Source organism: Bombus bifarius, unplaced genomic scaffold (assembly GCF_011952205.1).
Source record: "Bombus bifarius isolate JDL3187 unplaced genomic scaffold, Bbif_JDL3187 scf7180000008494, whole genome shotgun sequence".
Taxonomy (NCBI): Eukaryota; Metazoa; Arthropoda; class Insecta; order Hymenoptera; family Apidae; genus Bombus; species Bombus bifarius.
In genome coordinates this window covers 1963-267117 of record NW_022884684.1, presented here as the reverse complement: position 1 = coordinate 267117, position 265155 = coordinate 1963, and the positions used below count along the sequence as shown (strand labels likewise).

Genomic DNA, 265155 nt, shown 5'->3' with positions numbered 1-265155 from the left:
ATAACTATCGCCATGTACATTTTCTCCTGCACCTAATTTCACAAAAGATCAATCTGATTCTTTTAACATACATCATATTCTATTTCAAATATTTATGTATGTTGTGATACCCTTTGTGAACATAGGTATAATGTCAGGACTCCCCCATGCCCATGAGAGATAACTCTGATTAAAAACAGAATCAAAGTCAACAGGATTTTCTTTCCATCCTTTAAATATAGCACTAGGATCTTCATATAATCCTGCACAAATTGCAACAATGCCTGGTCTAGATTCTGTTGGCATTCTTGTATGAGATATACCCCAAGCACCTATATCTGTCATTATGTGTCTATGAACAAAATTACATTATTGCATGTATATATGCATATAATTTGTAATTTAGAATAAACCTTTATCTAAGAAATAATTTTTAATTACTTGAGAAATTTTGGTGGTGCTTCAATGAAGGTTCTGAATCTTAAACCATCTGCTACAAATAAGACCAATCTTTTCGCTGGTGCATTTCTTAAAATTGGTACATTTGGTAGTTCTTGAATAATGGGAGAATGAAAGTTTACATCAAGTACACCCCATAATAATATTAAATGTATTGCCAGACCCCATATTATAAATGAATAATTGTTATTAACTATATTGAACTTTTTATTATACATCTTTTCAATCAATAATTACGACTTCAATAAAAATAAGTTTTTCAAGTGTTCACTTCTTTCGAAAATCACTTAACCTATAAAATCAGCGATTTTAAACGTATAATTTTAATTATATAATTAATATTGACTTCCTATTACTTCATCCACTTTACTATTAACGATATTTTATATTATCTTTATAATTTTCTATTCTTTTTAATTCCAAACTTCTGAATGTAATGATAATTGTGAAATTATCACATAACCACACTTAACAGAAAAATTCTATGCATGAAGTTGATTTCATAGATAAATATCTGTATTTGATATTACAACATGTTTAACTTTTCGCTCAATACAAATACTCATAAACAAAAAATTATGAATAACATTGAAGATGATGTATTGAACGGTTTTTTTAACCTTTAAATATTACTAAAAAATGATTCACGTACACATGCATATAGCATACTTTTGTCACCAACAATGTACAGTATAGACGTGATATTCAATGCTTTTTCGTGTCTCATGTTTTGAAGGTCACCTGATCCCCATATCATTTCTGTGTCGCATGCGAGGTTATCAATTCAGTATAATAGTGGTTTGAATTAAAACAAAATTTTCCTATGGAATTAAAATAAGGTCAAAAAGGAAATGAGAGTGTTTAAGCTTATAGACCTGGTCGCTCCTAGGCTAGTGCTGCACTATGCGGTCAAGCGCTGAGGTCAAGTAAAGTTAGCATATACAAGAACCTATAAAATTAGGGATCTGCCCTGTTTGATTGCTCATGTAGAGACTATACTAATGATTATTACTAATAATAAATATATGACGAAAGTAAAAAATTAAGCGTAAATAAATGTAGAAAAAAAACTCTAGACAAAGCAATATCATATGTATAATATATATATATATACTCTAGATGTTTTTATAGCGAACATTAGAAAAAACGGAATTATTACTTTATTGTGTAAGGAAATACTAAAAGCGAATTCAAAATAGTCACATTTACAACACGTTCTGTAGATTCGGAAATGCCGAACTCGCGTGTTTATTAGTTATATCGATAAAACAGCAAGATGTCGATAACGCGACGTTACATATGTCACATTTATTTGTACCTCGTCGGTGATATAATCATTCACGAGTTATCTATGATAATTCCTATGCTTCCGTAGGAAATCTCAAAGGGTATAAAAAATACTCTAATTTTTTGGCAGATCAATATTTCATAACGTGAGATACAAAGTTCCATTTAATGTCACGTCTATTCTGTCTTTAGTTAATGCTATCGTGACACCACTATGGCTGTCTGCTATACTCTGAAATAATTTCAGAGGTGAGGTAATCATTTTGAATACAATGTGAGATTCATCTCACTTGCCATGACATCGTGACATTATTATATATTACGTTCTCTTTATTTATTCAACTAATATGTATATAACATATAATAATTACGATAAATATATTTATTGGAAAATCGTCTATATTTGTGACACGTTTTAAGCATGTTTCAATGTTTATTCATATATATGATTTCTAGGTTTTAATTAAATACAAACTGTGATTTTCTAATTGAAGTTGTACGAATAAAAAAGGTTGCAAAAATGGTAGTGGGTGTTTTTCCAGCTCTCAAATTGGGGGTTTTATTTGTTAAACAAATTAGTAAGCCCCTGGCCAAGTTTCTTGTTAATCAAGCAAAAAATCATCCTGTGTTTAGGACATATTTTATTATACCACCTGCACAATGTAAGTACAATAAATCTTTTTAAATAAAAGTACTTAAAAAATTATATGATTTGACTGTGATGTAATTAATATTGATATCATCATTAATAGTAACTATAGATACCTATTATAACCACATAATTATGTTTCATATTTTTATAATTTAATTACAGTTTACCATTGGGCAGAGGTAAAAGCTAAAATGTATATAATGAATCTTGGTAAGCCTACAAAAGTTGCAAAGTTGAATGAAACTATGGCTATAGAATTAGGAGCTAATTTGATGGGTGAGGTTATTATTTTTAGTGTTGCTGGTGGTTGTTTAATATTAGAATACAATCGCCAAGTAGCAAAAGAAGCAAGAAAAGAGGAAGCACGGCTTCAACAATTACAAACATTTATGGATGAGATTAGAAATTTGAATCAAGTGACATCTCAACAAGAAAGTCAGATTCAATATTTGCATGAAGCTATTCAGGAATTAGCAAAGCATACAAAGTATGAAGTGATTGCAAAGCCAAGAGTAAAGGAAACAAATTTACAAATGCAACAATTAAATGTTGATGAAAGCCAAAATGGTGTGAAATCAAAAAATGAGAAACCATCAATAATTGAACGTGCTATATTATATTATGAAAATAATGTAAAACCAGAAAAATTCAGTTAACTGAAATTTTACTTTAAATTTCATTAATGATTATGATAGAATAGGCACAACATAAATAATATTAAATGAAACAAATGAATTCATAATATTATAGTGTATATAAAAAATATTTCCCACAATATATACTTGACTTTATATATAATTAAAATCACATACAACACAATTCTATATTGGTATTTTGTACATCATTATGGAGAATATTCAGTATTTTCTATTTATGCTTATACATATAATTAATTCATAATTTATTATTTTCTTTATCAGCAATAATTTTCAAAAATACATACAGTTTCAGAAAAACAAAAGTAGTTTACATCTATAAAAGTGTTTCAAGTTTCACTATTTTAAATAGTGAGGTAATTAATCTATTTACATTCAATTAAATTGTATTATATGAAAAATAGAATAATAATAACAATGATAAAAACGAAATACATCTTAGCATATATATTTGTTAATTGTTCATAAAAATTGATTCATTTATTACTTTATGCTTATCCCTTCTTTCAACATTTTCTGTAATGTGTGAATTCTTGTCTCCAAATTTTCAAACTCGATTTCTATGGTAAAAAATTTTGGGGTTGATTATACAGTATGTCCTGTTTAACTGGAAACATGCGAATAATGCGAAAAAATGTGTAACATAAAAGATGATCTTGAAAAGTAAAGGTGATACTAAAATATTTAAATGGATATCTCCATTTTACATTACATACTCTGGTAGCTGACATTCAGATGTTTTCAAAATACTACAAACTCTTATCTTTTGCACCAACCACTATTGACATATCAACTTTAAAATTCGAAATTTTAAAATTTGTCCTGCAGGCATTGGAGTTGCCTGATATATACCACGGGGATATTTAAAGATATTTTTCATAATGCTACTATTAGTATGGCATTGCCAAAACACAAGGCCGCAGTTTTTTTAATGATTCCAAAGCAGTCAACTGAGAACAGTCACACTTGGATAATTCCCTGTATTGCTCTGTCGAATTTGAAAATTTATATCTCGTTAGCGGATGGTACAAAAGATACAAGTTCGTAGTGTTTTAAAAACGTCTGAATGTTATCTACAAGAACATGTTACAAAAAATGGAGGCGTCTACTTAAAAATGTTAATGTCACCTTTACAGGATGTTTCAAGGTTATCGTGAGGTCAAATAAGTAACAAAAAGCACAGTGTGTTCCCTTTGATACAACTTTCATCTGAAATATTTGTTCATATTTTTCCAGATATCCGAACATTTCCAGTTAAACAGGACATACCGTATATGAACTTTATAATTAAGCACAGATAAAATACTAACTTGAATTCTTTGTTTTATTATTATATACTTTCGAATTTCGGCAAGGAGATCGTTGAATTCTAATCGATTCTAATGAACTCCCTGTAGTTATCAATTAAATTATATTAATATATTATATATTAATAATCATTTTAGGAAAATTATACAAATGAAATTTTTGACATTAACTGATAGCTTTGATTTACACCTGGTGATAAACTAGAAGTTTTATTACGACTTGAAATCGAAGAAGATCGACTTCTGCTTCGTCTAAGCGTAGAAGATGTACGGTTATGACATTTTAATGCTGGACTACCATCTCCTGGTTTTCTATTAGCAGATGCAGTAAGTTGCTGTACTTTCAATAACAAAGCTGCATTTTCGGCTTTAAGTTTTTGAATTTGCATTTGAAAGGACGCACGTTCCTTAACAACATTATTTTCTAACGATTTAATTGATTCCAATAAATGTTTTAAACCTTTTCCTGAATAGTAAAATATACTTAGAACTTTTATCTACAAAACATCCAAGTATTTATTTCTACCTCCATTTTTAAGCCTATGATTTTCTTGTATAAGCTTTTGATTCGCAATTGTCAGTTGTTCAACACGTTTCTGAAAATCTCTATTTATTCGTGTAGATTGCGATCTTTCAAGTTCAGTTTGTAATTTCCTAATGGTAGCTTGTAATATCATAGGATTGGGTAAACCGCAATATTCCAAAGATAATGGATAATGGATTCTTAACAGAGTGAAGGCATATGTTTAATGAGTTTTAATTAAATGTAGTAAATTTACAAAATATACTTACCTATCAAATTCTACCGTGTACGTTAATATAAGATATCGACGATTATTTGTCGTATTATTCAAATTTGAACACGAACTGCGTTCAAGTTTACGGGCACGTAACAATTGTAAATCTTCGAATGTCAGCAGATCCAGAGTAATGGATTCGCTTGTCTGTAATTGAATTCCTTCTATTTTATTTAATTAATTGGATAATTTAAATACAAATGTTACTTTTAACAATCCAGATTGGAGCATAGCCACAAATACATCAAAATGTTTGTAATTTCCCGTTTTCTGCGTCAAATTTTCAATGTCTTAAAAATTGAGAAACACATAATTAGAAATAAAAAGCAAATCAAGTAATTGCATGAATATTAAAGTTCTAGTACATACAAAAAGAGATTCGAGATTTCTTAATATAACCTTAAAATAACATATTACATAAAATAAAAAAATGATAAAGAACAAACATGCAGCATCGTAAAAAGACTGCCAATTCTCGGCGGTATATTTATCGGTAATAGTAAGCTCCAAATTACGCTGACATCTCTTAAAAGCAGTAACTTTGATCTTTACAATGTATTCTTTGCCACTTTTAAAAGTATAACTTGTCACCAGAGATGGACCAACTTTGTTCATACTTAGCGACAGACATTAACGTATCATCGGATATCTGACATAAAAAGTTGTCGAATAAACTGGCAAAAATAGTTGTATTGAAATATAATAAAAAAAAAATTGTATCAGTGGACCGTGTTGAAATTTTACACTGATTTATACGCGAGAAATATGAGTTCAATATTAAGTACGTAATCGTCGCGAAGTAGCAGCGCGGTTGAAGATATAGTTGATGCGTAGCTGTCAGTGTGATGATAAGGTTCTGAGTCAAAGAATGAATTTGATTTATATCAGAGTTAAATAATTGAATCAAAAATATGTGGTCCTTCTTTTCAAGAGACCCCACCAAAGATTTTTCATATGAGATCGGTGAACCGGTTTCTAGTTTAGATGATAAGAGCATCTGGACACTGCATAGGGCTAAGAAAAAGGTACCATAACCTGATGCGGTAAAAATTCTTAGAAAATATTTCTCATTTTTAGGTATTCACTCAAATTTTATATTGTGTGTTTGAAAATTGTATTCTTATTATCCGAAATATCTTTTTGCAGGGTTCTACAGGAGGTGAAGATGTTTCAGTGTTCGTATTTGAATGTAAGACAGGCAATGAACATCTTTTGAATATAGCTCGTTCAGCGGTTAAAAGATTAAAAACACTTAGACATCCAAGTATACTTGCATATCTTGATAGTTTTGAGGTATAAAGATTTTATATTATAAAACATTGCATCAGTAATATGAATATACAATAATATAATTTGTCTTATAATTTCAGACTAATAAAGTAATTTATTTAGCAACTGAACGTGTAGAAACTTTATATAGTCGACTGATAAGGAAATCTGATGGTGATGATGAATCTAAAAGGGAACTATATTTTTCTTGGGGAATATTCCAAATTACTGTGCGTATAAAAAGTAAATATAATAATGTGTCATTTCACAATATATCATTACATATATATATATACATATGTATATATATATGTTAATAGAGAGCACTGAATTTTCTAAATAATGATGGTAACCTACGACACAACAATGTTAACTTATGGACTGTATTTGTTAATGAGGAAAGTGGAGAATGGAAACTTGGTGGAGTTGAATATATGACAGCAGTAGATACTGTTTACAGCGTATTACCATCAACATTCCAAGTATATTATCCTCTTGATATTAAGGAAAATGTAAAGCCAGCCACCAAATGGTAAAAAAGATTTATGAACAATTCAAACAAATTCATATTTCTATTTAATAATCATTACTGCTTAAAATTTACATTATTCTTATTACATATATACACACACATATTACAAAATTATATTTTAATGTAAAAAAATAATCCAATCGTATTTTTGTTATAGCTACAACTTATTTAATATGTAAAACTTTAACAAAATAATTGTCTTATTTGGTAAATAATAGAAAATAGTTATCTTATTCCTAAAGTTACACTACAATACTAGCTTTTCTATATGTAAACATTTAGGTTTATTGTTAACGCTAAGAAACTGATGAATAAATAAAAAAACAGCTCAGTTGACATGTGGGGACTTGGATGCCTGATCTGGGAAACATATAATGGTCCACTAACTTCAAATTCGCAACTTAAAGTCACTGATAAAGTATGTTTTCTGTATATATACAGAATGAATATTTATTTTGAAATTGAATTTGATATCTCTTAAATATCTATTTCTATTTTAGATTCCAAAACAATTGCAACTGATATATAGAGAATTGATCAGTAGCAATGAAGAAGGAAGACCGAATCCTGCAGATGTGATAGCACGTTGCCGCAGTAATGGTGGATTTTTTAAAAATGATCTAGTAGATGCGCTTTTATTCCTTGAGGAAATTCAAATGAAAGAAAGGGGAGAAAAGGGGCGATTTTTCTCACAACTTGCTGGTCAGTTGGAATCATTTCCGGATGGCGTTGGCAGGTATAAAATTTTACCACAATTATTGGCTGCCTTTGAATTTGGTGATGCTGGAAGTGCAGTATTACCTCCTCTATTACAACTTGGTTGCCAACTACCCGACGTCGAATATCAACGAAGAGTTGTACCATGTGTTGTCAAATTATTTGCATCCAATGATAGGGCAACAAGATTAAGATTATTGCAACAGCTAGATCGATTTGTTGATCATTTACAACCAGCAACAGTTAATGAAGCTATCTTTCCACAGGTAATTATAAATACTAATTGCTTTTTATTATGCAAAAATACAATTATACAAAAATTCAAGATGCTTTGATGTTATTTATTAATTACAGGTAGCCAAAGGGTTTTTAGATACAAATGCTGCAATCAGGGAACAAACAATAAAATCTGTTGTACATTTAGCACCAAAATTAGATTATAACAATCTTAATGTGGAAACATTAAGGTATTTTGCTAAACTTCAGTCGAAAGATGAACATGGCGGCATACGTACTAATACTACAGTCTGTTTAGGAAAAATTGCTCAACATCTTCATCCTCAAATTAGGCAAAAAGTAATTTCAATTTAGACATAAAAGTTATAAAGTGATATCTAATAGTGATTACAAATAACAACGTTATCGTAGGTGTTAATTGGAGCATTTATTCGAGGTACACGAGATTCCTTTCCACCGGCTAGAGCGGCGAGTATTTTAGCATTAGCTGCAACGCAGCAATACTTTTTACTACAGGAAGTTGCAAATCGTATTTTACCAGCTCTGTGCCCACTCACTACAGATGTGGATAAGGGAGTAAGAGATAACGCATTCCGAACTATTCGTGGATTTCTATCAAAACTAGAAAGAGTATCGGAAAATCCAGGATTACGTGAATCTATGGGTACTAAAACGATCACAGAGATTTTATTTATAAATGATCAACATAATTGATAATGTAAACGATATGATTTCAGAGGCTGATGTAAATACAGCTACACCAAGTCTTAGCAATGCAGCCGCAACATGGGCTGGCTGGGCTGTAACAGCAGTTACTGCCAAATTTTATCGCAGTCAATCGGATACACCTAAATCATCAAATCCGCATAACATATCTAGAATTTTACTAAACAAACCCGCCTCGTTAGGTATCTAATTTATATATATGTATATATTTTATTATACTACTATGAAACACTGTTTACATAAATATATGATAAAATTACAGAGCAAGCTAGCAGTTCGCAAAGTAGTGCTAGTACAACTGCCACGACAAGTAGTGCTACAAGTATGACGTCATTAGACCATGATCATGAACATGATTTACAGAATGCTACAAACGCAAATTCAGATTGTGATTGGGACTGGGATGCTGACAATTGGGGTGATATGGAAGAAGGACCTTCTAGTACATCAGGACATGGACTAAGTAATATTTCACCATCTTGTCATTCTCCTAAACCTAATGATCAGTGGACAAGCCTTGAAGAAGAACCAGTTTGTATTATTCGAAATTAAAGATATTAATATATTAGCATACCACATAAAATAAAAGAAGGGAAATCAAATATTTCGTTTAGGAGGAAGAAGCAGCACAGGATGTAGAAGATAAGAATGATTCTTCTGAGGTAGGTTGGGAGGATTCAGAATTTCAGCCTCTGGAAGATTTTCAACCATTAGAACATACACAATCAGGTATGTCTATATTTTTATAACTGTCACATTGATATAAACATTTAACTAATAATTTGAAATTAATTATTTTGCATAAGAAAATGCTGAAAGTACTAATACAATTAATGGAAACACTAAATTAGAAGAAGCAAGAAGAAAGCGTGAGGAGCGTAAATTAGCAAGACAAAGACAAATGGAAGCAAAGAGAGCGATAAAATTACGAAATAATGTCGCTGCTAAAAAACTCTAATTTAAATACCATAATTTAATGATTGCGTTCATGTATTTAACAAAAACAAGAATTAAAAAATGATGAAAGCGAAAAAAGTATTTTTTCTATTAATAACTAGTTGATATTTGTTAAAAATTAATTTTGAATTGTTTTTCTAACATTGTTTATTGCATTATTATATATTCTTATAAAGTATTATACATATGTCCAGTAAAATATAATTACAAATCAATACTTTTTTAACCTGTACATCCCATGTTATATTTATTAATTCATATTGAAATAATTTATTGACTATAAAATTTGTAAAAAGAGTAATAATTGTTTTTCAAATATTGAAAATGAAGCAATAAGAATCCCTGTTTAAAATCGAGGTATGCTGAAATTATGTAATGATTTAAACTATAAATTTTTTATAACAACTTTTAAGTATTGTTTTTTCTATTGTCATAAATGAGATTGTTCTGTATTGTTTTCAGTTGGAAATCTCATATTAAGATAATTGGCATTGCTAGGCTCGCGTTTAAAGCCTAAACTTTCATAGAATGGTATAAGATGATCTTTACAATCCAATGATAATTTATAGCATCGTAAATAGCGTGACAATTGTAATATAATTTTGATTACCAACTTTCCTAGATGCTTACCACGGTATTTGCTATTTACTACCACATCTTCTAAACGTCCTCTCTGTAACAAATTTCTCTTTCTTGTGGGAAAATCTTTATTTTATAAGAAATATCAAGAGAGTAAAAAACATACCACTGCACAATTGTGAATAAACTTTTGTTCTACAACTAATGTTGCAGTTGCAACTACTTTTTCAGTGTTTATATCTTCTATTACAATGATGTAATAGCTACCAGTATTTTTCATCATATGAAAACGATCTGTGTATTAGGAAATAAGATTAAACAGATTTTTATTACTATATCTCCTATACTCAACTTTATACAAAAGTTAACTTAAAAAAGACTTACTAAGAAATTGTTCTCTATTGATATTTCCGACTTCAGTTAATTGAGCCAAGAGCTGAAGAAAACCTTTCAAATAAATATCACAATGTTAACAAATAAACTACATTATTAGTGATAATAACTGTTTTATAATCTTTCTTTTACCTCTATCATAATCTTCTGATTTTAAAGGCCTAATTAATAAACCATCGATGTGTGACAAGGACAATCGATCCAATACACTCGAATTAAATAATTCGATCTCTGTATCTTCAAGACATCTTTCCTGTTAATATTCAATAAACCAAAAATTAATTAGTAATTAACATATTGCTTAAAAGATTAACGTAGTAACAACATTATGAATTCAGAGAAATCTTATACTTAGTAACATATTGTTTTTATCAAATCAAAATTATTTTTAAACTACACACAGACAACAAATGAAGTTCTTTAAATCCAAAAGTTAAGCTTAAAAATGAGAAGCATTTACAACCTCTATAGAACTCATGGCAAGTACACGCACAATTTCAGATTTATTATTATTCAATCGTGTTTGGGATAGATTCTCTTATCTTCCGCGCTCGTTCAGATTATACATATGGAGACCTTCACTAATATTTTAATTGATCTTATTGTAACATAAGGTGTCACTTTCACGCAACTACCTTCAAATGCCTTTATATTCTTATAATTTATTTCAAGGATTAACTTGATAAGTCCGCATTAAAAATCTACTTTCATTTATGATTGTATAGACTGTATCATGATAAGACAGATTTACGTGTTGATAAAATGAATTGTAATCTTATTAAAAACCATATTTTATTTACACATGTTATATATAATATTCAAATTATTTTTTATTTTCATTAATACCAGCTGTTTAATATTCATATATGTGACTACTTATTAATATATAAGTTATTGATAAAATTAATATTTAAACAGAACTTTATATAGAAATTTATATGATTCATTCATTAACGAGAAATAAAATATGTTCAGTGATTAACTTTTATTTTGTAGTTTATTTCAAAAATTAAAAAAATAAAAAATTAAAGTGGATTATTGGTTACTATTAATTACTAATGTTTTAGCAGATCTTTTTAGTTTTTTTCTTTAAATATGTCTGATTCTTAACCAATAAAATTTTAAATCTTGGACTACAATGGTAGATAATTGTGATTCGATACTTTTCGATATATTTTAGTAGGATGCTGGTTATATAATATTGTTCTATGGCTGTAACAATCATAGTTGATCCGTTTCGTCAGTTTGCTAAGATTGTGTTCTAAATTGATAAAAGGTAAATAATATTTTATATTTCATTTTGGTATTAAACATTCGGTAAATAAATGATTTTATGTAAATGTTAAAAAATATAAAAATCATATTAAAGCTATATGTAAAATATTAATATGCAAAAGTAACTCATTATTCGCGCTGTAAATGTAATTTTCGTACTATCGAACTTTAATTTTGTAATTATATTTGCAATCTCCGTAATAGAACAAATTATACAAATATAGAATTACACATATATTTGTCAGATACGTTCCATTCAGTTATAATCCAGTGAATCAGTTTTTATTAATCAAATTTCAAGTACGATACATAATATATATTTTCAGGATTCTTAAAAAATAAAAAAAATATTCTTTTTCATTATATAAAATATTATTATAAGCATAAAGTGTATTAATTATTACTTTATAAACTACAAACCATATGCTTTCTCTTATGGAATATTATTTTTTAATCATTTAAACATAGACACAAATAACAAACAATAAAAATTAATATCAAAATGAATATTAATAACAAACTATTTTTAGCCATGTCTGGAACACAAATGAAGTACCCATATTCACTGGCTGCAAAAATTAGACGATTTCCATTTCATCATTACATGTTTGTAGCAAAGAATGGTTGGGTACTTAGATATTGGGCAATTAGTACAATACTTTGTTTACCTCTGTTCTATAAATTCCATAAAATGAGTAAGTACAATACTTTGGAAAATCTATTTAATGTTATTTTAGTGTTTATATACGTAAGGATTAATCATTTCTTCTTGTTGTATTGCAGGTCATGCTCCAGAAAATGTGAAAAAATGGGAAGAGCTCCACAAAGAGCAATTTTCTGGGAAAATGCATCATTAAATTATAAATTAAGAACATTGTAGTATGATATGAAAGAGAAATATATACGAATACTTTCAAATTGTATATAAAAATTCTATTTAACTAGCTTCTGATTTATTATATAGTTTATTATAAACAAATTTCATTTGTAAATCTATTTTAAAAGTTTATTACCAAATTAATCGTATAAAACATACATGATTACAAAGAACTGCTTCTACTGCTGTACAATATAGAGATTAATGATAATTTGTACCGTAGATTTCATGTAGGGCCAGCCTAAAATTTGTAATTTTCAAAAAATATGATGATTATTGCGAAAAAGAAAAAGAGAAGCAAAAAGAAAGATAAGTACTATTAATATGTTAACAATTTAATAAAACCTAAAACAAAAATGATGAAATAAAATCCTGAAGTTTCTGTAGTTTTGTGTGCATATTTGAACCCCAGTAAAATCTACTTTATATAAATATAAGTAAAGACATAGTAACTGTGTTTGTATCAATATATAATTACTTTTATATGAATGCTTTTAGCATTCATAACAAAAGCTCTTAGTTTCTGTTACGCATGTATTAACTCTTAAACCATCAGTCATGTTACGCGTGATCGTACTTCACACTGCATATAGACGTACTATAAAAGGCAGGTAATATGTAACATTTTACATGAATTTTATATAAGTCAAATCTTTCAAAGTTTAGAATATATTTAGGTAACCCTCCAAATTTTTTTACTTAACTATAAAGATATATAAGATGTAATCAAATTAATAACGTTAAAATAATAAATAATTAATAATATAATGTAAAACTTTGTTTGATAACAAAAAATTTGTTTATAATAATACTAACTCAAAAGACTATTCTTGTACTGGCTCAAGCATATGAAAATAGTTCATTGCTTACGCGCTTGTTCATTTGCTTATAAAATGTTCTACATTAAACAGTAATTTCTACAAAATGGTATGCGAGAGCAATTGTACCATGCGTAAAATTCTACAAATAATACTGTGCATGCTTTTTGATATAGCAAGCCTAAGAAAAAGAGTTAATCGGGATATTTGATAATTAACATAGAAGAAAATATTTTAAATACTTCTAAGCTTGCATTTTATCACCTCTTTCAATAGATAAACTTCATAAATTCTATGCGTATTTTCTAATTTTCAGTAAACGAAATCATTTTTTTAGTAATATATACTTTACAGAGCATTTTTTGCTGAATTATGAATCTGCACACAATTCAACATCAGTGTACAAATTTAGCATCAAGGTACATTTAATTTACGTATTAGAAGTAAAAATTGATATTCAATAAATATAACGATTTCAAGAAAGTATTTTATCTCTATCTTGATTTTTGAATATTTTCTGCTTCTTCATCTTCGCTAACTGTGAGACCATTTTCTTCGAATTTTGGCTTCTTTGTATCTGGAGGTCGTAGTAATTCTTCACCATGTGTCGTCAATCCTAATTCTTTGCATCGTTTTTCATAGTACTTCAATAATCTGATACCTGCTCTGTATACGTAACTATTTTTAAAAAGACATAGCCTAACTTTCAAAATCTGTACTACTTTAAGTGTTCGGAAGCCAAAGATTTTGATCTTAAATGATTATTGTTCTGGTTTCTATTGCAATAATTTCTATTAGCTCTTTTTAACTTCAAAATATACATTTAAATTACTGCAAAATTTAGTTTAATAGTAGCAAATGAAATTTTTTCATTCATTCATAAAGCTAAAGATTGTGAAATATTTAATTGTTGCATATTTTGTTAGTTTCAATATTCATTAGTTACAAATGCATGCAATCCCACTTCTATCTTTTGGTATTAAAGATACAAATATCATTTAATAATATTAATAAATATACAATATAGTATAAAGATATTATTATTATTAGCACATATAAAGTTACTGAAACACTATACTTAAACACTTGCAATATGAACATAGCACATTAATCAATAGTATTAGTTAATCTCGCAATCTCTGGCGTCCGAACTTATGTAAAAAAATATTTGTGTTAGTAATACTCACTTGTAGACAGAACTGTGTTCTTCGTTATAAGCTTGACAATTTTCAAACACTAAATGACAATCACTGAAAAAATGTTCCAGTGTTTCATATTCATTATTATTAAGTTTATATTTAATTGTACCAAAATCCATAGGATTGGAAATAATATCATGATAATCTGGAACTTCATCTTTTGTAACAGGTGATAGGAAAGGCCACGAATCTCTGTGATGCCTAATGTCAGAAAGTAATTCCTGCAGTCTCCCCATACATCCTTTAATTGTTCCCTTATCTTCTTCTTGTTCAATTTCAGCAGCTCTTTTAGCTGCTCTTCTGGTTTGTCTTGGTTCTGTATCCTCTGAAGTACTGCTATCTGTATATATATAAATATGTATATATACAATTAAATACTGATATTAGGATGTAAACACTTCTAAAGTAGTTAGTTAATGGAAAATATTAAAAGAATTACATTGAATTAAGAAAAGTATAAATATATTTAAAGAAAGAAAGCAAATTCAATATGAATTTTAAATGTTCTGCTTTAATAGAAGCATAAGAACCATTTGCACATACATGCAACAAAGTTGATTAACCTTAATTTAGTAATAATGAACAAATGTATAAAGCAATCCTACATATTACATATCATTATACCAAGTATTACTATATTTGTAAAAAAAATCTGTATTCATACTAAGCAAAAGTGAATAGTTACAATACAGACCGTCCCAGTCTGTAGATTCTGTAGTGAGGAGGCTCTTGGCAAAGCCATGGATGCGAGAGCGTGCTGCTGCAGCGCACAGTCTCTCCTTGTCCCTTTCCCTTTCACGCCCCCTCACTAACAACATAATTAGAACTAAGAAACTGCTTTATTACATTAGTATTTAAATTAAAAAAATGTACTAAGATGTTAACACGAAATGATAATAAAATATTATGAGGTAGCGCAATATTTTCAAAGTTTGTTATAGCATTTCCTGCGACCACTAAATTTGCAAGTATATTATAATATTTACCATATCTTATGTTTGTCTTTCTGTCTTTCCTATCCTTGCAGTCTGAACAAACCCATCTTCCTCGAGGTGCTCTTGTTAACGGAGGTTCTATACATTCTACATGATAAAAATTTGAACATGTATCGCAGCTGATTAATTTTCCACCACTTTTACATATGCAACATACATTTATTTGTTGACTACCCCTGGAACATATATTAATTATTGAAAAACTTCTTCATCTAATACTCAATAATACTTATTATTTCTAAAAAATACCAAATATTTTATTATCAAAATGACACTTGCATATCATCATCACTATCTTCTTCTAATTCTTCATCAACTGAATCCCCTTCTTCCTCACTTTCAAGAACACGTTTTGCACGATTATGTCGAGTTTCTTTGGTTAATATTACATCCTCCTCTAATTCATCTTCAAATTTTTTTCTCTTTTTAATTTTCTCTTTTGGTTTTGTAGGTGGTTTACATACTTTACAATACCAATCTCCATCTGGTACACTCTACAAGTAAATATTTAATATCAAATATTGCAATATAATGGAAGCTAAAAATAAAAGGGTTAAGAAAATAATGTACATTTAGTTTTGGTTGCAAACAATATAAATGATGGCCTTTGTTGCACCCATCACATAGTAGCATTTTGTCGCCGTCTCGTCGTCGTCTACATATTCGACACTGAGCATTTAATGCACTTCTACTCCATGCAACACTATTTTCTAAAGTACTTAAATGTACAAACAATTGAGACCAACTCGCTGATGCCATAAGTGATTGTTCCCATTTTTCTCTGATGTCTTCACCAAACCATTTCTTATCTTTCTCAGTGGCACCTAACGGTTTTTGTAAGTACTTTTGCTCAATAGCGTGAGATAACTGTAAAATAGCACAAGCCATTTGTTTAATGGCTAACTGCTGATTAGGATCTGGGAGTATTTCATTTTCACTTGGTGGACCTAAATATTTTCCTGCATCTTTATAAGTTTTTGTATTAATACTTCCAACTTCTGAATCTGGAGTTCCAGGTCTGCTATGCTTTGTTTCATTTTTGATTTTGTCTAAAGACGTATTAGAAACAATATCTGCTTCAATTTCATTTGTACCATACACTAATTTATCACATTGTTTATCATATTTCCTGTTATTTATTGCGTGCCTCCATATTTCACGATCATTAACTTTCAAATTCCCTAAAGCCCCTCCTTTCACTCTGTCTTCAAAATCTAGGATATAATCTCTTAGAGTCAATTCTAAAACAATATTGACTGCCATTTCTGAAGGAAAATTTAAGTTGGCATTTTCGTATCTATTCTTTTTTGAAATCCTATTAGGATGCACTTTGATAGGTTCTGAAAACTGTATCGAAAATTTACTCGCAATGTTTACTCAATAGTAATTTTAAAAGATAAGATATCTATCTGAAATACTTACTACTTCAGGATTAAGTTTATGTCTAGGACATTCCTCAATCACAGACATTAAACTTGGCATTTCTTGTATAATATTATTTCTGAGTTCACCTTCTCTAATTCCTCGTTTACTTAAACCATTTACTAAAGCTTCTATATCTTCCGGCTTTCCAAAGAAACTCCATTTTAGTTCTGATCTCTTGCAATGCACAGGACATTCTTTGTCTCCTGTACAGGCCATTAAATTTTTTCTAATATCAAATAATTCTTGTTTAAACTCTTTCCGAGATATATCTTTTCTTGGAGACTTAAGAATATTTTTGTCAGAGAATGAAACTTTTTTAGGAGACCTTTTTGCTTTTTTAAAACTATTTTCTTTATCACTAAATTCATCTTCAAATTTATTTTTTAAATATGCATGCATAGCTTCTGTATCTAATAATTCTGGTTGATAAGGTGTACCATCAGGAATGCAATTACCAGACCACCATTCATCATTCTCTACAAATATTCCTATAAGAAAAACAAAGAAAATTTACAAACATTTTTTATTAATTGAATAATATAGAAACATGAAGCTCTACCTGGTATTGATAAAAATCTCCAATATCTACGATGAGCTCTATCAGAACCTAAATAAACCATCATTTTATTATCTCTGGATGCTTCCTGAAGTTCTTTTAATTTATTCTCATATTCTTCTTTCTTTTTTTCCTCTTCACAACTACCACGCGTAACTTTCTTTGGTATTTTACCATCATTATCTTTTTCTCGATCTCTCATTCTTTCTTTTTCTTCTTTTTCTTTCCTTTGTTCAGCTATTAAGAAAGACTTCAATTCTTTCTTTGCTTGATGAAGTTTTTCACGTCTTTCTTCTATTACATCTCGTATCGAAGCGAAAGTAAGCAACTGATTTATCAAACATGTAGCTACTTTTAACTTTTCACCTAACTCAAATTCATGAACACTACAATGACCTAACAATCTTAAAATGTATGTCTCGTTTATTCTCATAAACAGTGCAGGATCATCTTGATTTGTATAACCACCTAAAGAAATTAGGATTAAATATAATATTCGTTAATGGTTTGGTTTAGCATAGTTACATATATATATATGTATGTATAGGTATATATATATATATATATATGTACCTCTTTGAGAATATCTCCACTTAGTAGCAACATCGCCAATTCGCCCTCCAGAGCACAATAAGTGTTGTCTTAGAATTTCACTTAAAGTTACATGATCTAATGTCAATTCAGATAATTTGCAACCTTGGTGCACCTGACTCCAACTAGATGCTATAGTGGAAAGTTTTACAGCCTTTGTCATTGATGATGCTCCTTCATTCGTGCTAATATCATTTGTTATGTCAGATGCTTGAGCATGAATTTCATCGTCTTCATCTGTTTGATATTTAAAAATGTTTGCTAATAACAATTGTAGAAGGTCACTCCAAGGTCCAGATGTTTCTTTTAATAATAGTGCTTTTTCCAGTAGATCTAAAGTAAAACCATTTGGGAAATATGCACTAACTTCCAGTTCTTCATTAAAAAATTCTAAAAATTCTAGAATCATTACACTGTCGCCAAATTTTTCATTAGGTATGCTACTTTTGACTGGCGTAGCTTCTGGGATAGGAGAAAGATCTTCACATTCAAGATCCTCCCTTGGCTTATTCCATTGTCTTATATATGCAGCTAAAGCTGCTGATTTTTGTTTTTCCTCCTTTTTACGTTCATTTTGCAATACTCTTTCTTCTTTACGTTTTGCTTTTTCTTCAAGGGCTTTTGCCTTAAGGTCTTCCTTAAATTTCCCATTCATCCTATTTAAAAGTTTTGTAATTTTAATATATTTTTAATAACTAGACAGTGCAAAGTGCCTTTAATTTAATATATATCGTTTTACCTCGGTTTGCGAAATTTTTTTATATCCACTCCTCCTTGATTCACTTTTTTTAAAGGGTTAGGTTTTTCTATTAACTTCTGTTTTGATACATCTGTAGTAAGAAATTTATCTATTGATTCCTGTTTATGTTTAACAGGCTTTTTAATACGTGATGTAAAGTCTGGAGGAGGACCAGCAAATATGGTATCAAAACGTACTTTATTAATCCCATATTTTTGTAAAACACTATCCTAGAAATGCAGAAAAATTTTCTCCATCAATATATTCACAAAATTTGTGTGTTATTGCTATTAATATACTAACTTTAATAATCCATATTCCACTTTCATTCTGTTCACATAACTGACGTAAAAAAATTTTATTACGCTCTTTACTGTAATGTTGCTTCCTTCTTCTCACTTGTGCTGCTTCCACTATCATGAGTTGGCTAACATCAGAGTCTCCAGAGTCTAATTGTTCCACTTCATAACGAAATAATTTTGCCGGTGGATGATACTGTTGTTCTTGTGGGCTCCTATGTAATAAACTTAAATTACAATAATATGAATGCACATACACACATTCTTCATTTATATAATATAGATAAATATTATACCTGTTGTTTTCTTTGTTATATAATTTAATTTGTTGTTCTGAGGGTGCAATAACTTGAAGAACATGACAATCACACCAAGAATCCTCTGTAAAACTTGCTTCTACCATTTCACCAACAAAATAACGATCCCTTGCAAATTGATACACATCCTCTATCATTTCCTTAAAGGATGATCTGTTTGTTTTACTGGCAAGATATAATATAGGTATACGTAGCTGTAATATAAAACACACAATCAACAAATCTAATATTTTAATAATGTAACACTAAATTTTTAATGAAATATCGCACCTCCATAGGAAATTCTTTAAGGCTTCTTTTTGCATTTTCTTCACATTGTAAAGCCTCCTCAAAGGTCATGTTAGTTCTGCCAGTTATACTACATGACCATATAAGTGAGTTACATAAAATAATCCTCTCACAAAATTCACTGTAATCATAAAATATGTTATAACACCCTAAATGCAATGTTATTAATATCAATGAATGTAATAACATTTTTCTAAAAGTGGATAGCAGATTTACATATTATTGCAAAGATGAAAATAAACGCTTAAAAAACACGGATGTAAATATGTAATAGAGTAACAAAATAAAACTGAGATAATTTAATCTATGATCTTTTCGAAATTATCATGCAAGATTTAACTAATGACGGTAGATAAAATGTACGTGTATGATCTAAATGTTTCTTATAATATACGTTTCAGCTTTATCTATTCAGTATAGAGCAAAAGGATATACAATAACAAATCATTAACTAGCACGTCGACATGTATTATTTACGAGAATAGCTTCAAGGAAGCAAGATAATGTTGAAAGAATACGAGATATTCATGACTGAGAAGTTGCATTAACGAAACTGCAGAATATGTTTCGAACTTATCTCAGCTGTCATGGTCTTACTTGTAGTCCTTGAAAATTTCATTGGTAACCTCACAGTGAAAAACTTCGTCGTCGTCTTTAAAATCTGATGAAACGTGAAGACGTTGGAACGGCTGTTTACGAAGAAGCGGCATGTCGACTCTTGGTAAATCTTCGTTTACGATTCTAACAAATTATAATCAATTCTACGTCGAAGATAGTGCTATACTTTTTCCGAAACACCGAGAGACACATGCAACACACGCCAACTCTTATAAACGCGTTTAAAGTTTCAACTGCTTTTTAATTTCCCCTAGAACTTGTTGCGATTTACTTGATTTGAAATTTTGTTTATTTATACGCACTGAACATAAAACTTTGATATCGTTTCACGAAACATTTCGAGTCTCATGACAAAGCACGATTTAACGGTGCTCGTGGAAGCGCGCATTCACATCTGGCATCTCAAAGCCGGAAACCAATAAAAAGAATAATGTTGCCAACATAAAGCTATTATTTAAAACGCGGGAAACAAAGATAATCATGTGATAATGTTCGTTGCGCTAATGCATTCAAAATTTTCAATTCGATAAACGTCTCTTTTTTCAACGATAATACAATTTCTATAATTGTCACAAGTATTTGTGATATTATTCGTGAAGAAAATTCATTACGAACTATATAAAATATAACTGTAACATACTATCTTTTTCAAGTTGGTAATTAGTATCCGGTCTAGATATATAAACCTACTAAATTTGGCGGGAATTGTTCGCAATTTATCTAGGTAAAATTATGTTTTTATTCTCATACAGTTATAAATAATAACAGTTTCTATTATAATTACTATTATTAAACAACTCCAAATTTTTCTCCTTAATCTTTGTAAATTACTATAAGATTGTATAAAATAAGCGTTCTAAATATATTTTATAGAATATATAGTTTTATTCTCTTTTTCCGTGTAACTTATACATTTGTATAAAAAGAGTATATACAAATAAATAATTATTTTAAATCCATATTTTTATTACAAAATATTATTCCAACCATTCCATAATGTATTGGCACTTTGTAGGTGTAACATCACCAACATCACAACAATTTCTTCTCACCTGTATTTAAATATTTCTATATTATTAAGTCACAAAAAATATGTATGAAAAAGAAAAATAAAATAGCTTACCGGACAAATGCCGCAAGTAGATTTAATTAATCCAGGTGGACTTAATAAAGGTTCTACTGCTCTATATAAAGTGCTCCCATCGCCTGAAAGAGTACGTTCTACTTTTCCATCATAAACTAAGGTATTCAATATCATCTCCAAATCTTCAACTGATAACTTCACCTATAAATATTTGCATTTTTTTATAATGCCTACATATATAACTTGAAGAAAATTATAATGATCATTCAAACCTTGCTTATTCCTAGATCAGAGATAAATTTCCATACTTCTTTAGATGAAGCAAATGTAACATTTCTAGCCATGATTGGTCCACCTCTACAAGAGTTCATTTGTTCCCTTTTATTCTCTAGAAATCTATAACATTGTTGATTAAGAACATCAACAAATTCCGCTTCAAAATCTTGATCTTGGTACCATGCACCTCCAGTTACAGATGTGTCTGGCTCTAAATTGTATAACATATACACTTTTTTCTTACTTGCTGCTACAGACTTAACAGCTTTGATAAATTTTTTAATCTCTAAACTTTTTAAAATTTTATTTAATTGAGTGGGCATTAAATTAGATTTAAATCTTATATCACGAATCCAAATCCCTTTATTCCCCGCTTCTTCAATGATGGTATATACGATCTTTTCTTCATTATCAGCACCTTTAGCTATTTTTGCTTTAGATGGATCTTTCAAACGATATAACAAGGAACCACCTTGCTTAAATAGATCAAAATGACCCTGAGATAAAAGTTTATTTATAATTTGAGCTCTTTGAACAGGTTGCAACTCTGGCATTTCAGTACTTAAGTCTTTATCAGATATTCCTTTTGGTCTTGTTTGTGCTAATGCAAGAATTCTGAAAATTTAAAATACCATATTTAGATATTTTTTTCATATTTCATTTCTATAATAATAAAATATGAGGAGTCTATTATGTAATAACATAATTATTTATATTGTACATGAGTAATGATTATAACCTATTAACTATATACGTAGTAAATGTCATTAATTTTTAGTAAAACGAAATAAATCTTACTTTTGTTCAATTGTTTCGTATGAATTTATATCTGCATTGGTTGTATCGCGTTCCTTCGAAGTACTAGCTTCGATTTCCATTATACTTGTGTAATATTAAATATGCAGTTCACACGATTATCTTCAATATTTTCTAGGTTATAGTCACAGACTTCCACTAATTTGCCTGCAACCGCAACGATAAGATTTATTATATTAAAGCAAAAATTATTTAGAAAACATGGAAAATTCTTTACATGAATCGGATACTGAAGATTGCTTGACTATTGCTACTAAAAACTGGGATCGAATTATTAGTACTGCTAAAAAGGTACAATTTGTATACTAACATATAATTATGAAAAGGACAATACCAACATTTTCTATGAACTGTACTACGATTGGGGTTAGGTTATATTAAATATACTATTATTTTTTAAAGGTTGGTTACAGGGAAGGAGTAGAAGATGGGTCAAATTCTGTTTTTCAAAATGGTTTTGATAGTGGATATAAAGAAGGCTTTCAAACGGCTTTTATTCTAGGAAAGTTTAAAAGTTTATTAAATGCTATACCAAAGGATGTCGAGCATCCGCAAAATATAAAAGAAATTTTTGATAAAACTAGAAGAGGTGCGTGTCATATATGTATAACAGAACTTCATAATGGCAATACTACACAGAAGAGTTTTGATGAAATCATCAATGAACAAAGATCATATTCAGTGAAAGTTCTTCAAACATCGTATGAGTATTTTCAACCATATGTAAAGCAATTAAATATTAGCGAATCTGATATATTAAAGATACGAGATGTTCCAGATTTAGAAGGTAATTAATTTATAAATCAAAACAGTTTTTTGTATTTTTTTATTAGCATGTATATTTTTAAGCTTCAATCTTTGTAAATTACTATAAGATTGTATAAAATAAGCGTTCTAAATATATTTTATAGAATATATAGTTTTATTCTCTTTTTCCGTGTAACTTATACATTTGTATAAAAAGAGTATATACAAATAAATAATTATTTTAAATCCATATTTTTATTACAAAATATTATTCCAACCATTCCATAATGTATTGGCACTTTGTAGGTGTAACATCACCAACATCACAACAATTTCTTCTCACCTGTATTTAAATATTTCTATATTATTAAGTCACAAAAAATATGTATGAAAAAGAAAAATAAAATAGCTTACCGGACAAATGCCGCAAGTAGATTTAATTAATCCAGGTGGACTTAATAAAGGTTCTACTGCTCTATATAAAGTGCTCCCATCGCCTGAAAGAGTACGTTCTACTTTTCCATCATAAACTAAGGTATTCAATATCATCTCCAAATCTTCAACTGATAACTTCACCTATAAATATTTGCATTTTTTTATAATGCCTACATATATAACTTGAAGAAAATTATAATGATCATTCAAACCTTGCTTATTCCTAGATCAGAGATAAATTTCCATACTTCTTTAGATGAAGCAAATGTAACATTTCTAGCCATGATTGGTCCACCTCTACAAGAGTTCATTTGTTCCCTTTTATTCTCTAGAAATCTATAACATTGTTGATTAAGAACATCAACAAATTCCGCTTCAAAATCTTGATCTTGGTACCATGCACCTCCAGTTACAGATGTGTCTGGCTCTAAATTGTATAACATATACACTTTTTTCTTACTTGCTGCTACAGACTTAACAGCTTTGATAAATTTTTTAATCTCTAAACTTTTTAAAATTTTATTTAATTGAGTGGGCATTAAATTAGATTTAAATCTTATATCACGAATCCAAATCCCTTTATTCCCCGCTTCTTCAATGATGGTATATACGATCTTTTCTTCATTATCAGCACCTTTAGCTATTTTTGCTTTAGATGGATCTTTCAAACGATATAACAAGGAACCACCTTGCTTAAATAGATCAAAATGACCCTGAGATAAAAGTTTATTTATAATTTGAGCTCTTTGAACAGGTTGCAACTCTGGCATTTCAGTACTTAAGTCTTTATCAGATATTCCTTTTGGTCTTGTTTGTGCTAATGCAAGAATTCTGAAAATTTAAAATACCATATTTAGATATTTTTTTCATATTTCATTTCTATAATAATAAAATATGAGGAGTCTATTATGTAATAACATAATTATTTATATTGTACATGAGTAATGATTATAACCTATTAACTATATACGTAGTAAATGTCATTAATTTTTAGTAAAACGAAATAAATCTTACTTTTGTTCAATTGTTTCGTATGAATTTATATCTGCATTGGTTGTATCGCGTTCCTTCGAAGTACTAGCTTCGATTTCCATTATACTTGTGTAATATTAAATATGCAGTTCACACGATTATCTTCAATATTTTCTAGGTTATAGTCACAGACTTCCACTAATTTGCCTGCAACCGCAACGATAAGATTTATTATATTAAAGCAAAAATTATTTAGAAAACATGGAAAATTCTTTACATGAATCGGATACTGAAGATTGCTTGACTATTGCTACTAAAAACTGGGATCGAATTATTAGTACTGCTAAAAAGGTACAATTTGTATACTAACATATAATTATGAAAAGGACAATACCAACATTTTCTATGAACTGTACTACGATTGGGGTTAGGTTATATTAAATATACTATTATTTTTTAAAGGTTGGTTACAGGGAAGGAGTAGAAGATGGGTCAAATTCTGTTTTTCAAAATGGTTTTGATAGTGGATATAAAGAAGGCTTTCAAACGGCTTTTATTCTAGGAAAGTTTAAAAGTTTATTAAATGCTATACCAAAGGATGTCGAGCATCCGCAAAATATAAAAGAAATTTTTGATAAAACTAGAAGAGGTGCGTGTCATATATGTATAACAGAACTTCATAATGGCAATACTACACAGAAGAGTTTTGATGAAATCATCAATGAACAAAGATCATATTCAGTGAAAGTTCTTCAAACATCGTATGAGTATTTTCAACCATATGTAAAGCAATTAAATATTAGCGAATCTGATATATTAAAGATACGAGATGTTCCAGATTTAGAAGGTAATTAATTTATAAATCAAAACAGTTTTTTGTATTTTTTTATTAGCATGTATATTTTTAAGCTTCAAATGTAAATAAAGAATTTTAATTGCAGAATTTTTATAAATATAACCCTTCAGGAGATCCCTCCTTTTTCCGATACAAAACGCTCTCTTTAGATTTTTTGAAATCATCACTAGTAACTTTCATACGGCGTTCGCGTAAAGCCATTAAACCAGCTTCAGTACATATAGCCTATAAGATAAAAATATCGTTCAATGTATCATTTAATTCTTTTTCCATTCAAATACCATTATATAAATAATGCTTTACCTTTATGTCTGCACCTGAAAGATCATCTTTAGCCATAATTAATTCTGCTAAATTTACATCAGGTGCTAAAGTCATTCTGCTAGTATGAATGCTGAATATTCTTCTTTTTGTTTTTTCATCAGGCAATGGAAATTCTATTTTTCTATCAATACGGCCAGGTCTGATTAATGCTGGATCTAATGTTTCAATTCTATTTGTAGCCATAACAACTTTAACATCTCCGCGACTATCAAAACCTGAAAAATAAAAATACTTTGTTACTAAAATGTAAAACATAATTATAATAATACTGTATAATTGAAATTAAAATACTTTTCGTACCATCAAGTTGATTGAGGAGTTCTAACATAGTTCTTTGAATTTCGCGTTCTCCACCACTATTGCTATCATATCGTTTTGTGCCTACAGCATCTATTTCATCTATAAATACAATAGAAGGGGCATGCTCTTCTGCAACCCTAAATAACTCCCTAACAAGTTTGGGACCATCTCCTAAATATTTCTGTATAAGCTCAGAACCAACAACTCTCAAAAAGGTTGCAGAGGTTTGATTAGCAACAGCTTTTGCTAACAATGTTTTTCCAGTTCCTGGAGGACCATAAAGTATGACTCCTTTTGGAGGTTTAATACCCATTTCTTCATAATACTCTGGATGTGTTAAAGGTAATTCTACAGATTCCTTGATTTCTTGAATTTGTGTATCAAGACCTAAATAATGAAATATGTTTGTGAATTAGTAATGTTATATAAAAATTTGTAATAGTAATGCAAATATTTCATACCACCAATATCTGCATAAGTTTCTTGTGGAGCTTTCTCTAGTTTCATTACTGTAACCATAGGATCTGTATCATCACCTAAAACTCCAACAACAGCATGAACTTTATGATTTAATAGAACAGAACATCCAGGTTCTAATTGATCCTTATCCACAAATGATAAAATTGATACATAATGCTCAGAGCCAACAGATGTAGAAACTATTGCATGATTATCATCAATAATTTCTTCTAATGTTCCAACAGACATTGGAGTTCCACGTAAGTCATCGACTTTAGATCTTTCTTCTTCATTCTTTTCTTCTTGTGGCTTTAGTCTTTCTTGATTTCGAATAAATTCTTCTTCCATTAACAAGTAATCTTTTATACGTTCTAACTTCAGAAGCTTTAGTCTACAACGTGTATGAGGTGTAACTTGTGGTAATTTTAAAGCAGCATCTGGTCCTTTTGTACGCCGCTTCTTTTTGCCTACTCTTGTTGGGATAGGTGGTTCATATTTCTTTTTCTTATCCTTATCATCCTTCTTATCACTTCCTGTACCACTGGTACCAGATTGATTCTGTCCCTGATATAATAAATATTACCTTTCAAAATAATTTCAACTTCATAATACATAATATTTTTAATATAATTTCGAAAGAATGTTGCGTATGAATAAAAAAACACAGTTGGCAATGAATACGAAACTTTCAGTTTGAATAATATGAAATTTATCAGAAAACGTGTTATAATTAGTATAACCTAAGATGTCAAACATAACATAATATACTTATTTAAAAAGAAAGTAATAAATTTTATAATTAATTGGATATAGACGTTAAATATTTTACTATAAATTATTCTAGAATAGTTCGAGTTCCTTAATTTACAAATAATTAAGAAGGCTTTAGAAATTACCATTTTTGCTTCACTGTTTGGTCACGAATCGAAACGGCGAAGTCATTCGCCTTTATATGAGCAGAATCGATTACGATTTCGATATCTTTCTTCGTAATATATCGAAATAATTCGATACATCGAAAAAGTATTAATACAAAAATGTTATATGTTTAAAAAAAAATATGATATAAAAATTAATAATATAAATATTTTGATTGTGTATGACGAATTGAACAATTAAAAGTTTTTAAAAGCAATATTAAACGAGCTTTAATATTGTTTTTTATTTATGAACAATTTACATGATCGTATTCGACAATAGTTATTGAAAAATTATAGCTTTATAAAAAAATGAAAAATTGTTGCATAATCCCACGTGTTTTGAAAAATGTATAAATGACAAATTTCTTTCTCAGAAAACTCGATACGACATATAAGTCTTTGTGAACATAATTTAACAATATCGACAACATATAGATTCGTGAAATTTTATTTTAATACTTGGATACATTTATTTTTGTAATAAAGTATCTCCTTCTAGCTCTTTAATTATCGCTTCTTTATAACATCTCGTTCAAAGCCATCAAAATAAAAATAAGAGCAATTAAAAATAATAAAATACTTCTTACACGTGGTTGTCTTAAAAACGTAATGATCTGTGTACAATTTTTACAAAAAATACGTTGAACAGCAATATAGAAAGTTAAAAAAAGAGATATAATTAAGTTACATCGAACCAATTATATATTAGAAATGTATGCTTTTTTCAAGTAAAGGGTTTTAAACATTTTACAGCATTTAATTTGCTTTCTTCCTTTCAATTACTGTATAATGCATTTTGTATTCGAGTCACATAGATACTAAAATATGTTTCTTTTTTTTTCATGCCAATAAGGATTTTCTTAAATTAAGCATTAGTTAGAATTCAAAAACGTTATGATGTAGCAATTGTATTATACGTTGCAGAAAGATCGATTTACGCCGCTGTATATTAAGACAAAAAATAAATTGAAATAATACTTTGATAATAACATAAAGTCTTTCAGATAGTAATACATTATGTTCTCTTGTTCGTGTAATATTTTTCTTCTTTTACTTTCGTTTATCACAATGATTAGTAAGTATTTGAGAATATGTAGTTTTGAGTAAAATCCTCGATGAACAGAATATAATACAACGTGTATAAAATGCTCTGAACATGATGTGAAGCGTGTTTGAAGCGATTCAATGAAAATATTTACGGGGCTTAAATGCCAGCTAAAATAATTCTAGGGTCTTCCACAGCGTCCTTGATTTTTCTTAAGAACATCACAGCCTCGCGACCGTCAATTAATCGATGATCATATGTTAAAGCCACATACATCATTGGACGAATTTTAATCTGAAAATTATTAAAAGATCAATAAAATTTGTAATATTAGTCTTTATTAGAAGAAATTGTCGGTGTTTACCTCGCCCTTTACTGCAACGGGCCTGTCGAATACTCCGTGCATCCCAAGAATTGCACTTTGTGGTGGATTAATAATAGGTGTACCCATCAGAGAACCAAATACACCGCCGTTACTTATCGTGAATGTACCACCGTCCATATCTTCGACGGATATTTTGCCTTTTCTTGCTTTATCGCCTAAAGCTGCCAAAGCAATTTCAATTTCTGCAAAATTCTTGTTTTCTACGCTACGAAGAACTGGGACAACAAGACCCTTTGGTGTTGCAACTGCGACACTAATATCAACATAGTCTCTATAAACTATGTCAGTGCCATCTATTACAGCATTTACTACTGGTTGATCTTTTAAAGCATAGGTGCTCGCTGCAATAAATGGACTCATAAATCCCAGCTTTAAACCATATTTCTTTGTAAAATTTTCTTGGTGCATTTTACGGAATTCCATAATGCGGCTGTAAAAAGAAAAAAAAGTTAGTTATTAACAAAAACAGAAGTTAACAATTATAGTTACAATAGATATGTAATAACCTCATATCGATCTCATTAAATGTAGTTAACATAGCGTTCGTATTTTGAGCATCTTTTAATCGTTCTGCAATACGTATTCGCATCCTGTTCATCTTTACCCGTTGTTCTGTTCTGGTGCCAAGTATTTCACGTGTATAATCAGCAGGAGGCAGTTGTACCTTTGCACCTTCCAATGACTAAAAATGTTCATTCATTTAATGAATAGTAAAAAATTTATAACAGGAAGGAAAATTTATAACAGAAATAAAGAATCTTTATTTCTGAATTTGCACAATTACACCTACTTGAGCATGTTTAATTGCAGCAACTGGCATGGATGCTGCAGGTGCTTGTGGAGGTGGAGGTCGTGCAGCTGGTGGTGGTACAGCTGCTGAAGGTGGTGGTGGTGGTGGTGGCGGCGGTGGTGCTGCTGTACTAGGTGCAGGTGGAGGACTTGGAGCCTTTTCAGCTGGCTTTTCAGCTGGTTTCTCAACTGGTTTTTCAGCTGGTGCTGCTCCAACTGCGCCAACATCAATGGAACATAGTTTCTGTCCTGGCTTTACTGTTTCACCATCTTTGGCAAATATCTCTTTTACTACACCAGAAGCTGGTGATGGTACAGGAACTGAAGTCTGTGAAGGGATTATCATAAATATATAAATTACGAGATATGTTTATTATCTGTAAGTTCATTTGTTTATTGATTTTACCTTATCAGTTTCAATTTCACATAAGACATCATCTTCCTTAACTTGATCACCAACTTTCTTATCCCATCTGACATCCCCCTCACTTACACTTTCCGCAAATGGTGGTACTACAACTTCCTTTATTTCCCCTGTCAATTACAAATTTACATTATGCAAGAATTTATGTATAAAATCTTAACCATATATTTTCTTCCCTAAAGATGACTTACATAATGAAGATGTTGAATGAATATGTCTTGCCTGGTCTATCCAACAGTGAAATTTCTTATATTTTGTACATCTAGATAGAAATTAAAATTACATATTAAACTTTACTTATTAAATTAATTAACCATTTATACTACAGTTTATTCTAGATAAAAATGTAAAAAGTATTCATATTATATGGATATTTTACTCTTTTGATGTACTTTTTAAACTTACATTCGTGAGTTCTTGTTGACCACATGTTGGGTGTGGATAAATAGAATGTGCCCTACAAAAATGATTTGATACAATTAATAGTTTATGTTCATGGTTATCCCCAACGTTGATATGCCTCTCTATAAAGATAATGTTTTTAGATTTTCAACATAGCTCACCACTTCTTTATTATATCATTTTTATTTAGTAGTCTTACCTTGACTATATAAAGATCTCACAACCTGAAACAAATGTATACATAAATATAGATTCTCATTTAAAATATAAAAGTAATAATTATATAAAATGTTATATAAATTTTTATATGTGTTTATATAATTTTATATACATTATGACATAAAAGTGAGTTATAAAAGAAACTAGATAAAAATAGGTAGTGTGTCTATCGAATAGATAGAAAAAGAACCTTGACCTTAAATTACGCCCTGAAAAAATCGACGGAAATCTGTTTGGTTATCTAAAAAGTAAGTTTGCATCTGACGGCCACGAGGAATTTTTTAATTTCCCATTGACAGATTGTAGTCGATAGATCGAGTCATGAATCGTAACGTGTTCAAATACTGTTATATAACCGAAATGCAATAGGTAAAGGCAGTATTCCGACAACTTTGATTGGCAGGTTCTACTTCAAAGGGCGTTAGGTTCTTCTTGCTCAATATGTATGTCACAAATACGTTAACATTAATAACAAATGGAATGATAGTATTGTTTGATAATTTACCTTCGTTTGTGATATACTAAGTCTTGTTATTACACGAGGCACAAACCGCGGACAGTTGGACAGCATCGCGGTCATCCTCTAATGGAAAATTATGACTTAGATGTTTGCTCTTGACTCTTCCGATGGTCAAGAAGCAATACGACACGGTATGATACGGTTATAGTTAGTGGTGGGGCTAGTTTGCTACGACAAATGTGCGTTCTGAAATTTGCCACAATTGGGTTCCAAAAAATACAATAAACTAACTAACTAACTGTACTTAGACAAATCATGAAAGCAAATATTTACTGTATTGAAAATAAATATACTGTAATTATAATAAAATGCAAATAATTAAAATTAAAATACTAAAACCTTAATGTTGTAACAATAGTGTTTTTCCATTAACGATTAGTAATCTCTGCATTAACGATTATTAACGAATACATCGCTCTTTTTTTATACAAACGGTTGGGCACTATCTAATGAAAGATAAAACAAGTAATCGCAATTACTAAATAGACAATTTCCACATAAAATATATTGAGAAAGTTAATTATATTTCATAATGTCAAAATCTTCGTTGCTAAATAAACTCATATCAGTCATATAAGCTAGTCATATACGCTATAAGGAAAGAATTGTTTCACACATAGGTATATAAAGATGCTAGTCGTATGCGAGTCATATTGGTAAATCGTATGCGATATAGGAATAGAAAGAGAAGGCTGCACAGAGGCCTCCTCTATTCTTGTCTATTCAGGTATGTTTTATACACTAACGAGGCTCGTTGGTCGGTATTACACTACATATTTACTATATGAATATCTATATTGACTATATTATATTATATTTACTAATATTAGAATATTTACTATATGAATCTCTACACAACGTTTTCTTCGTATTCCTATATCGCTTTTTCAACTTGTTCACGCATTCTATCTTTATATCTCTATGGTTTCGCATATTAAATATTATGTGAAATATGTTTTACATTAAAATTTACGAACAATATAGTCGACAATATAAAAAGTCGACTTTGTGAAGAGCATTGCTATGTTAAAGCTGACAACGAATGTGAACAATCTGAAATGTTAGTCAGTTCGTGACTGAATTTACGTTTTTAAACATGAACAGTGAAGATGTAATTAAATGAATAGAATACGTAGTGATTGTGTATCGAAACATATTTGCTATAATCGCACGACACGCGATAGTGCTTGAACATTGACTATCACATAAAGAAGTTGACATTTTCTAAAAGTAGTTAAGTTTAATGTAGCTATCTGACAGCGAAGTATACGTATTGTTTATCGAGATTAGTGAAACTGATTGTGCAACATGGCGATTATATTTGAATAATAAGTACACGTCGTTTTATTATTGTTTCGCTAACGTTGCGGGGATTCTATATTTTTCTTACAATAATCCGAGGATAATGAGTGTATACTAATTGTGACATACGCGCGCACGCACACACACACACACTGTTGCAATTAAAAATCGTAAGGATTTAATATCAGTCGTAAAGACGTGAGGAGTGAAAAGAAGATTGAGGAATAAAAGAAGGATAGTCCTTTCTGTATATTTTGCACAGAGCTTTAATTTATTATGTATGGTAATAGGTTGTAATATTTTAAAGTTTGTGTTAATAACTTGATGGAGCATTAGAATGAACATTACTTTAAATGTACAGATTTCTTTAAAGTATTTCATTTTCCAAAATAAGAAGACCCTAATTAAATAAACTATGCAGCATATAAACATTAATATAATAGGTTTAGTGCATTTTAAGGGTCGTATGACAGTGAACAGAACTGTAGACTCAAATGCACTGTGATAATTAAAGTGTCATAATTAACAGTGTGATGAGCAGCAGTGGATATCGTGGAAGAAGCTTTGGACCACGAGGAGCTCGTACAAATGGTCCAGCCAATGGCTTTAATGTTCCCAGATTTCCACATCCTAGTTTTAATCATCCACGACCACCACATAGGTTACCTGGTCCTGAGAAATGGATAGAACGTCCAAATTTTGCACCATGGCAGCAGAATAAAAATTTTCATTTGCAATATAGAGGAAATTTACAATATCGACCAAATAGCAGGGGTAGAACAATAGGTGGTCGTGGAATAGTAAGATTTTCTGGGCCTGGTAGACCAACATCATCTCAATTTCATATGGGCTTTATAAGAAATCCTATACATACAGCATTATTACCCCAAGAAGAATTAATTGAAGATAAGCCTGTATCAGTACCACAAACTCCCTTGCTTGGTTCTGAAGAAGAACGTCAGCAAAAGATTGCAGAAACAGCTGACAAATTAAAGAAAAAATTATCCTCTATAACAGAACAAGAAATTACAAATTTTTGGGAAGATGATTTGCCTATATTACCAAATAATGGTTCTGAAGAAAAAAATACTCGAAATAAAATTATCCCTGAGCTTAGACACGAACCACCTGAACTTAACCTGACATTCACTGACCTTAGAGATATAGGCAGGATTGATTGTAATAATTTAAAATTTGGCAATGTAGATAGTGAATCTAATAATGAGATTTCAATTAGTTTTGAGAAGAAGTCTACAGATAATATAAGTACAAATAATGAAATTACAATTATAGATGAAGAAGAATCCCTAATCATCTTGGATTCATATGACAAAGATGACTTCAAACAGTCAAATATGTTACTGGAAGATGATAAATGCCATGAACAAATACATAACGAATTGTCTGATTTTAAATGCAACATAGAAAACTTACAATTGCAAGGTAACAATATTACAGAAAGTTTGATATCTTCAAACTCAAATAATGTTAATGAAAAGTTATTAACTTTGAATTTAGATGAGAATATAACAAATTTATTACCGACAGATTCAGTAAATATTTCACTGCCAGAAAGAGCTTTAGATGTTAATGATGTAGAAACAAGTTCTATATCAGTATCAACTACAGACGATCAAAATGAGTTAAAGATAGATAGTCCACAAAATCAAAACACTGTGCAAGTAGATATACAAGATCCAAATAGAGATAACACACAGGATACTAACATCAATATACAACATAATAATCACACAGAAACAAAGCTGCTTGAAGATAATCAAATCCAAAATAATTTACAAAGAAATGTATCCCAAGAGGTAATTCATCAAAATTTGGAAAATGTATCTGATTGTTCTCGAAAGAGATCACTTAATTTTCTACCACCTAATGAAGAAATTCATTCAAACAGCATCTGTGATTCTACATCTTCAACATATTCAAATTATGAAGCAAATAAATTAAATGATGATAAGAAATTAAATAATCCACCTGTTTTTCAATCAAAGGTCTTTAATATACCTCCTAGGTTAACTCCAAGGATTGGGGGGCCTAGAGGCCATTGGGTTTTCCAACAGAATGGAAAAAATTCATTTTTTAGAGGATCACAGAGATTACCATTTCATGGTAATCGAATACCTCCACCAAGACATGTTAAATCATTTAAAGCAACTGATTTAGTTCCAGTTGGATTTGATCCACGAGCACCACCACCATTTACGCATAATGTACCTGTTTTAAACCATGACTGTCAGCACAATTCAATAGCGCTATTTTCTTCTAATGATTTGCCTCCCGCTTTTGATCCAAGTGAACCACCACCAAATATAAGATCAAAATCAGGTACTGAACCGTCTAATAAACAAGAAAGTGTACAGTCTATGCCCTCTTTAGATTTGAAAGGTCAAACACCAAGTACTTGTCAGATTAATTTAAAAGTTATACAACAATCGCCTACTTTTGATCTCAGGGGACCACCTCCGAGAATTTCAAACGTCTCAGTAACAAATAATGAAAAAATACCTGAATTTAATCCTCAACACCCACCGCCAAAAATTCATAAAAGGGAGGAAACCCTCCAACCTCCACCAATTTTCGATCCGCGACTCTCATCTCAAGAACGTTCTAATCTATTTGTACCTTTAGATGCATCTAGGTCAACTACAGTGCCAATGAATTTAATGGACACATCACCAGCATCAGATTTTAACACTGGTCCCATTGTACCAAATTTTGCACAATTGCCTCTTATAAACATACCATCGCGTCAACCTTTTATTTCTAATGTACGGATGAATTTTTCATCTGTTATATCACAAACAAGTAGCGGACAAGAAATAATAAGGGAATTTCCATTGCCTCTACCTCCTATGAATGTCACTGAAGGTCTTCTACCACCACCAAAAGAACCTTCAGTGGGAGGAAATTCCAATCCTAATCAAAGCATAAACATGGATGATGGGTTAGAAGATATGCAAGAAGCAATGGAATTTGCAAAGCAAATAATGAACTTGACAGAAGAAACAAACGATAAAGATAAACCTACAGTTTCTGAATTACCATTGACATCATCCAAAATTCCAATACCAATCGAAAGTACACATCGTTCTTTGTCAGTAGAGAAAGGAAATACAAGTAATACAAGAAAACAAAAAAAAAATAGGAATAAGAAAAGTAGACAAAATATAGTCTGCGGGCCAGAACTAATTTGTGAGAAACAAGAGGATATAAAGGCAATAGATGAGGGACAAAGTGTACAAAATCAGAGTAAAAATACCGAAAATGCATTATTGGCAAGTGATCAAATAAGACCCAAGGTGGTGTTCAACTTAAACTCCAAAACAAAGAAAATACATAAACCGGAAGAGTGGCATAGGACTGTTATAAATATTCCTGAAAACAGAGAAATCTCGCAACAAAGTGCAATTCAAAATTCAAATAAAGAGAGGGCTCACTCTAGGAAGCATTCTTCTGAAAGTAACAATAACACGAATCAAAATAAAAATAAACAAAAAGAGGCGAAAATTAACAAAAATGCTGATCCACAAGTCATCCCTATACATGAAAAATCAAATTATACATGTTATCGTTATAAAAATTACGGAGATTTGGAAAAATTACATGCGCATTCTTCGAATACAACACTAACATCTAGTGACATAGATATTCAAAAGAATCAAAAATCAAAAAAAGAATCTGAAAAGAAAAAGGTTTTTACCCCAGAGGCATTATGGAAGAAAAGAGTGATCAGTCGTTTCCTGAAAATGAGTAAAAACGATATTTGCAATATGGTCAATAATTCGAGTCTTCGTAAGTTTGATATTGCAATGGAACATCTGGTGAAAGAAAGAAAGTCGTCTCTTTCTTTAGAACTAAGAAACATGGAAGACGAGAAAATGAAAGAATACGATAGAATAGAATTTATGAATCAATTGAACGCTATGTTAGATCCAAGCGCTGTTGTCGGTATTACGGATTTACCTACAGAATTTATTCATCATTTGAGCGAAGTTTTACAACTTGATATACCGTTTGATACTGAATTATCCGAAAGTCAAAACGCAGATATCGAAGAGATTAAAATTATAAATCAGAACGAAAATCTGGGAGTACATTCGTGCGAGGATGTAAGGGAGGAGAGTCTAAAAATCCCATCTACTGAGTATCAAGATCCTCAAGACGAAGAACATGCAGAAGATAAATCTATATATAGTAAAGAAGAATCTATTCACTATTCCTTGAACACAGAATCGAATGTTAATATTTTACAACAGGATACAAATTCGTCGCATCGATCACTATCAAATGATCGCGAAATCGAGAATACGCATAAGAAACAACAGCAACCACTATTTAACGAAGCTGACTTGGATGATATATTGTTTCAAGTAACAGAGAGAACGAAGAGTTTATCAAACACGAGTTTGCCTGTGGAACCGGAGAAGAGCATTGATACAGGTTCAGGTGCTTCATTGGTTCAAACAATAACAGAAGCTTCTGAGTATAACACTTTCTCACAGATTCCTAACAAAACAGTAGCTGATCTCGATGATATTTTTTCAGCTGGGATCGCGCGAGTCAAACAGTTAGGTAAAAGTAACGCGGATATAGATCATTTAAGAGCGCGTAAATCCAATTCCGAAGATCGCAACACGCGTCACGTGTCTAACCACGAAAGGTATGAAAGATGGAAGAGAAAGGAACGAGAGGATCCGGATACATTTAGGAATTTAACGAAAGAAGAATGGGAAGCGAAGTATGGACTAACTAACACTTTGGTAGCTTCAACTATTGTGCGAAAAAATACCTCTAACAGTGCAGAAAATTTAAGCAAAGATGAGAGAAATAATCGCGCTCCGAGATACTGCTCCTCAGATTCACCAATGAGACATTTAAGCATAAGTCCTTTAACCCGCGAAGTTTCTGTGCATAATTTAGATAGGTGTATTAGCGATCCTAGCGAGATAAAAGAACTACAAACAGCAGAAATATCGGCAAGTAGTAGCGAGACCAGTTCAAGTAATTTCAGCGACAGTGACGAGGAAACTGTTTCTCCCAATGTGACAAAATTGTTGAAAGTAATAAAAGAAAAGGAAAAGATCGCAAAGCAAAAATCGCTCAATGAAACCATCAGAGATGAAGTAGTCGCTGAGATAGAAAAGGAATGGAAAGAAAAGAGTAAACATAAGGAAAGAAAATCTCGCAAACGTGAAAAAAGGAAAAAAGACAAGAAAGAGAAACGAAAGAAAGAGAAGAGAAAAAAGAGGAAAAGGAATTCTTATTCGGGTTCGTCAAAATCTACCGAACAAACCGAAGGGTTTCGGGCACTGAAAGAGGATGAGATCAAGAAAGAAGTAATCGTCAAAGAGGAATCGATGAGTTCGTTCGAGGAGAATGCTTCATTAAATGACACAATTAATAATATTTCGGTTAATCGGTCAACTGAGTCGCTTAGTAAATTGCAAAGTTTACAAACAGAGGAAGACTGCACTGTACTTCCTGTTACTTGTGAGACCGTATCGTCGCAACCTAAGAACAAACCCACGATTGTTTCTGTAGTGACGCAACCGAAAACTAAAGCACAACTCAAACAAATGCCAGAATCCAATAATGCGGAACAGAGGCAAATTATGGAGAAAGTAACGGAATTTACAAAGAATAATACAGTGAATGTAGATAACGAAAAGACGAAAGATCCTCTGGAAATGAATAGAGATTACGAAATAGCGACGACGAGTAATAACGAACGAATAGACGGAATGTTATCTATGAATATCTCTTTACATCAAACTAATATACCTTTACTTACTGAAGAATCATCTCCGTCTATTCAATCGCACAGTGAAGCTATCAGTGATAACAACACAACGCATATAATGTCATTTGCAACCCATAGTAGTTTAAATATTGTTCTTGATACTAGTACGAATAATCAGTCTGTTGATGAAAAAGCATGTACAACTAGTTACTCGGTGGAAAACAAGAGTGGCGGTTATAAAAAAATAGACATAAAAGCATATAAAGAGCGCGCGTTGCAGAGACGTTTGAAGGAACTAGGCGCGTTAAAAGAGGCTCCTGCAAATTCTGCTTCGTTGATTCGAGAATCTCACCATTCTCTACCTACTGATAAATCTAACGTGGAATCATTAGAAGCAATAAGCGAAATAAAAACTGAAATTCATACAAATAAAGCACAACTAGCGGATCCACGGTTAACTACGGTAAGATCAACGAGTACGCCCACTTCGGAGGATTCTGATAAAGTAGAGGCCAGAGAGAAGAATAATTTGGAAGAAGAGCATCAGACCATGGATGTCGCGCAAGAAACTAAAGAAGCCGTGATTTCTATACAACCGAAAAACTTCAACGAGAAGAATGAAACTCGATGCATCGATGATTCAAACATTTTTAAAGACTCTGTAAAACGTATGGAATGCAAAAATGATAACAAATCCTTGTCGAAAGAAATTGACAAGCAAGAACTCGACGAATTTCCGAATAGAAAGAAATTAAAACTAGAATCAGAGAAAAAGCCAAAGAAACCAATTTCAGATGTTGACTCCTCTAAGTTTAAAAATATTCGATCAGAGGGAAGTAAAGAATTGAAATTGAAGAAAGAGAAAGCTAAGAAATCGTGTGAAAAAAAGAAAAAGAGTTCGAAGCTGAATGAATCTAAATCGATAGAAGAAAACCCTGTAGAAAAACATTCTCATAAAAAGACTCCTGATGGCAATAAAAAAGTACCGGTTGTAAGTTCACATGCCACCGATCAAAGTGAAGTTGAAAAAACAAGCAGTCATAATATTCATGAAAATTTATCTAAACTTCAAACTGTTGAAACGTGCTCGGGAAACGCAGAAGTGATAATTGATAGCAAAACTCTACAGAAAGAAGTTAATACTCATTCCGTGGTAAGACAAAACAACCAAGTGCTCACTGATAGTAACAAAGAAGCAGTAAGCATTAATGAAAACGTTGCACTACAAGATAATGAAATAATTATTTCGAACCAGCAGGTTTTAAATGAAGAAATGGCGAGAACCCAGGACCAAAACTTAATAAGCTCGGAAAATGTAAAAAAAGATGGTGAATCAAATAAAGAAATAGGAGAACATACAACTAAAGTCAATGAAGTGAGTATGTTCGCTGAATCTATGTCCGCAGTAAGCTTGAACAAAGAAAAGGATATATGCAACGACATGTCATCAGTAAGCTCAACGTCTGTTGGTCATGTTCAACCAATTCGCACTGAAAAATGTATGACAAGTACACCACCTCTTGTTTCGAACTACATTGGCGAAGAATCCCATTCGTTAAGCAAACAAATCGATGTTGATATTGAAAAATACAGTCATACAATTAATATTGAACATTTGCAAGATTCCAAAGCCGCTGGTAATTCTACTTTGGATACGAGAATCCATTCGGAAGCTATTGTTAAAAACGATGATATAAATGCAGAAACGAATGATGTAGAAGAGCAGGATAGGACTATATCTCGGTTAAGTCAAAAATTAAAAACTTTATACGGTTATAGTAAAGTACGTGGTAAAAACGAAGTGAAATCTCCAGATAGTCGGAGTAGTCCGTTTAAGGGTTTTCTCGCGGATACCATCGATAATGATATTTGTCAAGTAACTCTATTATATCATACAAAGATGAACAATGCAAATATCGAAGAAAACACAATAAATGAATACAAAGATTCCAATCAATGCTTACAAACATGTTTCAATGATAAACCCATTATAGTATCGAAAGAGGAAGAGAAAGATGGTGACGAAGATTCTTCTAAGAAAATGGACGAAGAAAACGAAATATTCTCAATTTCTAATTTAGCAAACGAGCAACAAAATATTACAGAAAAAACGGTAGATCATAGCTTAAATGTGAAAGATAATATCAAGATTGATGATACGACGTTGGAAATTAAGGATGAAGATATAACAACGGAAAATGATCAAACTTACGATCTTTCTGCTCAACCGAAATTTTTATTTCTAGCTAACATAGATAATCATCATGATGCACTTGACGAAGATAGCCAGTCATTTATTGTTTTAGACGAATATATAGACGATACAGATGAAAAATCGATCAAGAAATTGAGTTCTCTTGACTTGGATCTTGAAGATTGTATTGCGCGAGATGCAGATATTTTTACGACTAAATCATTGCAGGAACAAGAGAATTTGCCGAGTGATATTAAATCATCAAGTTTTAACTCAATAGCTTTTAACGAGTTGTCAGAAGTTTTTGATAAGAACAATCACGATGGGAAACTAAATCAAACTAATGTAACATCTACGCGTGAAAATGAGAAATCTACGTCGTCTGAAAAAACTACTGCTGTTTTTCCATCAGAGTTATTTGCGGCTGCAGAGAAGACTGTAAATACTACAAATCTATTTTTTCCTATACCTCCATCAAACGAAAATTTAGAAGCAAATTCAAAAATATTAAAAACTACTAAACCTATTAATTCAATTAATTCAGAAATTTCAGTAGAATATCCACAAAATATTATTAATGCAGCATCTGAAAATATTTCTCAAAAATGTGCAACGATCGAACCATCATCGATTACAGAAATAAGAATCGAAGAAAGGAATGAACATTGTACCGATGTATCAGAGGATAATTTACTGCATAATGTTCAATCTTCTTGCGCAACCGAACCAGTAGTTACACCCCTTGAAAGTGAAAGCTCACAAAATTTAAATGTTCCAATAAAAACTGCCAGGAGAAAGTCCATAGAGAACTTTCGGAATACTGCATCAATGCCTGAAGCAAATGAAGAATTTCTAGAACTGAGGGAACAACAGCAAGTGGATAATAATTTGCTAGATAAGCAAATATCAGTTCCTTGTGAAATAAGCACGTCCATTGATAGAAATTTATCTATCAATTATAATGAAGAATACGAGGCACGAATTTCGAATAAGTTGAATCAAAAAGACAAGAATAAGACTTTAAATAACATAATCGATAAATCGAAAAGGAGATATAAGAAACGGAAGCCTACTATTTCAAAGAAGATAGTGAAGGGAGCATTGACATCAGATACTGTAAAAATTAAACATCCAACCATGAAAGAAGCTGTCATGGCTAGGATGATCGCAATCGATGTTGAAATCCATAAATTAATGACAGAAAAGATGACCCTCTATCAAATGTTAACAAGCAATACCTTACCAAACGACAATAATTTACAACAAAATGACGTGACACACGAAGACAGAGAAGTTGAAACGCCAGTAATTAGACCTCGAACTCCATCCGCGTTAATGACACAATTACTTCAGAATATCGAACCTAATCCCGTAGCAAATCAATGTGCCAACACATCTATAGGAAGTTTACCTACAAAAGACAGTCCGATACAGCCAAATAAATCTAAGACATTGTATAAACACGATCATCATGCAGAGAAAAGGGGAAGCTGTACTTCTACTTGTGGTTCCGATGATGAAGAGATCGCATATCATGCCGAAGATACTAAATCATCTAAAAAAAGAAAGAGACAAAGCTCTGAAAGATCGGTTGAAAGATCGGTTAAAAGATCGGAAAATAAATCAGACAGTCAGAATGTATGCACCAAGGACACACAAAGTACAGTTACAGAGAAGAAACAAGTTAATAACGCAATAAAAGTAACACTTAAAAAAATCAATACGAAACGAACAACAATAGAACAAAATTCTGAACAGGTTTCAGTGAATGAAACTATATTCCAAGAAGATATCAATAAAGATATAAGTAAATCTCAAGAGACAGAAAACATTGAATCTGTGGAACCTCAAATACTTAATGAAGGCACTATTGAAATAAAAGTACCAGAGCTTAACAAAGAAAATTATTTAACAAAAGATTGCAAAGAAAAACATGAAACTTCAAATAAGACAAGTAATGACGTAGATTTAGTAGAAAAACCAATGGAGAACAAAACACCAGAAAGGTCATTGATATATTCGGATGATAGTACTTGGGATTCTCTTCTTCAGAATCCAAGCACAGATGATCAAAAGAAATCAAACACTGGCCTTGCTTTGTTAGAGGAAACGTATAAGAAAGAAATTGCGAAAATGCGAAGAATAAGAGCCGAAGCGCGAAGAAAGAAAAAGAGAAAATTAGAGAATTTGTTACAGATTGTGAATACTTTGACTCCTGACGAGGAGGAGTTGCCACTGTCAGCTCTATATGCTAAAAAATTGCATCAAAAGAAACAATTATTGGATTCTTTCGAACAGCAAACTAAACAACAAACAGGTGATGATCCGCAACTGTGGAAAAACGTAGTTGAAGTGATAAACGCAGTAGCAGAAAACAGAACACAAGATCTTTATGTAGAGTCATCAGAAAAGCGATTAACTAATTGCTCTGAAGGTGTTATATCTGCTATACCAAACCCAGAGGTAAACTCTGAATTTAGAGATAATAAGGAGAAACAGATTATAAATTCCTCACTAAGGAATATTAAAGAAGTTTGCATCGAACCATTGATCGATGTTAACATTTCTGACAATAAAAATGAAAGGAATAATGTTTCGAAGAAAGATGATTTACAAATGTTATCTAGTAAATCGCAAGAATTTTTAAATAATGAATACTTTCAACAAGATTTGGAAATCAGTGTGTCATCAAAAATTGTAATGAATTTATCCGAAACATGTACAGATGATACATCTATGAATATCGAAGCAAATTTAGTAAAATCCTTGGTACAGCAAGCTGTAGAAAATGATAATGTGAAAATCAATCGGTCGACCTCAATAAAAGATTCAGATTCGTGTCTTACGGAATCAAATTCAAATAATATTCGCGATGGGCAGAATATCTCGAACGTCTTGGAATATTCGGAAAAAGCTGAAAGAAAAACTAATATGGAAACTATGGAGTCTACTTTGCAAAACAAACTAAATAATACTGACGAGAATATTGCAACACAGGAACCTACTAACAGTCAATTTGTAAGAACATCTGAAGATACTCGAAATAATTATGATGCATCAACTGAATCTAACAATGATAAAAATATTGCTATTATGGATGAAACTACATCAAAGGATAAATTTGGTTTTAAACTAGAAAACGTAAACGAAGCAAATATGCAAGATTCCGTAGTTTTGCACGATGAAGATAATAATGTTGACAATACTGTTGAAGAATTCGATTGTATACCTCAAAATGAACGCTTTGTAAGTCTTAAAGAACATAAAGAATCACACAAAAGAAAAGATATTGAGCGATTTGATAAGACTGCATGCGAAGAAAATAATAATCAGAATTGCGCATCTGTTTCTTCTTTTACTGAGAATACAGAAGCGTTAAAAAGCGATGAAGTATTAAGTAAGAAATCGTTTAAGCATAAGAGAGGAAGCAGCAAGACTGCTGTTCGACGAAGCTCGAGATATGCCGAAGAATGTGTGAAACGTATAAAATTAGAGATTGATGTAACCGTCCCAAATACTGAGCAGGAGGAAAAGAATTTCAGGATGCAGTTTCCAAGTACATCACCATGTGAAGAAGTCGAAACTATATCAATAAATTCTAGAAGGAATCGTAATATTCAAAAGCCAATAATGAACAGAAAGCGACGCACGCCTATTCTTCCAGAAATTGAAGTTGTGGCACATGAATTGAATTCAAGTAATGAATCTTTAAAAGGAATTAAAAGACACAAAAAACATACAATGTCCGAAATGATGAATTGCGTAGTACGGATAGTAGATTGTAGACATACGATTTTGAATCCTAATGTAAGCTTAGACGTATTACAAAAGTATGAAATATCCAAAATTAACACATACATCTATCCTAACTCTACTCAAATGGATTCTTCCGTAAGTCTTGCGGAATCAACATCAACCAAAGATTTGCCTACTGTATGCAAGACAACATCATTGAGTGAATTACCACGAAGTCAGGCTTTAAAATTGATTAAAAAATTCGACGATACAACACGACTTGTTAATGATCAAATAAGTTCCATTAAAATTAAGAAAATACCAAGATCTGCAAATATGGATTCACCTGTAAATGATGAAGAATGTGCAGACCGCAATATCGAAGTTATGCCAGTTTTAGCGAAGGAACCTATTACTGTAGACATTATACAGAATTGTGATAAACCAGATATTGAGATTGTGGGAGAAAAAACGATAGTTACTAAGAATCAACAACACAGCAAGTCTGGATCAACATTGACTGCAATAGATATAAATGACGATAAAGAACTACCGAGGACGCAATATACGGTTCATAAAGGTCCTATTTTAGATATTAAGGTAAAGAAACGGAAGAAATAATGACATGAAAGTATGTATTAAAGTAATGCATAAGTATTTTTATTTTTTGGTATCAAACTCTGTGATACTTTCTCTTCTTTTTTATAACATAGTAGATCCAAATATTCTTTGAAACAAAGAAATTGTATTATAGTCCTAATTTGTATAGAACCATTATACTTTTTTGCTATTATATTTTATTTTTCATAAAATATTTATTTTGTCATATAAAGTGTTCTATTGGCATATGATATATACAAATATAAAAATACAGGGAAATAGTGTTAATACAATCTGTAAAAATGTCTAGTTTTCAAATTTCCACTTGTTATTTTCCTCTTACTTATGTTAGTGTTATTTCTATATTATAATGCAGTTATTTGTTATTTCTCTTTTTATCTATAATCATGAAACTGTTACCACTATAAATAACTTTTATCAGAATTCTACAAGTTAGATTAAATTTTACAACTTAATAATAGGAAAGTATTTTTTCTAGGTTTTTGAGAATTCATTCCTAGCCGCAAGTGAAGATGGCAGAATATACAGGTACAATCAAGCATCTAATGGAATATTAAACATCTACAAAGGTCATCAAGCAGCAGTAACTTGTTTATATGTATACAATACAACTAGCACAGATATTAACAAAGAATGGATGTTCTCTGGTTCATTGGATGGAACCTTACGATGTTACAACATAATGGTAACAGTAACAAGTTTATCAATTTAGCATAATACATACATGTTGTTAACTCCTTTTGCTACATATTATTATTTATTATAAATAAATTTCATTAGACTGGAGTGCAAGTAAGAGATACAGCGGATATAGGTAGCCCCATACAATGTATGGATGAAGCATGGGGAATAATTTTTATTGGTACTAAGTCAGGGCATGTATCACGCTATCATATAAAGGTTCGTTGAAAAATGTTATGTATAAAATTGTTTTTATCGAATATGTATGAATATCATTTTTGTAACAAAAAATGTATGAATATTTCAGTCAGGTACTATTAAAGGAAACAGCATACAGTTCTCAGATAAGTCTGTATTAGCTTTAAAAGCAACTAACGAGGGTCCACGAAGAGTTCTTATCGTAGCATCACGTAGTCAACCGATAACGATACGAGATGCTCAAAATGGCCTATTTCTTCGCACAATTTGTGGTCAAAAAAGTCACACTGTGTATAGTTTGATGCGTAATAATCATTTGATTTATTGTGGTACAAGTAGCACATCTATACTTGTCTTTGATTTTACGGTTTGTAAAAATAATATATATAGGTACAATACAATCTCGATTATAGGACTTAATAAGGAGACTTCATATATTTTAAACCAAATGATACAAACAAACAATTAAACGCTATATAAAATCTTTCGGATCCCATATCTTGCCTCTAGGTCATGTATATTTTAATGCGAGTGATTTCTTCTAGCTGCTTTCGTTTCATGTTTCGAACCATTCAAGCACTTTTTCGAGAGCTACAATTGCTTAAGAATAAAAAATGAGAAGGCACATCTTCATTGTAGTCATCCGTTCATTCGTCCACTTCTTGATCCAGAGTTTTGTTATTAACACTTTGAAGATTTTCATTGGTATATACTTGTGTGCCAATATTATATTTCTTATCAAATTCAAGCCAATCTATTACATCAGTTCTGTTACGATCTTCGCATTCTGGTATGCTATGCAGCGTTGCAAGCCCACGAAAAAGTTTTTCTACACTAATGCTCATTTGGTGAATACTGTGACGTAATTTAAACTTTGGTGAAAATTAGGATTTCCATTTAATTTTTCATTAAACTGCCAAACTTCCTCGCATATAATCGGCACTGATATAGGTATTTCTTTATGTCTACATTGTAGAAACCACTAGTAACGAATCGTGTCGAAATCATTATTTTTTGCCAGTTTTCAACTTGTTTGGGAAGTGCTAGCATTCGATAAGTCAATATCCTGTAAATGATTTTCTATTGCTCACTCTTTATTTTTTATACCAATGACCGTAGATTTTCCAACATAGATATTCTTGTGTTAAGTTTATTGCATTCGCGCCATTTCTCAACTTTTTCATGATTTTATATTTTGTTTCAACTGACAATATTACTCATTTCCGTTCTGACAACACTGTTGCCGTGAGGCTTTGAATGTAAATACCATACTAAAATGCTGTGAAGAGTTTGTTCGAATTGAAAAGTTATTTCCGATAAATTTGATAGAAGGAAATAAATACTGCATGGATTACATACACACATAGTACAAAATGTACCGATAGTAGAATATTCCGATGATAGAATGCTTGAATAATGAGTGCCCGGATAATCGAGGTTCTACTGTATAATCTTCCATGTTATCATTGTAATACAGCATCATCATGTAAAATTCATTCTTTGCATTCCTTTATTTTATAGAATGGCGAACAAACAATGCAGTATGATGCTGGTGTAGGAATTGTATGCATGCGTCTGTACAAACAACTATTGTTTGCCGGTTGTTATGATGGAAATATTTATGTATTTAATACAAAGGTTAGTATGAACTTCAAAACTAATGTTAACTATGAAAGAAATTGTATTAATCTTTAGACAAACTCTAGGATCATCAACTTGTATGCAGTATACCTGGACCTGGTAATATGTTATTAAGTATGGAAGTCATAGACAATAAGGTATCTAAAATATTCTATTAAAATGCTATTAGAATATTACATTAAATGTAATATTCAAACATTTATTTTTTTAGATCATAGCTGGTAGCAAAGATAAACGTTTGCAGTCATGGCAAATGCCACGACAAGTACGATCTTTACTATAGAAAGTGAATCAAGCTTGAACTGACAGATCCTAGTCTAATCGTGCTCCGAGGAAAAAGATTATTAAATTTGGAGTACAATCTGCCTATGAAATCATTGTACAGACTCAGAGGAGTTACTTTGTAATATATATACATATATACATTTTATTTGCGAGAAAATGCACATAAGTAATATATATAAATATGTTTGTACAAAAAATTAGATAAATTATTAATATTGCGACAAAGTCAGTACATTTGAAAAACGTGGTAAATTCTTGTTCTTTATTCCATTTTGTAAACTCGCGCTAGTAGGGGTAAGCCTCCTGTGCCTTGTGCGTAACATGTGTGTGAAATGCTTTTTTTCACATTCTATAATAATGATACAAGAAACATAAACATGATTACAAAGGAGTGCACCCTTTATCGTTCAAAGTTTTTGAACCTTTGCACTTGTTACTTTTTCTTTTGTATTTGGATATATATTGGATATATATATATTAAAGTGTTATGTGAATATATGCCTATAAAACAGTAACACAATAAGTGTAAATGCTAATAATAATTATATTTATTGTTTTATATTAAATTTGTAGGTGGCCTGACAGCATTTCGTAATTTGCTTGATTAATGCAAAAGATTGAGGTGTGTAAAGCCAACTTGTATGGAAACATTTATTTAAATTAAATCAATAAGAAACGTGAGTTTCATCGCATCGATGGAATGCATATCTTTCCGAATAAGAATCGTTGCAATAATTTGTTTCGTTGAACTTATATCTTTCTTTGTCAATTGTTACGTTATTTTTTAGGCATTGTTCCGTAATTCGTAATTATTTTACACCTTTTATCTTATATTATTATGAAGTAACTAGTAAAAGAAAGATGTGTTTCTACCGATGTTATTAACAAAGAATGTTAGAATGTGATTATAATGAAATGTATATGTTAAAGAAGAAAAAAAACCCGTCTATATTACATGAATTGCAAAATCTTTTTAAAGAAGCATAGTGTGCAAACAAGTTCTATACAACTTTGGTTTATCTTTAACATATATTATTTCGTTCATTTCGCATTGTACTTATAAAAATAATCATTTACATGCACATCACTGGACGTACTACGTTGTACTTTACTAATTTATTATGTATCTAGTATTTGTTGCATGTAACAATAAAACATTGTTCTCGTATTTTTGGCAAAGTTCGTTACATTTGTTTTTGAGAGTAAATTTTTTATGTAAACTAGCGGTAGTAATGTACACAATTTTAAAATTTTGTATATTAAATTATGCGAAAGTTATGAAACGTGTACTGAAATACCCAAATCTCATATATTGTTTGTTAAAATTTTACTAATTATATCGACTTAAGGAATAAAATTTATAACATATTTATTAATATTAATTTTCATTTCACAAATGTTATTCCAAATTTTTATAATGGAATAATCAATTGATACTAATATAACAAATAATCTATTCTCTATAGAAACACGTTTGTTAAATCAATACATTTCTGTACATATGAATTTCATGTTTCATGATCAATTTACAAATGCACGACAAGTTCAATGTTCCTTCAATAAGTATAATAGTGTAAAAGATGTGTCTTTGTCTTGGTCCTGTTAAATCGGGTAAAACATTTTTAATGAAACGGTTACAAGGAGATGAAATAGATAATGCGACACATACTGTTTCTACGAATGGCATAAATCTTTTTACAATAAAAAATAGTACCGGAGAATTTGACATGATTATTAAAGAAATAGGTGGTAGTATGGCACCAATATGGAAACATTACTTTGAAAAGGTAAATCGTTTTTTCGAAAGGATTATGAACAATAAAAATATATAGGTTGAAAATTTTAAATAAATCTTCGATAATTTTCTAAGTTATTATCCTGCTTTTTAGACACGGAAGCTTATTTATGTAATAGATACAAGCAATCTTTGCCAAATAAGCGCGGCGGGAGTATTACTTTACTCATTATTACTCGATCCTAGACTGCGAAATATAAAAATCGCATTAACATTGAACAAAATGGACCTTTCTTATCGTCAAATGCGCAACGAAGCCTTACTTATACTTCATTATTCACGTCTACAAAAGGAAGCTACGCAAGAATTATCTATATTTGAAACTAGTGGAATGACAGGTCAAGGTATCGAAGAATTAAGAAACTGGTTGTTTGATCCAATCACTTTAAAATCTGCAATAAATGCAAGCAAGTAAATTTAATATATATATATTATGAAAAAATTTTATCAGAAAGTGAATATTTTTTTATTATTTACACTCAATGTTACAAAGATATAAGGATTCTACATAACTTTTCAGCAATTAACACCGATATAATTGTAATATAAATCATTAGCAAGTCTTTGTCAAGTTTTACAATTTATTACGCTCAAAAGTGGAAGTATTATCAAAAGTGAAGTTCATTAATTGAGCATATGACATTTTTATAACTTGACGTCAATGTAACTGATTATTAACTTAAATAGTCTTTAACATTTTAAGACATTTAAAAACAAAAGATAATTGTCGCAGTCGATCAACAAGTTTTTAAATTCATTTAAAATAAGTACTATTTAAATAAATGTTATTAATTATTGTAAGAAATACGTTATCTTCGATATCACAATTATTAAAATATCGAAATAGGTGCACATACTGACGAAACAGTAATTGAAGCGCGGTTTTGTCAATTTGTATGAATAACAAATCCTTAAAATAAGTTCAAAAACTTTCTGACCAGTTTTTACATATGCATATATAAATATTTGAAGTAAACTGTTATTAAAAAATTAAAGTACAAGAGTACAGATGTACATAACAAAGCATCTTCACAAGAATGGAAAAGAAGAAAAATGTATTTTCCTACTTTCTTGTACTATTAATGATAAATAGATAATTGTATATAAATTTTTTAATTTGTTACCCAAACATTTAAGATTTTTCTTATCAATCTATCTGTGAGCTTTTCAAAATATAATAAACTATACAAATCAGCCAAAGAACTACATCTAATGTATTCTTGTGAGATCTTCTACTATTTTTACAAGATCATCCACTGTTGCTTCTTTTTTCATGCCACTAGGATCGTCGATCTATAAAGGAGAAAATGAGTTAAAAGTACAATAAATTATATATATAATTCAAGGAACAATTTTATTTACCATTAGACCACTCGCAACGTCTGCCATTTTATTAGGACTCAAATCAAGAAAACTTTCAATTAAATCTCCATCTATAAAACCTTCACACTGCTCGATTTTTAATTCGGTGTTAAAACTTCTCCAAAAATTGTGTTCTATTTTACCGACGCTTTTTATTACACCTGTTAGTCTTTCTTCAAGATTTCTTAAGAATTCATAAAACGTGAATGGAATTTGTGTGACTAAACCAATCGCTCCACTAACAGTTCCAAACAATACACAACCTTGTGTAGGTGTACTTGATTCACCTAAATTTTGCATCACTAAAGATCCATGTCGGAAGACGTTAACCATATCACCTAAATGAAATTGTCCAACTTCCTGCATTTGTTGTCTTTCATCTTCTGAAGTAGCCGCACTAAAATAGATTTTAACTTATTATCACATAATATTAATAAATATAAACATTTACATTCGATACAAATTTATCTTTTTATTTAAATTAATTTTAAAAATTAATGTCTCACCTATCTTTCTGACAAACAAATAGATTAAAGCAATTTTCAGCACCTAAGAAAGTATCATCATCTAAAATTTCAATAGCAGTCATCCAATTTGGATTATAATCTCTTGCTATTTCTTCAAAGCAACCTTCCATTGTTTTATATTGCAACAAAGTGAGAGATCTCATAAGATCTCCAACTAAAATGAAATCTCCTTTTGTTTTCAAGTAAAGGGCAATGATATTATTAAAGTGGCTGCATTCTAATCTGAGTTCCTTCTCTGCTGTCCATTCAAATAAACGAACAGTGCTGTTGATACTAGCAAGAAGTTTTCCATTGAATTCAGTTAAAGAATAACATGATCCTTTGATCTCTTTTTCTGCTACTTGCGTAAGTTTTCCATCACTCCAGTGATATAAAAGTATTCTACCCATCTTCGGTTCAGTTTCATCTGGATGAACAAGTGCAGTTCCAACTATATAATAGGAAGTAGGATCTTCACCTAATTTCGTTGATATCAATGATAGTGCATATTCAGTAGGCATTAACATATGTGCATGTAAAACTTCGAAAGTATGTTGATCAATAATGAGTAGATTATGTACTTCAATTTCTTGGCAAATGTCACTAGCTGTATGTCCTGTAGGTTTATTGTAAGATGCAATGTGACTGCTGCTAGATGTTGAAGCTGCTTGTGTAGATGCAGAATGTCTTACAATACTAACACCGCTACTATCCTGGATATCAACACGCATCGTTATTACTCCAAATGTTTGAGAACTTTCCTGATAAGCAATTCGTCTCGGTGATTCCCCGAGAGGGACAGTCCGAATATGTAATTTTTGAATTTCATCGATTGTTCCGATTGTCACTGTACTATCGGTTGCTAATGCTAAACTATCCGGATATGATTCTGCATTTAGAGAACACATATGATTTACTTCCTTTAGGTTAACGTTGCTGAATACTAGTTTGTGATTTGATGAATAAATTACAGTAGGCCTATCGGAACATGCGAAAACATTAGTGGTGAATAATGATCTAAAAGTTCTTAAGACCGTCGGTTGCGTACCTAAGGTAACTTTCTTTTTGTCAGAAAGTATACCATTTTGTTTATGTAAAGTAAAGTAATACATGCTACCATCTCCAAGAGCACAAAGCAAATATGTATTACCTTCGAAACATGTCATTAAAATAGATCTAGGTATAATTTCACCACCGAGTAATTCTTTGTTAATTTCTTCCAAGGCAGGTAAAGTTAAGATACGAACAGAAATATGTGTCCATAAACCTACTGCTGCAATTTTTGCTTCTGTATGACCATCCAATGGAGATATATCTAAACAAGCAACTTCATATTGTAAAGTAGCAAATCCTTTTGGTACAATTTGTCCACATGAAATTTCCATATAAAATAAATCATTTCCAGTAGCACAAAGTACCTGTGTGCCATTGCAAGCAACTACACTAATAGTTCTTTTATTCTCTGGTTCCCATTCAGAAACAACTGTTTTAGTTTCATGTGAAATTAATCTGGCAGATGTTGGTGTTATCTGAATAAATAAATCATTTGTAACATTACCAGTATGAAAGGTTTGTTCATCGGCAACAAAGCCTGGAATATCTGTTTCTTCAACTTCTTCTCCATTTAAAGTCAAAATTCTGGTTTGTCCAACAAAAGATAAGACCAAGGTGTTGTCAAAGTTACCACCACCAACTTTTAATGCCCACATACCTTTAATACCTGGTAAATCTATGCTTGCATGTTCTTCAATACCTATTCCATTTCTAATAATTCTAAGAGAACCTTCCTTAAAAGCTCCAGAACATGTAACCATTTGTCCTTGTCCCTGTCTTTCAAGATCAACTACTGCCATGTCAACTATGGGTGCCAAATTAGTAAAAGTTTCCATTGGAACACAATACGAACCATTTTCATCTGCTTTTGTAATTAATTTAACTAATTGTGAATCACCCAATCTACTACCAACAAATATTACTCCATTATCTAAATATGTAATACATTCAGGTATGCTAATTTCTCCTAGAAGTTCAACCTTAAGATCTTTCACTACTTGTGTACCATCTGGTTTCTTTTCTTGTTCCACAAATAACATAAACAAATGTCCAGCCATATCTCCTAACAAATATCGAAGTCCTTGATTATCAACTTTAGCATAGCATGTAATAGTACTCTGTTTTATAATTGGAGGTACAACTGCAACATACGTGTTCCCATCATGGTACAATATACTTTCTTGGCCTATTATTATTGCACCACAAATAGGTGAAGGTACAGGAATGACTATCATAGCTTCACGTTCTACATTGTCTTGTCTCCAAGGTACTTTAACAAATTCTTTGTCTCTTAAAGAAATTTCATGTGTTTTGACATGTCTTCCATTAATATCTTGGTGAATTAGAATTAAAGTGGGATTAGCACATCCATGAAGAAAATTCACATCTTGTACTTGATGTTCTTCCATACGTATTGATGATGCTTTTAATTCTGGATTGTCTTTGTCAAGAGGTATAATTTTAAAAAGACCATCATATAATCTTAAACCAATTACACGTGCTTTAGGATCAATCACAGCTTTGATTCCTGTTTCAGAAGCCTTTCCAATACGATCTGCTACATTTCCATGTGCTTTTGTTATAATTTCTATATTTTCTCCTTCTCCAATACATTCCAAAATCATAGCATTGTAACGTGTAGTTAAAAGAAACAATAGATCTTTTTTCTCATGCTGCAGAAATATGTTATAATTCATTAATTATATATTAAATCATTTTATTGTGACTTAAAATTCATGCTAATGTATCAATACATATATGTACTTTTATGCATCAATGAACCCATGCATGAATCAAAGATAATTAATTCTTTGTACACGTACAAGGTTATATTACTCTCAATAAAACTATTACAAATACGTATTCGGTAAAATACGTGAAATACAATGAATTGATTGTATTAAATATTAGCATAGAAAACACAAATAACAAATAGGATATTTTATGAAAGTTATAAAACAAAGATACTAGTATAACCTTACCGGCGGCCTAAAAAACTTAACGACTGCAATTTTCCCATAAATTCCAACTTCTTTCAGTGGTCTTAACCCCTCTGGAGTAACAAGATATATTTCTAATCGGACATTTTTTGCTAAGATGAGATTCAAATCCGTAGGCGAAGTAAAATTACCTTCATACGTAAAAAGAAAATAATTGTTTATCTACGTAAGCAGAAAATTTTGTTGCACATCTATTCCTACTTACCTGTCACACATGCAGTGACAGCTGTAGGCTTGTGTGCCGTTACCACATAATGATGAGACATCGCTTTCATAATATTTTGTCCAACAGCAACTTTTGGAAACTTGTTAATACTTCAACCATAAGATATGACCAAACCAAACACTGGCCTTGCGTGCTTTTCAATTTCACGCGCCACGAAGTTAGCAACGTTTCACAGTGTATTAAGCCTGGTTCACAATAAACACAAGGTCGTGTTTAAAAATCCTTTCAGTAGGTTACTTCTTCCATTATTAATTAGGCAAATTATACATACATACATATACATATATGTATATAGCTTAATTGAAAACATATTCATAAAAAAGATGTGAAAGTATGTATGCTATATTCAATTACAAAAAATTGTCAATCAAATGTTAAAAATTTTCTATTATTTAAATTCACTCTTCGAAGATATTTTTTTATATAATATTTCATATACCATTGTTCTAACAAATAAAAGAAATCAATTATTACAATACATTTTACAATATATCTTACGATAATAACAATGTATTTATTCAACTTTTATGGTGAATTATATTCTACCATAATAAAACTATCCCATAATCACTGAATTCATATTATTGAAAATCATTTTAGATGAAGCTCATTCATTTCATTTCTTTGAGTTAAGTTTCAGGAGAATAATTATAATAAAAAAAAGAAATTTTCAAATTTATTAAAAACTTGAAGTGCAAAATATTTTTAATATATATTTTTAATATATATTTTAAATATATTCAGACCATAAACTAATATCTACCTTGATACCTTAAATTTATGCAATTGTACAATATCACATTATTTGTAACATTAATTTACGTCTTTGATTAAATCTAGTTCTATAATTTATTAGTTAATGATCTGTGAACCCCAAATTTATAATTTGTACCAGCAAATGGCAGTTCATTGAAAATTATTAAATGATAGGGTTAGTAGATAATTCAAGTGCATCGTAATTAGTACTAAATGAAGATAAAATACCATTGTAGAGAATACATCACAAATATACAACTCTTCTGCAAATTTTATCAAGCACATAACAATCTAGTCTGCACAGATATAAATTTTACTCTTCCGTAAGATTAGGTATGTATTTCCTACTTCATTACACATATTCAAGTTTACACAAAACAGTCTTAAAAGAAACATGGGAAGTAAGTTGTAAGGACACATTCAAGGATAATCTAAGGTTACATATCTAGTATCAGGAAGAGGATTTTTTACTGCATAAGTGCAATTGTATTGCATTTAAACCAGTCTTGTTTCCTAAATTGGTAGGATCAAAGGAAATATGCAGATCCAATGACATGTTTTATACGACTTGTACGTTAACTCTTAAAACATTGAATAGACTTTCGTACGTAAAAACAGCTCTTTATAATTTATGTAGGGAGACCATCAATTTTTTGAACGTTTACATGACCATTTGACAGATTAACTGGAGTCATAGATGCCTTAGAATTGTCACTTGAGCTACTATCACAAGTATCACTTTTACTATCAGTACTAGACACAGAACTATCTTTTCTTTGACTACTTTTACTTCTAGAAACATATCCCATAAGTTCCGAAGAAGAGCTAGAATTTGGAAGGAGACAACTACATCTGCTCCTATTCCCATTACTTGTACTATCACTGTCGCTTTCGCTATCAACACTCGAAACTGGACTGCTATGCCTCTTAGCTCTCAATGATTCATTTTCCCGTTTTAACTGTTCATTCTGTTGCATTAAATCATCGATCCGTTGCTGACAGATTTTTAATTTTTTTGCTGATTCTGAATCTGTACTACTACTGTTGCTTTCCAAGTCTCGTTGTTCTGTTTGATGAAAATTTTTACCACGTAACCGTTTTGTCAATAAATCTACTTTTGCTTCTAATTGAAGATATTCCTGTATCAGTTCTGATTTACTTAATGTGCTTAATCTTTCAGCATGAAGGTCTTCATACGCAGTTGAGAATTCCTTTGTTAAAAATTCTTCTTCGTCTTCTGGAGACGAATAAAAATAATCTTCATCAGAGTCAACACTGAAACTAGAATCTCGCGTACGAGTAGGGGCTGATGGTTTTTGAAATGTAGCAGGTAGTTCTGAAGATGCAGCTTCTGAAAGCTTTTGGTCAAGATCTGGAAGATCACTGTGATCATCCATAAGAAACTGTGTGGTATTATATGGTGCTGGAGGTTGTCTACCAGTTTTTGCCAATCGACCTCTAGATCTATATCGCAGCTGTTGTTGATATGACAACTGTTGTTTAGAATATGGTTTTAATTTTCTATGCTTAGGTTTACCTCTACGAGTTTTTCTTTTTTTCGTTGCAATATCAATTCCATCTTCATATTGACCTCCTTCCTGATCCCCACTACCACTACCACTTTCAAATTTTCCAGAATTTTTTACTAATAACTTGTGATACTAAAACATAAAAATAATTACATTACTCTCTAATATTCAATTTTTTAATTATCTTATTATATATTATGCTACATTATACTATATACATGCAAGTGTACTATATTAAGAATATTAAGATTATTTAATACGATCAGCCTTAATTGAATTTCATTATAAAAATAAATCTGAAAAACTAAAATTAATAATTTATTCGAAATATTTAAATTTTCAAATGGTGCATGTTTTAAAACGTTCGAAAGAAAGTATCTTACGGTTTTCTTATTGATATAGTCATTTCTGTTGGCATTTTCGCCAGTAGAGAGCGACACTTGTTCCGTAACAGGCAACGATGACGCCGCAGGCGTCGGCTCTGCTTGTACGCCCTTCACGTCATGTACTTTATCAATGCCGCCCGACACTTTCTCCATTACAGTTTTGACATCATGATTCTCCATATTTGTAATATTAACCAGAATTCGGTGATTTGCAGTGGTACTAGCACTCATTACCGTTTAAAAGCACTATTTGACCCACCGATACCTCCTACTCTCGTTTTATGAATCGTACACCATCACTGCAAATAGCGACTGAATCGCCATGTTTGATTTGTCCGTGATTCCTAGCGATAGCGAAGCGCGACGTGTGCTAACGTTTCAGGAGGAGTAGGGAGTTTGTTCCAAAAGGTGGGGCAAATGTATTTGTTCCCACTGAACCCCCCGCCATTTTCGCTTATCCTTCAAACACTGCTCCCTGAGAGACTATGGCGACTCTTCACTTCCATACACTGCACCCCTACACTCTTTATTTAATGTTTATTGTCTAGAGTGAACGATAAATGTACACGGCAAGTATACTTTATCATCATAGTATTTCAGAAAAATTGGGTATTTCAACCATGTTGTATGTTTCAAGAATGTACTTAAGAGTCACAGAGAAGCTAAATCAACTGACTATCAAGATAAATCATTTTGTTCCTGAAAATGTAAGCATTAATAGTAAGTACTAAAATGAAGTAATAATATCGAAAATAGAGTTGATCGATTTAACTTCTGAGTGATTCATATTAGATTGTACAAATAAAATTTATTATAATTAACAATTCAAGTTTTAAGTAGGTGACTATATTGTAGGAAAAATGTAAAAAGTATCGTACTTTCTAATAAATTGGAAGTCTTTTCAAGTCGATTCCTCGCGATTTCGTTGTTTGTGGCTCGAAGTTCAACACTCACGTTATTCAATATGTTCCCTGTATATCTATGATTCTGTAACTTCGCTAAACAAGAACCTTTAATTTTTAGTCAGCACTCGATCGAGTGAGGTGAAATGGGCTTATAAGTCGTAAATAGAAAGTATGAAGTTGTTTTTTTACATAAAATTGTTCATAGTTAATTACAAGTTTAATAATGTCTCTACTACTTTTAGGTGAGATGTATATATATGTATAGTATGATTGCAAGAGTGTATGTATGTGTGTATGTATACATATATGTATATGCATGTAAGTACATGCTGTTTTCTATGCTACGACTGAAATGATAGCAGTTTTATATCTTTTTAATGCAACGTAATTTCGCTGTTTATTACCAACGACGCTTGATCTCAAGAAATATCCGGAACATGACGTATATATTTTTAACATAAGCCCCTGACACATCAAAAATAAGTTTTTTATATATCATCAGAATTGTCCAATTATTTCTTTGATTTTGTAACATACATAAGATGATAAATCACCTCTATTTATAAATTACAATTTTTACGAGCGATAATTTTCTTCTCGATTATCTGCAATTAAAGTAGAAATTTAATCGAAATAGCGTGAAAGTTTATAATTCATAAAAGAATGACTTGGATAGCAGGTAACGAGGAGGTAAAACGACGTAGCTAAATTATTTGCTAAACCGAAGTTATACATATTGTGTTTGGTGCGGTACAGATATGTCGACCTACTTTACACATAGTTACATATAATTGTCTTATGGCTTATTATACACATTAAATTCCATACTTACTATTGAATTGATAGCTAGATACAGATTTTTTTTCGCACATATCGTATCTTTCGATTTAATAATATCAAAATATTGTCGATGTTTTGTTCACATCATAAGTAGTTTTCATATTTCAAAGTAAATCTTATCGAGCCATTATATGATCTCTCCCTAGTTAAAAGTTGCATGTTTCTCAACGTGTAAGTACAATATTCAGTAAGTAACATTCCTGCAGGTTATACGGTACAATTGACAATGATGGAACATCGGGCAGCAAGTATCAAACATAGAAATATATTTAGCAATGTTAATTTGATGAGATATCCTCTCCAACCAAGCGACATTTTGCTAATCGCATACTTGTCGTAGATACAGACCTGACAAACGAACTTTAACTTTAACTTTAACTTTATCGACTTTAACTGTTTACACATCTGATGTTATGTGATTCGAAATAATGAACCTTTATAATTTGACAACATGAAAAATAACATAGAATGTTCATAAACGGCTCGCCTCTTTGTTCTTTCACATTTAGTAAAAATATAAGTGTCCAGAATCTCAGAAATGAAATCTGTAACTGGACTGGGTACGTGTATATAAATTTATATTTTCATGAATACAGCTACAGAAATAGAATTTTTGTACAAATAGGGATTTGTGTTTCACTTTTGTATGTATTCTATATGTTTCTGCACATTTAAATTCTCCATATCATAATCATAGTTTTAATCATAGCTAATATACTCGTATTACGTAAGTAAGAAATATATTAATAAATTTTCATGTTTTAACGAATAAAGATACATTATTTATGTATTTTTTGTGCTATTATTGATCTTGACCGTATATTTACTTACATTCAATCTGTTTTATCGTTCTAAGGACGCTTCCGAAATAAATTCTTCTTTATCATTCGACTTAACGTTAATTAAATTTACATACACGATTAAGACAATTTTCTCAATCAAAAATAAGTATGAGGAACAAAACGAGATAATCACGATCGGAATAAAGATAACATTATACTGTGAGTCATCAGTAGTTGCGCGTAATTGATGATTTATGGAAATTAAAAATATTTTAATATTGTTAATGCCCAACTTTCCGACAATTTACACTACGATTTTACTTATTACATGTTTTAACACGTAACAATGTAATATGATGTGTTTTTCGATGCATTACTATAGCGTATATGTGAACCGTTCAGAACTCGTATACTAATCACTTCCATAAATTAAACAATAGAACAATGTAGTGATACTATAAACATTATTTATTTTTAATTTGCTCAGGAATTTACGATTATTTATTTTATATTCTTAGAGTGGAGACATAAATATATATTATTGAACTTATACTTTATGAAATTAAACACCAATAAAATTAAAAAATGTATAAAAAGTGGAGGTGAAGTTTGGCTTTTGAGAAGCTTATATGGGAGAGTGCACGCAATACAATGGAATGCACATACATATCACAATTCAAGAAGGAAATATGGAATAACATACGTGACTAGCGCAACTATAAATACGTCCTCTATGCAGGAGACTCCTGTGCCACCTTGTTGAGAATTTTCTTCTTCAGATACTCTTTATGCTCAAATTACTATTTGTAAATATTGTGCGCTTGAATTGGTCATGCGATGGATAAAAATACCAAATATCCATATATGTCCATTATAATATAGATATTATGTTACATCATCGACAGACTGTCGCTGTTAGGTACATATAGATTGAGTAACTGTTAAGATTTAGTTTAGGTTTATTAGTAAATAAAAGAAAGAAACTATAAATTAATAAACTCTTTTATATTTTCATACCTACTTTTTTAAATAAAGTCAAAGTTACATACAAATATACATTTTTCTATCATCCAAGAAAAGAGTGGATCATTTAAAAAATTCAGAAATAGAGACTTGGTAATTTTGCGCAGCGTTTCAATTGTAATATCTAAGAATAACAGAAGTTGAAAAATCATAGATAGGTGAATAATAATAAGCGTTTAAAATTATTGACTTGTTTTGCCATATTACGTAATCTGGCTAGTATTTCTCCAGTATATTAGATATATGTATGTAAATGCGTTTCTTCCATGCGTTATCTTCGTTCCGAACCTACTTTCCGTTGTAACTCTCTCAATATGTGTATGTGAATGCACTCTAGTGTAAGAAACACGGAGTGTTTCGTAGCTAATCACGATGAATCGTATGTCACAGTGTTGGATGAGTTACATAGAGAATACATACTCCATCCGTTCCTTTTAAATCGTATTGAAAATATACCTTCTACTTTCCTGTACCTCATAACTTAATTTCAGTTTACGTAATTATAATTACAGAAGACATCAACCATGACAAATTTTATGCGCGTAATTGAATTTCGTGGGATTATTCTAAAGAATACGGGGTACTCGATTATATTTCGCTATCTCCTATCGTAATGTGGAAATTAATTACTCGAATTTTAACATAGTAATTTGATTCCTTTTATTTCAATTTATTGTAATTATATATTGTAATTATATATGTAATTATATAAATATATTAATCCGAAAAATATAAAAATTAAAATATTAAAACAGTTCGAACTATCTTACAGTTTCTAGAAATTCGGTTAGGTGACAAAAATGGTTATTTCTTTTGTAATACATATGCATATATATGCATTAGCTCATAACGGATAGATATAAAATCAACAACGATAATGAATTGTAATTAAACGGATGTCGTCAGTTCTTAAAATGTTATTATTACATAGATCATCGAAGTGAAAAGTGATTATGAAATTTATGAATACAAGACATATCACTATCTACTCTTAATTTGAATTATTTTTGAAGAAAGGATATATTTAGCAGAAAAAATAATTTTAATTTCTATTAAAAAATTAAATCTGGTTTACTTAGCACTTTTGTCTTCTCTTTTTTGGTAATAGCGTTACAATTAATGAATAAACAATAATTCATAATTTGAAAGTGATTTTCAGTAAAATATTTAATGAATATTTTTTATCGCATATTACTTTGACGCAGAAGTGTACTTTTAGTCAATAACTTTTCTGTGTTTGTAACCTACATATATAAATATTTTACCAACTAATTAATGAAGTTATAATTGTTCATAGTGTAGAGATATATACAGTAGTTTTTATGCAATACTTACTGAATAAAAATGTTCAGTAGTGCCCTTTTAAATATTTTTTTTAAAAGTTGTATCAGTGTAACAGCGTTTGGTGGAAATCAGGTCCAATAGTAAGTATTTATGTATGCGCGCGCATACAAATACACAACTGTATACGATGTACAATGTACAACGTACAAACTCTAATTTATTTTGAAACATAAAGCATGGATGCATATAAGCATGTGGGTACTCACGTTTTACAAGAGTTTAATACTTCACACGTGCATCAGCGCTTATGTACATGTATGCATAATTTATATTATAAATATCTATAAATATATTTGCATATACAATGGATGTAGAGAAATGTCTAAATGCTTAGGTTTATATAAAATATTTATTAATGCAAGTAAAACATATTTCAATGTGAATTAACAATTAACAAAAAAAATCCCTTCAAAAACGGATTTGGTAGTAAACAAAAGTGTCGAAATATAAATTATTTATTTTAGATTATGTATTATTATTACTGAAATAATATATGCACGCATGTAAAAGATATAAATAGTTATATTCTTTATTAATGCCTTTTTACTTATATCACTTATAGTATTATATTATTTTGTACATTTATATTATCTTAATAATGTAAAAAGTATATAATCTATTTAAAAAATTTTTTACAAATACCACTATATAGCTGTATTAAATTATGTGAGTAAATGTTTTCAGATAATTTTGAATATAGGCTGAGAACGTAAAGATATCCTTTAACTAAGTATAAAATCATTAAGTATCCACTGTCATACAAATACCTTCCTTTATAAATTCATATATTGTTAAGGAACAAAATAATAATAATAAAACATGTACAAATAAAAAGATATAAGACTATTAACGAAATTTGTTCAAGGTTTTAGTAACTGTTATCTCATCTTTCTATCACATAACCAAGAAAGTTTGTGTCATTTGCATCATTTATTCCCATTAATTAAAACGACATAAACCTTCTCGTTTACCTAATACTATAGTAATAATAGTTAACGGTTTATTCAACCACAAGTTCATGTTGGTCTATCTCACTAAATGTTTTGTTAATATCTTGAACCCACTTCAATAATCTTTCTTCTTGGTCCTTTTTCAATTTATCAGTTTTCTTTCGTTTTGTCCCAGAGCTCTGTATTCTTTCCTCCCCTTCTTCATCTTCTTCTTCCAAAAAATTGAACCTCAGGTCACGTTTTCGTTTATATGAATGTCGTGGAGGCTAAAATATAAATATACAGATACATTTTTGCATAAGCGTATCGTTAATAATTTAAAAAATTTCATATAATAATAACTATAGAATTATACCTGTGTAAAATGAGAGGGTTCCAAATCAGCAAATAGTGGAATACTATGTGCAGAAACTTCTGATCTCTCACCTGTTTCAGATAAAATATCAAATGTATCAGAAAAGTTAACAATCTCAATTGACTTCTTATTCTTTTCCTCTAACTTTTGCACTTCTTTCTTTTCAGCTAATATATTTTCTTTATTGTGTACATCTTCTTTCAATTCTTTAGTTAGTAACTTATTTTTTATTTCACCAATTGATAATCTAATAGGTTTTATATTGTGTCGTCCCATATCAGTTTGAATGGGTTTTTCTCCTTTATTTCTTTCATTTTTAGGCTTAATAGGAGACTCCTCTTGATTAGAATCATTATCACTAAAACCAAATGCATTTTTTAACTCCATAGTAGGTACATTAGCCTTTTTCAGGGTTCTATTAATAATTGGTGTTGATTGTGCATCATCGAAAATTCCATGAGGTGTTTTGATTGTAGTACTCTGTGGCATTTCCATTACATTTAAGAAATTATTTAAATTTGATTGTTTTAATACCCTATCTCTGTTAGAAATTGAACAGCTCTGTAAACCTGATGGTCCAGGTTGAGAATCATATTCTTTTTTCTCTTTATCAAATTGCATATTTAATATATTTCCTTGATTTATTTTAGTTTTAACCATTGTTGCTTCTCTTTTAAAACCATTCTTTGGACTTAATACATTTTTCGTTTTATTCTCATTATTATCAAATTTAAATATATTAGTTACATTGGTAGTATTTAGCTGAATGTTTTCAGTTTCAGTTGGTATTCGTTCATTTATTTGTTCTATTGAGGACTTAAACTGTAAGGAATGATCTATATTTGTAATTTCTGTGCCAAATTTTCTGGAATTTACAGGATTTTTTCTTTTAGGGGTACTATTACTTATGTGTCGTTCTATGTTGATATTTTCATTATTCTTTTGTAAATTATTTTTTGTTTTTGTTACATTTCCAAATTGCTTCGATTCATTATTTAATGTTTGCAAGAATTTTTTATTAATAATATCATACTTATCATTTTGGGGTGTGCTTTGAAATACATTTTTCACTTGAGAAAATGTAACTAATGGTGCTGTTCTCCAGGGACTGGAGGATATTTGAGGATCTTCTACTAATTTTACAATGGGTGACAAAGATTTTTCAAATAAAGAATAATTAAGCGCATCTTTTTTTTGTATGGATAATTTGTTATCAAAAATATTTGTTGGTCTAAATGGTTTAAAATCATGCGAGGCTGATGTTTTTGAAATATTAGTTAGTGAAATCCTTCTATCACTTAAATCTTCTATCGATAAAATTGTAGGTTTTGCAACTGTTTCACCAGCATTTTCTTCTCTGACTATATTTTCTAAATCTTTTACTTCTTTATCCACGTCTATATCTGTTTTAGGCTTATCCACTAATTCCTTTTTTAATACATCATTTCTATTTTTAATCAGAGATTCTATATGCTCACCACCTTCAAATTTAACAACATTTGTTTTCTTGATCTTTTCAGGTTTACTAGTTGATTGTTCTTTGCTAACTTGTTTTACTGGAACATTTCCCTTTTTCCGCTTTGCTATTGTTTTCTTAATAACAGCTTTCTTTTTTCGTTTTTTTGGTACTCTTTCAGTTGAATCATTAACATCAAATTTAAATTCATATATTTCATTGGTATTTTCCTTAGGACTTTCTGGTGAATCACATTTATAGATGGGTGGCTTTCTTTTGTTAGGAGATAACTTCTTCACTAATTTATTATTTGTGGGATTTTTAGAATTTTTGTGAGAACGTAGAACTCTCACTTTAGATTGATTTAAAAATGATTCTCTTAAAGACATTTGTCTTGAATTCGAAATATTTTTATTTTTCTGTTTAATAACTTTCTTTTTCTTACTTTTTGAATCTTGTTTATTCATATTAGAACTGCTACGTGTAACAATTTTGCTAGATTTCACTTTGGGATTTGAACTTTGTTCTTTTAACTGTGACGCTTGAGAATTTCGTGTTGGTAAAGTACGTTTTCTCATTAGATATGGAGACATTTTTGTATAAATAACAAATGAATCTAAAAAATATATATAAAATATTAAGTATGTGAAAGAAATAATGTGAAAGAACAATTAAATAATAAAAAAATTTATAAGTGAGAATGACATATACCTTTTTATACTAATTATTGCTTATACATATGTTAAGAATTATCATACATAAAAGTAAAAATACAAAAAAGTAAAAATAAGAATTTAAGAAATGTCATTTTAGTAAACATACTTCAAAAAAGATAAAAGTGAGAATAAATTATTTATTTCATAAAAACTAACACTTTGATAAATTTCTGTCAAACTAACTATTGTATAACTAGAATTGTATTTATAAACATAAATTTAAGTTTTTATTTTTAATAGCTTAGTTTTTATTTAAAACAATAGACTCAGCAGGTAATCCGTACCAATGAAAAATCCATACTTTTTGTAATTAAACAATTTGCAAATAATAACCCTAAAATCACTAATACTATTAATATCATAACTTACCTCAGTTAAAAGTTTAATTGACACAGTTTATCGAATAACAATTCGTCGAAAGGCTTGATATAATTTACGTATCGTATACTAACCTTCGTTTATATAAATCAGGTATGATTATGTAACAATGAAAAGCATTCGTTTTATTATTTTATACATTGATGTAATAAACTACAAAACAGATAACATCACAAACAAGAATTTTAGTTTGCGAATTGCGACGTAAAAGTCTACATTGAAAACCATATATAACAGATCAGTAGATTGAGAAGTCTATAATAATCTAGATAATTTAACCTATCTTTATGTATCGAATGGCAATACTGTCAATGTAAAAAACTTTTAACGATTATGAATTATAAAACAAATATTATTTCATTTATATTTATTTTGTTCAATTTTACTTAATTTACTTTAAATTTATTTTCTATTGCATATACACATATTTTGAAATAAATAAAGTGAGATAAGCATGAACCTATAGTGAGAAACCATAAACCTAAGAAATATTAATTCCTAAGTTCATATCAGAAACATGGAAAGTGTCGTATCTCTATTTTTTTTATTCTATGTCGAAAGAGAGTTCAAAGGATGTAAACAAAATATTTGCCGCCAAATCTTCCTTTAGTGTGTTGCACAATTATATTTTCTTCAAAAAATATCAAAAAATCAAGTTATAATGGAAGGATTTGATGACCCAGGAATATTCTTTTCCGATAACTTCTCTGTAGGTGAATCTAATGAGACGCGAACTAATTTTCAACATTCGAAGAAGAAGTTTATGGAATTTATTAGACAATTCCACGAGGGAAACTTCAACTACAAATATAGGTACCTGAATTAATTACAATATTTCAATGTGTATAAATTTGATAATTATATCGTAAATTTTGTATAATATTAATAATATAATAATTTTTTTAGAGATATTTTAAAACGTAATTATAATTTGGGTCAATATTGGGTAGAAATTAATTTAGAAGATCTGGCAGCTTTTGATGAATCACTCGCAGAAAAAGTTTACAAGCATCCAACTGAATATTTACCTATCTTGGAAGAAGCTGCAAAAGATTTAGCGGATGAACTTACAGCTCCAAGACCACCAGATGAAGAAAAAGTTGAAGACATACAAATTTTATTATCTTCAGATGCACATCCAAGTTCTTTAAGAGGAATCAAAGTATGATTTAAGTTTACTCTTAAAAAAAACAATTTTGCTGCTAAAAAAGATGAAGTAATTTTCATATTATATATAACATTAAAATTTGTGATATCTGACATTGGTTAAACTTTTTTATTTTAGCCTGATGCAGTTTCTAAACTTATTAAAATACCTGGTATTATTGTTTCTGCATCTGGAATTAGGGCAAAAGCGACAAAAATTGCTATACAATGTCGTTCTTGTAGAAGCATGCAAACTAATATTTCAATTAAACCTGGTTTAGAAGGATATGTTTTACCTAGGAAATGTACAACAGAACAAGCAGGAAGGCCAAAATGCCCTCTGGATCCATTTTTTATAATGCCAGATAAATGTCATTGTGTTGATTTTCAAGTTCTGAAACTGCAAGAATTGCCAGATCAAATTCCACAGGGTGAAATGCCAAGACATTTACAATTGTATTGCGATCGCTATTTATGTGATAGAATTGTACCAGGCAATAGAGTTCTCATTTTGGGCATATATTCAATTAAGAAAGTTACTAAAACTACTGGTAATAGAGGAAGAGATAAAGCATTAATTGGTGTTCGAGCGCCATATATGAGGGTTATTGGTATTTCTACAGATGGAGAAAATACAGGCAGTGGTAAATTGTCATAAAATAACTTTATGCAATGAATTTCTTTTTTTTATAGTATTTTTATTCAATTTCTGTGGTTTTCAGGTATTCATTCATGCTTTACAAATGAAGAAGAAGATTTATTTAGACGTCTTGCTTCAGACACTAATTTATATGAAAGAATTGCAAGAAGTATAGCTCCCAGCATTTTTGGTGCATTGGATATTAAAAAAGCTATTGCTTGCCTACTGTTTGGTGGTTCTAGAAAAAGAATGCCTGATGGACTTTGTAGGAGAGGAGACATTAATATTTTAATGTTAGGTGATCCTGGTACAGCTAAATCACAGTTATTAAAATTTGTAGAGAGAGTTGCACCAATTGCAATTTACACATCTGGCAAAGGAAGTTCAGCAGCTGGTTTAACAGCATCAGTTTTAAGAGATCCAGTAACAGTAAGTTAATCATTTTAACATATAAATATCAAATATTTGTTTCACATTTACTAAAATGTTTTATTTGATTTGTAGAGGAATTTTGTCATGGAAGGAGGTGCTATGGTTCTTGCAGATGGTGGTGTTGTTTGCATAGATGAATTTGATAAAATGAAAGAGGATGATAGAGTTGCAATACATGAAGCTATGGAACAACAAACAATATCCATTGCAAAAGCAGGAATAACTACAACATTAAATACTCGTTGTTCCGTTCTAGCAGCGGCAAATTCGATATTTGGTCGTTGGGATGAGATAAAAGGAGAAGAAAATATTGATTTTATGCCAACAATTTTATCGCGTTTCGACATGATATTTATTGTTAAAGATGAACACGAGCAAAATAAAGATGTAACACTAGCAAAACATGTAATGAATATCCATACTAATGCTGGTCAAGTTACAGAACAATTGGCGGAAGGAGAACTACCATTGCACATTTTAAAAAAATATATCCACTATTGTAGAACGTAAGGTTATTTTTTGTTCAAAATATTTTATTTATTTGTCATTAATTGATATACCTTTATAGTCGTTGTGGTCCAAGACTTAGTAAAGAGGCGGGAGAGAAATTAAAACATCGTTATGTTGTAATGCGAGCTAGTACCAGAGAACATGAGAAAGATATGGAAAAGAGATTATCTATTCCCATAACAGTTCGTCAATTGGAAGCTGTTATAAGAATTTCAGAATCTTTAGCTAAAATGCAATTACAACCTTTCGCTACACAAATCCACGTGAACGAAGCGCTTAGACTTTTCCAAGTATCTACTTTAGATGCTGCAATGTCAGGGTCTTTAGCTGGTAATCTATAATGAAGTAACTGGTAGTATGCATTTCTTAATATTGTACTTCATTTTAAACACATGTCAAAATTTAGGTGCAGAAGGATTTACCTCGGATGAAGATCATGAAATGTTATCACGTATCGAAAAACAATTGAAACGTAGATTTCCTATTGGAAATCAAGTGTCAGAGCAAAATATTGTTAAAGATTTTGTAAAACAAGCATATCCAGAACGTGCTATTTACAAAGTTATACACACAATGATACGACGTGGAGAACTTCAGCATCGTATGCAACGTAAAATGTTGTACAGATTACACTGAAATGTAATAACATTTTTCTTTGCATTTTGTATTATATATTTATTCGCTTTATATATATGTTTTCATTTTGTACTATATTTCAAGCATTTTCAATGTACAAATATGCATACATTCGAACTACACCTTAATAATCTTTTTTTTTATTTAGGACTGTAATTCATCCTTGAATGGATAATGTGGATGATTCTCGACCCTAAAAGAAATCAAAGGGATTTTATATCTTTACATTATTTGGAATGAAATATCTTTAATAAATATATTTACCCCTTAAAAAACAAGAAATTAAAAATTCTTCCACGTACACCTTTGTCTAAGGTACTCAAAATTTTCATTTCTTCTTCATTTAATGAAAAACTAAATAAATCAATATTTGCCTTAACTCTCTCGGGAGATTTACTTTTTGGAATTACAACAACATTTAATTGTAATGAGTAACGTAGTAAAACTTGTGCTGGTGATCGTTTATGTTCTGTGCTTATTTTTTGTACTATTGGATGTCCCAGAACATCTGGAAAGTCTTCAACATTATGATTATATTTCGTTTGAAAATGCGTTTTAGCTCCTGGTGATCCCAAGGGGCTGTAGGCTGTTATAATGATATTGTGCGTTTGACACAATTGCCGTAGCGAATTTTGTTGCAGATATGCATGTAATTCCACCTAATAATAATTAAAGTGATTGCGAAACTATATCAAAGCCAAGTGTGATAAAATTTATTTACATGTCAAACCTACTTGTAAGTTACTTGGCTTAATTTGTGCATTCTCCCATATATTTAAAATTTGTTTTTCATTAAAGTTACTTAAACCTATAGACTTTGTACGACCTTTTCTTACTTGTTCTTCCATTTCCTGAAACATTAAATGAAACAATCAATTATAAGTTACTAACATCTTATTCATTAATAGTGCTATAGAATTAAACCTTCCACACTGAAACAGGATCTGTATCAAGATCCAACATAAAACTTCCATCTTCATTAATCGCTGAGGTACAAGTACTTTCATCTAATTTAAAGGCAAAAGGCATGTGGATTAAATACATATCCAAATAATCCAAACCAAGTCTTTTCAGTGATAAATTAATAAACTTCTCTACATCTGATGGTCGATTACCAAAATTAGGTAACTAAAAAGGTAATTAAATATTTTTTTATCTTTATATATGTATAAGTTATCTTTTTAATATATGTTAAATGTTACCTTTGAAGTAATAAAAAGATCTTCGCGCTTCCCACCTTTTCTAAACCATTCTTTTAATACTGCTCCTATTGCTTCTTCATTATTATAATTAAATGCAGTATCAATGTGTCTATAGCCAGCATCTAGAGCAGCTATCACAACTTTTTCAATTTCTTCAGGTTTAGCCTTCAGAAAGTATGCAACATTATAGTTTTAAGTTTAAGTACAAATGAAAAATGTAAATTAATTTAAACATTTAAGAAAAATTCTTGAATTTAAATAATAAGTTAATAATTAAATCACCTGCCATGTACCCAAACCCACAGTGGGCATGTCATACCCTGATAACAATCGCACTGTTTGCATATTTCCTTTCTTCAATTGGTTTAATGCTGTAAAAGATATTTATATAAATTTATTTAAATAATATTATTTTATATCCTTTTAATATTGCTGTGTTGTCATATTATTACAACAATTTTCAAGATACCATAAACTATTATTTTTAGATATATATAAATTATCTACTTTGTAGTAGCGCTATTTGGATACAAAATCAATTTCTAAAGTTAGATCAGACTTGTACTGTTCTGAATACATAAGTTCACGTTTATAGAGAAAGAGAGTTGTATATATGTAAGTTCAACAGACGTTTATTGATCTGCGGTAAGTTTTACGGCTGACATCGTTTAAATTGTTCTAGAAAATTGTTATTTATATTACAATCTAGATAGAAGTTGGATTTTTGTTCTTTCTTCCGTTAAAATTATTTCAAAATATTATTTCACGGAGTGATATAAGCGACAATTTAAAATAACCGGTAGCAGAATATACTGCGTACGAGTCCAGTTTTATGTCTATATTTATACTAACAAAACTATGCGAAATAAATAATTTAATTTAAAAATTTTAAATAGATTAAAAAGATAACGTACGTAATGATAGTACCAAACGTTGCTGTTGATTTGTTACGAAAAAACAATTGATAAATTGATGTTTCACATATCGGCTAGTGAATTTATCAAATAAATGTTGATGATATTTAAGCATATTTATTGAAAACATGATAAGTTTTTAAAAATTGTATAGATTATATCTCTACTAAACAGTACAAATAGAAACAGAATGAAATATCATAAATATTTAAGATTCAAATAAGTTACATGAATTATCTTCCCGCGTTGCGTTAATACCACAGATAAGTTAAAATATAGAGCTGATATCCAATACTATTAATTTGATATCAATTACAATTACAACGCATTAATTAATGGTGAGAATTTGAACTTAAACACGAGAAAAATATTTTGTTCGAAAATAGTATTTACGATTTCTGATTTGTATAAAATTGATACATAATAATAAATGTTTAAGTTATGATAAGATAATTAAGATATGTAATATGTTAACAATAATTAGACTGTGGATGCTATTTTTATGAACACAACTAAAGAAATGAAACCTACAGAGAATTTGTTTTATTTTTTAAATATTATAACATGTTGCTATGGATATCCTGTACATTTTTATAGACAAATTTTTCATAAATACATACGCATCCGCAACCTAGGGATAATTTATAAATTTGGGAATTTTATTCTGCTATTTATTTCATGATACATTTTTATATACTTATTTATATAGTTAAAATAATATATAACTATACTATAAACAGCTGTATTCATTTTCTAAATGAATTAGGAAACTTAATATTTTATATTAATGTCGAATTTGAGTTTGAGTTTCATTTTTCTTTCAGTACATTAGAATGTCGAATTTTATTTTATAAGTAATATTGTATAGTTGGTAATGGCGTATGTCAGTTACATGATAATTTTAATGTAACTGTACGTATTTAATAATGTTTGTATAAATATGAAAACTGTATTGTATTCTTGCACAGTTCATAAACAAAAAATTTTATTTTAAAGATTTCATTGTAATTTATGATCAAATAATTCCTATCTTTAAATTACAAACATGTTGATTTACGATGTTCTACATAAAGAAACAGTATACCAATCAATTGTCAGTGATCTTCGTAATTACGGAGTTAAGTATCGTTTTAAAAAAAATATGTTTAAAGCAGAACGATCTGAAGGGAAACGCATTTTGAAAAAAGTTTTCAAGACTTCTTTATTGTACCAACCATTGGATGTTGTGAATTTATCTTCTGGTGCCATTGTGCATGTGCCTGTTTTTGTGAGTCATGCATCCACATTTTTAGAAAAGTATATCACTCAGGAAGGATTATTCAGAAAAGCAGGATCACAACTTAGACAAAAGGAATTAATAATTCGTTTAGATAATGGTGGCAGTTTAGGGGAAAAACATCATGCCATTGATGTAGCTAATTGTTTAAAAACATTCTTCAGAGACTTACCAGAACCATTGATTCCATACACGTACCATGATTTATTTGTACATTGTGTCATGCTTAAAACTTATTGTGTACAAGCATTGTTATTAGCTTGTATTCTTTTACCACCACATCATCTAAATACTCTGGCATTTTTTATGGAATTTTTAAAGAAAGTAGCACAATATGAGAAACAAAATAAAATGGGCATTGATAATTTAGCAAAAGTTATTGGTCCAAATATAATGCCTCTGCAAGAAACCACTATGTCTGCTGTGCAAATGCGTCTTGAATTACACTTAATTGTTGTTAAGGTGATATGCATATTTGTCTTGAAGAAGAATGTCAATTTTAACATAAGATAATTTCATTCGCTTAATCTGAAAATATTGCAGATTTTAATTGAAAATGCAGAAAGTATTGGTATTTTACCAGATCATATAACACAAGCTATTTCTATGGAAACAATTGGCAGTACAGATAATGAGTTAGATGTATCTGATCATCTGCGTTCAAAATTCAAAAAAAAGAAACATCGCAGTGGAAGCCTTACACGTAAGCCACATCTAAGTGCCTCCAACCTCAATCTAAGTATGTCTGTCGATCTGTTCGTAGTAATTTATTTCCAAACTGTATTTACACTGTACTGACATAAATACTGAAGTTTCATAATAACGGCATGCAATGAAAGTTTTATTTAATAGACATAAACCTATGTTCTAACAAATGTACCATTAACTAACTTACTAACTTGATTACTTAACAGATCAGAATTCTTTTATTTACATAGAATTCTTTAAAATTTAAATATTTTTCTTTAGGAATGTTTAATGGTCTAAAAAAGATTGTTGGCAAAAATGCTGCATCTGAAGATAGTAACACATGTGATAGTCAAAGGATATCTGAAAATGCTAATTCAGTACATACATTAAATACTAAGCCCACAAAAAAAAGGAAAGTTGATTATATAGATCCACCAAGTACAAAGAAGAAGTATGTATTTACTTCTTTTATAGATATAAACAATTATCATTTGTAATATATACGATAAATTTATGTTTCAGAAGAGTTGTAGATAAAGCAGATAAATCTAAAAAGATTAGACTTAGTTTGGATCGTTTTGTACAGAGAAAGCCAGTAAGAACATGAGAATAATTTATTTCATGAGTTAACAAGTTTGATTATAACAATCTACATAATATTTTTATATTTGCAGAAAACTGTTGATGAAAGTACAGAATCATGTAAGAATACTTTTGATACTCAGGCAGAACGTCGTTGGAGTTCTGTTTGTGACTCATGTGGTGACTCACAAAGAACATACAGAGCATATAGTGATAGTTCATCACATTTGAAATTAATTCTAAAAGACAGTGAAGTATCAAACGACCTTCACAGAGAGTATAATAATATGTTTGGTGATGCAGATGTTAATTTATCAGATGATAGTGACGAGCAGGTCTTGTTAACAAAAGATGATATTAAATCTAGTAAATGGCACACACAGTTAAGTACAAGTTCGGAAGAATTAAAGGATTTAGGTAATTATAAACAAAGACGAATGAACCCAATGAAAAGAAGATTAACTGTAAATAATTTTGAAACATATTCACATGTTCAAGTCACATTTGTAGATAATCAGTCAGAGGAATACGTTACGATACCTAAAAGCGAATATGAAGAAATAAAAAATAGAGTTTTAGCAATTGAATCTCGTCTTTCTCAAGAATTCAAATGTATAAATAATGGAAATGGTGAGGAGAATGATGATTTATTATTGCATTCTGTGAAAAAAGTACAAACTGCGTATGAAAGGACATTGGAAGAAGCTAGTATTGAAAGTACAGTGACAACAGACTACTTAGCTAAAAAACTTGGTAAAGAACTTAAAATTAGAAGATCAGATGAACACAAAATCATCAGGTCTCCAAGTGCTCGAAAAATAGGAAGTTTAAGAAGGAGATCACAAGAAAAAGTGATGAGGTAAATTATACTTTTTATGAGCTATGTGAATTAGTATGTTTCTGTAGTTTACAATCTTCAATTTATTTCTTCTATCTTTTAGCAAACGTGTTAGACGAACTGCTTCGTGGCACATTTCTCGTGGATCAGATTTCCAATCACATACACAGTCTGATCAAGATTTGAGCAATGCTTACTCCCATAATGAAAAAACATTTTCACTGAATTATACAAAAGACGATGCTGACTTACGACCTATATCTACATCCCTTTGGGAAAAAGGAGATAATATAATATTAAATAATGTATTCGATGAGTTTAAAAATTCAAATGTATATACAAAAAAACACAATCAGAATTCTTTTCAATCGGTGAAAGATCGAACAATCACGACGGTACGTCGAGTATCGTCTTTTCATGGTGATGAACTTACAAATACGGCCACATATTCCGATAGCAAAGTTGAAAAACTGAAGAAGACGAATAGCCAACAAAATATGATTTTAAACAGTACACCTGTAGGTAAACTGATTCCAAAATCTGAAGAGAAAAAGAAAGCTGTTATATCCTGGAAGGATGCAGATGGATATTTTGGATCAACAAACCAAACGAAATCTCCAATTGCTCAAACTGGTCGTGCATCTATCGCAAAATTAAGAACTCAGAATGCAGGAATGGTACTAGCTAAAGCTAAATTATTTGATGAGTGCACAGCAAAAGTACACTCTCAAAACACTACTATAAACAAGAAAAACGGTCTACTTTGTACAGAGGATGATCAGTGCATGAATAATATAAAACATAACTGTGAACGGACAGAATTGTGTCGAAAATCAAATAAAAATGTAAAAAGTAGAAATTCAAAATTGATATTGAAACATTCTCCTTCTCGTACTATGATGGAAACCGAAAATAAGGAAAAGGATATTGAAATGTGTTATTGTATTTCCAAAGACTTTATGACATGCAATACAGCCACTCATCAAAAAGAAAATAGGAATGTTAAAACATCACCTTTAATGCAAAATGTACCTGTGGATATGATATCACAGAATTCAAGACTAAGTATCTATAAAGTTGATAATAACGTGCTGTGTAAGACTCCGCATATTAAGAAACCATTAACTGTAAAAACACCTAAAAGTGGCAAAGCATTAGTAAGAAGACCTCTAGTGGATTCTCGTAGGACACCTTTAAAGGCTGTTGGTCAATTAGGAACTCCAAAGTATCAGAGTCCTAAAAGTATTTTAAAGACACCAAGAAATATCAGTAGACACTCTTAATTTAAAGTACAAATTTATCAGAAATGTGTTCAAGAAAGTCTATTCTGCAATACTTTCAATTATAAATTGATAAAAGTACTATGAGATTGTCTTACAACTTAGAATCTCAGAACCAAGTTTAGAGAAAAAGTTTATTCTCATAACACATCCTTACTATATATGCTATAGTTATAGTACTTTTATGTATGATAAATTGCCATAAATATACAGAATAGTATTTTATATATGTTATATGAAAACATAAGTGTGTGATAAACATACTGAACCAATGATTTTGTCATACATTTTAATACTATAAAATATAGAACCTTTTTAGACAAATATTTTTGCTTGAAGAAGTTATGTATTTATATATATATATATGTTCTTTTGTACTTGTTTTCGTGTTATTAATATACATATATGTTTACATACATTTAGCAAAGTACAAACGTGTATTTTTTTAATTGCAATATTAATTTTTGAAATTTCGAAACGTCCCATTTTTAAAGATTGAATTTTTTATACATACCGTAAAAAATACAAATATACTGCCGCAATTTTTTATAATACAATATTGTATTTTCTGTTTTATGAACCACATGTAATTTGTTCATAAATAAATAAAACTTACACGAAGTTATATCCATTGTTATATCGATATATGTATATATATTATTATTAGAATATGGAATTTAATTAAAAAACTACAGTACAAAAAGGAAATTTGTTATATTCCACGTGGTTTAAATATATATAACATAATTGTAGACAATTATTCATCGTTCCACCAATCGCACTTTACCGTCTGTTCCATCTGGAATTGTCAAGTAAAAATAATACACGTTCGCTGTTGCAAACAAACAACACAACTATGACACGAAAGTTCTATTTCCTTCGTGAAGTAAAATTCTTTTCGATATTTAGATAATAAAGGTGTGATATATATGTACACAAGGTCACATTTAATGATTGTTCCATTTTTTATTATATAAAATGTCGTGGAAATGTATTCATTGATAGCAAAGTTGATAGTTTTGGATATTGTCGTTAGGATAGCAGCGCCTCGTTTATTCTAGTCGGATCTACAGCTGTTGATACGTAAATTGTTGGTGAAATAAGTGTCAGTGAATATAACATTCGGAAAGAGCAGCCTTTGGGCTGAAAAAACAATATATACAAAGATGAGAGAGGCTGGAATAATGTTAATAAGCACAGCATTAACATGTGCTGTGATAGGCAACGCGTATTATCAAAGAAAACAGTTTTATCCAACAGTAGTTCACATAACCAAATCCAACCCTAGTATGACGGTAAGTTTCGATGTTTTCTTTTTAAGATTTTCTGTTTATAAACGTTATATTTCATTATACATATACATATATTTCTGAATGTTCTAACGATTCTTCCGTTTGTTTTCTCATGTGAAATTTAGGTAATCTATACACAAGGTTTGATTCTAGTATTTATGATAAATGCTTTCTTTCGAAAGATATTTTTTGGTACCCTACGTGCTGCTGAACTTGAGGTAAATATATAATGTATTAAGGTTAAATATATAAATATAAATATATAAAGGTTAAAAAATGTGCGTATAAATATACATATACCAAGAGTTATTTCTTTACAGCATTTGTTGGAAAAAGTATGGTATGCAGTAACTGAAACTTGTCTAGCGTTTACAGTATTTAGAGATGATTTTAGTCCAAAATTCATAGCACTATTCACACTTCTTTTATTTTTGAAATCATTTCACTGGTTGGCAGAAGATCGTGTAGATTATGTAAGTAATATGAGTAACTTAATATAATTTCATATATAATATTTTGTTTCATTTATTTCCAGATGGAAAGAAGTCCTGTAATAACTTGGTTATTCCATCTTAGAGTTGGTACTCTATTGGCATTACTGTTTGCTATAAATTTAACCATGATTCATTATGCGTATAATACAACAGCGACGAAAGGTCCCTCAGTGCAACTTGTTTTTGGTTTTGAATATGCCATTCTCTTAACTGTTGTATTCAATATTAGTGTAAAGTATATATTACATACAATAGATCTACAAAGTGAAAATCCATGGGACAATAAACCAGTATTTTTGTTGTACACAGAATTAATAATTGGGCTGTTGAAGGTGGGATAAAGTGATAAGATATATTCATTAAATATTTATAAAGTCATTGATTTAATATATCTTTTTTTTCAGGTTATTTTATATGTTGCTTTTGTCACTTTGATGGTCAAATTATATACTTTACCTTTGTTTGCACTTCGTGCAATGTATTATACAATGAGAGACTTTAGGAAAGCATTCCACGATATTGTAATGTCGCGTCGAGCTATCAGAAATATGAATACATTATATCCAGATGCTACAGCAGAAGAATTAGCTGCTGCTGATAATGTATGCATTATATGCAGGTAAAATAAAGTTACTAATTCATTAAAAAATATAACTTCTCAGAAATATTGATGAAACATTAAAAATATACTACATATTACAACATTGTACAACGTTTAATAAAAATATACAACATTTTAGGGAAGAAATGGTGTCTGCAAGTAAAAAGTTACCTTGTAATCATATTTTTCATACTGCCTGCCTTCGTTCTTGGTTCCAACGTCAACAAACGTGCCCCACATGCCGTTTAAATATTTTAAGACCTGTTAATAATAATCAAGGAAATAGGCAACAAAATCAAGCACAAGCAGGACCACAAGTGCCTCAAGCTCCACAAGCACCAGGATTTAATCCAATTGGTGTGTATATTTACGATTATTTTTACGTGTCCACATTAAGAAAATAAATCTAATGTTTATATGTTATTCAATAAAGTTCAAGTTCTCCCAGCATTTTGGGCTGGGATGCAAGCTCCAGGGGCACCGGCAGCTTTACAACAACAGCAACAACAGCCACAACAGCAACAAGTTTCAAATGCGACAACACAGCAACAACAAGCTCAAAATAGTGGGCCAAATACTCCATCAACCTCATTTCAAAATTTGGCAGCTAGTGGTGTACCGTTGTTTCCACCACCATTCCCAACTATGGTACCATTGCCTCCTATTCCTACGCCACCGCCAAACCTTACAGAATTAAGCGAAGAAGAACTTAGAGCAATGGAAGGTAATTTACGACAAGCCGTTGAAGCTAGAATACAAACGTTGCAAAGAGTTCAGCTTCTATTAGATGCTGCCAGTGCTATGATGAACCAATATCAAACAGCAGCTGTTACTGCTAAGTATGTACGAGTTTTTTTGTAGCTTAATAAAATTTAAAAATAACGATTAATATTGTTATTTCATAATACATGTTTATTGCAGTATTCCAGTGCCAACTGCAACAAATAACACGAATGTTACAACAGATATTTCTTCAATGGCAAAACAAGGAACATCTAAAACTGCATGTCCTGAACTTAACAGTGAGCAACCGCAAGATAACGCTGAGATGAATGTTCCTACTGCAAATTCTCCTAATGATAATGTAAATACGTTATCAGGTATAAACGGTAATGATGCAACTCCAGAATCATCAATTAGGAATGACACGGAATCTTCAAGTGAACAAGAAATGCTACGAAGACGTAGGCTACAAAAATTTTCAGCTCATAAATGTTCGTAAAATTATGTGATAATTTGTGTAATATAATTGTACCTTGATCAATAACAGGCCTGATTGCAGATACAATTGATATTCGAAAAAAGATGTAACAATTATGATTAAGAGCTTGAAAGTTGAAGTTGATACTATGATATTAATAATCACAAAATATCAAATAATCATTTAAAGGAAATAATATGATAAATTTTCCTTTTCTTTCTTTTTCTTCGCAAATTATTTTAGGAGTAAAATATTCACGAAGCAAGTCATGCAGATTATGACTAGTTCTTATTCCTTAAATACTATGCGTGTATATATCCTTTCTACGATATGTTTTTCCGATATATTTCATAAAAAAATAATTTTTGTATTGATTAAATTGTTTCTGTATGCTTTATCTAAAAGTGATTTTAATTTATCATTTTTATCCTACAATTTTTATATCATAAAATATAACTTATATAAAACATTCTATCAGTCTTGTTTGTGCTACATACAGGCTAATGTACAGATTTTACTAATTATTACATATTAAGAATGTTTGTATCTGTACATGGGAGTGGTAATGTCAGTTATTATAACATGACTGTAAAATAATTGTTTTAAATAACTCTCATTATGAGTAATAAATTTATCTGTCTATTTAGTAGTGCTTTTGTTTCCATCATATAAATTTGTATACATTTATAAATTTGACATATGCAAAATTATTTGTAATAATTTTGAACAATAAACACATCAAATAAGATGACAAAAATAAGTACAAAATAAATTATATTATTTATAAGAACAAATTAATACGAAGTTCCAAGATAACTATAAATGTAATTATTTTAAATTTAAAAATAGATAGTATATATATGTGTATAAATATAATTAATAAAAAATATATGTAGGTACAAAAAACACACACACACATATATATATATATATAATTATTATAGTTTTTGCTTGCACAAAAGAAAATTTTAAACAGAAGTACAAGTAAAAAAAAAAGAGTATTACATTTATTTTAATAAATTGCGATGTTAAATTTTGATCTAAATATAAAAAATTGATAAACAATACTTCGCGTTTTATAACATTTCATTACTCGTTAGCAAAATAGTATGATATAATTAATTTCCCTCTAAAGGGAATTGCAAAAATATTCATATATTTCTAAAAACTATCATATACATAATCGTGATCATAACATTTATAAATATCGGAAAGGATATAAATAAATAATCATTGTTATTCATTAAATGTTATCGATCAGTGGAAAGATAATTATAACCTTATTTTTCCATACTGGAAATGCGCAAACTCGGTAGGACTGTAATATAGAGATCAAATCCTATTGTGTAAATGATTACTATTTCTAATTTAAATTATTATAGGAAAGAGAAAGGTGTATTAACGTTTTAAAAATATAAAATTTTAAATCATACAGACTTCATAAAAAATTTCTACTGCTACGTAATTATTTATAAAATGATAAGTATTTTTGTTAATATATGTAATTTTTTGCATAAAACTTTCTAATATTCAATTTTATTTCAGGTATTTGAATATCTTTACTTTTTCTTCATAATTTTGATCAAATGTATCCTTTTATTTTTTGTGCTTTAGTTTCGTTTAATTGATGTAGTTTAATTAATTTGCCGATAAGTATATATGTTATATATATATTCAATGTACAAATATACAATACAATATTTAATCAATTGTAAATATTACAGTATTATGTTTTTTTATATAAATAAAATCTATGTAAAATAAGTTTATGATATGATATATCATTCAAATATCATACGAAATATCTATATCTATCTATCTACCTATATGTATATGTGAATTGAAAGAACACAGAATAGAGAAAGTAGAAAACAAGAGAGACATGAGATAAATAATACAATTTTGTGCAAAATCGCATCAATTTTTTAGTAGTAACAGTGAAATGAACTAAGAAATTAACTAATATACAACATAAGGAATGAACTGATATTGATTAAGGATACAAAATGGACAAGTGAATGATATCAATAATTGAAACGTTTAATTAATATATCAACAATTTAACATTTCATATTTAATCTTGAATTAGCTTAAGGACAGTTTATATATTGTAATAATGAAGGTAATGTTCATTAAAATACGGTTCTTTCATATTACGCGCTAAAGTCCTTGAGATACACGAGGCGAACCCCGTAGCGCGTTGTTGTGATCTAACATGGCGGAGTGTAGTGTTGTGGCTGCTCAGTGTCTATGTCAATTTTAGAGTGATCTTGCTTAATAAGAAGGAAAGGATTGCAATGGTCGATAATCGCGATATCGAAAGAAATCGAGTAAAGTAATCGTGTACTTATGAGTATTTCTATTACAAGAGGATTGAGTTTAATTTGGGTTTGGTTTCGTCGCGGGAACCGTACACAGCGGTGAGAGAGCACGCAGAGTGCAGTCTTCCCAGCAACAAAATTTTCTCCTGACCTTCTACAGACAACAAGCTGGTCTATCCGAATGACTCAACGAACAATCGAGATTTAATCGCGTTTCTTATACACGACACGTGATAGCGAAAACGTGCACAACGTAAAGTTTTCCCGCGCGTCCTGAGAGGTTTTCTTGGCGCAAGAATCAGGCTTATGCAACGAAGAGCGCATAAACATCTATTACGGTAAACAATCTTATCCCGTCAATCAAACTTGAAGGGATGTGAACTAAATGACAGATCATCATAGCCCGAATTTTATCTTAATAATTTTAGTAACAAAACTTAATATTTGTGTAACTTCGTTAAACGAGGTCTTTTATAGAATTAGTGGGAAAAACTAAGAAAGGACATATAGGCTGATGAAGTCTGTAGAAATTGTCAACAATTGTTATTAGAAATGAATAAAGATTCCTTATGGTATATTTGTTAATTAACAATTACTTCATTTGTTTTACCCAAGCTATTTGGAAAAGAAAATAATCTTATGTATGTGAATCGGAACGTTAAAAGAACCATATATATATTTAAAGGTGTCTTTGTCTTGTAAAATTAATGTTGTAATAAAAAGCCTTAATGGGTTACAAAGGAGTAACTGACAGATCGATATATGCAGATTTCAGTGCATTTGTCGATATATCAGAGAGTTGAGAATCATTCATAAATATATCTAAAAAGCCAAAGAGTTGGTGAAATTTAAAGGGATGCAAGGTAGCTGGTGATATTATAAAATAGTGTGTATAAGTTAATTTTTACAATATGACGGACACACGTAGAAGAGTGAAGTTATATGCACTTAATGTTGATAGACAATGGGATGATCGTGGTACAGGTCACGTTTCTTCTTCATATATAGATAGACTGAAAGGAATTTCACTTTTAGTCAGAGCAGAGAGTGATGGTTCAGTTTTGTTGGAAAGTAGAATATTACCTGATACAGCATATCAGAAGCAACAGGTAATGAAATAATGAAATCATTATAAATTTTTAATTCAATATTTATTTAAACAACCTTTTCATGTAACATAATTTTAATTAAGAGTATAGTAAACAATATGTGGAGAATCAATCAAATTATAAAATACAGAAATTATAAAACACTATTTGTTTTTTTATTTCAGGATACTTTAATAGTTTGGTCAGAAGGAGAAAATTTTGATTTAGCCTTAAGTTTTCAAGAAAAGGCTGGCTGTGATGAAATTTGGGAGAAAATATGTCAGGTCCAAGGAAAAGATCCATCTGTTGAAATTACCCAAGATATTGTCGAAGAGTCAGAAGATGAACGGTTTGATGATATGTCTGATGCTGCTCCTCCGATAGAATTGCCTCCGTGTGAGTTAAGTCGACTGGAAGATATCAATGAACTCATAGGAAATTACTTATCTTCACAAACGAGGAAAGATAAATTAGCACTGGCTTTAGAATCAGAAGGCTATATAAAAAAACTATTAAATCTGTTTCATACTTGTGAAGATTTAGAAAACATTGAAGGATTGCATCATTTGTATGACATATTTAAAAATATTTTCCTACTTAATAAGAATACATTGTTTGAAGTTATGTTTAGCGAAGATATCATTTTCGATGTTGTTGGATGTTTGGAATACGAGCCAACATTACCTCAGCCAAAGAGGCATAGAGAATATCTTCGACAGTTAGCCAGATTTAAGCAAGCAATTCCTATTACAAATGCTGAATTATTAGCTAAAATTCACCAGACGTATCGAGTTCAATACATTCAGGATGTAGTTCTACCGACTCCGAGCGTATTCGAAGATAATATGTTAAACACATTGAGTAGCTTTATATTTTTTAATAAGGTCGAGATAGTGACCTTGATACAGGATGATGAGAAATTTCTTACTGAACTATTTCACCAATTAACTGACGAAGCAACATCAGATAGTAAGAGACGAGATCTAGTTCTTTTCTTAAAAGAATTTTGTAACTTTTCTCAGAATCTACAACCACAAGGAAAGGAGGCCTTTTATAAAACTTTAACAGCACTTGGTATTTTACCTGCTCTAGAAATTACTTTGGCAATGAACGATGCCCAAACAAAAACAGCCAGTATAGATATATTGACTTATATTGTGGAATATTCTCCAAGTGTTGTTCGAGATTATACATTGCAACAAATAAATAATACAGAACAGGACCAAATGTTAATAAACGTAATAGTTGCTCAACTCGTTGGCGATAGTGACCCAGAGTTGGGTGGAGCTGTACAATTAGCTGGTGTATTACGCCTGCTCCTTGATCCAGAAAACATGTTGGCTTCCGTTAACAAATCAGAAAAGACTGATTTCTTAAATTACTTCTACAAGAATAGTATTGGAACATTGATAGCGCCATTATTAGCAAACACAATCGGAGAACGACCAGCAAGAGAGGATTATAGAACAGTACAGCTTTTAGGATTGATCTTAGAGTTACTATCATTTTGTGTAGAGCATCATACATACCACATTAAGAATTGCATACTGAATAAAGATCTGCTTAAACGAATACTGGTTTTGATGAAATCAACACACACGTTTTTAGTATTGTGTGCTTTAAGGTTTATGAGAAAAATTGTAGCATTGAAGGATGAATTTTACAATAGATATATCATTAAAGGGAATTTATTTGCGCCTGTATTTGATGCATTTGTGAGAAATAATGGTAGATATAATTTGTTGGATTCTGCTATTCTTGAAATGTTTGAATTTATTAAACTGGTAAGCACGCATGCATACTATAAAGTCTTTTATAAAGTTGTATGTTTTATTTCTGACGCATCGATTAATTTCATTGTAGGAGGATATTAAATCGTTATGTTCGCACGTTGTTGAAAATTTTTCAAAAGAATTGGAAACAATTGATTATGTACAAACATTTAAAGCTTTGAAATTAAGGTATGAACAGCATCAAGACAAGTTAAAGGATCGGGACAGAGCAGCTCTTGACAGGTATATTTCTGTTAACGAACGACATTTATATGAATTAAGAAATTTTTAGTAACATATACTATTTGATTGTGCTTGTTTAGCGTTCCATCCATATTGAGAAATAGTCGATACAGAAGGGACCAGAGACAGTTAGATGAAGAGGAGGAAATGTGGTTCAACGAAGAGGAAGACTTTGATGAGGGTGAGGCGGTCGTACCCGCAGCAGCAGCAGACCTTGTGCCTCCGGCTTCTGCTAAGAAACAGTCATCAACATCAAACTCTGCGCTTAATCCCGCCCTTGCAGATTCTAAAAGTCATCATCAGCAACAGCAGCAACAGCAGTCCGTGTTGAACAACAATACGGCTAACAATAACATTACCTCGCAACAATCACAGATCAATAACACTACAACAACAACAAACGAATCTCCTATTACTTCGGAAATCAATCCAAATTCAACCATTGGCACAGTAGAGAAAGCTGGAACTGCACTATTTAAGAAAGTAATGTCTTGTTTCATTTTTAAGAACATATATCTGTGAAATTATATCCTTAATTTAAAACACATATTTAATAATGCTCTAATGGTAATAACATCTTTTAGGGCTTGGTCGATTATGAAGGAGATTCAGACGAAGAAGAGGAAGATACGGAAGTAACACCATCTCCAAAACGACAAAGATTGTCATAGTAGGCAAACCGGAAGAAAACTGAGGAATTTGTGATTTTTAATTGCTGCTATACCATTTCTAACCCTTCTACTTGCACAGAGAAATCGACCGAGAGAAAAGATCGTACTGTAAACCTTTTTATAACAGATAAAGGACTATACTCTTTAAGTGAATGGACGTAACGAGGATACGTGTTCACAATGTGGTGAAAATGACATACCTCTTTGTGCTTGTGTGTATAAATGTACGAAAGGATCGGTATTGAACGCAGGTGGGTGAAAGGGTCTAAGAAATGGGATATATATAATTAGGATTAAAAGAAAAAAGATGATGAACCAATGCGATATAAAGAAAGAGAGAACTTTCTTTAAATAAGACATGATCATAAAATTGTGGCATAATATTATATGACCACATAAGTGTTAAAAATAATAAGATTTTAACAAGAAATAGTCCATTCCACGTTGTCTGGAAACACCCCACATACTAGAAGAAATTATTTCACGAATAGGCTAAGAAACTCTAGCCAGGCCTAGTGGTTCTTATAAATACAGAGTTTCTAAGCGTGTGCTTAGATTCATGTAATAACTGAAATTGTGACTATACGTCATATTTACATCTATTAAGAAGAAACTTATTATGTAAAAAAAATCACATGTAAAAGTACATGATGTACCGCACAAAAACAACTAAGTGTTTTGTTTTGCCATCCATAAATTTTCTTATTCGTGTGATGGGCAATTAAGACCTGTCCCTAAAGGGGGTCAGACATCATGAAACTTTATCCAATTTAATGGAAATAGTATTTAGTTTGTATATATATGTATATTTGTAACGATTGTAAAACAACCTTTCGTGGGTAAAGCAGACAAAATGCGATTCCTTTACAAATTCAGTTCCCAATTAAGGTTCTTTGAACGAGCTTTTCGGTTGTCAATGTAAGTAGTAGAAATTGTACAATAAACATATTTGATTTGTGTATATTTACCAGTTTGCACTTCATGTCCGCAATTCACTCCTCGATGTAAAAAAAAAGTATATGTGAAAGTGTTTTGCAATCTCGAGTATTAAATATAAACTATGATATAAATTATTCGTAACTAATATGGGTAAGAATAGAAGCTTCGTATTATTGTACTTTGTAAAGAAAAGATAAAAAAAGAGGAATATTAAGTATATATATCTGTGCAAATTTATCCTTGCAAGATTTTATTACGTATAATATTTTCTCTATTGTCTAGTTTCGTCTAAATTATTTTCGATATAAATGTCTCCTTTTGTTTTGTAACAAAAAGAAAGAAAATGCATAATAACGAAGTATTGAAATTATCATCGACACCGATAGAAATCGTGCAAACGATACTCAGTAAAAGATTATTTTTGGCGCGTTAATGTCATATCAAGATGGAAACGGAAGTTGATTGATCTACATCAGCTGCAGATAAGAGTATCTACTTAATTTTTTAACTACTGATACACAACCGAGAATGCTGGTATTATAAGAGTCCGAGCTAACTTCCTTTTTTTGATTTACGTCAATATGAGTCTCCTTAGAACATTTTTTCATTTCCTATTTCGTTTTTTTAACATCTAACATCGTTTCAGAAACGTGTGCCTCCATATCTTGGTTGAGTTAACTCAAACAAAAGAGGAGCAGAAGTATTATAAGCTACTGTATAAATTTTTCACGTTGTTCCCTCACATACCCTGAACAGAGTTTCTAAGACTGCTTTAGACCTGTATATGTATATTGGACATTTTTCGTAAATACCACACATACACGTACCGTTTATGTACACATATACATATATATTAACTTATGATATTAAAAAAAGATGAGGAATCTTAGAAGTTAATTCGATCACGAAAGGCAAGCGAAAAAAACCTGTGAATATCAAATTAGGCAAATTCGCTGGAGCTGAGTGATATACATGTTGTACATAAGAAGAAAAAAAAATGGAAAAAAGAAAAGAGAAGAGTGTAACTTGGATTAACCATGAAATAAGGAAGAGAAAAAGAGAGGGAGAATATGCATGAGAGAGAGAGAGAGAGAGAGAGAGTGTATGTGCGTGCGCGCGCGTGAGTGTGTGAGCGAGAGAAAGGATGAGAATGAAATGTAGGAAAAGTTAACAATTAATTAATTAAGAGGATATCGAGTAATGTTATTCTTTATGTGTTTTACATAACATTCGTGATTTATTCGATAATAACAAGGGGCGAGAAAATATGGTAAAGATCTTGCATTGAACGTGCTTTAAAATGGTCTGTAAGTAGGGGGAAGAACACTGAAAAGAAGAACAAAAAATGAATCGATATCTAATTGTAAGTGATACTAGAGTAAACAGTGCGATCATAAATGCTATGAAAGCTAAATTTCGTACCCACACAGAGACATTAACATGTACACATGTATTTCACATTTGTTCATTGTCATGCGTCGTTCTCATTGCTATTGCTTTTCCTTAATTTAATGTTCATTGTATCCCGGTGCTTCGAGTCGTACATGTATAGCCAAAAGAAAAAAAAAAAGAAAAAAAAGAAAAGAAAAAGAAAGAGATGAAATCGTCGAGTGCAAGTTTTGAATTTATATTACATTTCTCAAAGAAACGTGTTATTCAAGTATTCGAAGATTAGGAAAGAAGAAGTTCAATTAATCTTTTTCTCTTTTCTGTATTATTTCAGCTTTCTTTTCTTTTAATATGTACGAGTTAATCGCCCTCCCCCCCCCCTCATATTTCGCTTTTGCAGTCGGTTTAAAATTTGACGAAATTGATTTTCTCTGAATCAGGAAGAATCACGAAGTCGATTTTTATGGTTATATATGTATATGTATTCATATATGTACATATACATATATACACATACAGTTTAATCTAACTGTTGAAAACAGTAAATAGTATGTAAATACTTTTTCTGTGTTTTCTTTCTAATTTGAAGAAAAAAGCAGTGAATCATTTCATGTAAGATCAGCGCCGGCGGAAATCGAGAAATCTTACAATCGTTATAGTTCGATGTAATGTCGTACGATATTACATGATATAAAAATAAAATACCACGTGTTAAGAATATAATACGTTTTAATTATATGTACACATATTACACACACACATACACACACAGTCAGAGGGAGAAACACCTTTTTATATGAGAAGTTATTCGTAAAAAATTAAAAGAAAAAGTCATGCGAAGTAAGAGCAAGCATGAAAGGAAAAATTAACAGAGGAAACTTTGGTTTGATGTGTAGTATGGTAATAGTTGAATGGAAAATTCAGTGGCAAATGAAGATTTTGCATTTTATTCTAGTGAAGTATGAACGACGATTGACTAGATGAGCTAAATAAGATGCGAGCTAAATATAAGTGGCGGAAGACGAATACCGAAAACCACCAATTTCTATATTTTTTAATTGACCACATGTTTCGTAAATTATATTTTAAATTAAGTTTTCGAACGTTAGAAAAGTATATGATGAATTTTGAGTTTTGCATGTACCGCGTTTTCTACTAGAACGAATTTATTTTACGTTTGTTTCAGAAGTGTTGAATTTACTTTATTACGTTATTAATCAAATATTAAATGGAGTTAACATTCGTATTTCGCCACGAAATTATTTTGATCTTTATAATCGGGCAGGTAAAAAGGAGGAAAAAGTAAGAATGACAATTGTGTGTTACATGGAATAGAAGTATGTTGTAGAAATGCGAAGAATATTTAATTAAATAAAACTGAAAATGATATAGAAAGAATTGGTCGATGAACGGAGTCATACTTACCTCATAATCAATGTTTAATCGCAAGGAATAAAATGAAGGAGGGATATTTCTTTGTATGAATGTAATTGTCATTGATTTTTCAGTTCTAATTGTCCAATTGTGATTTATACAATTTGTGCTGTTAGATAATTACATGTAAAACAGATTTTCCAGCGTATTTATACCTATTTTTTCTGAAAGCAATTTTTAAAAACTGTGTGTTACGTTTTTTACGTAAACTTCGCATTCTATTCTCTTTGCATCGATCAAACGAGAAATTTGATGAATTAGTGTATATAAAAGGAATGAAGAAAGAATATCGAAAGATTTACGAATGGAAATCATTTCGTCTATGAAGTGTATGTGAAATATTTAAAAAGTAATTATTCTCTTTTTGTTTTTTTTTATTCATATCACTCGTATCCTCTTAAAGATCTATACAAATTGCTATTACAAGAATCCTATGCTCTTTTTTTTACTTTTTTTCATGTTCCAGATTATGAAATTTCTCTCACGGGTAAAACTAGTGTCGATGATGCATGGTGATCGTGCGAAATTCATCGAACGACTGAGAGAACATAATGCAAGTGACCTTAAGAAGTTGTTTATCATTTTATCGGTATTCACAAGCGAAGATATACTTATACCCAAACTGTAACGATATTCGTCAGACTTATTTAAACAAAAGAAGGAAGAAAAACGATACAGTAAACATTTGGAATTGTATAAAAAAGAAACGACTTATACTATCTTTGTTCTTGTTAAACATACTCATTTAGTCTTATTCTGCTACTAGGTTTGATCATTTTAATTCTTTCAATATGTGTAAACGTTGTATCCATGTAAACTTCTTCGCTATCTTAATACTATAACGTAACGTCTATAAAAAGGAAAGCTGATGCAGCTGTATAAAAGTTCGCTGTGCATGAAATTTATCAGAAAAAAGGGAAAAAAGAGAAAAAAGAAAGGATAAAATATCAGCATTTTATATGGATAAAACACCGCCGTTCCGATCTCTTTCGTGTTAGAGAATCGTTATTATTGGCTCGTTTGCTTACGCACTACCTCTGCTTGGAGGCGAGCAGCGAGTACTTTACGTACTTGCAATATGGACGGTTCCAGAGGTTCCGGTAATTTTAGTTCTTGTTCTCCTTTGATCGTGGCTTCCGCTACCGATCTCGCGGAACTCGGCCTCGATGGATTCATTTCCAATCGTTGACTTCTTGCTTCTTTCTTCAAAGCTACCAATTTATCGCGTCTGGCTTTCAAATATGCCTGCCTCTTTCTTATGTCTTCTTCTGATATCTAAAATATTAATAAACATCTTAATGAATTTGATTTAATTATTCTTATATATATGGTTAGGTTTTTTTAACGGATACATTTGGTCCTTCTGATTTTGATTCGTCCGTGGACATAGAATCAAGAGGAACCACTTTAGGGAACCTTGGAATATCTGCTTCTTCCTTCTTTTCTTCTTTCTCCTCCTCCTCCTCCTCCTCCTCCTCCTCCTCTTCGTCTTTCTCTTTGATTTTGCTTTCGTCGTCTTCTTCTTTTTCCTCATCTTCTTCCTTTAAAAATGACTGTGTACGATCCCTTTCAGGAGTATTTTCCTCTTGGGACGCTTTTAGAGCTTCTGCTAACAATGCTCGTTCGCTGTTATATTTAGCTGTTAAACGCTTATGTTCTTTGATCAACGAAGTTTCCGACGATATGCTCTTGTCTTCTTCCGAATCATTCTCCAAAACGTGTTTTCTGTACATTTTTCTCTAATTAATTTAAAATTGAAGATCACACAGAGAGAGAGAGAGAGAGAGAGAGATTCGAATATTCAATTTGTTCCTATATATAAATAAAAATGACCAATTACCAGTTATACACTTACTGAATGATTTCTTCCATGACTAAAGGATCTTCATTCAATACACCTGCTTCATACATGAAAGATGCAGGTGTAAGACCATACTTCTGCTCGATCATATTCAAAGCTTGCAATTGAAGCTCTAGATTCTTTTGAATCATCATTCTTTTGAATATCTGGTACTCGTTCGCCGCCCATATTTGCTCGAACAAGTTCTGAAACAAGTATCAAAATTAATATACATTGTATGTGATTTTCTGTCTTGTGTTCAAGAATCTCTTTGACTCGCCTGTTGGAATTGTATAGGCATTTTTGTATACTTATTCACTGTACAAGCGTACTCGAATTGCTCCGGAGTGATCCCCATGTCTTCCATGAAACAACCAAGCAATAAGTCCACCAGATTTTTGTACTCCTGATATATCTTTTGATACTCATCATTTTCCTCGACGTCCGCTTCAAATACTGTAAAAAAAAAAAAGAAAAAAAAGCAAGAAAGAGACAAAATAATGGAACAAAGTATAGCGAACGCTTGTGAGAAAGCAGAAGGTTCGTTTTTACAATTTTTAGTATCGTGCTCGTATTTCGAATAAAAATGGCAACTTCTTTTCTTGTAATATCTCGTATAAATTTAGTAGATTTAAAAAAGAAAAAAAAAGAAGAACTTCATCTTAAGGAGTATCGGTCTTAAAGAAGAGATAGAGATTATGGACTACACAGAAAGGTTTATTGCGAAAATATCTCGACTTACTGAGTGACTTCTCTTCGATGAAAGTGATCAGAGGCGCGGACCAAATTGGACCCTGAAGAAAACCAATCAGGGAATCGAAGACCCAAGCGCTGTCGTCTTTGTCGTTCATTCTAACGCGATACGGAGGATTTTTTTTTACTATCACTAATCGATTCCTTTGGAATTTTCTTCGATTTCGTCGAAACAAAGTTTGTGATACGCATACGTATTATTGGTGTCTCCTTTTAAGCGTAGTCATAGTTACCATACGGCAAAACACTTTACTTTAGACTTGCGCGAACGAACAGAAGCGATATCTAAAATAGATAGAAATCTACACGTTTGAATTTTCTTTATTAAAGAATAACATTTTTACAGGATAGGTATAATATTAATTACATACAAAACATCCTTGATTCACATTCTGGTGTTCTTTATTTATTATACGCAACTTGCCTGCTATGTAAGACTCTCCCCGTTCTGTAAAACAACTAATTTATGTTACTTGTTTATAATAAAAAAAAAAAAGATAGAGAGAGTGTAGTACCACTTTTTGTAAGTTCCTAAAATAAGATGATGTTCTGTTCTGTTCTGTTCCGTTCTGTTCTGACAATTACATATCATTTATTCGTTAGGAACGAGAGAACAAACATATATAATATATTATACATATGTATATATATATATATATAAAACTACCTTTAATTACATGTATAGAATATACATTGCAAAGGGAAACGCGTTCACAACGCGTTAAAAATAATTACGCTAATGTATATACAAAATACAAAAGTATTACGAATCGACAGGATGTCACTCTCTACAGGCTTTTCAGATTTCATAATTTAACATAGCAATTATTAATTCGTATAAAATTATAAAATAATTATAAAAAAAAAAAAAGAAAAGAAACGCTCGCCTATAACATAAAGGAAAGATATTCGATGATATTATTTACAGTGTTTGTTCTCGTTTCTCATAGAATTATAAAAATACTAATAAGAAAAGGAAAGCATACTTGTGGTAGTATGATAAACTATGTACAGCGATATAGTCACGATCTTCGGTGATCTACAATTGAAAATTATGTTGAGAATGATTCAAGGTATTCGTCGACATCGTATGGGCCGGGTGAGATGGCGCTGGTGTGTAAAGGCTATGATGTGAATGAGATTTCGCTCTGGAGAGTTCGCTGTAGCGATCCTGTTCTGGTGGAGCGACCAAGAGCACCGGCCGCAAGGAGAGGGATTTTCGAGAACCAGCGACACTCTGCGCCTCGTTCACGTACCCTGGATTTACTTCACCTAAAACGAGACGAAAATTATTTTGTTAAGAATAATTCGTATAGTTTAATTCGCGTAGAGAAAGACCCGTACCTTTGTACAAGGAACCGTTGTTGAAGGGTTCAGGTTGAAGTCTGACGTGCCTGGACGCTAGAATAAAAGCGAGCGCGGCCAAGGTAGCAGCATCTAGAGCCGCGATTGCTGCTAACGGTATCGCCCATCTAACGGCGCAAGCTCCTGGATTGTATCTGTCAAACAAAATTACCGATATGCAATAACATTTTTATTAACATCCAACCGATAAAATAACAAGATAATACTCGTTACGCAATTGGTAAATTAGCTCGTTATTATTATAGTAATTAAGTATCATAAAAAGTACCATCTCTTAGAATTAACGTCGCTCTACTACATATTTAGGACAAATGTAAATTTTGAAATTGAGAATTATCATGCACGTATAAATGATTTGAATAACCATCTTCTATTCATTTGTTAGGAAATTTAAATTTCTGCTACCTGGATGCAGCGGCACCGCAGACAGCTCGAATTAAAGGCGAATCCCAGCCCAAGGGATAAATGCAAACTCCAATCGCCATAGATATTGCTGAAACAAACGAAAGAGCATTATCTCTCGAACAACTATTTCTCGCTAGCGATAATTACCACTGAAAATGGTAATACGGTAAATCTTTCAATTGCTAAAGCTATTCACATCTTATACTCCTATATCCTACAACTTCCTTCTTGAAGCTATAGTTCATTGAACGTGAACATGAGTAACGTGGTTGGCATTTCAGTGAACTATCTTTCTTCGCGGATGTTCTGTGCTAGAGGTCAGCAGTGAAAGGTACCAATCTTGCTTTTTTCGCGTTCATTAATTCTTCGTAAAACAAAACCACTTACACCGAGAAAAATGAGGTAGAAAATTCGAAAGGAAAAACTTTATCGATCGAAATTAAATGGCAATAAAAGTACTGTTAAAATTTTAGGCAACTATAAATGGTAATTTTGAAATAATTTAATAGAGTTTCAAGGTACTAGCAAACAAATATGTTTCCGAGCTTTTCGTTATTGGAATAAAATTAATAAAATAAAAATAGATAGTCAGAATTAGCGCAAGTCATAGCGCTACGGAAAGTTTCCATTTCCGATTCGCCGTATGATCATGATATATGTATGTATTATACCGTACGCTCACAATCAGTTTCTGGGTGAAACGTTTCCCTCCTCCCGTAGCTGATTCACATTTCAATCACTGACTTTCACTGTCGGCGTACGAACCAGCCACGATCGCGAGTAATACTACCTTCGATCAATAATAATGCTATTTACAGTTTTTCATCTCTATCATCAATGATCTCGATTCTTACGTAAAGCTTATTTCCTCTTCAAATGTCTTCCGGTTATTTATATTTAGTACGTTAACATGAAAAGAGGATTCCTTCTGAAGATAATTAAAAAGTATAAAGGAAAAAAATTGTAAAAAAGAAACGCGGTTTATTTTTTTACGGTAGTACTTTAAAAATTAAATTATCTCGAATGGACAACTTCTTAAATTCTCTCTTCTTTCTTGATTAGCGTTGAAAAAATTTCACTTTCCTAAAGGATATTATAATTTTTGAACAGTCGATGAAATGAAAATTCTATAGAAGTAAATTTTGAAGCTTGCTAGAGCAAATGATTGCCTATGAATAAACATTACGTGTAATGGAATCTATGATCCCGTTTCGTTCGTATCGATTAAAGATTAGAGAAATAAGGAAAACTTTAGTCGAACTAACCGGACTCTGAGTAATTAAGCGCAAATATTATAAATCGCGTAACTTGTTGCAGGATAGATCAAGTACGTCAATGTCCTTTAACTAGGTCTTTAATCGTTTTAACCGGTGTCATCATTTCCATTATACCATAAAAATATTTTAATGAACAATTTATAGAATCGAATTAATCCTAAATAATATTATGAAATAAAATTCAGCCCAGGAGAGGATTTAAAAAAGTTATTATAATGGAAATTACTTCTTTTCATTTTGCTTTAAATTGAAGTAACTTACTTTAAATATTTTGTATAGCTTTGCATATTATACACATTCTATACTGTACACTTGCATCTCCTATAAGTACATCATAGTTTAATCCTAACGACATTTCTACGACATTTCTAACAAAGAAGCCATAACCGAATACGTTAATTGCAGAGGCATTGGTCAACCGGTAAACTAACTGTCTCCGGTTATAACGGTCTATTCTACATTTCCTTCTAAAACATCATCACCCTCAAGTTCATAAAAGGATGCGTTTTCTCCTTAAATTCATGTTTCCTGGTGATACGTTTGTGTCATCTATACATTAGTAACTTTTGAGGTAAATCTTGATTCGTAAAATACCGAGACTCTTTCGTTATAACGTTATTGTATTACGTATTTCGCAAGCACGGTTTCGCGGACAGGAAGCGCTTTCTACTTGCAGAAAAACACAATTTACGGTAAAGAGTTAGCTGTTGATCCGATAGGAGACCACGGCAGTCTACGTTCATAGCATTCCTATATACAGTAATATTCTGCTAACCGATCACGAATCGGATAATTATCGAGACAGGCAGAGTTCTGTGAAATCTGATTATATCTGCCATTACGCTATTTTCAATTAAAAGAATTAGTTGGAATAGCGACAGCCACTATTAATAAGTTACTATCGTACTTTATATTCATTCTGTGTAGATAAAATCTAAGCATTTCAATGCAAATTTCAATTAGCAGAGTTTAATCAATTAGTAATAGTTAGTAAATAGTAATACTTATAGAAGATCAATTAGTTACAGATTAAGATAGGAAAACAGAAAATGCAAAAACATAAAAGGAGAATGTCGAATGGTACAGTATTATGAATGACTATTTCATCGCGCTAACGGAACTCGAATTCTTTCTACTGTATAACATTTAGTTGACAAATGAGGTTCGCGTAGCGCGTAGAGGGGCGTGCAAAACGAAACGATTGCATCACTGCTGACTCGGTAGCCTCGGTGCATCACCGTAATTTTCAGCTACGTCGCAATGATAAGGTATTACGCGGACGATTACGGCAATAGCCCGCGAGAACACCCGGTTGCATTATACTTTCTAAAGTGATGCTCAATTTTCCTTCTTTTTTCCCCTTTCAGCTCGGTGATTATACAATGATTACGCTTGACTTCTTCTTTTAATCTATCACAATATATGTACACAATATAATGCGATTCAGATTGGAGAGATTAAACGCAGCCATTTCGTAAAACATGCATTCTCGAATCATCCTAATCATCTTTCGTGTTTTTTAACATCGTATTACGCAATGCATGTATTCTGACTTACTGATAGTTGTATCGGTTTCGTCACTGGTATTGAACGTTATGTATAATAGTAATGCATATTTAATGCAAAATTTGAATCCCTCGAAATGCTTAAATGCATACTTAAAGAATCTTCAGATATTATTATATTCAAGTACCTTCATTCGTACGATACGGTTTCCATCGTCGATAATTGGCAGTAATTACCTGAAACTACTTGCATCCAGGCGCACAGGTAGAACACAGTCGTACTCTGGCAGAAGAAGAAGAGAAGCATCGCGCAAATCGTCAATAGAGCTATTATGACAGCGACGCCGACTAGAATGGTGCTTACTCTGAAGGGAATGTTCGCGATTGTCGACAGGTCATCCAATCTGCCTATACATTCCTCGCCCAATTCACCTAGAGGATCAAGCAAAGAAATAATGCTAATTAAACGAGTTTTATGAAAAGTACAGTAACGAGATTTGATACTGGGAAAAAATTAATTTACCATTACCACCGTAGCTGCATCTGGTCCAGAGGCCGAATCTTCCTGGATTCTCGTGTTCCAAATCGCCCAGCCACTCCGGCGTGACAAATGCCACGACTCCGATTATAGCGTAGCATATGGTGAAAATACCCCAGAGAACACCGATCGCTTTCGAATTACGAATATAATTCGTCGCGTACATATGAGAGGATTCCACATACTCTATCTTCGAGCCCATGTTGTCGCTAATGAAATATATTTGTCGATTATTTTCTATACAATTATAGTAACTTTTGTTTAACTACCAAAATATGAACGTTACGATGAAAAAGATTATCAATAAGAAATAAGATACGCGAGGATATCGTAAATATTTCTACCAATAATTTCTCAATGTCTTCAGGCAAAAATTGAGTTTTTCCTAATTTATTGCATGTAGATCGTTATAATCATTCGTTACAAAGACGATCTTATCAAAATGAACGAAGACGGAAGTACATACTCCTTCGCCAATAGATTGTCTTCAGCGTTTCCTCATCACCGATCCTGCAGCTTTACGTCGAGATGCAGTGTACGTTCTCACGTTAAATCGGTGCCAGTGCCGCCCGTGACATTTACATCGGAACATTCACCGATCGCCTTAGCAAGGTGCAGCCCGTTTTTCCTTGCAACGATCTATCGATCAGAACGTAACAATACGCGACTTCTGTTAACCGTATCATTTTTCTTATGAGGACTGGTTTGGTCAAAGGCTTATTTTTTTCTCTTGAGTCACAGATCGAAGAGCAATACTTGTGTCGTAATTGTGATGATCAAAGCACTGTCAGAATTTGCTGATTAACATAGCACCGGTTTGTAAACAGCGCACAGAACGGGGCGCGCTTTTTCGATCCAGTACAAATTCAAAATCGAAACTAGCTCATTGACCTCGATCAAAAATTATGAAATTCAAAATTATGAACATAGCTTATACACAAATTAAGGCACAATGTGAACTAATACTGATGCATAACACATTGTATTGCATATCGAGAAAGATATAAGGTCCTTAGACTTCTCGGATTTCGAAAAATTAAAACCATTCCAGTTTCATTAGAAAGCTATTGGGTTTGTACACTCCAACTTCCTCGCAAAGTGATTAATTTAATCCTTGACGTACCTTCACCTCTCCCTTTCGCTGAACTTCGCTCAAGATACCTCCAAAGACATCTGTTTCGAATTGTCAATCACCCAACTTCACTAGTTCACTGAATTCTATTCCCTGAGAAACCTTCAATCCTCTTTGACACACTGGACAGGAGTTGAAAAAACAAACTTTGTATAAAACCGGAAGGAATCGAGTGAAATATTTATTTGAAAGAAAGAAACTTGTACGCGCGAACAGGATCGCGAGAGAAGCTGGAATCGACGAGGATAGAGAGATACGACGACGGTCCGTTGAATTAGCTCACATAGCTACTGTTAACTACGAGTCGACGCGGCTGATCACCTCGACGAATCGAAAATACGTCTTAAAGGGGACAAGTTATGATAGCGCAGCGTATAGCTCAAGATGGCTGTTCAGGTGAACAGAGGTTGCCAGGTAGATAGAAAGAAGGGGGACTAGCACGAGAGAATGAGACGAGGACTGTGAATGGGGCCTCTTTACGGGCCCTGAGCTCAAGAGAAAGGCGACATCGCTACAGAACATTGGGAGTAGGGATACCGAGTCGTACCACGTACTTCGTACGTGGACTGTTCTTCTTCAGCCAGTCTCTGCTGATATCGAAAAAATAAATAATGAATGCACTGTTATTCCCGCTATTCGTAAACAATATAACATATTTTTAAAAAATATCGATTAAATGAGAAACCTTTTATAATTCTTCTTTACATGTATAACATCAGTAAACGTCAAAACGTTGGTAATATTATTTAAGCGGTTCATTATTTGTAGTCTTCAAGCGATAATGTAGAAAAATCTGAACATATGAGAAGAGTGAATTCTGTAATATAACTTAGTAGTATGTCACAGTTAATGTCAAAATAACTTACATACTCTTTCACATGATATCGGATTGTATATACATATTTTCGTGATGACGTGATAACAATGCTGATCGTACCTCTTGAATTTACCGTACATATTTCCTTTGAATCACGTCCAGGAATTTTTTAATATAAACTGAAATTATATAAAGGGAACTCTGATTACGTACTATTAGGAACCCATGAAATACTAACGATAATATAGTAGCATTAACATACGGATACACGTTTTGCAGAAATGGCCCAATTTTACCTTTTAGTAAAAGTATACTACTTTCCTTGCTCTGATTTCTACAATTTTGAAAGTTAAATGACTGAGAAAAACCACGATTACTTGCGATTTTGACTTGATTACGTTTTTATTAGCCTCCTTTTGCTTCTATCAAGACCACTGTGGAATACATTCCTTAGTATGTATGTATATTTTTTCACAAATATTTGAAGGAAAAATTCGATCAGTTTATATTCATATTTCAAGCAGGCTGTGACCCAAGTGAATTATACCGTTACCAAAGAAATTCCCTATTAAGTGCATTTTATTGGCACCTACATTATCATTTAAGGTATGTTTTGAAAATATTTCTAATCTCCATGCGATTTGAAAATGGCTAATAGAACGGTAAAAGATGCGAAATCTATTAGAGGTACAAATCCGCAGTATTTAGTAGAAAAAATAATTAGATCTCGAGTGTACGATTCGAAATATTGGAAAGAAGAATGTTTTGCTCTGACTGCAGAACTTTTAGTAGACAAAGCGATGGAGTTGAGGTTAGTAAATGTTTATTATATTGTTATATATACTCAAACAAATCGTTTTTCTTCGTGCAATCCGTTGTCTAAATATGTTTGCCGTTGAAACATATTTTATTTACAACTCTTGTCCATGCTCGATATTTTTTAATAATTTATATCAAAACATAACCTATTGTGTATAAAAACAAATATATTTTAGATACATAGGTGGTGTATATGGTGGAAATGTAAAACCAACACCATTCCTCTGTCTAATATTAAAAATGCTTCAGATACAACCTGAAAAAGATATTATAGTAGAATTTATAAAAAATGAGGAATTTAAATATGTCCGCGCACTAGGAGCATTGTATATGAGATTGACAGGATCTTCTTTAGATTGTTATAAATATTTGGAACCATTATTTAATGACAATAGAAAGTTAAGAAGGCAAAATAAGCAAGGTAAATTTGAATTGATCAACATGGATGAATTTATAGATGATCTTCTTAGGGAAGAAAGATGTTGCGATGTAATTCTACCAAGAATACAAAAAAGACATGTTCTTGAAGAAAATAATGAATTAGGTAAGTCTTTTAAATTTATAAATGAAAATATAAGTATGAATATAAAACAAATGTAATTTAATGTTTCTTATATGTTATAGAGGCAAAAGTGTCTGCATTAGAGGATGATATGGATGAAGGAATAGAATCTTCAGAGGATGAAGAAATACCTCCAGTCAAAGAAGATACTCGCAAAAGGACAGATGATCATGACAGAGAGAGAGATCGTCATAGAGACCGAGATAAAAGACATTCACGTTCCGATAAAAAATCTGACAGAGAAAAGCAAAGATCGAGAAGCAGGGACAGAGACAGAGATAGACGAGAACGTAAACGGAGTAAATCTCCTAAAAGCCATTCATCCTCGCATAAAGACAAGGATAGAGATAAAGACCGGCACAGACGAGACGATAGAGATAGGGAAAGAGACCGAGATCGAGATCGAAGACGAGAACGTGACAGAGCTAGGCATTAAATTAAACACCAAGGTATGACAAATGTTTTACAGGATAATTTACTTTTATAACTATCAGGTGAATAAAAAAACATTACTGTTACAGCTCTTGAATTCTTTTTATCGTATGTACCGCACTTCGATCGCGATTAACAGCAGTGTGTAACATATACAAGGAATAGTTTTGTATTAAAATTATAGCATTTATCGATATAAACGCTACACAGTAGCTTATAATACCCGTACATTACATGTTGTAAGTGAACGTATTTGTTTCTTTTTAACGTTATACTATTCGTTCTACCTGGAATCATTACTTTTGACTTAATAAGGTCATGAAACGATGGCTGTTGCTTTTACTCTTATTTACAAAATTTCAGAGAAAATTTATCACTGTGATTGTTAACAAAGAACTGTTCCACGATTTGTAAAGTTACGATTTGCTTGTTAAATGATATAAAAAGATATTGTATTGTAAGTAATCTGTTTTTAACAACACAATGACAAGTTTTCTCAAGCACCATGTAATAAAATAAGTTGAGAATGTCATAGCCTGTCTATAAATGTACTCTACATTACATGCGTAATGTCTTTAAATATATACATACATATGTACCTTTACAGTACCTTTCATAATTAAAAAACAGTGAGCAAAGTACACTATCAATGCATGAAAAACACGCGAATGCATCTATCTTGAATGCAGTAATCTTTCCTTAACGATTTATAGTTCATCAGATCAATATAAACAGTTACCAAATAATGCATCTCACGTCAATTCAAATTATATCCATCAGATAAACACTTTTGTGTCTTTTTAAAACTAATTATATCGATTTTTAAAATGTGGGTGAATTTAAAATAAATAATCTTTCTTCCTCTTTTTTTATCCACTTTAACAATTTACTCACTGCCTCAATTGCATCAGGTTTTGTTACAAGTGGCTCAAACGTAACATATAATTCAAAACCTAGTGTTACCTACAAGATACATACGTGTTAGTTGCATACCAAATGTACTGTGATAACTTTTATTGTACTACATATCATATAATTAAACTTACCCATGCTAACATGGTTTCTTTATCTAATTGCTGAAATATAAGCTTCAATGGTCGATTGGGACTGTGTAGCCTGTGGTGTAAACATTGATAAAGCCCCAATAATCTACAGAAGAAAAAACACATATCACGCTAGTTTGTCATTATTATAATTTAGTTTGATTATTTTACATTTTTTTAATGTTGCAATTACCGTTCTATTTCTTCGTCTGTTGTATACGGAGGTTGAAATCCAGGACTCCAAAATTGTGCCGTGCTTCTACACTTATATAAAACGTGCCGCATTTCTGGCAATCCAATGTCAGCAGTTTTAATCGGTAGTTTATTCATGGACTCATTAATTGCTTCTAAACAATTCGTTCGCCTTAATTTTTCTACAATTTTCTATAAGTAAAATTTCTTATTATTTTTTACATTGTTTTCTAAATACTTTATAAAGTTTCATTATATCACCTACTTGTTTTGCTTCAGAAAGAACAAAGAACACATCTCTATCGACTGTGAGCAACAATAAGCATGCCTGACAATCTTCAGCCAAATATGATACATGTCCATGCATATACCCATTGGCATCAAACTTTGGTAGACATATCGGAGTCCAGCTCTCAGCAGTCTTAAGTGACTCTGAACTGTCGACCAAATTTTGTATTATATGTAAATCCACGGGATGTAAAAAAAATTTGTTCATTCTGACTAATGTTACCAATTGATTATTAGCTAGTAGTATTGCAAATACTAAATTCTGCAAAATTTTATATTCCTTTGATTAGTATAATTTACAAACACAGCAACATATTTTAATATAATGTTCATGTCCAAATTTTAACGATTACAGCACTGTAATACCTTTATTTTACCGCATGTTTGAATGATAGTTTGCGTGATAGAACTTCTCATTGAGGGGAGTAAAGGCAAACATTTAATAGCTCCTAGAAAAAATGCTGGTTCTCTGTCCATAAAATTTAATAAGTGATCTATCAGTCTTTCACTACCAGTTAACAATCTTCTTAAGTCAAAATTTCTACGTTGATCATATACTCTAGTTAACTGTGACTGGGTTAACACAGAGATTATTTGATTATATACATATCTGTAACATAACATTCTTTACTCCAGTATCTTAAAAAAGGATGGCATAAAGTATTACTTGTGCTGTTATAATTACATACGTTAGTTGTAATGTAAGTTGAGGTACGCTTTCAAGCGTTTTTGAGACTGCAACTAAAATTAATGGACCTTTAACAACAAATACAAAGTTAGTATCTCCTGCATGAACAGATCTAATCATGTCACTGCCTGCTTGGACAAATGAAACTAGAGCCTGCATGACACCCATAACTGTGACTAGTTTATCTTCTGAACTATATCTAGAGTATATGGGTTTCCCTGCTTGGCTTAAAATAAATACATGTTTTTTTTGTGCTAACCATGTTTTACAACGTAAAGGGTCTGAATCAATGCTACTTTGACCTAATCGTTGTGTAACATCATCCTAAAACATAAGAAATTAATTAAGATAAATATACATCATTAAAATGGTTAATGTAATTATATAACTTTTATCAACACTTTCGATTAATTTCTATCAATTATTAAAGACAACTCTCTTTTAATTGCGTATACTTTTTCCGGATTAAAATACATTTATAGTGTTTCACAAATACAGGTTATGAAACGTACTAATTCGGAATCATCAAGCGAATTTGTTTTTTGAAGTTCCCGTGAACTGGACGTAGTGGGCGTAGTTGGAATGTCTTGCACATCTTCTTGTATCTCTGAGATAGTGCTCGTTGTGCTTTCTTTCATTTGTCTATCGTCAATACTATTGCTCATCTCCTGCTCATACTCCTCAAAACTGTCGGTAGTGACGAGCATCGTTTCCGCAGAAGCACCAGGTTCAATACCTGGCTCGGGAATCCCGTCATCGATAGTAGCAGACTCTTTCGCAGCCATTTTTATAAAAAAAATACTTCCGATCTGCCACTATTTTAAAATTTCTTTTCCCGATTGACATTTAACAGCGATCCATGACGGATTGGCCGCCATTGTTGAATCCGTCTTATTTGGGACAGGACGGGACGGAATTGGACAGAATGCACGAACTGTTCAACACTATTGCCAACTTAAGTAAATTAAAAAAATCACTATATTAGAGTTCACGAATGTTAACCGATTGCATTGTTAGTTGGCCACAAATCAGCATCATATTTCATGTTTATAATCATGTTCATATTTCATTTCTATAAAATCCCAAATGTCTTCTTTTTATTGGATGCAAATGAAATATTGACAACCGATGACATATTTATTTATTTTAGGCACGTACTATTTGATAGGACAAAAATGAAGTGTCTGGCACAAATGAACAAGCAGATAAGCAAAAAACTTGTTCTATGAGCCCATGTAGAATTTTTTTTTTTTACTTAGGTTTACTTTATTTCCTCTCATTGAGCTACATTGTTGACTGCAACTATAAAAGTCTCATATTATAATTAACAGATTGTCAGTTACAAATATCTTAAGATAGATTCCACTGTCTTCACCTTTTTGATCTTAACTTCTCCCAGACTTAGTTTTGCTTCACCTACAAACTTTTTTCCAAGAACCGACAGGGAAAATTAAAGAAGCACGATTGCAGTTAGTTTATGCGGCACTACCAAATCTCACAACTTACCATTGTGAACAAGGAGGCTAAAAATAATACATCATGTCTTTTTTCGGAAATATTATTTATTGTTTTGTAACAATATAGACTTTAAAATCAACGATTGTAGAAAAGCGAGAACTATTGTGCATTAAATTAAACCACTATGTGGTTACGAACAGTGTTTTTCATAATACTCTGATACGAAATAGGCAATCAAGCGATATGCAAGTTGTACCTTAAACTGCGTAAACAGGAATTATCGATACTACTATGTAGCCAGTTATTAACGCATATATATATGTAGCTGAACTGTACATATACACTGCCAGTTTTTGATCGATAATTTCTACGTTATTGACATTGTAATTACGTTCTGTGTAGAAGTATATGTCCGTTGTACACCAACTGATCGATGAACATGAGTCACGACCCGCCCATTTGTAATTAGACTAGTTTGCACACATAGGAGATTCTCATTAATCTTATAATACATAATATGTCGCTTCTTTCCCTCTTATTTGGATATAAATAACAATTGAGATTCGATTGTTGGGCTACAAATATTTTCATATGTCTTCATATACGCGAACAACCACTAAGCAGGACAATTATGCACACATAAAATATTTTTGTTGAATCCTTGATATAGCTTACATCTGGTATTTCGATCGCGTTCAAACATAAAATCATTGTAAGAGATTAGGATTCATTGACAAATTCATCGACGTTGGTGCAGCTAATTCTAATCTAAGGTTTAACCATGATCTCATATTCTGGGAACGCAATCTCAGCACCACCAAACGCTATGTAACACACGCTGTGCGAAGGTTGTACTTTGCCGATTGTCATAGCGCCTTCGTGCAGTACGCGGCCAGCATAGAGTGGCTCTCCATCTTCTGATTCACCAGATGGAATTGCGTTGTGAGGAATGTTGTTTCCGGTTGTTGGAACCCATATTGGATTGCAACCACAGAGAACCTAACAGAGAACAGTTATTAAGTTATAGTTATTTTTTGATACTAATTTAGTATTTTCATCTTATTTATTAGCTTATTTTTTTATGCGAGTTAACCCTTTAAATCGACGATACAAAATAAACGACGAAACCAATATTTTGTGAATGTTAAGATTTTAATTAAGAAGCAACGATTTGACTCCATTTTATATCGTATTCGGTTTTGCTTTTTCTTTCTTTCTTTTTCTTTTTTTTTTTTTGCGTTTAGAGAGAATAATTTACAAAGATCTCTCATACTTACAGGATTAAATTGCTTCTATTCCCTTCTATCTTACCTGAAAATCAGTCTTTCCATGTTCATCACCACCCCAAGCCACATAACACACAGAGTCTCCTGGCTTCACTTTGCCAGGTAGAAGAGCACCCTCGTGATAGGCTCTGCCCACGTACAAGGGTTCACCATTTATATCTTTTCCTCCTTCGACTGCACCTGGAGGAATTATTCCACCATTTGCATCACACCAACAGAAATCTCCTATATCCATGACGCCCAATGGTGGAGGTGGGGCCGATGGATTCACGTCTAGAAGCAGGTGCAACAGAAACACATTAGCCACAGATGGTCAGGACTTACTTCCTTTATTATTTTTTGTATAAGATTAAGCGCTTTCCAACCATTACTCGAGTGGTATTAGATTTTTCCTCTTTTTCTTTATCATGTGTGTTACATACATATATACAGGCATCTATTATGTCTTTATGTTGGATAGCACTTGAGGAAGAAGTAAACGATGGTATTAGAAAAGCAAATTATAAAAATTCTCATCTCTGATTAGATGCAACATCTCATGCTTCGTACAATTAAAAAACAATGCACGAAATTCGAGGAAAATTATGATTTATGGCGTTGATAATGTTTACAGTAATGACACGTGTGAAGAACGATGAACGCATACCAAATGATAATGCGAAAACTTATTATGAGTTCTCTCCGGAATGAGTCTTCACGATGTTTTTGGCAGAATTATTTAACATCATAAATAAATCGACCATGGGATGAATCACATCATAAGCGACTATTAGATTTAAGTTACGACAGAAAGAATGGGGATCGATCGGGAGGAAAAGGCATTTAAAGAATGATGCGTCTGCACTAATCTGCAGAAAATGGGGATATGATGACCTCGGCATACTTTGTTGTACATGCGGCTATTAGATGTAATCGTGTAATAATATGGCTTCTATTCCGTGCAAATATGCATGTGCAGTGCATACAAATCACCATGAACATATTGAATCAAGGCAGTTACATTTCTTACATTCGTCGAAATTCAAGTACTATTATCTGTTAAAAAATCATAATTATATCTCCTTGTGGGTGTAGGTGCTTAACACATTTACTGTATATTGAAAATCTTAGAATTCCTATAGATATGTACATAGATGCGTGTAAAAATTAACAGAATATCTAACGTTTAATACAATGTTCAATACAACTTGCAATGAAAAGTTTTACAAAGTAGGCGTGTGACATACAGTAAACGTGTTACTGTCATTACATCAATTACGACCGGACACGGCAATTGGCGTGCTAACTGAACTAAACATTTTCAATCGAGAACATTAATCCGCAGGCAATCGTCAATGAGGTATAAGGTACGATTTGCATCAGCATTAAGCTCAATACTCTTTTCTACCATATAACTATACGATAATAAAAGGTTATTTATTTTGAAGGTAGAATTTAGAACAGTATAGGGATAGTAGTTATAGTAATTCTGTAAAATCTAATAACAGGTGGATCGGTAAAGCGTTAATTTTAGCGTTTGCACCCGAGAAGGGATCCGTTGAAAAGAAAGGAGGCAGAAAGTATAGCGTGCGCCGTGAAAAATAAGATTGCATTGATAATTACGAGAAGCAATTAGTGGCACCGACACCCTTTTATCCTCGAACTCCCATTAACATAATACTCGTATAGGTATATCTAGAAATAAAAAAAGTAGGATTCGTATAAATTACATGTTCTACCGAATATTCATATCTATTAACTATAAAAAAAAATCCTACTTTTTATTATAATCTTCAAGATAATGAGAAACCAAGCCTCAACACCCACAAATGATCCGTCGGTCGACAATTTCTATTACCAAGGATGAATTGAAGCAGAGAAACAAAAACAAAAAGAGAAAAGAAACGGATATTTAACAGGCAAATTACTTTTGTGGGACGGATGGGATGGATACTGCGCGGTTCGAAGTTTCCATTTGCCGGTTGCTCCCCAACCGGTACGCACACCCACGTAGCTCACGCCAATCGGCTTAGGATCTTGCCATTCCATGATCACAGGACCATTAACATCACCAGCCCTGACCATGATATGACCATCGAGCCAACAAATCGCGAACTTCTTCGTTTCGTTCTCGTTCAGCAGATTTGGCGTATTCACGCGCACCTGTCGGTGCAAAATCAACGTTTTAACACGAAACCCGAACTCTCGATCTTCCTTTTATTTTGTATTAAAGCAAAAAAAGAAAAAAGAGTTGACAAAACATTAAAGATTACTAAATAACTGTTTCGTTTGATGAAAAATTAAAAGAACGTCGTAATCAATAAATGATTTCGAGTTTCGTAAATTTCGAACCTTGTCGGGTTGTTTGCGATCGTATCTGATGATGGATGCTGTGTTTTCCCAACCCCCGAGCATGATTTCGTACATCGGGCTCGAGTCGCCTTTTTTGTTGGTCAGGGCGATGTGCGCGTTACTCTTAGCCCTCACTTCGATGAGGACCGAGCCGCTCCTTACATTATGAAACGTGTAGACTAACTCATTCCGTGTTGACAAGGGGCCATGTCCTTATAGGAAATAAAACATTTAATTTCCGATCAGGATTTGGAAATGAATATTTTTCCTTCTCATTCGCGTTCATTGTTCCCCCAAATTTATTTATTATTCTTGTATAAACTTTTAACATACACGTGGCAATAGAACATGTTGGACATATGTATGTACTTACATATTTTCCATTTTCTATATTGCTATATAACGATTTTACCGTATAGCATATTCAGCTGATAGGGTTATCAGCCGTTTCAATTATAAGCTTGGAAATATGAGTGCTTTTGATCACACTGCAGCACAATACAAGCGTGACTCAACTATATGTGATCTATGATTCTTTTCTCGTGCATGTGTCCTTCCAATCAAACGGTGTCCAATTACAAAAACACGTTTTAATATACAATGGGAATATTTGTATGAAAAATATAAAGCAATATAGAGGAACATATAGAACAATGTAAAAAGGTGTTGATGTGAAATTCGACACCATTCGAAGTAAAGCGGTAAACGTGCTAGGATAAAACATATTCGAGCAACAGATCTAAAAGCCTAAAAGGGAACAAATATTGTTTCTCGAGGTTTCGTATACTTTACGTACAACTATTTTGACCACCTACACATATGGCTGTATGGGCGACGATGCATTAGTAGAGTCGGTCCGAAATTCCATAAAATACCAGCAAGAAAATCGTATTAATAAATTGAGAATTAAAGTTTAAGCACCCTTACATGTGATTTGATAAAAATTGCAATATTTTGTAAATATTTTCCCAAACGGAACACGGATTTACAAAGGGAATTGATTCTAGAACACTAAAATAAGCGCGACAATATTGTTACGACTCTATAAAACCTATTTGTAGACATTAGCTACGATAAATCTACCTAATTTATAAGCAAAAAAAAAAAGAAGGAGTTTAAGAACATGGAATACGATGAGAAGAGATAACAATTTTACCTTCGATCAACCATTCACCGGATGCACCCCAACCGGTGCATACCCCGAAGTAACCGATTCCGAACGGTTCTGGATCGGCGTACGTGAGGAATGCGCTTGGTTCGCCCTCTTTACCTACTGAGATAACACCATCGCCCCATCTGCAAGAAAGAATTATGTAATTATTATTATGAATTATGTAAGAAAGAATATCGTACTATTACGAATACACAAGATATATGAAACATATTTATTCAAGGTTTCTAAAAACAACAAGGAGAAACAAAATGATATAAGAAAAGATATTATCACATGTTGTGTGGTTAATAACTTTAATAATGTAGTTAACACTACCCACCTGATCCAGAATCCACGCGTTTCATCAGCACTCAGGATACCAGGTGTATCTGCCTCAGCAACATCAGGTTTCGTCCTATTTTTACGAATTACAGACTTGCTGTTGCTCCAACCACCAATGAAAACCTGCGATTTTAACACGCACGATACATTCGACTCTCATTTGTTTATTTGAGAAATTTTATAATAATAATTAAACAAGTTTATCTTTCAATCATTTTTACCTCATACATAGGCTCACCCTCATGGGGACCCGTTGTAAGTGCGATATGGGCATCGTTTGGTGCTTTTATCCGGAACTGAAGTTGCCCGCTCGCGACAGGATAGAAATTATATTCCAATTTATCCTCGGTAGAAAGAGCTAAAGGAAAAAAGAAAGAAATTCTTAGACATTTATTATGCATTATAATATGTAATGTAATTATGTTTATATACATTTTTCCACCTTTGATCGTGTTTATTATTATTAATAATACCAATTAATAACGATAATAATATCTTATAATTTCTTAATAATAATATCTAATAGTAATCGAGGCTAACATTAACAATGACTTTGATAAAAATTTAATTGAGTTGAAACTTGGTCCGGTGTACTTAAAAATCAGTTGAGTTAAAAAAACTGGCAAAGGATTTAAAATCCTCTTTAGTTGAAGAAATCCAGACGCCCAGACGTCTGGACGCCAAGACATCCTACACAATATCTACAATAGCATCTATCTACACAGACGCAGCGGGGTGATGTAGAAAAGTAGGACAATGCAGGACTTGCATCGATCAATATATCGTGTGCTCGCGACAGTTTCGAGTCTAGATCGCCTCGTTGTACGTTTCACGACTATAAATTACCTCTGGCGATCGATGATTCACGATTATAATCACGATTACCCAACATTCTCTATAGAAAAAGTTGGTGATAATTTTTCTTATTCCAAGCACGGTCACTTGCATTTAATGAGCATATAATATGAAAAATATTAACAGTATCGATTATGCAACTCTATATAGTTCATGATATGTAATATAATAGAAGTCTGTATCAATAAAAAAAAAAATTAATTTCCAGCTTTCGATCTCCAAGTTCAGTGTAATACAATTCAAGTAATCATTAATGAAACGTTCGTTTTCTTTTATAGAAATGGAATGATTCCAGTCGTCTAACGTTTAACGAATCGTCATAAAATCGTTTGATCTTTTTATTTTTCGATCCAGCTGCAAACGATTTTGTCGCACGACCATAAATTCAATTTGTTTCTGACGTGTCAAATTAGCTTAATGTCATCAATGTTATTTTCCATCTTATACATATGCACCTACATTTTACACTATAAACACATATTTCCATAATGAGATACATTGGCCGGAAATCGTTAGATTCAGTTTGCTTTTAAATTATAGTCTTATACAGTCGTTCTTCTGCTCGAAAGACCGCACCTGGCTTCGCCTCTATACGCTCCAGAGAAACACCTTGCGTAAGAAAACATGTGCTCTGACTTTATTGAATTGTTAACGCTGATTATCTCTGCCAATATTCAACAAACGCTTCTTTAAATTTTTTCCAGACTTTGTAAAAGATATACAAAAAAATTGATCTTAATTGAAGACTTAATCGATATTTATTGTTTCTCGGAATTTTTCATGCTTGATAATTATTGAAAATTATTATCTTTTACTTATTAGGTTGAACATTTACCTGGAAATTTGATTAACGACAGCAACTGAATTCCAAAGTCTGTGAAAATTAACGCTAACACTATTGTCTCTATCAAAAGGTTCCGCCAAAACGAGCGCCCGGAAAACATGCACATTCTACATTTATCAGAGTCTATCGACGCTGACAAATTATCACAATTGTTAATAAATTGTTTATTTCGTATTAAATTCTCGCATTCGAAATTCTTCGTAATCTATTTCATGTTATTTATCGATAAACGATTGATATTAATTTCGCTAGAAAATTGCTAACCCTAAAGTGCAAGTAAATTCTTTCCTAATTGAACACCATCGCAAACAAACTTCGATTAATTCAAAAATTGCATAGATCTTCTATTATCTTCGATTCGAATTTGAAATGTTGAATTTTTATTTAAATATCAAGTAATATCCCACGTGACACTATATTGCTACGCTGCAGGTATACTAAAATTACGTTATAGCACGCTTTTCATTAATCGTCTTTCCGTTAAGTAAAATGAACTATGGACTGTCATGACGATGATCCACGTACGAAATAACCGTTGTTACACCTACTACTACTATCGAAATGTTCTGTAACACGCGACAACAAGAATTTGCTGGACGAACGCAACGCTTATAAATAGCGGCTTGTGTCACAGAGGCCATGTTCGTTGCTGACATCATTGTGTCATCGTCAACAATTTGAATCACATCAATTTTTGCACATCATGAATCAATCACCCATATTCCATCTTTTACAGCAACAATTTTTATCTCATACTTTACTATTCTTTGAGCCTAAAATTATTCAATAGCCTTTGTTTAGATTTGTTTCAAGATTTTCTGTACGACTGCTAGTCTCTTCATTAACACTTTCTTAATGTAAAGTAGCTATAAAATGGTTTAAACGATAAGGCGACCATGAATAATAGAAAGTTCCATTACGCGAGGCCGAGAACGCCATTGTGATGATGTCATTTAGTATTTTGATGCCAATTACATACATACTTCACATAGCGGTACTTCGGTGATTCAAAGTGATCAATGTGCCGAACTTTTACGTCACCTCCACATTCGGATTAGAAACAATCTCATACCCTTGATAATATTTTCCAATTATCTCTATTTTCATAAATATCGTTTATCTACCGTTGCTATTAATAACAGACATAAAAAAAAGAGATTAAAATAAGAAAAATATCATATACTTGTTAGAATAAACGTTTGTTTGTATGGAATAACCTATATGTACTTTTACTGTACAAAAAGTTTCTTGAACTTTTTCCATTTACTTATTTTTACATTATTTTCGATTAGTTCTAGGATATTCGTTTTGTGGGCAAAGTTGATTGAGGTATCAGATATTCTATAAAAGAAGTGTTACGCTTTACGTTGGCAATTAACATAATAATGAGAAAATTAGAGCCATTGAGCCAATTTCAATTGCGCAATGATGATCGTTGGTTGGTTCCACCGTTTTGACGTTTATTACCGTATTATTCTAGTGCTTTCATTAACATGACTCTAGAACCTATTTTAACGTATAATGTAGCGAATATGACTTTTTACATCTAATTTCGCTAACTTTACTGGATCCATTATATCATGTTCTATCATTTCTAGCGCAAATGCATGGTTGCCAATAGTTTGACGATCATGTGTCCTGTAGTAAACCTCTTAGTGTTCATTCGTGTTTTACTGTCATTGACCTCGCATAGCAACTCTCTTCCTTTTGCTAGCAAGCTAATGGAAAAAGTATTCACATGTACCAGTTAAATTTAAAAACAAATCAAAAATTCTATATTTCATCTTTATGTAGAACATGTTGCAGAACTCATTATATAGAAAGTGAAATTTCAAATTGTTTCATACATATTTATAATGAATATAATAGGTATATATGTACATAAAATTTTTCTATAGCATATTCCTTTTATATTTTTTCTTTTCTTTCCTTGAATAAAGAAAGTCTATTAAAAAAGTATAATAATATTACATTTACATACAAGGTACAGCAAATACATGGTGATATATCGAAACAAATATGGCGACTTCCGAGTTCAGAAAAATTAAGGTTTCTACAGAGATTCTAGAAAACTTGAGAAAATAAGCGAGAACAGTAGAATTGCACGTTACGAAACAATCTGGAACTTATGGTTGGTTGCACAAGAAATCCTGCAGAGATGACGTGATACCGGAATTATGAAAATTAAGGTTGTGTCACATATGAAACAGTACTGTTATGATTTTTCAACCGTAAAAAAGTTTCTTCAGAGAACAAGAAAGCTGATCAAACGTTATTTTTGAACTGCAACTGTTTATGCATTTACAAGATACATATTTAAAGTTGTAAAAATACACAGATCACGTAAAATATTACATAATATGCAAAAATATATCAATTATCCAAAATATACTTATATATATATATATATGTACACATTATAACATACATATTTACTAGATAAAATAAATCTCTGCTAAGATTCCACTTTTGTATGTAGTGTTGGTAAAAATACAAATTTGCGAAATTATTCTGTTATTCCACATTTCTATTAACATTATTCTATTATTATGAAACTCATATTGATAAGATATTCAAACTTTCACCAGAATTTAGGTTAAGCGAGGACATATTTGTACTTTAATGGAACTAGCACGAAGTTGTATAGATTCGTGAAATCGCATTGTACATAGCTAAAAATGCCGGCCGGCCGGTTTGTCAAACCGGCACAACCGCACCCGTATACGCTAAATATACCAATTTAACTAGACACTAGAAAATAAATTACGTAATAAGACATTCTCCTGTAAACATAATTCTATTCTTCACCATTTCCTATAGATCCCTAATCGATAAGGTAGATATCTCAATATCTACTACTTCGATAGATATTCTCGAACATTCGATGATTCCTTTCAATGAAGTGAAAATATTGTTCGCATCTATTTACCATTTTTCTTTCGTTTCTTCAGATTCCTTGGTACAAAATTAGACATGATTATTGAAGATAATATGGAATTATTATAGGCATTATATTAGAGGGACGATATTTGCAAGATCGAACTAGAAGGGTAGATTAATCATAGCGTCGCGTGTTTCTGAGAAGTGTTATGATACATTAGAAACGAATTCGATATTGGACTACCACGATAAAAATAGACGTGATCCTTTCGAAGTCATGCGAAAGATTTTCGACCATATTTCACACCTTCTTTCAAAATACATATTATCTTACGATGTTTATTACGACGATATGTATAATAATAATATTTATATAACGTTATAGTTGTATCAAGTGCTACAATTGTTACAAGTAGTCGTAATAGATTATATTAAATATGTTGTTACATGTTATACTACAATGCATTATGTAGAAATGAAAGGTCGGATTGGAAAAAGTTGATGTTTTGTAAAAAAATTATTTTCTCGACAGTAATTAGCACGTATTTACTTAAAAGATATGCAATTTCAAAAAATATTTCAGGATATTTCCGTCGAACGATCATGATACGAAACATGAAAAATATAGTATTTTTGTAAACTATTTTTGGTAAAAATTATAATGCCTAATTAAATATAACATATTTCGAATTACATGAATACAGTACATTTCTAATTTCTATGCGTTGATAATAATTATCTCAGAAAATTACTTATTCAAAGTATCTTCATATCCATGTTTATAAGTAGAAGATAGTATTTGTATTTTGTATTTTTTATTTTTTCCTATATTCCTTATCTTTTTTATAAGGAAAAAAATTATAGTTTAAATAAGTAAATATTAATAAAAAATTGTGTTTCTAAAATGACAGTTAACCGATTTATCATGTTTAATTATTTATGCAAAAAGGGGTTTCTAATGTCAAATAGGCAAAATGTAACTACAAATGGAGATAAATTAGAAAAAGTAATAAAAAAAAGACGTTAATATTGACTTAGCGATATAATTTGTTGATATAAAAATGCAAGTGCTTACAAATAGCCATGGTGTTCTTCCAAATACAGACAAAATCAAAAATCACTGTACTACGTAACAATCACCTGCTCTTGGCGAAGGTTGAATTCGTACTGCGACGAAATGCGTCGTTTTGGCGCTTTACGAACGTAAGCCGCTCGCGCATGCCCAGTACACATACTACAGGCGCAAGGTCTTAACGCCAGTAATTTGCAAGCGGTAATCAAACAAATACGATGAGTCATAAACTACTGACACATGTTCATTTTCGGATGTAAACTGGTCAAAAAATTTGTTTAGAACTGCAGATGCGCTTAAAATATTTTTATAATACGTAAAAATGCGTATTTGTCACATATAAATAGGGCAAAAGACTTAAAATAAAGTTAAATTTTTGAATCTTTGAATTCAAATATAATTCCCAAATTTGTTAAGTATCAATGTAATACTTAAAATAATCATGCTGTTTACTATAGTTATGCAATTATGTGGGCCATTCGACAGATGGTGAATAATTCAAGTAGTATGATTCATAAACTCCAATTACTTTTTAATCATTATATGTATTAACAGATACAGTTCATTGTAAGTGACTTATATTTTTCGGTAATACAAATGGCATTAACGAATTAATCCTTATTGTACGATAAGGATATTACGTAATCTTTAAGTTGTAAATTTATTTAAAAGGTGATGATTCAACATATATATATATATATACACTATTATATATATATATGTATATACATACACATTCGTACATGATATAGTTTATTCATTCATAACATCATTATAAACACGTTTAGGGTAATGTCGTCATTATTATAAGTACTCTTAGTCCTACTGCCTAATAGTATCAACGAAGACTGGCATATAACACTTTGCTTTCACAACGATGATAATGTCGACTAAATGCAATTACGTTTGTATGATATTTCTAACTAAACTGGTTTTATTCATGCGTAACTTTACGAAAAATGCATATATGTAATTTCATATACTCATAGCTTCGATGACTTTGTTAAACAATAATACGCTGCTACATAATAATTCTAATGAATCATGCCGAATTGCAAGATTATCTACATATAAGTTTATTCGGAACACGATTTCACGTTTTTATACACCGTAATTATTTAGCAAAGCCTAACACGTCTTAGTTTAATGAACAGCACGACCATATTATGATGAATATGTATGTAATAGGTTTAATATTTACTAAATTTATAGCTATTTATGTAGGAAAATTAATGGAGTAATTTATGGTAATTACATTTTTCAAAGTATATTTAACGTTGTTAAATATAGGAATTATTGAATCACATACAAATATGTGATGAAATATCAAAAAATTATTATTGGATTAATTAACAATATAAAAATATACTGATATTTTTTCAAACAAAAAGAGCTCAGACATGCGCAACACTAGAAAATATTATCAGGAATGGAATAACTTTATGTACTATCAATACCAGTTAATTCTTTGAGTTTGGTTATTAAGTCTTCGTTGTAGGCTTTACAATCGGTTGGGGATACATCAATACATGTTGATCTTAACCTGTTTTCATCCTGTAAATAATCCAGTGCGGTAAATAATTACAAATATTAGACTCTTGGAATCAAATATTAGAATTATTGCATTGAGTCAACTTACACCGAATGTTTCCATTTTCGTTCTTATCTTAAATATGAAACTTTTAAATGTTACTTCGCCAAGTTTTTCCAGGTAAGCATCGTTATCATTTTCTTTTAATTCTCCAAGTTCCTGAGCTGTAATACCTAAAATTTTCTCTGTTTCGTCATTAAATGCCGTGACCCACATATTGTCTGTCCAGTCAGCCAAGCTTAGCTGCAAAAATGCTAAATATTAATAAATCTGACTTGCATCTAAATAGATGAAAACAAAATTTATTTTGCACTTACGCTTCCAAGTAAACGATATTTGAAGTTAGGGAATTCTTTATTACATTTTTCGCACCTGTACATGCCATTTGCTTGATCTATCACCTGCAAAATACAATCTCTTAATTGATGGTGTTTTATTATATCTACTTATAAAGTACGAGATAATAATTACCTTTTTTTTGCAGTTTTCACTAGGGCACGATTTATATAAAATATTTTCAGTGCGTAAGAGATTAATGGTCGCCTTCACCGTAAATATTTCCGGACCGTTCTTTTTATCTATCTGACTGTTTGCTTCGCCAATTGTGATCAATGCCTGAGACATTTGAGCTGCACTTCCAAATGCTCTTGAAAGTGGCTTTGCTTCTTCATGACATCCAGTTGTGTTAAACCAACCTCGTAATCTATATTAAAATAAAAAGTATTACTCTAAAACCAAGATTTTTTGCAATTACAATATTAGTTTCAGAGATTTATTAATGGCTTTGACACCTATGTGCTTCTGGAATATCTGGATCAACCTGTACAGCAGTTCCACTGAGAGTAGACAAATTCTTTCCACCGTTAAATTCGCCAACACGAGCTCCTTTAATGGCTAAAACTGGATTATCATTTCCTGAAAATTCTTCAGCTTGTGTTCCCCATAGTGTAAGCGTTACCTAAAATCTCATTTTATGTAATATTATAAAAACTTTTTTATTCATTGAATTTAGTCAGGTAAAATTTTTACCATAGTATTACTTTCATCAATGAGATTAATATCCCTTTTTTTCATGTCTTTACCAGTGGTTCGTGATACTAACATCTGCAAATCACCACGAGATTTTACAATAGCCAAAACATCTGCAACAAATAAGTGTTATAATTAATAGATAATAGATTAAAGTGTTATGATACAATATATAAATAGTATACATTTCAATTCAATATTTACCTATTATATCATTTTTCTCCTTTTGCTCTATATCGTTTATTGGTATGAAATCAAATTGAAGAGTTGGAATTTCATCTCCAGTGTCATGACATGGAATTATTTCTGAATCACCAGTTAGAGTCATTTCATAATCGTTTTTTAAATTATTAAATTGCTTATTTGCAGTTTTTAAAGATGCTCTGGAAATGTAATAAACCTTCCCAATCTGCAATAAGATGTATATTATGATGCAACATTATAAAATACATACAACAGCACATTAATTACCTCAATCATATCATAGAATTTATCACACTGATCTCTAAATGCAGTGCATCTAATCTCTCCACTTTCGTCCACAAGATCCATGGAAAACAATTTTCCTTCACCACGTGAATTACTCCACGTTCTAATGGCAGATTTATTGACAACTCGTGCCTTTATTACCCACCTATGTAAAAGATTATTTAGCACACTAAAAAACTGTGACACTTAAAAAAATGAAAAATTAAACACACCTGTTTTGATAAGGACTCAATGCAACGATTGGGATTGTGGATATATCACTGGTAGAAGACTGTTGACCACTATGCTTTGACATCAAGCTACCTGAATAATAAAATATTAAAATAACATGTTATTGATATGATTTGTACTAATTCATAGTTAGTGTGTATTACTTTGCTGTTGTGAAGCAGCTTGCGCAGACTGTACACTTTGTGCTGGTTTAGATTCACCATCAGCGTCAGCATTTGTTGGATTACCAATTTTACGTCCAACTTCATCACCCGCAACTTTTAAATCAACACTTAATATCACCATTACTCGTCTAAAATAAAAAGAATTCAATGTTGAATTGTTAATAAAATTTTGTTATTCTTTATTTAATAAATAATTATTGCGTACTTTTGTTTGCCAGCATTATTTACCACACTTATAGCATATCTATTTATTTGGCAAATGGAAAATTCTGTTAATACATTATCAGTTATCATTGAATTTAATTGTGTGGCAAGCATCGTAAATGAATTTATTCGTTTTCCATCAGATACGAGAAGTCTGTAACGTTCTCCACTATTTGAACTGGACAATTTCTTGTGACCCTATAAACAATTATCGTATTCAAAAATGAGATACTTCAGTCTGGAAGCAAATTAGACGGAGGACATAGTTTATTTACCAATATTTGCAATATCGGTCTATCGACCTCGATCCCGTTCATGATTTTCTAAAAATCAGACAAAATAAATTGCATCACAATTGTATCATAAAATACAAATACTATGTTTAAACTTACATCCAATGCTCCTTCCGTAAGTGAATACATCTTTTAAAACAGTGATACTAACTTCTAAAACGTCGAATAAAGCTAATGATATATCTACATCACACAACGTATTGTATTTGATATTTTTTATGGCGGTATTTCTACTGAGGTATTTCCTGTACGTTTCCCACTATTTTTTTGCGATATCAACCAAGGATATATATCAATATAAGATAGCATAGAGCTTATACTAGAGATGAATAGAAAGATCGTTCAAGACACTCAAAATAAGGCTCTGTGGTGGTCAAAGGCTACACTGTTCGTCGAAAAGCTCTGGATGTTTCTTGGCGGTAGAAACGAGCAGACACACAACGTTGCAATTATCTCCTTTTGTTGTTTCCAGTTGCATTCCTGTTTGTGGACTTTTCCTTACTCCAGTGATCATCTAATCTAGTCGAGTATTTCGTTAGCGTAATTAATGTTTATTTCGAGTAAGGTTGTCTTTATTATTATGAAGTTAAAAGCTAAGTTGAGTAAGTTATTCGAATATTTAGATAGCGCGCGCTGTCGTGACCATAGGAATTAATAACATGATGACAATCTACTTTTGGGCGACGTCACATGTGTTAATTCCAATCTTCACTTCGAACAAAAAATTACTAGAAATCACCATACAAATGTTTGTTCTAGAAATTACAAGGGGACGGTAGACTATATAGTTTATGAATTCGTGACGGTGGTATTCATCCTACCTCGTGTTCGGTTTACCAGAAAACCATTTTATACGTATACCTATACGATTCGAAAAAAGCCAACGTTAGTTGTGAACATTAAAATGAATGGAATAATAAGGAAGACATTATGTTCGCCGGTAATTAAAAATTTGTATACGGCAACTTCGACTACGGGAATCGCAAGTAATCAATTAAGAACACTGTGGAACGATTCTCGACGAATCCAAATCACACCTATCACTTCGACAAAACTATTTAAGCATCCAAGTATTTCTTGTGATTTCGGTTATTGTCGGCATTCTCATACGAAAGGTACATTATATCGTAATTTATTTCATCATTTCATCGTCATATAAATCAATCATATATATTGTAAATTTCAGTAATTGCATTTTTAAACATTTATACATTTATATTGTGATATATCTATGTTACTAATAATATAAGTTTTATATACTTTATTTATTTTAGGACTGAAATATTTTCATTAAGTAATTGTTTTATCGCTTTATCATAATTATTTCCTTTTCCTTTTTATAGCTGAGAAGGAGCTTGTAGAATTTTTAGCTGAAGAAATCATAGCAGAAAAGAATGCACAAAAATTAAAAACTATTCCCACTCAATTAGATGGTTTTAAAGTCTCGCTTGATGGGGCAGATGTTAATTTGGAAAAGAAGCAAGATAATGAAATGTAAGAGAACTTTTAACATGCTATATTATTACAAAATATGATAAACTATTTTCAGTAGAAAATACATTTCTTCTTTTACTACAAATTATCTTTTACAGAATTAGAATCTCATTTAACATAAATCATACTGTTGATTCTGATTCTGAACCTGATGTTGAAATGACTAGTGATACTCCAGACATTGGTGATATGAAAAGTAAACCATCCTTCACAGTTGATATAGTTAGAGAAAATCAGACTCTTGGATTCACCTGTTCCTTTAACAATGAACCTGGTGCATCAGGTGCCAATGAAAGTTATAGTAAGTAACATTGAATTCTAACTTACAGCAATACATGTATGTACTATTGTACGATTAGATGAATGTGTTTTTCATACATCCATTTAATTTCAGACGACATCTTTGGTATAGATGAAATTACTTTATATACAGGAGAACATTCTGACAAAGTGTATGCCGTTGCTGGTGAAATTATTGATGGGGTAAGTAATTAATATATATATTATATAATGAGCTTATATGTATCTATAAAAAATAAACCAAAGTGTTGAGTACAAATTGGAGTATCTGGTAACCAATTTGATTATTGATCTTTGGAAAAATAAAACATTCGCACATAGAATAATTTTATTATTGATAAAATTAATACTTGAGAATGTGACAATGATTTACTACAGATTCTTATCTAATTAATTTCATGTTTCTTTTTATATATGCTTATAGAAATATATATAATATTTATTTTTCAGTATCTATATGACTTGCTGATGAATTATCTCGAAGAGAAAGGCATTTCAAACGAGTTTGCGGAGAAATTGATTGACCTGAGTACGAGTTACGAACATACCGCGTATGTTAGCTTATTAGAAGGCCTTTCAAAATTCACATCACGACAATAATTGTTATTTTAATTTCTACTATATTTATAATTAATTAGATATAGAGTATGTTTATGTGAAAATATGTTTATAATAAATGCATATAACACCTATGTTCATCTTATTGAAGTAAAATGTAATTTTGTATTTGTAGTGAGTGTATTGAAGTACCATCTAATTTTTAAATAAAATAAATACATTGTACCTTAAACTTCATCAGAAACGATTTATTTTTATAAAAAATTGGTGAATTTGTAATTATAAAATAAAAGGTGCATAACAGGTTAGATTGAAAAAGAAAAGAAATCTAATGTTTGAATCTGGTTTCAATGAATATCTTACGCGTACCAACTGCACTAATTATAAGAACATTTATAAAGTGGTGGAGTTACGAGTTGAGTGAAACAATGGCGTAAGTAGTCGGTAGGTCTGGATGTGCGGATTATAAAGAGTGTCGTCGATTTGATAAATTACTTCGACGATAGGAAAGAAATGTCGAACCGTGATCCGGACAATTTGATGGCCACGAACGATGAAAATTTTGATTACTTGTTCAAGATTGTGCTCATTGGCGATTGTGGGACAGGAAAAACATGTGTTGTTCAAAGATTTCGATCTGGTACATTTATCGAGAGGCATGGAAACACAATTGGTGTAGACTTTTCCATGAAGACTGTACTAATCGATGACAAGAAAGTTAAGGTACGTTTATTTGATCTATGATCAATATCGCTATATTTCTCCAATTTTTTTGACATTTATAACCTACAAGTAATTTATATATAAATTTTAAAGAAGAGAGCTCAATAGCTTCTTTAATATAAAATTATTTAAATAAATATAATTTAACATGGGAATGTGAGATCGAATAGATAATTTTTTGTTAAAAGCGAACTTTCACTTTAGCTTGAATTATTTTGTACAAACTGGTATTGATAATATCTTTTTCTTTAATTATATAAAATAGAACAGCTATATTATAATACATAAGAAATATTGTTACATTATGTTTTTCAAATTAGTAATATAATTTTTTTATATAAAATATATATATCACTTAATATATAATGATATACAAATCATTCAAAATGTTTAAAGATATTTTATTATTATTAGTTGCAAATATGGGATACAGCTGGCCAAGAAAGATTTCGTACAATAACCCAAAGTTACTATAGATCTGCTAATGGTGTTATTGTAGGTATGTGAGAGATATTATTTCTACCTTTTTGTTCCCTTAACTATGGAAATATTTATAATGGCTTAAACAACTTTCAGTTTATGATATTACAAAGAGATCTACATTCTTAAGCTTACAACATTGGGTAGAAGAAGTACGAAGGTATACTTCATCACATGTGTTATTAATTTTAGTTGGTGAGATTTGTTTGTATATTTTGTTTTAATTATGCTTTGAATACTATATATTAACAAATAAAAAACTTATAGGTAACAAATGTGATTTAGAAAGTCTACGAGAGGTTGAGAAAGGAGAGGCAGAAGCTCTTTGTCAATATCTTCCTGAAGTGTTACAAGTGGTAGAAACATCAGCCAAAGAGAATACCAATATAGATTCTGTATTTTTCTACCTGGCAGCAGAACTTAAAGTAAGCATTTGGCTTTCATATAAAATGTAAAATATATAATAAAAAAAGATATAAAAATATAAAATATAAGTAAACATATACTGTTTTCATAATCATATATCATATAATCTTAAAGAAATGCATATGTTTACTTCTTTCCAGAGAAGACATGAAAATCGTCAAATAAATGCTAATGAAGATGAAGTTGTTAGACTTGGTGCAAGTAGAAAATTGTCTTCTTGTTCAGGTTGTCCATACAAAATATTTTAGGTAGTGGTTTATAAACAAATGATATACATATCTTTACTATGTTTAAATTTGTATATAAAATGGAAAAACAATGTACAATATTTTTATAACTATCCAAATAATGTGATATTAAAAGAAATTAATTATATTGTTAATAATGACAGAATAGTAATAATTGTGCTACAAAGCCAGTATTTTGTGACCATTTGATTATGGAACAGGAACTCATTATGGATTTTGTATTAATCTGAAAAATTACTATTCTCTCTTTATCTGCTATTTCACTAGAGACTTAAGATCGAGTATTTTAAACGTATACATTTGTAAATACAAATGCTTAGATTTCATAATATTCAGCGTCACTCATATATATTTCAACTATTTATATATGTAGCAAAAGTTAATGCACGTATTTATTTTTAATGAAACGAATCTCAAAAAGAACAAATATTATATTAATATATTTTTTTAAAGAAAAAATTTGCTATTGTACTATTTTTTTAATGTTATTGTAATATCGAAATTATTGAAATAAAATGTATATGATGTACTTCACGTTTATCTATCATATAATTAAAATAAAAATATTTAAGAAGATATTAGTTAAACAAGATAAACATTTGCTTGTGAATTACGACGCATAAACTACAAGTGTTCGCTTTTTTGACAAAATATATCAAAATTTGAAAATTTTGTTGTAATTAACATACCAGTTGACTTACATATGCAGGGAAAAAACAATAAAATTATTGAATTATCTTTTTACATACAAGCCATTTCACTTTCGATATATTACACTTTATGTACATATGGATATATACCCTTAATGTAGGAACAACTTCAGGAATGTAGGCATAATCAATCCTTCTATATGTGCATACAAAAAACTGTGAACATCGAAAGGTTAAAGGAACAACGTATTATTAAGGCACTTTTTTAATATGTGCATAAATTCTGTGTTTAATTCTTTATTATTTTTATAAATATTTACATAATTAACCAATTAATATTAAACAAAAATGCACTAAAAGGGAATACTTCTTTAAAGGCTTTTTACATGAATTAGAAAGTGTATGTTTTTTTTCATATTTTCATATGAATATTTCTAATATAATAAAGCACAATGATTGTAGCTTCCTTGCTAACTAAAAAGAATATAGAACATGTACAATAGATATATTAAAAACTGTACATAATAAATAAATATATATATGAACAGAGGTATTTTTGTGAAAGTAATTGATATATCTATTATATAATTTGTATTAATAAATTTTTTATATTTATAAATAGATTTAAAAGTCAAAAGTGTACATTTCATAGCATATGAATGTCGCATTAAGAACATTTTTGTTTGGTAAAAATATTTTATACTAGTTATTAACTAATTCATTTTTTAAATTATATACATAATCATACACCACCGTGATTTTGATTCGATAATTGATACAAAAACCCCAAATAGCTTATTTAAGGAATAGCAAAATCTTCACACTCTATTGTAAGTCCTTCTATATTTCTCATCCACTTGTACAAGATAGTAGGCTCCAGGAAACATATTTTTAGTGGTACTATGAGGAGTAAATGGTACAGTATGACAATTCTGTTCACGCCATTCTAATTCCTTTGTATAAGCTTCTGGGGAAATCTTTTGACGAGCATCAAGTTCTTTTTTAATATAAGAGAGCGAAGAGATAATTTTCATTAAATTTGATTTTTCGTTACATTCGTTTGTTATCGTTAATGAATACATAGTAGAACAAAGTCCCGAACCATATGAAAATACTCCCACCTTAGAGCCTGCTAATTCTTTTATAGGCTTACTAATTAGCAAGGAGGCCAATCCAGTGTATACAGATGGAGTATACATATTTCCTACTTGATTTGCTATCATTAAAGAAGGCTGTGTTTTCTGCTGAAAATTTGGCTTACTCAAATTCATAAATGATTTCTCAATATCTCTATTAAAATAAGTGTCTTCTAATTTAACATCGTGAAATTGCGCTAATTCTGGATGTTTTTTAGATACTTCCTCCTTAGATATGTTTAAGAAATCAATAAAAGCTAGTCTGGCAAATGATTTTTGTACTAATTTACAGTACGGAGAATGAAATAAAAACGCGTTAAAGCTGTCTAGAGTCACATTGTGATTGTGCTTGTTCCTCATCTTTTTACAGTAAGTCTGATAACAAGTATCTAATGCATTAAGATAACACTGAACCGATAATTTTCCATCTACAATAGGATATTCAGACTTTAAATTTGGCTTGTAAAAATCATACGCATGTTTCATGCACGATGATCTTACTCCACGATCAATTATTAAAGGTGCATTTGGACCAATTAACATTGCCACAGCTCCAGCACCTCCAGTTGGTCTAGCACTTCCAGAAGAATATACAGCATTATCACCCGCAACGACTAAGGCCAGTCTGCCGTCCCAGGCACTGCTTTCTACCCAAGATATGGCATTTAAAAGAGCAGCTGTACCTCCATAGCAGGCATTGGTTGTATCAGCTCCTTCAATGTCTGTACAATCATATGGTTCAAACAACTGCATAAGAATAGATTTAACTGATTTGCTCTTGTCTAATATGGTTTCAGTTCCAACTTCTAATCGTCCAATATCTTGCGGTTTTATTTCATACCTATCCATTAATCGGTGCACAACTGTTAAGCACAAAGAATTAATGTCTTCACGGTCATTGCAGAAACCCATCCTAGATTGACCTAAGCCAATAGTGTATTTCCCAGCAGACACACCATCAAATTGTTCCAACTCTGTTTGCTCAACATATTGAGCAGGAAAGTATATTTCTATCGCTTTGATACCAACGTCTTTTGGCCACATGATATTTGACTTTAATCGATCGATTTTGTCAGATGTTGTAATATACTTTGTAGTTTATATAAATCTTCCTGTACATATAATTTTTCTGAAGTAATCCTTAAAGTACTATGCTTATGATAATATATAGGAAACGTATAGTTTTCTTGTACTCGAAAATGCACGTGATGCCGGTTGACCGTAGAATATGAATTAAACTCGTTCCCCAAATATCGTTACCTTCGTGTAATGTTTTCTTGACACTTGACTGCAATGATAGTCTTGGAACGATAAGAATTCAGCAAATATTATTTTTGAAAATTTCATTCGTAGTTTTGAGTCGACAACTTGCAACGAAGAAAATGTGTGCTTTGAGGACGGACACTGCTACATTACTTACTGCTAGATACAGACCCACTGACGAATCCAGGTTAGAAGTGAAACTCGACAGGTGAAAATTACGGTCACCGAATAACTTCTTAGCACGTACTTTGAAATTCGTTTGACCTTTTTTTTTCTCACTTATAGGTTTCACTTGCTAATCGATCTTATTAGAGGAAACCAAATTTACAAACTAACGTTCCTCGCTTAAATGCTGCTCATCGAGCTGTTGCCGCCGCTTATTCAACCAGTCACATTTCCTCTTCTCACATGGAGGGGATAAAAAATTCATTTATTTAGATTCCTTTACGAATATATTACATTTGATTTATTTATATCATATGTATCCTTACATATTTCAAGATAATTTATTCTCTTTTAGATATGTTTTGAACATTAATTTTTACATTTCGCAATAATCTGAAAGAAAGTGCGCGACGGAAAATTACAAGGACAAATTTTTAAATATTTTGTCCATCCTTTATTATTTCGATTTTAATAATATTTTTTGTGTGTGTACATTGTATTTGTACGTATGTAAGTTAGAATATAGGATACCGGAAAGGAATAGATTTGATCAATGGATCAATAGATTTATAAGAATTGGACCATTTACATATGCCGTAATGTAATGATACAGATGAAAATAAGCATCTAGAATCAATCTTCATTAGTGAGAATACTTAGTAATGTCGATCGAAGCAAATGGTGCGATCTAGTCGGGAAGAATTCACTACTAGATAACAGTGGAAATTTCATTTTTCTAACACAATTCTGACCTTTAATCAGTAGATTCTTCTATATGGTGTGGCTAATAGAGTGAAAGGAAACATTCGTCAATCGATTGGCATTTTTGTGATGTAAGAATGTATATATTATTTATGATTTTTAATCATCATATCGCCTGTCGTTTTAATAGTTTCATACAGTATTTAATTTATTTTGCCGATATGAAACGAAAAAATTGCATATGAAATATTTTTCTACATATAATTAACATCACAAGAACATCGGGTTCATGATCTTACATCAATAATTCAAGAGCCAATGATGTAGGCAAATTTTATGCGTTTCTTTTAACATTATAATCTGAAATATATGTAATCAGAAACGTTTGGACTCGTTTAAAAATCGCTTACCTCTTTGTCACTTCTACTTATTTTTTCTAATACTTACATTGTGGCGTAAAATTATGCGTCAAACTTTTGTTACGAACGAACGTTGTCTTGCCTATTGGTACGAACGAGGGGATGATAATTTTATATGAAAATGGCTTTCTTACCGGAAATTAGATTACAAATTTTTTTGGTTGAAATAATGGAATTTTAGAAGGAGGAAAAAGAACGAGCAGAAATTACGAAGAATCAATGTTGAAACGAATTACATACCTCGAATTATTTGGTACGTTCATTTTAGGTTTGCGAAGAAAGATTTGGATATTGTAACATCGACAACACGTAAATTAATGTAAAACAGCAATTATCCGTTCACTCCTTTTTTGTTCTTATGTGATGCATTTTGTATTACGTACAATGCATATATACATAATTTTATCTGCATAGGAATGAAAAACAAATTTAGTATTCAAAAATGCACAAAAGATGGGTTCGAAACGCAGTAACATAGTGTTTGATAATTTTGTATATAATTTACTGAATACATAATCCTAAAGTATAATAGTAATAATAATAATAATAATAATAATAATAATAATAATAATAATAATAATAATAATGTACTATACGATATTTTTCTGGATATCATTATTATTACAATATGTTCTACAAGATAGCGGCGGCAGCTTTGTTTTCGTCTGGCACGGCAAAATATAATTCGCGTTTGTTTTACCTACTTTCGCTTTACTTTTTCCTTTATTATTGTTGTGTTGTGCCTCGCGTATGGCGTATACGTATAATATGTGTAACGATCGTGTATCGTGATGACTCACGCGATTTATGACGATTAACTATTTAAATATTATAAGCATTGCTGATTAGAGTAAACATACAGTAAATCATACACTTCCGTTTCGTCGACTTTTTATATCTTACAGCTACGCGTAATACAACATTGAAATGTATAAACAGCTTTTATTTGGTCAACTAAGCAGATGCATAAATCCTTAATAGCGATAAGATAAGTCTTTTGCTTTTATTCATCATTGAGATATACTTAGGTCTTAGAAACACGAAGGAGTTTATCTTCCGCTTTATAACTTTCTGAAACGTCATTCTCAGAAAAGTAAAAACTTAAGTACTCGATTATTCCACTTGTTTTCTTGTTCTTCGAAGAGATAGATACGAAAATTTTCAACAAAATATCCATTGCAATTTGAATCTCGTATGGTATTAAAAATCTTAGTTTCCATTAAGTTGATCTTCGCTGTAGAATGTGCGTTTGTACTTCGGATTTCGACGTCTTCCTCATTGGAATTTTTATAAAAAAAAAAAAAAAAAGTGCAAGTTCCAATGAGTCCTCTTAAATAATTTCCTTTCTCCCTTTTTTTTTCTTTTTCTATTCTTTTACACAAAAAGATAAAAGAGAACTGAATACAAAGGAAAATCCTCCGTTCTTGAGAGAGTCATGTATGTTTACTACTGTTTAGATAAAAATATCGTACTGTTCAGACGTTTTATACTATTGAGCTTAATATTATTCAGTGCAGAAATTGCGAATCATTCAGTTATTTGTTAAATGTCCGCTTTTAGATTCATTGCTGTTTCTAACATCGAAGAAGGTTGTATCTCTAAGCGCTCTTTCTTCCTCTTTTTTTTTTCTTTTCTTTCTTTTTTCTTTCAGACACATCGATATTTTGAAAAGTATCTGTTTCCACGTAGTTCCCAAGTACAAATCGTTCTAATATACCTTAGCGTTACGTTTATTATCTTTGCTAATAAACTTTTCAAACTATCGGCGTCGTTCTCCGTGCGATCGAAGCGATTTGCTTTGAACTTCTAAATGGATTGTCGGTATCGAGAAAAGACCAAGGTGACGAGTCGAGTCTTTTTACCTAGAAAAATCCGTACAAAATAGGAATGTAACACGTAGTTTTTCCCAATAAATTGAGACGAAATCCTTTTTTTTTTTTTTTAAACTTCTTTTTTCCTCCGCCTGTTATGAGAAAATCGCACGAATCTTATTTTACAAAAACTGAAGAATCACGTACTAGCGTTATTATAAAATGCTTATTCTCTTCGTATTGGCACACCAGTAATTCAATTAGCTTAGAATACAAATCCAAGACTGGGCAAACTTTTGGATTTCTTTTGCGAAGATTCTGATCTGGCGAGAACGTTCCTCTGCAAAGTATCCGATAATAAAAGATATAGATAACAGCAGAAACAAAAGAAACACAACTGACCGTATATGCGACGTAAAGAATTCAAGGAACTTATTGCTAAATCGGTTTGCCCATCCTTGTTGCATATACCAACGTATACTTGGACGGGTTCGAGACGGCACGGTTATTCTTCTCGTACATATTCCGTATCAATTCGATTACCATCCGCTTTGATAATAAACTTAATTAGCTCGTAACTCAATAATTTCTATGTCCTTTGATTTTGCAGTGAACTGAAATATTAACGCACTGTCTCGAATCACGACGATCCAGCATACACTTAGATTTATTTTATACAATTTAATCTTACCCGATTTGTCTCGTTATCGATACAACTTAAATTTACACGAATTGGACTTATCCTTACGATCTCCTCGATTTCATTTATACATAAATATATATTTATATATGTATATATATATGGCCACTGCTTCATTTAGAATCACATTCAACGATCCGACGTAGAATGATGCGAGTTGAGAGTTGAGTGAAAAGACGAATAACGTTGTCCTTTCCTTATGTTTAAGTTTCATCGTGTTCGATAATTCGTTACGTTATAAAGCAGCACGCTGTTACTCGCATTAAGCGAATACTGAAAGGAAGAATATGATTGATGTAAAACAATTATTTATACAATTTGTTTCTTAGGGTGAGCATCATCCCTTTATAATTATATAAATGCGCTATCCTGTAACAATTTAGGTTATGTAATAGAAACATCGATATAACTTATTGCTAGCTTTTGATACAGAGACCTCTTTCGTTTATTAGGTCGATAGTGTATCGTACGTTTCGATTTTTTCTTCCATGGAGAAAGATATTTTTACGCTCCGCCTAGAAACAATAGGTGTGCAACAGTACTTAGAAACTCACGTTCAACCGAATCTGCACTTCCAGCTACGTATGATACATAGAATGTATGATACAAGAGCGATTATCGTTCGATCATTTTGTTTTGACACTTAAATCTCCATGAATTGCCATTAAGATCTTACACTTCTTGATATTTTTATATTATACACCTATATTAACATAACTATCGTATTTAAAATATCGACATAAATATTGACATATAATCGTGATATTCAAAGTGTTAAAGACAATATACATAAATAATTCAGTGTGAGAAACGAAGATTGATCGAAAGAAATCAAAGATCTCTTGTCTCTCTTTCGGCATCCCTTTGAACACTTTTGTTAAAGAAAATTACGTCCTTTGAAATTATGTCTACATTTTGTACAATTATTGTTTATCGAATTGTACTAGGTGTGATTTTGTCGGGCGTTAATAATAGGAAGCGCGAAGAAGCACAGGCAAACACGACAGAACAAACACTTTCATTTTCACTCTTCAAAGCATAACACGTTTATGCCCGTAAAAGAATTATTAGAATGCCGAGGCGGTCGTATAAACGTTATACGAATGGTATACACAGTACACACGTCAACTGCATGATTTAAGCAACACATATTCCTATCTTGTCTTTTAATCAATTAACGAATCTCCCGAGCCACGCCTTATCTTTGCTGATTTCGAAATGTGCACGAGCAACGTTGTTCTAAGATGTAAAAAATCGTAAAATATCGTATCGTGAAAAAATGAAAATTTTGAAAAGCCAGATGCAGAATAGACCGGGAGATTTTATCGATAAATCTTTCTCAAGTCAAACTTTTTTTTTTGTTAATTTATATCCAATTTCTCTTAAAGAAATCGTATTATCAATATGATATTTTTGAAGAAAAATTACTATCGATTACTTTAAGAAAAGCTCACTCTTCACGTTGTCTTTCTGAAGTCGACTTAGAATAGTCCTTTCTTCTTATTCTTCTTATCCTTACCGTCGACTGCCCTGAAAAGAATTACAACGTCAGTAGAGATAAGAAATTGTTACATTTATTAGATGACAATAGAACTTACAAAATATGTTAATGAATTTTAAGATGTAGTTATTTACTGATTTTTCTTCTGCTTTTATGAAGAATATCGATGACTTGCAACAAACTACTATCTGGCTATTCGTAAAAACATAAATATCCTTGTTATCTGATTTTTATATATTCATTAAATTAATATGTCCATTTTATGGAAAATGATATAATTCATCATCGTTATATAAAGTACAATCTCTTATGAAATTCATCGTGTAAGATATGCAGTGCAATGTGTATATCCATCAACAATAAAATTATCGTATATATACAGAAATATACGTATAATCTAGCCATGCCAAAATCATGCTTCGAGATACTTTTAATATATACTTTTATGGGCCACGACTATCGAGTCACATGCTATCTGCAAGTGTTACTTTCTGTTTTCTGAATGTTAATGTATCGTACACTTGTTATAAGTAACTTAAGAATATTTTGCTTTTCAAATTGCAACTATTTATATGTATATAGTCGTTATATGTGTAATTAATAAACTGTTGAAGCAATACATGTTTAAAATCTTATACGTAACAAATCAGATCTTTGATGTTCAATTTGTAATGGAGAAATACATATAAAATCGCTATTTTCCATACATATTTGTGCATGTGAACGTCAAAATACATAAAATGTGAAAACACATAATACGGAAAAGGAGGCGTAACGTAGACACATGTTAGGCAAGTACGATATGCCACGCTGTATGTTTTAAAGTCACGTTCAAATATTTTTCTGATACTAATCGGTATCATCCTGGACATCGCTTATTCGCAATAAGGCTAAATAAAACGAGGGCGACGAAGATGGTTAGTAAATGTTTTAGGAAAGCATTACGTTTATTTGCGAAAAAAAGGTTTAATGATGAAATTAACAATGCATAGTAATCGTTTTTTCTGACCAATTATTATTGATCGTGTTTAGTATTACCCTTTATCAAGCTGTCTCTCGGTTCGACTCATATCGATTTGAAGATCTGAAAAGAGATATTAAACTCGTATGCAAAGGGAATGTCAATACATGCGAACTGGAATGTATCAATGGAAATAAAAGTAACAAAAAGGAGAGAAAAATAAACAGACAGCTTGTTCAGAGTTTACAATAGCTTTCCATAATACTTGACGAAGTGTGAATGTTATTTTGAGTTCATACAAGTTAAGTTATGCATGAGTGTAACGCATGTTGCTGTGAATATAAAACTGTGATATCCATATGAATATAAAGAGTTTTTGCAACGCTTACGTAAATTTTATCAAACTTTGTGCCAAAAATATGCCTGTCTAAAAATATCTATCTGGATAACGTAAGACTACCATCAAAATTTATTTTCGATACGAAGATATCTTCTTTCTCTAGTTCTTCACTCTAAGATTTAATGTCTTTCGCAACATAAGGTTTATCATCGTCGCCTATAAATAAACATCAGACGTTATTCAGCTTCCTTAATGGTACTTCGATTCTATTATAAGTAGACAAGCATTCGTGTGACAGTGATTATCGTAAATACCACTAATTCACTTCGATTCCAAGCTGACGGTGATTCTTCGTTATTTATGATATATGTGTATTATAAACTTGGTCTTATATTCAAGGATATTCGTCGTTTTCGTTTACGAAACGTTCGAGAAACAAAGAAAACGTAAGTGATAAAGATACCTGCTACCGTACACCGCAGCAACCGAGTTATACTATTTCACAATAGTCTTAATTAGCATACTTTTCAACGCGAACACCTCCTGCTAATTATAAAACAAAGCTAATCGAAAAAATAACGGGCAGACAAAAAGATACACAAATACTCGTACGATGTGTAAATTAAATTTCGTGGACGTATATGAATACGCATTGTATATATCGGTATATTTGTACGTACACGTTGTATCGTCGGTAAAATAAACACACGCAACAAACGTATAAAAAATGAGATCGACGTTAATGTTTTGAAAGATTTTAGTCCTTGGACACAGCGACGTAGAGGCATTTTGTGAGTAAATGTAGATATAGATTCTACGATCTACTAAGGATGCTCGGGATGTTGTATGACAAGCTGTATCTGTGTAGGGCTGTCTTGAGGTGATTTGAAACTGGTGTGACGGCGTAGGAGACTTCCTATCCCTCGGGAACCCTTCAATGTACCCCCGCCACCGCCAGATCCCTCGGAAGACACTGATCCCGTCCTAAATTAAGGGACACCCCGATATGGTATACACACAACAAACAAACAAGCGCAAGCATCACATAACATTCGTCCGTAAAAAAAGCTTTCTTAAATGAACACGCCGAGAATATACTTGTTCCGTTTCATCGTATCAAACATTCGGTACTAATTTCAAATACTAAGCGTTCCAAACGAAAAAAACTCCAAGTAGATATCTTTCTATTATATGCACGTATTTTGCGTTTTCGGTCTTGCAGTACACGTAATCGTGGTGCACAAGGAGCAGACATCGCATACACGTGGAAACGATGTATCTTTTTTCGAATATTTAAAAAGTAATCTTAAAAACAGAAAAGAAAAAGAAAAGAAGAAAAATTAGTCATCTAAAAAAGCTTGGAAGCAGTAATATTTGAATGGCTGATTTGCCTAACAATAGCCTGTTAAAACCAATCATCTTGGAACGAAACAAAATTGCCAGGGAATGTACCGAATCACGTTGAATTAATATCGAATGAATACATTATGTTAAATGAACTTGAATTACGTTCAAAGGGATGATTACGTTATACATGCTTATTAATAATTATTAGTAATTTCCTGCTATTGGACTAAGCTGCGTGGTACCATTTCTACATAAATTTCGAAAAAAAAAAAAAAAAAAAAAAGAAAAAATCGGATATGGCAAATTTGTCAGAGAGAACGGCAAGATAAGAAAGAACGATAATCGTAATTAAGATTAGTAATAGTGAATTATAATAAAATACAATTATGCTACAAGCTTATTATAAATGCTTTTTATTGCACATATTCAGCCGAATGATCTTCCTAAAGCAAAGATTTAAGCAATTAAAAGATATTTCTAGTTATTTGCATCTCATTTAGTTCGATAAAGTATTCGGTATACTCGTTAAAGCGTTACACTGTCCATCTATACTGTTTCCCCAGTTACTATAAGTATAAAGCTATATCTTGCTAATTTGTAAAATAGCTTTCCATTCGTGCAAGAAGCAGATTTTCTTCTTTGTATTTAATATCTTTTCACATAAAGAATGGTATATCGTAACGATTACGAAAATGTGGACAAACGGAAGCAGATCTTATACACTTAAACAATACTTACTCTTTCGAATTAGCTTCCAGGCTGCGTCTACGTAATTCTTCGATACTGTGTCCAGTCTGTTGTTCCCATGCTAATTTTTCAGTCTCGAATGCTCGTCTCTTTTCCTCTAGTTCACGCACTTGTTGTTCCAAAGAGCGTCTCATTTGTTCGTGCCTTCTTTGTAGCTAAATCAATTTTTTCGTTGATTAAAACAAGTTCTTTCGAAGATGCGTACGTATACATAGCCGATGAATACTTACATCCGCTTCCGAGTCCTTAAGTTTTTGCTTCTTCTCTCTGACTTTCATTTCAAACACCTGCTCCATATCAATCTCCATTTTCTTCATTTTATTATCATGTTCCCTTTTCTCTTCTTCCAACTGAGCCAGCGGATTCCTACAAAACGTACACGAATAATTCAAGGTCGACGATATTTTGTTAAACGAAGATAAATATTTTATAAAAAGTTTCTTTACCAATCGCTTGGGTTGTTTTTTTTTTTTTTTTTTTTTTTTTGGTGGGTGATCTATCTACGTGTATGGGGAATTGCAAACTGAAAATGTAACTTGTCGTAATAATTGTAAACATAAGAAAGATGGAAATGGAAATTAAAATGCCAGAAGAAAAGGAAACGTAGACTAAAACTAAGCGGATTCGCGTGTTATATCCAATAGTACTAAATATAATCAGCGATAAAGATTTTCTAGCTAAATTATAGCAGAATTAAACTATAATGCGATCTACTTGTTTAAAGTAAATATCCAGTCAGAGGGTTCACTACAAACATAATCTTTATATAAGTTCTTGATAAATTCTGATAAACGATGTTTTGATAAACGTCGATTTTAGCGTCTTCCTGAATGAGCGACGTATACAATTATTATTCCATTTTATGCGATTAAATTTTAGAATGTACGCATGTATCGACAGAGTGAACCGCCCCTCCCTCTTTAACTAAATAAATACGCGTAGAACTAAATGCGTAGAAAATGGAAATTGGAGAGGCTTGTGCACACAAAACTATATTACACGATCCCGGTCTTATTGAAAGACTTACCACACTGTCATGAAACTGTTCATCACTCCTGGAGGGCACAAACTAACCAATAAGAAATCAGCATTAAAATTCACGTATGAGATATACTATTAAAAAAAAAAGTATTTTCAGGATCACTTTCGTCGCTAGCCTAAACTATAATATGTTAATAATGTTAACTAATATGACATCCGATTCAAACGTATATGACTTACAGAGATAATCTTCAGTCTTCAATAGTTTGCATGCACAAGCTTTTTACACTGTTATGGTAAAATGAACAAAACAAAACCAATAAGACTACGAGTATCTATGTCTGCGTTAAAAAGAAGAAAACAAAACGGAAATTGACGTAATTAATTATCGTGTTTTATGGGATTTACAAATATCATTAAACTTTTACTCTGTAATATTTTCCTGTTCTTAATCCTATACATGTATGTATATGTATATACGGACGTACATAGTAAATTTCAGTTTTCCTTTTCAAGCGTCTTACATTTATAACAACTAGGTACGAATGGTACACTTACTTATTGGAGACTTTTGTCGGTTTTCCATCCACTCCAACGCCGGCTAACGTGCGACATCGGAAATTTTCATAATGTACATTATTTGTCACGTCTTTCAAATCTTGCAAATGCGTCCTAATCACCATGTTTCGGAGTGCTATGAAGTCGCAATGTTCCAAATTTTCCACTAAACAATCGGAAGAAAGAAAGCATGATTTCTGCTCGAAATTCGAACGAAGCTAAAACATTTGGAGAACTGTTCTCAAGCTATTCTCTAGAATTATATACCTTCTGCAACTCCCCAAGGATACTTCCTTCCACGAACTTTCCTACCATCGTGTTCGACCACGGTGTTTGCACCCACCACCGCAAACGGCACTCTTTCTCTAAGAACTTTATGCAGTTTACTTTCTTCTTCTTCCTCCACTTCCGGGAACTCGTAAATTTTTATCTTGTGTTGCGCTATCTCGTTCAAAATCTAAACAATCAACAACGACAGATTGCAGCTTTAAAGACGATCAAGCAAGGTTACACCGTTTTTCTAACAAATCGGCTACGCGTCAAATGGTGAACGCGTTGACGCTACACCGCAAGTTTACAATTTGACACGCACCCGTGCGAGCTATCAGCGATAACTATTCGACATACGAAGCAACGCGAGAGAAGTTTGTTCGCGCGTCGATACGCGATTACAACCGGTTTACTCGATAATACGAACCTGTTTCTTAAAATGAGCACATTCGTCTGGCGTCATGGTGTCCGCCTTCGCGATGACAGGTATAATGTTAACTTTGTCGTGAAGACGTTGCATGAACTCTACATCCAACGGCTTCAAACCATGGCCGGAGGGTGCGACGAAGTAGAGACAACAATGTACTCGACTGTCTGGTATCTGCCGTCTCACTACACGAGACTCGGCGTTCAGGAACTCCTCGTATTTTGACTCGATATATTCGATCACCGGTACCCAACTGAAACAAGAATATCTTTCTTAACTCTTTGTTGCGTAATTCCATTCTAAATCTGTGTACACGTTAGTTTCATCGAAATTACCAATTGCTGTTGTCGACCGCATCGCCAAATCCGGGCGTGTCAACGACGGTCAACGTGAGATTTACACCGTTCTCCTTTAACAATACTTTGCTAGTCTCTACGGCTACGGTTTTCTTCACCCTAAGGCTAGGACCGGGATACTCAGCACTGTATATATCAGCGAGGAACATGGAATTGATCAAGGTGGATTTTCCTAGTCCCGACTCACCTATGTAGACATACAAAAATATTATTTATCGGAGTAACGAGGAATAATTGAAACTATGGAAATCGATTACTGAGTAAGTTTATTTTGCTACACGACCAAGCATTTCTTTTCTTTGATCTTCTTTTAGGGGGCAGTTTGAAATACCGAACGGTACCCTGACCTTTCTGCCCGCGTACCTTGAACTGACCAAAGTGCCGCGCCTTCTCTCCTTCAAGGATAAGCGTCTGAATTGCTCTATTTACGGAGAAATGGCTCGGTTTATACCGGTACTAATAATAGCAGCACTCCGCCTATATTCTCGAATTTCAAACTTCCATGCAGACGACACGACGCGACGCGACGCGATCTATCGCCACAACTTTTCCAGAATCGCAGATTTCTCATTGCAGAATATCGATCGTTTATTTATTACCAATCGATTTGGTCAATATCTTTTTATGACATGAAATTTTACAAAAAAAAAAAAAAAAAAAATAAAAGAAAGTAAGATACATAAATCGATAGAAATTTGAATCGTAATTCTCCTGAAGCAAGAAATTTGTATACATATCTCCACGTGAATTTAATGTCCAGCGATTTAAGCTGGAAACTAATCGCAAGGCAAACTTGATTTTAAAAAGGATTTTTCAAAGAAAATAAGGAGCATGAGAACCACTGCTGCTTCGAGTCAGCCCTAATCCAGTCGAGTGAAAGAGCGCGTTCTGCACGTGTTAAACAGATGGAGGTTCATAAGGCAATATCGTCGACGAAATTGAAATACCAACCGGAGAAACGGATCTCTCTTTGTCCCTGGATCTAGGAAAGTTAAAGGACGACAAAAGAGAAGAGAGAAGAGGAAAGAAAAAACAAAAGTCCGGCGTGCGTTTATTCGCACAATGGATTGATATCCGTACTCGTTGATGCAAGGAAAGGGACGCAGGAGAAGTCGTAGCGTACATTTTTTACGGCCCCTTTGAGAAAAACGAATTCCCTTTACAACGAATTAGAACTCGCCTTAACCGTTCGTCCCCCTAAGCCTTACGTTCTACGCGATCATTATTTTTCCGCGCCGCTCTTCTCGCCTTTTTCTCTAGATTTCGCGTATATGCAAACTCACGTCGCGTTAAAGAAACTCTGTATATTCTCGAAGCGTCCTGTTTTGCGACCAAGTTTTTCAGGACCGGAAAAAAATAAAAAAAAATACATAAAAAAAGCTCCGCTCCCCAGAGGCTTAAACCCAAAAATTGCATCACACAACGAAAAATGTAAAACGCCGACACATAATACAATATGGCTACGTCGTACCGCCGCCTATCGGTACTTTTGCCTAACATACCATTACAAAAATTCACGTTTATTGCGAATAATGTACTTAAAATCTGTATTTTCTGGACTCGATAAACTCCTTTGTAAAAATAAAAAAAAAAACTGTATATTCTTGAAAATATCGGTCGTTGCACTTAAATCGATTAATCCGCAATTACCTGGATACATGTTCGATCAAGCGACCAGTATTTACATAAAGAGTACCGTCCCGAGTCTAGAGAAATCGAGTATGGCGTAACGTTGAGAGCCAATTTATTAAAGTCCATCGAAATACATACGTATCGAAGTAAATTGCACGCGATACTACTTGCACCTGTTTATCTCGATACTACGATGTAACATCAACGCATAACGTAGTCGACGATGTACATAGAGAGCGGTGGACGCTTTTCGTGAAGGGTCGAGGGACCGATCGATTCGTTTTTGAAGAAAAGAGAAAGAGCAATACGATCGAACTAACCGACGACCATCAGAGTGAAATCGAATCCCTTCTTAACGGCCTTTCTATAGACTTGGTTAGGCAGATTCGCGAAACCCACGTAACCATCGAGTTCTTTGGGCTTGGTCTGTGGCGTTGGTCGTGGATGAAGAACAGCGGTTTCCTTGTTCTCGTTGCTTCTGTTCGACTCCCGTTTATTGCTGTCCTCCGATGCATCGTTTTGATTCAGGATCACCGTGGACGGAGGTAATCGTGGCTTGGAAGCAGGCGCCGACGATGCGACGCTCGTGTACACGGTGGAGGAGGCTGGCGGTGCTGTGTTGGGCGAGGCGAGCGTCGTGACCGTCGTGGTCGTCGTCGACGACGTACTCGTCGACGACGTGCTCATCGACGACGGGGCCTGCGACGGAGGTTGCGGAGGCGGCACCGATGGCACGGATGGCGACGATATTATTCCGGCGTTGTCGCCTTTGAAAAATAGCTCGCGCTTCGCCTGTATCTGCAAACGAAGAATATTTATTTACGCTTTTTGTACGATTACATCGACCGCGATAAGCGATCGAGTATTTGAAGAAGCACAGCTTTTAACGCTTCGAGGACCGTACGTATGCGTTCTATAGTTCTCGCGTATTTTTCGAGCGATTGAAAAGGTTGAAAAGGTCGCTCGGAAAGTTCGACATACGTTTATCGAATTATGTAGGTGGCATTTTGTTCCACGACCTTTCTCCATCTTTCACGCTACTCGAATATTCCATCCTTCCAGAACCTCTCAGGTTCTTCGGCGAAAAATTTGTCGACATCGTCTTTCACGTCGACCAAAGAGTTAAAAATCCGAACGAACTTTCCCACCAGCATCCAACGAGCGTGATATCTTGTTAAAAATCAACGAACGTTCGTTGCTTTCTTTACCGTCTTATTCGGCGGTAGAAGTAACGTTTTTATTCGCGTGAAGTAAGATGCGAATTCGCGTCTCCAAACCTCAAAGTGTTAGTACGAAGGACTGTTTCGTACGTGAAAAATAAGGACGATTCTATCTGATGTATATCGTAGTATGTATTCATTTTTAGCTTCTCCGAAATCATCGCGATACAGTACGTGTACCGTCGATAACTTGCAACGTTTTTTCGATTCTAGGATCTCTGTAAATATTGTTGCCGTTCCTTCTTCTATTACGTTAGTCAGAGGTCACTGAGAAATACCTATTCACGCCAATAACCATCATCGACGGGCAAAAAATAACAACACGTACCTACCAACGGTCGATATGTCTGCAATCTGCCCCAAATACATAAACGCCAGCAGCATTTACGTATTTCTTCCAGTTTTTTCCCTACTCTCGCTGCTATTAGCTATCTTTTAAATCGTACGGTGACACGCGTATGCACGCACTCTGATCCAGTTTCAATCTCTGTTCCGTTTTGTTTGAAACCGTACGTATATTATACGCTATACGAGGACATGTGCCAATTGTTTCTACACCGCTATAGCTTCGTTATTCGAGGCATCGTTAGCAGCAGTCGGATCATTGATCCGACCGCGCGAATTACAGCCAGTCTATCCTCTTTCCTCGCTTCTGTCCATCTTGTACTTCTATGATAAACGCGGCTACTCTCATCTAGTTCTAAGTTCGCCGATCTCCATTTTCCTCTTCCGTCTCTCTCCATCTTTTTCTTCGTTCGCGTGCCAGGAAGTTTGAATCGATCGAAAGGATCAACAAACACGCGTAAAAACGCAAACAGGCCAAATAATAACGCCGCGTCGTAAAGGAGCGACGGTTTGTTTGTTCGCGATCGATACACGCTTTACGTACGTACGACGCTTGCGACGAGCTATGGTCAACTTGGAGTGGCGGTGTGTCTTACGAACTTCCGGCCGGAAGTGGCCACTGTGTTCGCCGTACTAAACAGAGACCGCAGACTACCGTTGACGATTTAGGCTACGTAAATCTCGGGCAAAATATATAGGTCGAGTAACTTTTTCCCATAGTCGGAAATATACGAGCGCGTACACGCTTCCCAGAAAATCTAATTACCGCGCGTAACCAAGTTTTATTTTCTTGTTTTTTTGCTTTCGATTTTTTCCCCATCTTCGGTACAGTCAACGTAATTACGACAGTCAACGTTCGTGCGAATGTGAGAAACGTAAATACCTTCGTGGTAGAAAGGATACGCAACTACGTATGGCGTATTTCGAAGACAGGCGCGTTTAAGAAAAAATTTGTATTCGTTTTTTATCTGGCGTAGCCTGGTTTCGCGAGGCAAACCGAAAAGAGCGTCAGAGTTTGCGTTTGAAGCGCGAAACCTTTTGCGATGCCCGTTGCATTCCGCGACGTCAAAGACAGCCACGTTCTCCCACCGCTAGACGCGACTCGCGAATAAAAAGGAAAAGAAAAATCGTGTGCGCCGCCATGCTTTAATACCGGAGCGTAGAAACGAAGCGGCGTACAGTGAATCATAATGCGCTACGTGTTCCGTTACGATTCGATCCTATCGGGCACCGCGCGTACGATATAAATTAAATAGCTGGCTCGTGCTCGTTAAGGAGCGGCGAGAAACGTGCGTAAGGTCAAGGCGGAAACGACCGTCGCTTACGCGCGCGTCCAATTTTCGACATCGAGTTTCGCCTTTCCCGATATCCAGCTGGTCGATAATGCGACGCGCGTTCGCGTGCGTTCGTTTGCACGCGTCACGTAATAACGAGGGGATCTCGAAGGAGACTAGCTGCGGCTAGTTAGTTCTTCCATTTGCCGAGTCGTAAATTCCCCGAGAGAGGCTTCCTCGCGCCACGGAACCGACGTTGCTGACCGACTCGCGGAAATGGATCGTGTTCGGTCGAAACCTTTGTGTGTTTGCGTATGTGTGCGCGCGCTTACAGAAGCAGCAACCCAGAGTCAACGTACGAACGATTGCACTTTCAGGGTGTTTTACACGTAGGCGACTTGGTCGACATAGACTAAACTGTATCGTTATGCGAGTGTGTATGTACGTGCGGCGCGATGGTAAACTCGCTTCGTCCAAAATCGATCCGAAACGTGGATAACGGAGCGTTGGAAGGTACCTGCTTTCCATTCTTCTTTTTTTTTTTTTTTTTTTTTTTAACACGATTACAGGCTAACGGCGAGCGAGCTTTGAACGGTAAGTGGAGTAAGCGAAACGCTTTAAGCAAGACGCTGGCGTCTGTTAGCGCGCGTAGAGAAGAAAAAGGGCGTGCGTCGAAGGGAAGCTAAAAAGTATCAGAGACGCTCTTACGTTTCCGTGGAAGCTAAATATATACGTACATATAAGCCGTGGTGAAACTAGTTTGACTAAAAGGTCGAGTCGAAGGTGGCGCGTGGACTCTGGGTGGCCTCGACCGTATCATTTCTAGGAAAAATCCACAGCCACGTTGATTACGGAGACGCCCTTTATTTACGGCACGATGTAACACGGAGTTGCACGCGTCGCATCCAACGAGGCTGGGCATCCGCCGAGAAAGAGAGGCTCTCTCTCGGTCGAACCGAGTGCAGCATCGTGGAACAGAAACCGGTCCGGTGCTCTGTGTAAGACTGTACGCGACAGCCAGGCAGCCTCGTTCCAAAGTCCCTTCGGAGAGATCCAAAGGAGGTGGTGGACCGTAGTGGACGCACCGTGACAATTTAGCCGTGCTCTCTCGCTTCCTCTCTAAAACCTTGAGGCTCGTCGGCTAGAAACACGGAACAATGGAGAATCGAAGAAGCTCCTCGGAACGTAAGATCATTCCACAACCGAGAACTCGGTCTCGAGGTCTGCCTGCCGTCATCGAGAACGACGAGCCTCTCGCAACGACGATACGCGATTTTACGCAATACAGTCGCTACGATTACAATTAAACAACAACAATTAAACAGCAAACACATTTTTAGTTTCACGGAGGTAAACTGTTCTCGCCTTCCATCCAATATTCGGATTATTCGTGTAAATCGGCATACGCGACGTGTTTCCCAAACGACGAACCTTTGGAGGAATCGTTACAGATTCTAAACGAAAAGAATTCGGTAATCGGTCAGCCCTGGAACAGGAACGAGGTGGCTGGCTGCTGCGACAGAGGCAGCTCGACTTTTCGCTGATTGCCAAGTAAATCGATCGAGATCTATGTTCGTAGGCTGACGTTTTCAGCGACGAACTTGCACGCTTTTTAGACCGTAAACCGTAGAACGAAATTCCGTCTGGAAGATATTAGGAAGGAAAACGCGAGTGAGCGCGGACAGCGTGAGATCGGTCGATCGTTTTAGCTAGATCGAACGACGACGACGACGGCTTTGGAACGACGACAACGGTTGAGAAACCTGTACAAGCTTGTCGTTAATTAAGGGCTTGCCAGTAGCGGTCTATCATCGGAGGAATCTAAACCCCACGTAGAACGAAAGCAGCCACTTGTATCGTATTAAAGCGGCGAGGAACAAAAGGACTTCAAAGGAGAGACGAAACCATGTCGAGGAATCTTACTTTCCACAGAGCGATCGATTTATAATCGACCGTTCCACGATGGTGAGTCTTTCTGGCGTGGCCGATACTTCACATCCGATTAATCGACCTACGCTTTGCTTTTTTCCTTTCTGTCGCCAAACTCGAGAGCGCCGTATCGCGTAGAAAATTTAACTTGAAATTCAAACTTGCGTTTTACGGGATTCGCGCGACTGTCCACGAGCGCGCCATAGAAAACCATCGCGCGATGATACGCGTACGATCGCTTAATACGATTCTGCAGCTCGACGCAGCATCGTATATCGAGTATAAATTTCCCATTCGCGCTTCCAACATTTGTAATTGGTTTTCTGCCACCGCGCTGCTACGTCCATTTGCGAACGAACAACGAACGAACGATGGTATCGGTAAGATAGAATCTTCTTTCGACGAATGCGGTCTTTGGGCGAAAAACAACAGCGATCGTATGAAAAATATATTTTGAATTGGCAACGTGAAAGAAGGAAGAAAATAGAAAGAAAGAGAGGGAGATAAAGGGAAAAAGAAAAGTATTCATTTATTACGAGCGAAGAGAATATCGCTGCGATCGGGGATCATCTCGGGAAACTTGTCTTTCGCGCTGAAATTTCTAACTCGTGCACCGTCTGCTAAAAGCAGTTTTTGCCTCGAGGGAAATCGCATTTTATCAGATTTTCTCTTCTTTTCGCGAGCAAGCTTCGGACTTAGCCCTGGCGAAATACATCGAGACGACGCAACGTCATCTCCACCGTCTTTCGCGCAACTTTTAAATACTCTTCTTCGCTTGTTCCTTTCCCAGCTATCTTTTACCCCGCCCGCTTTCACGACCGTACAAAATGGAATTATTTCGCCGCTCGTTGGTGGAACCCGCAGCCTGCCCGAAAACGCTCTGTCGTATCTTTGTAGTTGTATAATTTTTCTAGTCGTCGTGATTCGATCGTTGCGGATCAACGTTTCCTTTTCTCGTTCCGTATTATCCATCGTACGGATCTTGTTCGCGTGTACGTCGAGCGCGTTGCCGCTAGACCGAAGAAAATTACCGAGTAACACGGAGGAAATACGATAAACGGAAACTCGCGACAGTCAGCGTTCGAATATTTGTACAGACTTTTCACGTACGCGTTGTGCGCGAGATCTGTGTCTTATTACAGTGCTTGCGTTTCAAAATACAGGGTGGTTGGTAACTGGTGATACAAGCTGAAAGGGGGTGATTCTACGCGAAAAAGGAATTTTTTTTTTTTTAATTCTTCCATCGAGACAACGATCCACAGTGAGATCCGAAAATTCAAAGTCGATTTTCTCGAAAACAAAGCCTCAAACGAAAAATTTGTATTCTATATTTCCGACTTATTTTTTCGCGTAGAACCACCCCTTTTCCGCTTGTACCGCCAGTTACCAACCACCCTGTATAAAAAGCCTGACATTTACGATATACAATGTGCGTACAGATACGCGTACCTAAAAGCTTCCCGCGGTAAGTGTTCGAATACTTTGGTCAGCCACCGTGTAGAGGTAAAGAGGAAGCGGAAAGTGCAGAAACGAAGCGCGTCGAACAGAATCGTTCGGTCTTTTGGTTGGGGACGAGGCTTGGCGAAAAATCTCGGACCATCGGTGAAAGCTACGATATTTCCATTTCACCGAGGGAAACTCCTTCCGGTGGATCTAATTCCAGTGGAAGGACAAATAATCCTTTCTCCATTCCTCGAGATAAGAAACGTAGCGAATGAGTGATCGACATGGAACTTGTAAATAGCGAACCAACCACTTGCAAATCGTTCCATGCGAATGCGATGTCGGATTACGTATCGATGATTGTTTTGAAATTTTTCACGCTCAATTGAATTATTAACTCGCGTTATGTTTACTAAATTTAGTTTTCTGGTTTATCGTTTTCTAGTTTATTACCCAAATTCTAGTTTATCGCAAATTTCAATGTTTGTAATAATTAATACTAAAAAATAACGCTCTTGAATCGTTTAATCTCGCGCAGAAGAATTACTATAACTTATTACGATTTGCGCTTCGAATAGTCAATCGACAGAGTCCGGTCTAGCGAAAAGTCTGGAGTATTCAGCACTCTAAGGGTTAATATCAAAGATTAAAAAGCGGATGTTCAAATGAAAGACGATAAACTGCAGCTTCGAAAGCGGCTAGATACATCGCAAAGTGTAATTAAAATACGTGCAAATTTGTACCTGACAGTGGCCTGCGCGTTGACAATCGTCGCTTTACGCGACGTCGGTGGATCGCGTGGAAAGCGCAACGAAGAAGCACGAATGTGGCATAATCGATAAACCGGATTAACAATTAACGTTAACGGCGAGGTTGTTGGAACGAGTCGCGTCACTGGCGTCTAGTTTCGTGGCCGTTTCTTCCAGTTGCTCTCTCGAGATTCCATTGAGAACACGGTGAACCGATATCGCCAACACAATGGAGCCTTAAAGACCGTTTGAATGGAGCGCAGATGGCTTTCGCGATCGCGCAACACCTGTCGCGTTCATTTACATCGTTGTAGATCTGCACGGGCCGCGTAGATCCGTCAGATTTTCCGTTAACTATCTTCCTCGTTGGCAGATGTTAACCGCGTTCGGACAGGTGCTCGCTACGCTGCCGTCGTATTCAATTTGGCGAGGAAGAATTTTGGCCAAACCGAGGACGCATCATAAATTATCGTAAAAAGAAAAAATAGAAATTAATATTGCGAAATCGTACTTTTAAAGACGTGAACATAGACGAATTATTGAAATACGTTTCTGTAAGTTAACTTGCGCATAACATCGTTTAACGTTACTCGCGAGACGCTCGTCAGAAACGCGCAAAGTCATCTCGAGTTGCTAGTTGGTCCGACCGAAAAAGTCGGTTTCTCGCTAATTCCGAATAGTCGTTGATCGTGATCGTCGTCCAGCAGCTAAGGATACGCTAAGAACAAACGGTAACCGTCTTGGAACTGTTGGGAATTTGCATCGATGATAGTTGGATGATGTAAAAATAGCAGAGAGAAAGGAAGCGGATACACAAATATGGATATGCAACTTGTTTGGTCCTCTTTTCTTATCGTGTAAATAGTCACTTATAGTCGGTTGTCAGAATGTGCAGTTAGCGTACGTAAGAGTATGTACGAGTCCCAGAAGTATTCCTAATCTTCTCTCCGATTGTCGACTTTGAACGACTACTTACTAACGGTATTTTTATAATACAAATTCGACATAATAATAATAATAATAATAATAATAATAATATCATCAAAGGAATACGAGCGATAAAAATTGTTCTTCGAATTTCAAATAGTAGCGTCTCGCGTGCTACGGTGAGTCCTACTTTGAACGATCGACATCTTTTAAAATACAAATTCAATATCGTCGATAAGAGTTATTTTGACAGGTTTCGAGATTCCTATCGATGATATGAAATTTGCGCTTTAGAAGATATCGGTGGTTCCAAGTTGGCAATTCGATAACTACGAATATCTACTTGCGTGACTCATTGTCATGCACACGTACGCAACGATACGACACGATGATGTACTCGTTGCTTGCATTTATCCTCGAGTTCTTATTAATCGTATTAATAACGGTTCGTACGTCGGAAACGAATACGAAAAGAAGAGAACGACGACGGCCATAAAGTGGTATCGGGTCTGCGCACAAAGCTATTCGAGATATGTACATATTTCGTTGATTTCCCAGAGGAGCATCCGGTGCGTCGCTTTTTTCCGCCGGAAGTGGAGGAGAAATTTTACGGTGGAGAAGCTCGCGATTCTAACATATATATATAAATATAAGATAGAAGGTTGCTTTAAGTTGCCTGTTCGGAGAAGGGGAGAGCTGATCGAGAAACAACAAGGTCACGATCTATCGGAAACGTCGCCGCGCTGGTCTATCCGTTCGATAAGATTCGTGGAGAAGAACCGTTTCCTGCGTAAGGCCTACATGGCTGCGAAAGCGAAGGCGTGGAAAGGCGTTTAAAACAAACAGAAACCTCTGATAACGGATTGAAGAAAGTCTGGTAATTCTATAGACGTCTGGCGAGCAACGAGACAAACGCGTTAAAAGCCGCGTATACCGCAGTGTCTGAAACTTTCAGATTATTACTTTATCTCGTGTCTTACTGCGAAGAAAATATTTGTAGAATCTTCTTTACGAGTATATGGTACGTATACGCGAAACTGCTTTTCATAATAACGCTATATCACGAATTGCTAATGACTTTGAAGTTCACAAACACTATACATATGTATACATAAGTGGAGCGAAGCGTAGGATAAGGTAAGGTAAGGTAAGGTAATGTAGTGTAAGGTAAGGTAAGGTGAGGTAAGGTAAGGTGAGGTAAGGTAAGGTGAGGTAATGTAATGTAATGTAATGTAATGTAATGTAATGTAATGTAATGTAATGTAATGTAAGGTAAGGTAAGGTAAGGTAAGGTAAGGTAAGGTAAGGTAAGGTAAGGTAAGGTAAGGTAAGGTAAGGTAAGCTAAGGTAAGGTAAGGTAAGGTAAGGTAAGGTAAGGTAAGGTAAGGTAAGGTAAGGTAAGGTAAGGTAAGGTAAGGTAAGGTAAGGTAAGGTAAGGTAAGGTAAGGTAAGGTAAGGTAAGGTAAGGTAAGGTAAGGTAAGGTGAGGTTAGGTAAGGTAATGTAATGTAGTGTAAGGTAAAGTAAGGTAAGGTAAGGTGAGGTGAGGTGAGGTTAGGTTAGGTGAGGTTAGGTAAGATAGGGTAGGGTAGGGTAGGGTAGGGTAAGATAGATCGTATTAAATTCACTTTGATAGATTCGACGTGTAAGGTAATGCTATTGACGCGATGTTCGACAAACAAACACGCTTTAAATCAAGCGATAGAATCGTTACACAGGTACACCGCTCGATAGGCCAGAGAACTTGGCTGCTTCGTAAGACGTTGAACGCTGCCAAAGTTTCGCTGGCATTCCGTGCGATATAGTCGCAGTGACAAGCGATCGCTTTCTACTTGAACCTTAACCATATGTGCTCCTCGTATACGTATAACGCTTTAATCAAAAACTTCGATAAAGTAGAAACCGTCGTGCTAAATCGGATACGCGGCTCTTCGTCGTTCTTCGTGCAGCTTTATAACAAATTGAATGTATCGAATCGATCCGATCGCACCGCGGACGTTCACGAAAATTTGTTCGTCTTTTAAATATCGCAATACCTGTCTGCCGTTTTCTGCGTTCTACGTTTTCGTGTTTACCAATTTTTGCATTGTAGGTCTAACGACAGACCCAGTCCAGAAGTAACGCCACGAGGCGTTAATAATAAGAACAACCCTTAATTACCACGGATTACCGCGCTCAACGAACGGCTAATTAGCCAAGGATTTACGAAATATCATTCCGCGACGTGGTGATTATTCGCTCGGAATGCGAGTGCGGAGCGTCGACGATTCGCGTGATGCGCCGATAGCGTCGGAAAATTTGCCCCGCTCGTTTAACCCGTTTGCTCCGTCGCAAATTGTACGCTGTACATTGTACATTGAACACGCAGCGGACTCGGAAATAACTGTTTTCATCGACGAGGCGCGGCTCCTCGAAGTTCTTCAAAGTCGAAACTCGTAAATCGCGGTACCGCGTGTATCGTGCGATTAATTTACTATCGTCGTGGCCGTTCGGTCTCGCGTGGCCCAGATTTCTACCGTCCAATGGACCGCTCTATATCGTTATAGCAATTCCGTCCAACGACGCGTCTCTGTTGTATTTAATTCGCCTGGAATCCTTCGTGGAACAACGAATTCCAAGCTCGTAGACTCGCGCTGCCGTGTCGTCCGTCCCATTGAACGTTCTCGCGCGAAACCAGTTGCGATATGGAACAGCTGGAAATTCGGTCAGCTTTCCCTCTTAAATTTCCTACTCGGATCGACCCGCAGATTGTTCGCAACTGCCGATACGCGTTTATCGTGTAAATTTCGAACGTTTCAACGTGAAACGACAAGTTTCTTCTTTGCCGTTTTCTCTCGCGATTCTTTAACACGCATCTGGACAAGTTAATTGCCGAATATAAAGAACAACCTGGCTAGGTGTATCGAAACTGGCAGGCACTTGAAACGCAGCAAGCAAGCAACGGTCTGGTCTGCCTTTATTCGACGAAGAAAGCGTTTTCTTGCGACTTGTTCTTTCGACTTTTGTTCTTCGTGAAACGCGTTGCCACTGCTTCGTAAAACGCAACCTAACCGTCGACGTTGCTCCGCGTTTCAAGCACTCGCATCGTACATTCGCCTAACCAGGCGCAGTCAGTAACCGAACGATCGATCTTCCCTCGCGATTTATAAAATCGTGGAAAAGTCTCACGCCACTTACGATAACTATTTCGTTATCGCAAAGAGTCGCAATGTACGTTTAACTCTGCTGCGTCGTTCAGCTCGTTCTCCGTTCGAAATATTTCTTATATCCGAGGAGAACGCGTCGTAATACGCGCCAGCCCTTGATCGAAATTAACGGCGACGCGCCTTCCTTGAAAACGTAATTACACAATGTCGAATATAATTGTTCGAGTACTCTCGTTCGTTGCTGTATTTCCTTCGCGTAACGTTCGCATTTTCGTTCGTAGTAGCACGCTCTCGATGCACGTTGCGTTTTACAACGATCCGTTTCGTGTTTTTCAGTGCCACGGGGAGATACTATTTTATAAATAGATATGAATTAATCGAAAGCACAGACACGGAAGGGGCGATGATAAATACACGCTCCAGTATCTAATCGGTCTTCTACGTAATTTGCGTTACGGCATTCGCTTTTGCATACCGATGATCGCACTGGAATCGCACCAGTGATTACGGGGCCTGGATTTTTTCCGCACCGACGCGACGCCGCGACGCTTCCACTCGCGAATGCAACGCGGCGTGCCACGTAGTTTTTAGAATACAATGCCGTCACGAATATAATAGAAACATTCTTCTCCCCTTCAGTCAACAACGATGCTGTCTCGTTCTCCGCGCAATCTCGCCAATCCGTAAAGAGAACGAACAACGCGATTTTCAATTTTCATTCGCTTTCTATTTGCTTTACGTATTACGAAGCCGGCTGCGACTGAAGACTCGGCCTTCGTCACGGTTTCCTCAAACAGTAGATTATTATATACTATTATCAGCGTATAATTCCTTCCACGGATGATGGGAACGTCGCAAATTTAGCGGACGAACGTGGTCCGGTATAAAGCGAAGAGGAGTAACGCGTGTAATTAACAGTTGCAAATAGAGCCGTTTCGGATGGTACGGCGGGTGAATCGAAACGGTTGAACGTAAGGGGGGAGTCGTGGAAGGTCGAGGGGGATTGTTAGAAAAATCGATAGCTGCTAACGCCGCGGTCGTTTTCAGCTCAACTCCCTTTTTTCCATTTTCTCGGTGTAAAACGTTTGCATTTTTTTGCTCGCGTAACTACGTGTTCGGATGGGCCCCAGGAAAGACGACTCGTCAACCAGCTTCCGCCGTTGCAATCACACGACCGTTCCATTCACGCGTCTGCTCCACTTTCGAGTTACGGTTAATCAAAGGAAGGTGTAGAAATCGAAGGGCACCGAAAACCTTCGATAACGAAATTATTCGGTTACAGGCACGAGCTTCTCGAGGAGCGTGGACATAATTGCTCGTATGGAAACTAGCGCAAACGAGATTCCGAATTTGCTTTTTCCACCCAAGCGTATCGATCTGCTAGCTATGCGAATTCTTAGGTGGCGATTTTAACGTGTAAAGAGCGATCGATTGAAACGAGAAACGAAGCTACACGATCGGAGAAGAGTCGGAGCTTCTTTTCGAAATTTCTTTTAGCTTCGTAACTACAGCGTCGCGGTATTCCCTTGATGTTCTTCTAAACAACGAAATAATAACTTACACGCTCTTATCGAGGGTCACGCGGTGGGATGACCAATAACGTAACGGTTGTACAAACATCGCGTCATTAGAGATTAGAAATTGCATCTTCCTTTCTTGTCTTCTCGCAGCTTCTTTCCCTATGGACAGTAAATTACGAGAAGCATCGTCTTGTTTATCCGTTTTTTCGAAAAAGAGACGCGTATTCGAACGGCTTCTCCAGCCAATCGTCGAACCGAGTCTCGTTAATCCTACGAGGAATTGACAAAAATGGCAACTTGTGTCTTAATTCGGACAGCGAGGCTGCGCGTAACCCAGTTCTCTGCTTAAGCGAAATTCTCCTGGTAAACTGGATCTTTCGAGACACGGTGGTACTCGCGTGTCCTCGACCCGTACGAATTTCCTTAATTAACGTTCTTTTAAGAGTACAGCATGGTGAAATTGTAGCAGCAAGATGCTGCGTCTCGCACGTGCCAGCACAACGTCTCGGCTAATTTCGTTCAATTAACGTTCGAGCAAGCCCGGGAGAGACCGCCGCGCAATGCCACGTTCTAAACGAGCCACGGGGAGAGATTAGACGTCGGGCCTCTTTCCTATCAACCCGTTAATCCGTTTTATAGTTTCCAACGTTCGAGCAAACAGCCAGCTACTCTATTTTACTAGCGGCTTTTACCGGACAACCGGCAAAATATACGTCCCGAGTTCCCGTTCAACCGTACAACAACGTGTACAACGGTTGGCGTTTCCGATGATCGAACACGGAGGAAGATCGTTTTGAAACGATAACGTTCGATCGCCTAACCGGCTGTTAGCGCCGATCGTTCGAGAGGAATGCGCTGGATAATTTTCTCGTTATTCGATTATACGCTACCAATAAGTTTACACGGAGGGTAAGGTTTCTTGGAACGCGGTAAACCAGGAAACGTTCGATCGCACGTGGCCCTGTTCTCGCCGATGATAGTTCTTCCACGAAGAGGAGTCAGGCAAAATAGAAAATAGATGACAGTACATTTGTAAACCTGGTAGGATTTCTGGCGGAGGAGGTCGGTAATATTTGAAGATACCAGATTCTTTGAAAATGGACAAACAGAAAACAGAGTAACCCGGAGTAACGGACGACGAATAGGCTGCTTTTATATTCCACGACGATTTATATCAACCCCACTAATACGTGTATTTCGTCTTTGAAGTTTTACGCATATACAGGCTGGTTGGTAACTGGTGGTAGAAACGGAAAGGGGGTGATTCTAGGCGAAAAAAGAAGTCGAAAATATAGAATAACAATTTTTCGTTCGAGGCTTTATTTTCGAGAAAATCGACTTTGAATCTTCGCTCGGTACGCGTGCGGTGCGTTATACCGGATCTCACTGTAGATCGTCGTCTCGATGGAAAAATTAAAAAAAAAAAATTTTTTTTATTCTACATTTTCGACTTCTTTTTTCGCGTAGAATCACTCACTTTTCGCTTGTACCACCAGTTATCAACCACCCTGTATATCTTTGCATATCGTATGCATTCTGTATACTTGTTACGCACCCAAATTTCATACAAACGCATAAACATCCGCAGTCTGCAGTCTATAAAGATGAACTTATAAAGCTTTTTAATCGGTTAAAAGTTAAAACCAAGCAGCCGCTAATCGATCTCCAAACAGAAAATATACCAACCGACTACTATAGTCTAGGCAGAGCCTGGAAAAACGAGACCGAAGAGACGAAACGTTCGGCGAAGCTCTCGCTGTGAATGCGCAAGTTCGTTCAGAGAAAAAGGCAGCTAGAGTTTGCCACGGATCTCCTTTCTCTCTCGACCGTTCTCCTCTTATTTATTTTTTCTTTCTTTCTTTTATTTTTCCCTACGTTCGCGTTTCGTTTCATCGAAAAGTCTATCGCGCTATTTGCGTAAAACCGTATATAAGCATGCGGTGAACACGCCATAAAACAGTTAGGTGCACACGTATCTCCGCCGAGGGTTGGAAATGGAAATACCATAGAGAACGAGGAACATGAACGTTGTTTGAAGCGAAAAAAACAGGGAGAAAAAGTGGGACGCGGCCTGCTTTCCTGAAAGGGTGCTCTGTGTGTCGGGTGGGCGGGTTTCCCCTTCGTGTTCCAACGGAATCAAACCGGGCTCGTCCCAGCTATGAATTTACATCGAGTACACGCTAGCCGAGTCTCCTCTAAACGTTCTCTTCTCTAAACCGCGTTCTTCCGAAACTGGTTCCTCGACGATCCTCGACGAATAGACGCACGACTGAGGACCTCTGGCGCGGCCTGGCCAGTATCATTGGTCGAGTTTCACGAGTCACGATTTACCGATTTACCGGTCTTGATAAATTCTGTCGCGTAGCGGCAACGAGCAACGAGTTCACCAATGAGATAGATCGAGTCTTTCGAGTGAATTTTACGAATCACGAGTGCGGATGATTTTCCAGTGAAATCTGTTTGCGCGAAAGAAACTTTCGTACGGCTAAGAAGAACGCGTCGAGCGTCAAATTTATCTGTTCTCCAGTTCTGACCAATTTTTTAACAAATATTCCTTACTGTGCGATGTGAAAGAAAACTTCTTGTATCTTCCGAGTCAGTCGGCGACGATCACATCGGCCACCGTGTCATCTACGTACGTAGAAGAAAGAAGGGACTTGAAAATTCTTTCGACCAGCTGCATTTATCCGAGACGGAACAATGATCTCATTTAAGGTCGACCACGATCACGGAAGTCATAAATTTCCATTTTATCGAACACGACCAGGCTTCTCCGTCCTTCTTGGAAGCTTCCATCGCTCGTTTCATCACCGGTTCCGTATCGGTAAAGACTCGTAAGAGGCGATCATCGCCGACATCGATAATTTCTTAGTCACTTTCAACGAGAATTTCACGCGTATACAGGGTGGTTGGTAACTGGCGGTACAAGCGGAAAGGGGGTGATTCTAGGCGAAAAAAGAAGTCGAAAATATAGAATACAAATTTTTCGTTCGAGGCTCTGTTTTCGAGAAAATCGACTGTGAATTCTCGCTCGGTACGCGTGCACTTTATCGCGTCTCGTTGTAACGGATCTCACTGTAGATCGCTGTCTCGATGGAAAAATTAAAAAAAAATTTTTTTTTAATTATTAATTAAATTTAAATTAATAATTTTAATTATTTTTTTTTAATTATTTTTCGCGTAGAACGAAAAATAATTAACGGTGAGGAAAACCCATCGACTTTCGTTCTAGCGACACCGCTTTTATCATCGTCCCGATTAACAATTTTGGACAAACGCACTTCCACGATCATTTTCCTCGCATGTTTGTACATTTTTGTACATTTCGATGCTCGCAGTGCTAATAAACGTACGGGTATCTACTTTCAATGTCTTGAAGAGTTTGCAAAGGATATCCCTGCGTATGCATATACGACGCCTTCGATTTAAAAAGCACTTTCAAGTGTATCTGTTCGCCGTTTCGTGAGTCACGAATTACAGTGTATTTTTTATTGTCTATGACGCACCATCGGGGGTTGAACCCTCGGTTAAAATCGCCCTGTAACACGGACAGGACCCCTCCTTCCGAATATAAGTACGAAGGGTAGCCATGTGCGTGATCTCAGTGACTCTCAAATCTTTACGACCACGTGTCCGCCCCTAATATTGCTTCCAACTTCGTTACAACTAAAATGCAATTAATTCCGAAACTTTATCGAAATTACCTGCCACGTGTATTGCGATTTATAAAAATTGAAGAACTTTGACGAAGAACTTGGTTCTCGTCACCAGCCCTTCATTTACTTTTCGTCTATCGAGATCAACGAACAATCCTGATCAATTAACGATATTTAACTTCTACTATGGAATTTTGATATGTATATACAGGGTGGTTGGTAATTGGTGGTACAAGCGGAAAGGGGGTGATTCTATGGGAAAAAAGAAGTCGAAAATATAGAATAAAAATTTTTTTTTTAATTTTTCCATCGAGACAACGATCTACAATGAGATCCGTTACAACGAGACGCGATACAGTGCACGCGTACCGAGCGAAAATTCAAAGTCGATTTTCTCGAAAACAAAGCCTCGAACGAAAAATTTGTATTCTATACTTTCGACTTCTTTTTTCGCCTAGAATCACCCCCTTTCCGCTTGTGCCACCAGTTACCAACCACCCTGTACATAAAACAATAAGTAAAACACTTAGCGAAACAACGGAGTATCGAAGAGTTAGATACGACTACTCGAGTTTCCAAGGCCAAAGTATTCTGGTCTTGCTACTTAAATTACATACAACACTCCTGCGCTGCTTATTTATTCGACGGAACGTGTTTCGTCCGTTCGAGTTTCCGACAAGTTGCACGAAATTTAGTCTAATTAAAAAAAAGAATGATATAAAAATAAACGCGGACGATGGGTGGTGTGGTTCGAGGTTGAGAAATCGGAGTTACATACTTGACGCGAGGGAATTAAAATACAAGTCTGCCGCGAGCGCAAAAGCCCATGAAAGTGGACGTAAGAACGATGCCCCATATCCCCATATGTTCCTCCCTCGACCGCCTTTCTTCCCATCGCTCTTGCCATACATCCCACTAGACTAGCAAATTCTCTCCCTCTCTCCCTCTCTCTCTCTCTCTTTCTCTTTCTCCCTACCCCTTCGCGCATGCAACCATAATAAGGGAGGGCACATAGGGCAAACTTGCCACGTGTTCGATTCGAACGGATATTCTCATCGATCTTTAGTTTATTCGGAGATGCAATTACTTCGCCTATATAACGATAGACATTTCTAAAGAAAATGGGGAAATTCCACGAACCACGATCGTCGTATACAGTGTTACGTATCGTACACACGTGGGTAGTATACCGAATTGATAAAATCGGAATTTTAAAATTCTGAAAGTTCCAATTACCCTTCTACGTGTGTAGCGATTACACGCGAGTCTAATTTATGATTTGTCCAGGCTCTCGAAACAGCCGAAAAACGCGACGAAACGACGAGAACGCGTCTATCACGTTGTACGATATAATCTTTCGCGGAGCTTACGAATCTTTGGAATAAACGTAATTCGTTTGGAAGAACGAACACCGAGGCTAAAATTTCACTTGTTTGCCCGAAGCCGATTAAAATCAACGATCAATTTATTTAACGTGGAAATTATCAAAGTAAAGTAAGTATAAATAATCGCGTAATATCATGAAATTTCGAAAATTATGCACAATTTTCAAGTACCTACCTATGAATTAGTGCTCTCAGTTCTTTAATAGCGATAAATCTCGATCGTAAATCATTAGCGTAATTGCATGTTGCAATCGTAATTAATCATTTGTGTCCGATCGAAATGATAGCGATTTTTTTGTACAACATTAACAAGCGTCGACTGGAACTGGTTAAGCCGAACCTAGTCAGATTCTGTGAGTCATAGGCAGCTTTCTCACGGAGTCACAAGAACGGAATAAACGGAACGATCACGTGGTTCTTTATGCGGGGTCCTCGAATGTCGAAACGACTGACGAGCGACCTCCAGCGTGTCAGGGATATAAAATTTGATTCTTCGAGAGGCGAGATTGAGTTACGGATTACGGAGTCACGAACAACCTGACGGAACCTCTCATCTACCTATCGAAATCTTCGACGACTTTCGCAAAGTTCACTTACATATTACGTTAGAAAAATGTCCTGCTAAATGGTATAACAATAATTTTATTCGAATCTGTAACGCTGCAACTACTACGAAAATTGGATAAATAAATAATGCGAAGATTATAGGGGACAAATATGACAAGTACAAACTTGTTAATTTCCTCGTTTTCGCGTTACTTAGCGATCAAAAGGACGCACTCTCTTGCATGCTATGTTATAACGTATATAATTGCAAGCTACGATGTTAAATAACAATATTAATAATAATAACGAATAAATTAATAAACATAATAAATAAATAAATAATTAAATAAGAATATTTTAAAATATTTTCAGTGTAAATACTTTCCAAGAGAATTCCAAATTTAAAGAGAGAACGAAAGTTAATAAAAAATTTCGTATCAGCCATATTGGCCGTGGTTCGTAACGTTAGCGTCAAAAGAATGTTAAAGATCTACAACTTTGATATAAGACCCCTGTGTATAGCAAGGGTTAACATTCCACGCAGTTTCCGTGGTTGATTAATCTTTTTGTAATTAAAGCGTGTTCGTCCGTTACCTTTATAGACTTATCGATTTTAGATTTACGATGAAGCTCCTCAAAGACAACTAAGGTTACAAGTTCTATGACCCGGCCCGTTAAACGCGAGTCAGGTTAAGTTAATCGATATGAAATCTACCTTAAAGACTAATCGTCGCAATCTCGACTGCGAACTCGCTATTTGTGCCAATTGAATTTCCTATCCCATCTATATCGTCGATATTCGATGCTACTTCATTTTATATAGTTAATGTATGTATCGATTCGTTTACACGCGAATAAATCATAGTCTCGACGATTTTACCGTAAACTGAAACATTCGATCTACTACACAAGAAAAGAAGAAACATTATTTCATTATTGCAGAAATATATATCGTATTCATTTTTTACTAAATGAATTTCTGCATTAAGTATATACTTTCTGAAATACATTTCAAATTTTACCAACACTATCACGATACGCCTCGTCTCGTTACAGTGCTAATTAAACTCCAAAATATTTCATATAAATACATAAGTGTTCTGTGATAATGTAGTATATATACATAAATATATATATATATATACACATGTAGCATATATAGCCTCGACCATAGAACAAAAATATCGAAACTATCGAGAGTGACAGAAAAAGACATTTTCAAAGAGTGACTTACGGATAATAATCGATACGTGATCGATATTTCTCCGTGTCTAATATTTAGGCTTACCGACGTGGTGTCGCCGTTTGATTTCTCCCCATCAAGTATCCTCTGCCTAAGGGCAAGCCTGTCGAGGCTCGCCAGTCTGTAACTACCTCCAACTTCGCGATCTCGGCTCAATCGTTCGGTCGTGCCGCTTCCATTCCAACCGGCGTTAAAGCTCGACGTGTATTTTGGCAAAGTTGGCGGTGGCACTTGACGCGGCTTATCACGGTTCAACATCGAATTACTAGTGTGCAAAAACGACGAATTGTTCGAAACAGTCCTCGTCGTCGACGACCAACCGATCGTCGTTTTTATCCCGTTGCTTTGTGTACCGGCGGAGCCGTTTTGATTTTCGGTCGACATTTCTTCACGATTTCACGTGATTTCTATTCCACACGATTCTTTCTCTCCTTCTCCCCTATATCGAAACACAGCTTGCTATATTTCTAATTTCCTTATTTCTCTTACTAAGAAAATCATAATAGAGAGTTGTGTCGCGTTTCCTTTCTTTTTCTTTCTGTCTAAGGATCGAAGGAAGTATAATTCGTATGTATCTAGTAGCGTTGCAGTAGGAAAAGCACTTTTAATTAAAAAGCAAAGAATGTACTGTGAATATAATAACAGCTTAGAGTTAGCAATGAATTTTATCACATACGAGCACGCGCGCGCGCGCGTATTCTCTCTTAGATCGCCATTTATCCTGATTTCCCACAAACGTTAAATTCAAGAAATTACAACGATTACTTCATCAAAGATAGTGATATTACAAAGAACTTTGTATAAGGCATTAAACTCTCATTCAACTCCAATTGTAGAAGGAAAGTGAGAGAGAGAGAAGGTAGGGGGAGAGAAAGAGAGAGAGAGAGAGAGAGACACACACAGAGACAGAGACAGACAGACAGAGGGTGGGAGGGAAAGAGTTGCAAAAAAAGATTCCTTTGAGCGAATCTTTGGTCACACGGGCGGAACAAGAGATACAAAAAAAAAAAAACAATGGATTTCGAGTGTGAACTAGGATCCCTTGAATGGCGATATGTTGGCCCGCTATGAAAATCACAACGTGCCCTTGGAAACGCCTTTGTTACACAGGATCAACAGAAACTATATCACGGTCATAGGCTTTGCTGATAATGTTACAAACGAACGCACAATTCGAGCACACCACGCACGTATACATATATGTGTCCATTGTGAAATGATCAGTCATCTCTTTGCTCGGAAGGAAACCAACGAAAATACTCACTATATTATGACTTTGTGTATATTGTATCTGTCACACTGGAACGGGAAAATTTGCGTACGCAAATATGAAACGGCACTGGAGTGCCACAATGTAGTACGGTATTAGTGTAGCACAGTGTAGTACTAGGAGTAAAGAGCGAGAGAGGGTAGTAAGAAAAAGAGTGAAAGAGGGAGGAGAAAGAGAGAAATCTCGTGCATCGGTTAGAATTGCGTGGGCTCATGAACGCCGGTGTTGCTGCTGGTGATTCACGCTGTCGGCAAACCGGCCGAACGTGGCCACGTTCACTCTCACTTTTCTATGCATTGTTTCATTATCGATTATAGTTTCTCCGTATTTTTTCTTGTTTTATGAGAAAAGAGAAGATTCGAACAACGTTATTCTTCGTTCCACCGGATTGGCAAGTAAAAGAAAAACAACGATGGGGAAGAAAAAGTTAAACGACCTCTCTCTGCCAAGCACGGACACTAACACACGCGCGCGGGCGCGCATATATGCACACAGTCTTGCCAACAAAGGTTGACGAAGCGACAACACGAAGACCGACTCATACGACTCGCCAGACTCGGATGTACTGCGATCCCTAACGCTAACGAACGACCACGCCTGACGCAGCGACCACCAAAAGTGGGGGTAAGTTCGCTACATCGCCGCTTGTGCTCGTCGGATAACCAACGAAGCTCTGGCTGCCTCTCTTCACTGCGCATGTGTTCCATGAAATAACGACAACCAATAGGAACACGCTATACGAGCAGCCTGGCGGATCAGCGAACATATTGTTCTCACCGTGTATATAGTTCGGTCAGTGTTCCAAGCCGACGAATCATCTCGTTCAAAACCATTTTTCCTAGATTACAAACGAAGATATACCGCAGTCACTGTCCTACGAATCCAAGTGTTTCCACTTAATTTCGGTTTCTGTTTGGGATTACGTGGTTGCTAAGCTTTCTTTCGGTATAATCCGATTTTTGTATTTCAAACTGTATCGTAAAAAATTGAAATTATTGCGAATCTATGTACATTGCGTATCCTATGAATGGTATAGATTATAGATTACAGGTGAATGTATCGTACGTTAATGTCAATAAGAAGGATGAAGAGAAATTTCTAATGTGAAAAAGTTGTACGTTTCCACGTTACGACAATAATTAATGTTACGGTGAAGCTCGTTATGAGCTACAGTCCAGTTTGTTAATTAAAATGAACGAGGAACAGCATTGCTCTTATTTACCGGCTGTTTTCATGGATGTAAAATGTAACTACATACTAGACTACTCGGGTATGGTGGCGCTAGGTGTCTGGCGAACTTTTTCTTCGTTTGTTCGTTAATTCGAAAATTCCACATAACTGCACCTTATATATACATAAACCTTTTTAACGAATTCATAACGAATTGATATCTAATACGACTTTTACAAATTTTAATACCAAACGTAAGATTAAAAGCAATAATATTCTATCCGTTGTAGTATCATTTGTTAAAGAATAATCATTTCAGATTGTAAATGATAGAGACCACAAACAATGTATTTGCGAATGCATGTGGCATTCGGAAATACAACGATACACATAGCTTTAATAGTTCGATGTTCTTATTAGCTCAGGTTCAATTAAGGCCACGATGCTTCAAGTATTCTCTGCTACGTACATATATGTATACATACTTGCTAGTGTCGCGTTAGAATACCAAGCATGACATGGCTACTCGGCAAGTCAATCGGCGATCATCGACACCGTAAAGAACTCAAGTTACACAATATTATTCAGATCATTGCCATTATTCCTGAACGCTTAAAAAAACTTTTGCGATTCTCGTTCTTTCGGTACTTGACGATTTTTAATAATTTCATACCGCTTTACCTAAATGTACCACAGTTTCGTATCTAACCTACTTTCAACGTTCATCCTTCGACCCAATATTCGAATAGTATTATAACCTAAACTAAAAAATAAAATAATTTAGAGAATTTGCATGTAGATAAGGATGCTGATAGTGCTTAACCTTGATTGTACATGTGTATATATGTATATAGCGAAGAAACGAGATCGTTTACGAACAATACGAAACATTTTGAAATGTCCAGTTTAGTATCGCAACGAGAAACATCTATCACGATTGTAGTGGCAAAATTTGAAACAAATCTGCCTAGCTGGATATCTTTTACCATCGATCGCTACTTCTTTCGTAAATCTTTCGGTTTTTTTTAAACTACGTATCAGCCTGCAACAATTCGATCTTGTTATTTTCGTTCTCTTCTTTCCCACTTATCTGTACCGCTTGTTATTTCTCGTTTGTCAGAAATGTATTATCGAACGAATAAATAAATAAACGTTAGAAAAAAAAATAAAACGAAAGTAACTACCTGTTGAGACGGCTTGGTTAGTTGGCCATTGTATCTGGCAAGGATCGCCGGGTTTAGACGACGTCTCGATGCTGCGGATGCTGACATTTTAACGAATCTATCGTCACAACGATCGTCCTCGTTTTCTTTATTAATCGCGCTCCACTCGTTAGAATTCAATCGATCATCGCCGTTCGTCAGACTTTACATACCCTCTGACGTCCGTAACATTTTCGGCACTCGAGCACGTAATTGATTATACGAATCGATAAGGAACAACTTTAAATACACGAATAAACGACTAGCAGCTCGCAATAGCGAAGCCTGCACCCTCGTAACAACGAACTCAACTACTTAAGGAACGAATTTCCCCTGTCTATATGACAAAGGCAATTAAACACCGAAAACAGGATTAATTGGACACGCTCACGCGAAAACTTCCAACGAGCCTGATTATCAGTGGTTATCGCAATTCCATGATAGGCCGCGCCGTGAGTATCGCACATCGATTGTCCCTTCGTTTCGGTGCAAAACTTGCACCTTGCGTTCCAAGCACCTTACTCACTCTGATGATTTTGATTGTTCGCGTGAATCGTATCACTGTATCGTCGAACACTGATATCTCGAACGTTTTCCTCGAACGTTACACCGCATGTGTCAGAAAGATCACAGAAAACAACTGTCGCTTAACACGTTCAATCCGACACGATTCATCGATGGTTTCGTTTCGTCGTCATTTAAATATTGCAACAGCTACGAACCGGACGTTAATGTCTAAAATATACACACACACACATATATATATTATTTTACAAAAAAAAAAAAAAAAAATAGTTAAATAACGATAACGAGGAGAATAACGAAAATTGAGAGAATTACGTAAGTTGCGAAAAGATTTCAGGTAACACGCTAGATACAAATACAGTAGATTGAACGTGTGAAGATTTGAAGAAATAAGAATGCCGTATCGGTGTGGAAAATATTCCCACTGAAAGGATCGAAGCAGGGATCGATCGGTCGTATTTCGTCAAGGAATTACGAATGGAAGAAAATGCGAGGACAAGAGGCAATGGTAAACGAAACGGTCTGCTTGGTAGGTGAACCAAATCGTACGGATTGCCAGTACGGAAAGCACGTCCGTGATTTTAGTATTGCGAACACGGGACGCGCTTGCACGCGTGTCGGCCGACAATTGGAATGTGACTAGCCTTATCAGAAACTTACCGCTGCCGTGGTGTCCGAAGTAGCCGTGGCGGTTGTGACGTTGTCGTGGTTATAGCGATCATCGTCATCGTGTCGGCGTTTATCGCGTAGCGTGCGGTCATCCAACATCCGCGTGAAACCGGAAACAGAAAAACGGAGAGAGAGAGAGAGAGCGAGGAAGGAAGGAGGAATGCGATAAAAGGATGTCGGGGATAAGGACGAGGTCCGGCGATGTTGAAGGAAAATAACGTTCGTGTTAGTACATTGCAGACAAAATATCGTCGGGTTTGCTAGATGAAGCGTACGACTAGAAAGACGGATCTCTTAAAAATGTTCGTCTTGATAATGATAAACATTACGTGATAATACAGGGTGATTGGTAACTGGTGGTAGAAACGGAAAGGGGGTGATTCTAGGCGAAAAAAGAAGTCGAAAATATAGAATACAAATTTTTTTTTTTTTTAATTTTTCCATCGAGACAACGATCTACAGGGAGATCGGTTATAACGCGCCGCAGGCGTACCGAGCGAAAATTCAAAGTCGATTTTCTCGAGAACAGAGCCTCCAACGAAAAATTATTATTCTACATTTTCGACTTCTTTTTTCGCCTAGAATCACCCCCTTTCCGTTTCTACCACCAGTTACAGCCTGTATATTAAGAAAAATATTTGCACGTTTTTGGTAGCCGCGTTCAAAATGAAAAATCTGATACCAGCCGTTTCACATGGTTCGCTAGTTCTAGCCTTAATAAATATCTCGCGTTTCGAACTCATTTTTGCGGATACCCGAAAAGCGATCGTTTTTTGTACATATAATTATCACGTTCTCCTCCGTCAAAGCCACGATATTCAACGGTTGTGCAAATTCTCCAAATAAATGAATTGCTTTAGGTAACTCGAAAATTGGTTATCGCGCATTAAATTACGTAAAATGGCTATCGAGTACGCTTGTTTGTATTATTACGAGCGGAGTTTCATCCGAGTATGTATATCGCGCCTCAATTATTATACCGTTACGTTCGCCACACGTTCTTTCTTTTTCGTCATCTTGCTCGATTATTGATTTGTATTCTCGACACTGTCAATCTACACTGTGGAACGCGGCGAAGGAATTAACGTAATTGAAATTGGCAAAGTGCCGAGGACAACCTTATTGGGCAATCGGGTCATTCGATTAGGCGATCCACTAATTATCTCGAGCAGGGTATTAACGCGTTAGAACGTTACGGTGGAACGTACTCGTTCTAATTCTACTTTATCCATACACAGATACGTGTTCGTTGGAAAATGCATCTTTCCCTGCTAACTCGTGCACGTACATGAATAATTATCTTTATACCGGTTAACGATGTTTCCAATTCTCAAGATATCTCCTCAGATATCGTTCTCGTTCCAATGGACTAGAACGCCGCGTGACGATCCGATTAAAAAAAAGCTACGTCTTTCGAGCGAGCAATTTCATCGAAATATCGATAACGCGATGCGAATTAATCCGTCTCGTTCGACGAAAGTGGAACACGCGTAAATTGTGCCTGTCGATTTCACGGAAGGGTCATAGTCGCGATTCGGCCATTCAGAAATCGAATTAAACGACTCGATTCTCTGAAAATATCTTAACTTTAATAGCAGGCTAGCATCGTAGAGACCAAACGACCAAATATGAAACTGTACCACCTGCCTAGATGGAAAAGATATTGAAATAAAACGTTTAGAACTTCCTTTCGCGATTATAACGTTGGAGAGTAGAATCGTGCAAAGATTTTGAACGAAACGTTAATTCGTCGATCAACCAACGTTAATCGCGTTTAACGTTGGCCCTTAATGGATCGATCGCTTCACGGCCATAGCCAGCCAAGATACATACGTACAAGGAATCGACCCTAATTTCTCTGGCGATCGAAAAATCAAAAGTTTTTTTTATTATACGCCGCTAGATCGTTTCGTTGGTAATTAATGGAAGCGCAAAAGAAGTCGCTTACGTGTATTTTGCGGGATAAACACCACGGTGGAGGTTTCCATTTCGATCATTGGAATATCAACTCCTCCCCTTTACTTTGTCGCTGCTATCAAACTTTTTCTTTCGGGCTTGGAACTCGCTGGAATCACGGGACCAGCTCGAGACGCGAGTAAACGTGGCACGAAAATAGATATCGCAAAAAGTAGAGAACCGCGAAAATGCCGGTGTCGGATCTTAAATATCATGAGAATTCCCCTTGTGCTGGTTCTGGCGCATCCATTCGACCGTACTTCAACTCCGCCACATCCTGCGGCCCATCGTCGATCCGATCCTCGCGTATTTTTCGCTATCCTTGATAAAGCTCGTACGCTCGGGGAAAACGGTACACGATAGAAGAAACGTCGATCCTGTTTTTAAATTTCACGCTAAAGTTCTCCGCCAAAGACCAAGTCTCGGCGAAAGCGAAAGAGGTAAAGAAAGCAAAGAAAGTATACCGTTTTCAAGATGCGAAAAGATACATGAAACCCTCGCTCGATATTTCCGGCTCCTTTTCGTAACCACTAACGAACAGACGAAGCGACGCTGGAAAATAGAATAAATCGACCGATGAAAAAATTGCAAATGTTGCGCGAGATGTTGCGTTGGCGCGGTGTTGGCGCGGTGTTGGCGCTTAAGCGGATAAAACGTTGAAACGTTCTTCCTCGTCGTGGAACCGAAAAAGAGGACGAGAGAGAAAAATTCCAAGAGCGCAGCATCGAAACGTCGAAAGCAAATTATCGAAGAGACCTCCGAGCGCGATATCGCTCTAAACGAGAGATAAGGTTCGCTCTTAGCGAGGAATTCCTCTGCCACGTTCCTACGTACGTAAAATATCGTAGTAAACTGCTAAACGCGTAACAGATGATCAAGCGTAAGTGCGTGTAAAATCAGATCGAACAGACGGAATTAAGAAGACGGCTGTCCCGTTCGTTTCTCTCTGGATCTCGATATCGGACGCTCCTCGTTTCACCTCGTTCGTATCGACGGATCGGATAACGCGAGATAAATCGCGACAGAAGCGAGATTCCTAAGATTTGCGCAGCGCTACAAAAGCGGCGGAAGACTCGAAATTAGATTGGAGCGAGGGAGAGCTATCGACTGGAAATTTCACGGCGCGTTTTCTCGTTACTCGCGCGGAACGAAAGCGTTTGAAATTCCATCGATTCCTTCTTCCACCGATCGAACCACGACTCTGCCGGATGAAACGATCTCGATCGATGAAAACGGTGCTCGCGATCACCGATCGCTCGGACGACCCGGCTAACTCCATACGCTCGCTTCGTCCTTGGTCCGATCCTTTGTTCGCTCGGTCGTATCGAAATACGATCGGTCGTCCAACCGAAACACGGAATCTCGATTCCTTCTCATCGAACACGCGCGTTTTCCATCGTCGAGGGTGGAGAATCGTGGCGGAGACAAAGAGCGATCGAGAGACAGCAACGTCGAATCGACTGCTCCGATTACAGTCCAAAGCGTTTAAACCACACTGCTACCACTACCACTGCTCCGTTCGTTATACACATGGCAAGGATTGCACTCGTGGAATCGCAAGAAATTCGAAGAAACGGAGGAAGAACGCGAAAAGAATCGGATCCTCGTGTACCGGTTAGCGACGTTCGGTAACTCGGTGGAGGGCTGCGCGTGTCTACACTCTATACGTCGAATACAGAAAGTGTACTAAAATGTTGACGAGGCACGCGGGTTCACGATCGGCCAGCGGCGTGGCGGCGAGCCTCCGCGTGTTTCACGTGCCGGCGATGAAGTGGCCGGCCGTTCTCTGTGCGCGGCACAATTATAATGTTAAACCTAGCGTCTTCTCTCTGCCTCCCTCTTTTCTTTCTTTCCTTCTTTCTATTTTACGTTCCGGCCGGTGCACCGGTTCTAAGCTGCCGTCGCTCTCGCCCCGTCGATCACCCGCCCAACTTCCATCCTATACGCACCGCGCATTCCGATTTATTAATTATTTTTATTCCATCGTATCATCGCGTATCGATTTGCATAGGAACGCGCGCATAATCTATTACGCATCTGTAGCGACGCGTTTAACGCTTTAGCGCCAAGTATTCTAATAGATTTCGAGTGAAGGATGCCCCTTTTACAATCCGTCGCCTTCGTATTTCCGTAAAATGGTATTTTTTTAATGGACAGAAAAATGGACCGAAGAAAATGTCTAGTTCATTGGCTTTCGTCTCGCGCGAAACGAACAAGCTTTTGGAAATCTTGGCGGAGAAATTTTCTATGAAACTAATTGCAATTAAAAATAACCGTGGCAAAGGCCTCGGGAAACACATTGCGACCCTCTTGAGTTAGTCTCGAGTTGAGAGTCGCCGCGACCCTTTTTGTCGGAGATCTGGGCTTTTACAGCTTCGAAAAGAAATCTTACACGTTCTTTCGAAATGTTACGTTTCTCCGTACAATTTTTCTGGGAACGTAGAGAATCCAAAATTTGATACAGGATCGTCTAACTTGAAAGTTATATGTCACTACGGAACAGGCATAGCTGTAGAAATAAACGAGAGGTCGATGACACAGAGGTAAAGACAGAATTGGAAGAAAGTTTGATTTTTAACGGCGAGCGATGGCTTTTTCTTTCTCGTGGAGTAACGTGGATGAAATATCGACGGGACACGGGGAATCCGAAACGAAAGAAGCCTCTTTCTACGCTTGTTGTGAATAATACATGACGCGCAGTTGCTCGCTGTGTCGAGTACGTATATATGTATATTCGAAATTCGAGTCGAATAAAATTCATTTTGCGCAAACCGAGTCGAAGAATTCAGCTGTTCAAACGCTTGCTTCGCTATTCGATTGTCTTTTAACGCTACCAAATATTTACACGATGTTCTTATTTTGACGAATATATTAGGTGATCCCGTAAGGTCGTGCGGTTTTTCGAGCGGTTATATATGTTATTTTTTTTAAACACCTATGAATCGTTGTCTTAGGTATTTTCAAAACATTTGACATCTCTTGAACGGTCAAACTTCGTGATTTTTCAACAAGATCCCGAATTTTATCTTCGTCTGTCCGAGGAGGACGCCCGGAGCGTTCCTCGTCTTCTAAACAGAAATTCCCAGCTCTAAAACGTTGCAACCGCTTCCTACAGGTGCCAGATGAAAGCGCATTTTCCCCGTAAACGGCACGTATGTTTTTCGTGGCAATTGTTACAGAACTTCCTTTCCGAGATTCATATCACTGTGTTCGCTATATTACGATCTTATACCCACGAAAATCTGCTCTAGCCCGTTCTCGATCAGCTAAGCTCGAGTGCATTGGTCCCTTATCGCCGTATGTTTATAAATCGACGCATGAGACGTATACGCAAAAGCCGGCACGAACTTATGGGATGACCTAATAATTAGAAAAAGCTGCAAGTCAGAAAATTCGCTTATCTACTAAATATTAATCGATGCAGCTTGGTATGTTACCAACGAAACAATTGACCGCGACCTCGAGATACCCACAGTCGAAGAGGAAATAGCAAAATATAGCGACAGATATAGCAAAAGAGTCGACAAACACCGAAACCCCCTAATCACTGGACTACTTGATACGACGGACCAGATTCGCAGGCTGAAGAGACACTACCCGCTAGACCTAAACGCTAGATTCGATTAGTTATCTAAATTAAGTAATATTTACTTATTTATAATACTTGCTTATAAATTATACTCATCTATAAGAAGTATTAACTTATTATAAATAATCAGCCATGTCACTGCGCCACGCCAGAAAAATTACTGAAAATTCTCAACGCGAGAATTGATTGTAATTTTAATAAATAAATAAAATCTACGAAATATCATAGAGAGTGCTATACTACGAATATTTTACATATCTCTTTGTATCTTCGACATTCCTTCGAACGCCCTAGAGAATTTGGAAATGTCTATTGATAATTTATCGATAAATTATCGGTTACGGTATCGTGCTATCGATAAGATAAAGATTACAAAAGTGAAATTCCAACATGTGGCCGTATAATTTACTTACATTCTCGTTTGCTCTCCCTTATCTTACATACATATGTACATATATCGAATTAACCACGCTATCGATAAGTTGCTAATATTTAGCTAATGTTTTTCAGTCGGCGATCGTTTAAATAGAAGCTTCGATTCAGGATGCAGTCGGAAGAGGCGACAAGAAGAAGTTCGAGCCATCTTTAAATACAGATAGCTATTCATTCAAGTTTAGCTTCGAGGTCAGACAAATGAATGTACAATAAAGCAAGGTTCGGAATGCGTCGCCAATCAGTAATAACTGATCGTTATATTTCCTTTTTTCCCTCGTCGCTCCTTGCCCGATGATCCCTCGTATTCAACGTAAAATTATTTCACAAGCGAAATCGAAGAACGATCTGAAATTATTCGTTTCGTTAGCATGTTACAAATATGTCAAATTCTTTAAACGTAGGAAAATTGTAAGATCCAGGTGGGAGAATTAGCGGCGAGAAAGACACTAAGCAAATGCCTGAAATTTATCGTTCGTAGTCAGAATGTTAGGAAAGAAACGAATGACCGAACAAACAAACTAAAGGAACGGAATTCGATAGTGTAAATCGATCGAAAAATGTGACGAATGAAATGCTGCGTTAACGCAATGCGTCCGTCCTTAATGGATTAGAAACAACGATATGATTGTAACTTTCTTTCGCTAAGGATATAGATAGACACACCTTTCAGGAAGAAAGTAAAAAACACGGACAGGCAAGATGTACATACTCGCTATTATTGCATTACTACCAAGATCAAAATATATGCGACAGATATGATTTCACCGAGTCGCGTAGAATAATAGTTTAATGTTACACGAGTAAAGAAAACGAGCTAGTTGGGGGCACCGCATTACGGCCACTGGTAAAACAGCTGGATCACAAACATTAACACTATACGCTAATATTAGATGCTACTGTATGATATTCCTTCCGTACCACAACGATATTCCTGATATTTTTTTAATAAATACTAATGTTGCAAACTATAAAATAATAAAAAATAATTTCTACAGGGTAATTTAAAATAATCGAGTTGTATTATTTTTGTTGCGAGACACAGAGCGAATGTAATTAAGATAAACAGCGCGCAGGAAGAGAGTTCAGCTCTCAGAAAAGATTTGTTTTGATTCCTCCTGGTTAACTTGAGATGGCAATTTACACCGTGCTATTTAGACCACTTGTGTACGGTTGAGCAAGTGATGGTGATAAGTGAGATGAAACATAACATTGAACTACACCGTACAACCAGTAATGCAAGCTGCACGATCTTCTACAGCGAGAGTAGAAAGAAAACTCTGTCTTTAATTCCTACTAGAAAAAGCTAGTTGACGAGAAATTTACATATACTTATCCTGATCTTAACAAATGCTTATTTAAATCATTGAATCATTTTAAGTATTTTAATTGTATTAAGATTGTCCGAATCTGAAATCGCATACGCATATTATGCATGGTGTACACGATGCTTGTAATGAAAAATACACATATAGTACTATAATATTGTTATCCGATATTTATTGCAATAGGGAGTCGCTTATTAATTATCACACAATATGCCTATAGGTAATACAAAAAAGTGAGAATATATTATGTTTCGCACAATGTTTTCATAAAATGTTGCTGTTGACAGAGTTCACACGAAAAGAGAATAGTAAGACTGCACACGGTGCAAAAGAAGGTAAGAATGAACTACGCGTTGTAGGATGACAAAACTCAGAGGAATCTCGATTCTAAAGATATATATGATGCAATCGTAAAGGGCAAAAAGTAATAATGCAATTTATGTGGTTAAATTAAAACGGTTGAAAATGTGTTTCATCAAATAGTTGGTAGGTTAGGTCGGCTGCTGTATTGACCGGGCAGTTACGGCTTACGGCGCTGTGTATTGACGCAAAAATTTGGCGCCCTCAAAATGGTTGTCTCGACGAGCCATCGAATTTCTACGTATTGCACGCGTTGAAGGATGCTTCTCGCTACTCACCACTTCTCTGCATCGTTCCGCTAGGTCGTTACGATTCATTAAACATAACTCTACCGATCGAACAGCGTGAGAAAAATTTTAGCAGAACACCACCAACGTATCCATCGACACGACACCAAACCCTGTCAACGCGACCAACTACTCATGCCTTAACCCAGCCGCTACCGCTGTCTGGCATGCGTTTTCAAATGATCTCGAAGAAAGTCGAATGGTAATCGAGATATGCGTGCGCAGAAACGAGGTTATGTCAACGATTCGGCCGTCGAGCGAAAACTTTTTATAAACAATTGACTTTCATCGTACAGTTCCTATGAAAATACTTCGTATTTGTTTCGACTACGTCATGATATATATTTAACGTCGAGATATTACCATGCTATAACTTAGATTGATACTTTAATTTACGATAATTGATAAATATTTGAATTAGAAGAGACATGTATACTTTACATGGCATACATAACGTGGCTTTATTTACCAAAGTGCATTGTATAAATGTTTTTAATAAATTTACACACTTTTTATCCCTGTTTGCAATTAGTAAAAAGAATAAATATATATTAAATATGTACATATATATTTTATTAAGTCTGTCGTACAATTTTTAAACGTTGTGAACTACCTTCACGGAATAGGAATATTTAAGTTATTCGTTTAGGAATTGTAAGATCGAAATGTTGGACGTCTTGCTTTGCACGATAAAGGGAAGATAATGACCATAAGAGAGTAGATAATTATATAAACAATATGAAAAGTCATCAGTCAGTGTTTGGTTGTTGACTAGTTTGGTGTCGTTAAGAGTGATAACATTAAGAGTGATATGGCTAAGCTACCTAAGATTAACGTTGTAAATGCCAGTAACGTCCATAGTGCTAGTCTATTCCTTTTTCATGGATCAGGTATATTTATATTACTTGTCAATAAGTTTTTATTTATTATTGATTATTTTTTATATGAAATAATTAATAGGTGAACGTTGAAAGTCATTTTTTATATTACTATTTCAGGAGCTACTGGGAGTAATTTTAAAGAGTGGATCGACATTCTGAATAGGGAGGAATTAAAATTTCCACACATAAAAATTATTTACCCTACCGCACCTCTTCAACCTTATACACCTCTTGGTGGGATGGTAATACGATAAATTGACACGATAAATTTAAAACGCATAAAACAGATTGATAATGTATACAAAATAATTGTTATTTTAGCAAAGCCATGTATGGTTCGATCGTAAGAGTATATCTATAGAAGCCCAAGAAGACGCTCAATCAATAAATTCAATGTGTGTAACTATCGCAGAACTTATCGATAAAGAAATTTCTGATGGTATACCAAACGATAAAATCGTTGTTGCTGGTTTTTCAATGGGAGGAGCCCTATCGATGTATTTATCGTATAGGTACAAATTATCTTTAGCTGGATGTTGCGCTATGTCTAGCTTTCTTAATAAAAATTCACTTGTATATCAGGTACATATGGCGATATAAACTCCCATATTATTATTTTTTAATATCAACACATTTGACGCTTGTTTTTTGTTATCACGCATAGCATTTGAAAAACAATCCAGGAATACATGCTCCACCTCTTCTGCAATTTCACGGTGTTAATGATAAACTCGTCCCAATAAAATGGGGAGAAGAATGCTATAACAGTCTAAAAGAACTCGGTGTTAATACTCAATTTGTACCATTAAATAACGTAGATCACGAATTAAGTAAGATCGAGATACAGGCCTTCAAAGAGTGGATTTTGGACATTTTACCACAGAAATTATTTGACTAATTTAGCTATACGAAATTTGTACTTTTGTAAAATATTGTTATAAATATCTTGATTAAATAAACGATATATGTATGAGAAAAAAATGTATTTATTTTTGGAGCAAAATTTAGAAACTAATAAGAAACCAAAATATTAAAGTAAGAGAGATGGGAAAGGGTAGAAAAAACTACAACGATTTTATGTACGAGAGTGGGGAACAGGATAGGAGGGAGGTAAACAAGCGCCATCGAGGAGAGCATCGACGAATCGTAAGCCAGTGGTCTCAAGGGGTCGTGAGAAGGTGCTGCGCCCCACAAGCAACGGAGAAGTTCGAGGGTAGTAAAGTAGTAACGTATTCGACACACTGGCCTCATATACCGGATATAACCCACATATTAAGGTACATACAACGAATAAATACTACCGTTTTTGTAATCGTTATCCTTTCGACGAAACGAAGATCTAAAAGAAGTCAAAAGTTCAAATGTTACTGTGTTACTTTGTATAGATCAATAGTTATAAATCGTGATGCAAGTATTATGCAAATATTGTTGAGACTAAAAGTGATTATGTAGCGTGAAACTTACCCCTCGAATTTACTACGTATTATCACATGTACACAGTTTTATCTTTCAGTGTGACAATAATGTGCGATAATGATGTGCGTGAATCATGGCTACGACATTGTTCAAATATATTATTACAAACAAGTATTATACTTGCATTTAACTTGTAATCTATTAATCTCAATCTCGAAGAATTGCTAATTAGTTCGATCTGATTTTACAAACAATTAAACGAATTCGATTTAGAAATATACGTATATTAGTGACGTTTCTAGATATTACATCAAAATTATACGGTGTAGAGAAAAGAAATATTTTGAAAAGTTATTGCGTGAATGCACAATGAATCGACAGTAAATAATATTTTTTTTCTTTTTGTATCATATAATTTGTACTTTACAATTTGTTCAGCTGGACATTCGGTAAATTGTAAATAATATGGCGCGCCTTCATCTGCAATCGATGACGTCAAAGTCAACGGAAAGGGATGTCAACGATTCGATTTAACAATTAAATGGAATGCCTGCATCCTTGCAAAGGTTTCAGATGAAAATATGTCAAACGTGAAATGAATGAAATGAATATCGTTCGCCGATAAGAGCGTTAATTAAATTGAAACGTATATCATATGTCATCGAGTGTTATGCAAAATTTGTCGCACAAGTAAATATCGTTTGACTCGAACACGACATAGCCAAAAGAATTCTCGAATTCGTCGCTGTACTATATAAAAACCGTACTGCGTCTGATGAAATCGATCGGCAGACGTTTCAGGAAACTTGAATTTTCAATCGATGAAATTCAATCTTGTTACAGTATACAGCTGTCTAAAACAAAACGAAGATAACAGAGGAGAACAAAGAGGAACGAAAAGAAACGGCGCTAACGAAAGTACGTGACGAGGAAATGTCGCGATGAGATACGACGATAGGACCTAAGCGTCGGAACTTAGGTCGTGAGGAGGGGAACACGGCTAAGAAATAAGAAACGAAATGTATCGGCCAGCGGACGTTCCTAATTGAAAAATAGAGGCATCGAAGGCGAAAAGCAGCAGGTTGATGTTAAGTGGGGAGATATTAAAATGGGTCAAGAGTATCTCCATGATGACAGTGTACTTACGTTGTTCGACTTCACGCTCGATGCCTTCGTGAAGAGATTCTCCTGCGAACTCGTCGCGAGGATCATCGAGTCCGCGATATAATATAACACCTTCATCGTTTCCTCCAATGTCATTGACAACGAGCTTCAAACTGGTTCCAATGTAAATTACTAATCCTGACCGCGTAATATTTCGCGATAAATTTCAAAACGAGCAAATTTGCCGCGGAAATATAATAATAAGTTATTAAGAGATAGAAAAGAGAAATGAGATTGTTAATGGAATTATTATCTTGTCGTGTCAACGATAAGTAACTAACGTATCACTTAAGTTGTGTGTATGTTACTTGGATTGTTGTTAGTTTGTGTAGAAACTTTAAATCGCGCAATGCGATACGTTACGGGCAACGGCTGTCGACATAATCATTTTATGTTTAAAAATCGTTGAAGAGGAGAAAGGAATATTTTTCTGCGAAATTTAAGAGGATTATTTTCGTGGTGTACGAATCGCGCAAAATTACGGAGTCTGTGTCCACCACGGGGGCGACTTGGCTGTACAACATTACTACCCAAGGTAAATGAATTTTTGTTATATTTAATTACACCTTTACCTAATCGATTTTACATACAAAATTGATTTCAAATAAAAGGGACTTGAAACTTGTGGTAAGAGAAAGAAACGAAGATTGTTTCAAAGGATACTACTACGTACATATATTTATGATACATGTATCTGTTATGCAAGAAAATCAATTTATTAAATATAACATATCGCAAATCGAAACGATGCGTTTCGAGTTGAATAATTGAACGAAAACATCATGAAATATATTTGCATTTTGCTAATGAAGAAACCGCAGTTCCGAAGTTTAGCTACGACAATTACCAGATTACCACTTTCTCTGTATCAGAAAACGTACGTAATATTCCGACACTTTCCAAGTAATCTATGAACCCAGGTACGATTGGAATTACTGACCCACTATCGTCGCCTGTAATATGTCAAGATTACCGCACTCTTCTCACTTTCACCTTACTTTACTTCCCGACAGATAACGAAACATATTCCGTTAGCGTAAAGCGTAAGAGAGAGCGTCCCAACGTTCCAAGTTGTTTCTCGCGCGTGTTATAATCGATGCGCTTCAGGTAGCTTCATTACCATTACCATTACCGTACAGTACGATCATTTCTCTGTTCATCGAACTCCGTGACAACGATGTATAACAGTTAATATGTAAAATGTATCCACGTAAAAATAATTTATACCGTTAATTGATAGAATAAGAGAAGACAAACGAAAGGAAAAGATCAATTTTGATGGAATCAACGTGGGTGAATGTGGGTATCCTAAAAACATTGCAGCAGCGATGGAAAACGTACAATTAATTTTTCAAATAATGTAATAAAATGTTCGGTAAACGGCGATCAAATTTTCCTTGCATTAAAATTCATCGCACAAAATTGGATCATTGCCAAGAACAGATGCGTTAGTATCGCTATTTACTCCGCATTGCGGATTGAAATACATTTATCGCGCGAAAGGGAAAATGTTTGCGATTAATGTCCGATTGTTCCTGCGAAACGTGTCCAATAGGCTGAAGCGGAGCCTATTCGCCGCGAGAGAATAATACCTGAACTTGGATTTCTTTTATATAACATGTTAGCGCATAAAATAACTAAATACAGAGAATACAACAGGGTAAAGTATCTAAATATAGGATAAAATAAGGAAGTAAAGAAGTTGATTCAAACTATTGTGGTTCATTTGTGTATGAGCCAATGATACTAACTAATCTATGATATTTAAGAAAGAAATGACGATTACAGGGGAGATGAGCAACAGCGCTGGGTTAGGATTCGGCATCGGTCTCGGCGGCGGCGGCGAAGGTCCAGTCCTCACAGCCGCTCAACAACGCCAAGGGGTAGTCACGTTTTTGGTGATGCTAGCTGTGCTCTGCTTTATATTCGCTTATTGCTGTTGGGGCGCACCGTTCTGCAGATCATTGTGCAGACGACATTGTTGCTGCCAACTCGAAGATCCAGAGCCGGATTCACGATTTAGCAATAACGATCAAACTATGGTAGCAACACCAACGATTATTCTCTTGCCACACGGTAGGATGCTCGTTGTGGATGGTACGATCTTCACGCAGTTTCAAACCGATCCAACTGGTGAGATTGCTAACATGTACTAAACTTCGGTGCTCCTTTCTTCTTCTTCTCCTTTTCTTTCAAGTTGTAGAATATCAACGAATCGAAGACGAAAATGTTAGTTACTCTATGTTATTTGCCGGAACAGGTTTAGATTTGGTGGAACTAGGTGATAGCGTACTACGTGCTCAAAGAAATCCACGAGGCATAATTCGACATCAGCTACAAAACAGCCAAGGTAGTATACTCGAGATGGATGCAGAAACGTCAAGCAAAGATAGCTTAGGATCCGTTGGGTGTTTTCCACCACCAACTTACGAGAGTATCTATGGTAAAGAAGAGTCGGATATGCCGCCATCGTATTCCGATATCTTACTACACAGGTCAGTTTTGATTCTAAAGATATTTGCGATAATTTCTCTTTAATAGATTTGATAATTCTATCGTTAGGTTTGCCAATCTTCCTCAAGAGATAGATATGCACGGTTATTGTCACGATGGCAAAGAAGAAATTGAAATGCAAAGTTTAGATGGTTGTCCGCATATACTAAGCAATCCGATGAATACAATAGCATACCCTTATGCGACCGTAACGAATTTCTCGAGTCAAAGCTTCCCACGAAGGACCGTCTCGAGAAATCCATCCATCATTAGCAATCCACTTGATAGCTATTACGTCGATAACGAATTAGAATTATACCGGTTGAGTCAGGAGATGGTACCACGAGTATTTAGTAATGCGAACTTTGAGACTCTTAGAACTTATCAAGACGAAACCTCGTTTTATAACGTGAACGGAAACGTAAGCGAACGACAAAGCGACACGTTGTCGAATAATGGAAATTATTGCTTGTCCGATAATAACATTCGAAACAACGAAAGAGTGATCCCAAATAATACCGATCAAGTATCGAGGAATATAACGTCGGCAAATGAGTTAATGAATACAAGAAATCTTGTTCGAAGCATGTCGAGAACTAGCGAAGAAAGTAGAAATAACATAGAAAATTCACAGAGAGATAACCAAGAGACTGGAGTAGTTTTCGTCCGGATATCACGTTCCGACGATTGCAACAATAGCCAGACTTCGCAAAACTGGTATAACGACGCAACTGAAAACGATAGGTCGAGAGCACAAGCGAATGAGGAAGATCAATCTAGTCTAAGAAATATACATCCCGAAAATGGCCAGACGGATGAAACTAATCACAATATGGAATCTAATCCGATAGGATATTATATAAGAAATCAAAGCACTGACGAGGCTGTCGGCAGGTCGCACAGGCTAGAAAGCGAAGCTGTTTATTCTGATGAAGAGACTAGAAATTTTGGAGCACTGGCAGACATTCGCGAAAGTCGGGTATAACGTGAGATATAACACTGAAAATATATGATAACAATCGATAGGAGGTAGAAAACTCTCTGACCAAAGGTGCATATGTCGATAATTACATTCTGTAAAAAGCTTATAATAAAAGTGAAAATATATTCTATTAATGTAACAGTTTATTTTCATGGAAATTAATTACTTTGAAACGTATCTTAAATAATAAAGTTCGCAGTACTAAGAGCGCTCGAAATTTAGTAGAGAAATCTATTATACAATTGAAATTAATATTATTTAATTTATAAGAATCAAATATTTTTTGTTAGTTTTTAATCTAAATGTACTATGATGGGTTTTAAGTCTATTTGTACACAAAAAGATAATTATAACATTTAAAAAAGCATGGAAAAATGCGGACAGATAATTCAACTGACCTAAGAGGATCACCAAATTGTTTAAGTCCTGAAAATAATTTTATATACAAAAAGGTACAATCAATTTAATTATGGCATAATAATGAGAGGAGAAAGACGAGGAAAAGTTAGTTCAGTCCGTCCAAGGGTTAATCTACACACTAGGTTCAGTAATTGTTAAGTAAATGACCGTCGTAAATGAATTCAAATATTTTTTACGCATTATTAGTAATCTATTCTACAGACTACTTGTTATATATTTGCTTTTTATATTATTTTAGTATAAAACGCAATACAGTTAACGATTTCTGAAATTCAAACTTAGATGCAACAAGCTCATAATTTATATTTTTACGTGTCACGAGAAAACAATGAATATAGAATACATAAAAGTAAGACGTGTATAGAATAACTGTTGGACACATGTCCTATGTACAGGTCCTATGTACAGATTATGTATATGTAAATGTATCTCCCGAATTGAGTTTGAACTTACTACTCTGAAAGAACTGTGGCATAAATGCATAAGATGTACACTGTTATTTTACAAAAATATACTACGTGGCACTATTGTCCACGCACACATACTCACACACATGTCGTATTTATATGACATAAACAAGATACAATGAAAATTAATTTTACATAGAGTCATATATGCGTTATAAATATACACTAAGTTACGTGAAAATTATACACTGAACACATTATTACCGTTGTTGCATAGATAAAAAAGATATCAAAGTAAAGCTACTAATGAAATAAAGTATTTAATAAAAAATTGAAACTTTGTTTTTAATCTACATTTTTTTCTAAATATATAGGTAATAAAAAAAGAATAGGAAACCAAAAATGTTAAAATAGAGGTAAAATTTTACTCGTAATAATTTAATTAAAGGATACTCTTTAATCGTCATCATGAATCGACGAGTGATAGTAGCATACCTTTAAATTAATTTTGCACGAATCATTTCTCACATATGTATCGGTATTTTATATTTTTACAATTTAATTGTCACTATCTATGTCTTCAGGGGCCGAAGAATCTTCATCCATGTCTTCCCGATCCCAATCCTTCAATTTCGTTCCCATTACAAAATCATCTCTCAGCACATTCCAAATTTCCTTCTCCTTCTATATGAGATATATATATATTATCGTTTTTTCAGCATTAAATATTTGCTAATAATAATAACACTTGTCTAAGAAATACCTTTACCTGCTTTTTATGCTTTCCATTTTCTTGCGTTTCATTTTTTACATCATTATCTACTGGTATACTTTTACTTCCTCCCATAAGAACATCCAAGAATACAGTCTTATCGATATTTTTCAATACTTCATCGCGTTTTCTTTCTAATGGTCCAGCTTCTGATAATTTTTTGTTAATCTCACCTTGTTGTTGTTTAACTGCATTGAATAGTTGTACTACACCTCTACGATAAAAAATGATTATTTATTTAAAATAAACAAAAAAATTACATCCTCTATCCTTAGAGTAATTAAATTACTTTGTAGCAATCTTTTGTAATGTCCTTTCACGCTCTCTGTCCGTGATGCTTGGTTTTACTCTAATACCTAAATGTTTTTCTTTCCTCCTTTCTTTTATTCGTGGTTTTTTAACATTAGCATCTGCTTCTTCTAATTCCTCTGTTTTTATTTCCCTTTTCTCTTTCTCAATTTCAAATGACAACTTTTCTTTATCTTTTTCATCTTTCACATCGTATAACCTTTTTGCTTTTGATAAAACTATTGTTTTCCTACGTTTTGGCTTTTTTGTCCGTAGAATTTTTTGCATAGCATCTGCCCATCCGGCATTTCCACCAGCTTCACTTTTTGCATCAGTAAGCTCATCATCTTCAAATTCTTCTTCTTCTATATGCATTTTTATATGTTTCATTTTTATAGATCTGCTTGGCCTTCCTAATTCCTCTGCTTCAGATTCTGAGGGAATGATCATCACTACTGTTTTTATTATTATTACAACGTTTTTTTAATTTCATTGCAATAATATTTATGAAATATACATATCAAGTAAAGTAAAAAATATCTTTACAAAATTGACACGAACAAGAATATTTAATAATTTCTTGAAACCACAAATATTAGATTAAACATGATAGGTTATGTAAGAAGAGAATCAGAATTTAAATAAATTCTAGATATAATCTTGTGAGTTTCTCAATGGTTTTCTCATGTTTGTCTTATTATCTAACACGACTATTATTAATTAAGAAGAAAAAACCACATATTAATAAATTTGATTAAAGTCAATACTAACCCACGATCGTACCTTATGACTAAGAAACCAGGGAGAATATTTAAATAGAACTTATCTCGATTAATTCCTTACGTTCTAAACTTTCATTTGAGCTCTCCCCGAAATTAAAAAATTCTTCCTAGGAGCCGAAAAATTTGGATTTTTTAATTTTATCACCTGTTGATTGGACATAATAAAATATGTATTATATTATGTATATTTCAGACGCAAATATTTCAAGATTAAGTGATGATAACGATATAATTATTAAGATAACTGTATTTGTTTTTTCATGCTTTACAAAAATATCGGAAAATAAATATAAGGTTCTACTTAAAAGAATATTGATGACCTTAAAATCCTGTAAAAAAGAAATGATCATGAGAGAAAACTATTTCCAACGTTATATGTGGTTCCTGAAATAATGTAACTTTTTCCTGACAAATTTTTCCATACAACGATATAACAAATAAGGTAAATATTTAAGTAATCTCATTTACCTGAACCACCCTGTACATGCATATTAATCGAGGGCCAATCAACCATTTCATTACTCACGAACACGATGAAACTCTATGTATGATGAAACTGTAATGAACATTTATGAAGAATTCGTAATGTTATATTTTATTTTAATTATTATAGGTCTTTCCTATTTTTTCTATCGTGCAAGTACGTACGTACATACTAGATAACAAGATTCGAGAATTCTCGATTGAAATGTCTTTTCGTTTTCGATATTGCGTGCAACGAAGCAACATTTATTAAAGCGCCTCTCATGTCAGTTTTACAAGAACTACGAATAGAATTCCACAGTGAATTATACTTTACACTGCGAACAGCTGTTTGCCTCTAAGACTTCTCTAGACTTAATGAAATACTATTTTTTTTTTTAATATTTTCACGTAACTATAGCAGAAAAACCAAAATATAATAAGATAACAATTGTAAATGTGGAATCTCTCTTATCAAGAAATATTATATTTAATTTTAAGAGTATTGCTGTTTGCGAGGAAAAGCTCAAAATGGTATCTGTCAAATCTTTGTTCGTATTATCTATCAAATAAACACATGTAACCTAAAACGCGTGAATTTAAAGAAATTTAAAGGAAATTATAGAAATGGATGTTGTTGTTACAACAAGTTTAGAAGCCCTGATACGTAAGTTAAGATACTATATATTTATTTATTGTCTAGAAATGTCTATAGTAACAAAGACTGTCCATTTTATAGATATTCAGTTGTGGTTAATTTATTAAATATATCTTTTTTTCTTCTTTTATTTTTTCCTTCTTTCTTATCTTTTTTGTAGAAAGGGTAACAAATCCCCAAAATCAAAAACCTGATATAGCTGCAACCGAAGCATTCTGTGTGATGCTCACCAAAGAAGCAGAAGGTATTCAAATTGGCACTAAATTATTAGCACTGCGTATTCAATCATCTAACGAGACTGAAGCACTTCAAGCTCTTGCTGTAAGTTTCTTTGTCAAATTTCTGTTGCATAACAAATTCAGATGTAAAATTATTTCATTTCATATTATTTTATTTATTTAAAGTTATTCTAAAGAAAACCTGTATATATGTATGCATATATGTATACATATAGGAAGTAGAAGTCATTTTATTTTGATTGTTTTATTTGATTTATTGCTTATTGTTTAGTATTTGATACTTTTTGAATATAAATTTAAATTAAAAGATAATCTCTGGTAGTAAACCAACATACATATTGCACAAGTATAAGTTTTATCATTCTTATATGTTGTTTTTGGTTTTTAATTACTTTTACAGTTACTAGATACATGTATGAATAGATGCGGGCCGTCTTTTCACGCAGAAGTTGGTAAATTTCGTTTTTTAAATGAAATGATTCGTTTAGTTTCACCAAAGTATCTAGGTGGTAAAACGCCAGCCATGGTGCGCCAAAAAGTATTACAGTTGTTACATACATGGACAAGGGAGTATCCAAAAGAATTAAAAATTAAAGAAGCCTATGAAATGTTAAAAAAACAGGGTGTTATAGAAGTAAGTTCCATATATTATTTTTGACAGAGAGTTTAGTCTCCTTTTTTTCAATCTTTTCTTAAGATGTGAAAATTGTACATGTATTCAGGATGATTCCGTGTCTTTAAATAATGCTCAAGAGGAAGGATTGAAAGCATTAAAAACTAAGAGTACGATATTTGATGATGAAGAGAAATCTAAATTGCTGCAGAAATTGTTGCAAAGTAAAAATCCTGATGATTTACAAGCTGCAAATAGATTAATTAAAACTATGGTGAGAGAGGTAAGTGTAATATGTATTTGAAAAATTGTAAAATAGTAGTTTTGCAAAATATATCAACTACTATTTTATAGGATGAAAGAAGAGTACAATTAAATTCACGTAGGATAATGGAGCTAGAGTCTGTTCATAACAATGCAAAATTATTATCAGAAATGTTAGATTCGTATAACTGTAATGAAACTAGTACGGAAGATCTTGAATTAATGAAAGAATTATATCAGGCTTGCGAACGATTAAAACCAATTGTGCTCAGATTAGCAAATGAAACCCAAGATAACGAAGGAATGCTTAGTAAGTATCTTATCGAAATTCGTTTAAAGAAATTTAACAAATACGAATTTACTTAACTTAACGAATTAACTTAATTTAACGAATTACTTTCTTTGTCTATTAAAAAATCATTTCTTCATTCAACTTTTACTAATATCAAGTTAATAACTTGAGCATAAAATGTAAAAACTTACGTTATAATTATTAGTCGGAATTTTAAAGCCGTATCATGTTTAAATAATCTAATAGGTGATGTACTTGCTGCAAGTGATGAATTGGAACAAGTATTTGAGAAGTACACCGCTATTATAGTTCATGGTAAATGTGTGAAGCCTAAAATAGACTCCGATATCAGTCCGTATTTATTAGATTTATCTTCTCCAATGGAGAATGTTCCTCTTGAAAGTGATGGTGTAAACGCAATGACCACAAATCATCAGTCAGATATGGAAGTTTTAGGAGATATCTTCAGTTCACTAGGGAAGTCTGAAGATTCAGAAATCTCTTCGGTTTCTGACGCAAATCTCTTAATGATCGAATCAGTCATGCAGCCAATTAATGTTTTACCTAAAAATAAAAAAGGTCCGTGAATGTAAAATATCTGACACATATGCTCTATCGATTGAATAACGCTGATATATTGAAAAAATCGAGCGTTTTTAATAATGAATTTGATCGATTAAATAAACGAACAAATGGTGAGTAACATTCCATTTTCAGATGAATTAATCAACACATCTGAAAAGAAAATTGACAGTAAAGCAAAAGCACTGGAGGAATTGAACGAATTGGGAGAGTCTTTGCTTAAGCAAAGCTTATCAGGCATAGTATCGAATTCACGTGTAAAGTTAGGAAGGTTGGTAAAACGTACTTATACTCTTTAATTAGTTCCATTATATACAATTACGGCGTTTAGTAGTAGTAGTAGTAAACAAACTACAAAAAATAGTAAACAAAGTATAAATCGTCCACCAAATATCAAACCTTTCAAACGTTTCAACGACCTTCCCTCGTAGCAGCAGTTCTTCACATTTTCCTAATTTGTCGGATACTACAAGTGTAAAAAACGACAAACTGTCTGATATTCATCTTAAGTTAAGCGATAACATTCCATCTCACGATGATACTAATCCTCAAACCATCGAATCTAATGCAAATGAGAAGATAGAAACGAACCGATGTAACAATCGATCAAGTGTATGGGATGCTGCTTCAATAATACCGTCGACGGAAAACTCAGTTAGTCCCGAACCGGAGATTAAACCATTGACAGACATTAACATTAGCCTTCAAGATATTAAACCAGGTAAATTGTTGTTTCCTGTTCTTTTGCATCTATTGATATTATCATAAAAGTACATTATATCTTTGCCTAAAGACAGAGTACGATGTTATACCTCTTATTCAATGCCCGATATTTAATGAGACACGTTAGTAACGGTTAAAATAAAACTGTTCGTTTTATTGTTTATTCAATAGGTATTAATCCGCCTATGACAGTAATCGAAGAGAAGAATGGTATATCTGTTGTGCTCCATTTTGCTCGGGACAATCCAAGGCAAGATGTGTTTGTCGTAGTGATTACAACAATGAGTAAGAATTTGAAGCCACTTACCAATTACTTGTTTCAAGCAGTGGTGCCAAAAGTATGTTTTTAATATTCATCTAATTACTTTTCGTCGTTCTTATTGTTCATACAACTAGCAAATCATTACAATTCAATTAATTAAATTACTAACATTTGGAACTGAAAATATTTTTCCTTTTTAGAAATGTAAATGTAGACTACAGCCACCTTCTGGAACAGGATTGCCTGGTCATAATCCATTCTTGCCTCCATCAGCAATTACTCAAATTATGCTAATTGCAAATCCTACCAAGGTAAAACAATGAAAATATTTCTTTTGTATTTGAAATATTCACTGACTTTTTTTAACCTGATATAATCCGTTTTGTAGGAAACGGTATCATTAAAGTTTATGTTAAGTTATACAATGGACAATGAAACTTTCACAGAAATGGGTGAAGTAGAAAAGTTGCCTTTCATTTAAAGTACTTAAAGTATAATTACTAAGAGTAAACTCACAAAAATGCAGGTTCCAATAGCTAAAAGGAGAATAATATATATATATATTATATATATTAACACATATTATATATATAATATGTACACACACATACACACGCGCGCGCACACACACAAACAAACAAACAAACAAACAAAATTTTCCAAAATTGGAATCATGAGAAAGTAATTTTCTCTTATGCTTTATTTCTTGAATTATAATTACAATTTTATCTTCATTATCATATTTATTATTATATTTAAAGATAAAATTAATGTTACGTAGTTACTTAAAAGTAATGTTGTGATTTATGTATACGCTTGAAAATGTGCAAATTTTAAGATCAAAAGATGGAAATGGACACATTGGAAAATCGTACGTGATAAAGTCGAAGTAACTATGATTGAAAAATAGCGGAAAGAAAAGGCACAAATAAAAGAAACAACAAAGCACGAAAATTAAATAGTTTAATATAAATTATAAGTTAAAACGACATTCCTCCTTATTATTAAATATAAATGAGAACAATATTTTATTCAAAAATTTAAACAAATGTACTGCTCGTTTAAGAAGCGGAAAGTACTTCATCACGAAATGCAAGAGCAGTAACTGCTTTTTGGTGACCCTGATATTCTCGTTCTACTACTCCTGTTGATACATTCCATAATCTTGCAACACCATCGGACGAAGCTAAATCAAGTCAAATGTTGAAATTAAATCCAAAAAAACGTGATAACAAAAGAATAAAAAAGAAAGTATGTTATTACCAGTAAATATGTATTGTGAATCTGCACTAAACGCAGCATCCCAGACCCATCGTTTTGCCTCATGTTGAAGTACTTGTACTTCCGAGAAATCTGTAGTTTTCCAAACTCGAGCAGTCTGATCAGCAGATGTAGTCACTAAAAGTCTAATCAAAAGAGACCACGAATTACAATAAATAGTACATAATTTTATATGATTTTATTATCATATTATGTATTTAATGAAATATACTTACGTAGAATCGGGGCTAAATTTGCATCGAAGTGCGTAACGTTTGTGTGCTGAAAGTTTGTGACGAGGATTAAGACGGGTAGGTTCATCGCCTACACCCCCGGTAAGTGTCCAAATATAACAGTGGCCTTTGTTGTTCACTGCTGCCATATATGTACCATCTTGATCAATCGCAACGTCTTGCACAGATGCTTCAGCTTCTGGTATCTTTACGTACAAAGAGCAATTATTTAAATAAATAAGCGTGGAATTAAAGTCAACCAAAATCGGCATGTCGCCATTACTAATAAAACAAATTATTTTCTACACTTTTTCGTACCAATTGTTCGTTATGATCCGAACGTAAATCCCACAAATGTATAACACCGCTTTGATCACCAACAATAAGTTCTGCTTGATTCGGATGCAGACAAACACAGTTTACAGGAGCTGACACTTGGAATATTCGTTGGCATTGAAAGCTACTTGACCTGTAACATTTTTGTTATTCTTTTTATTGTTATTATCATCATTATTATTACTTATTTATTATTTTCAAATTTTTTTTTTGTAGCAAACAATTAACATGGTATCTAAATCCTATTTGTATTTGCCTGAGATCCCAAATCCGTGCTGAACAGTCTTCACCACCAGTATACATCCATTTCCCCTCTTCCTAGATATAATAAACTATATTAACAATTTTAGAATAAATGCTATTACATAACTATAAGAATAATCTTACAAAATTCCAAATTTGTATTGATACCAGCAGAATATAATGATAAAATACCTGGAAACCTAAACCTGTAATATTCTTTGACACTCCTTCATAATTAATAATTGGATTTGGATTGTTCGAAACCAAGTCATACATCCTTATATGTTGATATCCGGCAGCAGCTATTAGATATTTATCTGGAGTTATGTCTAAAGCATTGACTTGCTAAAAATAGCAAAGTATTAGAAGGAACAAATTTTAGACAAAATATACACATGATATTTCCATAAATATCAGAAGATTACCGAATCTGTGTGTTCTGCAGTTCGTTGGCAAACTCCTGTGTGAGGTTGCCATATTTTGATAGTATGATCATAGCCACCCGTTACAAGAATAACTTGCTCATTACTGTTAGTACCATCCACAGTCATTTGATAAAATGTAGAAATGATTAAAACTGGATCTCAATATTTTATAATTTTCTAGTAAGATTTGTATCTAGTAAGTCTTGTATCATTGCATGTTCAATCATATACAATTTATAGCTTATCCTTGGCTGTCTCAAAATACGTTGATTATAAATGAATAGTTATTCAATAAAATATACTTTTGCTATGTCTTTGTCTTTTACTTTACACCCTCTGTTTTTCCTTCCGACCGGTTAGATCGTTTGAAATACAATAATATGTATTATTAGCAGATTTTGTTTGTATTACACAACAGGTTATGTCATGAAGGGAGATTTTTGTACAACAGCTAGTAACATCTCTATGTTACCATTAATTTAACCCGTTCTCTTTTAAAGGTACAACGCGCAACAGAGAGACATTGTTTGATTTATTTGTATTTATTTTTATCTTTGTTCGTACAATAGAAACTTAAAAACTCAGCAAGATTATAAACAGAAACCATAAATGCCACTCTTCCCAAATAATATCATTATCTTATATATCATTCAATGCAATTTAAAAACATGATGTGTAAAATTTACATCCATATCAATATATATATGTATACATATAAATATAAAAAATATATTACATTATTATTATTATCATTATTACATTTTTCAAATATTTGTTGTAAACAATAACACTGGCATTTGATACTGAAAAATATTTACTTCAATTTATAAGTTGATCTTGAAATTCGTTAAAATTGAGACATGTGTTAAATAAGAAATTTCAACGATTTATCGACGTTTTATCCAAAATCATACTACAATTATGATCGAACGGATAGACAATTAGTGAAAAACATATATACCTAGATAGATCGTAAAATACAGCATCGAATTACCGCACTTGTATCCAATACTCATATTGTGTACATACGCGTTTCAATAGAGTTTGAAATAAAATGGAATTTAATTATATTTTATCTATATCTGATTATCTTCCAATATCTATTATCTATTATCTTTGCGCATCTCGGTCAATTTGTACATACAAACGTTCGCACTACGAATACACGTATTCACATATTATATATACATATAATTTAACATCTGATCTGATCTACTTGACAACCATGAAATGAAATTGACTGCATATAACTTTCATTGTGTTACTTTACTCGGGCACAGGACACTAAACATACAAATCTTTCTTATAAAAGTATCATTATAACCATTTATTTAGATTTACAAGAAACTAAGTCAATTCTAATTCTAGTTGAAATTATTTGGATGAATTTGTTCGTTACAATTATTTTTACAAATAATAATTTTTTCACTATAATTTTAATTGAAAAAGATTCAATTGATTTCTAAATTTTTCGTTATAATGGCAACACATGTTATAATGTACATATTTTACACAGTATTTTGGTATTTGTCGATTAATAAAATAAAAATACCTAAATGTTATAAATATATTCACAAAAAGAAAAGGAAATTCCCTTCATAATAAACGTTATCGTTGTATCTGTTTTTCTCCTATTACCTTTAAATCTCCTATATACCTTCCTTTTAGTCCACTAAGTAAGACACTATTAACGTGTAAAATAATGTCTCGAAAAATATCAAAATTTATCTTAAATTAAAAGTATTTCATAGAGGAAGAAAGCACAAAAAAAACTCAATATAACGGTCGATCAATACCTTATTTCTCATTTCATGAATTTCAAAATCTTCTTTTTCTAAGAAATCTTTCTTTCTTAGTTTATATTATTTCTTCTTTCCTTCTCTTGCATAATTTTCTGTATATGTGATTGAAAGCTGTCGACTTGATGCATCCTTGTCGATAATCATTCTGACAGAAGTCATACTAAGGATATACTTTCAAAACAGTTTATCCCATTATATATAAAATGAAAGGTCGATTCGGTATGTTCAACAAAACCAACAATTAAATTTGATAAATCAATCTTATGGATAACATGTATGGCTATATGAATATATGATCGCATGTTATGCGAGTCTATATTATATTCACATTTATGCGAAATCCGCTGCGATTTCCTTTTCTATATGGAACAACATTAAATGAAGGATGAACTGTTGCTTTTTCGAAAAACGTAATATTTACAAGTGATTTACAGGGTATGTTACAGTCTTTTCTTTGGTAAAGATCCAAAAGCAGATATTACCGTTGCTTTGGTGCCAGTTGCAGATGATGTTAAAGTGGTAAGAGTTGGTTGAGATAACAGCACAGTTGGCTTTATCGAGGCAGTAGCTCCAGTTGCAACTTGATCCCATTTACTTTTTCTTTTTTTAGCATCATCTTCCGTTGTACTAGAACTATTGGGTCGCTTAGCTGTACCAGAAACAATTTCGATTTTTGTTTTCTCTTTCCTAGCCTTCTCGAGTTTATCCATTTTTGCCTTTTGAACTTTGGCGAGCTCCTCGTAATATGAATCTTTACCCCACTTAAATGGATCGAATCTATCAGGAGGATAATTAGTACCCAATTCATTGATGCTACAAAATTGAACAAGTTTTTCGTAAATGGATGGATTTCTAAAATCCTTCCTTTGTTGTATAACTTTGTTCATATCCAAACCGCCGCTCTCCATTTTCCTAAAAAGTTTTGTTATCTTTTCCTGTAGTTCCACAGGACACTGTCCTGATGGCTCTGGTGGTATAACAACGCCATAGGGATCCACCTCGCTATCTGAAACTAACTGTTCTCCTTGACAAGAGGGAGAGCATTCCATAATCGAGGAGGGCCTTCCATTTTCAAAAGGCTGTCCATCGATTTGTGTTTGTACCACTCCCTCGTCATCGGAGACTATTGCATCATCAAAGTATGAAACCAATCTTTGCACCTTAGATGTCACATCTGTTACTAAGGTGGGTGCATTCGACAAATCGTTACTAGACTTGCCACCGACGTTGGGTGCAACAACGGGACTATTTGAGGCTGATGTGCCAGATTTGGGACTGGTGAAAGCCTGGGGCTGACCGACTTGGGCATTATGCGGGGCGGCCCCCTGGGGAGTGTTCGAATTCTCCTGAAGGTCGTCTTCCACCCCGTCTTCGCCCTCCGAGTCGGTATAGGTGGCCGTGAGAGATGCCAGAGCAACACTTTGTACAGACATGGTTAGTTGGCTTTGAGTGTCCGCCGTACTACCAAGCAATATTTTGTGTTGGAACTCACCGGTGTAGCGTAGAGCTGTACGCCTTTTAGTTGTAGGGCATTTATGTATGTAAATATGCCTTATATATCAACATTAACTATGCCCTGATATTTCGTTGGAATGTTTGTTACTATATCAAATCTGAAACAAGAATTTCAAACATATAATTTATTACCCAATCATCAAATTATATTCTTGAGTCAATAATAGATTATAATTCCTTATCTACTCATGGTAGATAGTTTCACCAAAGAAAGGATAAAAAAAAAAACGGCGAGAGGGAACGGAAGAAGAGGAAGTGGAGAAGGAGGCAGAGGCGAAGGAGGTAGAGGAGGAAGTGAGAAAGTAACACCAATGTTTTGTACACGCAAACGTGTTTGTCATGTGATATAAAACATGCTAAACTCAAATAGTTTTATCGATACTGTTTATAAATTATTGTTGTGCTTTATAAAAGATACACCTCGTATTTTAGATCCACCAATCAACTGACAAGCGCATCAGGTTATGTCATTAAAGATCTAAATTTCGTGCGATAGCCACAACCAACCTGACTATTTGAATCCACAATTTTTCTGCTTACACTATACCTGATTTTCCACTCATTACGTTAAACTTACGACGTCTTATTTTTCTACTAATTAATGTTTTCCTGATGAAAAGACTTGAACATTATCAATGCATACCGTCTTGTATTCTAACTTCAACCTTTTTTATGAATTTCGTTGGTGCGCATGCGCAAAATTAATAAAATACGTATACGTATTCCCAACGAATGGCTGAAGAAAACTTGAAACAAACATAATTGTGATCTATGCTAGCTACTAGCTAAATACTTATTTTCTCTATTATCATTATAAAGGTTTCCTTTTTTTTTTCCTTCCTTTAGTAAAATATATATTATAAAGTTAGGTTATCATCGCCAACTTTCATTACAGTCGTGCACAGTGCCGGCTCACAATTCTTAGATCTTTCGTATTCTCAGTGATTGCAAATGAATTACTTTTCTTTAAACTGATAATTAATAAAACATTAGCTATTAAGTACACCTTGTGATTATGAAAAATATCGGTCAAAATTAGTTGATGCTATATTGTCCTTTTTTTCGATTGACACAGTAACAATTTTATTCCTTTACATCTATCATTCATTATGTCAGAATAAAAAACGCTCATATACCTGTTTTGTAGTTTATTGCTGAATTTGGTAAATATTCAAAGAGCAGTAAATGTTATACATTGATGTAAGTTTATTATTTATTGTTTTTCAACAAAGTTATTCTCACACTTCTATACTTCTGTATTACGCTTACATAGATACTCACTTATATATAGATATTTTTGTCTTTTCACTGAAAAGTAATAAAGTTGTTTGGTGTAGTTAAAAATTATCAAAATTTAGAATTCAGGCGGCAAGAAAGGCAAGTTATTGAGCAGTAAATTCTTACATAAAATGTAATTTGAGGCATACTATGAAAGATTATTTACATATCTAAGTTTGGTACTCATTACAATTTATTTGAATGCCTCTATGTGATTATACGCGTGCGTCTATAACCAGTGTCGAATGCAAGTAACAGTTCCAGACGTTCCAGTACATCTATCGGTACAGTTCTCAAGTAAGCACTGTAAGCCACGATTATAGTATAAATGTAGTGATCGGTGGTGAGTTGGAGGATCTTGTCTCCTTGCTGACATATAGATATTCCACGTGTAATTAAATAGAAATTCAAAAGACGTTCTATAATTTCACCGCTACTAATCATGGTACTGGATTTAGAGCTGTTTCGAAAGGATAAAGGGTTTGATCCAGATAAAGTGCGAGAAAATCAAAGGAAACGTTTTAAAGATGTAAATTTAGTCGACACGGTGATCGAAAAAGATAAAATTTGGCGTCAGCTGCGACACAGAGCTGATAACTTAAATAAATTAAAAAATGTATGCAGCAAAGAGATAGGAGAGAAAATGAAAAAAAAGGAAGCAGTGGGCGGCGATGACACTGTCTCAAAGGATATTCTTGAAAACCTGGAAAATTTATTGCCTAATAACCTGAAATCGTTAACAGTTGCACAGATCAAAACTGTTCGTGGTTCCATCGACGATGCTATTCGAACAAATGATAAAGATTTAGTCTTAACCGAATTGGAAAGAAACCGTGCACTCAAAGAAATAGGAAACATATTGCATGAGTCTGTACCAATTAGCAATGACGAGGAGGAAAATAAAGTATATAATTTAATGCGAGAAATCTTCTACGTGTCGATACAAAACAATGGATACAAAAAATTGCTGCTTTTATTTTTAGGTTGAGAGAACTTGTGGAGATTGTACACAGAAAAAGAAATATTCTCATGTTGACTTAATATACATGATAGATGGTATAGATGGAGAACGTGGCACTAATGTCTCAGGGGGGCGTGGTTATTTTTTAACAGGACCAGCAGTTTTTCTGCAGCATGCGTTAATTCAATTAGCTCTCAGGCAGTTACATGTAAAAGGTTACAAACCACTTTACACGCCATTCTTTATGCGTAAGGATGTTATGCAAGAAGTAGCACAATTATCTCAATTTGATGAAGAATTATACAAGGTATAAAATTAATTAATTACACGTACAAGTACATAAATACCAACTTGATCTCGATTAAAATTTTATTCGTTTAGGTAATTGGTAAGGGTAGTGAACGCAATGACGATAAAGAAATTGAAGAAAAATATTTGATTGCTACATCTGAGCAACCGATAGCTGCGTTTCATAGAAACGAATGGATTCCTGAAAATATTTTACCAATTAAGTATGCAGGACTATCTACATGTTTTAGGCAAGAAGTTGGATCTCATGGACGTGATACTAGAGGCATTTTTAGGGTTCATCAATTTGAAAAAGTAATTGTAGCTTTAGTTTCATTTATTATATGGAACATAATATGAATTTACATATTAGATATACATGGATGGTAGGTAGAGCAATTCTGTTTAACATCACCATATGATGATAAATCTTGGCAAATGATGGAAGAAATGATTTCAAATGCAGAAGAATTTTATAAATCTTTGGAGATCCCTTATCGTATAGTAAATATAGTATCTGGTGCATTGAATAATGCTGCTTCAAAAAAACTAGACTTAGAAGCATGGTTTCCGGGATCAAGCGCTTTTCGCGAACTCGTCTCATGTAGCAACTGCTTAGATTATCAAGCAAGACGTTTACTGGTCAGGTAATAAGCAAAACATAATAAAGTTGAATACTACAACATATTTTATTTTATTATTATTATTGTTATTATCGCATTTTCTGTAAGTGAAGTATCCTATTGATGTGTTTTAGATATGGTCAAACCAAGAAGATGAATGCTAATACAGATTACGTTCATATGTTAAATGCAACTATGTGTGCGGTTACTCGCGTCATATGTGCAATTTTGGAAGTACATCAAACAGATACTTCTGTTAAAGTACCAAAGGTTCTTGCACAATTTATGCCAACAGAATACGAGTATGAAATTCCGTTTGTTAAACCAGCACCTATCGATGAAACAGAAGTAAAAAAACAAAAAAAGCAAAAGGAACGAAAGGATGTTATCTGCACTTAAATAATTATAATGAATTTAGTTACAGTCTAAGTGCTATAAGTCTCGGATCCAATATGCTTATAAAATAGAATAATTGTTTGTTACAATTGACAAATAAATTTCCCATAAATGTATTAGAATATCTGTAAAACTTTTGTGTATAAATTTTATTACTTATTTTAACGATATAGATATATACAATATGCTTCAATATCTTTCAGTCCATATTCCATATGTCTATAATATAATTTTGCTATTCAGGTGCAAGTTGTAACAATTTGCATAATAAAAACTTAAGAACAGTATAATCAACATAAAAATATTTAATCAAGTGCTTTCCATCGTGTCCTGTTTTCCTATAGATCTTTTTCTTTCTTCAGCTTTCTTTAAATTATTCAATACAGAATGTTCAAATTGTTCAATATCAAACATACTTTGATCTACCATGTGCTTCGTAAAATTACCATCATTATAAGCAGTTTCTGTGGCAGAAATGTTTGATTTTTCCTCTTTGTCCCATAACTTCTGAAGTTTAAGTGGATATTGAGCTAAACCAATTTCATAGTTTAGAGCCATTTCAGCATCGCTTCTTTTTTGATACTCTACTAATGCCCTGCCTTCTCTTGTGGAGGAAATAACAAGAGCAATTATTTTCCCATACTTTGAGAAAATTCTATATAACGTATTATAGTCATATCCGTCATTGTTGGTCTGATCTTTATGAGACTTCCATTTCACTTTTAATCTATAAGAATCACTGTTAGTTTCTGATTCTTTGTAAACTACTTTTGATTGTTTTTCAATGTGTCTATTCATAAGTGCTATTTCTTCCTGTACTTGCTTTGATCCTTCTTTTCGCAATCGCTCTATCTCAGCCTGTAATTTCTCATTATCTGTATTCAAAGACTTTTCAGCAAATTCCCGTGCTTCCAAATCTTCTTTCAATTTTTTGCGTTTTAAATCAAATTCTTTGGCACGTAATTTTTGTTGATACTTAGCATTAATAACTTTGTCATAAGCTGCCCGAGCAGATGTATCAATAAGAATCTCCAAGGCTCGTGATAATTCATGAAATAATTCAGCTGCTTTTGGATTATCTGGATTTTTGTCAGGATGGCAACACAGAGCTTTCTTACGATATGCTTTCTTAATTTCTTGAACAGAAGCTGTTCTTTCTATACCAATTAATTCATACAGATCCATCTTCTGTTTTTATATATGTTTATATATTAGACACTGTGTAGGCTCGATGCACACGAGCGACGTGATCTCACTACGATATCCGAACAGAGCTTTTCCAAAGACGGTCTTCTAAACAAATTTGGATGGAAATTTGGATAAATACCTGAAAACTGAAAGCATTAACGAAATCACGATCGTATACATAGGTCTGGAAACTCCAGTAGAGGGGTAATTGCTTTTAATATCGGGAGTTGTTATATCGTAACAGAGAGGAAATGAGAGTACTGAGCCCGTAATTCTAATTGTTTTACAGTACAGGTGCTGCACCCTGCGGCCAAGTGCTGAGGAAAACGTTAGCATGTACAATAAGTTATAAGTTAGCATATACAAGAACCCTTAAAATTAGGAATCTGCCCTATTTGTTTACAATTTACATATACAAAAACCTATATATTTAAGCTTAAGGTTAGGGATCTACCCTGTTTGGTTGCATGCTAGCACATACAAGAACCTATTGAGTTCCATATTATCAGAATCTATTTCTCGTTTGTGGTATTATATATCACTTTCTTCGTATACGTAATGGATGGGCGGCCGTTGCGTTTTTCATCTTCCAGATTAAAATTACCAGTTCTAAACCTCCTAAACCAACTACGAACTGTCTGAACACTTGTAGTACCACTCCCATACACGATGTAAATCCCGGTTTCGATATCACTGTTGCCTTTTTTAAAACAATACAGCGTTATAAGTCGGATATGCTTTTTCTTTTACGCTTTAAGACTTCAATGCAAACGAAATGTATTCTACGACAGTTAGAAGGCGACTGAAGGTAAAGACCACAACATTTGACAGATTAGGTTTCATGTTTGCATAAACATTAGATACAGCAACTACGTGCAGACAACGAAAGACAACCTAATAATTGGGACAAAAGGAAATTTCCTCACTGATACTAATAGTATTAGTGCATATGAAGTACTAGTGTCTCTCTTTCCCCCTCCTCGCTATTCATGCGCACGCGTGTACCTTGTACACAACACTGTTACATAAATTTTAAAATGAAAACAAGATAATCAGTATTGCCAGTAATCATCGTGACAAAGACTTGAATATTGCCAAATATAATTGTTCGTATAGCAATGATTAAAAAGGTCTTTTTCAAATACGGGAAACGAATATATTTTAAAAATGCATTACAGCAGGTAAGTATAGAAAACATTAGAAATAGTACAAAAGTGAAATTAAGTTTAATCTTTCCTGTTCCATGAATTTAGGTACAATGGGTACAACAGTACTGTACCAATAAGACTACTAATGCTAAAATTGGTTCCGTCACTGATACAAAAGACCCTTCTTTTTTAGGGATACAAACTATTTTTACTAATGAATTAAAGTTTATTGACAAGCAATGTTACAATCCTTTACCAACATTTAGAATTTTAAATTTATCACATAAACATGTACAATTACCAGAGGATCTCAAGGTTTGCATGACTAATGTTTATTAATGTTACATGCAAATAATTCTTTCTTTTTATTTTCTCAATGATATGTTTTTCTTCTAACATTTAAGTTAGATCAGGATACCATGATTAGAATGTATGATAAAATGATTACTCTGAATATAATGGACAAAATCCTATACGAATCTCAACGACAAGGACGTATATCATTTTACATGACCAATATAGGAGAAGAGGCTACTCAAATTGGTTCTGCTGCTGCTGTTACATTGGAGGACATTATATATGCTCAATATCGAGAAGCAGGTATAGAATAAAATAGTGATGTATTTAATTAATAATTAGAATTACATATCATTTATTATAAAATAATTTTATAGGTGTCTTGTTATGGCGTGGACATTCTATCATAGACTTTATGAATCAATGTTATGGTAACCACAAAGATGTTTCAAAGGGAAAGCAAATGCCTGTTCACTATGGATCAAAGAAATTGAACTTTGTTACTATTTCATCTCCTTTAACAACACAATTACCTCAAGGTATTGTTGTTTCTTACTGTTTCAAGCTATACAACAATTTCTTTAAAATTCACAACATAAGTGTCTCGTCATGATATGAGACATATATATAAAGTCATTACTAGGATATAATTCTAATTATTCTAATACTGCCATTCTAATCATTTCTAGCTGTAGGTACAGCATACGCACTTAAACTATCTAAAAAGAATGCATGTGTAGTTTGTTACTTTGGTGAAGGTGCTGCTAGCGAAGGGGATGCTCATGCAGCCTTCAATTTTGCTGCAACTTTGGAGTGTCCAATCATTTTTATATGGTAAAGTTAACTGTCCATTATATGCAAAAACATGAAGGTGCATTAAACATATGTTTAAAAAACTGTTTCACATCATCTGTTTCTAGTCGTAATAATGGTTATGCAATCTCAACTCCTACTCGAGAACAGTTTAAAGGTGATGGGATTGCGGCAAGAGGACCAGCATATGGTATATCAACAATCCGTGTAGATGGTAATGATGTTCTTGCTATGTATTATGCAACAAAAGCTGCTCGCGAATTATGCATTAAAAAAGGGAAACCATTTTTAATTGAAGCTATGACTTATCGGTATACAAAAGCATTTTTCTGTACATATTAATTTTTTAAAACATCCCATGTTACATAGTTTCCCCCTTTTTCTTGACATATATTTCAGAATCGGTCACCACAGTACTTCCGATGACAGTACTGCATATCGATCAAATGATGAAATAGAGCATTGGAATCATTATACACCAATAACCAGGTATCATAATTATCTGGAATCGATCGGTTTGTGGTGTGAACAACAAGATAAGGAATTAAAGAAACGCATAAAAAATTCTGTTTTACTTGCTTTTGCGGAAGCAGAAAAGGAACTTAAACCATGCTGGAAAGAATTATTCACGGACGTATATCACACAATGCCAAAGCATATTAGGTTTGTTTGAAAACATTAAACTAATAACATTATCCTTCAAAATATTTTATAAACGAATTTTTGAAATTTCTTTAATTACTAATGCATCTTTTTAATTTCAGTAAACAAATGCATTCTATGGAGGAACATGTTATGGAATTTCACAAACATTATCCATTGCACCTTTTTGAACGATAATAACAACAATAATCAATTTAATAATCAAATTCAACAAAATAATAACAGCAGATTAAATCAATTGTATTTACTAATTTATATTGATATTGCATATTTTTTATATCATTTAATAATAAAACATTTACATACTCTCTAAAACTTCATGTTAGCAGCTATTTCTTTATACTTTTCCATTCTGTACTCTTTTCTAGCTGCATCCAGTAATAAATTGTGAAGTAAATTATGTTGATATGGGTTGACTTGTTCTATAGCGGGATATACATTCCCTATAATTACAATTAATATTAATTTCAGCTGTGACTTTCTTTAAATTTGTAAATAAATAAAATTTGTTATAAAACACACCTTTCAATTCCAAAACAGCCCTTTTATATGCATAGCCTGGATATATATATGGTGCATTATGAAGTTTTGTAAATGAAGTTGTATAGTCTTGATATCTTGGTACAAGAACCTTAAAAAGTTTATGGATAAGTTGTTTTTCTATTATCCAGAACTTTGCAAGTTCCATTGTTTCTATATGTTGAGGACCATGACGTAACGCTTCTGATATTAACTATAATCGAGACAAAATATTAAAGATATAATATTAAACATATAACGCGCATCGAGAACAGTTTACATGATACTCACTCGTTCAACATAACCTCTTGTCTCATCTGCCCTTGCATAATTTAACTCAATCCTTTCATATTTAATTACAGCAGTTAATGTTTTTTTAATTTTTCGCAATCTTCCTTCTGAACCATCTATATTCTTTAATTTGCGTGGTTTTGATCCAACATTGTACCTTAACCTAGAAACTAGCTTATCAATCTTCGCCTGATTCATTTTTACTATTTATATTGAATGGTAGTCTTTACTATTTATCCGTAATGTTTTTAAATTAATGTATTGTATGTTGCTATAAAGGCTATTATACACTTTTTTCGTAGTTAATCTTATGAAATTTCTTTAATATCGAGGAAAATTCTTTGTGATCTTTACATCACGTCGTGTTTCTGTTTTAATCAATCATACTACAGATTTCAATTAAATTTTATTTTATGAAAAAACGTGTTGAAATCAACTTAAAATTGACCAATATTTATCACTGATCGTCCTGTTGAATTTTAATATTGCCTTACATTACTAAATTTTAATTCGACAAAACTAAAAAATTGTAAATAAATTATAAGCGAAAGCATAAGAATAGAGAGAAATTTCTAAAATACCGTTAATATTTGTGTTGTCACTGATATATATATTGCATTGCATACACATATAAAATCAAAACATAAAATTTAAAAATTGATTTTGTAGTATATAATAGCTATATATATAAAAAATAAAATAAAATTATTATATATTTTTAAGATGCGAAACATATTAATGATTAAAATTAATAAGTTACATAGTTGTGCATATGTTAGTAGAAAATTTGTATTGTTCTATTATTATATATTTAAATATACATATAGACAACATATTTTCTTATTTTGTAAAATATTATAACAAAAAATGATAAAGAACAGTTTGACAAGTATATATCAGTTATAGAATAGAATAATGTAACATTGGATGGTCAAGAGTTTTAAATATGTATGTATTGTTATGTATTATGTATGATGCATAATAAACAGTTAATTCAAATTGATGACTCGTAAATTTCTGCTGATAAAAAGAGGTCACAACAACGAGGTTACCAATTTCAATCAATTTATTTTCGGCAAAGAGAAATGAGGATAAAAGGATACAGTGGTCGTTACTAAATTTGATTACTTTAAACTTTTAACTTCTTCGATACGGCGCTTCGTAGTAGTGTTACTTGACGATCGCAAATGAGAACGGCAATTGCGTAGCGTAGCGTATTGTCGACTATAGTCGTCGTTCAGCTTTGAGGATGCACTCGGTGGCTGTTGATTATAATCTACGCTCGTATCAAAGAGATTAGCTACTTTTTTAAGTAGAGCAAAATGCTTACATATATCTAATAGGCATCCAAATAAGTGCCTCCTTCTTTTCGATCATATTTTTTAATAAAAATATTTATAGAAAATGTTGAGACATATTTATGGTATATGTCGATACATGTTATTTCATTGCATTTGCATTAATATAAAAGATTATATTTTATTTCGATTATATTATAATCTATGATGGCAATAGAATGTGCCAATAAACACTAAATCTAAAATATCACGATGTTAGCGATTATATTCGCCCTTTTTCGATTTTGTTTTATTGAATATTACATATTCCATGGTATTAAACATTACTGTATTTTTGTTAAGCTTTAAAAAATCGCACTACCCTCACTACATACTGTTTACATATTGGACATTCCGACATTTGTTTGCCACAATTCAAACAACAAGCCATATGGCCACATTCCAGGATTATACATTCAACTGGTTCATCCCAACAAATTTTGCACAGATTTTCGTCCAAAATTTCAGCTTCTATTAAGAATAAGGTGTGCAAGTTAAACATCTTTTTATTCTTAAAAAGTCAAACGACCAAATGTTTGATAAAGGAGTCGTATCTTACTTGTTCTTGACTGCCTGTATTCTTCCCATAATCTGGAAGCTCTATTCAATAATTCGCATCTTTCTACGCAGCCTTTATAATCAACTCGATTTGTACTTAGCAAATTTTTTAATTGCTTCACGTTTAAACATTCCAGTTCTGATAATGTATTTATGTCAGATAATTTTACAGGATTCTACATAGAATAAAAAAAAAGTAGAAGAAATATAATAATACGTACACACATTATTATGAGAAAATAATTATAAAACAATACTACTATAATTATACATACCATAGATGCTTTTACACATACATCGGAATGTTGAATATTAGAAACTTTTGAAATTTTCTCTTCTACCGAATGTATCGGTTCTGCTCTTCCATTCGAATAAAAGTTAAGTCTAGGAATTGTTTCTGGAATTTCATTGCTATCAACTCTTGAAGCACTGATTTCGTGTGTACGATTAAAAACTTGTCTATTATACTCATCGTTTGTAGTTGCTGATCGGTTAGGGAGAGAACTATCACTGAAATTAGAATTGAATAAAGAAATGATTTGTTAAATACTTCTCATTTTTTTGTAATTTCAATACATATGTATGAATGTTTCCTTTCTCCTCTTTTTTTTTGTTAGACATACATGATACTACAGAAATCTATAACTCTCAAACAAGAAATATACAATATTAATACTTGTAATTAACGTCGATATCGTATGTTTTGAATTTAGAGTCGATGAAATAATTTTGGATTCTTTTTGCTCCACGCAACTTTCAGCTCCACGCCAAATGGAACTTACATGTTTCCTGCATCTTCCGTACTCAAATGAACATTAGCACCACTAGCAAATGTCATTAACAATTTTATCAAGTCTTCCTTTTCTGCAGTCAAAATGAAAGGGAAAAACAAGAATATTAACCAAAAGATATTGTCAGCAATTCTAAATGTTAAATATCTTCTGTAACTTAAACTTTTTCTCGCCGTGGTATACACACCAATACATCCTTTAATCGGTATCTTCTTTGCTAACAGATACCGTTGTATATCTTTAGACCGTACTTGTGCAATTAGACTTCGTGTTAAAGGTCTTCGTGACAACATATTACAAGTATTACAACTTAATATCTTGTCCAAACGCTTAATTACACATTCAGAACAAAAATGCCTCAAACAATCCATACATTGTTTCTGAAAATATGTCATAGTAAATAAATAAAGTACTCATTTTTAACATGTCTTTGGCAATAAAAAGGCACGTAGATATATAATACGATGGTTCTTACCTTGCGTGTGAAGAAGCTGAATTTTACGTTACAAGCTTCACAAGCCATACTATCTTATAAGAATAATGTAATAATAAAAATACAGTTGAAAATTTAGAGGTTAAGTTTACACAGCCGGACAAAAATAAATATTACGTAAATAAGTAGTAAGAGTAAGTACAACTTAAGTAAATAAGTAGTTTCAATTATAAATGTACTTTCACTATAAATATTAATAAAAAGGTATACGAAAAAAGAGCAAGATCATAATACGCTATATTTTTATGATGTACCTCCAGCGTGTTTCAAAATATCACAACTTGATAATTAGAACCATAACAAATTCATACGAGGTAATAAAATATAGTAAAATATAGTAAAATACAGTAAAATTTCGCAAGATTTTATTACAGATGGCGATAAATGGAAATGTAACGTAATAAATAATTGGTAAGCAATAATGTGTAAGTATGATTGCTACGTACGTAACTGTTATCACATATTCGATATTGGAAATACAACTTATCTACAATATATGTATTATCAGTACCAGAATTTAGTGTAAATTACACACATGTCGCATAACGTCGAGTATACTTTTGAATAGCTGCGATTTAATGTTTATTTATTTCCAATTTTCTATGTTTTTTATCTTTTAATAATAATTTTCTAATTTTTAATTTTCTTATTATACATTATTTTATTCTTCTTATCGTTTTATCTATTGCTAGCTGACAAATATTTATACTATGTGAAACAATTTTAGTTTTGCTCGTTGCGCATACTATTAAAACTGTTAATTACTCTTACAAGGTATACATATCTAGCGACAAATATAGTAATAAGAAGATTTTCATTCACTGCAATATTCTGTTATAGAATTGGCCTGATTGTGTTTTAGATAGATAAATTTGTGTAGTTGATTACACGTTGAAATTTTAATACGCGTACATGTATATACACGTACAAGAAAATTGAATACGGAACATTATACAGAGAAGATGACGAGAAATAAGAGTATATATACACTATACATACATACATACATACGTGTATTCGTTCGAACGCACATCGATACAATAAAAAATGATCGAAATCGCAATTGTTGTGTAATTTAAAACGACTGAAAGGTACTTTTCTACTGTATTTTTATTATGATCTAGGACGATACGAACACCAAATAAATTACTAAATATAATATGGCGATGAAAGATCGTGCACGTGCCATGCGCACATGTGACGTATGCCTCACAATGGGGGGCCGATAAAGCGTAAAATGCAATTACATATTTGATTTTCCATCAAGTCGAGAAAGCGCAGCTTTTTTCAGTTTACGATCGTGAAATTGAAGGAGTAATAAGTGGGTGTTGGTCAAAATCGACTTCGATCTGGCTTTAAAGCCAAGTCTAGTAAAGAAAAATATTTCGAAGGAAAGGAAAGATGCGCGTAAGTAAGTTAAGTATACATATACATACAATAGTTGATTCGTGTCATACCTTTTTTCGACTTGGGAATATACATACTATATGCATGTATCTAGACTAAGCTTCGAGTGACTTTATTTACATTAACGGGTGTATCGCACGTTTCAAATTTCGAGAAAACTGAGTTTCTCTCTTCGTTGCTCGATCCATCGACTGGATCGAAGGAAAGTATCGATTTTTCTTTTCTATCTCATCTGATTCGTCAGTTGTAGCATCTTCGTGGAAGGCATCTTTCCTGGAAAAACATGTAACATAATCGATAATTTATAAAATAAACGTGTATTGAAACACATACATGCGTATGCACTTGTACATAGATATGATACGAAATGATTATTGTAATTGCACTTGTTTATTTATATATTTACATACGTATATTTATTCTCTGATAAGCGGAATAACGATTTTGGACAATCTTTGAAGTAAGGCCAACACTCCCCATGAAACTTGCCTCTATTTTCAGCTTCAACATATTCTTTTAAAAGGTTCGAAAATGGTGATTTGCTAGCACTGTAAATAATACACATATACATACGCATTATGGAACACGTTAGGAAATTTGGATTTCGTTTTCAAAGATACCATACACATAACCAAACAGTATCATAGAAGAAGAAATCGGAATAAATAAAAATAAGTACATAGTATGCGTGTAGGGAGTAAGGTGAGAAAGATGCTTACGTGAAAAAGAGTTTGAGCATTTCCCCGATTAAGCCGAAATTGCTTAGGGGATGCCCCTGCACTTCACAGATTGCCCTTAATAGACAGGCCTTTCCATTTAAACCGAAATTTGCGAGCATATCCTCAGCGGTACCATACAAAAGAGCTCTTTCACCTCCGTAAAGTGCGTTCTTTGGCAAATCTGCGAGTGCTTCTCTTTTGCTGATTCCACGTTTTACGAATGTCGCGATAAATTCTGCGGCATTCGATCCCTGATCCCTTGCAGTAGTGTCAAACGCCGATGGTAAAGCGCCGTAAGGGTTTTCGTTATCGGTTAAACCCAGTTTGTCGAAATCGACTGTAAAAATGATGACAAATAAAAAGTGAGAACGAAAAGAAAAAAAGAGGAGAAAAAAGGAAGGGAAGATGATTAGAAGCAGTTTGAGCAAGAAAGATCGATAAAGGTCTATACGTGTATCGGACATAAAGAAACAGGGACGTGTATAACGTAACTAAATGACGGAAGATAAAGAAACGAAGATAAGAGACGAAACGAGCGACGATAGACATATGTACTCACTGGTAAAGGGAAGGCTAACAGTCATGTTGCTAAGAAAACCATAGGGAGGGTATCTGACAAAGGGTAACGCCAATGTTGGAGTTATCGTCATAATCGTGCCTGGTGGTAAAGCTATTCGACCATCGTTAGTTATCCAAAGCAGTCTCTTCTGTCGATGGTGGTGAGAAAATAAGTGTCCGTTATAGCTGTTGCCGTTGCCACCGCTGCTACCGCTTTCGGTATTCGAAGACTTGAGAAATAGAATTAGTCCAACCAGTGCCAGTATGCTTCTTTTTCTTTCCATCTCTTCTCTTCTCTTGCGTACTCTTAAAACGGGACGAGATATCGTAGGAGAGAAAAAAAAGAGAATCAATGAATCCTGAGGCATGCGTTTTCACATCGGATCTAACGTAGGAAGAATCGTGAATTAAAAAGATTCCCGTTATCTGTGTAACATCGTATGAACACATAAACATGCGATATCTTTGTATGCACGGTACGCGTCGAACGGCGATGTAGGGCATCGTATAGCAATAGTCGCAATCACGCAGCAACCGCGAAACGTGTTCAGCGTATGTTAACATTCCCGAAATCGTAATCGTAAGCACAATCGTAACGGTAACGGAGGATCATTGGTATGTTCATTTTTATCGACAGGAAATTACGAAAAGATCGATTCTCTTCTTTCACGATATCGCAATTGTCTGGCGTTGATAAACCGTACATAGACCGCATATGTGCATAGTGTGAAAACAACAAAGTGTACACGTGTTCGCGTTATCATTTATCTAACAAGGATCTATTTTGTTCGCATTCGACTAGGCGTAAGAAATGTAAACCCCTATTTCAATTAATCTACTCTGTAAATCATCTTTATCATGGGCTCTTTGCCTACGCTTAAACGCGCGCGTATGCATCTTACACGTATGTATGTATGTATATATATATATATATATATGTACACACAGCGCGTTCAGCGTTTCTAGTAGCGCGTTTGAAAGTGCTAGCAGAAAATCTAAAGGAAATGAAAAGGTGGGTCAACCGAGCGATATAACAAAGTATATAGGTATGTTATACGGTATGTTCGTATGCACGCACATACATACGTGTGTAAATAAAGTTCTGTTGATATTCCTCGATCAACGTTAATACGTGCGCCGAAATCAAGATTAAACGAAACTGGCTCGCTCGATGAATCGAATCTTCAGACACCGAATTAAGCAATCACCTCGCATACGTTTTTCGTTTGCACCGTTAAGCCCTGTTGTAAATTTGGGTCGTAAGTAACGAATAATACGATATGCTTCCTTTCCCTTCCTTCGTCTTTTTCTGTCTTTCGATTTTGTATCACTATCCATTTTGCAGGCACTTGCTCCCTCTCTCCCTTCACCCCTTCGATTCAGTCATAATTTTCCATTCTTTCCATTACTTTCCCTGTTCCTCCCTTAGTACTTCCAAATCGCGGCATTTAAGTATTTTGCTTAATCGTTCGACTCGATTATTACCTTTAATAAAGAACTGTTGTTTTCGATAATTTCTCATTTACATCACGATGTTTCCTCTGTTTCCCAGTGTACTCTATTTCTATTCGAATAAGATGACTATATCTATTATTAGGATCGCTTTGTGGAAAGAAGAGAGACACGTTCAAGTCGAAGAATAACGTAGGTACATCGTATTATCGCATGTCTATGCAAAGGTGTTCAAAGTTGGAATCGAACGAAGCTAGGAATTGAAAGAAAGACGAGACAGAAAAGATAAAGACACGCGACGAACGATAGAGAGGAAACTCTTGGAAGAAAGTTCAGGAGACGTATAATTAGAAGGGAATTAAGAATCGACTGTTACACGTCGGTGTAATGTAGTAAATACCTTCAATTTGCAGTAGAGACACGTTGTTTGTTTCATCAAGGTGCGTTAGGCACCTCAGACGGTCGTTGTACTATAACTGGGCTAATTTTGATGGACGCTGATTATCAGGGCTACGACATAATTGCACTTAATACCACAGATTCTTCGCTGCTGATACAAATCCAATAGGACCAGTTTCCTTATTTCTCTAACAACGAGTCGATGTTTCTTCTTTTTTAAATATCCGCATCTGTCTCTTCCATTAGATCGTAATTGTAACACGTACGGTCACACGTTGTCTGGCTATAGTCGACGAATTTTACTATCTTCTTTACATGTCCAAAACGACTGCTATTCGTTCCGTATTTCTAAAGCGAACATGTCACACAGACATATATTTTATTTCTAAATGTACAATTGTGTATCGTATCTACATATATATGGCATATCATGTAGCAATTTATTATCGTAATTTATATTTTAGTGTAGTTTAGCGCGTGTACCGCGTATGCAACAGTTCTCTTATCGAACTGTGTAAAAGTTAATCCGCGTACTGGATATGTATCACGTAATGGTTCGCGTTTGTGTACCGTAGGAAGCTACTGACTCTCGCCTCGGTTTCGAACTGACCGGTAATCCACTCGGCGCTTCTCATTTTACGAGTTCGCGCGTTATCCTCCGTTACATTACTTCCCACTCACGTGTATTCGCGTTCTTTACGTTACTATCGAGTGCTATTGACTTTCATTCCCATCGTTTTATTATGCGATATCGTATCTTCTTACTCAAATCTTCTTACTTACTTTCTTTTCCTTCCTTTCTTTCTCTATCCACACTTCTCGTAAAACCATGGCAGATCGTAGCTTGATAAAAGTAATTGAATGACCAACTCGTAGTAAAAAAAATATGATAAAATTCACAACGTACTTTATTACAAACTTTTTAATTGAACAATATAGTTAATAGTAAATTGCTCGGGGAATCGACACGGGTAAACGAGCTCGAACGCAGACTTGACTAATTGTCACATATACATACCTGGCCAAAGTAATCGTAAATAATCGAAACAATTTTATATTATATTCTACTATCAATATTTTCCGCTTTTAGCCGGGGCACGCTGCAAAATGTTGCGAACGCACCTAAGCGGAATGGAATAAAAGATTTTCCATTGATACACGCGTGTAACGAATAGGTATAAGTATTCTAATTTCTATATACATGTATACGGGAGAAGAAAGTAAGAAAGGGAGAAAAATAGAAGGAACGATGTCATCGTTATAATTTAGTATCAAAACATAAACGTTACCTCGAAATAAAAATGTTTCTTTAACTAGCTGTTGTTTAATTTTAGTTGCGATAAAATCAAAAGGATTCCTTTTAGCTCTTTGTTATTTCTTCAGCCGTTCGATTCAAATTAAAGGTAAATGGGTGTTTACTACGATAGTACTGGGTATTTCAAGTCTAGAAAAATGCAAGCCCGTTAGTAACTAATAAAAAAAAAAGATTAAATCGTAAATACTTGTATTCGTACGTAACATATGTAAAAATACGAAATGAACAGAATTTAATATAACGAAGGTATTCCCAAGGAAACCACGAACCACCATTGTTTGAAGATTCTTCTATTTTTAAACTAATAAATCTTCTCATCTACGTATAAAGGACGATCGAAAGTTTTCTTCTCTCGTTCTGCTTGTTAAAGAAATTGTAAATATTTTCGATAAAACATTTGAAGTTACGTTTAAAAGTAAGAGAGTGACAGGGAGAGAAACGGGGCTGGGAAGAGAGTACTCAAATTATATGTACGTACGTTACGAAGGACAGCTGACCAAAACGACAACACTTGAAATCGTACAAGTTTTAAGACAGTTCGTCTTATCAAATATCGATATTTTCCAAATAAAATGATTAAAACGTTTTTCTTTCTTTCTTCCTTTTTCCCCTAAAAAATGGATTACGTACATACAAGAAAATATACGTAACATTGGGATTCGAGAACCTTTATTATATTATTAATCCTTTCCAATAAAATATTTTTCTTACTTGTTACGCGTTACGAGAAACAAACAACGAATTTGCACACCTGTCGCGTGTACTTACTAACGTGCATGTGCTTATACGCGTATTATTCGTATTTATACAGAAATAATGCCAAAAATAAGCATTTATGGACTTAAGAATTGTATATAAGGTAATAACTGAAACAAGCAAGTCTTGTATATAAAAACATGACCTTACGTAATAAACACACAAAAACCATCTTTCATACTATTCTACATTTCTCGAATTTTCCCTTAATTGTCCTGTACATTATACGAATATTATTTTTAATTCATTTTTATCGAATAATCTTAGTTGATATATAAGAGTATATGAAAATATTTAATTTGACCGAATATGTTTACTCGGAATTCAGTATATGTAATAGAATAATGCGCAGATAAAACAAATACAAACATTCTCTCTTCCTCTCCCCCTTTTTCCAACTCTCCTTCTTTTCCTCGCTCATTCATTATTTAATATTTTTGTTGGCCACAAACAATAGGTAATTTGGAAAAATTCCTTAGTACATACTTGCTTTATGTACGAATGCTTTCCTTTCCATCTACCTCTCTTGTAGATGACTATTTCTTCCCAATTCATACATTTTCAATATTTAATCGAACGCTTCAACTGATGCAACAACTCCTTTTTCTTCCTCTTCCTTTTTCTTTTTTTTATCTTCCTTTTCTTTTCTTTTTCTTTTTTTTCCCTTTTTTCTTCTTTTTCCTTTTTTTTTCTTTTTTTTTTTTTTTTTTTTCTTTTTTTTTTTTAATGAAAGAGGAGAATTTACCAACATGAAAACGCGAACTCTGTATGCTTTTATTTCATTTACCTTATCTAACGTTTCCAAAATCGTAAATACATTAGAAATAAATTCGACGAATTCGGCGAACGTTTCGACACTACCTTCCGTTAGATATCATTATCAGTATGCATTTAGAACATTCGAACAAGGCACGCTTATTGCTTTTATAATTATGCGACTCGGTAACGAACCAACGACTGGTGCTTCTCGTACAAGCATTCACCATTTATCGCTTCTTCTGTACCCCTTGCCTCTCCGATAGAGCGAACTTTGAATGAATTAGGAACTATGAAGATACATTTCGTTATGAGAATAATTTTGGCTTGCATGCGGCGTTATTTCAACTCTGCTTTTGCTTTTACTAGCAGGCAAGGGAGCACGCGAAACAGAGGTAAACTGTAATGCTACCATACACCACTCGTAAAACAGGCGATTTGGATATATTAGAAACAATGGGAACGGGTAACAGCAACGTTTCGATCGGAATCGGAACGGTATTTTCTTGTACCTTCCGATATTTATATTTGTCGTTTTCGCCGTTTTCGTCTTCGTCATCATCCTCGTCGTTGTAATTCACGTTATTTAGTGTGTGATCGAAAAATGTCTTATCGATCGAAGACTATCATATTTGCAAGCCTATCTTTTGTCGGAGAGAGATCTATCCTTAAACTATCGTAAAGTATTTTCTTAACAGTTTTTAACGTAACGGTCTCGCAACCGCTGTTTATCGCAATTTAAAAATAAATTTGAATCATATTTTGTACATTAAAGAAGTTCGTTTTGTCTGAACACGATTTGGATATAGCTCACGTATCGATGCATACATACATACAAACTTATTTTGTTAGTCATACCATTGCATCGATCCACGTTCGCGTCTACATTCACACTTTCACGATATGCGCCACAATTAATGTCGCAGTACACATTTCATAGGCACATTTCCCTAACACTTCCTTCTCCATTTCTTTCTTTTTCTTCTACATCTTTTCTCTCCTTCTTTCTATCCTTATCATATCCTCCTATCTCTCTTCTCTTTTCTTCCTCTCCCCCTTCTACTGTTTCCCCTTTTTTCTATCTCTTTAACGAATTATGCCAAACGCTCGAGCACACGATCAACACATTAACTAGCTACGTACCCGGCAAAAAGGATTCTATATGGATTTAATTAAAGTACTTAATTATTGGATATAATATATAACTAACGGTTATATATTATAAGTCTTTGGCGTTTGTACCAATGATTTTCCTATACGTGATTCATATTCCATGACGCTAATTTCCAAATAACGAACGTTTAAAAATTCGTGCTTTTGTGTAACGTACGTTGAATCATGTGGCTGTAATATAAATCTATGTATATATACTTATCATCTATAAATCTATTTCTTAATAGGCACATGCGCTTAGTATTCGATATATGCATTTACTGCGATCCGTAAACGTTGTTCATGTATTTCGTGTATCGTTTTTCTTTCATTTAAAAGACATTTTATATTTGCAAAAAAAAAAAAAAACGAACGGTTGATAGATATTTATTACTTTTACCTACTACCGTTCGATCGTCTTAGGGAGAAAAGGGAGATGCATTAACTTTATGCAAACTCGTCACTATGTGTACAAATCTCTTTTCGAGCAGTCTTCTTATCTATCTAACATAAATGCGAACGTAAACGCCATAAAAATCACAATTGCTGTAGGTTACTGCATATTGCTTTAACAATAATAATAAGAGAGAGAGAGAGAGAGAGATTATTTAAAAAAAAGGAAAAGAAAGAAAGAAGAATATCTACTTGTGCTTACAAAATGATATACTGACGAATCTAAGTACTGTATAATAAGTTTGAAATATGGACAGGAACCATGCACAACTATTAACGTCATAGGATTAATTCGATCAATTAATATCAACAAACAGAGAAAAGAAGTAAAATGATCAAGATGACAACGAAACATGTGAATATGTTTCAGATATTCTTTGGCCTGTTTCTGCTATAGTATGTTTGGCAAATTATTATAGCGTAAATGTATATAAGAAACGATCTAAAGTACAATAAAAAGCAAAGCTTAGAAGGTTCTTATTTAACCAGTCTATTTCTTTCTTTTATTTGTCATAGAGAATGGAAACGCGTAAATGTTCTTTCAGTATTATATCAGCGACGTACTACCAGCTTTTCTTTTTACTTGTCTTCTCTTTCTATTACTTCTCCCTTACTCCCTATGAATTCTAGAAAACAGTCACGCATCTGTAATAAATTCGCGTGTTATAAAGTTTATACAATTTTTTCTGATGAATTACGATACACGAATAAAAACTTGAACGAGAATGTAAATCGGTATTCGATCTAACTCTTCCCCTTATACCACAATCTTTTACTTGCAACATAATATTTTGGCACTTGTTTGACCATCAATCTCACGTTTCTTCCGTCAATAGTGTATTAGAATAGACAGAAATATAATCACCGAAACAAAAAGAACGTATCTTTCTTATTCAGTGTCATTTCATCACGCGATACAATATTCAGTATTGATGTATAGTGTATATGCGTGATATTTTACTTTCTCAACAAAACGGCAGAACTGCTTTAGTACGATCGGAGCGGTCTTCCAATCGGAAGGACTATTGTTACTACTTAGAACAACTAAAAAACAGTAACAGTACCGTTCGCACGTGTACTTTTGTGAGTTTTCGTTGTACATGTGTTATTTTAAAACAATGCATCCATAAATCACGTGCCGTAAGAAGACAATCACAATATTCGAAGAACACTATCATATACACAATTGTTTAATGGCTAGTTACTATATACTTCTGGTTGTTCATCAAGTTCAAAAGTCTTTACTATTCTCCTTGCTTTATATATGTACGTACCTGTTTGCACATATACGTACACATACGCAAAAAAATTGGCGAAAGAACTAAAATATTAGAAAGGAAAAACATGTAAATCGTCAGATTCTCTTTTATCCGATTCGCGAATTTTGAGACTACGAGAAAATATTTAAAAGTGGAAAAAATATCATAGGTTGAGGTTAAAGATGCAAAAAAAAAGAGGAAAAAAAAGAAAAAAGAACGAAAAATTATCAATATTATGATGACGATACCAAAGCGAAAAAATTGTTTTGTATCCTCCATGGCAAAATGGAGAATCGAAGGTTAAAAAAAAACATCGATATAAGCTACGAGGAACGCTGTTCTCGTTAAACCGGTACAGCCCCCTCACGTTCTTTTTCCTGTTGTCGTACAGCAACGGCTGCCTCAACCAGTAAGTAAAGACACTTGAACTTGTCTTTATCCTCTTCGGGTGGTGTCGGAGGTGGCGTCTCATCTGTATGAGGACTGTGAGCATTACGTGTACCATATACTTCTGTTTCATGCTGTACATCAGAAGTTTGAATAAGATGTTGTCTAGGGGCACTCCAATATGCAGCTTCGTTTCCCATGGAAGATTCGTCATCGTCCCTGAGCAGGATAAAACGGAAAAGAAAAATAAGAATATCAGTCGATTTTTCGTTATTAACGCGACGTGCGTTGTTATAAGGTCGAAATAATGAAAAACCGCGACGGTGTATAGCAATATGCCTACCCTCGTCGCGCTGGGTGGGTAATCGTTTCGTCGTAAGCGCCAAGTTGGCTGACATTTTGTTCAATTTTAGTTTCCGAGTAAGGGTACACTATTACGCTCGGCCACTGTGTCGATGGACGTTCCTCCTCGCTGTGAGAACTGCTCTCATAGTCGTTTGGGCTATCCTCTTCGCTTCTGAGAAAGAGAGAAACAAACAGAAGAAAATTATGAAATACGAAACATTGTTGACGACCAATCGTTGCATATGATAGTATCAAAGCGTAACTTGTAACCAACCGATACATCAATCCAGCAGAATCTTCGTAATCGTGATCTCGACTACGTTTCGGAGCACTCATGCCTGCTAACGAATCCCAATTTTGATTGGATCTTGAACCAAGACCGGATGATTGTTGGTGACTTCCTGCGGGCATCTTTTTACCGCGGCGAGATATCGTGTACTGTAGAGGATCGTGGCCTTCTCTTCGAATCATTTCTGGTAGAATTCGCCGTCTGGCGTTTATGAACCAATTGCAAACCTACAATGACGAGAATAGACGTCGAGAAGGTCACGAAATGAAAATTAAATAGAGCAGTAGAGTATTGTACCAACCTGGAGTACAGTCAAATGCGCTTCTTGACTCAGCTCTTGTTTCTCGTTGTCGCTTGGATATGCGTTGTATCTGTGCTCGTAAAGCCATCGTTTTAAAATTTTCACCGAAGTTTTCGGTAGGTTTCCACGACGTTTTCTCACGGAATGATTACCAGAGTGATGAACTATTCCAGAATGAACTTTAGTGCGTAACGCGTTCGAGTCGTGTTCCGTATCGGAACCACTTTGATCGTCGTCGGTACTACTCGATGAAGGAAAACGTTCTCTCGCTGAAACATAAAACAACAATCATTGAATTAAATTTACACGGTTCTTCGCCATCGCACTCGTCTACATTCTCGCAACTTGTAATCATTTTCAAGAAAAGAGACAAAAATCCACATATATACGAATATGTGTATAGCTATACACAGGCGTATATAGGCACATGTATATAGATATATCTAAATTAAAAAATCTCATTGAATCTCGAAACGAACATATCTCACGTATATCGTTACATTATTTAAAATAGATGTGCATAAAACGATCAACAAGATCTAAGCTATTCAGATTTTAGAACTAAGCATTTTTAATACGTGTACATGAAATCGTTGGGCAATAGAAAGTAGATAAGAAATGAATGAGAAAAGATGTAGTTTTCTCTCGATTCACACATGTCGTTTTCCCTTCCGAGATTTCCCCTTTTGAATATCTCGATAACGTAAAGGCAACTATTTTCATCGCTTTTATCCTTTTCATATGTACAATAGTAGTTTCCTTTTCCGTTTTTTTCTTCTTCCCTCCCCCCACCCCCTGTAAATATATACACCCGGGAACTAAATTTGCGATCCTGGTTAGTTTGCACCGTCGACTAATCTTAGCGTTTGAATTTGTGGTTACGTAAGGTCCAGTAACCCGACAGCACAAAATTAGGATCCAAGCTCCTCGCGGCTAGACGAAAACTATGACGACGTCGAGTGTCACGATGGCGATGGCGATGGCGATGGCGATGGCAATGGCGATGGCGATGGCGATGGCGATGGCGATGGCGATGGCGATGTCGATGTCGATGTCGATGTCGATAGCAGCGACGACGATGACGACGACATCAACAAAGATGATAAGAATAGCATACAGTAACAGAACTATATCTCAAACATTATCGGCTTGATGGAACAGAGAGCTAACCGAAGGAAAAAGCCATCTAGCGACCTTAGTTTGGTCGGTACACGAAGAGACGTTTCTTCGTCCATCGAGCTAAATATACAACGAGTTGCTAGCGAGTTTACAGATGCATCGTGCGTTCTAGTGGCGCACAACGCTATCTAATAACGTAACCGCATCTCTTTTTCGAACAATCAACTCGATAAATCAATATAATTAGAAAATGTAACGTCTTAAAGTAAATTACGTCATTGTTTTACGAGAAGAAATAAGCTTGCAATTACTCTTATACATTTTCGATATATATTGGCAACCAAAATATGTAAAATAGAAAATTGAACTATCGTTAAACCATAATATTCGGAATCGTTAAACTTATAATTTGTCCGATGGCAAACATTGGCCAATGTATGGCTATCTTTTAATATTATAATTTTATTATACCTGCTTTTTTTCAAAAACGCAATTTGTCCCAGAGACATTCGAAAATGATATTATAATACAATTAAATCTACAGAGTTCTTGGAATTTTAAAACACAGACAGACGAGCGACACGATTTAAATTTCAAACGATTTCGTGGTTTAGTTGTAATCAAAATGTCTTAATCACGCCTCAATGCTTTTAAGTATCGCAAAGCAACTGGAAAATAAATTTAAAAATATCGGATCGATAGCGTAAGAATATTACGAAATTAAGTTTCATAGAATATCTTAATATCTATCTACAAAGTTACATCGTAATAATGACAGTCGGTGACCCGTAACACATTTGGAAGTTTTCCAAAAGATCATCATAGAAGTACGTGATGTTAATAATTAGTGCTTCTGTTGCAGTCAAAAATATTGTACACTGCATGCAACACAGATTTTTCTCCTGTTCACTTTTGGACTTTACTTTCCCGATGAATTTTCTCTCTCTCTCTCTCTCTCTCTCTCTCTCTCTGTTTTGGTTTGGCTACTGGGAAATTTTTGAAAAATAAACGAGATCAAACTAGCTATCATAGCTACACCATAAGAAAAGTATCGCTCGAATTTTCTTCGCGCTCTTTTTTGTCATTAACGTTGAAAATGAATTTAAGACTTACATAAGAATTATTTGACTGTAACCTTCGTGACATAAGCTTACGTACACGATGCCCGGCATATTTTGCATTCAATACACCGATCAAAAGCATTAAAGACGTAAATAAGTTTCACTGATATGTATTCCAACTATCTATATCAACGGATACTGTACTACTTGTAATTTATTACTCCAGATCTTATCCGGTATCGATAACTCCTAGTCAATAAACCACGTACGCAACACGTATTACAAGATTTGAAACTGACAAACAAAACCGTTTCTAACAAAAAATCAGATAATTCCCAAACATTACCGCTCTAAACAGATGTCATACCCAAGATCAACCAACCCATGAACGAATAATTTCAATCTGCGCTCATCAAGCACGATAATTTCTCCAAAATAAACTTGCCAAAAATTTATATCCCCTTCTTTAACACCAATTACCTAACAAATTGTACACGTTTGCTCTTCCACCTCTAATGTATGTATACGTGCCATCTTCTCGCAAATCAAATAACAAAAAAGAAACTGTTCTTCTATCTCTGGATGCATGTAGTAAATGATAACAGCAGATTTGAATGAACTTAAACGGTGCCCTATGGGGTTTACATAAATGCTTATAGGGATCTTCGAACACTGTTATATACATATATGTAAGTTCGTCGCATATCGCAGGATATATAATTTCTCCTGTGTGACATCGTGTCATGTCTTAACAAGCATTTTAGAAAAATTGATTTTGTTCAGTACTACTGGCATATGTAACCGCATACGTAATTGTGTGCGCAACGTTATTTCGAAGTTATTTCGAAATATGCATATCAAATTTTCGTTTACATACGAGTATATTCCTCAAATGTTATTCTTCCGATGGTATTGCACGTTATACAACGTTCAACTCTCTCGAGGAGTATTACCTTTTCTTCATAAAAAAAAAATTCAAAGAATTACGCAAATGTCGCGTTTCTAGAAAGAAATTCGACAAATTTGAATCGATGATTATTGCCACACTCTTACCTGTCACGAACATACTCGTACGCTGAGTCGAGGGAGAATTATCGTCATGTGGCATCATCGACGATGACAAAGGGGACATTGTACGACGACAATCCGTATTTCGTGAATGGCGAGAATTATGTTGTGACGGTTGATCAGTTTGAGGGATAAGTTGATGTTTGTGCCGATGATGATGATGATGGTAACGGTGGTGGTGATGATGATGATGATGGTAATGATCATTGCGATAATGACGACGATAACGATGACAACCTTGCTGTTTCTGCGGATGTCGAGGATGTTGATGCTGATCATCGTGACAATATTGATCACAATACTGATGAAGGTATTGTTGTTGTGTACCTGTCATTCTTTCGGTACTCTGTTTCTGTTCCAAGTGCATAGCGGCTGGTGGTAACATGATATTCTTGTAATTATAAGAACTTAAGAAGCTCGGTATACGTTGTAGAAAATATCTCGACACGATAATAAAACAATCGAGGAAAAATTTATCGCGATGTTCCAAATCTTCTTCGATCGTACGTCAAACTTTGTCTCATTTCTACTCTCTATTATTATTGCACTCTATGCACTCTATTATTGACGTTTGAACGATTAACGTACATTTACTTTCATTATTAAGCCACTCGTCGTTTCTTATCTTTTCGCTTTTCCAATTTGGCGCTGTTATCAGAATTTATAGAAACAACGCAGGACGAAAGACTTTTCCTTCGTTGGCAAGATACGTCATGGATAGGACCAGTGATATTATCAATCACCTTAAACACCGTCGTTTCTCCTTTATTGGCCGATACCGTTGTTGCATCGCTGGTTCTCGTTTAGAAAATGACATAGATGTCGTATTCAAACGCCTTTCTCACGTAACACAGCTGTGTCGTCTAGCGAATTCACAAAAGAACTTTGTTTTCTTCGTCATTTTTAGACGTTGCGTGACGCTCTTCGCTTTAATTTTCCTCGACCGTCTTAAAAACTAGACAGCTTAGCTTTCTCAAAATCCCCAATTGTAATACAACTTCCTGATGGCTATCAGGTTCGTTCGAGTTTGCTTTCGCTTATTCCTCGCGATCAGGAAATACGTTCTTCGTAATGATATATTCTGCCTGCAAAATGTTGGACAGGCGATAACAAAAAATATACATGAACAATAACCGGGATTTTCCTGCCTTGAATCGAAAACACGGGTATTTCGCTTCTTTGCGAAGTATTCGCTATTTACAGCGATGCCGAAGAGCGGCGAAGGAATTGAGAATAAAAATATCTTTTGTATTGTTTATTTTTAACCGATTATGAGGAGTAAAACTGATCAAACACGATCGGACGACGTCGACAACACGACTGGGCCAACCATGTCGGAAGCCGGCTTGACAGAGGCGGCTGACAAGAGACAAATCAAACACGAGAATGAGTGCATGTGCGCGCCTAGCAAGGAGAAAGATTTGCGCGCGCGTATCCACTTCCCGCTTCTTCGCCTGTCACTGGTCAGCCATTAGACTCTCTCTGTTTCAGCCCCCTTCCCATTTGCGTCTTTCCCGCCATATAAACTTCATAAGAATCTATCGGAGCGGTTGCGTTGCTCGGTGTATTCTCGTAACGATAGCATAGCGAGTGCGTTATCCCTTCCAAAGCAGGTATAGGAGCTATATTGGCGGGAAGCATACTTCGCTATGTAGTAACACGGTTGTATAACCCTAACCCTAACCCTAATCCTAATCCTAACCCTAACCCTAACCCTAACCCTAACCCTAACCCTAACTCTAACTCTAACCCTAATCCTAATCCTAACCCTAACCATAACCGATGTCTTCGTTTGGCCCTCTGTCCCTTATTCTTTAATAATATTAAAACAAAATTCCTTATTTTCAGATTCTATATGTATATCGTTTGTTTACAAAAGCATAATTAACAGTAATATTAACTTTCCATTCCTATCGGTAAATGTCAATTACAAGTCAAATATGTGTCAATCACAAGTCAAATTAATAATCAACAAAATATATTTGTGATATTTCACATTAACAGCAATTATTGTTTTTTTTTTTTACGATGCACCTCCCTGAACAGCGTGGATCTTTTTTGACAAATTTCATTTTTTTTACATTTATTACGAATCAATTTATGTATACGTAAGTACTATATATATAGTGTAACCAAATACATACACCCACACGCACAAAATATAACAAATACATGCACATGTATTGGAAGAATATAAATGTGCGTATTTATGCGAGTATGTGCGTCAGTCTGTGGATCTCGCAACTACGCGGAGTTCGTTCTACGTTACGCGATCAGTCGGTGTTCCTATACCCCGCGTTGTTCAAAGGGCAGAGTACTGTATACGTAAGAGAAAAGCAGAAAGAAAAAATAAAAGAAAAGAGAAGAAAATTTTACACGATTACTGTACGTTACAAAAATGTGTGTTATTCGTTCGACGTACCACTAAAAAGATAGAGATATGAGAAGAGATAATATGAGATAAGGTTACGAGATAGAGTATAATCTAAGACCAAGAAAAAGCACGAATCATTTGCACGTGCAGCTAGTCGAAACGTAAAATCCGTTATTTCGATACGTTTGAAAGTAGAAAGTAGAATTTTTCGAAGATTTTAGTGTCCTCCGTTGTTTATACAAAAATTATATAAATTAAAGAAATTCTATCTCGTGTCTACCGTATATTTCGCAGTATCTTAAAAACAAATAATGTAGAAATTTGCATGGAACAAAAATTACATTATTTTTCTTTATAGCCTAAGCTAAGTATGTAAAAATATACCTACACGTATTTTTGTATATATACACGTTTAACTGAACATTAAAAACTCCTCTCTTTCTCTCTCTCTCCTCTCTAGCCATCCTCCAATTTTGTTGCCACTATTTATCTCTGGATGTCTAGGATAAACTGTAAAAGCGTATTTTTATCTTATCAATTCAACCCTTACATGACCATCCCAATCGATGATATTTCTAATGCGATAAGCCTATTGTATGCGATGATCATATCCCTGGCTTTTTCTCTCTTATTATTCGATTGGTAAGAAACGTATCCCTCTTCATCATTAACATCTTTACTTTAGAATAATTGTTGAATAATATTATGAAAAATTGATGTGATATTTTTATTTCTTTTTTTCTCGCAAACGAGCTTTTCAACAATATATACATTCGTAAATGTGTACATGCATGAATACATTTTCTCTCTGTCCAAACTAAGTTGCGCAACACTTTTTGTTTGATCGTAATCGTCACAAAAACTGTTTAGTATCTCGACCCTAATTACTTTGCGAGGCTTTGTTAGTTTCTTTAAACGGTTTAAAGTTGAAACGAATGTTGAATCATGCGTGTAACTATCGAATGAATTTGTACCTCTTATTAGCTATCTACCGCTAACGCAAATCAGTCGAACTGAAGAAAATTGCCTTAAATTAAACTACAAGAAATCCCTTTATGACGTTTGAGCTGAAAAAGCGAGTAAAAAAAAAAAAGAAAGTGTTTATTGTAATGTTCGTATTTGAGAAAAACAAATATCAAAATTCAAAGTAATATAATAAAATTATATTGTATGTAGTATAATGTGTAGGTATATCCTATGATAAACTGTCATGTCCAAAACACCGCTTCTCAGGTAAAAGAACGGTCGAACGACAAATTTATTGCTTTCCTTCTGACTCACAATTTGTCAGGAAAAGGAAAAGATGCTTGAGGAAAACAAATAAAATACAGTTATATATTATATGTATTGTAATATGTAGGTATATATCCTAAGAAACTGTCAGGTCCAAAACACCATTTTGCAGGTAACAGAACGGTCGAATAAAAGAATTATTGCTTTCCTTCTAACTAACCATTTGTCAGGTAAAGGAAAAAATGTTTGGAGAAAACAAATTTTAAAGTAATACAATACAATTATATTATATGTATTGTAATATGTAGGTATATCTTATAAGAAACTGACATGTCGAAAACACCGCTTCTCAGGTAACAGAACGGTCGAATAACAGAATTATTGTTTTCCTTCTAACTCACAATTTGTCAGGTAAAGGAAAAATAAAACTTCAACTCGATGTATCGGTTGTTACACCGATCCTTGAACGGATACACGTATTCAACGAACACGGCTTTCGCAGAGGAGATGTTTCGAGAGCAATACATATATTATATGGCAGAGCTTCGAACCTTCGACAAGCAAAGGAACATCGATTCAAGAGGAGAGACGAACATTCTTCATAGGTCAGCGAGCATAGAACGATTTTAGACACGGCCTTTGGGCTGTTCTGTTCGTGCTTTGCGCCGTGGCATGTCTTCTCATTTCGTCCTAATAATCTTTTAATGTTCAAACATCACATTATGTATATTCTACCTTTTTTTCAATATACTCTAAATTAGACACGCGAGAAAAGTGATTTTATGTTCGATTCGCATTTGCGTACCGAACATGATTAGATAAGACCTCTAGTTTGGCAATAATGCATAATTTTGTAGAAAAGAATCTAACCAAGACTATTGCATTCCGATCCAAAATCTATCGATGTTCGACGAAATAACGACGAACTTCCATACGTACGTGTCTCCACTCTACTTTATCTACGACCATCGAGATTATTCAAACCGAAGAAATTTTACTTTACAATATCCTATTCCACCAACTATAGCCTCTCTGCTCACGCAACGTTTGACACGATAACCTCAAACACTGTATATACGTCTGACCCAAAGCACGAAAGTACTAAAAATTACGATACCGATAACAGATAATATATTACTGTTGTTATGAATGATTTCCCTGTTAAACCAATTATATTCTATAAAACTGGTCCCATTGTATGCAAAAACTAAACATAGGCAATAACAATTAACAAACAGTGTGAAAACTTGGAAATTTATCATCATTTGACATAACTACTTCCCTGAAACGGTGATCGAGGAACGCACGTTCTCCTATGTTATAAAATAAATAAAGCACTGTCATCTTCGGTCGATGATATTTGAAAATTTAAAGAAACATACATCATGTTCGAATTTTACGTAACATTCGAATGAAATACAGCGATATTTTGGTAGATCCGTTTGCTAATCGGCCGGTAAACACGTAAACAGGTATCAAAAAGTCTCGAAAGTCATCGAGAAGAATCAAGACGCAACGATTAGCGCGAATAGCTGCACTACTATCGGTTACATAACAAGGCAAAGATACGATGACACGAAATAACGCTATGGTCAATTTATAAAATACGTTCTGCTTTATTCTCGACGTATTTCGTTTTTCCCCCTACAACCCATCTTTCTAGTAGTACTTTTTACTTTATCTTTTGCACTTGATCGGTAATTCGAATTAAGAAACATCCGATGAAAGCGTACTATAACACGTAACGTACAATTTGCTATGCACCAAATACAATAAGATAATGCGATACAACAAAAAATATCAAGCAATTTGTCATTAGATGTACAACAAGGATTACTATGTCGACCAAGGTCGATACTTGAAAACAACAGAGCCGGTATGTAAAAAAAACTATAACAAATCTCTGTCAGGTTAGTTGTGCGTATGTGTATATGTCTGCTATATGTATGTACATATATATATATATATATATATAATTGCCTGTGTAATAAAATTAATAGAAAAAGCACAGTGTAATAATTCTTCCATAAGATTCGGTACTGTTTCTGTTAACCATACTATTACTACTAGTAGTACCATTATTACTATTATTAGACGTGTTACACAATACTCTCGCGTCTTCTTAAACGAGTTTCGCTGGCCAATGACCAAAGCTAGATAACGTCGTGTATCGCGACCCATTTACCGACTTGCTAATCTCGAACTCTAATCCGAACTTGATTTTCTTAAACTTGTATGGCTTAAACAATTTTATAAATGTTACATTCTTGGATATTACACATAGGATCGTAATTATTCAGAATAATTATTCATCGTGTGAGCAAATATGTGCTTATATACTATCGTTTTTCAAAAGGCCACATTTATATACATATACTTTTAACATCCAATCTATCATTTATCACTATTTACTATATAAGTGTAATATTATCACAAAAAGTTATTTTTTCACTCATCTCTTTGTATAAATTTCTTGCAATAACGTCGTTACCAAAAAATGTGACACCATAAAGCACAATTCTAATTTTAAAATCCAGATATGAATTTCTACATTTCTACAATATTACATGTACCTACTACATACATCTCATATGTTACGTTACGTAATAGTAGACACCATGCGGACACATTCGACTTACGTCCATATTTTCTCAAATGGTTTTAGAAAACATTTTATAAATTTGAAATTATTAAATTCTATATATATATATATATATATATATATATATATATATATATTTATATATATATAAAGAGAGAGAAAGAGAGAGAGAGAGAGAAATGAGAATATTTATCTGTTAAGATAATAGGTATAAAATTTCACTAAATTTCTAAAAAAGATATTTATATATAATAAGACAAGAGACAAATTAATATAGGCGTCAGACTGAATAAAATACATATGTACATATTAATCATCCATATACTGTAAACTCACTTTATACACGACCACATGGCGCGCGTATATATACCATGTGCATACATGTATACACGTATATATATATATACATATAATTATCAAGGTTTATAATCTTAAATCGAAATACTACAATTTGAACCACAAATTGTAAACAAATTGCAATTGAATCTCGTTTAATTAAATATGAAATATTATTTGATATAAAAGTTGTTTGAAAGAAATGTTCCTATATTATATATTTATTCGTTTAATTGTATAATGTTGAACGAGTTACACGAGTTTCGTCATGTATGTGTATGGAAACTTGTGACGAAAGCAGTTATAGATCATATTGAAAATGTAAAGGCATAAAAAAGCTCAAGCAATCAGCGATCAAAAGGAGCAAGCACGTAAACATATTCGTATACGTACTATAGGTGCGCGTGCACGCAAAGCGAGCGAATAGTCAGACACTTCAGACAGGCAGGCAAGCATGGAAGGCACGACGCACGACGGAAAAAGCAGAATGACAGTTGGTAATTATAACGAAGAGCGGATTCCGTGGGGTAAGGCCGGTGAGCCCCGTGGAAGTAACGAAGTCCGCGCCGTGGCGCGCCACCACGTGCCTAACTAGCTAGCTGGCTTGCTGACTGCATGCTAGCTCGGTAGCCACGCGTTATATAGTATCGTAAATGATGGCGTCTCGTAATCGAAATTTTCAACATAATACGAATAATGAATTTTATTCGAGACCAACTAATAATGTTTAACAAAATTATGGATTCGGTACTGACTGATTATATCACGAACCTAGCAATTAATGGATTGATTTATACTCACCAACACGATGATCCATAATGAAAAAATTGAGATGGACGCAATGTACACGCGGTCTAGCAATGTCCTCGTGGTTGGCTTAATTCGATGCTCGATCAGCTGTTAAATAGAGAAAGAAACAGCATGGTAAGAAAAAAGAAATACACTCTTTAAATACGACTAGAAGTCATGTCACACTTCTTAACAAAATACCCAAATTAAACGAATAAATTAGGGAAAAAATGTACAAAGTCTAACCAACAATTCGTGGGGACGCGTACACTAACACGATAAAAATATTGCATGATCGCGCAACACGAGCTAACTCGATTTTTGCCGGTCATCGAGTTTCAATACACGAATGATGAATGACAAACAACACTAAAAGATATGCCATGTCCATACCGTTGAACAGTTAACACACGATGTGTCTCACGGTTTCTTTCCCTCTCACGTTTTCTTCTTCGACCAACTGATCTGTCGTTCGACAACTCACCGGTCTATCTCTCTGTAGTTTCCCTATGTTTCTTTCGATCACAGCGTCCTTTTCTGATCGAATTACTTCCCGTTAGGACTAATTTCTCGTTCTCTCTGACAGATAAACACTACGAATGCGGCGGGTTCTCGCAGCGTGTGCGCCAGCGTCAGTAAGATTGACAGTCGGCGCTGATGACAGACAGGTGCGCCCGCCTTCCGGCCTAACAAGTCGGCAACCTACCGTCCCGCTTACGTATCTTTCTCTGTTCGTTCGCATACCCGTCTGCCCGCCTGCCCGTCTACCCGTCTACCCGTCTACCCATCTACCCGCCAAGACCCTTTGCACGTTATACCCACATTCATCCATTCTCTTTTAACATTTTCCTGCCATCTAGTGACGTCCTACCCAAAACATCTATATACCATTTAATTTTATACGCATCTTTTCATTCACTAATTTCAAATATGTAAATAGATTACAATTATCTTTAACTTTAACCTTGCTCTCTTCCAACTTTTCTGTTATATGACTAAATTGTATCTTTTATTTAATATAATCTTTTCTTTTTTATTTAATATTACTAGAACCATTTATGCATTTTTAAGTTTTCACTAGCTTATCAAAGAAGAAAGAAAGGAAACAACGAATATAACAGGACATTTGAATTGCTTTGCGATTGTTTTTACGCTCGTTTGCATTAAATCACAAAACAGTTTACTTAACAACACAATTTGCTAAATCCTGACTAAATGAAAAAACGCAAGTCATGAAACAATAATATGGAAATGGATATAATGGATAGGAAGAATAATAGAAAAATAGATTATACTTCCTTCTAATTTGTTATTATTAATCATTTATCCAGTTTGATGTTGAACAAACATTTCACTTATTCGATGTACTGTTGACTACCTAAGTTGCTGTTGACGTTTACATATACATATTCACATTTTAACATAAATTCTAAAAGAAAGCAATAAACGGTACTTTCTCATAATTTCTTTCTCCAGCTTCGACCTGACGTATAAATTCTCCACATAATATTTCAAATCTACTCCTGCGTTTGTCTTGGGTCATGCATTCGTGAAAATCACGAAGTACTGCTTCGCATTTCTCTATTCCTTTATAAAATCCATATGCTTCGATACATTCGGCTAAATGAAACTCAAAATCTCTGCATTTAATTTCATGCTGACTATGCAAATTCATTGACAGAGACTTAGACAACGAAGAATATATCAAAGGATCAATGTAGGTATAGTATTTATGTCGCAAATTCCGAAAGGTATTAACATTACTTTCACCCATGATTCTAAAATTACAATAATATAAACTATTAAATACCATTATTAATATTTTACTACGGGATGACATATAGAAAATAACTGAGATGATTACTACATCGAAATAGATACTTTGCACTTTTATTAATATAACCTCTGTATTGATTCTTTTTTATCTTATTTGTTTTTACATCCTAATATAAGTACGTGTTATAGATAAGATAATATATTACCCCACAAAATATGCGTATATAATAAATAAATTCTACTCAAACAAATCGTTGCACTTCCAAATAATTCAAGAGTTACTTCCTTGAATACTTTGTTGTGTAATGAGGTAACGTGCCAGTACAGCCAGATAATTTCGCTACTATCGCCATCTATTATAAGTTATAATAATGAGATGAAATTAACTTATTCAACAATTAAGATTATTTTCCATTATACATGTGTATATATTATAAATAACTTTTGTTAAAGTTCTCTTTGAACCGTATTATATAAGACAAAACTTTCGATCAGCCCACTAACAATAAAATAATCTAAGCTGATCACGCTTCGTGATTCATCTTTTATTCGTATATTGCACTATAGCTTATTGTTACTGTTACAATGTTTATAAAAATTATTATAATTATTTTAGTTTCATTCATTTACACATATACATATACACTTATTATTTAGTAATTGAATATATTCTCCAGTCGATAGGCCAAGCAGTTTCCATCATCATGCAATTGTTTATAGCGGTAAAGAGTGAAGAGACACTATGCAAGGAAAGAATATTTCTTATTGATGCCGGCGACGTGTGGGAAACGTGAGATCCGTACGAAATGCGGATAGAAAAATAATAAATTTGATAAAATTGGAGATATCAGAAAGCTATAAGAAATACAAAATATGATAAATATTGTATTTTATTATACCATTTCCATAAAGTTAACAGTTATTCGAAATATCTCTTTTACAAAAGTTACTCTGTTATGAATGTTTAGAAGTAAAATGTTGTGTTTAATTGTGTTCCTCTATCTAGTATGTAAAGTATTTCTTAATATTAATAAATACTTTTTTTATCCACCAATTACAATAAAAAATCTCTTATCTCTTCTCGTAAACATGCAACTTGTAATCTTCTTTGAACTGCATCAAAAATAAAATTAGGCAAAATATTATCCACTTGTTTTGAATTTAAGAAAATTAGTCTACAACCATAGCATAGATACTTTTCGATTGTCGATTGTCTCAGAAAAGACTTGTGAATGTCACTTTGACACTGACATTTTTTTTGTCTTAAAGCATTTAAGCTTTCAATTTGCTCATTGTCTGATTGTTCGCAAATATTTAACGAATTCATAGTATCACTTAATGAGGTATCCGTAATTGTAGAAATTAATTTAGAAAACAATTTCGCTTGTACAACCGATAGTTGTTCTTTTGGTAAATAACACGAGTCTAAAGTTAATTCGCAAAGTATACAGATGTTATTATCCTTTTTAATATTATCATCTACCTTTGTATCATTGTTCTCATTATTACATTGCTCTATTCTTGTAGCTAATTTTTCGCTGGTACGATATATCGTGGATACAGTGCCATAAAATTCAGAATCCAATTTACGGACAAAATTTCTTGTGACATTCCGTATAGATATAGGGAAAGAGAAATTATATTTGTCAGAACTAAAAATTGGATGTAGATTGTGACAGTCCAAATAGTTAGTTATGTCATTTTGTGTAAAACCTCTGAGTGGTCGAAGTAATGTTACATTCGTGTGTCTTGTGTCCGAGAAAGCGACGTTAAAAGGCAACTGGGAACCTCTTCCAGTCGATACATCGCCAAGAACTTTTATCGCAAGATCAAAAGATATATCGGCAATGAAAATTTTATTACAATTAAGTTCACCAGCTGCGGATGTAAGTAATTTACGTCTTAATTGCTGTAATAATTCATCTCTGGCTGTATCATTTTCCAAATTATCAAACATTTCTTGTATTATTGTATCCTCATCGCTTGTCATGCTCATTGATGGATCATTTACTAGTTGCATTTCTTTAGAAATACTATCGCTTGTACATTTTGACAAAGGTAAAATGTACGTAGTTAATTGCAAACTCTTAGCTTCATTAGCTAATGCATCTCGAATAGATTTTCTTTCCTCGATCGAGCGTCCTTTCACCATACCATCTGTATACATAGAATAGAGGATATAAAATATAAAATAAAAAGCATATGCTTGGTTTTCTTTTTCTTTTTCAAATCTAGCAACAGAATAGTAGAGTATTTGAAATAGTAGGAATACATACCATCTATATAAAGAACTTTAAACGATGGTCGCAACTTTTTGGAAATTAATTCATTCGTGTCAACCATAATAAGATGTAAAAGTGCGGTTGAATTTGCTTTCCCTGAATGAGCAACGAGTATCGAGTCATTCGGGTGTATAGACTTGGATTTACCTAGCGTTGCTCTAAATTTATGTTTTAATATATTTAAAAAACATACTTTACAGTATTCATTCCTATTCTTGGAAAAGACTTGGACCTCTTGACTACCACACTTTTTACAAAAAGGCGTAGCATTATGCGTTTCTGTGGTATTAATAGGGAAAGAAGTGTTCCTATAAAAAAGATAAAGATCATATCAATAAAAAAATTATGAAATAAACGTTTGCATAAAATTATATGAAATTCACATATAACATAATACTCACGTGTTTTCCGCTATTTCTTCTACTTCAAAAGTATCGTATTCAGATTCATTTAACGTGCACATTTTATGGTTTTTCATAAACCGTAGTAACTATGTAATTCTAATCACGCTTTTGAACAAAGACTCTAACTTTTAGTTCCTTCCGAATAATATAACTTTTTCGAGTATTCAGCATTCATAAATACTGTGTACGTATTAATAATAAAGAAAATCTGGAGAAATTTCTATCAATTTTGTTTCATGATGTAGTAATTGATTACATACACCTATGTAGATACTTACATGTATGTTTATTATCTCGTTCGTATGTCTGCTTGGACAGAGTTACCATCGTTTTTAACACGATATTATTAGTAGTTATTTATTGTCATTATTAATTTATTCATAATAACGCGTGTCATTTTTTCAACAACTGTTTAAATTTATGATTTTATAACAGTTACATATCTCATTTTAGCCTGTATGAAAATCGCAAGCGTTTAAGAGGTTATATACGTGGTGCTGCAAAGTAACTCAAGATAACAAAGCACAGACTAACACAGACTAAAGCTCGAAATAATTATAGTGTATTAAAATGATTGGTGTATTAAATTTAGCAAATGCCGTTTTTAGGTATTCATTGTTGAGTGAACAATTATTTTTGTATATTTTTATTCATTTTATTCATAAAGATTTACCGATGCAGGTCCTCTTTGCATTCAGTTAGCAATTCGCGCAATATCTCCATATATATACATCCATTACAATTTCGAGCGACTGAAATTCTCTTGTAAGTATTTTTAAATTTCTTTTCTTTTTAATAAACAAATTTATTATAATATTACGTTTATTTCAGAGGAGAACCACTTAAAAAGAGGAAAAGACTCGATCCTAATGTCCTTAGAGCTAGAGAAGAAAGAAAGAAGAAGAAACTACAGAAAAAAATCCGTCAGTTAGAAAAACATACAAACCATTTGAAACCAATCTTTGAAATTGATACATTATTTCAGCAATTGCAAAAGGAGTACGCTTTATATAATGATAGAATATGTTATGTATAGGAAACAAATTTTTCTTCTTAACATAGTACTTACTCGAAAACAAATGTTTCTTAGGAAAAGAACTTGTCATTTGCCAGTATCATTATCGGAAGAAGAAATAGAAAGGAGAAAATTATTAGAGAGGGAATGGTCCAGCTATAAAAAAGATCAATGGTTGAAGGATGTAGAAGTTATGAAATCTATGATGGTATCGCAAGAAATAGCATTGAAAGAATTAAAAGCTGTCTCGAAGCAACTTTACAAAAAAGCAGTCGAAGTAAGTATATGATATTATATTAAAAAATAAATTAAATATCGTACGTTTGTATTTTACCATCTAATAAAACACAGTAGAGATATAGAATAAATTTTGAAACACATTCTGTTTCAGTTTGATGATTCGTTCGTACCATATAGCGTAACAGGACCGGTATATACTCCACCGGTAAAAGATTTTGACAGTCCTGACGGAGAATATATAGAAACCACGGTTAAATATGCAGGGGAATAGCTATATAATGAGAAATATTTCGAATAAAGGATCGTAGAGCGCAAGGAAAGTAAGGCTGTTTCAAAAAACTGCGATATGAGAATATAATTCTCGTTAATTTTCGTTGTTTTTATTATTTTCGATTTATCAATTGGCAAACGAAATAATACATTTGACAGAAAAATCAATTTGTAATTCAAATAGAATATAAATTTGCAGTCCTGTTAATACATTAGATCATTTATTATTTTATGTACAATTATACGACGAGAATATCTGTTTTATCAATGTTCATAAACGGACATGAATGCAATAACTTTGCTTTTTATCAATATTTAATTTATACGAATATCAAGCGGTTTAGAGGATTTCCAATATTATCAAAAGTTAATCCATCGAGTGGATGAGGTATTTAATCAGAGTGGAATTGTCATACGGAATATGTCGATTTTATCGATAGAATCATGACGATAATATTTATGAGGGTTACGTTCACTATTGAGTTGACCCCGATCCAAATGTTAATTCTCTTTTGCACATGGGACAGGTATTGTTGGTCTTGAGACACCGACGTAAACAACTTGCATGAAAAAGGTGGTAACAAGGTGTTATTCTCGCACTGATCATATCGCAAAGACAAACAGGGCACACATCATCGAATTGTTTAATTTCTTTAGGCGTTGCTTTTCTATAACGATTTAATATTTCACGTTCAAGACTTAACGCAGGGGCGGATATTTGTAATAGATCTTTTAATCTTAAATAAACGTTGGAATAAGCAGCGACGAATAAAAGTTTGTAGGATGCTAGTGGCAAAAGTATTACAATAAGAGACGCAGAAACGCTAATAGTAAATGATTTCAATATCACTGGAGCGTAAAGCTCTTCAAGATTTTCAAAAGTGTCGAAACGAAGAAACTTCAAGATCGGCGGAAACATCTCAACGAAGACTTTTTCCGTTGCCAAATAATAGATCCACGTTATCATCGTGTAATTCATCGATGGTCTACAATAGTAATACATATATACATACATATATAGATATATATATATATTTATATACACAGGTGCGCGCGATACACACACGCGCACAATATGTACAGTTTCATCGAATTAATATATTCTTAATGCTTAATGCGTTCTATCATTTTCCTTTTTTCCCTACATTTTTCCTTCGATTACTATACGATATAGTAACTGTTACTCACTTGTAATGCTCAAGACCTTGCTCCAAGCCAAAGACAAGAAGCATGAATGTTAATGTTACGATAAAGGTGACGGCTTTAGTCCATTCAAACACTATTTTGGTAGCGGACATAGCTAAATGTTTAATTTTGGATCTTTCTGTGACAGTCACATAGAGCGACCAATCTTCCTTTTCGATCAATTCCTTGATATAGCTAATGCTATAAGTAACAACGTTGTAAAACATCAATGTGTAAAGACACGTGATTTTCGGTTCTCTTATAAAAATACGATCAGCCAGCATTAGGAATATTATTTGATTCGTCATCATAGAGATATTCTTCATCTTAAGGAAAAGGTTCTCTATTCGATCGATCGGATCGTACAATCGTGCCAGGAGTGCGTTTAACCGATGCCAGATCATCATAGCGATACCTTTATGCAAAGAAAGTAATCGTGTTATTATTACATATGTAATTGAAAATACGGATCTGTCGTTCATTATTTATCGTTAGTTTCGCACTCGTTTGTTTATAAACTTTGAAATTTCAACTAGGCAACATAACGTTTAATCTCCTAGTGTTCTAATACGGGCATTTCATAATAAACGTTTCGTGTCGATAAAATGTCAAATTCTGATTGACTATTCGGTAATTGGTTTATTAGCGCAGCGTGACAAGTGCAAATAACGTGTCAGTGACTGACCGGCTTTGCTTTTCATAACGCTGAACCAAGAAATTTACATATTAATAGATATGTTCGTCAAGGGAATCTTTGCAAATAGGGGAAGACGTGTCTAGAAGAGTATTCACGACAGGCTGGATAATTAGGACGAGAGGCAAGGATTTCGTTTGACAACTTAGATCATCCCTTGGGGCGAAACGATAATAGATACATCATACATCGACTGTTAAATAAACGGCTGTGCGCCTTCTTTCCCCCCTTCCTTTTCTTGCCCTTTCTTCGCGTCCCTATAAAACAAAGCGCACTTGACTCCAAGGGCACATTCAACGTCTTTCCGTCTTCGCATATTCGTGTCTTCACGTTATCACATTTTCTTATTCTGCTAAAGAGAGAATCGTCATTGTTATTTAATCTTACGCAACTAGAAACACTTGGAAGAATATCTTAGGGTCAGTATTAATTGTAAGCGCAGTGTATGCTTTTCCTAACGATCACCCGTTCGTCGTTGCATATGTAAATACGTTCTTTACATTCACTTTGTTCATTTATTTTATTCCCGTGTAGTTTTCTTTTATTTTATTTTTTCTGTCATATCGGTGGCAAATTATAATCATATTTAAAATGAGAGAGAAAAAAAAGGAAAGAAAACAGTGGAACAGAAGGAATGAAAAAAGCGCGTAAACGAGAGCGAGTTAGGAAAAGGGCAAAGCCAGAATAGCGGCACAACAAGGTATTAAACGAAACGACTGTATCCGAAGGCAATCGCAAGTGTAAAAGAAATTTCTGCTACGTCTCCAATAAATTTCGCGAAACCGAATTTAATACGAATATTACATGTTCGCAATTAACTTTCAGCTTGCGAATAACTCTTGTTATAAAAATGTCGTTGACGCAACTAAATGAAACTAAAATTAAGCAAACCAGAATAAAGTAAAATAGAAAGTAAAAAACTAAGATAAAATAAGTTAATTAGTTTACGTAGAATAAGGAGGCAGTAGTTAGACGAATCACGCTAAAAGACGTTTGAAAAATCCGGTTTGAATAATCCTCAAGCTTTATTTTCCAATATTCCATAGGTATTTACGTGTATTTTATCAAATCCGCGAAAACAACAAATTATCGTTTAATATTTAACTAAAAAGACGGCACATCAAATTATCGGTGGGTATATGCATGTATATCGAAATAATTTTCTATCTTTTTTATTTCTCGCTGTTAATAACCACGTGATTTCCATGTTGATTATTGATTTTTCCACTTTGTTACCAAAAACTGACGAAGTTAATGTTTATTCAATAAAAGTCATTTGTTCGATGTTCAAGCTCTACCATGTGCTTAACTCGTACGTACAGGCATTTGGCAGGCGCGAGTAGCAAACGAAGGGGTTTCAGCTTAAAATGGTGGCGAACGAACCACTTTGCAACAAAAACGAACATGACGTTAAGTATAGTTACAGATGGATTTGTCCGCGTATCGTTAAAGCCCGTATGACTCTTTCTCCGTATAATCTTCATCGAAGAAATGAGAAAGTATTATTATTAAAGCATTATCTCGTCGAGTTTTGTTCGATTCAAAAGTTGAACGATTGAGTTTTGGTATTTCAAGCGGTTCAATTAACGAAACGAAAGGAAAATTCCGACAAGGCAAAGTTGCTTCGACTGTTTTCATTATCGGCAATTCGATCGTTCGTCTTTCTTTTCGCCACGCTTAAGAGAAAAAAAGGGAGAAAACAAAGTTTGATTTACCATTATACGTATGTATGTATCGTAGGTTCATCTTGGTAAGGTACTTTGGAATTATTTCTTAAATCGCTCGATTATAGATATTTAATAATTTAATAAAACGATATTGTAAAAATCAAGTATTTCATACTAATTTCGTACAAGCAGAAACAGAACAACGATGAAACTTAACAAAAGTTACGGTCAAAAAATTGGATTTTCTGTTACCTCGTTTTTATTAACGATAGATCGATGATCGTGTACTGTATCGTTCCAAGCGGACAGATAATAACGAAAAGAGATAAAGTTCGAAACTAAATTTGGCAAAAGTTTCCTCGTTTCTAAACGTCTACGTGCTCTTTCAAATGCATACGTGTTTTACACGATTTACAGATGTTATTCTTTAAATCAGTTTTAAAGCATCGATTTTATCTCTGATCGTTACGTAAACGTTTTAATCGATTCTACTTCAGCGACATTGATCGAATTTTCTTTAAATTTTGTTTCAGATCTACGAGGCGAGATGATTGCCGCGCAAACTATCCGCATAGCCGTGCTGCTTGCCATCGTTCTTCTGTAAGAAACTTCAAACCTACGATTCTCTTCTACCCGAACTGATTTCTCTCTCTCTTTTTTTTTTTTTAATTTATTTAGAAAACACTCGTCTATGTACTTATATACTCGTTTATGTATTTATACCTTTGCCATTACTCGTGCGCTTACTTACACACGAACAAGATATTTAGCTATTCGTAGATGAGAGTACATATATGTATGAAATGAAAGATGCTGGAACGACTCAAATTATTACTGTGCAAATTATAGTACGTTCAATGCACAATATCGTTATACGCAATAATAGAACGCTTGATTCGTCTAGGTACGATAAATGTTCCGGTTATCCTTTGGTAAGACAAAAACAAGAGACGGCCCTTTGCTCAGGATGCGGCGACTTTTGCCACAATTGCGAATATGGTGTTGTAATATCGAATGCTTGCGGGGTTCCGCAATGCGCAAAGGCAAGTGCTTGAATCGGCCGTTTGTTAATAAATCTGACGCGTTTAACAGAAACGGTTGAACCGTTAGTTACGATAAGAATCGTACTCTCTTTTCCAGGGACCCGATGAACCTTGCGGAGGACGAGGAGAACGGCTTGGTATTTGCGCCGAAGGCATGAGCTGTATATGTAACCAATGCTTCGGTTGTAGTTCGGAAAAGTTAAAATGTTCCAAAATTAAAGATCCTTGTTGGCGTGATTTTAACGTACCTGTAAGGCGGCCTTCTATCGTGTAAATCGATATGATCGATGATCATTTATCGTGAATCGGACGGTCACTTACACTTACCTATCGAAGCGAACACCTGAAATATTTCTAATTCTGTAAACGTACGACGACTCAACCGGGTGGTGGTTAACATTAAGTTAAACGCACGAATATTTCATTTACCCTTAAACACGCGCGTCGAATGATAAACCACTGTAACGATAACTACGATCGGCCTTTAGCGACAGTTCGAATCCAATTGGACAGATCTAATTTTAACGATAATTGAAAGCGATAAACGCGATGATTAGTTGCATCTACATATGTATATCTTATATGCAGTCAACAAAGGGTGGAAATGGGAAGGAGAAATGAACGCGTTACGGAGGTGTAAAATGAAAGGTGAAGAAGATGCGAACGAGAGACAGAGAGACAGAGAGAGAGAGAGAGAGAGGAAATACGTAGGAGAAATAGAATAGAAGAGAATAAGGAGTGAAATATCGAAAGCAAGATTACTGTAATATTATTCGCTTTGCTCTCTTTTCTTGATTTTTCTCTAGTCTGATTATTTACGTCACGCGTAAAAAGAAGAAAAAAATAACGATTCAAATACCTTGAAACTGCAAGTTCAATCGGTCTGTAGATCAATGCGTGTACCTTATACATTGTACATTATCCCTGACAATTAAGACGATACTGTTAAGTAGATACTATATTTTTAATTTTGCGGAATGTGAAAGAAGAAGGATGAAAGGAAGAAAGATATAGTATTAGATGCATTCGTTTTTACTTTTCATAAATATATTTTATTAATAAATTTATGTGCCATATGGCTACCGTTGAAACACGCAAGAACGTTAAGATATTACGAACGATAAAACACTTTGTTTTTGAACAAAATATTTTTATATCAGACGCTGTGTAAAAAATACTAATTGTCTCGTCGATGTATCATTACCGCGTATCTTACATTTCGTAAATAAAAATGAAACGGATCATTCAATCTCGTTGATAAGTACTTGGTATGTAACGTTTAATTTCCTAATACTTTCCCGACTTTCTATCGATCTTTTCACGTCTTATTAACGTTTCCTACTATTGCTCATCGTTTCTTTCCCCTCTACCGCTGATTTACCACTTGGAAGAGAAAAAGAATAGTCTGCTTGACCGTGCAAACGCAATGATTTATTTCGTTTAGTTAGTTATACTTAAAACATAGATCTATTATGTGTGTCCCTCACCAGTGGCTGTCGAACATGGAAAACCCTACGTTTTCCACGTTTATCTTAATGAACAATAACCCTAAGGAAAGTTTCGACTTGAAAGATGTTCGAAGGCAATTTAGGGTCTTTGCAGTAAAGTAACAAAGGCTAAATCTTAAAAACGGTTCTTTAGGATTATCGCGAGTCAGAATAAGTATGACCGAGGAATGATTTATGGTTTTATGGTAAGTCCCGGAACGTAGCAACCTAGACAATTATTTAGCAACGCGAGGAAACAATACGAGATACTTGATAATAGTAAAAAATAAGTGAATCACACGAAATAGCACTTGAGCGCCACAGGGGTCACCGGTGACCTCGGTAAGATAAATTCATTAATGATGATTATACACCATAACATATCTCTTGTAGGTAATATTTCAACGTTATATGTAACGCATAATAAAAAATTCATCGTGGCGCCACGGGCGATTTCCGTAAAACTAGCGTGACATTCAACGTGTTAATAACGCGAAACATATCACACGTATAGAAAACGATGTCCAAAAACGGCGCGACAAGAACTTTCCAAGTCCACATCCAAGCAGTTTCATCGCAAAAGCAGTAAACGCGTATGTATAACCAGTTTATTTTTGCGTACCTTCAAGATTGGCATCCGCGGTACGAGTATCAAGTACCAGAAAATGCAGTGCTGTCACTGTCAATATTACCAACGATATCACACTATCGAGGATATTCGTGTGAATTAAGACATTACTGTTAAACGGTTAAACGGTAACTAGCAGTCGATCAAATATTTTCATACCTCGTAAAATAGTATATAGTGTCAATGTCGTTGCCAACATCGTTCATACAACATCGCTGATGCTATTTCGATTGTTCCTTGATACTTACGGATCCACATTCGCTACGTACCGCTCACTCTTGTCTCGATCTCGATAGTACGTATCCAGACATAAATACGATAATGGAACAGGTAGAGCTATCGTCGTATCTCGATAGATTCGGCAAAGACCGCGACTAAAACTTCGGCAATGTCTTAAATTTGGAAAAGAACCTTTTATAATATTGTACTACACTGATTCGCTTATTTCCATTGTGCAATCGTTTCTATATTTATTACAGATTTGCGCAAGAAAACAGATATACAAAGAAATAGGAGGAAACAAGAAAGAACACATAATTTCAAGTATTATTTATTATTATTATTATTATAATTCCTGTACAGGAATTTCCTCTAAGAACGAGCAGGAATATGTGACGAAATAAAACTGTAAAAGCGATGTTTTTGCTTTTCACAAAAGAAATACGAGGAACCACGAAGATAGAAGGAGTGTAAAGGTTAAGAAAATACAAGAACGTAACCGATATGTTTTTCGTATTATTTTAACAAACTTTCAATCCGCTTGGATTTCAGTTGCAGTCTTCTGTCACATCCTCTTCTTTTTAATCCACCAATCGATTTACACGTCTATCCGTTCTATCCTATTCTTTGGTAGTTATCTTTAGAAGATCCGCGTGCACAATTTTAATATATGTTTCCTGTGGTACGATATGTATATTAACTTAGTCGAAATTCGCATCGAACAGATTTTTGGTGTAAGACATAGTACGTGGCAACATACAGCAACGTCTCTTTTGAAATAGAACGAAATCGTTCAGACGCAAATTCCCGATCAGGACTATAAGCATGTAGCGAATTGCCTCAGAGTCCCACGCTCTTTTAGCGAACTCGTATTTGCGCATGTGCCTTGTTTTACATTAATTGACTCCTGAGTCTCGACTTAAACAGCATACAGTATACGACGTACGTATAGTAGTATAGCGTATAGTGTACGTTTCTTCTCTCTCTCTCTCTCTCTCTCTCTTTTGTAGCAAATAGGTACACTAATTTTTTTTTTTTTTATTTAATATTTCACATTCACAATTTGTCCAATTTGGACATTTGGTAGAATTTTTTAGCTGTTTGATTATCATGTGGGTGGCTACCCCAGCGGGGTACCATCTTCGTGTTTGTAGGTTATATCCTTTGTGAGATCTGTTGGGTGTTTGCTTTTTAGTCTTCTTTCTATGCTTGATGCGTTGATCGTTTCCGCTGTCAGCCGGTTCGGGTGCGTTGCTATTCTTTCTCTGTACCTTCTTGCGCATCTGCTAATCTCCTCCTTGACCGTTGGTACTCTCAGGTCTTTTCGAATGTCCTCGTCTCTAACGTACCATGGAACGTTTACTATCGTTCTAAGAATTTTAGCTTGCATTGTCTCTATTTTGCTTATATGGCCCATTGCTGCTGTTCCCCATAGTGGTATTCTGTACGTCCAGTTTGGTTTTATGATCGTTTTGTATATTTTTCATTTATTTTCTATGCTTAATTCGGATTTTCGACTTGTCAGCCAATGCATTTGTCTCCTTGCTGTCTGTATTTTGTCCATTATTCATTTAATATGCTGTTTCCATGTGAGTTGTGTATCTATGTGGAGGTACACTAATGTGCGCAGAAAAAGGACCTGTAGAAATGATTTATACCTAATTGTCTACTTTTGATCGTTTTAGTTTCGATTAAGGATCGCGTTAATAACAAGAAACTGAAACTTCTGGATTAACATTATGATTGCAATATCGATCGTGCTTTTCAAATTCTTTTATATCGAAACTGTTCGTTTTCACGAAATCGAGTTAACAATATGATTTTCTCTCGATACGGTATATCTGTATATGTAATTCATTCTTATTTTTTATTTGTTCTTTCTTCTTCCGCGTTTCCTACGATCTGATCGATATCTTGAAGTAAATTATCGCTTTCGATAAGCCCATTTGTTGTTTCACGAGTCGACGATGACGTACCATGTGTTCCTTTATTTTTATCTTCAACGTTATTGGAGTCGTTGTATTGTTCGGAAGAAAACGGACTTATTTCTTTCGCTAACTTCGTATCTGCCTCGTAGAGCGATAACGTTTGCTCTTCTCTTTCGTCGATATCTGAAATTTCCTCTATAACGATAGGTCGTGGTGTATTATCGAGCGCTAATGGCTCACGAAGATCGTCAGCATCAGAATTTGAACTAGTTTCGACGAGTGGATCACTCTTGTCTTTGTCCGTTGTACGAACTTGCTCCAACACGCGTTTGCTGTGAATAATGATAGGAGACGAAGCGTTTAAAGATAATTTACTCCAATTCGATTCGTTAATAAATAAACTCAAATTTTCGAAGATATCAATACCACGAGGGGCAGTGGTCGGAGAAAACTTATAACCGAAAAAAGGTATGTTGCGACCGATTCCTTTACATCCTCGATCTTCTGCATACAGATCAGTTGGAGAAGTAAAGCGATCATCCGTTTTTTCACGGTTTACAGGTTTTAAATCGTAAACGTTCATGGCGGAAGGACTTTTTGAAATTTCAACGAAAGGTAATGGTAAGGAATCGTGGAATTCTCCGGTGTGCCACAAATTGGCGATTGGTTTGCCCCTGTATCCTTGATTTTCCAAAGATGCCGTTTCTACTTGATCCTAAAGTGGGGTAAGAAAAGCAACCTTGTCAAGATTATTATTGTAATTAGCTTAGGTTTTTTTATTATCTTTAAAAATGTATTGACCGAATTGGAAGACCTCTTACTTGTTCAAAAATGAAACAAAAGTAGATGCATCTACACAAGTATACGTATGTATACATGTAATATAGAGTATACATACGTGCAATGTACGTTGTAGACGCAAATCTCGATCCGTAAAATATATTGGTTAATTACCTCAAAGAATGGCTTTGAAAAATTTTAATTTTAAAAGAACAAAATTCTTTCTAGTATCATGAAAGGCGCGTAAAATATTTTTCTACATATTTTAGAATAGAAAGAAAAGAAAAACGAAGGTATGGTAGCAAAATACTTGCTTCTTTTCCTCCGTCGTCTTCTCTTGCTGTTTCTCCACTTCCTCCGCTTCTACTTTCGTCTTCTTCGTTCTCATCGCCTGCTTGATTATCGTCATCGTCGACCTTTTCTCGACGAGAAGATTTTTCGATTATTGCTTCAGGTGTTAATTCTTCTATAGATGGATGAAATTTAATGATAAAGTCGTTGGTTTGATTCGTGTCATTCGTCTGATGTTTAGAAGATGACGAGGCCATCAAATCGTCCACTTCGAAAGGAATCGTTTCGGCGTCTTTTTCAGCTACCTCGGTATTATCGATAATGAAATTCTGTATTAATTCCCGTGCAATTTCTTCTTCCACGCGAAGAGACTGTTTTTCATCTTTGTTACGAACAAGCGAGCAACTCGTGTTATTAGTACATTCGTTACCTTCAAACTCTTCCTTTGAATACCTTTCGGTCTCGCTTTCAATTTTGGTTTGTTGACCTGCCGGCTCGATAAAAACTTTTAGTCGATCGTTTTCCGAGGACAAAGCTTCACCGGTGTCTACTTTTTCTTCAGAAGCTAAAGTATCGTAGGAGGATAATGAAACGTTTTCACCTTCGCAAGAAGTAACATTATCATTTTCTTCTTCCGACTGATTATTCAGATTTTTCGAATCGCCCTTTTCAATCGTCGACGATATCGTTATGTCTTGTAACGAATCCAGATTTAATTCAGGTACTTTTGGTCCAGTTCCAACTTGTTCAAACGACAAAGAAAAATCACTCGAACGATCATCGAACGTTTCGCTTTCCTCTTCTCTTCTTTTCCTTGCAGTTTCTTTAGAGAGATCTTTCGATCGTGCATCGTCCTTATCGTCCATACTATTTCGTTCTTGATCCTCTTCTTGGCTGGAACTTGCAAATTTTGCTTCGCATTCTTCGGTACTATTTCTATTTTCCATCGATTCGGCCGACTTTTCCGAAGAAACGCTGATACGATCGTCGATACTACGCTGGACGTCGACGTTAGAAAATTTGCCCCTATCGTTTTCTTCCTCCTCTTTGATATTTCCAAGATCTTCTTGATAAACAGACGTTCGATTGGCAGCATTTTTTATACCACGTAAAGTATGAGCATCGATGTTCGTTGTATAGTCGACAGCACTTCCTGGATGTATATATTCTCCAAATGGATTCTTGTCTTGGCAATACTCTTCTCCAATCCCATGCTTTACCTGCTTTCTTTCGATATTCCAAGATGGGATCGGCTCGTTAAAAGGAACGCAAATCTCGTCGTTCGTACCCTCTTCGAGCTCAATTTTACAAACATCGTTATCATTGTCATTGTCAACGATATTATCGGGTATAATTACGGTGGTTACAGTTTCCGGTATTTCACTAGGGGAACCTTCGGTAAGGACGTAACAAGAAAGATCGATTCCTCCTTCTTTCGTAGAATGGTCACGCGTATCTCGATCATCGCTATTATTGCTTCCGTTAAGCACAATTTCCGAGTTGTCAGAGTCAAGGTTGCGGTCTAAACTTTTTCCAATCGGCATTTCATCTTCCATCGAGTCGATCTCGATATTAGCGTCGCGATCTCTGTCATCTTCGTTGCTCGTTGCACTCTGACTTTCATCTGGATTTTTCTTCGTCCACTCGTCTCCTACGCTCGATAGCTGCCTTTCGTATACGCAGTCTGGTTTCTCCGGTTCGAAATTTTTCAAAATCGAAAATTCATTCGAACGCTCCGATGCTACGAATTCGTCATCGATATCTTTTGGAACAGTCTGAGAACAGACCAACGTATTTTCGATGCTTCTCTCGACCGCTTCTATCTCGATTAATTTCCTTTCGAGCTCGTTCGGTCGATATCGTTCCTCCTCTTCCTTTTTCTCCTCGTCCTGGTCCTGATCCTCCTCTTCCTCTTTCCCGTTCTCCAAATGTTCCAACGAATCTGCCCTCTGACAATGAGGAAGATCGATCGAATCAGGTGTTACGTTTAAGCTGTCTTTAAAAGTTTCCTCGATATCCGCCTCCCGTGGTGAATTTAAACATTGCCGGATAATTTCTACTTCTCCTAGAATTTGCTGTCTATCGATACCTTCCTCCACCGTATTCCCCGTCATAACAAGAATTCCATTTCCTTCGGACTTACTTCCACGAGGATATTTCCATGGGACCGTATCTACGTTCACATTGCCACCTTTTAAATCCTCGTCTTTGCGTTCTTTTTCGATTGTTTTCGAATCGTAATCGAAAGTCTCACCTTCGATAGTTTCTGCTGGTTTAAGCTCTGTCTCCGATTCCAGATCCTTAGGATTCCAATTCGAATTTGTCGGATCCTCGTAATCCTGACAGCATATCGTTTGTTCGTTCGACGGAACATCCACCTCGTTTAACAAAGAGGGTAATTCGATTACATTGCTTCCCCTCTTCGTCGACTTGGATCCATCACTCGAGATCGGTGGCAATGTCAAATTACCTGTGCTATCCTTCCCGTCACATTCGTACACGTTGTTCCTTGTACATTTTACAGGAGGTTGTCGCGTAACGACCGATGGGAGGACCACCGAGACCGTTCCATCATTGGTCAACTTTTTCATCGCATGCTCAAAAATTATGTTGCTCTCTGACGAATCGGATCGCGATTCCACTTCGTTGTCTTTCGATTCTCTCTCGCTCTTCTTTCCCAATCGGGAACTTAATTTGGCATCACCTCCTTTCGTATTACCAAATTTCTCTTGCAATTTTTCCTGCTCTTTTCGCTCATCTTCGATCATAGTTTTCCATTGATCCTTTAAATTTCGACAGATTCTAGCCTCTGTCGGAACAACGTCTATGTCTATATGTTCGCTCGTACAAGTGTCCTTAAAATACGCGCCATCTCTTTCGATTTGATCGGCACTTTTTTGTCGCGTCACTTTCTTCTCGTTCTTGTAACTTTTATCATCTAAAACAAATGTATAGAATTGTTCGTGATTTTCTTTAACTTCTCGACGCTTAATACGTTTTGCGAATATATTTCCGGCGGACGAAGATCGAACGAATTGATGACAAGTAACTTGACTCGAAAATCGTGGTGAACGACGATCCGAGTAACCAAGAATTGATTTCTCCGTCTCTTTACCGTTTGATTCTCTGTTCCAACCTTCTCTTCCAATTGTATTTTCATGCTTCTTCAATCCTTTCACCGTCCTATTTATAGACCAACCACTTTTATTCGTCGCCTCTCCTTTTCTCTTCGATGCCACAGCTTTTTTCGTTGCATTTCTCGATGTCGTTAGTTCCTTCACTTCCCTTATTACCATCGCTTCTTCGATCAAGTTACTGTGTTTACACCTACGAAAATAATCGTTACGATTTTCAGCATCACGAACGTTAACCAATCTATGTTTCAGTATCCTCGGAACGATTTCATCAGTACGTTCTTTATCCCTTAATTCCACCAATTCTGCGAAATGTTGGGCCGCGAATGCGTAAATGTTTCGAGGTCTTTGACGCAAAATTTCTCGTGCAAGTCCTTCAACCGCAGGAGCCAAACCTCGTGGTATTCGTGGTGCTATTATGTAGTCTATTTCCGACATTATCGTACTCGGTGTATCACTCGGTTCTCCTCGTATCTGTACTGTAATTGTTAGCTGTTACTCTTTTTATGGAAACATGTAATTGCACAAAAAAACACAACAGATACAAAGACAGAAAGACACTCAAGTTTTCGTTCGCGTCTCTCCCCCTTCTTACATTTTTCCTCAAAATCAATAAATAAATAAAAATGTTTGCGATTGGCCGATGATGAAAGATAAATTGCTCACTATTAGGGAAGATGCAAAATATAAGGAAACAGGAACACCAGAGATATCGTGATTCACGTATCGAAAGTGAATATATGATTGTAAACTCCGTACACCTGTTTATTACGCATGCACGAAATCGATCGAATACATATATATATATATATGCTCTACGTTCTGTAGCCATGGCTATAAGATTGCCAGAATATTATTTTTCTTTAACACAAATTAACTTTCGAACAATTATGTATGTAGTTCAAGTAGTTAGGAATTTATCTTTAAGATCAGTGTTAACTTTATCGAAATTTCTCCAAAACAATTTTTATAAATAAATATCTTAATAACCTTAGCACTAAGTGAGCTATTTTCTACATAGGTATGTATATACGTACATACTTACATAAAATTGTTCGGGCATCGTTACCAATAGCATTATATATTTTCTCTTTATTTCTTTGTCTTTGTCAAATCTTTTAAATTTGTAGCCTAACATTTGTCACTATGTAAATTTTGAATATATGTAGCTAAAAAGCGGATTACTTTCACGATATTACACGCGCAACACGTTTTTATATATTATAAAATATTTATACGACTAATCGAGTCGTTTACCTTTTTTATATGTCTTAAGAATATCATCCTGTTTCAAATCTGATATTTAAGTAATTAATCGGTTTTATTATTTTGCTGTAAATTGATACAGAGCTATAAGCAATGAATAGTGCTTGTTTTCTTTTTCAACAAAGCCAAACGTTTTTATTTACACTTATATAGAGTAATAAATTCCAATTCAAGAGGATGCAGATTGATAGCAGGAATGATTAAAGAATGGAGAGGAGGGCCTAGGTCGATAGAAGCCATTTCTCCGAGAGAACAAGCAACGATGCGTTGATTGTCCCAACCTACACGAGCTAAACCCACTACGAGACTTGATTCCTCCAACACTGTAAAACAACAAATTTCATTTTCCATGGATTCGTTAGAGGCAGGATTATTTGGAAATGATACTTTTCTAGTATCTTACCTGGTTCCTCCTTGGTTTCTTCGTTTTTTTCCTCTATGATTTTTAATAATTGCGTAGCAGCTTCTGAGACACTCATAAACTGAGATGGCATATATTCTTTTTTCTTTTTAGCAATACTCTCTATCGTAGGCTCCTTTATTTTAATGTCTAATAAGCACAATGTATGTAGATCTCTCTGCCTATTTGAGATAATTTTCTCATAAAAACTATTTGGTTGCCAATCGTTGTTCCAATAAGGGATAGAAACAGTTTCTCCAAAACGATATAATTGCAAACCACAGCATCCAATTGCGGTCAAAATAGAGGAATTGTGAACAATCTTTACCTGAATCATAGAATAATAAAGACTTTTAATATCGGTTAATAAAATTCGTTTTATTAAACAAATTTTTCTAATATTTCTCTTATTTGCCTTTATATCTTTCTCCCGAGCTCGTAGTATTAGATCCGAATGTGTAGTGGCACCAAACGGATCACCTACCACCAAGAAAGCAACATTTTCCTTCTCGTCCTTCGGCAATATTTCATCTGCATTACTCTCAACTAATTCTCTGTCTGCCTCCAGTATCGAACATCCGTAAAATCGTTCCTAATTTGTTGAAATATGCAATCGTTGGTCTCCTATTATCATTATTTATGTTAAACATTCAATTAATCAAGGAACCAGAGTTACCCTTGACTTTAATCTACCTACCAAATCTTTTAAGTTGGTAGACAAAATTGACGTATACGACTCTAAATAGACGCGATCGCACATTCGTATAATTTCGAGACCCTTTACAGTTATATCTGTCGAATCGCCAAGACCTAATCCAATCACATGTAACATTTTGTTCACGTCTTCCTGAATTATTTGCACGATATCGTTTAATAAAAATCAATGCTTTGTTCAAATGACCGGTATAGGGAAATGAACGAGAAAGAAAAAATCATAAACGTTTGTTGTTGATGATTTTATGTCTCAACGATTGCCCAATGCAATAAGCAACAACGTGCAAAACTATCAAAGTAACTACACAGCCATAAGTAGGTAAGTATAGATGTATTACGTTATCGCTACATATCTATAAAAGCTAAGGAAGAAGCAACTGAATAAATCTATATATGTACGTGTAGGGTATTTTACATTTATCCCTATAAAAGTGGCGTCAGATTCTATATCGTCAGAGCTAGTATTATTCGCATGCGCGCCGTCTGTGCGCGGATATAGTAACATCAAACTGATCGTTTAATTGCTTACTAAACTATGTGCTGCTTACAATAGTGATCGTGTTTTAATATTCATCTGTATTGATATTTAATCGAACGTGATCGAGACACACATCTAATCAAAATACAGCGTGTGTATACATATGCTTAAGAGCTTTTTAATCGTTATTGCGAGTTAGTACACCGAAGAGGCTAATTTATAGTCTGCCTAACAGGACGAGGCAGTAAACATAAACAAAAGTTAATTGGTACTGCTGCAGTTATGTATCGGTTACCGACTAATGAAATTCGAATTTTAAAATTTTCTGTATGGTTACTACCTCGTCTCGTTGGACCGAGTATACATTTCATTCCTATCTGTGGATTAATACTGCAATTTATGCTGTCTCCAAAATCATAACTGAGATATACCGTGTAAGTGGACGCGATATGGGAATAAAAAGAGGATGCTGCATAAAATCCCTTTTGTCCTTGTCTTGCAAGCACATTAACGTCGTAACAAGAGGCTTCTGTGTAGTTTTCTTTTCGTTCCTATATCGTTTTTTCAGATCGCGCACGCACTGTATCTATCTAATAATCGTGTCTACGTTATTTCTTATTACTATTGTTATTATGTTATTTTTACATAGTACACTTCTACCACTATTTTCAGTGCTTATATAGTATCATTAAAATAGAAGAATGGCATTGCAACGTACACATGTTGTATTACAAACTGTCAACGATTTAAGGAAAATAAATGGGCAAATGAAATCACATTCTCGGTCAAGAACAACAACACCTTCAGGTGCTATTCGACCAGAACCAAGAAGAACACGTTTCGGTTTTTTGGGTGTTATCTGCAGTGTTATGACAGGACTAGTCATAGGAGCTACTTTAAGTAAAATGATGGCTAACTATCTCGAAGAGAAAGAATTGTTCGTACCTTCGGATGATGATGACGACGATTAATTTATTCTCGGTATGCAAATTAATTAAGGCAGAGATTTAAAATTTCTACATCTTATGTTTTTCATATCGAGCCTCGGTCCAGACTTTTGCATGTATCCCTAAAATGTACTTCGCATAAGCAAGCTTCTCATTGTTCCTCCATAATCATGTATCATTCAGTGCTATTGTTTAATCTTTGCTTGTGAGGAAAATAGACTTCTTCCATGTCTATACATTGTTTTCTGTTTTAAGATCTATGGCAACGAAGTCTGGAAAGATATAAGATGATGTAATATGTCTGACCTTTGGGCAGCACATGTTTTACATATATAGTTGCCACGATAAATCAAATATACGCAGTGCTTTCAATTCTCTTAGAGTTTTACTTGCGCAATTTAAGTAACGTATTGTTTATTACCAATTTTTGTTGAAAGGCAAAATGATTTTGTATATATCTACATGTATGTTTAAATATATTCCTTTAAAATGCATATAGAAAATGTATATACCTAGGTGTACAGACATGCAGATATTTTGTAAATATTGTTTCATTGGATTGCAAAATAAACACAATGCAAAGAAACAAGGTCTGGGTATATTTAATGATTTCAAAAATTACAATATTCCTTGACATTAGAAAGTTACTTTTTGTGTTTATAACAACCTAATAAATTTGCATGATCAGTACTTCATTGATATTCGTTAATTTCGTTTCGAAATTTGGTTCGTTGATAAACGTTATTGGGATAATAAGAGCAGGAATATATTATTGAATATTTTATTGAGGTGGTCTTTTGTGTGAACTCCAGCCATGAAAACACTTGGTGAATCTTCGAGATTCTTTTCCTTTCGCTGTTAAATACAATTTACGCGGCCTGTCTGGCTGTTTTACTCGTAAATGTTGGATGTATACCTAAACATTATTGCAATTAAATTATTTATCTCTATTTAGGAATTTTGCAAATCGGATATTTTTACAATTCATTCAATCCATTTTTACCTGAGCAGATTTATATGCCAATTTAATTTCTACCTCTGAACATCGACTGCCTAACCATAAAAATACTTGTTCGCCATTATCAAGTATCATAATGTCGTCATCCGCTAAATCATCCTGGAACAGTATTAATTGATTATAAATCTATTATATATATTATATACATATATAACTTCGCTCTCACTAACACAAACGTAAGTTAGTAAATTTATCGTATACTTGACAAAAATCGGTGCATTTCTCGCTGATCGTGAAATATCCCTTTTCATTCGAGCATCTGAACAGTCTCGTATAATTCATGTATTCTGCATCGATATCATATGGCTTTCTTCCACCAAGAGCTACCCAAAAAAAGTTATCTGGTTCTTCTCCTTCGTTTAAAACTTGTAAACTTATCCATGGCTGTCAATTTCATTTGATAATACAGATCAGATTATAGATTTACCAGTTGAAACAAACATGGTACTGTAAATGATAAACGTACGTTATTAAACATTTCTTCGGCGATTTCTTGTATCAAACGAGCTTCCTCGATGTCTGCTTTAGAACCAATCCAGGCGTATACTATTCCCGTCTCATCGTCGTTATTGAATGGTACGTTTAAAATGTAGCTGTGGGATAAAGGCATGTACATGATTATATTTAAGTATTGGTAAAGTAAAGCAATAAAGATGAAGTAATTTTTTCAAAAAGGAACAGAAGAAAGACAGGAAAAGCCTTTATTTTAACAATCTTACCAAAATGAAGAGTTCAATAACGTAGAATCAGCCGGTATTTGTATCAGCCTGGTACACAATGCACTTCCATTACTCCTTAAGTGATAGAATTCAACCTTGTTACTACCAGAAGCTTTAGGCTGTTTACGCTTGCCATGATGAACAATAAATTTTCGTTTGAAATATGCCAGAAACTTTAAATTTTCTTGTTGTTGATGAGTTCTAACTACTTCCAAATTCTCACCAAATAAAGATTTAAACTTTTTCTGTAAACTGGAAGCAAATACCTTTCATTAATACTTTATCAGTATTATTCATGTGTTCAAATCATTTTGTCTTTTCAATTGCAATAGTAATTATTCATGTGCAATTAATAATAATTAAAAAGACGATTTTCCTCGCGCACCTAAATGTAAATGTCAGCCATCCCATATTTCCCGCATCTCGCCCTTGCCAGAAATATACGGTACACTGATAATCCTCTTCGAATTGCTCATCACCATCTTCATTTTCTGTTGTATCTAATGGCTAAAATGGGAAAACGTATCATCAATGATAAAATAAAGGTCTGCTCAAAGTCAATTTAAAGAATGCATAAATTATTACGTACCATCCAGTAACGACATAAAAATACGTAACAATCACCACTATAAAAATGACCTAATTCTTCTTCCGGTAATCGTACAAACTTTTTTCCTTCTAAAACCAAGGCTTCCATTCCCTCTAAATCATCGTTCCATTCCGACATCAGTTGTTGAGCTTCCATAAATGACATAGGCGGTTGTCTAGGCATGAAGAGTGCGGCTAAATCCGCCTGTCGAAACAAAACTATTTTACTGGTTTTGGTAGGAGAACGGGTAGGGGGAAGGAGCTCGCGTTATTTTGCGAATCGTTCATAGTCTTCATTTTTTATTTCGCGTACCTTCGTTTCTTGTTGCTTCGCCCATTTAGTAAGGTCTGCCCCAGTTTTCGCGACTGATTCGGCAGTTCTAGTAAAGTCAACTGCTATAACTTCATCCCATCCAGAAAATTTGCATTTGAAGATCTAATTAGAGAAAAGAAAGATATCGTTATAAACTTTCTCTCTCTTTCCTTCTTCCTCACACTTTTCTCTCTTTTTCTCTTAATACAGTCAACCGAATCTTCTGTATTCCTATCTCAAGTTCATCAATTTTGTACCTGCGACTCAGTTCCTTCTTGTAACCTGGTTACCATTGCGTATTCTGGTCGTTCTATCATGTTAAATAATTCTTGAGAGAGTTTAACAGCCGCTGCTCGTACTAATCTTGTAGATTTTTTGCCAAACCTATACACACACACACACACACATATAACAGTTGAAGCATGCACATTGATTAGTTCATACTGTTCAATATTTTGAGATTATATTAGAAGTTTTGAGTATGTACCAAACGTAAACATCTACGTGACAATCCAATATATAAACATTGCGATTGTTTAAAAGCGTGTTGGTTAGTTTCCCATGAGGTACTTCGACTTGTGGCAATTCTAAATATCCCATACCAAGTTGTACTTGATACAGACGTGGCGCAAGTGGTACAAAATTTGCATCCACATGTTCCTATAATGAGAAGCATTAAAACAATAGATTGGTCTGGCTGTAAATAAGATCACGTAGCGTTTGCGAGATAGATTCCTAGGCGCGTAGCTGTGCCTTAAAAACAATTCAACTCAAACAACTTACAGCAATCGGTGGCAGGTGCGAAATATCTTTGACGTTTAAACATGATAAAAAATCATCCGACTCTGTATTCATAATTTCTGTCATGATCTCTGCTTTATTCTTTCTTTCATTTTTATTGATCTTCTCAGCCATTAATCTCGCCTTTGACTTCAGTGTACTCTTCGCTTTTTTACCGTACCATATGAAGATCTTGTTGCCAGTATCTAAGACGAATACGAAACCCGGATCCAAGGAATCACAACAAACAGGGACCGGTTCTAAATGGATGGAAGCACCGGCAGCATGAACCCTATACAATCGTGTTATCGATGGCTGGTATGCGCCAACCGGATCGAAAGCAAACACATTGAACAATAATATGGAAAGGTAAAAACATACGGTAAGATATAGTCAGAAAAATAAGGTCAATAATGTAAATTCAAATTCAACAATACAAACCGTATCTTCGACTGTATAGAAACCGGACGAGGTACGACCTCCTTCGATATATGTAATGCCAGACTCGAACAACATTAGAAATTCATCCGATTCTTCGCCTTGTTCTTCCCTGATTGTACGACATTGCGCGCCCAAATAATTACGTAAATTTACTGCGTGAATTGCAGCACAAGCTCTTTTATCCAACTATAAAGTGTTATACATTGATTTGAAAAAGGTGACACATTTTCAAGAAGTGCTCTTTGCACGTTGCTATATCGTATACCGATCGATTATTTCAAACATACATTATACATATTATTATATACTCACCGTAGCTTTCTCCCCTATCCAGAAATAAATTGCCCAAACTAAAGATCCAGCTTCATCTATTTCAGTCTTTAAAACAATGTAGCAATCGCCTTCGTAGAACTTTCCATGTGCCACTTCTTCTATTTCATTGGGCAAAAAATTCTCTATTTCCCAGACAGATAAACCAGGAATCTGACCAGCATCTTCGTCGAAAAATTCGGAATAATCCAGTGGTGGCTTTTCCAAAGTTTCATCCCATCGTTTAGGTCTTGAAAGCGAAAGTAAGATAAAAAAGACAAGAAACCCGAAATTGCCGAATAATGAATCGATCTCTTATAATGCATAAAACGAATTCTTGTAATGCATATTTTCTACCTACTTCAACGATTCTGCTTTCGATTCTTCACATTCTTTGTCTTTATTTTTCTCCTTCGCTATATCTTTCATACCCTAAAGAAGAAAGAGAAAATTAATCGATTCAAATACCGCTTATTTTCGTAATATACCTTCAATATCTTGGCCTGATCTTGATCAGCTTCCTCTTGGTCTCGTCTTCTTCTCAATCTCATTTTGCGAGCTATTGGATCCTTGCTACCTGAAATATAAGAAATAAACTGTTAGATATGGTTATGAGAAATTAAACAGTGCTCATAGTGTGGTCATACATGATCAAAATAATTGAATATATAAGTTTAATATCACTTATAATTAATTACTTATGATTGCTCAGTGTAAATCACGATCTGGTGTACATATAGTATATTGTTAGTAAGAACAGACTTACCAGCAGTCTGAATAGGCGTAGGTACATTAGCGCCAGCAAGTCGCAATTGATGTTGTAGGGAAAAATCGATGTTATAAAACTCGATGCCGGAACCTTTTTGAACTTCCATTGGTTTTGGCGGCATTACTAAATTCGGATTATCTCTCAGATCAAGTTGTTCTAGATCGGTAAGAAGATGAATAGCATCTGGTACGGTAATCAACCGATTAGACGATAATATTAATTTCTTTAACGATCCGCACCTGAGGAAGGAATACGTGCATTTATGATGCTCGTGGTACTTATGAAAAGTCCTTATTACATTAATTTATTTTAAAGAAGCATTTGAAAAGGGAAGTTAATTGGTGTACCTGCATAAACCTTCGGGTATCATTTCTAAACGATTATTAGCTGCTGAAAATACTTGCAACGAAGATAGTTTGCCAATGCCTGAAGGAATACCTTCGAAATCTAACTGATTGTCGTTCAAATATAATCTCCTGAGAGTAACGATTTTACACAGAGAGGCAGGTATCGCGGACAATTTATTACGACATATATTTAATGTTTCCAATTTTGTCCAAAGTTCTGAAATAAAAATGTTACAATACATCCATCGTGCGTAGATTGGCGAGAGATATGCAGTAATCATAGAATTGATGTCCCGATAGATAAACCTACCGATTGCTGTTGACAATTCCGTTATTTGATTATCACTTAAATTCAGGCGACGTAAATTCAACAGAGAATAAAGTGCATCTGGTACCCGGGGTAAATTGTTTTGAGATAAATCAAGTTCTTGCAGATTCGTCAAGGTCTCCAAACTTGATGGAATATTGTTTAATGTCCTCTGCGTGTCGCACATCTGTAGGGCCATTAAATTCATCAAGGATGGCAATTGTCTGAGTGAAAAAAGAATAAACAATATCGTATTTGAAAACTCAACAATGGTTTGTCATATTGATCTCATTTACTATACCTTAATTGAAAGTGTCCTAATGGATTGTGATTCAGGTTTAAAGTTTGTAAATTTGCTAAGCGACGAGTTTGTGGTGGTAGTGTTTCCAACTTATTATTGCTAAGATCCAAGAATAGCAGATCAGTTAGGTGAATGAACAATGTATTAGGGATTGTTTCAATGCTGAAAAGATAATATAAGGATTATTCATAACTGACCATGCAACTGTTTAACAATTTGTACATGTAACACTTACTGATTGTGACTTAAATTTAGATTCAACAAAGATCGAGCTCTTTCCAGTCCTTCTGGTACTTCCTTTAGATTATTATGACTCAAATCCAATGTGGTTAATTCTTCTAGATGAAATAATTCTGCTGGAATGCCACTTGATTTAATATTATTGCGTCTTATGTTCAATGTACGAAGGCAACAGAGTTCCGTCAATTCTCCATACAAACGTTCCAATCTGTTCTTAACTAATGAAAGGTGTTCCTGTTTTTGGAAAAGAAAAAAAATTTAATTTTTATTATTTATATTTTACTAAACTATCAATAAGAACCTCGATCATGATAGCTTCATCCTGAACTTTGTGCACACTTAAAAAATAAATGTCGATACGCAGACAGCTTTACCAGCTTCAACAATTTGCCCATTTCTTCTGGAATCTCAGTCAAGTTGGTTTCGTCCAATTTCAGCCATTGTATACCAGTCATTAACCGTACTGATTCTGGAAATTTGCCACCCTGTAAAATGCAAAATTGTAACAGTTGAAAACTATATTTCTAAAAAGAAATAATTACTTACACTAAAATCGTTGCTGCTAAAATCAACTCCTCGTACAAAGGGTAATACTCCTGTGTTTGCCATCCTGGTCAAGTTCGAGAGGATGTTTTCGTGATTTTATAAATCCTATTTACGTTACGTTCGACGCTTGTAAATCTATATGTAACATATATGTAATACATATAACATACAGAATAATATTTAGATATAAAAATATATCTCACGCGCTCAAGTACACAAAAATTTTGTTTAAGTACAACGAACGTCGAAGATTAAACAAATAAAAATTATGCACAATTACTAAGAATAGAATATGGAAAATACTGGAAAATGTCACAATTTCTTGAACTTCCAATGTAAAGACGGTTGATATCTATTACATTTATCGATATTTCCAAAAATTGTATAATCGTTTCAGAAAATTAGCTTTGGATACTAAATAATACGAACATCGTTTATACGTTCATCGAAATACTGTTGGTGACATGACATGAACAAAATACTGAATTTCTATCGAAAAGATCCAATGCAATGACTAATGACATACAGTTTTATTTAATAGCGTATGAAACGAACGAGCAAGAGAGAGAGAGAGAGAGAGAGAGAGAAAGTTAGAAACGAAAGGACAAATTAATCTTTTATATCTTCCTATTTTAGATTATCTTTTTTACTCAATTTAATTCTGTTTCTTAATATTATTATATATTTATAAAAACATAAATAGAAATATACAATGCATCTATATATTCTTAGGAACTATATAGAGATTTATACTTTAAAAATTGTCTAGGGACTTTTTTCAGATATTCATCTGAACATGCGCCATTCTAAATACAATTTAGAAACCTCCACGACCATAGCAAAATCAGAGTTGTTCTGTATCTGCTTTACACTGGTGTGAATTTTCATACATATAATATTTATCTTAATTTATGATGTCCAGAGTAGAAGAAGGTGAATTTTAAAATTTAGTTCATGAAAATAAAGTACATCGTTCATTCGTTTATCAATCGTCAATTATTTTCTGATATGACTTCAGTCGAAGAAGTAGAGCAATTGGATAGCGGCATGGGTAGTAGCGACGCACATTCTCCCGAAGTGAAATCGCTTCTTCCTGACGATGAGGATGACGAAGAGGTATTCGATTTTGATATACAGTGATTACGTATTAATGTGATAAATAAATGAAACTTTGCATTATTACGAGTCGTTATTTTTACGGATAGCAACCATAATTAATCTTCAGGAATTAACCAAATATTTTGTTGCCTACGAATCATGCTTCCGTGTTGCGGCTTAATGATATTAAATTTTCACTATGAAAAATGCAGTATCTTTGAGTTTGTTTTTAGGATGAAAGCTTGGCAGAACGATTATTGGGACTTACGGAAATGTTTCCGGAAAAAGTACGAAACGTGGGATATAATATCGGCTCTTGTTTATGCAATTGTATGAAAGGTCTGTGTTCTTTAATTTCAGATATTCAATGTCACATTATAAATAAATGATACATTTTGGTGTTTTGTAGGATTATATGTGTATTCATGTTCAGCAGCATGGGTATTCTTCAGCTCATCTGCTATTTTATTTGCACCTATATTGTTTGAGATAGAACGAGTACAAATGGAAGAAGTACAACGGACGCAACAGAAGCAGGTCTTGCTAGGACCTAGTAAAGCCATGTCAAACGTGAATGCATCAAGTCTTCCAATGGCTCCACCAGTTCAGCAATAATAGCAACGATACCATTGATGTTGCATTCAAATTACCATAAGTCGAACATTCTGTTCACTGTTTATATTTATATTAGTATAACTTGAACCTATTCTAATATCTCACTGATATCTACACATCCATAAGATTATCATATTATTCGCTATAAAAATCTAAATGATACATAGAAGAATGAAAGGAATTAAAGCGAATTTAAAAATAATATCTACACTATGTTTATTTGTTTTTGCTTTTTTCTTTTTAGAATATCTGTTTTATACCAAAATGAATTCACTGACATTTTATCATATCAAATTTAAGCATCGTACTATTTCCTTATGAAATATTAGTAAAACGCTATTCGATTACGTGTAGTGCACCGTTGTCTATAATCTATAAAATCATTAAATCCTTTCGTAATGTTAGCGTCTATAAGGTATTGCATGTTGTATCATAAAACGTTGAATAAACATATACTGAAGAATGTTTTTCAATATTGTCAATTATTATAGAAAATGTTATAATGGTGATTGAAACAAATTTTTGTTTGTATTTTCCAAATATACTTTCATGAGTTACGTTTGAAATTTTTGGGTCTTGCTAACGTTTTTTATGTTACATTTGGAATTTCCGACATTCAAACACATTTTTAAAGGTAACCTTAGGATCTTTCGGCTCCTAAGTACGTTTTTTACGTTTCCGATTCGGATTCTTCGCTTCTAAGTGCATATTCAAGAGACCCGTTTGAAATTTTCGATAACCAATAGGCTCTAATTCGCTTTTAATGAAAATTTTTTTCAAGATTTTTTTAGCGGCACCCTCGGGATAGTTGCAATTAATAATAAAACAATTTGTGCAGAACTTGAACGTAATTGGATAAGTAGAAAGCGTGCCTGTGGGTCCTTAAACAAAAATAACTATTCAAATGAGCATAAAATCCATTTTATTTCATTATTGTCTAAGTCATTGATTATGTCAAAAAGTACGTTAGATGAAAGTTGTAGATCTAGAGAAGGAAAATCTTTTATGTTTTATTACTTTTTTTCGCGCGTCAAACAGTCTCCGGAAAAATCGCAAAAATTATGTTTTTAATCTTTGAAATGATCTTAATAATCTTTATCAATAAAGCCTAGAAAAATGTCTTTTACATTCGATCTTAAAGGATTATTCTTTTTTAATTTCAGAAATTTCTTGACAAACCAGGAAGCTGCACAATTGTAAATTTGTTGTAATGAAAATTGGTAAATAATGTGTAATAAGAGGAAAAAAGTTTGAATGGAAAATAAATTGTTCATTTTTAACTTTATCTTTTTACAAATAATTTTCTTTTGTACGACTAGGAAACACCTCCCTTTTCCGTATCATTGACAATTTACAGTTATATATTCACGAATTCCAGCTCTTTAATAAATTTTCTTTTTTCATACCAAGTTGATGGTTTTGTCTGGAGAATTTGTAATCGCATCCAAATCTTAAAAAAAAGCTTTAGTTTGGATGGAAACGAATTGTTCAATACCTCTCTCAAAAATATCAGGAATTTCATCGACTTGCAATAGTTGTATTTACTTTATGCTTTCTGATTCTGTTTCGCAATTTAAGGTATCAATCATTCTCTGTTTTAATTTAAATGAACGTAAAATATGCTCCTTTTCTAGATCTACAACTTTTATTTGATGCTTTCTTTTTCCATATAATTAATAACTTAAAAAATAATTTAAAATAATTTAATCGAATAAAATCATCTTTATGTGCATTTAATAATGCACTATAATTATTACAAATTGAAATATTGTATAAATCATATATTTATAAATTTTATTACATTATTTTGGCTATAAGTTTCGCTATTGTAGTATAATTATTTTTGTCATAAACTGGCATTTAGCATAAATTAACACAGTTTTAAGACAAAAACTAGTACCATATAAGTGTAAATTTACTTTTAGCGCGTAGAAAGTATAAAAAGTGTAAAAATTGTAAAAATGGTTATTGTAATAAATTGTTGGAGGCATCAGTTTGCAATAAAAATTAAAAAATTATTAAATTTGATTGTGTTATAATGGAAAAATCAAGTGTATGCCATTAGGTATATAAGGAACATACGACTCGCGCGCGCGCTCATTTGTGTGTGACCTTTCGTACCGTGAAGATCGAAGAACTTTTACGAATTAAATTTTCTATTTATAACATTGCGCTTTTAATATACATTTAAACTATTAATTTATAACATTTAAACTATTGATTTACAACATTCAAACTAATAGTTTATTGTATTAAAACTGTTAATGTATAACATTTAAACCATTTATTTATTACATTTAAACTATTAATTTACAACACCGTTGGACACGGTGGGACACCATAGGATGCGTGCGTTTTAGTCTTAATTAATTATACCTATGTTAAGTGCATTGTGGCTCCATTTTGTGCAATGATACTTATCCATCTTGGAACGAAAAATAAAATTCTATTATCCTTTCCCGCTGAAACTTGTGCTTATTTTGTGCACAGAAGTGTATCGCGTGAGCCCATTGATTCTTTCGAAAGATCGCTAACTCGTTCGTTCGTGCCGCGATTTTTATTTTATTCTCTGATTGATCGTGAATTTCTCTTTGGCTTCTCTCTACCTTTAAGCGAAATTTAGTTCAGGCATCTCGGAGTTTATAATTTTTCGATATTTTCAAAAGTTTAGTGTCGCGACAATAGAATATTAAACGGCTTAGTATAACGACTTGTATGTTCCATTTGCGAGACACGAAATTGTATATACAGTTGTCAGTGTCATTTTCTATCTCTCATTCCAAGTTAGACAAATGTGTCTTTGATATCGAAGGCTGCCAGTAGGGTTACGAATTATTGTACGAATTATTTATAAAGATCGATGTAATCATTGTGTGGTATATGAATATGATGTATGTTTTGTTTGAAATTTGGATAGATTCGTTTCCACGCAGCACTTACTGCACATATGAATGTTTTTGTAGATGTATATAATTTTTTTTGTGTAGATCGTTCAACTGCGTACCTGCTTGTGCCATCGATTCGTGCGTCCCCCTCTCCTTCCCCCACCGCTTAGGATGTTGCTCAGCGAAATTAATGTATAAGGAGTTATTCAGTCGTTTACATTTCGTGCAGATAACATGTTTCGCGTTGCGTTAGGTATATAACGTATTCTAACCTATTGGCATGCTTTCTTCATTAATTTTTTTTATTATCGTTTATATCTGGTTATTAATATCGTTTGATTAATACACGTTCATTTAACGATTCATCGAACATTAAGGTAATGAAACCAAGTCGTCCATTTACTAATGATACTGTTACCGGTAGCTTCTATCGTAAGCTTTTATAACAAAATTTGAGTTTGATTGTGTTTTCATTTAATTATTTTATACATTTGTTTTAACTTTTAGTTGTTTTTTGTGCAGGTTATTGATTTATAGCAGGGATAATATAGAAATAACAGGAATATTGATATGTGGATGCAACGACGATTAATGATCAATCCGATAAATTTTCATGGAAATTTGGTAATGTTTATTTATTTTAACCAAGGCAGCTATGCGCGAACGATTCTATTGTCTTTTTATTCGAGCATGGATAACATTTGATATACAATTTATATTTATTTTAAAATATATTTAATACATATTTCATAATAGATACTTCCTTAATTATTTGGAATACCAAGTTGAAAGTAAAGACAATTAAATAAACCATTGTTCTATTTCGAAGATATGAAATTATTTGCTTATTTCAAACAAATCTTTAACAAATTGTCTTATTGTTTCAATGTAATCCGCGATATGGAATTCCTAATAATTTAACGATAGTTTCGTGTAGACAGTTAGTGTAGTTTTAACTTATTTCGATAGACATTATAACATTCACTTGTAGAATTCAAATTTTTTTGCTATATTATGTGAATTTGCTACAGTTAACGTCATATATTGCAACTTCGTAACTTATATTTTTTTCATAAAGATGGCGCGCTGTTAGACTCAAATACTTCAAAACAAAGTTTCGCGCGCGTTGTGTAGTATTCTTTAAGTATCCTTAGTTGTGAATTTTCTAATTATTGCAAATATTTTGAAATATTTATAACACGCGACTATAGTGTATTAGTGAAGTGTATATTTTGTATTCCAATAACGAACATTCGCAGTATAATTTTTGCAAATGATTACATCTCACTTAAGGTATTCATAAGCAGTTGCTCACGATAATGTAAATCACGATAGTTTTGATTAAATTCAACCAAATGTCACATGCGAAAATAATAAAATTTTATCAATCAAATTTGTACGCGATATTAGAGTTCTTGTTCGCTGATTATAATTTTAGCGATCGCGATAACGTAGTCTTATTTTATATTCTTTTGAACATTCTTTTTCAGTATTAGGGTCAGTGCATCTCTCAAGAGGACAAAGCCTCTGCAGGAGCTCAAGATTGTAAGTAGTTTTATATATTGTATTTCAATTTGTTTTATTTATATTTTCTTTGAATTATTGTTAATTGTACAATAAAAATGATTGATAATTTAGAAAGCTGTAAATGTCCTTTTTAATTGAAATAAAGTCTTAACATTTAAGTACAATAAAACTGTCTAATACACATAAAAAATTACTGAATTCTCAGTATTTTGTTCTCAAACTATTATGTTAGAGTTTCAATTTACATACTTATTAGAATTTAGACTTTATTACTGCTAAAGTTCCATGTTTGTTATTGTGTATTAACGATATTAATGATATTTTATGTTTTGTTATAGACATATCACAGATTGAACTTCTTTGCCTTCTTTGGGAATGTTCCAACGGTGGAAAGCCAAGAATGTAAGTAACTTTACATATCATACTTGAATTATGTGTGTATTCTGTATATTTTTCTTTGAATACTATTGATTAAGAAATACAATTTGATTGAAAATTTCATAGGTTAGGGTTTTCTAAGATTATTCTTCTATTAAAATAAAAAAAGTGTTAAAGTCTTAATACCAAATTATAAAACAAATGACTAATATATTTAAAAAATCATTAGATTCTTGATTTCTAGATTTTAAACTTTTATATTAGAGTTTCAGTTTTTACATTTATTGAAGTTTATTAGAATTTCAATCTTTATTATTAATAAAGTTACGAATGTAATAAATTTCCATTTTTCATAATCTCTAACTTTCCAAATAATCAGCGATCACTCATCGTGTTTTGTTTTGTAACAGATTTTTCACAACCTCCATTTCCACCATTGGATTTTCAACGGTTCCTGCTTGATGTTAGTCTTCCTGATGATATTTGCTGAGAGAGTGCAGTATCGATAGTAACGTTCTCCGCTTCTCTGCTTCTAATGGTGAGTCACATGCATTTCTGTTCCTCGGGTCACCCAATCATGTCGTAGGATGAAAGGTCCGAATCGGCACGGGTGACTGGTTGTATTATGTAGAATTTTTTGCGAGCATAGTGACCGCGGGTATTTTTTATACTCATGAGTAGTAACATTTTTTTTTATCTTTATTTATTAGTTCAGGATAGGTCTTCTTGCACATCGCGATTATAATAATTAGTCTTTTAATAATTAGTTTAAATATATAGATTTGAGAATATATTCGTGGTACTTACAAATATGTATAGTAGTATTTGGTATAAATATGTGCAAAAGGCAAATATCTAGACGAATATACCTGTATGACATAAATATACTTAATCTTAAGCAATGAATTTTAGTATAAATAAGAGATATCGAAGCGATTTCGTTTAAGCATTTTGTAGCGAAGAAATTGGATGCCCTCCGATTTCGTTGCTATGAAAAATGCAATTTTCACTCAATGATAATGACGATACATGCAATATACGATACAATAAATAATCTTCAATTTAATTTTCTCTTTTGTACAAAATACAATATTATTATATACAATATTAGTCACTTCTTTTATTTGACTTTAGATATTATAAACATCGGTAGAATTTAAAATATGAATTAAAATTCATTTTTTGTCGGTACAAGAATGTGTGAAATTTTATGTGCAAGAAGAAACTTCGCGGCAGGTTGATTTTTGAATCAAAGCAATAATTTTGGACGCTGCCTCTGCATTTTCGGAAATATGCTTTGACGAAGAGATTGCCTGAGACTATTTCTATCTTGGTAATAATTTAGTCAATTATTCCATTTCATCAAATCTTAGTCTTTTTTCCATTAATGCTACTTTTTTGATAATATTAAAATTTCAGTAATTTATTAAATTAATAAAATAGAGTTATCATAATCCGAAACGAAGTAATAAAATATAAAATTAAAGAACGTTGGTCCGTTAAATACAAATTAGACGAACTAATTATGTTTGTTTCTTCGACCAATCGCGGGGAGACGTAATCGCAAGGAGAGACGTCAACGGGGGTCGTAAATCCCCGTTACGATTATAACAATCGACACCACGAATTGATCGATCCCCTGATTTCCGTTGAGATAATAGGGGTGATTGAGGTTGTATAACCCTGTGATTCACAGAATTATAAATTATATGTTTCCAGCACTTAGATTACACTGACGTAGAGAAATAAGTAATTAACAACTTGTCGCACGAAGCTAAGATAGATATGTGCGTTAGAGCAGGGCTCTTATAATTGGATTCAATGTGTTAGTGGACGTAGCACTATGAGATATTTAGGAGACGAAGTGTATGCTCGACAATACCGAGACCGACTCTCGCGTTATGCTTAGACTGCCCCGTTGGGCATTAGCGTATACTTAGTAGTTGACTTTTCCAACGATGTAGAAGAAGTGAAGCTGAGTGACGATGCTGTGTCCGAGGAAAGCTAAGGATGGGTGTGACTAGCGCACGGGACCATCGGATTTGTTGGTGCCGATGTTATTTAGGAGAGTGAGGGAATAGGCTTTGTTTTTAATTGGTTAAACGAAGGGTCTTAACTGCCCTCGACAGAAAGTGGTTAGTGGGAGGAAAGTTGCAGCGTGCGTGAGAAAAACCAACTTTCCCTTGTCCAGCCGTGGTAGACAATAGTGTTTAGAAATTCCTCGGAACCAGATGTTTGTTTTGTTTAAAGGACCTTTGCAGGCAAGTGACTCGGGTTTATGACGGGTGCTTAAGGATATTGAGGGTACGCCGTACGGAAAAGCGGACATCTGGTGTCCGTCTGGCCCGCGGTGTGTGACCTGGGCCAGGCAGAGAGTCGCCCGGCGTAACAATGTTTTTAGATCAGGATTTTCAGATTTAACCTTTTCCGTGCCCATTGTCAGGACCTCATTCACGTGCCCAGGTGCTACTTGAATGGGAAAAAGACATTGGGCACGATGATCTAGAATTAAGTAATGTAATAATTTCTCAGCGACTGACGATGTGTTAGTGTATCATGCACGACGTATTTTCCACATTGTGTGTGTGGTTAGGCTGTGGAATTGCGTCGTTTTTCTCATTCGCTGCAACTTATGATATTAAAAATGTTGAGACATGTATTAATTCAACTTATGTATCAATACAATCGCAATTCATGGTAATGTCATCTACACGATTAAGTGTAACCACGCTGTTAATATTGCTGTAAATTATGATTATAATTCCAGTACATTTATTTTAACGATATAATTTTTTTAGACGTGTTTTATCACGTTTTGCGCAATGGTCACTAACCTTCGCCAGTCGATTTCAGGAAAATGGTACGTAAATTAGAGTGTACATGTTGTATGTCAAGCTCGGGTGTCGGAGGCGTCCCGGGACGTTCTCTCTAGTGTAGGCTCTTGCGCCCGGGTGTTATGTGTGAGAACCGTGGAGCGAGTGTGTTGGTGTGCTTGTTTTGCCATTTTTTAAATGTAGGATTAGGTAGGATAGGTAGCATACTTTCTGGTGTGTCTGTTAATTATAAGTAGGTAGGGCCGGGCAGGTTGGCACAGTCTCCGGTCGGGTAGGCGCGTTTTCGTGTGACCAACCTGTTTCTGGAAATCTAATTTGAAAAATCGACGGTGAAACTGGCACGGGTAGAGCATGCTCTCGTCTCTGGTTTTGCCTATCAATTTTTCGAACTTCGCGGTTGCGGTCGCGAGTGGGCTCGAAACGAACATTTATCGCTCGAGCATGCACATGCGAGTGGGCAACGATCACTGCTGTGAAGTCTCGAGCTTAGATTTAAATTTCAGGCTATAAGCCGAAGAGGCCCGGCAAACTGCCACTCAAGAGGGCAACTACGAATGACTCCCCATCCTCTGGGTCATCCAGAGCATGGAAAGTCATTATTGTTACTACTTTGTCACTATGCTCGCTTTTAGTATTTTTAGTAGTAGTAGTAGTAGTAGTAGTAGTAGTAGTGGTAGTGGTGGTAGTAGTGGTAGTGGTAGTAGTGGTAGTGGTAGTAGTGGTAGTGGTAGTGGTAGTGGTAGTGGTAGTGGTAGTGGTAGTGGTAGTAGTAGTAGTAGTAGTATGCTTTTTTGGCCGACATATATATCGGTCCATCGTCCCATTGGGCAAATCGCGATTTTTCTTATTAGTGTTGCGACAAATTAATTACGGGTTGTA

General features: G+C 33.7%; 57 protein-coding genes, 2 long non-coding RNA genes and 1 pseudogene across 135 annotated transcripts in view; 27 read left to right on the top strand and 33 right to left on the bottom strand.

Annotated features, from left to right (window-relative positions):
* The window catches only part of LOC117213096 (GPI ethanolamine phosphate transferase 1-like), an 8305-nt gene extending 2518 nt beyond the window's left edge, over nt 1-5787 (bottom strand). The window contains exons 1-7 of one of the 5 annotated variants that reach the window (XM_033458398.1): nt 5584-5787; nt 5345-5427; nt 5133-5284; nt 713-730; nt 421-666; nt 111-331; nt 1-32 (exon numbers count right to left, since the gene is read on the bottom strand). The exon at nt 1-32 is cut by the window's left edge and continues 188 nt beyond it. In XM_033458398.1, coding sequence (XP_033314289.1) covers nt 1-32; nt 111-331; nt 421-666; nt 713-730; nt 5133-5284; nt 5345-5427; nt 5584-5752 — 921 coding nt within the window. In that variant the 5' untranslated portion in view covers nt 5753-5787. Of the gene's footprint in view, nt 33-110; nt 332-420; nt 667-712; nt 731-794; nt 1114-5132; nt 5285-5344; nt 5428-5506 lie in introns of those variants that run through there. The other 4 variants (XM_033458399.1, XM_033458401.1, XM_033458402.1 and 1 more) reach the window with 4 other exon arrangements.
* The window catches only part of LOC117213102, a 19470-nt gene extending 6502 nt beyond the window's left edge, over nt 1-12968 (top strand). Inside the window, exons 1-4 of one of the 5 annotated variants that reach the window (XM_033458414.1) lie at nt 11737-11827; nt 11859-11864; nt 12353-12517; nt 12606-12968. In XM_033458414.1, coding sequence (XP_033314305.1) covers nt 12355-12517; nt 12606-12679 — 237 coding nt within the window. In that variant the 5' untranslated portion in view covers nt 11737-11827; nt 11859-11864; nt 12353-12354 and the 3' untranslated portion in view covers nt 12680-12968. Of the gene's footprint in view, nt 1-10866; nt 11027-11717; nt 11828-11858; nt 11865-12008; nt 12123-12352; nt 12518-12605 lie in introns of those variants that run through there. The other 4 variants (XM_033458413.1, XM_033458415.1, XM_033458416.1 and 1 more) reach the window with 4 other exon arrangements.
* LOC117213099 (putative OPA3-like protein CG13603) lies at nt 1810-3119 on the top strand. 2 transcript variants are annotated; one of them, XM_033458409.1, is made up of 3 exons: nt 1810-1979; nt 2182-2387; nt 2540-3119. In XM_033458409.1, the coding sequence occupies exons 2-3, from the start codon at nt 2246-2248 to the stop codon at nt 3031-3033; spliced, it is 636 nt and encodes a 211-aa protein (XP_033314300.1). In that variant the 5' UTR covers nt 1810-1979; nt 2182-2245; the 3' UTR covers nt 3034-3119. The 2 variants fall into 2 exon arrangements, with proteins under 2 accessions (XP_033314300.1, XP_033314299.1); XM_033458408.1 differs by having other exon boundaries at nt 1811-1974.
* On the bottom strand, nt 4340-5134 carry LOC117213101. Its single transcript, XM_033458412.1, has 2 exons — nt 4867-5134; nt 4340-4806 (listed from the first exon to the last, which is right to left on the bottom strand). The coding sequence occupies exons 1-2, from the start codon at nt 5015-5017 to the stop codon at nt 4484-4486; spliced, it is 474 nt and encodes a 157-aa protein (XP_033314303.1). The 5' UTR covers nt 5018-5134; the 3' UTR covers nt 4340-4483.
* On the top strand, nt 5977-9636 carry LOC117213097 (N-terminal kinase-like protein). Its single transcript, XM_033458404.1, has 12 exons — nt 5977-6162; nt 6284-6430; nt 6508-6636; nt 6727-6938; nt 7266-7356; nt 7439-7921; nt 8010-8231; nt 8304-8556; nt 8630-8800; nt 8881-9149; nt 9233-9347; nt 9425-9636. Exons 1-12 carry the CDS (start codon nt 6049-6051, stop codon nt 9574-9576), a joined length of 2358 nt encoding a protein of 785 aa, XP_033314295.1. The 5' UTR covers nt 5977-6048; the 3' UTR covers nt 9577-9636.
* On the bottom strand, nt 9794-11304 carry LOC117213100 (probable glucosamine 6-phosphate N-acetyltransferase). Its single transcript, XM_033458411.1, has 5 exons — nt 11011-11304; nt 10680-10800; nt 10539-10601; nt 10321-10448; nt 9794-10248 (listed from the first exon to the last, which is right to left on the bottom strand). The coding sequence occupies exons 1-5, from the start codon at nt 11023-11025 to the stop codon at nt 10006-10008; spliced, it is 570 nt and encodes a 189-aa protein (XP_033314302.1). The 5' UTR covers nt 11026-11304; the 3' UTR covers nt 9794-10005.
* On the bottom strand, nt 12815-20959 carry LOC117213094 (bromodomain adjacent to zinc finger domain protein 1A). 6 transcript variants are annotated; one of them, XM_033458392.1, is made up of 14 exons: nt 20524-20959; nt 19909-20047; nt 19618-19832; nt 19326-19548; nt 19023-19252; nt 18266-18939; nt 17696-18160; nt 17134-17624; nt 16282-17058; nt 15991-16205; nt 15703-15887; nt 15411-15524; nt 14705-15056; nt 12815-14195 (listed from the first exon to the last, which is right to left on the bottom strand). In XM_033458392.1, exons 1-14 carry the CDS (start codon nt 20634-20636, stop codon nt 14012-14014), a joined length of 4377 nt encoding a protein of 1458 aa, XP_033314283.1. In that variant the 5' UTR covers nt 20637-20959; the 3' UTR covers nt 12815-14011. The 6 variants fall into 6 exon arrangements, with proteins under 6 accessions (XP_033314283.1, XP_033314285.1, XP_033314284.1 ...); XM_033458394.1 differs by having other exon boundaries at nt 12815-14183; XM_033458393.1 differs by having other exon boundaries at nt 19326-19536.
* Nucleotides 20960-21476: 517 nt separating this feature from the next.
* Nucleotides 21477-23026, bottom strand: LOC117213092 (probable DNA-directed RNA polymerase III subunit RPC6). Its single transcript, XM_033458390.1, has 5 exons — nt 22938-23026; nt 22703-22867; nt 21901-22519; nt 21668-21829; nt 21477-21596 (listed from the first exon to the last, which is right to left on the bottom strand). The coding sequence occupies exons 2-5, from the start codon at nt 22780-22782 to the stop codon at nt 21522-21524; spliced, it is 936 nt and encodes a 311-aa protein (XP_033314281.1). The 5' UTR covers nt 22783-22867; nt 22938-23026; the 3' UTR covers nt 21477-21521.
* On the top strand, nt 22874-23569 carry LOC117213093. The gene is made up of 2 exons (XM_033458391.1): nt 22874-23011; nt 23123-23569. Exons 1-2 carry the CDS (start codon nt 22922-22924, stop codon nt 23513-23515), a joined length of 483 nt encoding a protein of 160 aa, XP_033314282.1. The 5' UTR covers nt 22874-22921; the 3' UTR covers nt 23516-23569.
* Nucleotides 23570-23690: 121 nt separating this feature from the next.
* Nucleotides 23691-25240, bottom strand: LOC117213078 (probable DNA-directed RNA polymerase III subunit RPC6). The gene is made up of 5 exons (XM_033458364.1): nt 25152-25240; nt 24917-25081; nt 24115-24733; nt 23882-24043; nt 23691-23810 (listed from the first exon to the last, which is right to left on the bottom strand). The coding sequence occupies exons 2-5, from the start codon at nt 24994-24996 to the stop codon at nt 23736-23738; spliced, it is 936 nt and encodes a 311-aa protein (XP_033314255.1). The 5' UTR covers nt 24997-25081; nt 25152-25240; the 3' UTR covers nt 23691-23735.
* LOC117213079 lies at nt 25088-25817 on the top strand. The gene is made up of 2 exons (XM_033458366.1): nt 25088-25225; nt 25337-25817. The coding sequence occupies exons 1-2, from the start codon at nt 25136-25138 to the stop codon at nt 25727-25729; spliced, it is 483 nt and encodes a 160-aa protein (XP_033314257.1). The 5' UTR covers nt 25088-25135; the 3' UTR covers nt 25730-25817.
* On the bottom strand, nt 25426-27815 carry LOC117213077 (26S proteasome regulatory subunit 4). The gene is made up of 5 exons (XM_033458363.1): nt 27710-27815; nt 26816-27377; nt 26355-26741; nt 26034-26269; nt 25426-25955 (listed from the first exon to the last, which is right to left on the bottom strand). The coding sequence occupies exons 1-5, from the start codon at nt 27710-27712 to the stop codon at nt 25821-25823; spliced, it is 1323 nt and encodes a 440-aa protein (XP_033314254.1). The 5' UTR covers nt 27713-27815; the 3' UTR covers nt 25426-25820.
* Nucleotides 27816-28163: 348 nt separating this feature from the next.
* On the bottom strand, nt 28164-31676 carry LOC117213076 (dihydrolipoyllysine-residue succinyltransferase component of 2-oxoglutarate dehydrogenase complex, mitochondrial). Its single transcript, XM_033458362.1, has 9 exons — nt 31503-31676; nt 30978-31002; nt 30782-30833; nt 30568-30638; nt 30359-30486; nt 29954-30280; nt 29670-29845; nt 29143-29593; nt 28164-29072 (listed from the first exon to the last, which is right to left on the bottom strand). Exons 1-9 carry the CDS (start codon nt 31575-31577, stop codon nt 28938-28940), a joined length of 1440 nt encoding a protein of 479 aa, XP_033314253.1. The 5' UTR covers nt 31578-31676; the 3' UTR covers nt 28164-28937.
* Nucleotides 31677-32383: 707 nt separating this feature from the next.
* Nucleotides 32384-49207, top strand: LOC117213082 (uncharacterized protein PF11_0213-like). 4 transcript variants are annotated; one of them, XM_033458377.1, is made up of 8 exons: nt 32390-34262; nt 34368-45103; nt 45603-45809; nt 45905-46024; nt 46113-46370; nt 47525-47641; nt 47710-47781; nt 47856-47997. In XM_033458377.1, exons 1-8 carry the CDS (start codon nt 33353-33355, stop codon nt 47925-47927), a joined length of 12492 nt encoding a protein of 4163 aa, XP_033314268.1. In that variant the 5' UTR covers nt 32390-33352; the 3' UTR covers nt 47928-47997. The 4 variants fall into 4 exon arrangements, with proteins under 4 accessions (XP_033314269.1, XP_033314268.1, XP_033314267.1 ...); XM_033458376.1 differs by having other exon boundaries at nt 32390-39727; nt 39830-45103; XM_033458375.1 differs by having other exon boundaries at nt 32390-45103; nt 47856-49207.
* A 106-nt stretch (nt 49208-49313) lies between these two features.
* LOC117213089 (ADP-ribosylation factor-like protein 16) lies at nt 49314-50700 on the top strand. Its single transcript, XM_033458386.1, has 3 exons — nt 49314-49716; nt 49819-50135; nt 50245-50700. Exons 1-3 carry the CDS (start codon nt 49510-49512, stop codon nt 50249-50251), a joined length of 531 nt encoding a protein of 176 aa, XP_033314277.1. The 5' UTR covers nt 49314-49509; the 3' UTR covers nt 50252-50700.
* LOC117213084 (DNA damage-binding protein 1) lies at nt 50167-55056 on the bottom strand. Its single transcript, XM_033458379.1, has 5 exons — nt 54851-55056; nt 54628-54776; nt 51593-54318; nt 51087-51483; nt 50167-51017 (listed from the first exon to the last, which is right to left on the bottom strand). The coding sequence occupies exons 1-5, from the start codon at nt 54918-54920 to the stop codon at nt 50934-50936; spliced, it is 3426 nt and encodes a 1141-aa protein (XP_033314270.1). The 5' UTR covers nt 54921-55056; the 3' UTR covers nt 50167-50933.
* Nucleotides 55057-55880: 824 nt separating this feature from the next.
* On the bottom strand, nt 55881-57897 carry LOC117213087 (protein HEXIM1). The gene is made up of 2 exons (XM_033458384.1): nt 57540-57897; nt 55881-57288 (listed from the first exon to the last, which is right to left on the bottom strand). Exons 1-2 carry the CDS (start codon nt 57771-57773, stop codon nt 56257-56259), a joined length of 1266 nt encoding a protein of 421 aa, XP_033314275.1. The 5' UTR covers nt 57774-57897; the 3' UTR covers nt 55881-56256.
* Nucleotides 57898-58028: 131 nt separating this feature from the next.
* On the top strand, nt 58029-61059 carry LOC117213090. 5 transcript variants are annotated; one of them, XM_033458388.1, is made up of 3 exons: nt 58029-58111; nt 58180-58262; nt 60588-61059. In XM_033458388.1, exons 2-3 carry the CDS (start codon nt 58181-58183, stop codon nt 60830-60832), a joined length of 327 nt encoding a protein of 108 aa, XP_033314279.1. In that variant the 5' UTR covers nt 58029-58111; nt 58180; the 3' UTR covers nt 60833-61059. The 5 variants fall into 5 exon arrangements, 3 of the variants coding, with proteins under 3 accessions (XP_033314279.1, XP_033314280.1, XP_033314278.1); XM_033458389.1 differs by lacking the exon at nt 60588-61059 and adding an exon at nt 59494-59730 and having other exon boundaries at nt 58045-58262; XM_033458387.1 differs by having other exon boundaries at nt 58064-58262.
* Nucleotides 61060-63351: 2292 nt separating this feature from the next.
* Nucleotides 63352-66543, bottom strand: LOC117213085 (uncharacterized protein PFB0145c-like). The gene is made up of 3 exons (XM_033458381.1): nt 66283-66543; nt 63742-65813; nt 63352-63652 (listed from the first exon to the last, which is right to left on the bottom strand). The coding sequence occupies exons 2-3, from the start codon at nt 65788-65790 to the stop codon at nt 63437-63439; spliced, it is 2265 nt and encodes a 754-aa protein (XP_033314272.1). The 5' UTR covers nt 65791-65813; nt 66283-66543; the 3' UTR covers nt 63352-63436.
* A 257-nt stretch (nt 66544-66800) lies between these two features.
* Nucleotides 66801-70329, top strand: LOC117213086 (DNA replication licensing factor Mcm5-like). Of its 2 annotated transcripts, XM_033458383.1 has the most exons (8): nt 66801-67104; nt 67198-67453; nt 67577-68081; nt 68160-68506; nt 68582-69015; nt 69078-69349; nt 69426-69658; nt 69804-70329. In XM_033458383.1, the coding sequence occupies exons 1-7, from the start codon at nt 66953-66955 to the stop codon at nt 69653-69655; spliced, it is 2196 nt and encodes a 731-aa protein (XP_033314274.1). In that variant the 5' UTR covers nt 66801-66952; the 3' UTR covers nt 69656-69658; nt 69804-70329. The 2 variants fall into 2 exon arrangements, with proteins under 2 accessions (XP_033314274.1, XP_033314273.1); XM_033458382.1 differs by having other exon boundaries at nt 66802-67104; nt 69426-70086.
* Nucleotides 69682-71487, bottom strand: LOC117213088 (aldo-keto reductase family 1 member A1-like). The gene is made up of 7 exons (XM_033458385.1): nt 71327-71487; nt 71140-71228; nt 70858-71022; nt 70580-70783; nt 70390-70506; nt 69920-70314; nt 69682-69848 (listed from the first exon to the last, which is right to left on the bottom strand). The coding sequence occupies exons 2-7, from the start codon at nt 71200-71202 to the stop codon at nt 69800-69802; spliced, it is 993 nt and encodes a 330-aa protein (XP_033314276.1). The 5' UTR covers nt 71203-71228; nt 71327-71487; the 3' UTR covers nt 69682-69799.
* Nucleotides 71488-72631: 1144 nt separating this feature from the next.
* LOC117213080 (rho GTPase-activating protein gacF-like) lies at nt 72632-76556 on the top strand. Of its 3 annotated transcripts, none has more exons than XM_033458369.1 (6): nt 72632-73509; nt 73591-73750; nt 74017-74188; nt 74260-74332; nt 74412-75178; nt 75261-76556. In XM_033458369.1, exons 1-6 carry the CDS (start codon nt 72817-72819, stop codon nt 76438-76440), a joined length of 3045 nt encoding a protein of 1014 aa, XP_033314260.1. In that variant the 5' UTR covers nt 72632-72816; the 3' UTR covers nt 76441-76556. The 3 variants fall into 3 exon arrangements, with proteins under 3 accessions (XP_033314260.1, XP_033314259.1, XP_033314258.1); XM_033458368.1 differs by having other exon boundaries at nt 73591-73786; nt 74263-74332; XM_033458367.1 differs by having other exon boundaries at nt 73591-73786.
* Nucleotides 76557-77200: 644 nt separating this feature from the next.
* On the top strand, nt 77201-80674 carry LOC117213081 (E3 ubiquitin-protein ligase synoviolin A). 4 transcript variants are annotated; one of them, XM_033458373.1, is made up of 9 exons: nt 77201-77355; nt 77499-77732; nt 77855-77947; nt 78050-78202; nt 78265-78555; nt 78628-78842; nt 78964-79181; nt 79258-79663; nt 79746-80674. In XM_033458373.1, exons 2-9 carry the CDS (start codon nt 77604-77606, stop codon nt 80044-80046), a joined length of 1806 nt encoding a protein of 601 aa, XP_033314264.1. In that variant the 5' UTR covers nt 77201-77355; nt 77499-77603; the 3' UTR covers nt 80047-80674. The 4 variants fall into 4 exon arrangements, with proteins under 4 accessions (XP_033314264.1, XP_033314265.1, XP_033314263.1 ...); XM_033458374.1 differs by having other exon boundaries at nt 77222-77355; nt 77482-77732; XM_033458372.1 differs by having other exon boundaries at nt 77223-77355; nt 77479-77732.
* A 1219-nt stretch (nt 80675-81893) lies between these two features.
* LOC117213067 (serine/threonine-protein phosphatase 4 regulatory subunit 3) lies at nt 81894-88250 on the top strand. The gene is made up of 5 exons (XM_033458341.1): nt 81894-83455; nt 83620-85218; nt 85298-85449; nt 85530-85932; nt 86034-88250. The coding sequence occupies exons 1-5, from the start codon at nt 83258-83260 to the stop codon at nt 86118-86120; spliced, it is 2439 nt and encodes an 812-aa protein (XP_033314232.1). The 5' UTR covers nt 81894-83257; the 3' UTR covers nt 86121-88250.
* Nucleotides 88251-90241: 1991 nt separating this feature from the next.
* LOC117213071 (cilia- and flagella-associated protein 36) lies at nt 90242-92945 on the bottom strand. Of its 2 annotated transcripts, XM_033458353.1 has the most exons (6): nt 92847-92945; nt 92465-92760; nt 92003-92178; nt 91738-91928; nt 91235-91607; nt 90891-91157 (listed from the first exon to the last, which is right to left on the bottom strand). In XM_033458353.1, exons 2-6 carry the CDS (start codon nt 92571-92573, stop codon nt 90891-90893), a joined length of 1116 nt encoding a protein of 371 aa, XP_033314244.1. In that variant the 5' UTR covers nt 92574-92760; nt 92847-92945. The 2 variants fall into 2 exon arrangements, with proteins under 2 accessions (XP_033314243.1, XP_033314244.1); XM_033458352.1 differs by lacking the exon at nt 92847-92945 and having other exon boundaries at nt 90242-91157; nt 92465-92630.
* On the bottom strand, nt 92781-99301 carry LOC117213073 (LHFPL tetraspan subfamily member 5 protein). 2 transcript variants are annotated; one of them, XM_033458356.1, is made up of 7 exons: nt 98689-99293; nt 98032-98204; nt 97551-97774; nt 97265-97459; nt 94246-94333; nt 93820-93974; nt 92781-93747 (listed from the first exon to the last, which is right to left on the bottom strand). In XM_033458356.1, the coding sequence occupies exons 3-7, from the start codon at nt 97765-97767 to the stop codon at nt 93515-93517; spliced, it is 888 nt and encodes a 295-aa protein (XP_033314247.1). In that variant the 5' UTR covers nt 97768-97774; nt 98032-98204; nt 98689-99293; the 3' UTR covers nt 92781-93514. The 2 variants fall into 2 exon arrangements, with proteins under 2 accessions (XP_033314247.1, XP_033314249.1); XM_033458358.1 differs by lacking the exon at nt 98032-98204 and having other exon boundaries at nt 98689-99301.
* A 609-nt stretch (nt 99302-99910) lies between these two features.
* Nucleotides 99911-101925, top strand: LOC117213072 (pre-mRNA-splicing factor 38). 2 transcript variants are annotated; one of them, XM_033458355.1, is made up of 4 exons: nt 99911-100325; nt 100510-100877; nt 100958-101344; nt 101417-101925. In XM_033458355.1, the coding sequence occupies exons 1-3, from the start codon at nt 100162-100164 to the stop codon at nt 101329-101331; spliced, it is 906 nt and encodes a 301-aa protein (XP_033314246.1). In that variant the 5' UTR covers nt 99911-100161; the 3' UTR covers nt 101332-101344; nt 101417-101925. The 2 variants fall into 2 exon arrangements, with proteins under 2 accessions (XP_033314246.1, XP_033314245.1); XM_033458354.1 differs by lacking the exon at nt 101417-101925 and having other exon boundaries at nt 99913-100325; nt 100958-101415.
* Nucleotides 101348-104470, bottom strand: LOC117213069 (vacuolar fusion protein MON1 homolog A). Its single transcript, XM_033458345.1, has 7 exons — nt 104051-104470; nt 103540-103862; nt 103217-103460; nt 102828-103112; nt 102564-102754; nt 102374-102476; nt 101348-102290 (listed from the first exon to the last, which is right to left on the bottom strand). The coding sequence occupies exons 1-7, from the start codon at nt 104321-104323 to the stop codon at nt 102150-102152; spliced, it is 1560 nt and encodes a 519-aa protein (XP_033314236.1). The 5' UTR covers nt 104324-104470; the 3' UTR covers nt 101348-102149.
* A 610-nt stretch (nt 104471-105080) lies between these two features.
* LOC117213070 lies at nt 105081-115917 on the bottom strand. Of its 5 annotated transcripts, none has more exons than XM_033458347.1 (8): nt 115763-115917; nt 110330-110466; nt 110107-110231; nt 109770-109909; nt 108614-108825; nt 108190-108424; nt 106308-106555; nt 105081-105995 (listed from the first exon to the last, which is right to left on the bottom strand). In XM_033458347.1, exons 1-8 carry the CDS (start codon nt 115770-115772, stop codon nt 105765-105767), a joined length of 1338 nt encoding a protein of 445 aa, XP_033314238.1. In that variant the 5' UTR covers nt 115773-115917; the 3' UTR covers nt 105081-105764. The 5 variants fall into 5 exon arrangements, with proteins under 5 accessions (XP_033314238.1, XP_033314237.1, XP_033314241.1 ...); XM_033458346.1 differs by lacking the exon at nt 115763-115917 and adding an exon at nt 111799-111928; XM_033458350.1 differs by lacking the exons at nt 108190-108424; nt 108614-108825 and adding an exon at nt 109410-109436.
* A 1156-nt stretch (nt 115918-117073) lies between these two features.
* LOC117213068 (replication protein A 70 kDa DNA-binding subunit) lies at nt 117074-120119 on the bottom strand. 3 transcript variants are annotated; one of them, XM_033458342.1, is made up of 13 exons: nt 119860-120116; nt 119743-119790; nt 119469-119665; nt 119243-119391; nt 119081-119171; nt 118851-119013; nt 118584-118788; nt 118380-118492; nt 118142-118308; nt 117822-118053; nt 117668-117751; nt 117399-117593; nt 117074-117313 (listed from the first exon to the last, which is right to left on the bottom strand). In XM_033458342.1, exons 1-13 carry the CDS (start codon nt 119887-119889, stop codon nt 117200-117202), a joined length of 1788 nt encoding a protein of 595 aa, XP_033314233.1. In that variant the 5' UTR covers nt 119890-120116; the 3' UTR covers nt 117074-117199. The 3 variants fall into 3 exon arrangements, with proteins under 3 accessions (XP_033314233.1, XP_033314234.1, XP_033314235.1); XM_033458343.1 differs by lacking the exon at nt 119469-119665 and having other exon boundaries at nt 119860-120117; XM_033458344.1 differs by lacking the exon at nt 117074-117313 and having other exon boundaries at nt 117478-117593; nt 117668-117753; nt 117823-118053; nt 119860-120119.
* Nucleotides 120120-120532: 413 nt separating this feature from the next.
* LOC117213075 (complement component 1 Q subcomponent-binding protein, mitochondrial) lies at nt 120533-122286 on the top strand. The gene is made up of 5 exons (XM_033458361.1): nt 120533-120875; nt 121104-121254; nt 121353-121555; nt 121649-121737; nt 122005-122286. Exons 1-5 carry the CDS (start codon nt 120665-120667, stop codon nt 122152-122154), a joined length of 804 nt encoding a protein of 267 aa, XP_033314252.1. The 5' UTR covers nt 120533-120664; the 3' UTR covers nt 122155-122286.
* Nucleotides 122287-122480: 194 nt separating this feature from the next.
* Nucleotides 122481-124320, top strand: LOC117213074 (ras-related protein Rab-43). Of its 2 annotated transcripts, none has more exons than XM_033458360.1 (5): nt 122481-122835; nt 123250-123334; nt 123412-123510; nt 123601-123740; nt 123882-124320. In XM_033458360.1, exons 1-5 carry the CDS (start codon nt 122626-122628, stop codon nt 123987-123989), a joined length of 642 nt encoding a protein of 213 aa, XP_033314251.1. In that variant the 5' UTR covers nt 122481-122625; the 3' UTR covers nt 123990-124320. The 2 variants fall into 2 exon arrangements, with proteins under 2 accessions (XP_033314251.1, XP_033314250.1); XM_033458359.1 differs by having other exon boundaries at nt 123583-123740.
* Nucleotides 124321-125457: 1137 nt separating this feature from the next.
* Nucleotides 125458-127403, bottom strand: LOC117213065 (hydroxymethylglutaryl-CoA synthase 1). Its single transcript, XM_033458338.1, has one exon. It carries the CDS (start codon nt 126817-126819, stop codon nt 125458-125460), a length of 1362 nt encoding a protein of 453 aa, XP_033314229.1. The 5' UTR covers nt 126820-127403.
* Nucleotides 127404-128924: 1521 nt separating this feature from the next.
* On the bottom strand, nt 128925-172275 carry LOC117213064 (septin-7). Of its 11 annotated transcripts, none has more exons than XM_033458337.1 (11): nt 172117-172275; nt 169233-169234; nt 140276-140753; nt 138303-138510; nt 137968-138220; nt 137538-137727; nt 137271-137436; nt 136759-136800; nt 135962-136097; nt 135723-135886; nt 133342-134621 (listed from the first exon to the last, which is right to left on the bottom strand). In XM_033458337.1, exons 1-11 carry the CDS (start codon nt 172127-172129, stop codon nt 134462-134464), a joined length of 1812 nt encoding a protein of 603 aa, XP_033314228.1. In that variant the 5' UTR covers nt 172130-172275; the 3' UTR covers nt 133342-134461. The 11 variants fall into 11 exon arrangements, with proteins under 11 accessions (XP_033314222.1, XP_033314223.1, XP_033314228.1 ...); XM_033458335.1 differs by lacking the exons at nt 169233-169234; nt 172117-172275 and adding exons at nt 164165-164166; nt 166122-166403; XM_033458326.1 differs by lacking the exons at nt 169233-169234; nt 172117-172275 and adding exons at nt 159383-159776; nt 160602-161202 and having other exon boundaries at nt 134462-134621.
* A 128-nt stretch (nt 172276-172403) lies between these two features.
* Nucleotides 172404-173979, top strand: LOC117213066 (lysophospholipase-like protein 1). The gene is made up of 4 exons (XM_033458340.1): nt 172404-173015; nt 173124-173248; nt 173328-173588; nt 173671-173979. Exons 1-4 carry the CDS (start codon nt 172937-172939, stop codon nt 173902-173904), a joined length of 699 nt encoding a protein of 232 aa, XP_033314231.1. The 5' UTR covers nt 172404-172936; the 3' UTR covers nt 173905-173979.
* A 180-nt stretch (nt 173980-174159) lies between these two features.
* Nucleotides 174160-179792, top strand: LOC117213108 (putative uncharacterized protein DDB_G0289263). 6 transcript variants are annotated; one of them, XM_033458434.1, is made up of 6 exons: nt 174160-174283; nt 174861-176121; nt 176198-176213; nt 177375-177719; nt 177847-178081; nt 178149-179792. In XM_033458434.1, the coding sequence occupies exons 4-6, from the start codon at nt 177380-177382 to the stop codon at nt 179062-179064; spliced, it is 1491 nt and encodes a 496-aa protein (XP_033314325.1). In that variant the 5' UTR covers nt 174160-174283; nt 174861-176121; nt 176198-176213; nt 177375-177379; the 3' UTR covers nt 179065-179792. The 6 variants fall into 6 exon arrangements, with proteins under 6 accessions (XP_033314325.1, XP_033314323.1, XP_033314326.1 ...); XM_033458432.1 differs by having other exon boundaries at nt 176198-176463; XM_033458433.1 differs by having other exon boundaries at nt 174165-174283; nt 175266-176121; nt 176198-176463.
* A 501-nt stretch (nt 179793-180293) lies between these two features.
* Nucleotides 180294-182508, bottom strand: LOC117213119 (RRP15-like protein). Of its 2 annotated transcripts, XM_033458459.1 has the most exons (6): nt 182383-182508; nt 182199-182286; nt 181720-181875; nt 180950-181382; nt 180658-180874; nt 180294-180572 (listed from the first exon to the last, which is right to left on the bottom strand). In XM_033458459.1, exons 4-6 carry the CDS (start codon nt 181336-181338, stop codon nt 180447-180449), a joined length of 732 nt encoding a protein of 243 aa, XP_033314350.1. In that variant the 5' UTR covers nt 181339-181382; nt 181720-181875; nt 182199-182286; nt 182383-182508; the 3' UTR covers nt 180294-180446. The 2 variants fall into 2 exon arrangements, with proteins under 2 accessions (XP_033314350.1, XP_033314349.1); XM_033458458.1 differs by lacking the exon at nt 182383-182508 and having other exon boundaries at nt 181732-181875; nt 182199-182372.
* LOC117213105 (ADP-ribosylation factor-binding protein GGA3) lies at nt 182378-186358 on the top strand. Of its 2 annotated transcripts, none has more exons than XM_033458426.1 (11): nt 182378-182513; nt 183011-183171; nt 183490-183723; nt 183812-183985; nt 184057-184276; nt 184505-184837; nt 184976-185111; nt 185272-185561; nt 185735-185901; nt 186026-186136; nt 186214-186358. In XM_033458426.1, the coding sequence occupies exons 1-11, from the start codon at nt 182477-182479 to the stop codon at nt 186304-186306; spliced, it is 1956 nt and encodes a 651-aa protein (XP_033314317.1). In that variant the 5' UTR covers nt 182378-182476; the 3' UTR covers nt 186307-186358. The 2 variants fall into 2 exon arrangements, with proteins under 2 accessions (XP_033314317.1, XP_033314316.1); XM_033458425.1 differs by lacking the exon at nt 182378-182513 and adding an exon at nt 182718-182859.
* Nucleotides 186359-186515: 157 nt separating this feature from the next.
* On the bottom strand, nt 186516-188676 carry LOC117213114 (target of rapamycin complex subunit lst8). Its single transcript, XM_033458449.1, has 8 exons — nt 188323-188676; nt 188090-188242; nt 187911-187972; nt 187637-187787; nt 187322-187524; nt 187089-187231; nt 186856-187011; nt 186516-186824 (listed from the first exon to the last, which is right to left on the bottom strand). Exons 1-7 carry the CDS (start codon nt 188446-188448, stop codon nt 186887-186889), a joined length of 963 nt encoding a protein of 320 aa, XP_033314340.1. The 5' UTR covers nt 188449-188676; the 3' UTR covers nt 186516-186824; nt 186856-186886.
* Nucleotides 188677-189621: 945 nt separating this feature from the next.
* LOC117213112 (SAP30-binding protein) lies at nt 189622-192925 on the bottom strand. 4 transcript variants are annotated; one of them, XM_033458446.1, is made up of 2 exons: nt 192776-192925; nt 189622-191737 (listed from the first exon to the last, which is right to left on the bottom strand). In XM_033458446.1, the coding sequence occupies exon 2, from the start codon at nt 191555-191557 to the stop codon at nt 190565-190567; it is 993 nt and encodes a 330-aa protein (XP_033314337.1). In that variant the 5' UTR covers nt 191558-191737; nt 192776-192925; the 3' UTR covers nt 189622-190564. The 4 variants fall into 4 exon arrangements, with proteins under 4 accessions (XP_033314337.1, XP_033314339.1, XP_033314336.1 ...); XM_033458448.1 differs by lacking the exon at nt 192776-192925 and adding an exon at nt 192283-192423; XM_033458445.1 differs by lacking the exon at nt 192776-192925 and adding an exon at nt 192147-192285.
* Nucleotides 192926-193136: 211 nt separating this feature from the next.
* Nucleotides 193137-195232, top strand: LOC117213106 (serine--tRNA ligase, cytoplasmic). 3 transcript variants are annotated; one of them, XM_033458430.1, is made up of 6 exons: nt 193137-193260; nt 193376-193821; nt 193901-194185; nt 194260-194481; nt 194557-194813; nt 194924-195232. In XM_033458430.1, the coding sequence occupies exons 2-6, from the start codon at nt 193561-193563 to the stop codon at nt 195186-195188; spliced, it is 1290 nt and encodes a 429-aa protein (XP_033314321.1). In that variant the 5' UTR covers nt 193137-193260; nt 193376-193560; the 3' UTR covers nt 195189-195232. The 3 variants fall into 3 exon arrangements, with proteins under 3 accessions (XP_033314321.1, XP_033314320.1, XP_033314318.1); XM_033458427.1 differs by having other exon boundaries at nt 193148-193214; XM_033458429.1 differs by having other exon boundaries at nt 193147-193821.
* Nucleotides 195233-195297: 65 nt separating this feature from the next.
* On the bottom strand, nt 195298-197243 carry LOC117213117 (dnaJ homolog subfamily C member 17). Its single transcript, XM_033458455.1, has 2 exons — nt 196796-197243; nt 195298-196743 (listed from the first exon to the last, which is right to left on the bottom strand). The coding sequence occupies exon 2, from the start codon at nt 196368-196370 to the stop codon at nt 195495-195497; it is 876 nt and encodes a 291-aa protein (XP_033314346.1). The 5' UTR covers nt 196371-196743; nt 196796-197243; the 3' UTR covers nt 195298-195494.
* Nucleotides 197244-197367: 124 nt separating this feature from the next.
* On the top strand, nt 197368-199527 carry LOC117213109 (2-oxoisovalerate dehydrogenase subunit alpha, mitochondrial). The gene is made up of 8 exons (XM_033458439.1): nt 197368-197554; nt 197627-197836; nt 197926-198121; nt 198196-198357; nt 198508-198652; nt 198739-198942; nt 199031-199294; nt 199396-199527. The coding sequence occupies exons 1-8, from the start codon at nt 197492-197494 to the stop codon at nt 199469-199471; spliced, it is 1320 nt and encodes a 439-aa protein (XP_033314330.1). The 5' UTR covers nt 197368-197491; the 3' UTR covers nt 199472-199527.
* Nucleotides 199514-200582, bottom strand: LOC117213122 (39S ribosomal protein L17, mitochondrial). The gene is made up of 3 exons (XM_033458462.1): nt 200105-200582; nt 199817-200027; nt 199514-199737 (listed from the first exon to the last, which is right to left on the bottom strand). The coding sequence occupies exons 1-3, from the start codon at nt 200300-200302 to the stop codon at nt 199604-199606; spliced, it is 543 nt and encodes a 180-aa protein (XP_033314353.1). The 5' UTR covers nt 200303-200582; the 3' UTR covers nt 199514-199603.
* Nucleotides 200583-201152: 570 nt separating this feature from the next.
* On the bottom strand, nt 201153-204454 carry LOC117213116 (E3 ubiquitin-protein ligase RNF34). Its single transcript, XM_033458454.1, has 7 exons — nt 204295-204454; nt 203266-203314; nt 202978-203170; nt 202782-202863; nt 202275-202509; nt 202001-202175; nt 201153-201912 (listed from the first exon to the last, which is right to left on the bottom strand). The coding sequence occupies exons 2-7, from the start codon at nt 203311-203313 to the stop codon at nt 201740-201742; spliced, it is 906 nt and encodes a 301-aa protein (XP_033314345.1). The 5' UTR covers nt 203314; nt 204295-204454; the 3' UTR covers nt 201153-201739.
* On the bottom strand, nt 203627-208622 carry LOC117213111. Of its 3 annotated transcripts, none has more exons than XR_004488583.1 (5): nt 205969-206871; nt 205410-205746; nt 205101-205238; nt 204741-204963; nt 203627-204650 (listed from the first exon to the last, which is right to left on the bottom strand). XR_004488583.1 is itself a non-coding variant. In XM_033458444.1 (5 exons), the coding sequence occupies exons 2-5, from the start codon at nt 206249-206251 to the stop codon at nt 204807-204809; spliced, it is 915 nt and encodes a 304-aa protein (XP_033314335.1). In that variant the 5' UTR covers nt 206252-206273; nt 207820-208622; the 3' UTR covers nt 203627-204806. The 3 variants fall into 3 exon arrangements, 2 of the variants coding, with proteins under 2 accessions (XP_033314335.1, XP_033314334.1); XM_033458444.1 differs by adding an exon at nt 207820-208622 and having other exon boundaries at nt 203627-204963; nt 205969-206273; XM_033458443.1 differs by having other exon boundaries at nt 203627-204963.
* Nucleotides 204615-216000, top strand: LOC117213130. The gene is made up of 2 exons (XR_004488585.1): nt 204615-204690; nt 215719-216000. It is a non-coding gene; the product is annotated as an uncharacterized LOC117213130 (long non-coding RNA).
* On the bottom strand, nt 210630-226190 carry LOC117213110 (homeobox protein AKR-like). 3 transcript variants are annotated; one of them, XM_033458441.1, is made up of 6 exons: nt 225807-226190; nt 225426-225521; nt 214832-215100; nt 214516-214757; nt 214240-214413; nt 210630-214115 (listed from the first exon to the last, which is right to left on the bottom strand). In XM_033458441.1, exons 2-6 carry the CDS (start codon nt 225439-225441, stop codon nt 213854-213856), a joined length of 963 nt encoding a protein of 320 aa, XP_033314332.1. In that variant the 5' UTR covers nt 225442-225521; nt 225807-226190; the 3' UTR covers nt 210630-213853. The 3 variants fall into 3 exon arrangements, with proteins under 3 accessions (XP_033314332.1, XP_033314333.1, XP_033314331.1); XM_033458442.1 differs by having other exon boundaries at nt 225898-226190; XM_033458440.1 differs by lacking the exons at nt 225426-225521; nt 225807-226190 and adding an exon at nt 218407-218611.
* On the top strand, nt 218823-223506 carry LOC117213128 (annotated as a pseudogene).
* A 518-nt stretch (nt 226191-226708) lies between the features above and the next one.
* LOC117213125 lies at nt 226709-227502 on the bottom strand. 2 transcript variants are annotated; one of them, XM_033458466.1, is made up of 2 exons: nt 227396-227502; nt 226709-227191 (listed from the first exon to the last, which is right to left on the bottom strand). In XM_033458466.1, the coding sequence occupies exon 2, from the start codon at nt 227185-227187 to the stop codon at nt 226843-226845; it is 345 nt and encodes a 114-aa protein (XP_033314357.1). In that variant the 5' UTR covers nt 227188-227191; nt 227396-227502; the 3' UTR covers nt 226709-226842. The 2 variants fall into 2 exon arrangements, with proteins under 2 accessions (XP_033314357.1, XP_033314358.1); XM_033458467.1 differs by lacking the exon at nt 227396-227502 and adding an exon at nt 227278-227389.
* A 559-nt stretch (nt 227503-228061) lies between these two features.
* LOC117213107 (cytoplasmic tRNA 2-thiolation protein 2) lies at nt 228062-230001 on the bottom strand. Its single transcript, XM_033458431.1, has 3 exons — nt 229873-230001; nt 229466-229779; nt 228062-229346 (listed from the first exon to the last, which is right to left on the bottom strand). The coding sequence occupies exons 1-3, from the start codon at nt 229947-229949 to the stop codon at nt 228244-228246; spliced, it is 1494 nt and encodes a 497-aa protein (XP_033314322.1). The 5' UTR covers nt 229950-230001; the 3' UTR covers nt 228062-228243.
* Nucleotides 230002-230342: 341 nt separating this feature from the next.
* Nucleotides 230343-231608, top strand: LOC117213121 (39S ribosomal protein L40, mitochondrial). Its single transcript, XM_033458461.1, has 5 exons — nt 230343-230483; nt 230557-230640; nt 230707-230874; nt 230966-231167; nt 231282-231608. Exons 1-5 carry the CDS (start codon nt 230446-230448, stop codon nt 231399-231401), a joined length of 612 nt encoding a protein of 203 aa, XP_033314352.1. The 5' UTR covers nt 230343-230445; the 3' UTR covers nt 231402-231608.
* Nucleotides 231489-238392, bottom strand: LOC117213115 (ERAD-associated E3 ubiquitin-protein ligase HRD1B-like). 3 transcript variants are annotated; one of them, XM_033458450.1, is made up of 3 exons: nt 238264-238392; nt 232589-233000; nt 231489-232386 (listed from the first exon to the last, which is right to left on the bottom strand). In XM_033458450.1, the coding sequence occupies exons 1-3, from the start codon at nt 238301-238303 to the stop codon at nt 231876-231878; spliced, it is 963 nt and encodes a 320-aa protein (XP_033314341.1). In that variant the 5' UTR covers nt 238304-238392; the 3' UTR covers nt 231489-231875. The 3 variants fall into 3 exon arrangements, with proteins under 3 accessions (XP_033314341.1, XP_033314343.1, XP_033314344.1); XM_033458452.1 differs by lacking the exon at nt 238264-238392 and adding an exon at nt 238099-238233; XM_033458453.1 differs by lacking the exon at nt 238264-238392 and adding an exon at nt 233468-233525.
* On the top strand, nt 233674-236596 carry LOC117213124 (neuroparsin-A-like). Its single transcript, XM_033458465.1, has 4 exons — nt 233674-233698; nt 235480-235546; nt 235851-235989; nt 236087-236596. The coding sequence occupies exons 2-4, from the start codon at nt 235494-235496 to the stop codon at nt 236261-236263; spliced, it is 369 nt and encodes a 122-aa protein (XP_033314356.1). The 5' UTR covers nt 233674-233698; nt 235480-235493; the 3' UTR covers nt 236264-236596.
* LOC117213126 (essential MCU regulator, mitochondrial) lies at nt 238258-248850 on the top strand. Of its 6 annotated transcripts, XM_033458468.1 has the most exons (4): nt 238258-238399; nt 238584-238799; nt 247987-248295; nt 248517-248850. In XM_033458468.1, the coding sequence occupies exon 3, from the start codon at nt 248016-248018 to the stop codon at nt 248283-248285; it is 270 nt and encodes an 89-aa protein (XP_033314359.1). In that variant the 5' UTR covers nt 238258-238399; nt 238584-238799; nt 247987-248015; the 3' UTR covers nt 248286-248295; nt 248517-248850. The 6 variants fall into 6 exon arrangements, with proteins under 6 accessions (XP_033314359.1, XP_033314363.1, XP_033314362.1 ...); XM_033458472.1 differs by lacking the exons at nt 238258-238399; nt 238584-238799 and adding an exon at nt 247045-247155 and having other exon boundaries at nt 247987-248850; XM_033458471.1 differs by lacking the exons at nt 238258-238399; nt 238584-238799 and adding an exon at nt 247338-247465 and having other exon boundaries at nt 247987-248850.
* Nucleotides 240096-244927, bottom strand: LOC117213103. The gene is made up of 2 exons (XM_033458418.1): nt 241346-244927; nt 240096-240966 (listed from the first exon to the last, which is right to left on the bottom strand). The coding sequence occupies exons 1-2, from the start codon at nt 244892-244894 to the stop codon at nt 240184-240186; spliced, it is 4332 nt and encodes a 1443-aa protein (XP_033314309.1). The 5' UTR covers nt 244895-244927; the 3' UTR covers nt 240096-240183.
* LOC117213118 (diphthine methyl ester synthase) lies at nt 245758-246986 on the bottom strand. 2 transcript variants are annotated; one of them, XM_033458456.1, is made up of 4 exons: nt 246820-246986; nt 246538-246714; nt 246126-246450; nt 245758-246045 (listed from the first exon to the last, which is right to left on the bottom strand). In XM_033458456.1, exons 1-4 carry the CDS (start codon nt 246952-246954, stop codon nt 245858-245860), a joined length of 825 nt encoding a protein of 274 aa, XP_033314347.1. In that variant the 5' UTR covers nt 246955-246986; the 3' UTR covers nt 245758-245857. The 2 variants fall into 2 exon arrangements, with proteins under 2 accessions (XP_033314347.1, XP_033314348.1); XM_033458457.1 differs by having other exon boundaries at nt 246607-246714.
* LOC117213104 (protein flightless-1) lies at nt 248842-255498 on the bottom strand. 5 transcript variants are annotated; one of them, XM_033458420.1, is made up of 23 exons: nt 255369-255498; nt 254940-255074; nt 254768-254878; nt 254389-254627; nt 254154-254315; nt 253856-254076; nt 253546-253762; nt 253196-253437; nt 252918-253006; nt 252791-252861; nt 252433-252679; nt 252121-252306; nt 251683-251994; nt 251387-251559; nt 251157-251283; nt 250900-251022; nt 250588-250791; nt 250384-250505; nt 249999-250250; nt 249746-249872; nt 249481-249663; nt 249265-249378; nt 248842-249177 (listed from the first exon to the last, which is right to left on the bottom strand). In XM_033458420.1, exons 2-23 carry the CDS (start codon nt 255000-255002, stop codon nt 249043-249045), a joined length of 3720 nt encoding a protein of 1239 aa, XP_033314311.1. In that variant the 5' UTR covers nt 255003-255074; nt 255369-255498; the 3' UTR covers nt 248842-249042. The 5 variants fall into 5 exon arrangements, with proteins under 5 accessions (XP_033314311.1, XP_033314312.1, XP_033314313.1 ...); XM_033458421.1 differs by having other exon boundaries at nt 255243-255384; XM_033458422.1 differs by lacking the exon at nt 255369-255498 and adding an exon at nt 255256-255274.
* LOC117213129 lies at nt 251921-252481 on the top strand. Its single transcript, XR_004488584.1, has 2 exons — nt 251921-252061; nt 252140-252481. It is a non-coding gene; the product is annotated as an uncharacterized LOC117213129 (long non-coding RNA).
* A 213-nt stretch (nt 255499-255711) lies between the features above and the next one.
* LOC117213123 (mitochondrial import receptor subunit TOM22 homolog) lies at nt 255712-257209 on the top strand. The gene is made up of 4 exons (XM_033458463.1): nt 255712-255872; nt 255958-256055; nt 256271-256376; nt 256447-257209. The coding sequence occupies exons 1-4, from the start codon at nt 255851-255853 to the stop codon at nt 256650-256652; spliced, it is 432 nt and encodes a 143-aa protein (XP_033314354.1). The 5' UTR covers nt 255712-255850; the 3' UTR covers nt 256653-257209.
* The last annotated feature ends 7946 nt before the right edge of the window (nt 257210-265155 follow it).

What these genes read in the sequence shown, in the direction of transcription:
- LOC117213079 (XM_033458366.1), top strand. Translation starts at nt 25,136, where the DNA reads ATGGAAAATTCTTTACATGAATCGGATACTGAAGATTGCTTGACTATT. An exon ending in TTATTAGTACTGCTAAAAAG is followed by an intron (nt 25,226 to 25,336) that starts GTACAATTTGTA and finishes TATTTTTTAAAG; the next exon opens with GTTGGTTACAGGGAAGGAGT.
- LOC117213088 (XM_033458385.1), bottom strand. Translation starts at nt 71,202, where the DNA reads ATGCAAACAGTGCGATTGTTATCAGGGTATGACATGCCCACTGTGGGT. An exon ending in TGGGTTTGGGTACATGGCAG is followed by an intron (nt 71,023 to 71,139) that starts GTGATTTAATTA and finishes TACTTTCTGAAG; the next exon opens with GCTAAACCTGAAGAAATTGA. An exon ending in ATCTTTTTATTACTTCAAAG is followed by an intron (nt 70,784 to 70,857) that starts GTAACATTTAAC and finishes TTACCTTTTTAG; the next exon opens with TTACCTAATTTTGGTAATCG.
- LOC117213075 (XM_033458361.1), top strand. Translation starts at nt 120,665, where the DNA reads ATGAATGGAATAATAAGGAAGACATTATGTTCGCCGGTAATTAAAAAT. An exon ending in TCGGCATTCTCATACGAAAG is followed by an intron (nt 120,876 to 121,103) that starts GTACATTATATC and finishes TCCTTTTTATAG; the next exon opens with CTGAGAAGGAGCTTGTAGAA. An exon ending in AGGTGCCAATGAAAGTTATA is followed by an intron (nt 121,556 to 121,648) that starts GTAAGTAACATT and finishes ATTTAATTTCAG; the next exon opens with ACGACATCTTTGGTATAGAT.
- LOC117213080 (XM_033458367.1), top strand. Translation starts at nt 72,817, where the DNA reads ATGTTGATTTACGATGTTCTACATAAAGAAACAGTATACCAATCAATT. An exon ending in TGCCTCCAACCTCAATCTAA is followed by an intron (nt 73,787 to 74,016) that starts GTATGTCTGTCG and finishes ATTTTTCTTTAG; the next exon opens with GAATGTTTAATGGTCTAAAA. An exon ending in TCACAAGAAAAAGTGATGAG is followed by an intron (nt 75,179 to 75,260) that starts GTAAATTATACT and finishes TCTATCTTTTAG; the next exon opens with CAAACGTGTTAGACGAACTG.
- LOC117213076 (XM_033458362.1), bottom strand. Translation starts at nt 31,577, where the DNA reads ATGACCGCGATGCTGTCCAACTGTCCGCGGTTTGTGCCTCGTGTAATA. An exon ending in TTAGTATATCACAAACGAAG is followed by an intron (nt 31,003 to 31,502) that starts GTAAATTATCAA and finishes CATTTGTTTCAG; the next exon opens with GTTGTGAGATCTTTATATAG. An exon ending in TCATTCAACATCTTCATTAT is followed by an intron (nt 30,487 to 30,567) that starts GTAAGTCATCTT and finishes TGTAATTGACAG; the next exon opens with GGGAAATAAAGGAAGTTGTA.
- LOC117213067 (XM_033458341.1), top strand. Translation starts at nt 83,258, where the DNA reads ATGACGGACACACGTAGAAGAGTGAAGTTATATGCACTTAATGTTGAT. An exon ending in GACAGAGCAGCTCTTGACAG is followed by an intron (nt 85,450 to 85,529) that starts GTATATTTCTGT and finishes GTGCTTGTTTAG; the next exon opens with CGTTCCATCCATATTGAGAA. An exon ending in GAACTGCACTATTTAAGAAA is followed by an intron (nt 85,933 to 86,033) that starts GTAATGTCTTGT and finishes AACATCTTTTAG; the next exon opens with GGCTTGGTCGATTATGAAGG.
- LOC117213114 (XM_033458449.1), bottom strand. Translation starts at nt 188,448, where the DNA reads ATGACTGTGGATGGTACTAACAGTAATGAGCAAGTTATTCTTGTAACG. An exon ending in TTACAGGTTTAGGTTTCCAG is followed by an intron (nt 187,973 to 188,089) that starts GTATTTTATCAT and finishes TATTATATCTAG; the next exon opens with GAAGAGGGGAAATGGATGTA. An exon ending in TTCACAATACATATTTACTG is followed by an intron (nt 187,012 to 187,088) that starts GTAATAACATAC and finishes GACTTGATTTAG; the next exon opens with CTTCGTCCGATGGTGTTGCA.
- LOC117213112 (XM_033458446.1), bottom strand. Translation starts at nt 191,557, where the DNA reads ATGTCTGTACAAAGTGTTGCTCTGGCATCTCTCACGGCCACCTATACC.
- LOC117213087 (XM_033458384.1), bottom strand. Translation starts at nt 57,773, where the DNA reads ATGAGTGCTAGTACCACTGCAAATCACCGAATTCTGGTTAATATTACA. An exon ending in ACTATATCAATAAGAAAACC is followed by an intron (nt 57,289 to 57,539) that starts GTAAGATACTTT and finishes TTTATGTTTTAG; the next exon opens with TATCACAAGTTATTAGTAAA.
- LOC117213089 (XM_033458386.1), top strand. Translation starts at nt 49,510, where the DNA reads ATGTGTCTTTGTCTTGGTCCTGTTAAATCGGGTAAAACATTTTTAATG. An exon ending in GGAAACATTACTTTGAAAAG is followed by an intron (nt 49,717 to 49,818) that starts GTAAATCGTTTT and finishes CCTGCTTTTTAG; the next exon opens with ACACGGAAGCTTATTTATGT.
- LOC117213072 (XM_033458355.1), top strand. Translation starts at nt 100,162, where the DNA reads ATGGCTAATAGAACGGTAAAAGATGCGAAATCTATTAGAGGTACAAAT. An exon ending in GACAAAGCGATGGAGTTGAG is followed by an intron (nt 100,326 to 100,509) that starts GTTAGTAAATGT and finishes AATATATTTTAG; the next exon opens with ATACATAGGTGGTGTATATG. An exon ending in TGAAGAAAATAATGAATTAG is followed by an intron (nt 100,878 to 100,957) that starts GTAAGTCTTTTA and finishes TATATGTTATAG; the next exon opens with AGGCAAAAGTGTCTGCATTA.
- LOC117213117 (XM_033458455.1), bottom strand. Translation starts at nt 196,370, where the DNA reads ATGGATCTGTATGAATTAATTGGTATAGAAAGAACAGCTTCTGTTCAA.
- LOC117213125 (XM_033458466.1), bottom strand. Translation starts at nt 227,187, where the DNA reads ATGGGTGAAAGTAATGTTAATACCTTTCGGAATTTGCGACATAAATAC.
- LOC117213084 (XM_033458379.1), bottom strand. Translation starts at nt 54,920, where the DNA reads ATGAAAGCGATGTCTCATCATTATGTGGTAACGGCACACAAGCCTACA. An exon ending in TGTCACTGCATGTGTGACAG is followed by an intron (nt 54,777 to 54,850) that starts GTAAGTAGGAAT and finishes TTACGTATGAAG; the next exon opens with GTAATTTTACTTCGCCTACG. An exon ending in TTTGTTTGTCAGAAAGATAG is followed by an intron (nt 51,484 to 51,592) that starts GTGAGACATTAA and finishes AATCTATTTTAG; the next exon opens with TGCGGCTACTTCAGAAGATG.
- LOC117213069 (XM_033458345.1), bottom strand. Translation starts at nt 104,323, where the DNA reads ATGGCTGCGAAAGAGTCTGCTACTATCGATGACGGGATTCCCGAGCCA. An exon ending in CAACTTACATTACAACTAAC is followed by an intron (nt 103,461 to 103,539) that starts GTATGTAATTAT and finishes GTTATGTTACAG; the next exon opens with ATATGTATATAATCAAATAA. An exon ending in AAACATGCGGTAAAATAAAG is followed by an intron (nt 103,113 to 103,216) that starts GTATTACAGTGC and finishes AAAATTTTGCAG; the next exon opens with AATTTAGTATTTGCAATACT.
- LOC117213086 (XM_033458383.1), top strand. Translation starts at nt 66,953, where the DNA reads ATGGAAGGATTTGATGACCCAGGAATATTCTTTTCCGATAACTTCTCT. An exon ending in GTTCTTTAAGAGGAATCAAA is followed by an intron (nt 67,454 to 67,576) that starts GTATGATTTAAG and finishes TTTTTATTTTAG; the next exon opens with CCTGATGCAGTTTCTAAACT. An exon ending in TGGAGAAAATACAGGCAGTG is followed by an intron (nt 68,082 to 68,159) that starts GTAAATTGTCAT and finishes TGTGGTTTTCAG; the next exon opens with GTATTCATTCATGCTTTACA.
- LOC117213070 (XM_033458346.1), bottom strand. Translation starts at nt 111,913, where the DNA reads ATGTGCATGTTTTCCGGGCGCTCGTTTTGGCGGAACCTTTTGATAGAG. An exon ending in GTCGTTAATCAAATTTCCAG is followed by an intron (nt 110,467 to 111,798) that starts GTAAATGTTCAA and finishes TTTTTCCTTTAG; the next exon opens with CTCTTTCTACCGAGGATAAA. An exon ending in ATCCCATCCGTCCCACAAAA is followed by an intron (nt 106,556 to 108,189) that starts GTAATTTGCCTG and finishes ACCTGCTTCTAG; the next exon opens with ACGTGAATCCATCGGCCCCA.
- LOC117213071 (XM_033458353.1), bottom strand. Translation starts at nt 92,573, where the DNA reads ATGAACGACAAAGACGACAGCGCTTGGGTCTTCGATTCCCTGATTGGT. An exon ending in TGCCTATACAATTCCAACAG is followed by an intron (nt 91,929 to 92,002) that starts GCGAGTCAAAGA and finishes TACTTGTTTCAG; the next exon opens with AACTTGTTCGAGCAAATATG. An exon ending in GTCATGGAAGAAATCATTCA is followed by an intron (nt 91,608 to 91,737) that starts GTAAGTGTATAA and finishes AAAAATGTACAG; the next exon opens with AAAACACGTTTTGGAGAATG.
- LOC117213101 (XM_033458412.1), bottom strand. Translation starts at nt 5,017, where the DNA reads ATGATATTACAAGCTACCATTAGGAAATTACAAACTGAACTTGAAAGA. An exon ending in TCATAGGCTTAAAAATGGAG is followed by an intron (nt 4,807 to 4,866) that starts GTAGAAATAAAT and finishes TTTACTATTCAG; the next exon opens with GAAAAGGTTTAAAACATTTA.
- LOC117213110 (XM_033458440.1), bottom strand. Translation starts at nt 218,464, where the DNA reads ATGTTACCACCAGCCGCTATGCACTTGGAACAGAAACAGAGTACCGAA. An exon ending in GAGTACCGAAAGAATGACAG is followed by an intron (nt 215,101 to 218,406) that starts GTACACAACAAC and finishes TTTATGTTTCAG; the next exon opens with CGAGAGAACGTTTTCCTTCA. An exon ending in CGCATTTGACTGTACTCCAG is followed by an intron (nt 214,758 to 214,831) that starts GTTGGTACAATA and finishes TCGTCATTGTAG; the next exon opens with GTTTGCAATTGGTTCATAAA.
- LOC117213126 (XM_033458468.1), top strand. Translation starts at nt 248,016, where the DNA reads ATGGCATTGCAACGTACACATGTTGTATTACAAACTGTCAACGATTTA.
- LOC117213092 (XM_033458390.1), bottom strand. Translation starts at nt 22,782, where the DNA reads ATGGAAATCGAAGCTAGTACTTCGAAGGAACGCGATACAACCAATGCA. An exon ending in TACGAAACAATTGAACAAAA is followed by an intron (nt 22,520 to 22,702) that starts GTAAGATTTATT and finishes TTAAATTTTCAG; the next exon opens with AATTCTTGCATTAGCACAAA. An exon ending in CTACTTGCGGCATTTGTCCG is followed by an intron (nt 21,597 to 21,667) that starts GTAAGCTATTTT and finishes ATTTAAATACAG; the next exon opens with GTGAGAAGAAATTGTTGTGA.
- LOC117213119 (XM_033458459.1), bottom strand. Translation starts at nt 181,338, where the DNA reads ATGAAACATATAAAAATGCATATAGAAGAAGAAGAATTTGAAGATGAT. An exon ending in TTACAAAAGATTGCTACAAA is followed by an intron (nt 180,875 to 180,949) that starts GTAATTTAATTA and finishes TTTTTATCGTAG; the next exon opens with AGGTGTAGTACAACTATTCA. An exon ending in ATGGAAAGCATAAAAAGCAG is followed by an intron (nt 180,573 to 180,657) that starts GTAAAGGTATTT and finishes TATCTCATATAG; the next exon opens with AAGGAGAAGGAAATTTGGAA.
- LOC117213106 (XM_033458427.1), top strand. Translation starts at nt 193,163, where the DNA reads ATGCAAGTAACAGTTCCAGACGTTCCAGTACATCTATCGGTACAGTTC. An exon ending in TTGATGAAGAATTATACAAG is followed by an intron (nt 194,186 to 194,259) that starts GTATAAAATTAA and finishes TTATTCGTTTAG; the next exon opens with GTAATTGGTAAGGGTAGTGA. An exon ending in GGGTTCATCAATTTGAAAAA is followed by an intron (nt 194,482 to 194,556) that starts GTAATTGTAGCT and finishes CATGGATGGTAG; the next exon opens with GTAGAGCAATTCTGTTTAAC.
- LOC117213074 (XM_033458359.1), top strand. Translation starts at nt 122,626, where the DNA reads ATGTCGAACCGTGATCCGGACAATTTGATGGCCACGAACGATGAAAAT. An exon ending in TGCTAATGGTGTTATTGTAG is followed by an intron (nt 123,335 to 123,411) that starts GTATGTGAGAGA and finishes AACAACTTTCAG; the next exon opens with TTTATGATATTACAAAGAGA. An exon ending in ACCTGGCAGCAGAACTTAAA is followed by an intron (nt 123,741 to 123,881) that starts GTAAGCATTTGG and finishes ACTTCTTTCCAG; the next exon opens with AGAAGACATGAAAATCGTCA.
- LOC117213068 (XM_033458342.1), bottom strand. Translation starts at nt 119,889, where the DNA reads ATGTATTCACTTACGGAAGGAGCATTGGAT. An exon ending in TTACGGAAGGAGCATTGGAT is followed by an intron (nt 119,791 to 119,859) that starts GTAAGTTTAAAC and finishes TCTGATTTTTAG; the next exon opens with AAAATCATGAACGGGATCGA. An exon ending in CGAAAATGGAAACATTCGGT is followed by an intron (nt 117,314 to 117,398) that starts GTAAGTTGACTC and finishes GATTATTTACAG; the next exon opens with GATGAAAACAGGTTAAGATC.
- LOC117213094 (XM_033458392.1), bottom strand. Translation starts at nt 20,636, where the DNA reads ATGCCGCTTCTTCGTAAACAGCCGTTCCAACGTCTTCACGTTTCATCA. An exon ending in GAAATTTTCAAGGACTACAA is followed by an intron (nt 20,048 to 20,523) that starts GTAAGACCATGA and finishes TTATGATTACAG; the next exon opens with TGAATTTTGTGAGAGGATTA. An exon ending in ATAAACTTAATCCTGAAGTA is followed by an intron (nt 17,059 to 17,133) that starts GTAAGTATTTCA and finishes TTTTCGATACAG; the next exon opens with TTTTCAGAACCTATCAAAGT.
- LOC117213118 (XM_033458456.1), bottom strand. Translation starts at nt 246,954, where the DNA reads ATGTTACATGTGATTGGATTAGGTCTTGGCGATTCGACAGATATAACT. An exon ending in CTCGGGAGAAAGATATAAAG is followed by an intron (nt 246,451 to 246,537) that starts GCAAATAAGAGA and finishes TCTATGATTCAG; the next exon opens with GTAAAGATTGTTCACAATTC. An exon ending in AGAAACCAAGGAGGAACCAG is followed by an intron (nt 246,046 to 246,125) that starts GTAAGATACTAG and finishes GTTGTTTTACAG; the next exon opens with TGTTGGAGGAATCAAGTCTC.
- LOC117213123 (XM_033458463.1), top strand. Translation starts at nt 255,851, where the DNA reads ATGATGTCCAGAGTAGAAGAAG. An exon ending in ACGATGAGGATGACGAAGAG is followed by an intron (nt 256,056 to 256,270) that starts GTATTCGATTTT and finishes GTTTGTTTTTAG; the next exon opens with GATGAAAGCTTGGCAGAACG. An exon ending in TTTATGCAATTGTATGAAAG is followed by an intron (nt 256,377 to 256,446) that starts GTCTGTGTTCTT and finishes GGTGTTTTGTAG; the next exon opens with GATTATATGTGTATTCATGT.
- LOC117213100 (XM_033458411.1), bottom strand. An exon ending in CAATAGAGAACAATTTCTTA is followed by an intron (nt 10,449 to 10,538) that starts GTAAGTCTTTTT and finishes CCTAATACACAG; the next exon opens with ATCGTTTTCATATGATGAAA. An exon ending in TTATTCACAATTGTGCAGTG is followed by an intron (nt 10,249 to 10,320) that starts GTATGTTTTTTA and finishes AATTTGTTACAG; the next exon opens with AGAGGACGTTTAGAAGATGT.
- LOC117213105 (XM_033458425.1), top strand. Translation starts at nt 182,820, where the DNA reads ATGGATGTTGTTGTTACAACAAGTTTAGAAGCCCTGATAC. An exon ending in TTAAAACTATGGTGAGAGAG is followed by an intron (nt 183,986 to 184,056) that starts GTAAGTGTAATA and finishes ACTATTTTATAG; the next exon opens with GATGAAAGAAGAGTACAATT. An exon ending in TTCAAGCAGTGGTGCCAAAA is followed by an intron (nt 185,902 to 186,025) that starts GTATGTTTTTAA and finishes TTTCCTTTTTAG; the next exon opens with AAATGTAAATGTAGACTACA.
- LOC117213109 (XM_033458439.1), top strand. Translation starts at nt 197,492, where the DNA reads ATGATTAAAAAGGTCTTTTTCAAATACGGGAAACGAATATATTTTAAA. An exon ending in TTAAAAATGCATTACAGCAG is followed by an intron (nt 197,555 to 197,626) that starts GTAAGTATAGAA and finishes CCATGAATTTAG; the next exon opens with GTACAATGGGTACAACAGTA. An exon ending in TGCTCAATATCGAGAAGCAG is followed by an intron (nt 198,122 to 198,195) that starts GTATAGAATAAA and finishes ATAATTTTATAG; the next exon opens with GTGTCTTGTTATGGCGTGGA.
- LOC117213093 (XM_033458391.1), top strand. Translation starts at nt 22,922, where the DNA reads ATGGAAAATTCTTTACATGAATCGGATACTGAAGATTGCTTGACTATT. An exon ending in TTATTAGTACTGCTAAAAAG is followed by an intron (nt 23,012 to 23,122) that starts GTACAATTTGTA and finishes TATTTTTTAAAG; the next exon opens with GTTGGTTACAGGGAAGGAGT.
- LOC117213115 (XM_033458450.1), bottom strand. Translation starts at nt 238,303, where the DNA reads ATGTTGGCAACGACATTGACACTATATACTATTTTACGAG. An exon ending in ACTATATACTATTTTACGAG is followed by an intron (nt 233,001 to 238,263) that starts GTATGAAAATAT and finishes CTTTGCATAAAG; the next exon opens with GTATCGCTATGATGATCTGG. An exon ending in CAAGGTCTTGAGCATTACAA is followed by an intron (nt 232,387 to 232,588) that starts GTGAGTAACAGT and finishes TTACTATTGTAG; the next exon opens with ACCATCGATGAATTACACGA.
- LOC117213104 (XM_033458420.1), bottom strand. Translation starts at nt 255,002, where the DNA reads ATGGCAAACACAGGAGTATTACCCTTTGTACGAGGAGTTGATTTTAGC. An exon ending in GGATAGGGGAGAAAGCTACG is followed by an intron (nt 252,307 to 252,432) that starts GTGAGTATATAA and finishes AACACTTTATAG; the next exon opens with TTGGATAAAAGAGCTTGTGC. An exon ending in CGAAGCAACAAGAAACGAAG is followed by an intron (nt 250,792 to 250,899) that starts GTACGCGAAATA and finishes TTGTTTCGACAG; the next exon opens with GCGGATTTAGCCGCACTCTT.
- LOC117213099 (XM_033458409.1), top strand. Translation starts at nt 2,246, where the DNA reads ATGGTAGTGGGTGTTTTTCCAGCTCTCAAATTGGGGGTTTTATTTGTT. An exon ending in TATTATACCACCTGCACAAT is followed by an intron (nt 2,388 to 2,539) that starts GTAAGTACAATA and finishes ATTTAATTACAG; the next exon opens with TTTACCATTGGGCAGAGGTA.
- LOC117213065 (XM_033458338.1), bottom strand. Translation starts at nt 126,819, where the DNA reads ATGTGGCCAAAAGACGTTGGTATCAAAGCGATAGAAATATACTTTCCT.
- LOC117213108 (XM_033458435.1), top strand. Translation starts at nt 177,380, where the DNA reads ATGAGCAACAGCGCTGGGTTAGGATTCGGCATCGGTCTCGGCGGCGGC. An exon ending in GTTTCAAACCGATCCAACTG is followed by an intron (nt 177,720 to 177,846) that starts GTGAGATTGCTA and finishes TTGCCGGAACAG; the next exon opens with GTTTAGATTTGGTGGAACTA. An exon ending in TCCGATATCTTACTACACAG is followed by an intron (nt 178,082 to 178,148) that starts GTCAGTTTTGAT and finishes TTCTATCGTTAG; the next exon opens with GTTTGCCAATCTTCCTCAAG.
- LOC117213066 (XM_033458340.1), top strand. Translation starts at nt 172,937, where the DNA reads ATGGCTAAGCTACCTAAGATTAACGTTGTAAATGCCAGTAACGTCCAT. An exon ending in ATTCCTTTTTCATGGATCAG is followed by an intron (nt 173,016 to 173,123) that starts GTATATTTATAT and finishes TTACTATTTCAG; the next exon opens with GAGCTACTGGGAGTAATTTT. An exon ending in AAAATTCACTTGTATATCAG is followed by an intron (nt 173,589 to 173,670) that starts GTACATATGGCG and finishes TATCACGCATAG; the next exon opens with CATTTGAAAAACAATCCAGG.
- LOC117213097 (XM_033458404.1), top strand. Translation starts at nt 6,049, where the DNA reads ATGTGGTCCTTCTTTTCAAGAGACCCCACCAAAGATTTTTCATATGAG. An exon ending in GTAAAGCCAGCCACCAAATG is followed by an intron (nt 6,939 to 7,265) that starts GTAAAAAAGATT and finishes ATAAAAAAACAG; the next exon opens with CTCAGTTGACATGTGGGGAC. An exon ending in ATTAGAACATACACAATCAG is followed by an intron (nt 9,348 to 9,424) that starts GTATGTCTATAT and finishes ATTTTGCATAAG; the next exon opens with AAAATGCTGAAAGTACTAAT.
- LOC117213081 (XM_033458373.1), top strand. Translation starts at nt 77,604, where the DNA reads ATGAGAGAGGCTGGAATAATGTTAATAAGCACAGCATTAACATGTGCT. An exon ending in TACGTGCTGCTGAACTTGAG is followed by an intron (nt 77,948 to 78,049) that starts GTAAATATATAA and finishes ATTTCTTTACAG; the next exon opens with CATTTGTTGGAAAAAGTATG. An exon ending in ACCAGGATTTAATCCAATTG is followed by an intron (nt 79,182 to 79,257) that starts GTGTGTATATTT and finishes TATTCAATAAAG; the next exon opens with TTCAAGTTCTCCCAGCATTT.
- LOC117213116 (XM_033458454.1), bottom strand. Translation starts at nt 203,313, where the DNA reads ATGGCTTGTGAAGCTTGTAACGTAAAATTCAGCTTCTTCACACGCAAG. An exon ending in TATGTGTAAAAGCATCTATG is followed by an intron (nt 202,176 to 202,274) that starts GTATGTATAATT and finishes TATTCTATGTAG; the next exon opens with AATCCTGTAAAATTATCTGA. An exon ending in ATACAGGCAGTCAAGAACAA is followed by an intron (nt 201,913 to 202,000) that starts GTAAGATACGAC and finishes TATTCTTAATAG; the next exon opens with AAGCTGAAATTTTGGACGAA.
- LOC117213111 (XM_033458443.1), bottom strand. Translation starts at nt 206,335, where the DNA reads ATGCCTCAGGATTCATTGATTCTCTTTTTTTTCTCTCCTACGATATCT. An exon ending in TGTTAGCCTTCCCTTTACCA is followed by an intron (nt 205,747 to 205,968) that starts GTGAGTACATAT and finishes TCATTTTTACAG; the next exon opens with TCGATTTCGACAAACTGGGT. An exon ending in TTATCAGAGAATAAATATAC is followed by an intron (nt 204,964 to 205,100) that starts GTATGTAAATAT and finishes ATGTTTTTCCAG; the next exon opens with GAAAGATGCCTTCCACGAAG.
- LOC117213082 (XM_033458375.1), top strand. Translation starts at nt 33,353, where the DNA reads ATGAGCAGCAGTGGATATCGTGGAAGAAGCTTTGGACCACGAGGAGCT. An exon ending in TACTTGTCTTTGATTTTACG is followed by an intron (nt 46,371 to 47,524) that starts GTTTGTAAAAAT and finishes TTTATTTTATAG; the next exon opens with AATGGCGAACAAACAATGCA. An exon ending in TGGAAGTCATAGACAATAAG is followed by an intron (nt 47,782 to 47,855) that starts GTATCTAAAATA and finishes TTATTTTTTTAG; the next exon opens with ATCATAGCTGGTAGCAAAGA.
- LOC117213073 (XM_033458358.1), bottom strand. Translation starts at nt 97,767, where the DNA reads ATGGGCTCGAAGATAGAGTATGTGGAATCCTCTCATATGTACGCGACG. An exon ending in ATGCAGCTACGGTGGTAATG is followed by an intron (nt 97,460 to 97,550) that starts GTAAATTAATTT and finishes TTGATCCTCTAG; the next exon opens with GTGAATTGGGCGAGGAATGT. An exon ending in TGCGGTGCCGCTGCATCCAG is followed by an intron (nt 93,975 to 94,245) that starts GTAGCAGAAATT and finishes TTTGTTTGACAG; the next exon opens with ATACAATCCAGGAGCTTGCG.
- LOC117213103 (XM_033458418.1), bottom strand. Translation starts at nt 244,894, where the DNA reads ATGTCGGAAATAGACTACATAATAGCACCACGAATACCACGAGGTTTG. An exon ending in AAGACGACGGAGGAAAAGAA is followed by an intron (nt 240,967 to 241,345) that starts GCAAGTATTTTG and finishes ACCCCACTTTAG; the next exon opens with GATCAAGTAGAAACGGCATC.
- LOC117213121 (XM_033458461.1), top strand. Translation starts at nt 230,446, where the DNA reads ATGATTGGTGTATTAAATTTAGCAAATGCCGTTTTTAG. An exon ending in TTAGCAAATGCCGTTTTTAG is followed by an intron (nt 230,484 to 230,556) that starts GTATTCATTGTT and finishes TTACCGATGCAG; the next exon opens with GTCCTCTTTGCATTCAGTTA. An exon ending in TTTACAAAAAAGCAGTCGAA is followed by an intron (nt 231,168 to 231,281) that starts GTAAGTATATGA and finishes ATTCTGTTTCAG; the next exon opens with TTTGATGATTCGTTCGTACC.
- LOC117213107 (XM_033458431.1), bottom strand. Translation starts at nt 229,949, where the DNA reads ATGAAAAACCATAAAATGTGCACGTTAAATGAATCTGAATACGATACT. An exon ending in GAAGAAATAGCGGAAAACAC is followed by an intron (nt 229,780 to 229,872) that starts GTGAGTATTATG and finishes TCTTTTTTATAG; the next exon opens with GAACACTTCTTTCCCTATTA. An exon ending in TAAAGTTCTTTATATAGATG is followed by an intron (nt 229,347 to 229,465) that starts GTATGTATTCCT and finishes CTATGTATACAG; the next exon opens with ATGGTATGGTGAAAGGACGC.
- LOC117213077 (XM_033458363.1), bottom strand. An exon ending in AACTTATGCAGATATTGGTG is followed by an intron (nt 26,742 to 26,815) that starts GTATGAAATATT and finishes TTCATTATTTAG; the next exon opens with GTCTTGATACACAAATTCAA. An exon ending in ACTCCTCAATCAACTTGATG is followed by an intron (nt 26,270 to 26,354) that starts GTACGAAAAGTA and finishes TTTATTTTTCAG; the next exon opens with GTTTTGATAGTCGCGGAGAT.
- LOC117213124 (XM_033458465.1), top strand. Translation starts at nt 235,494, where the DNA reads ATGATTGCCGCGCAAACTATCCGCATAGCCGTGCTGCTTGCCATCGTT. An exon ending in CTGCTTGCCATCGTTCTTCT is followed by an intron (nt 235,547 to 235,850) that starts GTAAGAAACTTC and finishes TGATTCGTCTAG; the next exon opens with GTACGATAAATGTTCCGGTT. An exon ending in GGGTTCCGCAATGCGCAAAG is followed by an intron (nt 235,990 to 236,086) that starts GCAAGTGCTTGA and finishes TCTCTTTTCCAG; the next exon opens with GGACCCGATGAACCTTGCGG.
- LOC117213064 (XM_033458326.1), bottom strand. Translation starts at nt 159,721, where the DNA reads ATGTCGACCGAAAATCAAAACGGCTCCGCCGGTACACAAAGCAACGGG. An exon ending in CCGACAAAAGTCTCCAATAA is followed by an intron (nt 136,801 to 137,270) that starts GTAAGTGTACCA and finishes CTTATTGGTTAG; the next exon opens with TTTGTGCCCTCCAGGAGTGA. An exon ending in CTGGAAGCTAATTCGAAAGA is followed by an intron (nt 134,622 to 135,722) that starts GTAAGTATTGTT and finishes CCCTTAATTTAG; the next exon opens with GACGGGATCAGTGTCTTCCG.
- LOC117213122 (XM_033458462.1), bottom strand. Translation starts at nt 200,302, where the DNA reads ATGAATCAGGCGAAGATTGATAAGCTAGTTTCTAGGTTAAGGTACAAT. An exon ending in CAAGAGGTTATGTTGAACGA is followed by an intron (nt 200,028 to 200,104) that starts GTGAGTATCATG and finishes TCTCGATTATAG; the next exon opens with TTAATATCAGAAGCGTTACG. An exon ending in GGCTGTTTTGGAATTGAAAG is followed by an intron (nt 199,738 to 199,816) that starts GTGTGTTTTATA and finishes TTGTAATTATAG; the next exon opens with GGAATGTATATCCCGCTATA.
- LOC117213078 (XM_033458364.1), bottom strand. Translation starts at nt 24,996, where the DNA reads ATGGAAATCGAAGCTAGTACTTCGAAGGAACGCGATACAACCAATGCA. An exon ending in TACGAAACAATTGAACAAAA is followed by an intron (nt 24,734 to 24,916) that starts GTAAGATTTATT and finishes TTAAATTTTCAG; the next exon opens with AATTCTTGCATTAGCACAAA. An exon ending in CTGATCTAGGAATAAGCAAG is followed by an intron (nt 24,044 to 24,114) that starts GTTTGAATGATC and finishes AAATATTTATAG; the next exon opens with GTGAAGTTATCAGTTGAAGA.
- LOC117213085 (XM_033458381.1), bottom strand. Translation starts at nt 65,790, where the DNA reads ATGTCTCCATATCTAATGAGAAAACGTACTTTACCAACACGAAATTCT. An exon ending in AACCCTCTCATTTTACACAG is followed by an intron (nt 63,653 to 63,741) that starts GTATAATTCTAT and finishes TTTATATTTTAG; the next exon opens with CCTCCACGACATTCATATAA.
- LOC117213090 (XM_033458387.1), top strand. Translation starts at nt 58,103, where the DNA reads ATGTACACGGCAAGTATACTTTATCATCATAGTATTTCAGAAAAATTG. An exon ending in TGAAAATGTAAGCATTAATA is followed by an intron (nt 58,263 to 60,587) that starts GTAAGTACTAAA and finishes TTATATTCTTAG; the next exon opens with AGTGGAGACATAAATATATA.